We start from the raw sequence: 288,358 nt of genomic DNA on the forward strand, positions 1-288,358 counted from the left end.
TCTTGGTATATGGTGTAAGATGTTCATCTATACCTAGCTTCTGCCATACTGTTTTCCCACACATTTTTGCAAGTTATGAGTTCTTATCTCAGAAGATGGGGTCTTTGCTTTTATCAAACAGTAGATTATTAATGTCATTGACTACTGTGTCTTATGTACCTTATCTGTTCCATTGATCCATCACTCTACTTCTTGGCTAGTTATCAGATAGTTTTGATGATTGCCACTTTATAATATAGTTTTAGATCTGGTATAGCTAGGCCACCCTCATTTGCTTTTTTTTCAATTCCCTTGATATTCTGATCTTTTGTTCTTCCAGATGAATTTTATTATTATTTTTTCTAGCTCTATCAAATAATTTTTTGGTAGCTTGATTGGTGTGGAACTGAATTAGTAAAACAACTTAGGTAGAACTGTCATTTTGATTATATTGGTTCAGCCTACTCACGAGCAATTGATATTTTCCCAATTGTTTAGATCTGACTTTATTTGCCTAAAAATAATTTTGTAATTGTGTTCGCACAGTTCCTGGGTTCGTCTTGGCAGGTAGCCTCTCCAAGTATTTTATATTGTTTACAGTTATTTTTAATGGAAATTCTCTATCTCTTTCAGCTAGGCTTTGCTGGTAATATATAGAAATACTGATGATTTATGTGGGTTTATTTTTTATCTTATAACTTTATTAAAGTTGTTAATTATTTCAAGTAGTTTTTTAGTTGATTCTTTAAGTATACCATCATATCATCTGTAAAGACTGGTAGTTTTATTTCTTAATTTCCTATTCTGATACCATTTCTTTTTCTTCTCTTATTGCTAAATATAACATTTCTAATACAATATTGAATAATAGTGGTGATATCCTTGTTCCACCCCTGATCTTATTTGGAAGGCTTCTAGCTTATCCTTTTTAGATATAATGCCTACTGATGGTTTTAGGTAGATACTATTTACCATTTTAAGGAAAGCTCCATTTATTCCTATGCTCTCTAGTATTTTTAATAGGAATGGGTACTGTATTTTGTCAAAAGCTTTTATCTATTGAGATAAAATATGATTTCTGTTGGTTTTGTTATTGATTTGGTCAATTATGCTGATAGTTTTATTAATATTGAAGTATTCCTGGTATAGATACCACCTGGTCATTGATACATTGTTGAAATCTCCTTGTTAATATTTTATTTAGAATTTTGCATCAATATTCACTAGGGAAATTAGTCTATAGTTTTCTTTCTCTGTTTTGGCTCTTTCAAGGCAACTCTTGAGACTAATGAACCCTTAAGAAATCTTCACTCTCTGAGTAGAAGACTAGATTTGGAGAACACTGTCAATTAAAGCAAGATCCCCCTACTCCCTTCACAAAAGAGTATGGTTCAGGAAACTTATCTATAAACTCTTAGTCAAGTGGATGAACACCATGTAATTCCACTGTTCTCATCCCAGATTCTGACTTCTCATGGGCTAGAAAAGTCCACTCTCTGGTCTCTGATCTATTTGAAAAGCTATGTGGGAGTATACTCAGCTTCCATATGCTTATGCTTCAAGACAGCCATTAATGACTCCTGGGGAAAAAGAGAGAAATCCATCCTAATCCCTCTACCCCGATTCTGAAAGAAAGATGCAAAGAAAACCAGAAGGAAACAAAAGAAAACTGATCAAACCTGTTAGCTCACTTTTAGAGTCTAATACAAAAGAAAGGCTCTTACTACAGGAGTTTGTCCTTCTGATTCTCAGGCACACAAATGATCTTGAGGCTAACCTTGGTCACTGAGACTTAACTAAACATTATCTTTTGTCCTGGGTTCAAATCCTGCCTCTGACACATGGGAGATGTGTGACCTTGGGCAAGCCTACATGTGTGTGTGAATATATGTATGTAAGAAGTATTGGTCATGGAAATATAATGATCAGTGTTTTGAGGTTAATGGGAGGTAAGACTTGGAAAATTTCAGTTGTCTCTGTTTCCCACTTTCTTCCTATCAAGTATGGGTGCGCTCATTGGTAAATTCTTTTGGGAATCAGTGTTAGAGCTGTTAGCTAGCCATAAAAGTTATCTGAGGCCTGACCAGGAGAGGTTGCTGGGCACAGTGAAGTGAGCTGAGTTTGGTATCAGGAAGACTGGGATTCAAGATCTTCTCCAGATTTATCTTGACTGTATCAATCTTAGCAAGACAAATGACTATGCAGCACCCCAGATGACACTCTAAGAAGTTAAGCTGCAGAGTTCAGTCTGTTTGTTGTTGAGTCATTTTCAGTCATGTTCAACTCTTCCTTGACCCTATTTGGGGTTTTCTTGGCAGAGATATTGGAGCGGTTTGCCATTTCCTTTTCCATTTCATTTTATAGATGAGAAAATGGAGGCAAGTAGGGTTAAGTGACTTGCCCAGGGTCACACAGTTAGGAAGTATGAGATCAGATTTGAACTCAGGAAGATGTCTTCTTGGCTCCAGGCCTGATACTCTATCCACTGCTCCACCTAGCTGCCCCTTTCTTTATTGGCAAAGAAAGGGCTTCACTAGCAACTCCTTTTACTGATGAAATCTTAAATCTAGCCTTAAGGATATGCACATCTACACACATATACCATACATCCTCTCATGTAGTTTTGTGTGTATAAGTCTGGATCTGTGATTTCATCAGTGTTGGATATTCCTTTTGATGGAACACATTCTATCAAGGAAGGTCAGCAACTCTTCCATGCGGTCTATCTCTATCTAGATCAAGAACAGGACCTATGCTTTCATTAGTAAAATAAAAACCTGGATTCTTTATTAATGCAGCTTAGTACTTTCTCTATCCTTTTTTTTTTTCTCTTGAGGAGCAGTATATATAGACACATAACCCTGGAGCCAGGAAAACCCGGGTTCAAACACCTTTGCAAGTCACTCTAAGACTGTAAGTTACAATGGGGGCACTAGTCTGCATAAGTAGCTGTAGTTTCTTCATTGGGAATTCTTCACTGGAAATCATCTGTTTATTGCTATTCTATCCTGCCTCTACTCCACCTCCAAAGAACCCCACCCCATGCCCACACCCACATACACACCTGCACAGTAAATATATAAACATAATGTTTGAGCCTGATTCTGGATCATAAGATTTATTTTTGCTTTATCTCTTACAGCATTTGTCAACCACTCAACTTGGCTCATATTAAATGAAGTCTGAGAATAGAATTTATTTTTGTTCAATTAAAATAAATGTTATAATCTAGAAATGTTGTGATTGTTAATTCTTCTAAATCCGACATCAAATATCAAATTGGTGCTCAGCTTTAGTTTACTTGAGTATATAAAAATACTTTTTTCTCTCTGTCTTTCTCTGTGTTTCTCTTTGTCTCTGACTCTGTAACTCTCTCTGCCTCTGTTTCTCTTCCTCTCTGTTTCATACACACACACGTATATGTATATTTGTATATTTATAGATATATAAATGTGTATACACACACAGAACAGAGAATACTGGAAGTAGGGCAGAAATGAATCTACTGCAAGAGACACACACAACACACACATATATATATATATACATACTTAAATGCCAGGGGTGGGGAGCCTGTGGCTTGAAGGCCACATGTGGCCCTCTATGTCCTTGTGTGGTCCTTTGACTGAATCCTTGGATCCAAAAGATCCTACTTAGGACCTGGAGGGCCACATGTGGCCTTGAGGTTACAGGTTCCCCACCCCTGGTATAGGAACACACATGCACATGCATGTGTGCGTGTATATGCGTGTGTGCATACACACACACACACATATATATACACCACATATATGCATACACACACACACATATATATATATACACCACATATATGCATACACACACACATATATATATATACACCACATATATATAAACCATATATAAATAAAAACCACATATATCCACATATATTCTCTTCTAGTAGTATGTATATATATATATATATGTGTGTATAGAGCATCTCTTTATACATATACATATGCATATACATACATATGTGCATAAACACACATCTATATAGGTACTGGCATACACACTTATATGTATACATGTATATAGTCTCAGCAGATTCACAATGCTCTACTGACATCCTGTTTTTTATATGTTGGTGTATATAAAGAGAATATGTGTCTGTATCTTGCATGTGTCAAAAAGGAGTGTGTGTGTGTGTGTGTGTGTGTGTGTGTGTGTGTGTATACTGTCTTCTAGCAGCTTCATATTTGATTGTCTTCCAGTGTGTACATAATACATACATATATGTATATGTAAAGATAAACATCACATGTATATATACATGTATAGAATACATATATATTGTATAGATACTTAGTTTTTGGATAAAAATACACACACAGAGTTTTGGGATAAAAAGAATACTAAAAGATGATAGACCTGGATTTTAGTAGCACATCTTCACCATCTCTAGGATCTCAATCTCGATTTTTCACTTTCATCTTTGGTAAAATGGGGATAATGAGAGCTACCCCTATCTATCTTCGAAGGATATAGAGAAAGTCTATGAAGAAGATGAATGTTTTAAGAGTTTATGGCAGCTCCCTGGAAGAGAACTACCTAAATTTAAGGTGGTAGTTTATTAAGCTTGTAGCTTGTCATTTTTCACTTGAGGATAGGCTCTTAAAAAGGAATGACTTATGTTACACTTCCATTCCCAGTAATTTCACATTAGATTTTCTTATATGTCTAGAAACTAATGTTTAGCCCTCTTTTACCAATTTGGACAACAGCAGTGCTAATCGAGTTGTCTGACACCATTCTCCATCTGTTCTCCTTGAGACAACTCCAGGCTTCAACAAAAAATACCAGAAGTGTTTGTTGTAGCTTTTCCAATACCAGAGGTGTTTGTTGTAGCTTTTCTTTTCTTAACTGTTTGAGTGGCAACGATTTAGGAAATGTGTTTTTGCTATTCAGTGCATTTCCAGCTTTTCAAAACAGAGTGCCTGACACACAGTACATGTTTAATTAATTCCCTCTCAGGTCCTTTCTTCTCCCTCTCCTACTCTGACCTTTTCTCCTTCCCTCTCTTTTTCCCTCCCTTTCTTCCTCTCCCTTTCCTGTTCTTCCCTCCCCCCTCAGCTCTACTTTGAATTACAATTCTACAATTTACTATGTGAAAGGCCTGAGGCAACTCACTTCTCAGATTCTCTGGGGCGGTTGGGTTGGATGGCCTTAGAGGCCCTTTCTAGCACTGAAGTCAATCCCATGATTAGGCAAACAGAGGCTGCACTGACAGGGAAAGGCACAGGCTTCTTGGTTTTTGTTGTTTTGTTTATCCCATTCCAGAAGAAAGGTCTGGTCTGAAAGGTTTTTACCAGCTATAATGTTCCATTCTAGGCCCTTCCCACTCTTTTAGATGAGAGACATAGGATGTCAATGGCAAGCAGCCTCTTTATTGGAAGTGTAGGAAATTGAACATTTTAAAGTGTCCCTCCTAACAACAGGCTCCCCTTTTTGCAAGAGGCAGAGGGTATGTTAGGTAATTTCAGTGAGCAATTAGAAAAAATTTCCAGGTTTTCGGTCCTCTCTTCACAGAATGCAACTTTGTTTTTTGGTTTGTTTTTGCTTTGAGACACTATGACATGATACACAGATGAGATATTTTCTTCTCATAAAGTCCTTAATCTGACTGTTACATGTTCCGTTCCTGAAATGATTAATCATTCAGGAAAATGTACTATTAGCTAAGTCTTCAAAGTAGAGAAGAGTGATGAGTCAACAAAAGTCCACAGAGCAAGACAGTCTACACAAAACCTTTTCATTGTTCAATTCAAACATTTATTAAGCACTTTCTGTATGACGAGCACTGTGCTAAGCACCGGGGGTAAAGATAGAAAGTTAAATACAGACTTGATCCTGTAATCATGAAGCTCATAGCCTAGTATGGATAGGACAACACAAATGTTGGGTATGACCTCCAGACTGGTTTTCTCTATTACCACCCATCTTTTTTTTTAAATAGCTGTTATTACCACTACCCCTCATCACAGAGTTATCACCATCCTTTTGATGATATGCTACCGGCCAGTGTTCAGTCAGTATTAAGTAGTCCTCTACAGTATTACCTAAGAAAAGGAGCCATTTCCTTAAGATAATATATGTTGAAGTAGAACAACCCATGAAGGTGACAAATACACTACAGATTTTTTTCTGAATGTGAATATGACGAAGCCCTATTAATTAGGAGATTATGAACTGTCCTCATCTTTTTAGTTTTTGTATTTTCATTCCATAACTACAGTTTGCCTGGGCACATAGGCAGTCAATAAGGAACTGATTTTAACAGCAGTGCTAGCAGTCAGGGTCTCACAAAACTCCATTGGGGCTTTCTGAATGTCAAAAGATTTAGAGATAGGATTTGTTAATTAGAATACATCTGGCTGAACCACATTTAAATCTGATTCATAATATCTGATCAACATTATATATTTAGCCACATCTTCAAGCATCAGTTAGCTCCTCCTAATTGGAAAACGCTTCATTTTGGGTGGGTTTAATCAAAACTTTCCCCTTCTCCAAACAGCAAATATAAGACCAAGGAATTATAGCTTCAATGTTTTCGTTGGGTTTTATTCTAAAAACAAAACAACCAACCAAAAGATGTAATTTAGAACTGAATCAGTTAACCCCTTCTCTTCTTATCTCCTCCCAATTAAAATGCCTACATCTCTTAATGCCAGCATCCTTTTAGACCCTAATGTAGTCAGCCTCAACACATTAGGTGCAAGATATGAGATGATGAATTCTTTTGAATTTGCAGAGTTTGCCATGTTTACAAGGACACAAAGCTGAAGATATTCAATGGGAGTTGGTGAAGCCAAGACTAAGGTTAGGAAACAGACTGGGACTAGATATGTAAACCTGGAAGTCATTTGTACAGAGATGATAGTTGATAGAGAATTGAAGAGATTACTGAGAGGGAATACAGAGAGAAAACAAATGACCAGTGAGTAGCGCACTGGCCCTGGAGTCAGGAGGACCTGAGTTAAATCTGGCCTCAGACACTTGACACACTGATTAGCTGTGTGACTTTGGGCAAGTCATTTAACCCCAATTGCCCTGCCCTCCCCCCACCAAAAAACCCCAAGAAATAGTTCAGGATAGAGACCTAGGCACCATCTATAGGTAGTTAATGGGATAAAGATGATAGCTCTACAGAGGAAACTGAGAAGGGGCAGCCAAGTAGATAAGGAAACTAGGAAACAACAGTACCATGAAAACCAAGGATGAGAATGCTTACTATGTCTTGGACACTGCAAAATGCTCATATAAAACTTTCTCTGTAAAACTCAACACTGGTATCATTGAGGATGCTTTTATTCTCTCATTTTGTCCTAAGCATTACATTGGGTACAGTCACTTAATGATGAATGATGACTGAGACCATAACCAGGATAATCCAGTGCTGTACCAATTTTTTAAAAAAAATATTTGCTTTGTAAAAAATTTCCAAACTTGCAAATAAATATGAGCCTTGGTTTTCTTCATTACTCTAACAACATTTAGGGTTTGTCTACACTTGTACCAGCAAAGTTTGCTGAAAAGTGAAACAGTCACCTGTTTATAAATGTAGTGCTAAGTAACCTAGTTGGACTGATTTCCATCCCACCACCTTCTTCTACTACCCAATTATTTTGTTTTATAGCTATACAGAATAGTTTTTTTTGTCCACAGTGATCATCTTTAGAGTTTCACATCATTAGTTTATAAATCTTTGAACACCACTTTTAACTGCCTAGAAGAGTAACTGTTAAGGGAAACAGTGAAGGGAAGAAGACTCAAAGCCATGGACAGGCTAGTATGCTAGCAGAAGGGGCAGCTATTTGGTAAGAGCTGACAAAATTAGGGCTCAGCTGAATCAATGTTGACAAGCAAAAAAAGTGAATGATAGCACCTTCATGTCTTCACATGTCATAGTAGGTGATTTAAAACTAGGGCAAGAAAGTATAATAAAGATGGGAGTTCTCGTGGAAGAAGAGCAATATGAATTTGCTTCCATTCCCCTTGGGCACACACATAAGCTTATTCTCAGGCTACGCTTATTTTTCCCTATGATATGAATTTATCCCTATCCTGCTAACTCAACATTCCAGCTAATGTAAGACTTCTAAGCACTGTCTAAATTGTTCTCTTTCTTCCTTAACATCCACGTCTTGGTTTTAAGTCCCCTACTCTGAAATCTATGGACACTTAAGCTTCACGGTTTATGTGAAGATGTTGCATGCTTCTGCACGGGTTGTTTTAGAGCCAGCCAGCGAGCCCCAGAACAATTTCTGAGAAGTCTGGGGTTAGTTTTCATCAGGGAGTGCTTGGCAGTACTATGACCAACTTGATAATTAGTTGAATATTTCTAGAGTACTTCAACTTTCTAAAATGCTTTTATCATGTTTACAACAGACTCATGAGGTCAGTGCCATTATTTCTACACAACAGACGAGGCAATGGAGTCTAAATGATGTTATGACTTGGCCAGGTTGATGCAGCTATTGAGCTCAGGAGCAGTATTTGAATCCAGGTCTTCTGACTCTAGGTCTATCCTTCCATTCAGACAATGTTTTAGTCTTTCAGCTCCTTCCCACCAATTGGGAATCAACTTGGACCGGAGGAGTCAATACGTTGTGCTGGAAAGAGTAAAGAATGTGGAGTACTGAACTTGAAAGTCATGGGTTTTAAGTAAAAATCCCTGCTCTTCTATTTCCTACCTGTGACCTTGGGCAAGTCACTTAACCTCTGGCAGCCTCAATGTCCTCATCTGTAATATCAATGCCTTTGACTAGATGATTCCTAAGATCTCTTCCAGCTTTAAATCTAGAACTCTATCATGGGTTGGTGGGTGTGGGGAGATGATCATGATATTATAGGAGTAGAGAGGCAACTTTTGTCCTTGATAGACTCTCCAGAGTATTATGTTCAATTCTAGAGACCATGCTTTAAGAAGGAAACTAATTATCTGAAGAACACCTAGAGGAGAAAACCAGATGGTAAAGGGCCTTGAGCCTTTCAGATCAATTGAAGGGACCAGGAATGGTTAGCTTGGAGGAAAGAAGACTCAGGGGAATAAGATAGCCATTTTTTTAATATATAAAAGGCAATCATATGGAGAAGGGATTAAACATCTGTTTGCCCTGAAAAGGCAGACGTAGGCCTAAGCAGCAGGTAGAAGTCACAAAGAGGAAAATCTAGTCTTAATGCTGGGGAAAACTTCCTAACAACTAGAATTGTGTAAATGTAGAACGGATTGCCAACAAGTAAGAGCTAAACTAGACGGTAACTTATCAGGAATATTAAAGTGGAGATTCCTTTCATGTATGATTTGGATTAAATGGCCCCTCCTGAATTCCATTCCAATTCTCAAATTCTGTGATTCTTCTGAGAAATAAAGACAAGAAGAAGATGTATAGATCTAGATGTTGGAATTCTTAAATTCCATGAACTTAAATCCATGAACTTAAAAAAAATATTGTCTGCATTTTTATATAATTGATTAATTACCTTTACAAACCTATGCTTTTATTTTACACATTTTAAAACATTATTCTGAGAAGGGGTCCATAGGATTTACCAGAAGACCAAAGGGGGCCATGATACAGAAAAGGGATCATGATACAGAAAAGGTTAAGAATCTTTGATCTAGGGAAGAGAAAAGTATGTGCTTATCTGTGTAAAATGCTCAGTCAGGTCAGGGACTGCTTTGGTTTTTTTTTTTCCTTTTCATCCCTACTGCCTAGTATAGTGCCTGGCACAAACTTTATCCTTAATAAAAACCAGTTAAATGGAATTAAGTTGACATTCAAAAAAGTCAAATCATGTAGTTAAGCAAAAAGGGAAAGGACATAATCATAATAAGAATAATAATACCTAACAATCATAGAGTACCTTAAAGTTTAAGAAACATTTTATGCATCATATTTCATTTAAAACATATCCCTATGCAACAACGGTTGTTACGATTCTCATTTTTCACATGAGGAAACTGAGGTCCAGAGAAGTTAAGTGACTTGCAGATGATCACACAGCTAGTAATAATGAGAGAGAGGACTTGAACTTGGGTCTTCCTGATTTTATGTGTAGTTCTCTATTTATTATTCCACTGAGATGTGATAAGACTGCAGCTGAACAACTCCCTAAGCCTAATGGTCTTGTACAAACTTCAAAAGAAAACAGACAAAAACCCTTTGCTGAGACAAGTGACCAGAATCTGGGTTCTGTGGGCCAATATTAGTTGAGTCTAAAAGGAGTAGTGACTGATAAGAACTTGCCAAAGCTGCATTGCTGAACATTTATTTGCTCATTTTGCCTTTTCGCTTCTTATATCCAAGCTGCAAATTTAGATCCTTAAAGCTGTCTCAATTACTCATTTAATAGTGTTGAATCTTGGAAGTTAGAGTAGTCACAAGAAAGGCCACAAATATTTAATTGAAATTAAATTTGCATAACAATTAAGCAAGGGTACAAAAATGAATAAAAAAAGAACCTTTTCCACATTATCGTATACTCACTTGAGCCAACTCCTTGTGCCGCCTTCTCTAATCTCAGCATAGTGTAGTAGATATGGCAGTTTAGGAGATCTGGGTTCACATCCCACCTTAGACACATATTGATAGTATGCTTATGAATACATGACTTAACTTTTTCGAATCTGTGGCATGGAGAAGGGTCATCATTGTTCCTTTTATAGAATTTCACCTATGTTCTTGCTCAACAGTGACATTTAGCATGAAAGGGTACTGGAATGAATGGATTGCAGAGCAGGGTAGAGCACAGACCTCTTGGGAATAATGAATCAAACACTCTCACAAGTCATTGTAAACTCTGATCTTGTGGTTATGTTATCAGCAACCACCACCACGTTTTATCTCCTCCCATGCATTTCTACCCCACTATGTTGGTCTTTCTTCAAGAGGGCCTACTTTAAGAATCACTTGTATTTAATTAGTGTGCCTCAAGTGAGGGATATTTAAAATAGGGCCTAATCGAACTAGAAATAATTTAAATTTGGAAAATATATTTCATTACTCATACATTATTAAATAATCTAGTGGTTTTTAAAACTTGACCGGGAGATGTTATCTCCATATAGATGGAATTAACATGTTCTGGTCCTAAACTCATCTAGGACTTGTCATTGACTTATGAAAAATTATCACATAGGTTTAAAAGAGTAAGTGGGACTTTGTTGTACTGTAAACATCTAACAGGGTGGTAGGCACACTGGGGGATGTTTAAGAAATACTTGCTGGTAAGACATTTGAAAACCGAAATAAAGTCAATGAGAGAGTGACAATGGTGGAATCAACAAATTTAATAACTGTACAATGTAATTCTGGACAGAGATTTTAGAATTTGTCACATAGTTTTGAGTGGCTTAGTTATATCGATGTGAAGTGCTTTAAAAAACAATTATAGAAATATGGTAAAGTTCTATTTTTAGCAATAAATGAAAAAGAAATTTTTTCAATATCTCTGTTAGACCAAATGCAGCTGCCAACACATTTCAGCACCAAATGCATACTTGGAAATATTTTTTAACAATATGTTTGCTACTTGCAGTTAAAGACTAAATGGTCACGAAATGTAAAAAAAAAAAAAAAACCTTTTCATCTGTTCAATGTGTCCATGCTATTATCACATACAATGATGGAGTTGAAATTATGGGGAAAAAATTATATTACCTTAATGACCTCTTGTCTCAAAACTATTGGTAAAGGAAGAAAAAAACTGTAAGTTATTTTTGTATCTTAATTAGATTCTCTTACATAGAAGTCTCTTTAAATATTGTTCTATTTATGTAACATAGGTATAAATAAATGATTAAACAAATGATTCCATAGGAAAAAGATAGTAATGATGATATAATGCCAAATGAGTAATTTCACTGCCAAGTCCACTTTACATTTGTGATACTGAGTCTTTAAAAATATTCTTCTGAAAATCTTTCAAGCACAAAATCTTCCAAACACACCTTTAATATATTTGAGAAATATGATCAATAGCTAGGGAGGTGAGTTATTTTCAATAGTTCTCATCTGAGCTGAGTTCAAAAGAACACCCACTCTCCATAAGTATAAAGTAAACAAAGGGAAATCATCTGAGAGATGGAGAACAGTTGCATCAAGTTGCTCAAGAAACTTCTTGGTCTCCTGTTCTGCAGGGCCTATACTTGGCATGATATTGTCCTCTGTTCCATCTTGAAGCAGCTGTTCTAGAACCCAGAAGAGAGAGAAAATATTCTCATAGCGTGTCACATCATATCCAGCCTGGACCTACAAAAAATAAAGAAAAAAATAATCTTGGTGAAAATATTGTAGTAGCCAAACTTAGAAAACTCCAATACTCTCAGACAGGGAAAACAATATGTTGCTTGACTATCTTCTCTATACCTCATAGTTTGCTACATGAGAGCAAAAAGGAAGTGAAGACAGTCCCTTGACTCAAGTATCTTATAATTTTAGGGTTCTTATTTTCCTTCATAATGGATTCCACACCCCATTCTCCTCATGTGCCATTGGAAAGATGCCTAACAATTAATTCTCATGCTTTTTTTGGGCTGAAAATGAGAACCAATTAATTATACCCAATTATACAAAAGTAAAATAAAATAGGCACCTTTGGGGAAGATAATTTGAAGTAGGTTTAGATCATGAACTTTTCCTTGTATGCAACTGAGTTAAGGTTTATCTATATGAGACTGAAGTTCATCTGTGTTCATATCTATGGAAGTTGGGAGTGGCTTGCCTGTTCATGGGCTTCCAGTGAAGATTATTATTGAAAATGTAATGTACAATAGATATTTTACTCGTGTTGATGTTGTTATCTGGCAACGCTGGCTGCAAGGGAAGTAAGGCCATGCAAGGTCTGCAAAGCAGATGACTAAAAGCACAAATTCTGGGATCTACTGACATCTGTGTAATGGCAGAAAATGGTTTCATCATCTTTATTTATAAAGAAAGGTTTCCATTGCTGAAGTCTACTTATTCTACCACTGTAACAGCACATAAACAGAATGTTTATGCCCCCACCCCAATAGCCCAGGGGAATATATACTGTTGAAATAAGAATATACAAGGATATTTTTAAGACAAATAGAAAAAGACAGACAAAAAATGTCAGTACCTTCAGTGGTGTTAATGTGATTAAAGTTCTTCCCTGCCCATTAATCCCATTAACAAGTCTCAGGTGAAGCTAGTTAAGGGAAGCTTGATTAGGAGAGGCTTGTTTGTAGGAAGGCCTACACCCTTTTACTGATTAGGTTATGAGGGTTTGTAAAGCAATCTGGCTCTAAAAAGGGTGTGTGTATGTGTGTACGTACATACACACACACACACACACACACACACACAGACACACTCTGAAGGTAGCTATTAAGCTCTCTCTTAGAACTTTGGAAGGACAGTACAGAGGCAGACATCTAGGATTTGTGAGTGAGTGTCTATGGAATGGCAGAGGGGAAAGGTTATGGGATAGCTTGGTTCCCTGCTCTTATATTGTGTTTTAAGTTCCTTGTTGTTATGATAAAGTGGGCTTACTGGTTTGGGGATATAACTGCTTCTATGTTGAATTAGAGTTACTGGTTTTGGGATCTGATCCTCTGGTGTCTGAATAAACGTTTTACTTCTTCTGCCTTCTATATGGAGAGTCTCTTACATTCTGAGATACAGAACTATACAGGCATATTCATGGTCACCATCAATATTGTGACACTTATCTTACTGATACACCTTCTTTAGTAAAAGTGCTTTCCTTACAACAACAGCTTGAGGTTGGTAGTGTATTATTATTGTCATTTTACAAATGAGGAAGCTAAAGCTCCCAGAGGTTTTAAATTGCTTCTGGTCACCCACATAATAAGAATTTAAACTGAAATATGAACACAGGTCCCCTTTTGCTAAATCCAGGGCTCTTTCCATTATGGCATACTATCAAAGGTTTTAAACTATTGGAAACTAGTAATGAAAGTTTAAACAAATTAAAGTAACCTTCTGACAATGGTCCTTAATTCAGATCCTTAATAAAATATGCCAAATACATTACCTTACTTTAAGTCGTTAGATTAGGATTTTTAAGACTCTACAAGAGGTAACATGGTAAACATAGTGTTAAGAAATGGATTCAAAGCCAGGAAGAACTCTGTTTCAATTTCTGCTTAAATCACTTAATGGCTCTGTGACCGTGGGCCTGTTTCATAATCTTTGAGTGCCCCAGGCAACTCCCTTAGCCTATACATTGCAAAGAAGGTGACATTTTGTACTGAAGAGGAAGTTTCTCACCCAGAGATCCCTGCAATGATGAAATCCCAGGTCTAGTAAAACACACACACACACACACACACACACAGACACACACACACACTCACTCAAGACTGAATAGAAAATACAATAACACATCCTGAATACCATAACATACATTTGTTTTTACATTAAAAATTTTTATTTAATTCTTTTGCTTTGGTCACTTTCATTTCAAAATATATTGCTCTTCCCTGCCCAGTTAGCCTTCTCTTGGAACAACAAAGAAATAAAAAGATAAAGAAAAATAAAAGCAGTTCATCCAAGTTAACATATCAATCAACTATAACAATATATGTTAATAGCCCAAAACCAAAGTTCTCTAACTTTTTCAAAGAAAGGTGTAAGTTGCATTTTTTTTCACCTCTTTTTTGAGGACATGCCTACTACCACCTATTTTTAAGCAACCTTAATCTCACAAATCTCAGAGAGATTTTATAAACCTATTTCTAATTCTTGGTGCAGAAGGTAAAGAAATGTGCTTATGTCTAAAATGGATCAGATAACGGGACAATCTAATATTTCATTCAACTTGAAAATAAGACTTTGGCACTGATATTTTTGTTTCCTACGGAATATTATTCTAGAAAAAATACTAGAGAAAGTCATGTACATTTTCGTATTACTTGTAAGATTTATCTTACCTTTTTATTATTTATGTTCCATGATCTAGAATGTCAGGGCTGGTGAAATTTGCTCTGGGTCAAATATCCCAATGGATATATGATCTGGTTATTGTAAGTATTCTTTCTGTAGGTAACAATCCATCTAGCCCTACTCATCTTGTATGACTCTTGTTCCTGTCCTCTCAAAAGTTAATTACAGGGGATCAACCCAATGTTTTAGTTTTCTCACTTTCTCACAGAGGCAGCTTGGTGATGTAAAGGGAAGATCACTGGACTCGCTGTCTAACTCTGAAACTGACTAGTTATGTAACATAGGGCAAGTCACTTAAGCCTCAATTTCTTCTGTAAAATGGGGCTAAAATAACTCCTTCTTCAAAGGATTATTGTGAAGATCAAATGAGGTTATATATGTAAAACACTGTGCAAACTTCAAAGTTTATTATTAATTTTTCTTGACATTATGAGGATGCCAGTAGCTCAGGGCTGTCCACTGGTTGGTTCTCTTCTGACACAAGACCAGCACATCGTCTTCTTTGCTCACATATTACACTGACACATAGTCTGCTTCTTTTTCATAGTTCCTTGTTTATAGTGTGTTGTCTGTCCTTTACTCAGCATGCATCTCCTCATTGCATTTTGGGTGAGAAAATTTCATTTCTTTGAGATCTTGATGTTTCCATGACTGATTAGACATTGGTGAAAAACACTGTATCAGTACACCTGAGATCTACCCTGTTTTGGATTACTTCTGTGAAATGTGGTAGAAGGGTGACTGGTCGCTGGATGAGCAAGATGAGCCAATCTGGGGACCAAGTTGGAAGGATCATGAGGGATGCCAGTCAGATTGATCTCTTACAAGTTGTGATAGATTTCAAAGACCTGTGTTATTTCATCTATCTGGATCTCTCCTCTACTGATACACATCTAAATCCCCCTGTGACTTTAGTCAATTGTTTTCATGAACTGCTGTGGCTGAAAAATTAAACACTGAGACCAACCAGGAGAAGAACTTTTCCAAACTTAGGCCAATCCTTAGATGTCAGACTCATAGATTGCCAGTGGGTCACTAGTTATTAATCACAACAACAAAATAATTTAGTGTTTACGAGAGTGTTTTACTGAAATTAAGTCCTTGGAACATAATTAAAGTTCTTTGTATGCAACCGTTTCTTTTAAGATTATTATAATATTAAAAAAGATTATTACACTGTTAAAGATTAATTGGTATCCATGGCTGACACTGGAAAAATTCTGAAGTAGGTGATGTTTGCGATTGGTGCCTACCTTGCTCTGCTTCAAGTTCTTCCTCTTTCTTTTTTACACTCTCCTCTGCTTCCCAACTCTTGTCAAAATCCAGAGCACTCATGCTTTTGTCTGGCTGCCAAGGAACCCCAATAAGGGATTCTTCCTGGGCTTGTCCTATCATCCTCTTTTTCTCATTCTCTTCCTTCCATCAAAACATACATGAATACCTGTCCATATTCTTTTACCTTAGAATCCTGATCTCTACCAGATAACCTGATAAATTAATTTATCTACCTTAGTGTTAATAGCTAAGAGTAGTTACATTTGCATTTTAACAAAGGCCTTAACCCTAGGAAGAGATGAACATGTCATTACTTGAGGCACTTGGGATGCTACTGAAATGTCACCTCAGTTCTACCTGCCAGGGGTGCTTGGCAAGTCTCTTTATTAATGTAGCAACGTTCACTATGTTCAGATGGATCCTGTTGAAATGGACTCCTCAAATTCTCTGATACTTTTTAAAAATATTCCTTTGCTCCATGAACCTACCTTATATCAGTGGTGGAATTATTTATCCATTCATCCTGGGGGCCTAATATGCTGCCTGAGAAGGTCAGTGAGTGGATGTGCAGGAGGAGCTTGTTTCAATTTACTATCTGTGAGAACTGCAAAACAAAGGTTCTGGGAATTGGATGACCTCAGGTTTGCATACTTATTAGCTCAGGCTTAGCCTACTTACTAGCCACATGATTGCTTCTAAAACACCTAATCTCACTGAGTCTAGGTTTTCTCACCTAAAAATGAAGGTGACTGGATTATATCTTTATACTTCCTTCCTAATCTAATATCCTCTTATTGTGAAAAATCCTAAGGGAAGGTCTATAATCTTCTACCTCTTAAGTCTTTTATAACAGAAATAGTATCTATTTTTAAAAAATGGTTTGAGTATAATCTCATACAGATATCTTGTCAGTTTCCTTAAACCTATGCATTGTTCTTAGTTTCCTCAGTCACATACTAAAATAGTAAGGTGGAAAATAATGATATGAAGCCACTTGTATTTCTCTAGCATCAAATATTAAATAATAACTAAAATCCCCAACATACTACATTTTTTCGAAATTTTGTAGTTTGTAATTTGTGGTGGAAACTTTTTATTTCAAATATAATACTTCATTAAACCTCTTTATGTAATGTTATAACTTGTTTTAATGTTTCATAAATAACATCCATATCTTTACCCTTAAGCTGTGCATTAAAACCCAGCCAGAAATGATAAGGATACCAAAAGTCACAGGATCACAATTTATGTCTGGAAGGGATCTTATAGGATATCAAATGCAACCTCCTTATTTTACAGATAAGTAAACTGATGCACAGAAAAGTCGAGTAATTTGCCCAGGGTGACACATCTAGTAAATATCTGATGCAGGATTTATGGGTTTTCTTGACTTCAAGTACCATGCCACAATGACATGACGTTTTGGCTAGGTGCTTACTGAAAATATATATTTAGTCAGCCAGTGACTAATCTTAATCACAATTATTTCCATGTTATGAAAAACCATGTGAATTTTATTCTACATTAAATATTATACTTGGACACATGGTTTTTCTAATGTATGGTTGGAAAAACTATGGTGTCATAGGAAAAAAATGTTATTGAAAAAAGATGGGTCATGTAGTAAGAATGAGAAATAACTGATGGACATCTTTCAGCTCCACCGTTCTTCCTATAATGTCAGAAGAATGCAAGATAGATGGCCACCATATAAGATGGACACTCTGAGGCAAATTTATGGGCAAAGAAGAACAGGCAAGGGCCAAGCATGCAAGGAAGGTATGATCTCTATCTTTAGAGGGAATATTCACATCAATGAGATCCTGGATCCACTGGAATATTGGAATAAACACAGGAAATCAATTCAGGATCCAGGAACTGCATGACCTGGGTCATTATTTGATCTTGATATTGCTAAGAGTGTCTAAGTAGGAACTTATAACATGTAGCAGCTATAGATGTCTTTTTTAACAAAACCATGAAAAGGAAGGGTGCAAAACTGATGTAGGTGGGTACCACTCCCTTCACTTCCACATTTTCCATGGTCATGTGCCCAGTTACATGGTTTGTCAAGGTTGAGGAGCTCTTGATTCCTCAAGCACTTATGCAACTTGAATCTAAGTTAATAATTGGAGATTTAGCTCCCTGCCCTAATTAATTTTTAAGTATGGTTTCAGTATGTTTTAGAGGGGAAAAAAGCAAGCAAAGAAAACTAGCCAATCCAAATGATACTGGGCTTACCACAGACTTAGAAAATCCCCTTTAACAAGCCTCTAATATTAAAAAAAAATCCTTCACTGAAGGCTTAAACTACTGTGGTCTTCTCATCAATCTAAACGCACTTCAATCTTCCTATTATTCTTGTGGGGTTCATGCAAGGGCTTTTGATTTATAATTGAGACTTGCTGAACAGTAAGTGTTACAGTCTGTCAGATAAAGAGTGAGTTTACTCAACAGAAAAGCAGGAGCATCCATCTTGAAGACCCAATGGGAATGATTCTAACAGCAGGCATCTTCTTCACTTTTAAGATGTGAGGCGTACTGAAGAGTGAGAATGAAATAGTAAAGAATCCTTTCAAAGCTCTCTTTTGGTGGGAAATTCATCAATTTGTTCAAATCTATTCTAGAAGAATGCAGGTATGTATGTGTGTACACACACACACACACATATGTGGGTATGTTTATGTATATATATTTATATGCTTATACTATCCAAAGTAAAGCATAGCCTTCTATTCTAATAACAACTAAGAATAGCAAGTGGCTTTTAAGTTTAAATTACACTTAAAGAAGTTTTGGCCTGGGTAAAACTCTGTGGGTATACCTTCCCACACAAAGGTCAGGAGGTTATGTAAATTAGAAAACATTTTAAAATTCTGAAATATCTTTGAAGATGGAATGAAAAATTAGTCAGTCAACAACCATTTATTAAGCTCTTAGTATATGCCAGGCACTGTGCCAAGCACTAGCAATATAGAGAAAACATGAAAATACTCCCTACATTTCAAAGACCTTACATCTTAACAAGGGTTGTGTGTGTGTGTGTGTGTGTGTGTGCGCGCGCATACGTATGCAGGAGATGACGATATGAAAATAACTAGTGATTTTCAAGGTATATCTAGAATAGATGGAAGGTAATCCCAGAGAGAGAAAGTCACTAGCACCCAGGGTAGGGGTGAATGGGGACCAGGAAAAATCTCTTGCAGCAGGTGGCATTTGAGTTGGGTCTTGAAGGAAACAGGAGAAGAAAAGAAAGGCGGCAACTAAGATAAACTAAGAAACTGAGTTAAAGAGGGAAGGCGTTCTAGTCAAAGGAAACAGACATTGCAAAGATCTGGAGATGGGAGACAGAATGTCCTGGGGAAGGAGACCAGCAAGTGGTTCAACTTTAGCTGAATCACAGAGAACAGAGAGTGAAATCAAGTGTGACTGGGAAAATAGTAAGGGGACAGGTTGTGATGAGCTCTGAATGTCAGAGGACTTTATATTTTATTTTGGATGGAAAAGAGAGTCACCTGCATTTAATGATAAGGAGATGACAATGTACAGCCCTATACTTGAGTATAATCACTTTGGCATCTGAGTCGATAATGGATTGGATTTGGGGAAAGACACGAGGAAGGGAGACCAATTAGAAGGCCCTGACAACAGTCTAGGGAAGGGATGATGAGGGCTTGTACAGGGGTGGGGGGTGACTATGGGAGTGGAGAGAAGTGAATGCATGTAGAAACAAGAGATGTTGTGAAGGTAGAAACCATAAGATTGGACAGTGGATTGTATATATGGGGTGAGTGAGAGTGAAGCGCTGAGGATGGCATTGAAGTTGTGAGCCTGGACAACTGGGATGCTGGTGACGCTCTTGATAATATTAGAAAATCTGGGAAGCGGGGAGGCCTGGAACAAAAGAAAATGAATTGTTTTAGATATGTTGAGTTTGAAATGCATATGGGAAATCTGGTTAGAAATGTAGGACTATATTTCAGGAGACTAAGGCTGGCTATGTATAGTGTTCTAGAGAATGTCTGCAAAGGGATGAAAATTGAATCAGATGACATCACTGAGAGTGTGTACACACATATACACACACACTTTGCTTTGTCTGTTTCTCTTTTTCTATATGAATATTACTTATGAATCTCTGTAATAGTAATTAAAGTGGGACTTTTTTGCTGCTGACCTTTAATGATTCTGGCCTTTGTTTGAATGGGGTGGATAAAGTGGGTTGTTTTTGTATTTCTCAGCACTGAGACAATTGGGAGCCATTGATTTGTATCTGATGTGATACTGGGGGTGGGGAACTTTTCCACACCCAGCCTGGGTGAGGTCGGGGCCCTTCGGGGGCCCTGAACAGGATACATAAGCGCAGAGGTTAGCGTTCTCGCTCAGAGCTCTGAGCCACAGCAGGAGCGGCGCGTGACTCTGGGCCAGCCATTATAATGAGCTCCCCAGCTGTACACCCAGATGTTGAATTGTATTTGGTCTGTAATTCAGGGTGCTGGTTTTTTCCCCTGAACTAAGCAAATGATGTTTGTATGCTGGATTAAAGTAAGATTGTTAACCCCTTAATGTTGCTCTCCTTAAATAAAGCAGATCAAAAGGACCTGTGTTGGCAGCTTTCTGGGTGCTGGTTGTTGGTGCATCTTACACCGTCACTGAAGCTGCTAGCTGGATTGTTGAAACAATCTCCTCTACTGAATCTTCATCCATATCCTGCTCCCTCTCCATGAATGTCTCCTGAAATGCTCTGACCTAGGCCTTATTATTTACACATATATACACATATATACATGTATGTATTATTTACACAATATGTACAATATATACATGTTATGCAAATATACATACATATATGTATATACATAAAAATATATACATGTGTGTATAAATAATAAGGGGGCCTAGGACAAAGCACTTCAGGAGACATTCATGCAGAGTTAGCAAGATATAGATGAAGAGTCAGTAAAGGGTACTGATGAACTTCATGTAGACAAAAATAGAAACATAATCAATATCACACAAGGCTAGACAGGAGGAGTAAGTAGGAGAAGAAAGTGCTCTAAAGAGACAAATGCTTCAGAGGCAAAGAAACTGAGGACTGAAAAGCGGCCAATAAAATGAACACTGGTACTTTGGAGAGGGCTGTTTCGGATTACAGAGAATTAAGAAGTGGTCAGTACTCTTGAGCTATCTTTCAATCCTCATGAAATAAGGCTTTATTCTGTATCATCATAGCATTCTGGGAAGTAGTATTCTTAAATGCAGACTTGTTAAATGAAGAAACAATCTAGGTTAATTTTTTGGGAGGACAGAGGAGAAGGAACTATTTTAAGAGGTTTGAAAGAACTCTCAGAAACAAGGAGGAAGAAAAAAGGCATGAAGTCCTCTTCTCTTTGGGGCTGTAGATTGGACCCCTTGCCCTACCATTTACAGTCCCTCTTCAAAACAATAAACTTAAAACACACACAAACTAAGCTCAAGAACAATTTATGGATCTAAGGCTAGCTCTGAACATTCTAGGTGTGATTCTTTAGACCACAGGATTTCAGGAGGGCTTTTGTTGCATCTTAGTTACCTCAAGCAGGTCCATCTGTGCCCCAGAGGCCATTAAGTGGACCTAGAAATATACATTCTCATGGAACTACCCTAAACTTTACATAGGACATGAAAATCACTTCAAAAAATAATTTGTTAATTAGTGGTCAATTCAATCCAAATATTCTACCCACATGCTTAGGTAAAAACAGCGTGAAGGTGTAAAGAGGTTTGGAATGAGGGGGTTAGCAGCCATTTCAGGTCTGATTACTTATTCCCCTTCTTCTGTCTCCTCCCCAAATCCCCACTAAGAGAGCAAAGATAACAAGGAAAGAAAAAGCCAAGGCAAGTGGCTATTTGGGATGGGGTGCAAAGATTTCACTAATTAAACCACCTTCATCATGTATCTATGGCAAAACATGAAGAAAAAAGTAATCATAGCTGTCAGACTAAACCACATAGAGTCTGATACTTGAAACAGAGACACACCAGATGGCTGTTTCTGAATGAAAAATAAATGCCCAAAAAGTCGGGGGGGGGGGTGAAATCAGCAAGAAATATTTCTCATTAGAATGTTGAAGTAAAGATTATCGAAGACACCATCCAAACCTGCCCAGCCAAGCAGAAGCCAGAAGCCAGATTTCCTGGAGCAGCATCAATGAATGCCCAGCCAGGCAAAAGCCAGAGGCTGGAAACAAAATTGCCTAGGGGCTGCTCAGCAAGAGCTCAGATAAATTTGCCAAGCAGAGCATGAAGTGCATCTTTTATAAAGCAACAGATCCAACCCCATCAGCAACAAGGAAGAAAACTGATTATAAATGACCAGGGCTCTCTAATAATTTAGTTTAGAAACTTAAGGCCAAATTTGTTTGGCCTCAGATGTCCCCCTAATTACATCCCCAAAGGCCACTGTTGAGTGTTAGATTCCTAGAAATGAAAAGTAGTCAAATTTATCTAATTTTCTTCCTACCCATTAGTGTTCTTTAGTACATCCAGTTCATTAGAACTGCATTATTATCAAACATTGAGTTAAACTGTCTAATAGAGGCAAGGGAAAGTATTTATTTTAAATCCCTTAACAGGTGGTCCAAATATAAAATGTTTAAAATAAAATTATATAAGCTTTTGTGAACTTCTGGATTTTTATGTTGTTATGTAGAACTTGGATTCTTTAAGAATTACTAGATTCACAAAAAGGGAAAGGGAAGACTTCATAATCACCAAGATAGAGCATTAGACCTTCAGTCAGGAAGACCTAACTTTAAATCTAGCCTCAAACATTAGCTATGTGACTTTTGGCAAGTCACTGTTTGCCTCAAGTTTCCTCAATTGACAAACAGGTTTGACAATAGAATCTATCTCCTGGGCTTCTTGTGAGGATTAAAAGAGATAATATTTGTAAGCATTTTGCAAATGTTAAAGTGCTATAAAAATGCTATCTAATGGGTCAGATATTTTAGCTAAGCAGGCACCAGAGTTTAGCAGTGCAATAACAAAGGGATGGTACCTCAGAAAAGGACTCCTCAAGCTGGGAGCTAGCGATATAAGGCTAGCATTATGTGATGAATAGACAAAGTTAAGGGGTAAACCTTGCTAGGAGTTGGGTCCTTCGCAATCTGTGATCCAGTTTCTGACTGAATGAATAGTAATTATGACTGGTAAAGCAAGTAAGTTTTACTGAGTGACTCAAAAGAGAATCATAGTAGTCCTATTTGTAAAGTCAAGCAGTAGCTACAGGAAAAAACAACAAAAAACCAAATAAAAAAGTTTATGGCACATCTATAAACAAGAGTCAAGTGAACAGTAATCATTTCTTGCTCATATTTTATATACCCGTAGTTCCACTGGTAATTCTCAAATTAAAACTATGAAGTAAAAACAATATGAAAGCAATTTAGAAGATTAATAAATAAATATAGCCAGCAATTACCAATGTACTGGTTAACATTGATCTATATGGACCTTTCAAGCTCTAAATTTTTATGATTCATTGAATAGTAAATCTCATTGATTTAAAGAAACAGTTTAACATAAACAATACATCCACATACAACACCTGGAATGTCAAATGAATCACATTAATGAATTTTATTAGCATTTCATAGAAGGGTTCATATGCTCAATTTCACAAATAATTTTCCTAACACGACCTTTAACATTTTTGTCAATGACTTTGATAAAAGCATAGATGAAATGCTTATCAATTTTGCAGGTGACATAAATATAAGAATGATATAGCTACACAATGGATGATAAATGTAAGGATCAGAAAATATCTTGGCAAACTTAAATATCTGGCTGATTCTAATAGGATAAAATTTAATAGGGATAAATATCTAATCATAGTCCTGGGTTCAAAAGAATCAGCCTCCTAGGTAAAAGATTGGGGAGGCATGGTTAGAAGCAGCTTGCCTCAGAAAGATCTAGGGATTTTAGTAGAATTCAAATTCCATCAACAATGGCAGCCAATAAATGTAAATGAAACATTGGGTTGAATGATAAGACTCATCTTTTGTTCTGTTTTTTTGGCTGATTTTTCTTGTCATATTTCTAATCCTCTGGTACAACTTTACCCTTCCTTCCTGTCTGTCAACCATTTCCCTAATTTTGGAGTTCTATTTAATGATTTCTTTTTCTTTATTTTTTCTGTTATCTAAACTTCCCCTTCTATTTTCTCCTTTACTTCAAAATCTCTTTTACTCTCCCACTTTTTTTGTTAATTTTTGGGTACCTTTTTCTAAGAAGGATTTTTCTGAAAAGGATTTACTCCTCTTGATCTTTTTAAATTTCCTGACATTTTTGTCTATTTTAAACTTTTATTTTCTGACATTCTACATATTTATTTCTTCCTTCTTTAGTTTTTTTTTTTTTGGTTCCTCATGGAATTAAAACTTCTAGAGCAGAGAGTTTTAATTCCCTCTCTTTTTTAATGTCTATGTAATTATCTTTGCAGATGTTGTACCTCTGCTTTTTTTTTCCTTCTGTTGTGCTGACTCTTAGAAGCATCAATTTATGAGAGAGGTAATGAGGATAGAAACATTGTCTCACGACAGAATTTCCCTGTACATTACGCATTTCCCTTTATCTTCCACATGCTCTTTTGTATTCTGTGTACCCTCCCATTCTGTATATTATACACACAAAATATATTTTACTTGAGGGGAATCACAATATTCTAGGATTGTTTGTTCCTCCACTCTCGCTTTTATTTTCCTTTCATCTATATCTCCTAGCATACTTTGGAAAGAAATCTCTTAATGATCCCTCTGTTGTTTTTAACCCAAAATGACTCTCTCTCCAGTTTTTTTTCTTTAAATAGTTTCCAGAGAAGGGGGTTATTTTTTTTACATTACTTATTCCTTCTTTGATACCTGCATTTATTTATTTTCTTGGATTTTGTAGTTTGAGGTTTTGGCAGGTTAAACAATTTACTAATGTTTGTTTGTAGTTTTCTGCTTAAGGGGCAGGCATGCTCCAAATACTTCTTTTTTGCTGAATGTCTATATTCTTTTTTTCATTTTAGATTATGCTCAGGTTTGTAGGGAATGCCATTTTAGGTTGCATCTTGAGCTTTTCTTTTTAGAATATATTATTCTATTCTGAGGTTTCTTTTGGATGCAAAATAGTCTTATATTAGTCAAATTTCTTTTCCTTTATATTCAATGGTTTTTCTTCTTGCTTGCTGAATTTTTCTAATTGAAATGGGTTAATTTAGCCACTATGTGTCATGGAGTTTGGACCATAGGATTTTTTGTGTTTTTTTTAAATTCATTCTGTGAGTTCTTTCAATAGGTTTTCAATTTCAATTGGTCTTTCAATTTGTTTTCAGTATCTAGAACTTCTGATGAGTTTTCTTGTTTTATTCCTTGTACTATAATGTTCAAGGGGCAGAGAGTTGGCCCAGCAGATAGAGTGTTGGCCTTGGAGTCAGGAAGATCTAGGTTTGAATCTGGACTGAGACAGTTAATAGTTGTGTGACTCTGGCAAAGTCATTTAACCCTGTTTTCCTTGGTTTTCTCATCTGTAAAATGAACTGGAAAAGGAAATGAAGTATCTTTGCCAGGAAAACCCCAAAAAAGGTCACAAAGAGTAGGACACTGGACACAACTGAAAAACAACAATAAGGTTCAACTTGTCTATTTCCTGTCTTCAAAATCAATGTGTTTTGCTTATACTGAAATCACAAGTTCTTTTAAGGTTATTGTGTTTGCGTTTCTTAAGACTCTCTCTTAGTTGAGCATTTCTATACTCTTAATTTGCTTTTCTCTCTTTCACTTCTTTGGACAGACTTACTAGCATGGAGTAATTCAAGTTTTTTAAGAGTTCTTTCTCTCTTGAAGCATTTGGAAACACTATGATGTAGTTTTCTGCTCTCTTCAGAATTCACATGGCCCTCTATTTCATTAGGTGTTAGTTCAATTTCTTTTGTCTTATAATATTTGTTTAGAGAAGAATGTAATTCCTTAGACATTTTAGTATTTATCTTTCCTTCTAACTTTAGCATCTTCTCTATTGATTTATCTGCCAGTGCTCCAGTTTTCTAATGAATTCTTTTTCTTGTGAAATCTTTGGTGATTTTACCTTTATTACTTATATTAACTTGTTGCATACTTTTTGGCTCCTCCCCCTTTGATGGTTGGTTTATTCCCAGGGCTTGACTTACAAGCTCTATCAGCCTCCTTCAACAATGAGGAATTTATTTTATTGCCTTGGGTGGAAATGATTAGCCTCAGCTGGACTTCAGTCCCCTTTCCTTCAGACCTCATACACTCATGCATGCTGGCTTCCTTTATGACTTCCCTCAGAAATTCTTTGATTATAGTAAATCTTTGCTTCTTTTTTGTAGGATTAGAAGAGAGTTGGACATTCTGGGAACTCTGCTAATAGTTCCCTAACGTAGATGCTGCTTCACGAAAAGGGGAAGCATGCCCCTCACCTCACATACACTTGCTCTTTTCATTTTCCTGGGCAGAGTTGGGGTCAGCTACTCGTTGCAGTAAGATGATAAGGGAAAGAGCAATGGTGGGGTGCACGAAAATTCTGCAGCAAAACATTAAGTTAGTCCCAAAGCATAATTGGGTGAGTCAATTTGTATACCTGGTCAGCGTGTGGAGGCTGGTATGGGAAGAGTCCTCGGTGAGGGCCTTATAATTTAACATTATCTACTACTGATTAGTAAGGCTGTTACCTTTTGTATCTGTTTTCCTTTTTTGTTCTGTGGATATGGCTGTGATTGTTCTACTTCTAGTGAGTAATTCTTTGTTGCTGTTGTTTTTAAGCAAGGATGGGGGAAAATGTATAGTACTTTATCTTGGTCATTCAACCCTAAAGTTGATGTTTAATATTTCTACCAATGATTATATACATATATAGATGGTATAGTAATCAAATATGCCTATTACACAAATCCAGGAATAAATAAAATATTGGAAGGTAGATACAATATTCAAAATGATCTAGAAATGCTAGAGCGGTGGTTAACCTCATAGAACCTTTTAAAGTGTGGTGAAGCTTATAGAAACTTTTTTAAGGTATGTTTTATAATGATTTAAGATAAATTACATAACATTACAAAACAATCATAATGATAGTTATCAGTTTATCAATTTATCAATTATTAAAACATTTTTTGACAAAAGGATTCACAGACCCCAGGTCAAGGCCCCATGTACAAGAGTCTGAATCAAGTAAGTGGAAAATTAAAAGAAACATTGCAAAGTCTTACACTTAGTTACAAAAAAAAAATCAGCTTTACAAGATGGGAGTAGTTAGACAGCATATGAGAAAATATTTGTGGGTTTTTAGTGTACTCTAGGCTCAACAGGCATCAGCAATGTGATGTGGCAGCCAAAAACAAAAGAGTAATGGTATTAAGCTTCATTAAAAGAGGCATAGCTTCCAGGAACTGGATTTTCATAAACCTACTTAACTAAGGCCTTGTCCATCCTTATCTGGAATACTGTGTCCCCTTCTTACTGCCATAGCTAAAAATTATTGATAAAATAGAGGGCAACCAGGATAGTGAAGGGAAGGATTGGTTGAAAAAACTGTGTAGGTTTACTTAGAGAAGAGAAAACTGAGGACAAACAGAATGACTTTCTTTGGGCACTTAAGAACTGCCATGGAGATCTAGGATAAGGCTTTTTCTGTTTAGCTCCAACAAGTACAGACAGGAGCCATGGGTGGCAGTGGCAAAGAGGCAAATTTAGGCCTAGTGTCAAGTCAATCTCCCTAACAATGAGAACTTCTCCAAAGTGAAACAGGTGGCCTCAAGAGGTGGTAGGCTTCTCTTTCTCTTTCTTTTTTTTTCATTTTATATTTGATTTATTTAATATATTTAGTTTTCAGTACTGATTTTCACAAGAGTTTGAATTACAAATTTTCTCCCCATTTCTACCCTCCCGCCCACTCCAGGATGGCGTATATTCTGGTTGCCCTGTTCCGCAGTCAGCCCTCCCATCTGTCACTCCACTCCCCTCCCATCCCCCTTTCCCTTCTTCTCTTGTAGGGCAAGAAATATTTCTACGCCCCATTGCCTGTGTATCTTATTTCCTAGTTGCAGGCAAAAACTTTTTTTGTGTTGTTGTTTTTGAACGTCTCTTTTTAAAACTTTGAGTTCCAAATTCTGCCCCCTCTTCCCTCCCTGCCCACCCTCCCTAAGAAGGCAAGCAATTCAACATAGGCCACATGCGAATCATTATGTAAAATCCTTCCATAATACTCATGTTGTGAAAGATCAACTATGCTTTGCTCCTTCCTAACCTATCCCCCTTTACTGAATTTTCCCCCTTGACCCTGTCCCTTTTCGAAAGTGTTTGTTTTCACCTCCTCCCCCGTCTGCCCTCCCTTCTATCATACCCCTGTTTTTTATCTTCTTCCTCCTTCTTTCCTGTGGGGTAAGATACCCAATTAAGTGTGTATGGTATTCCCTCCTCTGGTCAAATCTGATGAGAGCAAGATTTACTCATTCCTCCTCACCTGCCCCTTCTTCCCTTCCTAGAGAACCCTCTCTCAATATATTCATCTCTTATCCCTTAATTTGATTTTGTTTTTTTAGATATCATCCCTTCATATTCAATTCACCCTGTGCCCTCAATATATATACACACACACACACACACACGCACATATACACACACACACACACATATATATATACACACACCTACATATATACATACATAGACACAAACATAAGTGTATACATATATGCATACACACACACACACACACATATATATATATATATATATATATATATATATGCATATTCCTTTCAGCTACTATGATACTGAAGTCTCATGAATCATACACATCATCTTTCCATGTAGGAATATGAACAAAACAGTTCAACTTTAGTAAGTCCCTTACGATTTCTCTTTCTTGTTTACCTTTTCATGCTTCCCTTGATTCTTGTGTTTGAAAGTCAAATTTTCTATTGAGCTCTGGTCTTTTCACTGAGAAAGCTTGAAAGTCCTCTATTTTATTGAAAATCCATATTTTAACTTGGAGCATGATACTCAGTTTTGCTGGGTAGGTGATTCTAGGTTTTAATCCTAGCTCCACTGACCTCTGGAATATCATATTCCAAGCCCTTTGATCCCTTAATGCAGAAGCTGCTAGATCCTGTGTTATCCTCATTGTTTTTCCAAAATACTCAAATTGTTTCTTTCTGGCTGCTTGCAGAATTTTCTCCTTGACCTGGGAGCTCTGGAATTTGGCAACAATGTTCCTAGGAGTTTTCTTTTTGGGATCTTTTTGAGGAGGCGATCTGTGGAGTCTTTCAATTTCTGTTTTACCCTGTGGCTCTAGAATATCAGGGGAATTTTCCTTGATAATTTCTTGAAAGATGATATCTAGGCTCTTTTTTAGTTCATGGCTTTCAGGTAGTCCAATAATTTTTAAATTATCTCCCCCGGATCTATTTTCCAGGTCAGTGGTTTTTCCAAGGAGATATTTCACATTGTCTTCCACTTTTTCATTCCTTTGGTTCTGTTTTATAATATCCTGATTTCTCATAAAGTCACTAGCTTCCACTTGCTCCAATCTAATTTTTAAGGTAGCATGTTCATCAGTGGTCTTTTCGACCTCCTTTTCCATTTGGCTAATTCTGCCTTTCAAGGCATTCTTCTCCTCATTGGCTTTTTGGAGCTCTTTTGCCATTTGAGTTACTCTATTTTTTAAGGTGTTGTTTTCTTCAATATTTTTTTCAGTATTTTTCTGGCTCTCCTTTAGCAAGTCATTGACTTGTTTTTCATGGTTTTCTTGCATCATTCTCATTTCTTGTCCCAATTTTTCCTCTACTTCTCTAACTTGCTTTTCCAAGTCCTTTTTGAGCTCTTCCACGGCCTGGGACCAGTTCATGTTTTTCTTGTAGGCTTTTTTTTTTTTTGCTTTTTGGCAGGACAATTGGGGTTAAGTGACTTACCCAAGGTCACACAGCTAGTAAATGTGTCAAGTGTCTGAGGCCGGATTTGAACTCAGGTCCTCCTGACTCCAGGGCCGGTGCTCTACTCACTGCGCCACCTAGCTGCCCCCTCTTGTAGGCTTTTGATGTAGGCTCTTTGACTTTGTTGACTTCTTCTGGCTGTATGTTTTGGTCTTCTTTGTCACCAAAGATTCCAAAGTCTGAGACTGAATCTGAGCATTTTCGCTGCCTGGCCATGTTCCCAGCCCTTGACCCTTGAGTTTTTCAGCAGGGTATGACTGCTTGTAGAGCAAAGAGTACATTGTTCCAAGCTTGAGGGGATGCACCGTTGATTTCAGAGCTATTTCTATACAGCCCGCTCTGCCACACTAGCACTCTTCCTTCTCCAAGAACCACCAACCAGGACCTGATGCAAATCTTAAGCAGGCTCTGCACTCCTGCTCTGATCCGCCACTTAATTCCTCCCATCACACGGGCCTGGGGCCGGAAGTGACTGCAGCTGTAGTTCTGTAGCTGCACCACCCCCACTGCCCCTGGAGTGGTGGCTGAACCACGAACTCTGTCCCCCGCAGCTTTTCTCACTAACCTTCTCTGTTGTCTTTGGTGTTTGTGGGTTGAGAAGTCTGGTAACTGCCACAGCTCACTGACTCAGGGTGCTAGGGCTTGTTCCACCAGGCTCCTGGTCTGGTTGATCCTGCTGCTGCCCACGCTGGGCTCTGCTCTCCTCCGCCCCCAGCTCCGTGCACGATAGACCTCATCCAGCGACCATCCAGGCTGTCCTGGGCTGGATCCCTGCTTCCCTCTGCTATTTTGTGGGTTCTGCGGTTCTAGAATTTGTTCAGAGCCATTTTTATAGGTTTTTGGAGGGATCTGGTAGGGAGCTCACACAAGTCCCTGCTTTCTAGCCGCCATCTTGGCTCCGCGCCCCCCCCCCCCCCTCCCCGCTTCTCTTTCTTGAAGATCTTCAAGCAGAAACTGGATAACCACTTGTTGGGTATGTCAGAGGGCAGATTACTTCCGTGGACTACAGTAGATGACCACTGAAGTTTCCTGTAACTCACAAATACTGTGTAATTTCATATAACCTCAGGTAAAATATTGTTGAAGTCTGGTAGCCAGATAAGGGATCCTTTCAACCATACTATCAACCCATTAATGGACAACTGTTTATTGCATCTCTAATGCTATATGGTGTAGTAGAAAGCCCAATGACTTAAGAGTATACTTTAAAAAAAATTGTTATAGTCATTTTAATATTAATTAATAATTCTCTCTCTTTCTATGTTGTAATATCCTCAAAAGCACGGACCAGGTCTGATTTCATCTTTGTAACACCAATGTCTAAAATAATACCTTTAATTAATTTAATTTAATTCAACAAATACTTATTAAATGCCTACTATGTTCCTGGGACTATGATACACAGTTGGGGTTACAAAAACAGAAATTAAATAGCCCCTGCCATCAAAGAGCCTACATTCTACTTTAGGGAAAGATATGTACAACACCACATTATAATATTTGATTGTTTTAATACTAAATTCAATGTGGTAGCTCCCTAGATCCAAGTGGCTCCCTTTTGTGAAGCTAAAGGGAATTTAGTTGAAAAATTGTAATTTTATATACCATCACCCCAGACCATCAGGAAAATTTCTAACATTTCTGGGATCTCTACTTCAATTTTTTATCTGTCTCTAATTACTAGTTACTCTTTGGTTAAGCCAAAATTCCGATTACTGGAAACATCTGGGTAATGAAATAGCTAACTATATCGTAATGTCTTTGGACAGAAAGACACTAAGAGGGACTTTTCTTGGGACTTCTCTCAATTTTTGAATAGGTAAGCATATTGATGCCTTCAGCCTGGGTTGTCTGCTGAAAGTTTGCCTTTTGAAGCAGATGGTCCAATGGTTTGAGGAAGATATTATGGCAAACTACTCTTTCCCTTTTTGCTAGTTGCTCTGGGGTTGTTGGTGCTTAGCTTACTTTTGACTGACCACTTCTTCCTCTTAACTTCCAGACCCTAGGCTCTTATCTGATTCTGAGATAGAAACTCTTTTTTAATTAACTCCCTTTGGGCATAATCATACATGTCAACAAATGGTTTAACTGATGCAAAGAGGTGAACAGAGCCTGTTCACACTTAGTTCTGATTCTTTTAATCAAGAAGCATTTTTATTTAATTAAAGTCATTACTTTTAAGTGGGTGGAATAATCAATCAAAAATTCTTATATATGTGCATAGGTAAGTAAATATGAAAAAAGAAATTATACACCTAAGTATATACAAAAATATAAAACTACCTTCAGAGATATATATCACTGGAAAAGGAGACAGGCCATTCTGTTGAAAGAGCAAGGGATAACAGAGGACAATTTGAGTATTGTTCAAGTTAAGATCTTTGCAAAGTAAGAACTTAATAAATGCTTCTTATATTGAGTTCTAGGCTCTAGGCTGTGATCTTGGGTAACTCCCTTAATTTCTCTGAGTTTGGATGTTCTCATTCATACAGTGTAAGATTAGATGACATAAATATTTTCAAATACTTTATGAGTTGAAGACTTCTGTGACCTGTTATTTAATGCCTTCATTTCAGGTGATACAGGTAAATTTATTATTGGAAATTACAACTTTGGTATCACCTATGCTCCTTGGTATTGTTGTTGTTGTTGTTCAGTTGTTTTAATCAATTCTCACTCTTTCTGATTGTATCTGGGGTTTCTTTGTTAAAGATACAGGAGTGGTTTGCCATTTCCTTCTCCAGCTCATTTTACAGATGAGAAAATGGAGGCAGATAAGATTAAGGTATTTACCCAGGGTCACACAGCTAATAACTATCTGAAGCAGGATTTGAACTTAGGTATTCCTGACTCCAGGCCCAGCACTCTATCCACTGGGGAAGATAACAAGGTGGCCAATTAGCTTTCAAGCATCTGAAGGGTTATCAACTGGAAGATTTGTTCTGCTCTGAGTAAGAGAAGCAATGGACAGAAGTGATAGAAAGGCAGTTTTAATCTCCTTCCTAGAGAAAACTACTAAGGGACTATTGCATTTGCAAAATGCAATGAACTCCCTTCAATGACCTTAATCCTGAGAAAGGTCTCATGAGTTACAAATATCATCTTTCCATGTAGGAATGTAAACAGTTCAACTTTAGCAAGTCCCTTATGATTTCTCTTTCCTGTTTACCTTTTCATGCTTCTCTTGATTCTTGTATTTGAAAGTCAAATTTTCTATTCAGCTCTGGTCTTTTCATCAAGAATGCTTGAAAGTCTTCTATTACATTGAAAATCCATATTTTGCCCTGAAATATTATACTGGGTTTTGCTGGGTAGGGGATTCTTGGTTTTAATCCTAGCTCCTTTGACCTCTGGAATATCATATTCCAAGCCCTTTGATCCCTTAAGGTAGAAGCTGCTAGATCTTGTGTTATTCTGATTGTGTTTCCGCAATACTCAAATTGTTTCTTTCTGGCTGCTTGCAATATTTTCTTTTTCATCTGGGAACTCTGGAATTTGGGAACAATATTCCTAGAAATTTTCCTTTTAGGATCTTTTTCAGGAAGCAATAAGAGGATACTTTCAATTTCTATTTTGCCCTCTGGTTCTAGAATATCAGGGGAATTTTCCTTGATAATTTCTTGAAAGATGGTGTCTAGGCTCTTTTTTTTGATCATGGCTTTCAGGCAGTGCAATATTTTTTAAATTATCTCTCCTGGATCTATTCTCCAGGTCAGTGGTTTTTTCCAATCAGATATTGCACATTGTCTTCTATTTGTTCATTCTTTTGGTTTTGTTTTATAATTTCTTGATTTCTCACAAAGTCACTACCTTCCATTTGCTCCATTCTAATTTTTAAGGAATTATTCTCTTCAGTGAGCTTTTGGACTTCCTTTTCCATTTGTCCAATTCTGCTTTTTAAGGCATTCTTCTCCTCATTGGCTTTTTGGAGCTCTTTTGCCATTTGGGTTAGTCTATTTTTCAAGTTGTTATTTTCTTCAGTATTTTTTGGGTCTCCTTTAGCAAGCTGCGGACTTGTTTTTCATGATTTTCTTGCATCGCTCCCATTTCTCTTCCCAATTTTTTCTCTACTTCTCTTACTTGATTTTCCAAATCCTTTTTGAGCTCTTCCTTGGCCTGTGATCAATTCATATTTTTCTTTGAGACTTTTGATGTAGGATTTTTGACTTTGTTTTCTTCTGGCTGTATGTTTTGATCTTCTTTGTCACCAAAGTAAGATTCTATAGTCTGAAGTTTTTTACACTGTCTGCTCATTTTCCCAGCCAATTACTTGACTTTTTAGCTCTTTGCCAAGGTAGAACTCTGCTTCCAGAGTAGAGAGTGCTGTGTCCCAAGCTTCAGGAGTTTTGAGCTGCTTTTTTCAGAGCTACTTCCAGGCACCTGTAAATTTTCAGTTCTTCTGAGGTGGTATGATCTAATGAGAGGTGTTAAGTCCTCTCCTGGCCTGTGCTGTGGTCTGTGAGTGATCTTAAGCACTCTTTTCTGCCCTCTACCAGGAGGACTCCCTCTCCACAACCACCACAAGCTCTGCTACACCAGTGCTCTTCCTTACCTCAGAACCACCAACCAGGCCTGAGACACAGATCCAAGCAGGGCAAAAGAAGAGTAGATTATAAGGTGTTAAAGAGTAAGTTAGTGACAAGGAAATAGAGGTAAGGTATATAGGGACTATTCATTTTACCCATTTTACAGCAAAAAACGGGGAGAGATGGGGGAAAGCTTGAAGAGGCAGCAAGATCATGGGAAATTGTGGGCTTTAGTTCTGTTTTGTTTTGTTTTGAACATGGTGGTTCTAAACATGTTTCTAGATTGACCAGAAGCAGGGAGTAGAGAGGGAGAGATTGAAGCAACATGGTAGAAAAGGATACACTGATGGAGAGATGTCACAAAAATGGTTTTGAGGGGTCAGGTAGTAAGATTATCTTTAGCATGTAAGAGAGTGACCTCTTTTTCTGAGACTAGAGGAAAAGAGATTGATGACATTAAGAGGTTGAGAGAAATAGAAAGGGAAGTTAAGGGAATACTCATCAGTTGTCCTCAATCTTCTCAGTAAAGTAGGATGCAATCCTGCAGTGGAGCGAGGAGGAAGCAGAGAAAATTAGAACTTTGAGGAGAAACGTAATAATAGTTTGGAATAAACATTGTTTGGAATGCCTTAAGCAATCAATAGAACATAGAAAACAGATTTGCTTATGTCAGTAACGGCCCAGTGAGGTTGCCCACACAACTCTACTGTGAGATCAGTTAGTACAACTTCATAATTTCCTCTAGCACCAGTTTAACAAATTTTGACTTTGTGTTTTCCCAGGCAAAAACTGATGAAAAGCAAAAATTAAGTGGGAATAGGAGCAGAAGCAGAGATGGGGAGCAGCTGCTAGAGATAAAATACTAATAATATCAGGAAGTGCCCACAAACACAAAAGAGAAGTTAGCACATTTTTAAAAAAAGGCTCAAGAAACTAAAACACTAAAGCAATACAGACACACAGCAGTCTGAGACCATTTAATGAAAGGGTAAGCATCCTCTAATGGTATATTTATTATAGTGCACGGTAACTGATGTTTATAATGATCCTGAGCTATCATTAAATGGGCATACTATTTTCAGTAAACTCTATTTAATTGAGTGTCTTTCCATTTTAGAATGACTTCCATCATAGGTAGTTAATTTTTTAAAATTCTGAAAAGGGTACATTTTATATTTCTATAATCTTAATTCAGTGTAAACCACACACCTAGATGCTGTCTAGCTAGATACTGAGGCATATTTTCAAATGTCATTCGTTTTTTTGTTTACTTACAGAATTATATTACTTGGTGCTAATAATATATTATTACTTTCCCCACAAAGCTGTCTTGTATTTAACTACTTTATATTTACTCTGTATATACCTGTATGTGTACTTGTCTCCTCCATCATTAAGTTTTCTCCTTTAGTAAGTTCTTTGAAAGTACAGAGTATTTTACTCTTAGTATTTTCATTTTTAGCACCTACCAAGGCTCCTGATATACAATAAAGACTTGCTGATGGATGCATTCTCAGGGAAATATTAGAGGTAAATTGTATTACAACAATGCTTCCGGGTAATTATGTTAGATATAAAATTGAAAAAGTCAAACAACACAAATTTCAGGTTTCATTATTTTAAAGGTAAGATACAAGCCACCTAGTTTCACCTAGTGAAAACTGTACATAAATTACATATACACATAATTTTACTTTTATATTTAATTTATAACTGGACCACTGATTTACAGTCTTATTGCTCCACATTGTATAGGTTAGGAACTGCTACACTGTATTTTAGTAACAATGAATATTCTTAACAGAGATAGTGTATATATGAGGGACCCAGACCTATAACTGCAATACCCAATGTAGGAACTCACTCTGGGAGCTAAGATGGCAGAGTAGCAGGAAGAAGTACCGAGTAGAGTTCCCCTTCCTATCTATATCCCCTCCCTCCCTCCCCAAAATACTAAATTTTTATCAGAAATCCCACAAAATCCATAATGAGTAATTTTCCAGTCCCTTTTGGCATAGGGAAATAGGGTTGTGGACATGGGGAATGGGATCTGGCTGGGAGCATGCAGCAGCTAGCAAAGACCAAAACAGTCATTTATTAAGCACTTGCTGGTTGCTAATTACTCCAGAAATACTGTCTTATTTGAATTTCACCATGACCCTGTGAAGTCAGTGCTATGATTATCCCCATTTGGAAGTTGAGGAAACTGAGACAAACAGAGGTTAAGTAACTTGCCTGATTTTCCTAACTCGAGACCCAGTGTTCTATCCACTGTGCCACTTAAATACCTGGAACATTCAGGGGCAAGGAGAGACTTTGAAACAGAACAAAATGTGGTCAATATCTAGGAGAGAGGGGCTTAAACTTATATAGGGTTCAGGAACAAGTGCCAACTGGTTGCTCTGTCACCCATTACCCAGTTCTGGTTCATAAATCCAGGGTGAATTAAGGACAGAGCATGCACCTAGGGGTAGCTTTCCAAGGTAAGAAGCAGTTAGTCACAGGCACTAGGCTCTGTACAGTGCACCAGAGCACAAGGAGAAAGTTTCAAGTAAGCAGCAGCTATGTGGTTCTGGTGCTAGAAGTGGAGAGCGGTCTAATTTCTAGCTTCTAACCCAATTTCAAGCCTCTAGAGGAAAAACTAGGACAGGAATTTCAAATCAAAAGGAAGTCTACAGCTCTGTCACTCTGAACCAGCATAAATTTCCAGTTGGCTGATCATGGTTGAGTTCAGCAGTAGTCTTCCAGAAATCCAAACAGTAAGCCCACAGGCTTATTGCTTGGACCCAAACCTAAGTCAGAAATCTGTAGAACTCAAATCAGAGGGACAGTGATCAGACTTTGCCCTGGATCAGACCACTTTGGGAGCACTGAAAGCTTTCTGGTCCCCACTCTGAGTTGTCCTTGAGATACTGGAATAATACAACATTAAATGCCCCAAGAAAGCAACAGCATGAGAAAATCTGAGATTATCTTCAGAAGTACACAAAGCTAGCCCTTAACATAAAGTCTGAAGTCAGGAAAAACAAACAAACAAAAAATTTAATCCCATCATAAAAAGTTATCATGGCAACATGGAGGCTCAAGACACAAACCCAGAAGAAGAGAATGACTCCACCACATACAAGCAAAGCCTCAAAGAAAGAAATAGCTTGGGCACAGAATCAACTAGAATTGGAAAGAAAATTAACAACTTGGCATGAGCAGTACAAAACCTTGTTGGAGGAACAAACTTCCTGAAAATTAAATGGACCAAACAGAAGCGAAAGCCTTCATGAGAAAATAAAAAATATTAAAATAAAGTCAAAAGACTAGAAATTTTAAATAGAAAACTTAAGGTGTCTCACAACAAAAACAACTGACCTGGAAAATAGATCAAGGGGAAGAAAATTAAGAAAGCCATGACTGATTTACTAAAAGAGTCTAGATATTATATTTCAATAAATCTTAAAAGAAAACTCAGATCTTTTAGAACTTGAGGGCAAAGTGAAATTAAAAAAGCATCTACCAGTCCCCCTCTGGAAAGAAATCCTAATGAAAATACCCAAGAAACATTATAGCCAAAATTCAGTGACTCCAGATTAAAAACAAAAAAAAAACACTGCAGGTAAACTGGAAACTAGAATGCTTAGACAATAGGGTTATTGAAAAGGAAGAGATGTAATTATTGCAAGACTAGGAACCCAATAGTCTTTCTCCTCTCCCCCTTCCAGCCTCCCATTTTCCATCTTTTCTGTCACTGGCTGTGTTTCTGTCTCTCCATCTCTGTGGATACTTCTCTGTGTATCTGTCTCTGTCTTTCATTTTCTCCTTACAAGTAAAAAGTAACATTAGAAGTACACAGCCACATAGAGGAAAAAATCCCAGATATGTGAGCAAATTGGTTTCTGCAAAGCTGATCAGAGCAGTAATCCAGGGTAGAAGATGAATACCATTTAATGACATTTCGACAACTTTAACTTTCTTTTACATTGAATTTCTCATTTCCTGAAAAGGAAAATTACTTAGTGGTTAGTAAGTGGTTTCAAAATCTATTCAGACTACTTGAAACAAATTTCTTCAGTTACAATTTGAAAGTCATTTAAAAAAATCCTTTACCCCTTCTTATATAGCAGAGACACAATACCAGTGAACATATTAGGCAACAAAATGTAGGAGTAGCATGATTGCTTGCATTTTTATTTTAATAATTAAAAAAACTGCCCTCAGCTTGATTTTCTTTCTAAATGAGCCACCTAATTTCCAGTTTCCAAACTAATTTAAATAGCCTCACTGAGCATTACAATTCAGGGACAGGAAAATGTCAATCCTTTATCCTGGATACTATTGTGTTCAGGAAAATCCATTACCTAGCTTTCAAATAGTCTTTCCTCTGTTTTTCAAAGGTTCCATTTACATTTTTTCTCGAGCTATCTGTTCCTGAATCATGAGGAGTGGGCATAAGCTGGGTTTTTATGTCACATACTATGTTAGAAGAATAGACTTTCAATGTAAACAGCAAAATTGAAAAAAAAATTCTACTTAAAAAACACACACACAAGCTTCATATTAGTTGAATTCCTTTGTAATGTAAATTATTGGTAAATTCTAAAGCTGTCCTTTATTACTGTGACCATTTTTTGGATATCAACAGAAAAATAGAAATGTGCAAAAATACAGATATGAAAAATATTTTCTTCTACTTTATTAAGAGCAACTACCCTCACTTGAGCGCATTTAAGACAAGCAAGAAGAGCATAAAAAGTTCAAACTGAATTTTTTTAAACATTGTAAATTCATGGCCTACAGTGATAAGTTCATGAAAAACAGATGATATTTATCTGACAATCTTAAAATGCTACATAAATTATTATTACTATTCCAAGGCAATATGGCTTGGCTACTACAAATGCTCTCCTGCAGGTTACTTGTAATGTAGTAGTGGATTTCAAGAGGAAGCTCATCCTCTACCTTGGAAGGAGAAAGAATAAAAAAAGGACCATAAAGGAGAAGTCGGCCTGAGTAGAGAACTATTTGGGCTTATTTGTGAGTAGGTCAACACTTATTCTCTCACAGGTATAATGCTTTGATGTATGGAATTAATGTCAGTGTTCAAGAGAATCTGCAGTTCCCTGCATGCATTTGTTTAAAGGCAGAAAAATGGAATTCAGATAAGATGGCTGTGTGCATGATCATGCCTAAGCCTAATTCTTTTTCATTACCTTAAAACAACAAGAAATGTGCTAAATGAAAGGAAAGCAATTTTCATAAGGTTAGGCTCACAGAAAAACAAACAGAACAACCCATCTGCCCCTTTCCCCCAACAAAAACCAGCACAGACACTCTGAAGAAATAAGTGAACAAAGAAATTGCGATATAATGAATAACTGCTAGGGGGAAAGGGAAGGAGAATGAAAATGAGAAAAAAAATCTTCAGAAGGATGGAATAATTCTATAGTTACAATAATAGGGCCCCATAAATAAGAAGGGAACTAGTGCAAGGAACTGGGCAATGGTTGAGAAATTTAAAAGAATTAAAAGAATGCATGAAGGAATTAGAGCTCTTAAAGAATTCATGTAAGGAAAAAATTATTTAGATTAGAGCATAGAGTAGGAAATCTTAATAAAGGAGTGAAGACTGAAAAAAATAGCAGGGATGGACTTTTAAAAACGCCAAGTAGAACAACAAATATCATATTCAGTATAAGCTAAAAACAAAGAAAAAGAAACCTGTTTGAACCAACTACAAAACAATGCAAATAGCCATGAAGTTCAGTGAGGTAACCTGAGATCCATTAACAAAAACAAAAAACAAAGGAAGAGGAAACAAGGAAAAATGTAGAAACTTCTTGATCTAATTTTATACCAACAGAACTGAAAACTTAAATGGAAAGGATGACCTATTCAGAAAGTGGAGGTCTATGAAGTTTTCTATACTGCACTTATTTTCAGACTTTTTCAATGAATTGATCAGTTATGCTCCTATTTTCTTTATCCCTGTTTTCTTTGTGTACTTAAAAACCACTATTTGTTACATGGGATGGTTCTCTAGGAGGGGGAGGACAAGAAAGTATATCCAGGGGAGTTAATGTAATGCAAAAAGAGGACATTAATATACATTTATTTAAAAAATGAAAAGGATATCTATAACTAAGAAAGCTATAACTTGGTAAAATATATAACTTTGTAAAAATAATCAAGTTAACAAAATAGAAAATAGACAATCAAAACAACCCACTCAGAAATTGTCACACATAAACTTATAAAGAGAAACAACTCTGGATATAAATAGATTATATGTAAATTCTAGTTACATAAGTTATTTCAGAAATATTAAAGTACCTTAGCAAACTTATTCTGTGAGGCAATTACTGTTAATACCGAAACCAAGTTGGGGTATAGCAAAGAAAGAGAACTAGAGATCAATATTATTAGTGACTGTTGACATAAAATATTAAACAAAATGATAGCAAGACTACAGTAATATATTCAAAAGTATGTATTACACTCAGATTGGCTTTATGATGAGAATTCGAAGGTAATTCAACATTAGAAAAATTATCAGTATTATTAATAATTTTAATAATAAAAGATAACATATTATATTAATATATCCAAAGATGAAGAAAAAGCCTTTTACCTTTTAATACTCATTTATGTTAAAAGCATTATAAAGTCTAGGAATAAAAGCATCTTTTATTAATATGATCAAGTTACAATTTAAACCAGGCACTTGCATTGTTTTTAATAGATAAAACTTTCTCATTAAATACAGGAATAAAGCAAAGTTTCCCACTTACTCCACTATTGCCTGATAGTAAAATGTAGCAGAGTGAAACTTGGGAGTCTGGAGACTTTGGTTCAAATCTTGTCCCAGACACTTAGTAGCTGTGTGGTTGTAGAGAAAAAAACTCACTTAATGTCTCTGAGCTTCTGTTTCCTCATTCGAACATGGGGGTAAAAATGAGGGGGAAAAAACACCTCCAGGAGGAGCCCACAAAAGAGAATGGAATTAGTCTAAGAAATTAGGGAATGGCTGAAAATTTGTGTAGAAGATTTAGGAGACAGAAATAAAGCATACAAGAAACAGCAAGGCACCCTGAGGAAGAGATAGAAAGCAGCGTATGTCAGGGAAGTCAAATCGCTGCCTCTGCTTTGATCACCATCTCTCTTCAGATCTTGGTGCAGACAGCTCAGGATCCTAAAGCCAAGAGCTTTGGGAATTTCAATGTTTCTAGCTATCATTTTGGTAAGTATCCCCCATGGAGATGCAGCATGGCAAGATGCTAAAACAAGGTGCAAGGTGCCGCCACAGGTACTAAAGAGTCAGAAAGAAAAGACCTTGCCACCAATGTTCTCAGCACTTTGAAAAGGTTCAACATCAGAAACTTATATCATTTTATTAACGGAAAAGACATTAAAGAAGAGGCATAAATATCTGCATTCCCACAGAACCCAAGACCTCAAGACTTTTCCACTTGACATGCAGCTAATTGAAACCTGTGTAGTCAGGCCCCTTAAATCTAAGCTCCTTCAGAGGAGGGGCAGTCTCTTTTTATTTGTATCCCCAGCACTTAGCACAGTGATTTTTTACAAAGTGCTTAATACTTGCTTCAATTATTCATTTGTACAACAATATTTGAACTACTTATCCCATCAGATAGTTGTAAGTAAAATGTTTTGCAAATCTTTAAATACTATATAAATGTGACGATTATTCTTTTTAGGACAAGGACTCAACCTATGATTTCATTGATTTTATGAGGAAACTCTGCCAATGCAGGATGTCATTTTCTTGACATCTTATAGCCTTAGAGATGTGCCTACAGCACTTGACAGATTAAGTGATTTGACCAGGATCATAAAGCCAGTGTATGAGAGAGGTACTTTTTTTGGTGGGGGGGGGGCAAAGGGGATTGACTTTTCTTTGTATCCCCAGCATGTAACATGGTGCCTGGAACACACTAAATATAATGTTCGTGGATAATGATGATAATGAAGATGAAATATCAGTGTGAATCCAGGTCTTCCTGGCTTTCTATCCACCATAGTATGTTGCTTTAAAAACAAATTATTTTATTTTTGATTGCACATGAAATTGCAAATCTATTATTTACAACTTTCAATTCTTTTAAAATATATAATAAAGTTATCATGTAAATTTTTTTCTTCCCTCCCCCCATATACATATATATATGTGTGTGTATATATATATGTATATATATATATATATACACGCACACACACATGCACATGCATATATAATTCTATACATACTTCTGTTTATTAGTTATTTCTCTGGATGCAGATTTTTTAAAAATATTTTTATTATAAGAATAAATATTGGATATTATATAAATAAGAAAAAAGTAAGAATAAGCCAAATTATTTCTATTTGCAAATAAAATGGTACTTTACTTAGCTTTTGCACAAATAAAATAAATTCAGTTAGAATTTGAATAAAAATATGGGCCAGGAAAAATATGTGTTAACCATTTCTGATAAATGCCATATACCTAAAATTTATAAGATTAAGAATAACCCTTCATCAAATAAGTGGTCAAAATGTGAATACATTCATAAAAGCCTATTAATTGCTAACTATGTACCAAGCACTGTTTAAGTGCTGTGGATACAAAAACAGGCAAGCAACGTCATACCTTCTCTGAAGGAGCTTAAACTATAAACGGAAAAAAACTCATGGAAAGAACATATAGGTGGAAAAGGAGGGGAGGTGAAAATAGCCAGTAAGTGGCTTGAAAGTCTGCATCTAGGCAAAAGAGGGTTAATGCTCACTCATTCAAGATCTGGCTTCCTATGACACATTCACTGTGCAAAACCCACAACAAATATGTATAATCATACATAACAAATTCCCACATTAGCCATGTAAAAAGAGAAGAAAAAGGGAAGGAATGGGGGAAGAAGGATGTTTCAGTCTGCACTCTGAGTTCATCAGCTCTGTATCTGGAGGTGGATAGGATGCTTCATCCTGAGTCCTTTGGAATTATGGTTGGTCATTGTGTTGATTAGTGTAATGAAGTATTTCAAAACTGATTACTTTATGATATTGTCCTCCTGGTTCTTCATACTTCCCTTTGCATCAGTTCATACAAGTCTTTTTTTCCCCTTCCTCACTTCTTACAACACAACAGAATTCTATTATATTCATATGCTGTAACTTGTTTAGTAATTCCCTAATTGACAGGCATCAATTGGCCAGCAATTGACTTGGTTTCTAATTCTCTGTCAACTGTGTAATTCCCTCTATTCTATTCTCATACTTCTGCTTTGCTTTTACCTCACTCTCTCTTTTAGAGTCTATTTTGCTTCTGACTAATATGCTCCTTAATCACCTACCCTCACACTTATGCCTCCCCCTTTCTCTTAGTTCTTTTCCCTTCTCCTTCCATGTTGGGTAAGATATATTTCTGGGCCCAACTGTGTGTATGTATGTATATGTGTATTCTTCCCGCTTTTAACCAGTTCTTGTTCAAAGACAAGGGGATGTGAGACCGGCTGCTTTGTTTTCCTTTAAGAGGTAGCTACCAGAGTATAATTATATTTATCCACTGCACCTGAATAGTGCTGCTCTGGAATATGTAAGTTTAAAACAAAAGACTCTAGCTGTCCTGTAATTAACAGGGGGAAAGGCAGTCCTTAGCTCACACTCAGAAGTGTCACTTTTTCCCACTAAAAATCAGTTTTACACGTACATACATGCACACATGCATGCACAATTACTAGCAAGTAAGCCCACTTATCCAAACAAATAGTACACATAATTTGGATATTTTATGTAGATTAGAAAATACACAGAATGAGTAAGTTCTTCCTCTTGGATGAGATTTCTCAGCTCTAACTACAAGAGGCTCTAATTTCACCCAAGAGAAATTCCTTGATGTCTTCAGGGAGGCAAGTTGGAATTTAGGGACATTTTTGAAGAGCTAGCTTCCTCTACATTACTGCACTTTCCAAAGTCTGTCTCTCTCATCCTATGTGTATGGAATCAATCTCCAAAAGAGTCTGGCACCAAGTGTTTCCTCTGAAGATGGCACAAAGATCATCTCTTCTCTCTAAAGCTTGCATACCAGCTCTACCTCTCACATAGGGATGCCTCATTTTAGCAATATCCTTTCTACTACTCAGGAGAGTCTCATGCAAAAAATGTACCAGGCCTGGCAGGAAGCATAGGTTATACCTCATTGACAACAGAAATGCATCTTGCTCCCCAAAAGAACAATTGCTCTTCATTAATTATATACAAATATATAAAGGTGACATAGTTTGTTAATTGGAAAATATCTCTTCCCATGCATATCTTTCTGTATTTGCTCTAGAAATTCAACTCATCAAATAATTATTTAATACTTATTGTGTTCAGACTATTGTGCTAGGCAGGAGGGAGGTATAATGTTTCATGGTGAGAGGAATTGTGACCAAAACTGGGGACTCTTTAAAAATGAGGTAGTCACTTTTAATATTAATATGCTATTAATCAATAGTTGAGCTCCATTTATGAAGCATATTACTCCACAAAAAAGGAAACTCCAGAGACCACTAGAGTCCAAGCACATATTTGGTTCTCAGGGAGGTTGTTACTATGCATTTCTTGGCTCTGCCCCTGCTGTCACTTTCTAGTAAATACATCTACTAAGGTGGTTAGTGTTTATACCACTTAGATCATAACTTGTAGTGTCACATTCTTAGCTCCCTTACATCCATTTAGTCCGTGCTAACTTTCCACAGGGCATATGTGTTATAGGGACACTAATTAATCAAAATACCAGAGATTAATCAAAGCAAGTTCACATCAAAGCAACCATCCTGGGCATTCCCCAGCTTTCATTTCCTGAATCACTCTCCGTTCTCCTTGTCAGGCAGTCCTAGACCTGGAAATTTCACTTTCCCCTAATTTCTCCTACTAGGAGAGGACATGACAGAACTTCCTCAGGGGATTATTTTCCAGTCTAATGATATGACATTTTGGAATACAAAACGTTCTATGGGTTTCTCCTACACAATGGCTACACTGGCTAGGTGATATCCAATGTCAGCCTTGCTCCGAGATCTCCAGGTCACATTCTCTCTTTCTTTAGGTATACACATTAGATTTATGTGTCTCTGGAGCACTGAGCTGATCTTAGGGAGTTTTCTACATGGAATACAAACTGTGACTACCTATCACACTATATCCAAAACAAGTGGAGAGAAAGATGGCAACAGCTACCACAAGCAGATTACTCATCATTGCACATTCCAGCATCTTCCTTTGAGAAACAGGTCATTGGCCTGTTCTGTCATTTGCAGGCCTGGTGCTCAATTTGCCTTTACTTGGCCCTGATACACAGTAGTTAGGGTACAGTTGTTACATTTTGAAAAAAGACATAGTCTCTGCTCTAGTGGAACCAATATTCTGGTCATAGATACAATATATGCAATCCAAATGTCATAACTAATTAGGGTGGAGGTGTAGTGCAGGCTTCATGAAGGACGTGGGATTTGAATCGTATGATAAAGCATAGCTAAGATTCAATAAGGTGGAGAATGGAAGGATGGTTGAGGAATAGCATGAGCAGAGGCAAAGGCAGAAAGGCATAGAACATGTAAAGATGAGAGAGGCGAGTTCAGCTTGATTCTACTCTAGAGTTTGTGAAGAGTAGTTTGAGGTAAAACAGAGGATAAGTGGCACACGATTGTGGAAAGCACTGCATACTAAGCTAAGGAGTTAAAATCAGGAGACTTGCAACAGTCCAAGGTTCATGGTAATGAAGACATGCAATAGGGTGATGGCTAAAGAAATATTGGCATAGACCACTTAAATATCGATAGATGGTAATTACTTAGGCACTCTGAAACTTCTAATCTAAGATCAGGTACAAGATTCTGAAATAAAAAATAAACCGATTGCAAACAACCAATTTCTGTAGATACCTTCTAAGGGAAGTAACACTTGGGGCAAGGAAGGTGAGGGCAAACAGGCATAGGAAAACATACAGAACTCATCTTCCTCATAAAATAAAACAGTACAAACAATTTGAAGATTGGAAATTTCATGCTACAAGTGACAGGTAAGATTATTATGAGTACAAAGGACCAAAATGAACAAAGAAGCATATGTGGGAAAAAGTTTTAGATGGGTAAATTTAATTACCACGCACTCACTCGTTCTGCTATGTTCTTGCTTTTGTGCTTGTTACAAGAAACTAAATGAGCCTTGGCCTCCATTTTAAATCTTATGTTAGGCTGCTCATCTCAAGAGCAACACAATTTTGCTTCACAGATTAAATTCCTAGAAAAATTCACACCAAATGGGAATGCTTTTCAGTCCTAATACTTATTTTCTCTGATCAATTATCAGTCCAAGTCAACATTGCCTATGACACATTTGATTATACTGGGAAGAGAATTTCACTAAATGATACAAGGTTATGGCACTGTTGTCATTATAATAATCCTTTACTACAACTTTTAAAGAGTTGCTTGAAGTTCCTGACTGCTGAAATCATCTCCCAATGCCCTTAATTTTCAGTGGTACACTGGTTTCAACAAGAAAAACATATTAAATAACAACTATGCACGGCAGTATGCTTGGTGCTGGAGACAAAATAATAGGACCATGAGCAATCACCAACCAACTGCTAATCTAGGCTGGAAAGCCCAAGAAACTAGAGAAGTGTAGTGTCCTTTCAGTGCCTTTTGCAAGTCTTTTGATTCTATATCCCATACCTTCCTCATGGCATCATACTGTGTCCAAATATGGAAAGAACTTGTATATGAATTATCTCGGGGATTTTATAATTGCAGAGAATCAAAGGATGTTAGATTTTGAGCTAGAAGGGATCTTCTAAGTAATCCACTTCAACCTTCTCATTCTATAGATGAGAAACTGAGGCTCAGAGCAGCTGTGTGACTTAGCTAAGGTCACATACAGTTAAGTGATACAGCCAGGATTTGATAACATCCTCTAATTCCAAATAAAGTATCCATGTTTCTTCCCTATGGTGCACTTTTTCAATTCATCATTAGAAGGGAGTAATTTCCCAGTTATACTGGCCAGTGATCTACATTGCAGTTGGCTCAAATACATCGGGCATATTACAATCTATTTGAGCTTTAGTTTCCTCATCTGCAAGTCTTAGCTCTAAGACTGTGTGTGTATGTGTGTGTGTGTGTAAAACTGAGGAGTGATGTAAGGGCAATAAGGTATTTTCCGGATATAAGGTCAATTATGAGATTGCAAAGAGAATCTGGGAAGAAATTAAGAGATATTTTCTCCTGTATGAGACATAGCACACAGTTTACATCTTGGTGATAAAGTATGGAACACGAATGAAGTAAAGCTAAAATATGCCCTTTGAAAATAATTTTTATAAAACAATTAAAAATGGAACCAATAGAGGAATGTGATGCATTAATCCAATTTTTATTTTAAGACATACATATTAGATTTAGTAGTTTTAACTGTGGTTACTATATAGTGTGGGTTTTATGTTGATTGAGCGACAGAAGTACAAGTTATTTTTCACACCATCAATTTAACAGAAGTTCCAAAATAGCAGCTTGTAAACACATAAAAATGTCATAATTTGTATGAGATGTTTAACAATTATTGGGGGAAGGGGGGAGAATCAACGCTACTACATCCATGTGTTTTAAAAAATCAAACAGGTTACTATTTCAGAATATGACCTTTGCTCAGTGTCTAGATGAATGGTGGATGGCTGTAGGTGCATGCACAGTTTCATGGGATATGAAAGGCCATGGCAAAATTTCTTGCTCATTTGCAAGATGCAGTTTGATTGTGAATCTCTGTCCAGGACACCTGCTAGATTGTGAGTACTGGAATCCTCCCTCACTCCTGGGGGTCAAGGGGCAGAATTGAACTCAATTAACAACGCTCATACATTCAGTAACAGTTAGACCCTGCTTGCATGGTCATGAAGAAAATGCCGTAAAACTGAAAGCACTTCAGAAATGTAATGGGCTGCTGCTGCTGACAATGGTGATGAAGATTTTTAGAAGAACAGTGATTTTCATGATAGTTTCATTGCTTAGTCTTAATCTATAATTCATTTTTATTTTACTAAGAAAAAAAATGATGGCCACTTCCACCCTACTCAGATTTTTTTTAATAAAAAGGAAGACTTTTTTTCTTCCTTTGCCAATAAATAACAAACTGACACTAAATTATTTTAAAAGCTATTTCTAAAATAAAGGTATGAGGATCATATAAAAACTGTTTTTATAGTGTTTTAAAAAATACATATTCACTAGATCCTTATTGCTTATATCTAATCCTTAGTTGTATAATACAAAATGTTTTAATGAGCGCTAAACTTTTATATTTTCTCTTGGTCATTTCTTTTGCATTTCTAATTTAATTTTACTGAAGACATCCTGTCATTTTCTATCTATTCAATCTGTCTTACTGTTTAATTTTAGTGACATGTGTTGTTTTTCTATAATATACCACCATGTGTCAGGAAAAGCATGATGGTTCACTGAGAAAAGAATGCTATAAATTTGGAATATATGCAATCAAAGCTACTTAACTTACCAATTAATTAGTGTTTACAATACCAGCAAAGATTACTTCCTCACTTTTACAGTAAAAAGACAGAGGGGATGTTTGTGATTAGCAATAAACATTTGGACAATTCTGCAAGGGCAATCTCTTCCTCAATGATCAAACAAAGCCCAACTATGTCTACATTGAAGATTTGGCACTCCAAGTGAATGGCTGAATAATTTCTATTGATAATTTGATACAGTAAATGGCTTTTTTTTGGTTTGGTTAAGACCTGTGATTTCAACAGTATAGGAACTCCTTATAGAACAACTATCTTCATCAATGGCAACCAACAACTAATTTGTCATTTATCTTATTAGCCACCTAGGGCACTGAAAGATTTAGTGATGTCATATAGCTTCTAACTGTTCAATGTATTGTTTGAATTTTACTCTTCCAAATTTCAAGGATTGTAGACAGGCTTTCTAGGTACTATGCCAAGCATGCAAATGTGAAATGCTATGTTGTTGCTATTCAGTTGTTCAGTCATGTCTGACTCTTCGTGACCCAATATGGAGTTTTCTTGGCAAAGATACTGGAGTGGTCTGCCATTTCCCTCTCCAGTGGATTAAGGCAAAAAGAAGTTAAGTGATTTGATCAGGGTCACATAGCTAGTGTGAATTTCTGAGGCTACATTTGAACTCAGTTCTTCCTGACTTCAGCTCGCGCTCGCGCTCTCTCTGTCTCTGTCTCTCTCGCCAATCTGCTAAGGATTTTATTTTTAAATTAAAATTAATTTAAATTAACCTTGACACTCTGACTCCTGCTAATCTATGTTTTCCTTTTGCCTGTGACAATATTTTGGTGGAATAGGGAAAAAAAACTTGCTGGAGAGGGAGCACGGCATCTTTTAGCACTTCAAGTAATACGTTGAAAAAAGCAGATTTAAAAAAGAAACAAACAAACCTGGCTAATTGAAAGGTTTCCAAAGCATTGTCTCTCCCTCTACCTTTCTTGCCTTGTTTTAGATATGAACTTTATTGAGTTTATCCACTAGATTGGAAATATACATCTGCACAAAACCAGGTGGTTGTTAATATAACTTCTATGTCATAACTAAAATCCAAACAGATTTTCAAAAAGCTGAACTCAAAATCCATCAAATCAATAATTTCTTGGAAGCTACACTACCACTTAAATGTGACTAAGATTTCAGTACAGAAATTTGGTTGGTTGGAAAGCACACTAAACTTCCAACTTAAAAATCAAATTACATAAAGGCACAATTATGGTTTTCACAAAAATACAGTCTACTGGAAATCACAAGTACTAGACAACTTTTACAGTATTTAGAGTGCTGAGATAATACAGAATCCAGGCTTCCTTTGCACCAGAGATGTCACTCAGGCCTTGGGCCAAATGTGGTCCATAACACTCCCCAAGTGCAATCATGGCAGATTAAAATGTAATTGGGAAATAGTTAGCAAAGTCCAAATAAATGAAACGTAATTTTAATATGTAGGTTTCCTAAGCCAATATGAAGGCCATTGGGAACTTTCTACATGGTTTAGTGGCCCCAGTTTCTATCTGAGGCAGTCTTCTGTTGACCTTTCTTTCCAGTCTGAGATTATGGACTGTACGATCACAGCGTCACTAGTAATTGATGAGTTAATAAGAAAATCCAATTCTTCTTCACCATGAACAGCAAGTTACAAGTGTTAGGAAGTAAGTCTTTTGGTACACGTTCTGCCAGCTCAAGGACCTTTACTGTTAGCTCTTCCAGGATGGCTACAATATATGGCAGCAATTGTTCTCAGACATTCATAGCTCCTAGACTTCAGCTATCAATGGATATGGCCAACTGGAAGCTATAAAAGCTAGCCCTCTATGATGAGTAAACCACTTTTGTCTTTGCCTTTCCAATAATATCACTATCTTTTTTTGAGTTGTTTGAGAAGCTCTTTCTCATACATGGTTACAGCACAGAAAAGGCTCAGTAAAAACAGATTATATTAGACTTTGCTACTTATTATTTGGGTGAACCAAAATTCAAATTTCTCCTTTATTCTTTTCAAAATTAAATGATGGAATGACTAGGACAACAAACTCTCAGTTGCTGATATTTCTCAGAGCGTTAACTTTTCCTGAATCCAGTCCAAAGTTAGTAGCATGGTAGCTATCCTTAAACCCAATAAGGTTAAGAAAGTAAGAAGAGGATGTAAAAACTCCACCAGAAACACATTTCAGGAAACTTCCCAATTTTTTCTTTAATTAATTGCTGAAACCTCTGTGTTACACACATTAGACTAGGCGATCCATGCCATGTCCTCTAACTCTAAGAGAACATATCTGAGACTAAGGTTAGGATGTAGTGAAAAGCACAATGAATATAGAGTCAGAAGACTTAGACTCAAACCAAATTCTGCCTTTTAGTTACTGGATCTTGAGTAAATGACTAAACCAGGGTGGGGAACCTGCAGCCTTGAGGTCACATGTGGCCTTCTAGGTCCTTGGGTGCGGCCTTACGACTGAGTCCAAGCTTTACAGAGCAAAACCTCTTATTAAGGGGATTTGTTCTGTGAAGTTTAGATTCAGTCAAAGGCCACACTTGAGGGCCTAGAGGGCCACATGTGGTCTTGAGGCTGCAGGTTCCCCACCCCTGGAAAATCTTTATGATTCTGTTCCTCAATATGTCAAATGAAGGGAGTTCATGCCATAAGAAGATAAGCTGGAGGAAATTGGGCTATTTAGCCTAGAGAAGACTAAGAGAGAGGAGGTATGATTGCTGTCTTCATGTAACTGAAAGCTTATCAGATAGAAGAAGTATTAAGATTGCTTCAGTTAGCCTAAAAAACAGGTGCAATGAGTACAAGTTTCACATTTAGGTCGGACATCAGCAAAAACATTCTAATAATCAAAGCTATCCAAAAATGGAATGGGAATGCCAAGGGTTCCTCCTCATTGGAACTCTTCAAAACAAAGGTTGGATAACTACTTTGTAAGACATGTTGCAATAGGGATTGCTTTTCAGAGATGGGTTGGGCTAACTAGATGCCAAGGTTCCTGCAATCTTTAAATTTGGTGATTTTGTGTCCATCATTTTACAGCTGCCTTAAAAAAGATAAAGTGGCTCACACAAGTTCTCAGTTATCCTTGGCATTCCTCTCTGAAGCTCTCTTTTTTCATTTCAGCCCTTCCAGTTCTAATGAGTCTACATGCAATGCATCACCCTTTTTGTGGATGTTCTAAATTGTTCTCTACAGGAAAACACCATATACCATATATAACAACTAGTACAGACATGATTTGAAAAGTTCACATGTGAAAAATAAATCCAGAAGAGAATATACATAAATGACACAATTCATATTTTGGAGGACTCAATATTACAAGAGTATCAATTTCTTCACAGGCTGCTTCAAGTAGAAAGAATAATATTTTGATCTACAATTTGCAAAAATGGGAAGACTTTCACAAAACATGTTGACTTTTCTGGGCATATATTAAGAAGCTTCATTTTTATTATAACATGTTTGCATCATTAAAAATTCTTCAGTCTATTAAATTAATTTAATTTGTTGTGAACACTTTGACTTTTTATTGTTTTTCTTGGTTTGTAAAATAAAACAATTTAGTTGGATATTTTTGAAATTGTTTTAGAATTTTTGCCTTGTATTTTTCTATGCCATTATCATTCAGACTTTTTTCAGTGATTTCAGTTTATCATTAAACAGAACCTGTGGGCAAACAGCAAACTTTACTTTAGACTTATGCTCTCCCTTCAGAAATTACTTAATTATTCTATATATATTTTGTATTTATCTGTGCATGTGTTTTCTATCCAATTCCTCCTCTCCCCCACCCCTCCTCTTCATGAAGACAGAAGCTTTTTCTTGAGGGCAGGGGCTTTTTCATCTTTTATCTTTCTATACTCATAGCCCAGTAGAGTATCTGGCACATTGTAGGCACTTAAAAGCTTACTGAATTGCTTGGACTAATGCAATGGGAAGAGGACTAGATAAGGAATGTGGGAAAATAGATTCTTGTTTAGAAACTGCAGCAAACTGCACTTACTGTATAATAATAGTTCACAGTTACCTATTATTTTATAGCTTACAAAGTGCTTTCTTCTATGAGATAAGTAATACAATCTTACGAGATAGGTAATACAAGTATTACTATTATTACCCTATGACAGGAAACTGAGTCCCAGACCAGATGAGTGATTTGTTTGGGGGTCACCCAGCAAGTAATTGCGGGTAACAGGATTCAAAATCAGGTTTGCTGCCAAGGCCACTACTCTTTAATGTTCTTTTCCTCTTAGGACCTCAGTTTGAAATATGAAGATTGGATTAGATAACCCTTGAGGCTGCTTCTCTCTCTTAAACTATATGGCTTCTAAGTGGCTCACCTATTTACTAGAATTGTATAAATATAACAATGTTAACAGTTTGCTTATAGAATATATTTTCTAGTGAAGTACAAATTAGAATCATAGGACCTACATTCTCAAGCTGGGAAGAACTACAAATATCATGATCTTTGTGCACAGTCAAATCCTGCCAGATGTTGTTAACTGTTGATCAAAAATAAATACCAGGATAATTTGCTGCATGTTATGATATTAGACTCTAAATGCTAAATAAAATGAATCAAATATGAAAAACTATTCTGTGTTACAGATATATTTGTAATGTTGGTAGCAATCTCCTTAGATCTAACCTCATTACCACTTAAAGTGAGTGACAAAATTAAATGATGAAAAAATACAGACATTCAAACCAATCTGCACCGGTCTTTAATCTAATACACTTGTACTGCAGGAGTCCTAATTGTGAATTGAAGAAATTTTTTCAATAATCTATTAAAACAGAATATATGAAAAAGGCTTTTATTAATAAAAAATCATGTCACATAATTCTCTTGGAAACCATGCTGCTTGGCTGGGGGGAAAATCTAATAATGAACCTGCCTGATGAAAAGCTGCACATTAAGTCTGCATTCAGTATAATTACAGCTGAGCGAGGCCTGCAATATTCATGTTTGTAAGCAATTTGAATTACAGGTAATTATCTATCCATTTCTAATATTCTTTGAACCACTCTATTAAATAAATTGCTTTGAGAGAGTAGTTTCTGAGTGACAGATTGTCAAATCAAAGATGTATTCATTATTTCTTTTACATTTAGGGCAAAATACCTTCAAATATAGAGATACCCAGAAAATTTTAGTTTAATCAAAATTTAAGTGCAGTTGCTTTTTGGTTACCTTTTCCCGTAAAACTCTAAGCAATAGAAAGAATACAGATCCTACAGTGTTTGTATTAAAAGTTAAGGGAATCACTTTTTTCAATACCTTGCTTTACTTTGCGATTTTCTCTAAAACACATAATCAATAGATAATATATGAATTATTTGCTTAAATCGTTGCCCTTTCATCTTGGGGGTGGTAGAAGAGAGAAGTGAGATTTGTTTTGGGGTGGGCTTCCACACTAAACATTAAAGAATAACAGAAGAATAGCAACTTATACCAGGGCCATTTCTATTTGAGCTCCATTAATTTTAAAGTTGAAAAGAATGGTCAGAAAACCATGACTGCACATGAAATGGAATGAAGATGTAAATGCTTTCATTATGCATTAGCATTGTAATGTTGCAAAATTGGAAACAAATTTTATCAGTTATAGATAGGGACTTCATACTCCTTATTTGTCAGTAGCATCTTTAGGTACAAATTATGCAACAATGTATTTGAGATAAATTTATGGCAATCATAAGAAACAACTTGAAACCAAGTAAGATGGTGGAATAGGAGGAAAGAGTATAGCAGAGTTCTGCTTGTGCCCCCCTTTCCCCACCCCAACTACTCCACAAAGACCTATAAAACCAATAGGTTGAGTCCTGATTAGTAAGTACAAGGGGAAAAAAATTCAATTAGGTTTAGGGCTAGAGTTTTTCCATCCTGGGTCAGCATAAGAAGACAGAGGTCTGTGGACTCTGGGAGATATAATCAATCAGTGCATTGAACTGGAGATTGTGTCTACATACTAGGGCAAAGTGAGGTTCCTGATCCAGCATGGACCAGAATGATGCTATGTAGGGAGGAGGAAACAATATCAACTGGCAGTTCTGTCACTTATACCCCAGAGATGAGTCACAGATTCAGTGGGAACTGAGGAAAGGGCCTGTGCCTAGGGGTCACAAACCAGGGCAAGGGTGAGGCTATCTTTAGGAAAGGAACAGAAGCAGATGGCATCTGTGTGATTTTGAATCTTAAGTGAAGTCCCATAACCATCCCCTATTCCCATCTGAAGACTACAACCAAATGACCATGGCAGAGAACTCAGACCAAGTTGGAGCCTGCAATTCTGTTACTATAGATGTGTAGAGCCTTAGCTGAAGGTAGTTAGTGAAAGCAAGAGTCTTCCAGAGCTCCAATCAAGGGAAAACCCATAGTGGTATTGTCCAGATGAAAACCTGGGTAAGGAGCTTACAAAGTTCAAACTGAAAGAATACCGATAAGACTTTGCCTTGCATCGTACAACTATGTGTTGGCTGAGCTGCTCCTGAGAGGCTTGAAGAAAGTGGCACTCAATGCTCAAACAAAGAAGCAAGAGAACCCAGGAGAAAACAAAACATATATGCCCTCCAGATGCACATACAGCATGTTCTTAATGTAAAATCCCATTGGAGAAATAAGCTATTATGGCACAGAGATTCCTAGCACATAAACTAAGAAGTAAATGACTATAAAATATTTACAAGCGAAGCACAGTCCAGTTTCCTTCCAAAGCTTCACCTAGCTCTCATATCAAGTCATATGGCCACACTAAAAAATAAATAAATCATCCCCTTCATCTTGTTAAATTATTCTCCAATGACTTGTCAGATTCAACTAAGTATAAACTTCTTAATTCTTGCCAAGGAAAGATAAAGACTGAAGCATTAGAGCTTGAATCTAGAGGCAAAATTGAACCAAGTGGATAAAAGTAACATATGCAAATGATACAGACTCCTCCAGGTAAGACATGCCAAGCTTAAAAGTATCAAGGACCAATCTATGGGTGATTATGTTAAAAGAATTAATGACATTCTGAAATCAAAACTCAACAGGAACAACACATTTAAAGCAATTAACACTCACACAAGACTAGTCTTAATGTACATCTTCGGAATGATAAAATGGACCATAACAGATTTAGAAAATACCCTAAAACCCTAGTAATATTAACAAAACATTAACTTCATTACCCCAAGGCAATTATAGAAAGATTAGCAACTGTATACTAAAAAGGAGGAAGAGAATTAATATATTCATATAGGACAAGATAAAAAGGTAAAAAACAAAAAAAAACAAAAAATAAAACCTACAGAAACAGTTTTGGAATAAGGATATAACACTTCACTGAGCAATAATAAAGGGTTACACCAAGAATATTTTCATTATAATTTTTGAATAGAAATAAAGATGGCTTACCTCCGGATGGAGCCTATAGAATTACGATAAAAAATGAAAGCAAAAGACCCTCGCATAAATTTAGTCAACGATATGTTGAAAAGGAAGCATCAAACAAATGGTAGTGCCATGCAGATTTATTTATATAATGTGAGTAAATGCTCAAAGGATTAACAATTCTTATACAAAGAACTGCGAACTCTTCATTAATCACTAATAATAGCAATACAAATCAAAACGACCTTGAAGTTTCATCTCACACCCTGTATATTGATAAAGTTAGAAAAAGATGAGAAAAATAAATGTCAAAGGTTGGGGGAAGTTTGGCCCAGTAGTACGCTGCTGATGTAAATCAGTACGACCATTTTGTAAAGCAATTAGGAGTTGAGACTATGATGTCCTTACCATTTAATTCAGAGATTCCATTACTGGGCTTACCAAAGGAGGTCTCTGAAAAGAAGAAAACTCCCCAATACACCAAAATATTCATAGCAACATTTTTTTATAATAGCAACGAATTGGAAATAAATACCCTTCTGTTAGATAATGGCTAAGCATATTGCACACGAACATAATGGAATATTACTATGAGAAATGATAAATATGCTACAAAGAAGCACAAAAATCTACATGAATTGAGGCAGAGTGAAATCAGCAGAGCAAAGAAAATAATATACACAATAACTACAATATTCTAAATGGAAAGAACAACCACACATATCATCCTGGAGTGTAGGGGCTGTGTGGATTCATGTTTGCATCCCCTATAGTACCTCATGATGTAATTTTTTGGGGTCTTTTTGCATGAAGTACAGCTTTCCTATAGCTTTTTAAAGGCTGAATCTTAGGTGCAAAAGCTTACTGTTGGAATAGGTTACAGAATTAATGAGGCGCTGTAAAGGGGCAAGGTTGGCCCAAGGGTATTTCCTAAACAACAGCAATTCTAGAAAGAAGGACCTACAGTGAGAATTACAAATGATAAGGAAGACAAGCAGGCTAATCATACATAAAGGAGTGCTAGGGAAAGTCCATTTGGGCTGTAAAACAAAAAGATTCCGGTGGTTACCCAGAATATTAGCATAATTCAAAATACTATATAAATTAGCTAAAATGAGCTCCCATTACCAATTATTGAGACTTTAAGATCAGTAGAGAATAGCCAACAAGACTGCATGTTATATGTATATTTGTGAGTGTTTGCACACACACAAACACATATACATGATGTTTGTGTGTGTATGTATGTATATATGTATATCAGGTACAACCTGATGTTAGAGACAGTAAAACCTAAGTTCAAATCCTAACTATAAGACTATAATGCTTACAGGGTATATGACTCTGGAAAAATCACTTAAAACTCTCTGAGTGTTCATTTTCTCCTCTGTAAAATAAAGACAATAAATGAGATAAGGCATATAAAACACTTAGGAAGTGTCAGAGAGCTATATAACGTTGGCTATTTTTATTAATCACAATGGAGAAGGTTATTATGGATAGGATGACCATATCCTCTGGTGTAATGGTACAAATCTAAGACTTAAAGCTAGAAGACTTAAGTTTGAGTCCTAGATCTGATAACTTCCTAGCTATGAGACTAGGAACAAGCCACTTTGCTTCTCTGACTTCGGTTTCCTCATTTATAAAAAAGCATAATATTTACACTACCTGTCTCATAGGTACTCTGTGATAAATACACTTTTTAATCCTTAATGTGAGCTATTAATATTATAAATTTAAGTGGGAGAGGAGAAGGTTCTCCTTGATCTCACTCATTGGGATCCATTGGGTCTGTGCGACACCTAACAGCAGTAAGCTGTCCGCAAGAAAGTTTCTAACAATACAATGGGAAATAAGCACTGGGTTCATGAATCTGATTCTTTCCAAAATGGGGGAGAAGACACTTGCACCCTGTATTGGAGAGAACTCCATGTGCCCATAAGGATAAACTCTACTAGAGAATTCTTAGGGGAGAACAATTACTCTGATCAAGAGTGATGCTAGTATCAGACGTAGTCTTCCCTGATGAATACACAGAAGGCATGTACTCTACTCACAATTACACAAACTAGTTTTGGAACTTCTTAAAGTTCTACTTAGAATTATCAGGTCTCAAGACATACTCAGCCTACTGAGAAGTCAGGAAGATACAGCCAATATCTGTTCTTCATTTTACCACAGGAAATGCCAAGGAGAAGAGGAGCAAGTAAAAGGGAAAGAGGAAAGCCCTGGAATCAGTAGCTTCAATTATAAAATCCACCCCCACTCAAGGCAGGCTCAGTTCAGGAAATCATTATCCATGAAGCAACTACCATGTGTTAGTAAACAAAGACAAAAACTTAATAGTCCTTGTTATCAAGGAACTTAAAATATACTGGGGGTGGGGGGAGGAAACCACATTTAAACAAGTATGAGCAAAATATGTACAAAGCAATATTTACAAGGTAATTTTTTTTTGGTGAGGCAACAGCAGCTGGTGGAATCAGGAAAGGCCTCACCTCATGGTAGAAGTTGTGTTTGACAAACAAAACCAATATAGCTAAAATTAGAATGGAAGCAGGTGACTGGGGCAGGGTTGAGGGCGGGGTTGGAACAAATTTCTCTGATAAAGGTCTCATTTCTAAGATACATGGGAAATTGATTCACATTTATAAGCATACAAGCCATTCCCTATTTGATGAATGGCCAAAGAATATAAAGACAATTTATAGATGAAGAATCCAAGTTATCAATAGTCATATAAAAATATAGTAAATCACTTTTCATTAGAGAAATGCAAAATAAAGGAACTCTGAAATTCTGTCATACTCATCAGATTGGTACAGTTGGCAGAAAGAGAAAATTACAAATGGTATAAGTGCTCTGGGAAAACTGGTATATTAATGTTCAGTCAGTGGAGCTGTGAACTTGTTCATCTACTCTTTAATACAATTTGGAATTATGTCCTCAAAGTTTACAAACTGAGCACCCCTTTTGATCTAGTAATAGTATTATTAGTTTTACACATCAAAGAGATCAAACAAAGAGCAGATCTTTGTGTACAAAATTTGTATTAGTGGCTCTTTTTGTGAGTGCAAAGAAATGGTAATTAAGCAGATTCCCATCAACTGGGCTATAATAGCTCAATGAATTATGCTATAAGAATGTAACGGAATACTACTGTGATATGAAATTATTAAGGGAACTGTTTCAGGGAAACCTGTGAAAGTCTGTGTGAACTGACACAGAGTGAAGTGAACAGAATGAGAAAAATAATTTTACAGTAGTGCTAATACTGTAAAGATGAACAACTCTGAAAGACCTAGGACTTTTTTTCAAATCATTGACCCACAAAGATTCCAAAGGATCCATGATGAAACATGGTGCCATTTCCTCACAAAGAAGTGATGACCTCAGGGTGCAGACCGATATATACACTTTTTAGGCATGAACAATGCAGGAGTTTATTTTACTTCAATTCGCATGTTAAGAAGTTTTTCTTTTTCTTTCTTTTCTAATTGGCAGAGGGAGACAAAAGGGTAAAAGTGAATTTTTGCTAATTAAAAAAATTAATCTAATATTAAAAAGAATAGGAAAAAAAGAAGTGGGGCTTGAATTGAGCATTGCTGGAAGCTAAGGAATAAAAGAAAGAGAAGTGAGGAAGGATGGTATTCTAGGCATGAGAAACAAAAGAGGGCCCAGGGCAGAGACTTCAGTATTCTTGGTTAGAAACCAAAACAGACACTGATGATCCAGCAACTGAAGGAGTCTTCAGACAGGCAAGAGGAAAAACAAGAGACAGTAGTCCCACCAAAGTTCACAGAGGATAAAATATATCACAAGAAAAAGAGGCTGTGAGGATGGAAAAAACTGTGGTGGTCTTTTGGGGGCGGAGCCAAGATGGCCGCATGAAGGCAGCCTCTTACCGGAGCTCTCTCACAAGGTCTGTCAGATTCCCATAAAAAAGTGAATTTGAGCAGATTTGAGAGAGTCAGAAACCGCGAGCAGTCTGCGTGGGGCAAATTTCCGAGCCGGGAGAGTTTGAAAGGCCGGAGGAACGAACCTGCAGTCTCGGAGAGTGCTCGGTGCGGAGCTGTTCCAGACCAAGGCGGAAGCGGCTGGCCGGGAAATCCACGTGGGAGACGGGCTGGGAGAAAGCTGGGCGCCCGAAACCGGCAGAGGTCCCCAGGCCCCCCAACACAGGACGGCAGTATCTGGGAGCGACGAGAGGCAGAGCAACGCCACCAGCCACGAAAACACCCAGCCCTGGCGCTTGCAAAAGCCAGGAACTCGGCTTCTTGAACTTCCGGAAGACTCAATGGCCAGGTAACCGGCTCTAACCCCTCCCCCCCTCACCCAGAGAATTCCTCGGGAAAAAAAAAAGAGAACTGAAACAGAGGAGAGAGTAGCGGGGCTTCACAGGACAAATACTAGAAGCTCATTAGTCCCAGAGGGGAAGAGTCGGCAGGGGGCCAAGCCAGGAGCCCAGACGTAATCTTGCTCCCCCAGGGGAAGCGCCAGGCATCAGCTCAAACAACAAACAGCTGAGACCATTGCTGAAAAGCAAGTGCTGGAGAGCAAGAGCACCCACAGGGAGTGAGACGCCAGGGAGCCAGACCCCTCCCCCACACCTCAGGAAACTGAAGGTTATAATTCTAGACTCACAACCCCCAGAATAAGAAAGCTGGGACAGAAAGCCCTGAGATCCACAGATAGAAATTCGTTGTAAAGCCAGCAAAAGGCAAACCAACATGAAGAAGAACACAAAAAAACCGAGGACAATAGATTCTTTTTATGGAGACAGGCAGGATCAAAATATCGACATAGAAGAAGATAGCAATGACACAGTAGATACATCAGATACCTCAAAAGCTAATATGATCTGGTCTCCAGCCCAAAAAGCACTGCTGGAAGAGCTAAAAGAGGATTTTAAAAACCAAATTAGGGAGGTAAAAGAAAACATGGAAAAAATGGAAAAGTCCCTAAAGAATAAGATTGGCGAAATGGCTATGGAGATTCAGAATCTAGAGAGAGAAAAGGACACCCTGAGAGGTGAAATCAACCAACTGAAAATGGAGGCTCAAAAGCAAAATGTAAACACTAACTCAGTTAAAATTAGACTTGAGCAAGTAGAAGCTAATGAATCTATGAGGCATCAAGAAGTAATAAAACAAAACGTAAAGAATGAAAAAATAGAAAAAAATGTGAAATATCTGATTGGCAAAACTACTGACCTGGAAAATAGATCCAGGAGAGACAATGTGAGAGTTATTGGTCTACCGGAAATCCACGATGAAAAAAGGAGCCTTGACAGTATCTTCGAAGAAATTATCAAAGACAACTGCCCAGAGGTCCTAGAACCAGAGGGCAAAATAGTCATTGAAAGAATTCACCGATCACCCCCTGAAAGAGATCCCAAACTGAAAACACCAAGAAATATTATAGCCAAATTTCAGAGCTATAAACTCAAGGAGAAAATACTGCAAGCAGCCAAAAAGAAGCAATTCAAATATCGTGGAACTACAGTCAGGATCACGCAGGATCTCTCAGCTTCCACATTAAAAGACAGGAGAAATTGGAATATGATATTCCGAAGGGCAAACGAGCTGGGACTACAACCAAGGATCAACTACCCAGCAAAACTAAGCATAATTTTCCAGGCAAGGCGATGGACATTCAATGAAATAGGGGAATTCCAGACCTTCCTGATGAAAAGGCCAGAACTCAATGGAAAATTTGATCTCCAAATACAAACCTCAAGAGAGACATGAAAAGGTAACCAGGGGGAAAAACCCCACAAACTTCATTAACCAATAAGGTTAGGTTGTTTACATCTTTATGTGGGATTATATCATCTTATGTATGTTTTTAATGTATATATATATATATATATATATATATATATATATATATATATATATACACATATACATATATAAGTCATTCTTGTGAATGGTACAACTATTGTGACAAATGAAAGGGATATACATAGGTTGTGAATGCCTGTATAAATTAACCGATGTAAAGATATAAAATATAAATAAGAGATATAAAGGGAGGGCTATGAGGGAAGTGGTAAGGAGGTTGTAGAAAAGGGTAAATTACACCAAAGGAAGTGGCAAAAAAACATATTATAGTAGAGGGAAAGAAGGGAGGGAGAAGAGCAGTATTTGAGCTTTACTGTCATCTGATCTAGTTCAAGAAGGGAATAACATACTCTGATAAGTTTAGAAATCTAACTTGTCCTACGGGAAGTGGGAGGGAAAGGGGGGAAAAAGGGAGGGGGGAGGGCAGAAGGAAGAGGAGAAGTAGCAAGTGGGTCACGGTAAGATAAGGGAGGGGAATAAAGAGGGAGGGTTAACTGAGGAAAGCGGCGGTCAAAAGCAAAACTTTGTTGTGGAGGAGAAGGGGAAAGGGAGAAATAAAAGCATAAACAGGGGGAATTAGGATGGAGAAAAAGACACAGATAGAAATCATAACCCTAAACGTGCAGGGGATGAACATTCTCACAAAACAGAAGAAGATAGCAGAATGGATTAAAAACCATAATCCTACAATATGCTGTTTACAAGAAACGCATCTGAAACAGGGGGATACACATAGGGTCAAGGTAAAAGGCTGGAGTAAAATATATTGTGTCTCAGCTAAAGTAAAAAAAGCAGGTGTAGCAATCCTAATCTCAGACAAAGCAAAAGTAAAGATAGATCTAATTAAAAGAGATAAGGAAGGACATTATATCCTGCTAAAAGGCACCATAAACAATGAAGCAATATCATTGCTTAACATATATGCACCAAGTGGTAAGGCATACAAATTCTTAGAGGAGAGGTTAAGGGAGTTACAGGAAGAAATAGACAGCAAAACTATAATATTGGGAGACCTCAACCTCCCCCTTTCTGAACTTGATAAATCTAACCTCAAAATAAATAAGAAAAAAGTTAAGGAGGTAAACAGAATTTTAGAAAAGGCACATATGATAGACCTCTGGAGAAAACTGAACGGGGATAAAAAGGAATATACTTTCTTCTCAAAAGTACATGGCACATACTCAAAAATTGACCATGTACTAGGGCATAAAAACCTCACAATCCAGTGCAGAAAAGCAGAAGTAGTCAATGCATCCTTTTCAGATCATGATGCAATAAGAATCATTTTTAATAAAGTACCATGGAAAAATAAGCTAAAAACTAATTGGAAACTAAATAATTTAATTCTAAAGAGTGAGTGGGCCAAAGATCAAATCAGAGAAACAATTAATAATTTCATTCAAGAGAATGACAATAATGAAACAACATACCAAAACTTATGGGATGCAGCAAAAGCAGTTCTTAGGGGAAGTTTTATATCTCTAAATGCCTACATGAATAAAATATCGAAAGAGGAGATCAATGATCTGGGCAGACAGCTGAAAAAGCTAGAAAAAGAGCAAATTGAAAACCCCCAATTAAATACCAAATTAGAAATACTGAAAATCAAAGGAGAGATTAATAAAATTGAAACCAAGAAAACTATTGAATTAATAAATAAAACAAAGAGCTGGTTTTATGAAAAAACCAATAAAATTGACAAACCTTTGGCCAATTTGATTAAAAAAAAGAAAGAAGAAAATCAAATTACCAGTATCAAAAATGAAAAGGGTGAGGTCACCTCTAATGAAGAGGAAATCAAAACAATAATTAGGAATTATTTTGCCCAACTGTATGCCCATAAATTTGACAACCTTAGAGATATGGATGAATATCTACAAAAACATAAACTGCCCAGACTAACAGAGAAGGAAGTGAAATTTCTTAATGACCCCATATCAGAAAAAGAAATTGAGCAGGCCATCAATGAACTCCCTAGGAAAAAATCTCCAGGGCCAGATGGTTTTACATGTGAATTCTATCAAACATTTAAAGAACAACTAATTCCAATACTTTGTAGACTATTTGGGAAAATAGGTGAAGAAGGAGTCCTACCAAATTCTTTTTATGACACAAATATGGTACTAATACCCAAACCAGGTAGAGTTAAAACAGAGAAAGAAAATTATAGACCAATTTCTCTAATGAATATTGATGCAAAAATTTTAAATAAAATATTAGCAAAAAGATTGCAGCAACTCATTACGAGAATAATACACCATGACCAGGTAGGATTTATTCCAGGAATGCAAGGCTGGTTCAATATTAGGAAAACTATTAGCATAATTGATCATATCAACAACAAAACTAGCAGAAACCATATGATCATCTCAATAGACGCAGAAAAAGCCTTTGACAAAGTACAACACCCATTCCTATTAAAAACACTAGAAAGCATAGGAATAAGGGGAACCTTCCTCAAAATTATAAATAGCATCTACCTAAAACCATCAACAAGCATTATTTGTAATGGGGATAAACTAGATGCATTCCCAATAAGATCAGGGGTGAAACAAGGATGTCCATTATCACCCCTATTATTCAATTTGGTTCTAGAAACATTAGCTGTAGCAATAAGAGAAGAAAAAGAAATTGAAGGAATTAGAATAGGAAAAGAAGAAACTAAATTATCACTGTTTGCAGATGATATGATGATTTATCTAGAGAATCCTAGAGAATCAAGTAAAAAACTACTTGAAATAATAAACAACTTTAGCAAAGTTGCAGGATATAAAATAAACCCACATAAATCCTCAGCATTCCTATACATTACTGACAAAGCCCAACAGCAAGAGATAGAAAGAGAAATTCCATTCAAAGTTACTGAAGGCACTATAAAATATTTGGGAGTCTATTTGCCAAGACAAACCCAGGGCCTATATGAACATAACTATGAAACACTTTTCACGCGAATAAAATCAGATCTAAATAAATGGAGAAATATCACTTGCTCATGGTTAGGCCGAGCTAATATAATAAAAATGACAATTCTACCTAAATTAATCTATCTATTCAGTGCCATACCAATCGAACTACCAAAAAATTTTTTTACCGAGCTGGACAAAATAATAACAAAATTCATTTGGAAAAACAAGAGGTCTAGAGTATCTAGGATATTAATGAAAAGACATGCTAGAGATGGTGGTTTAGCCACACCAGATATTAAACTGTACTACACAGCAGCAGTCATCAAAACTGCCTGGTACTGGTTAAGAAACAGGGGTGTGGATCAGTGGAATAGGATAGGTACACAAGTAGGTGAAATCAACAAGTTTAGCAATCTACTCTTTGATAAACCCAAAGAGGCAAGTTTCTGGGCTAATAATTCACTATTTCACAAAAACTGTTGGGAAAATTGGAAAATGGTAGGGCAAAAACTGGGCATAGACCAATATCTTACACCATATACCAAAATAAAGTCAAAATGGGTTCATGATTTAGGAGTAAAAGTTGATACTCTAAATAATTTGGGAAAGCAAGGAATAGTTTACTTATCAGATTTGTGGAAAAGTAAAGAATTCATGACCCAACAAGAGATAGAGAGCATTACAAAATGCAAAATGGATAATTTTGATTATGTCAAATTGAAATGTTTTTGTACAAAAAAAGCCAATGCAACAAGAATTAGGAGGGAAGCAGAAAATTGGGAGAAAATCTTTGCAACTAGTATCTCTGATAAAGGCCTCATCTCTAAAATATACAGGGAGCTAAGCCAAATATATAGGAATACAAGCCATTCCCCAATTGAGAAATGGTCAAAGGATATGAACAGGCAGTTTTCAGAGGAAGAAATTAAAGCTATCTACAGGCATATGGAAAAATGCTCTGGATCGCTGCTGATTAGAGAAATGCAAATCAAAACAACTCTTAGATACCACATCTCTCCTGTCAGATTGGCTAAAATAACAAATCAGGAGAATGATAAATGCTGGAAAGGATGTGGGGAAATTGGAACATTGTTGCATTGCTGGTGGAGTTGTGAGCTGATCCAGCCATTTTGGAGGGCGGTGTGGAACTATGCCCAAAGGGCTATAGAAATGTTCATACCCTTTGACCCAGTAATACCACTTCTAGGGTTGTATCCCAAAGAAATCATGCAAGCGGGAAAAGGACCCATATGTACAAGAATATTTATAGCAGCTCTCTTTGTGGTAGCCAAGAATTGGAAAGCAAAGGGATGCCCATCAATTGGGGAATGGCTGAACAAGCTGTGGTATATGAAGGTGATGGAATACTATTGTGCCATAAGAAATGGGGATGATGCAGACTTCATAACAACCTGGAAAAACCTACACGACATAATGCTGAGTGAGCAGAGCAGAGCCAGGAGAACGTTGTGCACAGCCACAGATATGTGGATTCCGTGAGGACCAACCCTGACATACTGCGCTTCTTTCAGCAACCTAAAGGGGCAAGGACAATTCCAGGGGACTCACGATGGAGAATGCTATCTTCATTCAGAGAAAGAACTGCGAAGTTTGAATACAGACTGAGGCACACTACATGCTCGCCTTTTCTGCTTCTCTTTTGTTTTTGTTTTTGGGGTTTTTTTTTTTGTTTGTATTGTTTTTTTTTTTTTGGTTCTGTTTCTTCTTTCTCATGATTCATTCCATTGGTCAAAATTCTTCTCCATGACTTGACTAGAGCATAAATTAATTCAATGCGAAGTTATACATGACAGTTATATGAGACTTCATGCCGTCTTGGGGAGGGAGGGGGGAGGGAGGGGAGAAAAACTGAAACTCAAAACTATGTAGAACCGTGTGTGGTAAACTAAAAATAAATAAAACACCTTTAAAAAAAAATTAAAAAAAAAAAAGAAAAAAGAAAAAACTGTGGTGGAGGAGAAAAGTAAGTCCAATACATTACCTGGCACACAGGAGGTACTTAATAAATGCTTATTAACTGACTTACTGACTGGATTGTTTCTAACTGTCCCAGGCAGGAGATAATTTTAGTAAAATAATTACATTTTACTATATTATAGCTACTATTTATATAACCTTTAAGGCTTTACATATGTTATCTTATTTGTCCTCTAAACAAACCTGTGAAATAGGTGCTATAATTAATTATCTTCACTTGAGAAACATAAAGTAATTTTCCCAAGGTCACATAGCTAATAATGATCTGAAGTAGGATTTGAACTTGAGTCTTCCTAAGTCCAAGTCCAACAGCCTATCTTCTACGACACCTAGCTGCTTCAATATTGGTGTTGCTCACTTTTCCATAATGTGACCCAATGAAATTACTAAAAAAAAAAAGATATTATTCAGAAACTAAAGACAAATGTTACTGATATGCAGTTTTGGTAAGAGATCATAAGATGATAAGCAGAGATGCTTCCAGGGACTGAACTACCTATCTTAAATATGGTATCAACATACTACCTGTATCATATTCAATTGTTAAATCTGATGGTGAAGTAAAATCATTTTACAGTAATAAAATACATTTTTAAGACTTGAAATGACACTTACCTGAAAAGTGTGAACACAGTCTTTTTTAATAATGTCTACTAAGCAGAATGCTTTTATATCATTCCATGGTACTATCATATTGCATTAAACAATATTACAGTACCTGAAATCACTTGCTAACAAATTTACCTCAGGACCATTATCCAAGGACCCTGGGCTCAGACTGGGCTTAATATTGGGGGCTGACCCCAAATAGAATCAGTTTCTCTTTCTGGATTGTTGTCCCAAACTGAAGTTGCTTCAAGATTTCCTTGTATACTCATACAGTTCATATTTAGATTTCTCTAAACTTGGATATTAGGATTAGGGTCCTCAGTGCCCATGAAAGCCCTCAAATACATCGTGTGTGTGTGTGTGTGTGTGTGTGTGTGTGTGTGTATGTGTGTGTGTGTGTGTGGCAGGGATGGGTGTGTGTGTGTGGGGGGGCAGGGATATCTATTTCTAGCATATGCTATCAGGAAATCCCCTTTACTACAAAATGTCTGATTCCTGAACAAACTTAAGAAATAATTTTTGTGGGACTATGACTGAAAAAATGCTAAAAGTTAGTACTAACCAGGAAATCTCTCTTCTCTAAGAAAACGACTAGATTCTGTGATCACACTGCCTAGAGAATTCAAAATCCCCTACCCTCCACAAAAGAATTGATTTTCATAAATATCGTCCATGAACCTCCCTCTCAGCCCATGTGCAACTGCATCTCCTGTTACCATATGCTTCTACGTAAGTCATACTGTGTGAGCAAAGATCCCTCGTCCCTGCAGAATACAAGTCTACCTTCTAGCATTCTGGCCTGTATTCTGAAGACAAAAAGAGACGTCTGACAGAGAATATAAACAAATTGGTAAATTAACCTTTTTACATCCTTTATAGACTACTTCTATGTGTTTAGGGATGGGTATTGACAAGAGTCAATCTTCCTGAATTTTATTCTGTCAAATATCTTGATTTCCTTGTGTCCCATCATCAAGGTTCCAGTACACATGCCTATGCTTCTGGGTGGGAGGAAGGGAGTGTTTCTCAGGTACCTCTAAACGAAAGACCATGCCATGTAATATCATCTGGTTGATTAGGGAACTCATCAAATTGATTAGAACTATCATTGATCAATAACCATCCACACTAACAAAAATATTTCTCTGAATCTAATAATAAAAATATACTTATTCACCTTTATTTTATGATTTTTTCATACTTCCCACAATTAAAGTTCCATGAAATGAATAATTGATAACATGGCCTAAGGTTTTATACTACACATTAGCGTACTGCATTTTCAGTGAAATCTCAGAAAGGAGATGAATGTTTTATGTAATTTAAGTAACTGATGTGGTTTTCTGAGTGCTGGATTTATGGCTCTGATGATCGTGAAGTCAGGTGAAATTGATGGGTTGGTTCTGCTCTTATTCAGTTAGTACACTGATTATATAGCTATCTTCTCTGAGATCTCCCCATTCAATTTTTCCTTGCATTAAGCTAATGAAAAACAATGGGTGCCTCATTTAAAAGAGTTTTATAAAATTCCTAAAATTAATTCTAACTTAAATGAATAAACTCTACCTCACCCCCAGGACAAAAAGGAAGAAGCATGCTGCCTGGAATGCGATAAGAATATTTTATGATAGAAATATCCAGAAGAGAACAATTTGAAAAGATGGCTGGGTTACAATTCACCAGAAAAACTGCCTTCCAAACAACCCTCTCAGAAAGACCAAAGTAATGTCAAAAAGAAGGAAAACTATTAGAAATCATGAAAAGAAAAATTGAAAAGAACACATGAGAGTTGTAATACACTGAAAAAAATCATAATATGGTGGGGGAAAAGGGCAAGAAAATATGTCAAGAAAAAAACTGAAGCAATAGCAACAGTAACACTAAAAAGTTAGAATTTTTTGAGACACAAGACTGAATAATCAGATCAGAATAATTGAAATGAGCAAAAATAGATGAAATAAAGAGCTAAGTACTATTTAGTTATTACAGACCAAATGATGATGATGAAATTCAGTGACTCAGAAATAACTGTGAAGCCAAGTATGGTGGCACAAGCCTGCAATCCCTGCCCCTAGGGAAGCTTAAGCTGGTGGATCTTTTAAGTTTGGCAGTTCTGAGGTGCAGGTAGGATAATGACTCTTGGGTATACACACTAAATCCAGAAACAATATGATAGCCCTGGCAAGCCTAGGGCTACTAGTATACTTAGGGTGAGGAGAACTGGTCCAGGTCAGAAAAACAAAGATGATTAAAGCTTCTGTGAAGATCAGCACTGGGCTCAAGATAGGAAGACTTAGTCTCAAAAGATAAAAACCACATACACATAAATATGTATATCTGTAGGAGATATAAACAAACCAATAGATTTGCTGAAAGATACAGTTTATGTAATTTTCTTCTGGTTGAAGAAATAGAGAAAATAAAAAAAAAATTCAACCCACACAATAAATCTTTAAAACATGACAAAAATATAATTAGAGGACTTCCTGCAAAATGCGAATAAGAAAAGAATCTTACCATTATATTTAAGAAAAATCAAATAACACTCTACAGAATATGAAAACAAAGAAAGAATAGCAAATTCATAGGACTCAGAGGGTGGTGAAGGAGGTGAACCCAAAGTTCAACTCACTTACACATATTACCATTAAACTTGACAGATAATAAGGAAATACTCTCATAAGCAGCCAACAAACCTGCTATATTGTAAAACTAATTTGAAGTTCACCGGGTTTCCCTACAAAAGCAAGATATTATATAAAAATCTAAAACAATGAGTTAAAGAGACACAAAATTTCATCCTAAATCCATTTCTCAACAAAGATAATTATTCTTTTTAAAGACAAAATATGAGCATATAAAAATCAAAATTAATTACAGAAACTGATAGATAAATCACCTTAAAGCTATTTCATACTTGATAATTTCACTATATATCAGTTCCTATATATCTTAGCAGGTTTTTCTAAAACCATCTACCTCATCATTTTTTACAGAGCATGGCATTCCATCACAATCATGTTCAGCATGATTGTTCATGATTGTTCAGCCTTTTCCCAATTGATGAGCATCCCCTCAATTTCTAATTCTTTGCATCCACAAAAACAGTTGCCCTAAATACTTTTGTACAAATAGGTGCTTTTCTGTTTTCGTTCATTTCTTTGGGATACAGACTTAAGAGGAGTATTCCTTGGTCAAAGGGTATGTATGCACTATTTGATAGCCCTTTAGCCATAGATACAAACTGTTCTCCATAATGGCTGGTCCAGTTCATTACTGTGCCAATTTTCCCACAACTGCTCTAGCATTTGTCATTTTACTTTTCTGTCATATTAACCAATATGATAGGTATGAGGTGGCATTTGAGATTAGTGATTTAGAACATTTTTATGTGACTGATAGCTTTGATTACTTTTTCAAAAAACTGCCTGTTAATATCCTTTGACCATTTATCAATTGGGGAATGGTTTGTATTCTTATAAATTGGACTCAGTTATCTATATATTCGAGAAATGAGTCTTTTATCAGAGATAATTGCTGTAATTTTTACCCAGTTTCCCTCTAATTTTGGCTGCATTAGTGTTGTTTGTGCAGAAACTTTTAAATTTCACGTAATCAATATTATCCATTTTAATTCCCTTGATCTTCTCTATCTCTTGTTTGGTCATAATTTTCTCCCTTACCCATAGATATGACAGGTACATTTCCCATGCTCCTCTAATTTACTTATAATATCATCCTTTATATCTAAGTCATTTACCCATTTTTACTTTGTCTTGATATATGGTGTAAAATGTTATTCTATGCCTAATTTCTTGCAAACTGCTTTCAAATTTTCCCAACAATTTTGGCCAAATGATAAGTTCTTGCCCTAAAAGTTTGGATCTTTGGGTTTATCAAACACTAGACTGTTATGGTCATTTACTACTGTGTATGGAGTATTTAATCTATTCCACTCATCCATCACTTTTTCTTAGTCATTAGAAGATTGTTTTCATGATTACCACTTTGTAAAATAGATCGAAATCGGGTACTGGTAGGCCACCTCCCTCTTTTTTTTTTCATTAATTTCCTTAATATCCTTGACCTTTTGTCCTTCCAAATGGATTTTGTTAGGATTTTTTCTAGCTCTATAAAATAATTCTTTAGTAGTTTGATTGGTATGGCTCTGAATAAGTAAATTAACTTAGGCAGAATTGTCATTTTTATTATATTAGTTTGGCCTTTCCATAAGCAATTAATATTTCTCCAATTGTTTAGATCAGTCTTTATTTTTGTGCAAAGAGCTTTGTAATTGTGTTCATATGTCACTGGGTTTATCTTGGCAGCTAAGACTCCCTTGTATTTTATGTTGTCTGCAGGTATTTTAAATGAAATTCCTCATTCTATCTCTTCCCTTAGAGTTTTGTTGGCAGTATATAAAAATGCTAATGATTTATATGGATTTATTTTATGTCATGCAACTTTGCTAAAGTGATTAATTTTTTCAAGTAGTTTTTAAATGATTCTGTAAGATACTCTAGGCATACCATCATGTCATCTGCCAAGAGTAATAGTCTTGTTTCTCCATTTTCTCATACTACTTTTATTCTTTTAATTTCTTCTTCTTGTCTTATTGCAATAGGTAGCAGTTTTAATACAAGAGTGAATAATATTGGTGATAATGGATATCCTTCACCTCTATCTTGTTGGAAAGGCTTAAAGTTTATCCCCATTACTGATAATACTTGGTCTTGGTTTTAGATAGATCTTATTTATCATTTTAAGAAAGGCTCCACTAATTCCTATGCTTTCTAGTTTTTCTAGTGGGAATGAGTACTGTATTTTGTCACAAGCATTGTCTGAACCTATTAATATTACCAAATGATTTTTTTTTGTTACTGATATGGTCAATTATGTTGATAGCTTTCCTAATATTGAACCAGCCCTGCGATTTTAATAAATTCCACATTATCATAACATATGAATTTTTGATATATTACTGTAATATCCTTGCTAATGTTTTAAAATTTTTGCATTGATAATAACTAAGGAAATTGGTCTATAGTTTTATTTGTTTGTTTTTGCTTTCACTAGTTTAGGTATAAAAACCACATTTGTGTTGTAAATATAATTTGGTAGGAATCCTTCTTTACCTATTTTTTTTCAAATAATTTATATACATTTGTCATCGTTCTTAAATGTTTGGGAAAATTCACTTGTGAATCCATCTGGTCCTGGGGATTTACTTATTTTTTTTAGGGAACTCATTGATATCTTATTCAATTTCTTTTTCTAAAATAGGGTTACATATTCTATTTACTCTTTTGTTAATCTGAGCATTGTTATTTTTTGTAAATATTCATCCACTTCCTTTAGATCGTCAGTTGTAGTGGCATATCACTGGGCAAAATAACTCCCAATAATTTAATTTCATCTTCATCGGTGATGCATTCACACTTTACATTTTTGATATTCATAATTAGGTTTTCTTTTTTCTTTTTTTAAAATTAAATCAACCAATAGTTTATCTATTTTATCCCTCCCCCCACCTCCAAAACACCAGGTCCTAGTTTAATTTACTAGTTCAACGAGTCTGTTACCTTTGATTTTATTAATCATGACTTTGAATTTCAGATTTTGGTTTTGGTGCTTAATTGAAGATTTTTAATTTGTTCTTTTTCAATTTTTTTAGTTGAGTGCCCAATTCATTGTTCTGCTCTCTCTTTTATTGATGTACTAGAGATTTTATTCATGTATTAGAGATATAAATTTTCCCCTAACTGCTGCTTCGGCTGTATCCCACAAATTTTGGTATGTTGTATAATTGCTGTTATTCTCTTTAATGAAATTAATTGTTTCTTTAATTTGTTCTTTGACCCACTCATTCTTTCGGATTATTTAGTTTCTAATTAAATTTTAATCTATGCTTCCCTGTCCCTTTATTGAATTTAATTTTATTGCATTATGGTCTGAAAAGGATGCATTTAATATTACTGCTTTTGGTTGCATGGTTTGTTTGTTTTGTCGTTACATATGTTTGACTTTTGTGAAGGTGCTATGTATGGATAAGAAAACAGTATTCAGTTTTCTCCAGAGGTCTATCATATCCAACTTTGTAAGTTTCTATTGATCTCCTTAACTTCTTTATTATTTATTTTACGATAAGATTTATCTAGTTTTTAAAAGGGCGAGTTGAGTTCCCCACTAATAAACTTTTACTGTGTATTTCCTATTATAATTAAGTAAAAATTTCCTTTAAGCATTTGGATGCTATGCTATTTGGTGTATATATCTTTAGTATTGATATTACTTCATCATCTATTGTGCATTTTAGCAAGATATAGTTTCTCTGCTCACGTCTCATAATTAGGTCTATTTTTGTTTTTGCTTTGTCTGTACTCTTTTTTTTAACTTCAGCTGAAATAGTAGATTCTCCTCCAGTTCCTTCATTTTGCTATACACTTCCATTTTATGGGAATTCATCCCATTCACATTCAGTTATCATTACTGAATTTCTGTCCATCCAATTTTCTTCTGTTTATCTGTCTCTCATTTAATTTTTTTATCCTTTTTATCATGTCCCTCCCTTGAGCACCTCTTTTATATGAGATAATTTCCCTCATTCTTCCTGTCTCTTCCCACTATCCTCAGGTCATCCCTCTTCTTCACCATTCACATTTTTTTAACATCATCCCAATTCCCTTACTCTCATGCCCCATGTCTATGTAGAATCCTTCTAACTGCCCTAATGACAAAGTTCTTAGAAGTTACATGTATCATCTTCCCATAGAAAAATGTAAACAGTATAAACTAATTGAATCCTTTATGACTTCTCTTTCATGTTTACCTTCCATGTTTATCTGAAATCTTATATCTGAAAGTCACATTTTCTATTCAGTTCTAATCTTTCCATCAGAAATGTTTTAAAGTCCATTATTTCATTATATATCTATTTCTCCCCCTGAAAGATTAGGCTCAGTTTTGCTGTGTAGGTCATTTCTGATTGTAATCCCAGCTTTTTTTGCTTTCTATAATATCATATTCTGATCCCTTTAGTCCTTTAATGTGGTTGCTGCTGAATCTTGTGTTGTCCTGACTGTAGCTCCACAGGATTTAAATGGTTTCTTTCTGGTTTCTTAAAGTATTTGGCTATAATATTCCTGGGAGTTTTCATTTTGGGATCTCTTTCAAGTAGTTACCATTGGTTTCTTTTGATTTTTACCCTGCTGTTGTCACCAACAAGTCCTACCACTGCTGTTGTATCCCTGTGTGCTCCAGGCCAATGTTCAAGTCCATGTCACAGAGCAATCCTTCAGACCTTCTAAGTTGTCTTGGGCTGGAAGAATGACTCTCCCTGACCTTTTGTCAGCTCTGCCACTCCAGAATTGATTTGAGATATTATTCTAAAGTTGTTTGAAGGAAATTGTTGTTGGGAGTTGTTTGGCAGAGCTTTGCTATAGCGCTTCCCCTAGTTGACCATACTGGCTTTGCCCCCAAAATCTGACAGGTAAAGTTTTGAGACTGGAGGTGAGCAGAGATGTAGGGGCAAGATAGGTAGATCTGAGCATCATAAGTATAGAGATGATAATTAAATCCATTAATTGAGTTAGAATAAATGGGAGCTTCTAGCAGCAGAGACATTAAAGGACCTCAGGTCTTGGAACACAATATATCAAAGAGCAAAAGACCTGGGGCTTGGGCCAAAAATATCATACCCTTCAAATTTCAGTATTATTTTGAATGAAAAAAATGGACATTTGACAAACCCTCAGACTTTCAAGACTTTGTTAAAAAGAATCCCCAACTTAATAGATTCAAGGACCAAGAGAAACATAAGGTACATACCAAACACCTGACTATAAGGAATTCATAAGAAAATACTGCTGACCTTTTATATAACATAAAATGTAATTGTCGAGCTCATAAGAAAGAGGGGGATAAATGTGACTATGATATGAATTTAAAAAGTAAAACTATTTAGAAACAGCTAAAACAGTAACTATTTTATACAAAAGAAGTGCAAGAAGAATAAAGAATACAGAGGATTTAGATGGGGGAGGAGGACTGGTAGTTCTGGCAACCTGCTTTCATCGGGAATGGGTTTAAGAGGGAACAATACATATATATTCAGAAGAGTATAAACGTCTTCTAAATTAAGAAGAAATAAAATGGTAGGGGTATAGTGCAGGGGGAGAGGACAATGGAAGGATTAGGATAAGGGAGGCATTTTTAGAGGGGAGAATGAGGGAATACGTTAAGGGAGTTCAGATCAATGGGAATTTGAGGATAGGGAAGGGATCTTTGGAGGGGGGAAGGCAAGTATTAGGAGGGCAGGGCAGTTGGTGGAGGATGGGAATGGGAGGATAGAGGAGGGATCCTTAGAGGGGGGAAGGCAAGCATTAGGAGGGCCAGGTGGTTGGTGGAGGAGGGGGGTAGGCAAATAATAGGAAGTAGAGGAGGCAGGAAGGATAGGAAACAAAAAATATGTACAAACACAAAAAACGAAGATCAGGAGTAGATTATGTTTGGGAAAGTATATGTCTATATAAGCATGTATATATGTATAAGTATATATATATATACGTATGTATATGTATATATCAAGAAACAAATCTGAATTATATTGTAGTCTTCTGGGGGAGGGGGAAAAATATCAAAGTTAAAAAGTGCACAGTAGAGAACAAAAGAAAACACAAGGAAGCAAAGAAAAGACGGACAATTCTCAACACAAAGTGTATTATTTATTATACAGGCTTTCTTGAAATGAAAATTTATTGTTACATATTTTGAATCCTCTCCTATGTTCCGCTATGCACATGACATGCAATTTTTCTTTCTTACTTTATATTTAAGTTTCAAAATTTAAGTTTATGGTGCATTTTTGTTTCTTTTTTCTATTTTGTATTTGTGTTCTAGTAAAATAAAATAAAAAAAATAAAAAAAATAAATGAGAGCTGATGGGATCACCAAGTAAAGTAGTATAGCAGGAGAAGAGGGCCCAGGACAGAACCCTGTGGCACATCTACAATTAGATGGTATGATCTGGAGGAGAATCCAGCAAAGGAGACTGAGGAGAGTTCTGATAGGTAGGCAGAGAACTGGGAGAAAATGGTGCACCAAAAGCTTAAGGAGAAGACAGTATCAAGGAGCAGAAGGTGATCAACAGCTTCAGAGACTGCAGAAAGTCAAAAAGAATGAGGGTTAAAAATAGGCAGTTGGGTTCCATACTTAAGAAATTACTGGCAAATTCTGAGAGAGCAGTTTTGGTGTAATGATGAGGTCAGAAGCCAGACTGTAAGGGGTTAAGAAAAAAGTGAGAAGGGAGAAAATGCAAACACCTCTTATGGATAGCTATCTCAAGGATTTTAGCCAGAAGGGGCAGAAAAGATATCAGATACAGTAGGTAAAGAAGGATCAAATGGGGGCTTTGTGAGGATGGAGGAAATATGAGTCTGTTTGGAAGCAGTAGAAAAGGATTCATTAAACAGGGAGAGACTGAAGCTAAGTAGTAGAGTGGGGATAACAGAACGGGCAATCTGCTGGAGGAGAGGGTGGAATGAGATTGCTTGGGCAAGGAAAGTAGTTTGCTTTGATAAAAAGAAAGACTAATTCCCCAATTAATAAATGGTCAAAGGATATGAACAAGCAGTTTTCAGATGAAGAAATCAAAGCAATTTATAGGCAAATGAGAAAATGCTCTAAATCACTTTTGATTAGAGAAATGCAAATTAAAACAACTCTAAGGTACCACCTCACACCTATCAGATTGGCTAATATGACAGAAAAGGAAAATGATAAATGGTGGAAAGGATGTGAGAAGATTGGTACACCAATGCACTGTTGGTGGAGTTGTGAACTGACCAAACCACTCTGTAGAGCAATTTGGAACTACACTTAAAGGGCAAAACTGTGCATACCTTTTGATCCAGCAATACCACTGTGAGGTCTGTATCCCAAAGATAAAAAAGGGAAAAGGATTGACATATGCAAAAATATTTATAGCAGTCCTTTTCACCATGGCAAAATATTGGAAATTGAGGGGATACCCATCAATTGGGGAGTGGCTGAACAAGCTATGGTATATGAATGTAATGGAACAGGCAGACCTCAGAAAAACCTGGAAAGGCTTGTACAAACTGATGCAAAATGAAATGAGCAGAACCAGGAAAACATTGTACACAGTATCAGCAACACTGATGATCAGCTATGAATGACTCAGCTCTTCTCAGCAACACAATGATCCAGGACAAGTACAAAGGACTCATAAAGGAAAATGCTATCCATATCCAAATAAAGAACTGATGGATTCTGAATGCAGATTGAAGCATATTTTTTCACTTATTTTATTCTTTCTCATGGTTCTCCCCCCATTTTGATCTGTTTCTTCTTTCACAACTGTGACTAATATGGAAATAGTTTTACATGATAGCATATGTAAAACAAACTGCCTACCATTTTAGGAAGAGAGAAGAGAGGGAGAAAAGTTTAGAATTCAAAACCTTGTTAAATGAATGCTAAAAATTATCGACATCCAAAATTAGGGGAAAAAATGAAATACTATTAAAAAGAGTAAGGCTACTTCATATGAGATGTAGTGAAGGGAGAAAGTAGGAAAAGGCACCTGAGTAATGCATGAAGAATAGGAGAGAAGAGGGAGCTCTTAATGAATGGCCTCATTTTTTTTTCTTTTTTTAATTTCTTTTTTATTTTTAGTTTACAACACTCGGTTCCACAAGTTTTTGAGTTCCAAATTTTCTCCCCCACTTTTCTCCACCCCCTCCCCCGCCAAGACAGCATGTAATCCCATACAGGTTCACATTAAACTTATTTTAACAATAGTCAAGTTGTAAAGAAGAATTATAAACAATGGATTGAGCCATGAGAAAGAAGAAACAAAATCAAAAAAGAAAAAGAGAGATCAAATAGTTTGCCTCAATCTGCATTCAGATTCCATAATTCTTTCTCTGCATGTGGATAGCTTTTTCCATCATGAGTCTTTTGGAGCTGTCTTAGAACCTTGCATTGCTGAGAAGAGCCAAGTCTATCAAAGTTAGTCATCACAGATACTGTGTGTCTGTAATCATATATCTCCTGGTTCTGCTCCCCTCACTCAGCATCAGATCATGTAAGTCTTTACAAGTTATAATGAAGTCAATCTACTCTTCATTGCTTATAGCACAATAGTATTCTATTACATTCATATACCACAACTTGTTAAGCCATTCCCCAATTGATAGGCATCCCCTTTATGTGGGTCTGAGGCCACTACTCACATTAAAAATAGACAGAGACCATTCTTGAAAAAAGGCAAAAAGGAGTTTACTGCCCTCTCATGAGAAAGGACACACCCCAGCATGGTCCAAGATGATGCCAGCAGTGTGTGTGTCTTGCATACAGCTCAAAGAAAGTTATATAGACCCTAATGCAGAATTCCCCCCATTCTCCCCACTGGCTCATCTTCCCATTGACTGGGTTTGGAGCCTACCTTCTAAACATGGAATCTTTTCCCAGCAACAGAGAACAAAGAACAAAAACACAGGCGTCATACCAGAGAGTATTCAGCTACTAGCTACTAAAAGGGAGTAAAAGGTAGATAAACAGGACCTTGCAGGTGTCTGTCTACTGATGTAATTTCTTATCTCTACTTTCTCAGCAGAGCAGTTTCTAAAAATATAGAAGGGGTGCAGGGTGGGGGTGGATGGTAGGTGAGGTAAGATCTTGTCCCATAATGAGGGGGCTTCATTATTTCAGCCTTCCACTCACCTTGATTTCCAGTTCTTTGCTACCACAAAAAGAGCTGCTATAAATATTTTTGTATATATGGGTCCTTTTCTCACTTGTATGATCTCTTTGGGATATAGCCCTAGAAGTGATACTGCTGGATCATCATTTTTTCTTTAAAATATGAAGCTGAGAGGAAAAGGGAGTAAGAGCCCTGAAAGATTTGATGAGGGATGAAAAGGTCTGAAAGAGCCACTATAGAGAGTGAGATAGTGAATCAAGGTTCTATGACTTCTAACACATAGGTACGGTTGAGAGAATGGCGTGGCGGGGATCAAAAGGTGCTTTCATAGACACAGCTATTCCTAAATTTTTCCCACATTTATCATCACCCAAAACCTTTGGTATACTTTGTACCCAAGACCTTAGGTAGCTCACACATATCCTAGCATTGAAGGCTTACTTTAAAAGATAAATAAGGGATCCCAGAGACACACAGGAAAAGCCATCCAGGGACAGCAGACCGTAGGAACTACACTATTCAATCACGATGAGGTATGATTTGAAATAGATTCTTATTTGTCCAATCCCTCACTCTCTCACCTTATTCCACCTTCCCAGCATCTCTCCTTCCAAGACAATTAACTCTAAAGACAGTATAATGACCTAGCTCATAAGGGCTGTAAGCAGCCTTGGAGTGGGTGATATTCTGATGTGGTCTTTAGGGCTACAAAAATTGTCTAAGAAATCTTGTCATAGCTTCATAAACGATGCTTTGAATATATGTGTATATAGATAATTCTCATAATTATGCTATAAAGATGAGAAAATAGACATGCAAGTTGGTAGGGTTTTTTGGTAGTAACATTCATGGTTCATGATTTTTATACTCTCTGTGAGTAGACCCAGCTGCCTGAAAGGGAACCCAGCTAGTTGGGTAACTCAGCTCATCCTCTCCCCCTCCTTCTTCTCCTCTCCAAAGGAGGGTAAATTTTGATGGCCAGAAGCTGCCCACTTAACTTGGGGCTAGATTTCTTTCTCTCTTCTTTTTTCTTCCTTCCTTCCTTTCTCTCTCCTTTTTCTTTCTCTTTTTTCTTTTCCTTCCTTCCTTCCTTCAAGCATTAAACCCAGTTCACTCTGAAACTCGGATTGGACCACAATAGGTCCCTGCCCAAGTTCCACTTAATGGCTTTATTTTGGGCCCTCCCGCCTTAGAGTGAATGTCAATGGTAACTGTCTCTCTTTGGAACAGTGAGGGCTTCCCCTCCCAGCTTCATTTCATTTTCTTTTTTTCTAATTAAAGGGGCCATCCCTTGACTCCTTAAAGAGGCCTAATCACTGATTGGGCATTACCTCATTTTAAGCGAGTACATGAAAAGGCCATGGACTAAAAAAGGCAGGGTCTCCCAGTGCATCAGGGTCATCTCCAGTGGTCCTGGTGAATATCAGGCCACTCAACCCAGAGGGCTCTGGAGGAGAAAACGAGGCTAGTGACCTTGCATAGGCCTCCCTCACTCAAATCAAAGTCAACTGTAAGTCATGTCATCATTTCCCTGATGTCATGGTCCTCTTCAAAAACGATGGACAAACACGACAACAATGTCCTCTTCCTTATGACATTTAAGAAAATGGTTTTTACATTCCATCAGGTTCATGTCATCTTCACTTTAGGTGCGGTCTGGGACACCTGCTCATCTTCTCTCAAATGCCATTTGTACTTCCTCATATGGTACACTGATGCTATCTATTAAGTGTTATAATCCAAAAGTGGTTGACTCCACTATCCTGATGATGAAAAAAGATCATTATAGGTTGTTGAAAAATGGGCTCCTTTTTCTATATATTGTCCACCTGTATTATGTATTATATTCTAGAGGCAACAGAGAGGCACTGGAGCTCTTTAAGCAAGGTAGGAATGTAATTAGACCCATGCTTTAGGAGCATCCATTGGTAGCTGTGTGGCAGATAGACTAGAAGGGGGAAAACTAGATACAGAGAAGACAAATTAGGAGGCAACGGCAATAACCTAGGAAAGAAGCAATGAGGGCCTGAACTGGGATGGCTGCCGTGTGAATGCAGAAAAGTGGGTAGACATGAGTAATCTGAACACAGAACTAAACCCTTTTATTCAGATGTTGTCTGACCAGGGCAGAGAATAGTAGAACTCTGATACTTATTAACAGAAACCATACCTCTCTTAATTTGGTCTTACTGGATTAGTGTTTCTGCCAGCCTTATCATACATTGAACGCATGATCAGAGCCTCTCCTCTCTCTGAGAGAAGAATGAGTGATGACAACGGCAGTAAATAAGGAACTCCATCAACAAGCACTATATATTACAGCCGTAGAACTTCAGATTTTGGGGGAGAAATTTATGGAGTGCCTGATGAGAAGTTGATTAAAAGAAAGAATCAATAAGGCAGAAGATTCAGAGGTACCTTCTAACTACAAGAAGAGGCAGGAGGGGGGATACTTCACCACTAGGAAAAGCAAAGGTTTTAATAATTTGTTTCCCTAATGCAAACTGAGTTTCCTATTGCCTGTATTCCCTTTACCATTTAAGTTCCTTTCTTCAGTTTTTTTGTTAACTTTTGCCATTGTCATGACATCACGCCTCTTGTTTATCCTTGCCTAAAACATGTGCATATTTTAGAGTTAAAATATTATGGGAAAGTAGAAAATGATGTCGGTAATTATAAGAGTATTATGATTATAGGGATTCAAAACTCAAATACTGCCTACATCAGAATATAGCTCAGAACAAATGATAATAAGAAGGCGGCGACACACTTTTTGCTACAATACAGAAGTTAGATTTAAATATGAGAAAAAAATCAAAAAAAAGAAACAAAATATTACTCACAGTGACATGAGATTTTCTCAAGATGACAAGGTCCTAATGCTTTCTAGTGACTGATAAGCCCCAACATGACAAATGCTCTAAGTACAGTTATTTATCCTTCATATTTTATAAAATGTGTTAGAATTATTAATTTTCTAATTGACACATTATCTGAGCCAAGTGATATAAAATAATTGGCTTCATTTCCTCTGACTCAAAATTCTCCTAGTCTGATTTTAATTTAGGGTATAGTATTACTAGAATAGGAAAAAGGTATCTGTTTTTCCAAAATCATTACCTGATATTCTACCCCTTTGCCCTTACTACCCCCTGTAGAAAATGAGCATTTGTATTTTTTAAATATTCAGGTCTAGAGAGATACAGAAGAAAAGGGAATTCATTGCATGTTTTAGGGAAATAATTAACAAGTGTTATTGATTTATCTTGTGGTCTCTTTACAATCTTTATTATTCAGATCTCACATAACGTATACATCTCTCTCTTCACTCCCCTTATTTCAAATAAGAGGCATTACAAAACTCTTAAGGTAACCTATCAGATATTTGCAATGTATGGCAAAAAACTGTTATTTAGGAGCCCCAAAAATATGGAGCCTTGTACAAGTAATTTTTTTTTGGAGTGCAAAAAAGATGTGGTTCCTGGCCTTAAAGAATTTATACCAAATGGGGAGCTGAAATATATATTAAATGAGAAGAACATCTACAAAGTCATATGTCAAAAGCCAGCTGTGGTAAAGTGGAAAGAGTTGCTATATTTGGCATCACAAGACCTGGCCTCAAGAACTTGTACTGCCACTTATTTGTTCTGTAACTTTCAGCAAAACATTTTATCTTTTTGAGTTTCAGATTTTTTTTGTAATATAAAAATAATAGTGCTGTGAGGGAACCTTGAAAGTCACCTCATTGAACTTCCTCATTTTAAAGATGAATAAAATGAGGCCCAGAGATGTTAAGTAATTTGTTCAAAGTCACATAGGTGGCAGAGCTCAAATTTATCCCAAATCTTTTGACTGTCAACCCTCTTTCCACTGCATAATACCACTCACTCTGGGTACTTCACAGAGTTTTGAAGATGAAATGAAATAACTTGTACAAAATATTTGTTAAACTGCAAAAAAAAGTGCAAAAATGTGCTATTGTTCCTACTATCAGGATTGAACGAAGAAGTATTCTACCAAACTAAATCATACCATGTGGACTTTGGGGAGGGAGGAGTCATTTTCTGCTCTCTGTTTTAACAGATTCATCATTCATTTATCTATATACCTCCTTTGTACAAAAGGGCTTGAGTTAGATGTTGGACATACTCATCCCTCTTTTTCACTAATGCTGTCAGAATGGCTAAAAAAAGTCAGAGACAGTAGTGGCACTTTCCCATGTAGCAAAGACATCTTGGAGAACACCACTGTCCTTAGCGTAGACACTAATCTCTATCTGGGTAGAAACCTCTGACTTAGGTTTCATGTCTCTGTCTCTCATTGTTCTTCTCATTCATCCTAGTATTTCATTTGAAGATGCTGCTCCTGATAGAATAACTAAGTATTCAGATGTGGAAAGCAAAATGAAGAGATTGGGGTGTGACCTAGTTTAGCCTCGTAGACCCCAAAGAATCATACATTCTGATTGCTGGCTGGTGGATGGAGATGCTGTGTTAACTAACTTGTTTCTCTGCTTTATGATCATTGGATCTTAGATTTCGAGCTTGAAGAGATCTTAGAAGCTGAATAGTCCAACACATTCATTTTACAGACAAGAAAACTCAAGAAATTAAGTGATTTGCCCAAGATATTACAGGTAGCAGAACTGGGTTTTGAACTTGAATAGTTTGATTCCAAACCCTGCACTTCTCTGCACTTAGTGGGCAGATAACCTTTTCTTCAAATTGCATTTTCCTATATGATCACTGTATGCCAAGCTGCTCTGTCTGATCCTATGACCATCACTGTCAATGTTGTAATTCTATAGCATCTATGGTTCATGCAGGAGAGGATTATGGCCTTCATTTTACTGTTAAGTAGAAACAGTGACACAGGGAAACTTTGGTCAGTCTTTATGAATGAACAACAGTGCCATATTCACAAGAAAATGTTTTTCGACACATTTCATTTATACCTAGCAAAATAAAAAATGTTATACTAGCTGCAGAACTTTGTTTGGTAAAATATCAATGACCCATAATTTATGTGTGGTTACCTAATGATTCATATTGACTCACTGCTGTTACATATGTGTATATATGTATATAACTCAAAACATTCTGTGAAACTATGAGCAGATTGCTTTACGAGCTTTATTGATGCCTTCAGTTTTTCATCACATTTGTAGCCACATATGCCCCCCAAGCCACTGTACAAATAGCTTTCTCACTAACAACATAAGATAGTCAAGAAAAGACAATCAATACAATATTCAAATCTGATAGCACATGTACCATTTCTCACCCAGTCTTCCATCTCTCCAACAAAATTAGGGAGGCATATTTCTGATGAGCAATAATTTGAAAAAGATCAAGCTGAGCTAACATCAGTGAAGAGGAAAAAGTCCTAGATAATTAGGTTTAGTTAGGGGTCTGAAAGTAGGTCTCTTCCTCATACCAAAATAGTGTATGAAAAATTCCTTTTGTCCCTTTCAAGGCTCTGTAAAGCATAGTATTATAACCTGTCAGGCTAGAAAGGGAGAAATTATGCTGTATCTATTAACTTTGGCAATAATTTCAATCTATTTTAGGTTTTAGTTTTACTTCCTCTTCTGCATTTAGGAATTACAAATTTGAATGAATTCTTGTTATCATGCAATTAACATGCTCTGGGTAGGGATGCCAAAGAGAACAACAACAGCAACAAAAATATTATATATTTATGAGCTGTCCAAATAAACATCAGTAACCATGGTTTGCTCAGTATGGGCACCTGCTTTATGTAACCCTCAAGACAGTTTTCGAACTAAAATGACAAAATTAATAGAATTGTAGAATCATCATGATGTATTCTAAGTACTAAACATAAAGCAAACTGCTAGCCTAGCTGGCTGTCATCAAATGCCTTGAAATTAAAGACTCTGGTTTTGAAAACAGCCATGTTCATTAAAAAATTCACCAATATATCTAGTCATAAAGTCATAGAATATTAGAGCTGAAAAGGGTCTTAGAGATAAAATAGTTCAAATCATTTATTTTAGAAGTAAGGGTACAGAGGTCCAAAGAAAACGTGATTTTCTTAAGGTTACAAAAATTAGTGAAACACGGATTTTAGAGTCCAAGGCCCTGGACCTCCAGTCTAGTATACTTTTCACTTTGCCATACTGATATTCTTCTATCTTTGGGCAAGTCATCTATGTCTTCCCCCACGGTGATTTCATGAATAAATTTATAATTACTTCCAAGATGACAGTCAGGCTTTTTAAAGAAATAGCAATTCAATGTCAATCATTTTTGCACAGAGGGAATGATTTAATATCTCAGTGATGATTCACACTGTTAAAGAATAGTTTCTTCAGTAATATTTCCTAGTTCTAATTATGATTCTGTGGTTAAAAAAACACTTACATATCAGTGTTCTTAAAAGATCAGTTAGTTTATAAAACATCATCTCTGGTGTCAGTGATTGCAGTATGACTGCTAACACTATCAGCTCTAGATTGCATTTCAGTAATGTTGGAAACTACTTTCAAGCAACTGGGTCTTTATTCCACATGATTAATTTGAAGCTTCTGTCTTCGATAGTCTAGAGAGAAAATGTTTCAAAGTCTCTCTATGAAGCTTTCACCTCAATCATTCAATCTCTATAGCACCATGCCTATTATCTCCAAGTTAATTTTTAGATTTTAGGCTTAAAAAAAGAATAACAAGAGCTACCAATCATTGTGCAATGCTATAATTATGGGAATAAAGGAAAGATAGCATGGTTATGACATTTTGCTTGCTATTGGAAATTTTTACTTGAAGAGAAGAAAGAACAGAATAAAAAAATAAAGGAAGATTCAGCCTTGAGATCAACTATTGCTTCTTGCGTATCAGCGAAAAAAGAACCAAATGGAAGACACACTACACTGACAGGATATTTGTGACCTTGCTGTGTTTTTAACACTCAGCACTCTTTTGTCTCTCAACCATAAACTGTTTAACTGAAGCAAATGTAACACACTGATCTGAACTTTAACAGGATCCCAAGAGAATATGTGACTATTTTTTTCTATCGACTTCTTTTTTTTCAGACTCATGGTAGTAAACTTTGTGAAACTTTCTGTTCCTTAAAAGTCCTGGTATGCAACTTTAGCCTAGCCTTCACTGCTTTCCAATAATTCAACTCTATTCTTATTGACTCCATTTTTACCCATTACTGTTTCAAACCTTTCATTTCCAACCCTATTTCCATTCTACCCCCTTATAGCAGATGTCACAGCCTCCTATGTCACTTAGAAAATTGATGTCACTCAGTATGAAGTTCCCCAGGTCCCCTTCTCTTCTAACATCTTATCATCATTACGCTCTCTAGCCACCTTCCTTCTAGTAACACACTAATATATTTTTTGTTAAAGCTAATGACTCTACATGTTTGACAGTATTATCTTCTGTATCCTTTATCTAGGACTTTTCTTTTTCTCCCATGCACATTTAATTTCTCCCTGGTCACTTCCCATCTTTCTCAGGCTTCTCTAATCCTAAAAAAAGCCTTTTTAGTCTAGACAGCTGTCATTAACATATATATTTACCTACAGCTAAGTGATGATTTTATCTCCTCACTACCTACATTCCTCAAATCTTTGCAGGTCGGTTTTGTGTCACTCAGATTTTTCTCTTCAAGTTAGTGTTCTCATCACTAATTTCTTCTTAGTTTTCACAAGTTACCATACTGTCCTGCTGTTCACATTTTCACAGAATCACACATGAAAGAGTTTGAGAGGACCAGAGAGACCATTTAACTCAGCTGATACACATACTATTCTATCATCTTTCATTGTTTACTGAGGCAATATAATTCTCCCTCTTCCTTTGTCATGACAGAAACAATACTTTCTCGGTTCCTGTCCAAGCCTCTATAACTGTTCTCTCTTTAGTTAACAAACACTTTCCAATGTTTTAATGTGGGCATTCCTCAAGATTCCTTCAAAAATCAAAGACTTAGAACTAGAAAGGACCTTGGAGATTATCCAGACCAATTTTATAGTTGAAGAAATTAAGGCACAGTGAAGAAAGGGAATTGCTCAAAGTTGCAAAGCTAATAGGTGGAAGAGCCAGGATCTGAACCCAAAGGAGATACTCTGGGCATTGCACTATGTTGCCTCTTTGGCTCTCTTTTCTTCTTTTATTTTCTCTCTTATACATCTCAGTGGCTCTGACTGCTTCAACTGACATTTCTAAACAGATAACTCCCATTTATATTTCCAGTCCAGAATCTTCTTCTGAGCTGAAGACTCATATCTTTTACTCCCTTAACTCCCATTTATACTTCCAGTCCAGAATCTTCTTCTGGGTTAAAGACTCATATCTTTTACTCCCTACAAGGTACCATCTTTACGTCCTACAAACAACTCAAATTAACATGTCCACAGGATTCTGGGAAGATGGTGAAGTTGGTCAGAAAACTTTCATCTCTTCAAATTTCCTCCACAAAAATACCCAGAACATCATCACCTCAGAAGAGCAGAAATAAACACGGGGCAAAGTAGTTGTCCTCCTATGACAATTTGAGAAGACCCCAGGAAAGACTGGAACTCTAGGGGCTGAGGTTTAGCCTGAGTGAAGTGCAAACACCTCCAGGCTGACCCTGCAGAATCAACAAATGGCAGGCCCTGGGGGCAGATGAGCTGAGATGCAGCCTCAGCCTTAGAAAATTTTATGTCACAGACAGTGTGAGGGTCTGACAGCTGAGTACGACAAGATTGAAGGACCTTCCACCATTAAAGGATGCCAAGCTTAACTGTGCTAAGTCCCAGGCTGTGGCTGTGGGAAGACAGAGTGAGCACATACTTGTTAAGTACAGCAGTGAGGGGCAGGGACCCTTGTGGCTGTGGGCACTTGCAGGAGAGTAGAGTCCTTGGTTTCAGCTGTGGACAGAGAGGATAGCTGTAGTCAACAGCCACAGGACCAAATGCAGGGATCAAGATCATTTGCAGGACAATGTGGCTGGGAGCTCTAGCTGAGGCTTAGGAGTGAAGAGCCCAGGATTGGGCCCTGAGACACATCTTAGAAATTAACAGTAAGAAGAATTTGAGGCTTGGGGCATCATTCCCCATAACTGAGGACTAAAACTTGATTACACTAATAGTATCGAAAAACAAAATAAAACAAAAATTTAAAAAAAAAATAAAAACTAGCAAGTAAGGAGAAAGAACCCAACCACAGATAGTTACTATGGGGATAGAAAAGATTTGGGTTCATATTCAGAGGAAGGTAATAGAGCTAAAAAAGTCACTCCTTTTTGGATAAGAAATGTCAAATGGTCCCAAGCACAAAAAGAGTTCTTGGAAGTACTTAAAAAGGATATAAAAAATCAAATAGGAGAGGTAATCAGTAAATGGCTATAATTCTCACATATTGATCTCCAAACAACCACAAAATAGCACCCAAAATCAAATCCTGGAATGGCAGAACCAGCAAAAAGACAGAGTGAAACAATCTTTTAGCCCAAGAAACCTGGAAGATCATCAAAAAAATGTCTGTCTCACTTGGGAAAAAGAGAAACACAGTTTATGACAGAAGGTGTCTCAGGAAACTACATCTTGCTAAAGGTTACCATAGACAATGAAGTAATATCAATATTAAACATATACACACCAAGTGATACAGAATCCAAATTCATAAAGGAGAAGTTGAGTGAGTTACTGGTTTATGACCAAATAAGAGAGAGCATTACCAAATGTAAAACAGATGATTTTATTATATTACATTTAAAAAGCATTGGTACAAACAAAACCAATGCAACCAAGATTAGAAAGAGGGCAGAAAGATAGAAAACAATCTTTACAGCAAGTATCTCTGACAAAGGCCTCATTTCTCAAATACATAGAGAACTGAGTCAAATTTATAAGCAGACAAGTCATTCCCCAATAGATAAATGATCAAAGAATATCAACAGGCAGTTTTCAGGAATCTATAGGGATATGAAGAAGTACTCTAAATGACTTTTGATTAGAGAAATGCAAATTAATACAACTCTAAGGTACCACTTGACACCTATCAGATTGGCTAATATGACAGAAAAGGAAAATGATAAATGTTGGAGAGGATATAGGAAAATGGGGGCACTAATGTACTGATGGTGGAACTGTGAACTGACCCAATGATTCTGGAGAACAATTTGGCACTTTACCCAAAGGGCAACCAAACTGCCCATACCTTCGATCCAACAATACCACTACTAGATCTGTATCCCAAAGAGATCATAAAAAAGGGAAAAGGACCTACATGTGCAAAAATATTTATAGCAGTCCTTTTAGTGGTGCCAAAATATTGGAAACTGATGTAGCAGTAATTAAGGTGGGACTTTTTGCTGTTGATCTTTAATGATTCTGGCCTGTGTTTGAATGGGGCAGATAAAGTGGGATGTTTTTGTATTTCTCAGCACTGAGACAATTGGGAGCCATGTGATATTTGGGGTGGGAAACTTCTCCACGCCCAGCCTGGGTGAGGTCGTGGCCCTGAACAGGATATATAAGCGCAGAGGTTAGTGTTTTCTCTAGGAGCTCCGAGCCACAGCAGGAGTGGCGTGTGACTCTGGGCCAGCCGTTACAATGAGCTCCCTGGCTGAACACCCTGATGTTGATAACTACGAATTGCATTTGGTCTGTAATTCAGGATGCTGGTTTTTTCTCCTGAACTAAGTAAATGATATTTTTATGCTGGATTAAAGTAAGATTGTTAACCACTTAACATTGCTTTCCTTAATAAAGCAGATGAAAAGGACATGGGCTCGCAGCATTCTGTGAGCTGGTTGTTGTTGGCTTTACACCCTCACAGCAGCTGCTTGCCGGATTGTTGAAACAACTTAGGAGATACTCATCAATTGTGGAAGAGCTGAACAAGTTGTGGTATATGAATGTAGTGGAATACTATTGTGCAATAAGAATGACGAGCAGGCAGATTTCAGAAAATCTTGGAAAGACTTGCAGGAACTGATGCAAAGTGAAACAAGCAGAACCAGGAAAACATTGTACACAGTATCAGTAACACTGTGATGACCAGCTATGAATGATGCTGCAATTCTCAGCAACACAATGATCCAACACAAGTACAAAGGATTCTAAAAAAAAATAAAACTGTGCGGGGAGAGATAAAAAGGAGTAATTATCTCATACAAATGAGGCATAAAAGGAAAAACTGATACAGAAGAAGCTAAGAGTGGGGAAGGCAGGTAGTGCTGAAACCTTACTCTCACTGGGAATGTGTTAGAGGATAACATATGTGTGTGTGTGTGTATGTGTGTGTACACACACACATGAGTATAAACGTATAAACGTCTTCTAAATTCAGAAAGAAATAAGAGGGCAAGGGGATGGGGGGAGAGGATAAGGGAGGGACATTTAGAGGGGTGGGAAGGTTAAGGAATAGGAGGGCAAGGTAGCAGGTAGATGTAAAGCAGAGGAGTGAGGAAGGACAGTGTAGATAGGGTGAGAAGAGTGAGGAAAAATAGGGAGAAGGAAAACACACAAGTTTAATTGTAGCTTAGCATGTGAATGGGAAAAATTTACCCATAAAACAGAAATGGATAGCAGATTAAAAATTTGAATTCATAATTTGCCCATTCAGTGCCATACCAGTCAAACTACCAAAAAATATTTTATAGAGCTAGAAAAATGATAACAAAATTAATCTGGAAGTACAAAAGGTCCAGAATATTAAGGGGATTAACGAAAAGAAAGGCAAGGGAAGGTGGCCTAGTCATACCAGATAAACAGTATTATAAAGCAGCAATCATCAAAATTACTTGGTACTAAGAAACAGAGTGGTGGATCAGTGGAATAGGTTAGGTAAACAAGACATAATAGTCAATGACTATAGTAATCTATTGCTTGATAAACCCAAAGCCTCTAACTTCTGGGATAAAAACTCACTATTTAACAAAAACTACTAGGAAAACTGGAAAAAAGTATGGCAAAAACTAGGCATAGACCAACATCTTACACCTCATACCAAAATAAACTGAAAATGGGTATACAATTTAGATATAAAGGCTGATAGTGTAAGCAAAATAGGAGAGCAAGGAGTAGTTTACCTGCCAGATTTATGGAGAAAAGAAGAATTTATGACCAACCAAGAGACAGAGAACATTATGGATACAAAATGGATAATTTTGATTACATAAAATTGAAAAGATTTTGCACAACTAAAGCCAATGCAACCAATATTAGAAGGGAAGCAGGAAACTAGGAAACAATTTCTACAACCAGTGTCTCTAATAAAGGCTTCACTTCTAAAATGTATAGAGAATTGAGTCAAATTTATAAGAATACAAGTCATTCCTCAATTGATAAATGGTTAAAGGATATAAACAGGCAGTTTTCACATGAAGAAATCAAAGCTATCTATAGCCATATAAAATGCTTTAAATCCTTATTGATTAGAGATCTGCAAATCAAAACAACTCTACGTTACGATATCACACCTATCACATTGGCTAACATGACAAAACAGGAAAATGAAAAATGTTGGAGAAGATGTGGGAAAATTGGAACACTAATGAACTGATGTAAATAAGTTGCCCAATACTGTCAATTCACTATCAAATATCTCACAACTGATTTCTCTTCTCTATTGCCACTGCCACCATCGCAGCAGTCTAGACTAGTGCCATACCTGTGCCTTAATTTTAATGTCCCTTCTTTCATCCCTATAATCTATCCATTCCACTGTTAGTATATTTTTTCTTGTATACTAATCTCATCATGACATTTCTCTACTCAAAATTCTTTGGTGATCCCCCCTTGTTGAGAAAAACATGACTAGAACAAAAGCACCCCATAGATTATTGCTATCCTACCTTTCTATGCTTATGTAATATTATTTTTCCTCTCCACAAACTCTAGATTGTTGCCAAATTGAATTACGTTCTTACCCATGAACATGTACTGTGTTTTCACACTTATGCCTTTACTCATGCTATTCGCTTTTCTTGAAATGGCTTCCCTTCCACTATTCAATCATGTTGACTACTCATGTTTTCTTGATACTCTCTTCTCTCTAGTTTTGCCATGACAGTACTCTATCCTGGTTCTCCTCCTATCCTTTACTGAATTTTAATGCAGGTCATGCTCATTAACTGTGGGAGTCCCACAGGACTCTGTTCTGGGCCCTCTTCTCTTCTTCTTCTATATTATTTCATTTGATTATCTCATCAATTCCCATGATTTAAAATATCTCTGTGCTAAAATATTGAAATTAAGGAGATGCCCATCAATTGGGGAATAGCTGAACATGTTGTGGTACATGAATGCAATGGAATTGTATTGTGCAATAAGAAATAATGAACAGAGAGATTTCAGAAAAACCTGGAAAGATCTGTATGAACTGATACAAAGTGAAATGAACAGAACCAGAAAAAACACTGTACACAGTGTCAGCATTACTGTGTGATGAGCAACTATGAATGACTTAGCTCTTCTCAGCAACACAATGATCCAAGATGAGTAAAAAGGACTGCAGATGGAAAATGCTATCCATAAAAGATAAGGAACTGATGGATGAATGCAAATCAAAGCATACTTTTTTCAATTATTCTTTTTTGTGGTCATTTCTTTTTGATCTATTTTTTTCTTTCACAACTGTGACTAATATGGAAATGTTTTTCATGATAGCACATGTATAACCTATATCAAATTGCCTACCATTTTAGGAAGAGCGGAAGGAGGGACAGAGAGAGAAAATTTGGAACTTAAAATGTTATAAAAATGAATGCTAAAAATTTTCTTGACATGTAATTGGGAAAAATAAAATACTAATAAAAATCTCTGTTCTAATGATTTTCACATATAGCTATCCAGCCCTAACCTCTCTGCTGACCTCCAGTCTCACATCTCTACCTGCCTATTAGACATCTAAAACTGGACCTTGTCCAAAACTGAACTCTTTATCTTTCCCTTTATACCTTCTCACCTCTTCCTTACTTATCTACTGAGGGTACCACCATCTTTCTAGTCACTCAGGCTTGCAATCTAGGTTTCATCCTCAACTTTTCACTCTCTTTCACCATCACCCCTCATATTCAATCTGTTTCAAAGGCCTGTCAATTTTACCTTTGTAATATCTCTAGCATAAACCCTCCCCTCTCATTGACAAAGCTATAACCTTGATGCAGTCTCTCAACACCTCATACCTGAACTATGGCAATAATCTGCTAATTGGTTTCTCTGCCTCAAGTTTCTCCCTCTAGTCTAGAGCTTCTTAAACTGTAGGTCATGACACCACATAGAGTCGGGAAAAATTCTGAACATGCAACGACCAAAAATTAATTGAAAATCAAATGCATAATGAATCCAAGGTGTTTTTGACAGTGCTTGCCCTGTTTCATTTTGCAATTTCATGGCAGCTTTGATTCTGAACACAAATCATGCACACCTTGCACTGCGCATGTCCGCAGGCCATGCAACACAGATTGCTGCTGAAATGTGAAAAGGGGTCCAGAGTGCAAAATGTTTAAGAAGCCCTGTTCTCTCTTTCCCTCTCCCGCTGCTGAAGGAGCTGGCAGCCACCATGAACGACACTATAACCATCAGAATCAGGAAGTTCATGACAAATAGGCATCTGTAACAACAATGTTGGTAGCAGCTGTTGTGGTTGTGTAAGACCAACAACACCAGCACACAGAAGGGCTGCTAACACAGGTTCTTTGATATGCTTTTCCAAGGAAAGCAACTTTAAGGGGTAAACAATCTCACTTTAATCAAACATACATATATCATTTACTTAGTTCAGGGGGAAAAGCCAGCACCCTGAACTTCAGAGCAAATACAAATAGAAATTACAAACACAGACAATGTAAACAGAGCAAACACACACAGTTATCAAAAGATAGGCTTTTAGCAGTCTGACAAAAGAATTACTTTGTTACCAGCGACAGAGGCACTGGCATCTGGGTTTTCAAAGCAGGGGCTGTGGTGGGGCTTATTAACAGGGGCTACCCAGAGTCTCATCTGGTCAAATTACAGGACATTCTTACAGTGAGTGAGAGTCCCCAGCAAAATGCTAACTTCTGAGTTTCTATACCCTTTTCAGGGTCAAAGGGCATCACAACCATGTGACTCAAACCTATGTGAACTAGGCATTCCCTTGAAGTAAGCAGACTATCAGAGACTCCTGGATTTAATTAAAGAAACCCATCAGACTCATCAAAGGCACTCAATTACCTAAGTGCTCCAAAAGATAAAACAGCAAGAAAGTCCCACCTTAATTACCCTAACAGCATCTTCATCATTAACAGATGGTTATAGATGTCCTTCAACCTGTAAAGGCCACATAGTCCAAGACTGAAATTCAAGAAAAACTGGCCAAGATGTACAAGACTACTCCAGATGTCATTTTTGTCTTTGGATTCAGAACCCATTTTGGTGGTGGCAAAACAACAGGTTTTGGCATGATTCATGATTCCCATGACTATTCAAAGAAAAATTAACCAAAGCACAGATTTGCAAGGCATGGCCTGTGTGAAAAGAAAAAGACATCAAGAAAGCAGGCAAAGAAGCGCAAGAACAGAATGAAGAAAGTCAGGGGTATTGCAAAGGCAAATGTTGGTGCTGGCCAAGACAAGGAATAAAGGGAACTATGGATGATGTTTATCTGTGATGATAATTTGCCATCAGAGCATAAATAAACTATGTAAAAACTTAAAAAAAAGAAGAAGCCCTGCTCTACTCTCAACTATCAAAGTGATTTTCCTAAAGCTCAGGTCTCACTATTAATCTCTTTTCCTAAACTCCACTTCCAGAAGGAAATAAAAAAAAATTCTACCTGGCCTTCAAAGCCTTTTATAACTTACCCCACCTGTACCTTTCCAGTTTTCTTACACCTTACATTACCTTACCACAGACACTGCAGTCCAGTGACCCTGGACTCCTTTTAGTTCCTCAAACAAGACTCTCCATTTCCTGATTTCACGAATTTTCACTGTCAGTCTCTCATGCATGGAATGCTCTCCTGACTCATATTTGCCTCCTAGTTTCACTGGCTTTTTTTTTAAATTCCAGCTAAAATCTGACCTTCTACAATAGGCCTTTCTTGATCTTTTTCTTCCAATGCCTTGACTCTGTTGATTATTTCCAAGTTATCCTGTATAGAGCTGGTCTGTATATAGTTGTTTGCAGGTTGTTTTCTCCATTAGATTGTGAACTCCTTAACAACAGGGACCACCATTTTCCTTTTTATATTTCTCCACTACTTAGTGAATCACCTGGTATGTAGTAAATGTTTAATACATGTTTATTGACTAACTCAATCCTTAAAGCCCAAGGGAAAAGCTATCTTACATAGAAAGGCTTTCCTTATCACACCTAGTTGGCAATGACCTTCTACCAATACTTACTATAACACTTTTCCTTATAACTATATTACATTTATCATATAATACAAATTATATTCAGTCAGTCCTCTACATTTGTGTGTTGAAGTTATGTGACTTCAAGCATTCATGTGATTTTACTAGTAATCTCATTTTCACTTTCACATTGGCTGCCAGATTTATGGCTATGTGCAGTAGAGGAAAAAAATGAGAGGTTTGAGTTTGTGGAGCAGTTCATATCCTACACTGGTCTTGTTCACCCTATTGTTGTAAAGAACTCCCCACGCATTTGTTACATATTTTCATTTTTTGCCTTTAAATTTTCAAGTTTTTTACTGCAATTATGCCCCCAAAGCATAGTGCAAGTCCTTTGAGCTCTAAGCCCAAGTGTGCAAAGTCAGTGATGCAGCTTAGTGAGAAAATAAAGATGTTGGATAAACTTTGTACCAGAATGTCTGCAGCTACTGTCTGCCAAGAGACCCTTAAGGATCTCAAGCAGTTCACAAACATTCATCGCTGACAGATTATTTCAAGCTGGTGCATCCTTCACAATCTCCAAAGCCATCCATCAGCTTTGAAGGACAGAGTGTCAGAGACTAAGTCCAGACCTTGCCAGTCTTAGTGTATTCTTGCAGCAGTAACTAAAGTTCTAGCAACCCTTCCCTTGGATTTCAAAGGGCAGCCATGTTAGAAAGACTTTTTTCTATTTCAGTCATGTTCCACTCTTCATGGTTTTCTTGGCAAAGATACTGGAGTGATTTGCCATTTCCTTCTTTGGCTCATTTTACAGATGAGGAAACAGAGGCAAACAGGGTTACATAGCTAGGAAGTGGCTAAAGTAACATTTGAACTCAGAAAGATAAGTCTTTCTGACTTCCAGCCTACCCCTCTATGCACTGCTCCAGTTAGCTGTCTCTTAGAGAGGTTTATGGCAGTATGGTGTGTACTACAGTGCCCACTGATGCAGTGGAAGGTAAAATTCAGATTTATAAAAGTTTTAGTTTTAAGAGTTTTATTTTCTGTATAGTATTTGTGATATTGGGGATTTTATGTGTTACGAAAAGTGAATGCTGTCTGAAATCAATGTTTTTTTTTGTTTTTAAAATTGAGACATTAGCACAAAAGGTCATAGAATTCTAGGGACTTACTAGTGAGAAAAACATTTGGCACATGACCAATTTTATTTTATGTACAGCATTTATGAGTTATTTGATGGTTACTATGTTAGGAAAAGTTCCTATTATCAAAATTAATGTTTTTGCTAAAAGAGTTATATGCAGAAAAGTGTATTTTCAGCAATTTCTAATGAAAGAGTGCAGTTCTGGGTGGTCATGGGAACCTAACCCTCTATTTCCCATAGGTTCAATGTATCAACATTCATAGTTTCTACTTTCATGCTGTTTTCTAGGAATGTAAGCTAACCCGATGAAAGTTATGATAACAATAAAGTTATAGTTATGACTTTGGAGGCAGAGCCAAGATCTCAGAGAGGGGTCAAGTTCACTCTCCCAACATTCTCCTCCAAAGAACTTAAAAAATACCTCACACAGAATTTTGGGGCGGCAGAGCCAACAGGATGTTGGGGTGAGATGTTTTTCCAACCCAAGAAAACTTAGGTCAGAAGGAGACATCTGTGACTCTGGGATGGAAACTGGCCTGGAACTATAGCAACAATGCTGCTTGCGGCTGTTGTGGAGGTGTAAGGCCAATAACACCAGCACACAGGAGGGCTGCTAGCACAAGTTCTTTGATCTGCTTTTCTAAGGAAAGCAACTTTAAGGGGTTTATAATCTCTCTTTAATTAAAAATACATATATCATTCACTTAGTTCCGGGGGGAAAGTCAGCACCCTGAACTTCAGAGAAAACAAACAGAAATTATAAGCAGAAATTAAATAAACAGAGCAAATAACACAAATCAGCACACAGGGCTTCTAACCGTCTGTCCATAGCAATACATACATAGTTACCAAAGACAGAAGCACCAACATCTGGGTTTTCAAAGCTGGTGAGGGGGGCAGGGTTTCCTTAACTGCTACCCAGAGTCTCGTCTGGTGAAATCACAGGAATGCTCTTCCAATGAGTCAGCCCCCCGAAGCAAAATGCTAACCTCCCAGCATATGTATGTTTCTTCAAGGTCAGAGGGCATCACAACCATGTGACTCAAATTCATGTGACTTAGGCTTTCTTGTGACTTAAGCAGGTCAGAGACTCTTGATTCAATCAAAGACTCAATCAAAGTGCTGAGCAGCACTAAAACTCCAAAAGAAAAAAGAGCAAAACAAAAAGTCCCACTTTGCTTGCCATTACAGGAGCCTACATGGCAGCAGCAGCAGCAGCTTCAGGAGTTCTCAAAACACAGACTCAGTAAATAAATGTGGAAACTGGTCTAAAAGAGAATAGAGGGGACCCTTATACTAGCACTGGGCACTGGACAGTGTATTATTTGGCATCTCCATTTATATCAATTTCCATGTCACAGTTCCAGGATGGAGAGAAGTACTTTAGGTCACAAGGGGACAAGGATCTTGAGGATCAGTAACACAGCCAGGTCAAAAGGGAGGTGAGACCACGCCTCTTACCGGGTCACGCCACTTTAAAAGCACAGAAAACTGGCACCCTTCTAGAAATAGCTCTGAAAACAGCAGTGCTAAAAAGCCTAAAGTTTGGGACAGTCCCACCCTGTATTGACAATCAAGATGGGCTCTTAGCACTTATTCAACCAAGTGCCTTGTAGAGTTTGGCCATTATTTCCTTGATTAAATTAGGAAGTCCTTGCCTCAAAGGAAAGCCTAGTTTACATGGGTGACATGTTTTGTGACATAAGAGGCTTTTAGACCACGTGGGTTTAAGTTGCATTTTTGTGATGCTTTTAGGTCACGTGGGTGAATTGCATGTGTGACTCACCTTTGACCCTGAACACAGAGGCTGGATTTCTCTTTTGGAGTTCTGAGCCACAGCAGGAGTGGCACATGACTCTGGGCCAGCTGTTGTTATGAGCTCCCCGGCTTTGGAGATGCTTCTCTGGTAACTGTATATTGTGATTTTGTCAGATGGAAATCTGTCTGTTGATTCATGTTTATTTGCTCTATTTGTATTTGCTCTGAAGCTCAGGGTACTGGCTTTTCCCCCTGAGCTGAGTGAATGATATTTGTAGGTTGGATTAAAGTAAGATTGTTAACCCCTTAACGTTGCTTTCCTTAGTTAAGCAGATCAAAAGAACCTGGGCTTGCAGCTTTCTTGTTGTTGGGTTTGGGTTGGTTTTTCACCCCCATAGCAGCTGCTAGCTGGATTATTGCAACACACCTACACACCAGGAACAGAGTCCAGCTTTAAAATGGGGAAGGAATAAAAAAATGACCCAACCATAAAAAAAACTACTATGATGATAGAGAAGAACAAGATGCACATTCAGGAGAAGTCATCAATGTCAAGAGAGTTTTAAGGAAAGCCTCAAAGAAAAATGTGAATTTGACACAAGCCCAACAAAAATTACTAAAAGAGAATTAAAAATAAAATAACAGAGGTAGGGGGAAAATTGGAGGAAAAAATGAGAACAATAATTATGAAAAACAGTTAACAGCTTGATAAAAAGGCACAAAAATATTTACAAAAATAACACCTTAAAAAACAGAATTGGCCAAATACAAAACTTCACTAATGAAAATGTCATTAAAAAGCAGAACTGGCCAAACATAAAAAGAGATAAATAAACTTACTGAAGAAAATAACTACTTAAAAATTAGAATTGGGCAAGTGGTGGCTAATGACTACATGAGACATTTAAAAAAGATAGTGAAACAAATTTTTTTAAAAAAAGAAATTTTGAAATACTTCATTGGAAAAAATTGACCTGGAAAATAGACTGAGGATATGAAATTTAGTAATTATTGAGTTCCCTGGAAATTATCCTCAAAAAAGAGGACAGACATCAAATTTTAAGAAGTTACAAAGGAAAATATTCTAGAACAAGAAAGTAAGAGAAACTGAAAGTATCTACCCATCACCTACTGAAAGAGATTCCAACATGAAAACTGTCTGGAATATACAGCCAAATTCCAGAGTTCCAAGGTCAAAGAAAAAAAATATTTCAAGCAGACAGAAAGAAACCATTCCAATATTGCAGAGCCAGTTGATATCACACAAGGTTCAGTAGCTGCCACATTAAAGGAGTGGAGGCTTAGAAAAGGCAAAAGAGCTAGAATTACAACCAAGAATAATTTTAATACTATATATACTATTTGAAAAAATTGGTAAAGAAGATCCCTGATAAAATTTGGTTTATGACACAAAAATAGATTTTTTTTACTTAAAGTAAGGAGAGAAAAAATTGAGAAAGAAAACTATAGGCAACTGCCCTAATAAATATTGATGTAAATTTTTTAAATGAAATACTAGCAAAGAGATTAGAGCAGTATATCACAACGTTCATATGCTATGACAATGTTGGATTTGTATCAGGAATACAGTACAGCATATCAGAAAGATCATACACTGTGACAATGTAGGATTTGTATCAGTAATATAAGGCTGGTTTAATACTAGAAACCTATCAGCAGAATTGACCATATCAATAACAAAAACAACAAAAATCACATGATTATATCATACATGTAGAAAAAGCTTGTGACAAATTACAATATCCATTCCCATTAAGCACAATGGAAAGCATAGGAATTAATGAACCCTATCTTAAAATAATAAGAGGTATCTATCTGAAAACAAGAATAAAGCATTATCTGTAACTGGGATAAACCAAAAGTTTTTTCAATAGGATCAGAGGTGAAGCAAGGATGTCCATTATCACTGCTATTTTTCAATATTATATTAGAAACACTAGCTATGGAAATCAGATTATGAAAATAAATTGATGTGATAAAAACAGGCAACGAGGAAACAAAACCATCAATTTTTGCAGATGATATGATGGTATACTGAGGGAATCCTACAGAATCAATTAAAAAACTACTTGAAACAATTAACTTTAGCAAAGTTTCAAGGTATAAAATTAACCCACACAAATCATTTGCAATTTCACATATTATCACAAAACTCAGAAAAAAGAGAAAGAAAAATTACACTTAAAATAACTGCAGACAAATTAAAATGCTTGAAAGTCTACCTGCCAAGACAAACCCAGGGACTATACAAACACAATTACAAAACACTCTTCACACAAATAAAGACAGATTTAAACAACTGGAGAAAGAGCAAGTGCTCATGGAAGGCCAGAACAATATAATAAAAATGACAATTCTACCTATGTTAATTTACTTATTTAGGGCTATATCAATCAACCAACCAAAAATATTTTATAATGAGAAAAAACAGTGACAAAATTCATCTGGAAGAACAAAAGGTTAAGAATATCAAGGGAAGGGTGGAGCCAAGATGGCAGAGTAAAGGCAGGGATGCCTAAGGTCTCCACCAACTACTGTTTAAAAATGACCCTAAAGAAATTCTATAGCAGCAGAGCCCACAAAAAGAGTGAGACAAATTCCAAGTCCAAGACAACCTGGAAGGTTGGAAGGAAAAATCTGTTACTTCGGGTAAAAGAGTAGTACAGGCTAATGCAGACTGCACCAGCACAAACCAGGACCCAGCAAACCTGGAGCAGGCCTCGGGTGACTGAATCACTGGCAGCAATGGTGGTTTCTACACCTCTAAGCTCACAGACACCAAAGACAACTGTGAAAGTAAGCAGGAAGGGGCTGTCACACTGGGTGAGAATGGAGCAGAGTCCAGTGCAGGTAGTGGCAGCACAGCCCCAGTCCCAGTAAACCAAGAGCAGGCTTTGGGAGTGACTAAATCAGAAGCATCAACAGAAATGGCAGTGGCTGCTTCCAGAACTCTCAGCCCAGAGATGGTAAGGGGGTCAAACTGGTCAGAAGGAGATTAAAGGGGTCTTTTTGCTAGCACTGAAGCAGAACTCTGTTGCTCTGCCCATATTCAAATACAGGTCACAGTCCTGGGTGGCAGTGAGGAGGAGCATTAGCACACCAGAGCTTGTAGCCACAGTGGAGGGGGAACCCTACAGACAGTTCCAGGGCAGAAAAGAGTGCTTGTGGTAGCTCACAGACCAGAGTAAAGGCCAGGATCATACCACGTTGGAAGAACTGAACATTTACAGGTCTCTAGCAGTATTTCTGAAAACAGCTGCATAAAACCCTGGAAGTTTGGGATAGTGTGCCATCTACTCTGGAAGCAGAACCCTAACTTTAACAAATTTTAAAAGTCAAGTAACAGGCTGAGAAAATGAGAAAACAACAGAAAAAATAACTCTGACTTATAGAAAGTTACTATAGTGACAAGGAAGATCAAAGCACACTCAGAAGAAGACAACAAAGTCAAAGCTCTGACATCCAAAGCCTCCAAGAAAAATATGAATTGGTCTCAGACCATGGAAGAGCTCAAAAGGGATTTTGAAAATCAAGTAAGAGAGGTAGAGGAAAATTGGGTAGAGAAATGAGAGTGATGCAAGAAAATTACGAAAAACAAGTCAACAGTTTGGTAAAGAAGACCCCCTCCCAATACTAAATAAAATAACACCTTAACAAACAGACTAGGCCAAATGGTAAAAGGGGCCCAAAAAGTCAATGAAGAGAAGAATGCTTTAAAAAGCAGAATTTACCAAATGGAAAAGGAGGTCCAAAGGCTCACTGAAGAAAATAATTCCTTAAAAATTAGAAAAGAGCTAGCGGAAGCTAATAACTTTATGAAAAATCAAGAAATAATAAAACAAAACTGAAAGAATGAAAATGATGGAAGACAATGAGAGATATCTCACTGGAAAAACAACCGACCTGGAAAATAGATCCAGGAGAGATGATTTAAAAATTATTGCACTACCAGAAAGCCATGATAAAAAAATTAGCCTAGACATCATCTTTCAAGAAATTATCAAGGAAAACTGCCCCAGTATTCTAGAACCAGAGGGTAAAATAGAAATGGAAAGAATCCCCCCATCACCTCTTGAGAGAGATCCCAAAAAGAAAACTGCCAGGAATATTATAGCCAAATTCCTGAGTTCCCAGGTCAAGGAGAAAATATTGTAAGCAGTAAGAAAGAAACAATTAAAGTAGGGTGGAACCATAGTCAGGATAACAGAAGACTTAGCCTTTTCTAACTTAATGGATCAGAGGGCTTGGAATCTGATATTCTGGAGGGTGAAAAAGGTAGAATTACAACCAAGAATCACCTACCCAGCAAAACTGAGTAATACTTCAGGGGAAAAAATGACTGTTCAATGAGATAAAGGATTTTCAAGCATTCTTTATAAAAAGACCAGAGCTCAATAGAAAATTTGGCTTTCAAATACAAGATTCAAGAGAAACATAAAAAGGTAAAGAGAAAAATGAAAACATAAGGGACTTAATAAGGTTAAACTGTTTGCATTCCTACATGGGAAGATGATATTTGTAACTCATAAAACCTTTTTTCATTATTAGGGTACTTAGAAGGAGTTTATGTAGACAGAGGGTACAGGTGTCAGTTGAATATGAAGGGATGATATCTAAAAAATAAAATTAAGGGATAAGAGAGGAATTTACTGGGAGAAAGAAAAAGGAAGAGGTAGAATGGGATATATTATCTCACATAAAAGAGGCAAGAAAAAGCCTTTACAGTGGAGGGGAAGGTGGGAAGTGAGGGTGAGTAATGAACCTTATTCTTACCAGAATTGGCTCAAAGAGGGAATAACATACACATGCAGTTAAGTATAGAGATCTATAGGAATTTTCCCTACAGGAAAGTGGAGGAGGAGAAGAAAGGGGATAAGAGAATGAGGTAGGGTTGGGGGTAGTCAGAAGCACAACACTTTTGAAGACAGAGAGGGTGAAAGGAGAGACAGAATAGAACAAATTGGGGGATAGGATGGAGGAGGGTAACACAGCACTAGTAACAAAAAATTTTTGAAGCAAGTTTCTCTGATAAAGGCCTCATTTCTCACACATATAGAGAACTGAGTCAAATTTATAAAAATAAAAGCCATTCCCCAATTGAAGAATGATCAAAAGACATGATCAGTTTTCAGATGAAGTGATCAAAGCTATCTATAGCCATATGAAAACATACTCTAACTCTGATTAGAAAAATGAAAATTAAAACAACTCTGAGATAGGCTAATATGACAGAAAAGCAACATGTAAATACTCAAAAGATTGTGAAAAAATTGAGGCAGTATTGCATTGCCCATGGAATGGTTAACTGTCTTGAATATTTGAAGAGCAGTCACATAGAGAAGGCAAGAGATTTGTTATACTTGGCCTCAGAGAGCAAAAGCAGGAGCAATGTATAAGAATTCCAAACAACTAATTTAGACTTGATATTAGGAAAAACTCCCTAACAATTAAAACTGTCCAAAAGTATAATGGTTTGGCTTGAGAGGCGGTGAATTTTTTTGGAGATCTACAAGCAGGGACTAGATGACTATATACTCTGTATGTCATAGTGTAAATTTCTTTTGGGTATGTGTTGGATTGGATGACTACTGAGATTTTTTCTAACTCTCAGATTCTGTGAATAATCTAATGAGACAAAATGTTACTCTTTCCCTCTTTTTATGCTTATAGGTTCTCTAAGAACTCTTTCTGTCATGGGTCACGGAGATCCTTCGAAGTACATTTCCTTGCATTAAAATCTCTGGTTCTTCTTGTTTGTTACCCACACTTTGTGTATTTGTGCATAGACTTGTAAGGCCATGGATTTTATTGCAGGCTCCTTTCTCATTAAAATAGATACTCCCTGAAACAAATGATTGCTTCACTATCAGTATCCTCTGCACCTAACACAGAGACTGGCACATAGCAGGTGGTTAATAAATGCTTGTTGTTTAATTGATTTCAAGGATTTGTCTCTTATGAGCTCCTGGTCCTCTTCTTCCTCCTATATAGTATCTACTTGATAGTTTGCTAGCTACCTGTAGGCAGTTTACTTTTTTCTTTTTCCTTTTCAGTTTAAAGTTTATTTTTAAAGATGTTTTTAAATTTTTAAAAGTTTATTATTCTGATTGGAATGACAAAACTCTACAAATGTGTTTTTGTTATCTCATTTTATGTATCCCTGCCCAGGATTCTGTTATTTCTATATTTTAAGACATGCTCTAGAAACCTATAGCTGAATCTCACAATCTCTCATTAAAATCATTTTCCTCAGCATAAAGCATAGTGTGTTACACTTAGTGGGTGCTAAACATTAGCTGAATTAAGTTTAATGAAAAAGGTAGAAAGGTTTGAAGTCAACAGTTCACTGGCTAATACAATCATATCATAATAACAGAAGCATAGTCCTCAGATTGTCAGTGGTGAGTGTATGGTATAATTTGTGTTTCTCTGACTATATGTGGAATACTCTGCAAAATTCCTAGTACTATGTTTCAATGGAGACATTTAAAACTCCATATTACAACAACAAATACATTCCCATTTCTAAAAAAACACCTTATTTTTAAAATTATCTGATAGATGAAAGCACTGGAACACTAAAGTTAGGAAAAAAACTATGGAGAAACACACTTTTCCTCTATTATTTGAAGGACTAGCATATTAAAGAATAATTTTTTGTTGATTCCAGGGGAAAACTAACACTAATATATAATTTGTCGTAGAAAACAACAGCAACTCAATATAATTCAACAAGCAGAGAGAACTGTTTAATAGTCTCTATGAATCAATTGTTCAACTGGATTACTATTTAAGTAGTATACTGAAAGCATTTAAGATCAGGAATACCACACAAATAATTACTATCTACATAAAAAGTACAGTAGACATTTTCTAAGGTACTTTCCACTTCTTAAGATTCTATGATTCCAACTATTGCTAATGTATTTTGAGCACCCTTTGAGCACTGGTTACCCAAAATTGAATGACTCATTCTTCTAACCAAAGGTCATGCAAAAAGGCAGGGAGATCCTTCTGGCATATTGCTACCAAGAATTTGTGCCTCTGCTTAACAAGAAAGAGGAAATTAAAAATTCATATGCAAAACTCCTAACCCCTATCTTATCCTCGTGTGAACAGCCTGATTCAAGCTGCATTCTTTCTGATAGAATGATTTCTAACTGAGCCAGCTCTCCTAAATTTATATTCAGATATGCATAACTTCAGAAAACATGCAGTTCTTCCCTTTAATGAAATACATTTTCTGTTTCTTGCTTGGGGCTATGCTCATCTGTCTCTTTATCTTGTTTAAAGAACACACGCTTATTTTGTTGCTAAATGTTTTCATTCTGTGCCAAATTAGCTTATTTTAAAGAAATGCAAGTATAAGATTATAGGAACTCCTCAGTTTCATCCTATTGATTTCACACTCAATTTTTTTCAGATGAATTCTCACACTTTCTTTGATTTAAGAAGTCTGTGAGTGAAACGGATGGTTTATCAGATGTAAAACAGCAAATAAACAAAACACTGTGTCCTCAAGATTTAGTAGGCAAAGGATCTTTAAGTCTTTTTTCCTTTACTAAATTCTCTTTTTCATTTTAATTTAACCTTTAAATTACAGATTACCTCAACTATGTAAGCATGATAGTTCTTGGAAGCACCTTATATCAATATTCAGTGAGGTCCAGAAGTCCCTCCAAAGTCTATTGGTATTCCCATAGCTTTGTGGATTTAGATCACCCTGTTATTTAATACTACTGCACATGCTACTGAACAACAGAGATCTGCAAATATGAACTTATGGTGAAAGTGCAAATGAAACTGAAGTTATCGCCTATATCCTAAAATTTTCCCAAAAAGCCTTTTTTAGAAATGAATATTATAGGAAGTATGACACAAACTGGTAGATGTCTTACCTGAGTAGAAGTATGATCCACATGGGTAGAGATCTTTTTTATTATGGGAGAGAATTATTTGACAAAAAGTTCACACAATTTGTAACTACAGTTAATTAACTAAGAAAGAACTTTGAAAGGAATACAACTAGAGAGTATTACCGAGTAAACAGAATATAAGCTAAATATATCACATGTTCTGTAACCCATCCATCTTTCTAGGTTAAGTGAAATATGTCCATGTTGATGAAAAAACCCCACTAAAATATACTGATTTACAAATTTTCTATGAATAAAACACACAATGACATTTGGTCAGAAAGACAATTTCTTCCAACCTCTATGTTTATACCAATTTAAACTTAATAACTACAAATATAAACTTAAATATAGAAAGTGTTAACCAAAAAAAAAACATCACAAGTCCAGAAGACATGTGTTGCAACTAAAGTCATAGGCTTATTCATAAGATTTATATAAATGACAAAAGGCATAACTTAAAATATTTTACTTTCTTCTTGTACAGCTGTGTATCTCACGATCTATAAAGTGAAAAGGAAGGGGAGAACTACCAAAAAAGATCTGAAAAGTTTAATACCATAGAAAGTAATCGGCACAATATAGTAAGAAGAGTAAAAGAAAGGAGAGAAGTAACTTACAGGAGACAATTTCCAAAAATAAAGTCATCAGTAAAACCCATGGCCTTGAATGTTTATATAGAAATATGGGTAAAATATGGGATACAAACATGGCATAATGGAGGCGAAATGTTTATCCTCACAAGTATCACTGATTCTTTGTGAGATGGGTTTCATATTTGACATATGGCCCTGAGAACTTACTGACAGAAACTGTAGAGATAAAATGAGGCTGGAAGGGAGTAGCATTGTATTTGTAGAAGATATCCCTGCTTAAGGACATACAGAAACACTGTGGAGGATGTTTCCGAAAAGACAAATGGAGGGAGAAACCAAAAGGCTATTGTAATTTGGATATGCTGCAGACCACCTGGATAAAAGGATTAATTAGACGAAGAGATTGGGAAAGAAGGATCACAGGCCTGGCACAAAGGCATGAAACTGTAATGATAAAGAATATCGATTACACAGACAACAGCTGCAGTTCTGTCTGCCAAAAGTAGGCCAACAGGGATATTCAAGACTTGCCTTGGTTGCCACCACTGAAGAGGGAAAGACTGATGACATAGAATTAAGGAGAGTTTTGGTAGCAAGTGGACAATATCATAGAGCTAATGTTAGAGAAAGAAAGAAAATCTGGCAATAGACTGTCATTTTCTTTATGTTTTTAGGACAGTCAATTGTGAAAGGTAAAAAATGATAAGACAAACACATTGTGTAGGAGAAATCAGCCAGAAGAGACAAGAAATTTTAAAGAATGAAATTTTGAAATCAGGCAGTCAATAAACATTTATTAAACACCTCTTATATTGCCAAGGAGCTGTACTAAGACCAAGTACTAAGTACAAGCTGTACCGAGTACATAAAGGCAAAAGATTATCCCTGCCCTCAAGAAGCACACAATCCAAAGGGGCAGACGATGAGAAAACACATATGTACAAACTACACGGAGAATAAATAGGAAATAATTTAAAAAGGGAAGACGCTAGAATTAAGAAGGGCTACAAAAGGCTTCTTGCAGAAGGTGAGATTTTAGCTGAGATTTGATGGAAAATGGGGTGGCCAGGAGGAAGATATGATGAGAGAGGAAATTCCAGGCATGGGGAACAGCAAGAGAAGATGTCAGGAACTGAGAGATGGAGTGTTTTATTCATGGAACAGCAGAGGCCAGTGTCACTAATAATAGCTAATATTTGTATAATACCTACCATCTATCGAGCACCAAGTACTTTACAAATCATATTCCATTTGATTCTCATAAGTATCCTGGCTAGTAGGTACTATTAATATTCCCACTTTACATATGAGACTCTGAGGCAAACACAGGTAATTGACTTGCCCAAGGTCACATAGCTAATAGCTTTCTGAGGTGGAATTTGAACTCAGGTCTTTCCAATTCTAGGCCCAGCACTCTATCTATTGCACCACCTAAGTGCCTAAAACAATTTGATCTAGGATAAGAAACAAGGTCTATCCAGAGAAGTAGGGAATACATAATCTACAGAAGCAAAGACCATGGCTACTCAGGGAAGAAATTATTTTGATGATGAGGAAAAGCGAGAAGCACCTATAGGGAGTAGGCAGATAGTTGTATCAATCAATAAGCATTACTGCTTACTAAGCATCCATTATGTGTCAGGCACTGTATTTGGTACTGAGTTTGCAAATTAAAAAAAAAAATGATACAGTCCCTGCCTGCAATGTGATTATGTTAGATGAATTACTAGGATTCCTCTGTTAATTATATTTCTTACTGGGTAGGCTCTGCAGTCTTTTGGAGTTGAATGCAATCAGTACAACGACATCACACAGGTGTGTCTGTAGAGCATTCTCTTAATAGGATCAACCAATACTATCATACTTTCAATGCATGTAAAGAAGATGGAAGAAAGGGCAGGTGACTGAGGATGGATACAAGGAAGGGGACAGTCCAAAAAAAATAGTGTCAGCAGCACTAAAGCCACACATGAGCTGAGGACGGCAAACATATTGTTTATAGCTATGTTATGGGTGAGGGCAGGGTGAAAGAAGAACTGAACTCCATTTCAGGGTGGATAGGACAACAACAGTATATGATGGTGAGAAAGGTAAAACATTAAACTCTTAATTTGCTTCTATTTTCATGTGTAAAGATATAAAGTTTTAGTCTGGGAAGAACAGAATGAAAATAATTAACTGAGAAGATAAGTGGATGGATAAGCAGATAAAGAAGAAATGATACATCTAGCTGCCCTCAATAAGCTCAAGTCACCAAAGTCTGACAAACTGCATTGCAGGGTACTAAAAAAAAACTAGCACGTGTGATTTCTGAGCTGCTGTCAATCACACCTAACATTTAGCACTTTAGGGAGGGAGTTATGACATGTATACATTGACATGTATACAGATAAGTAAAATCTAATAGAAAATAGGGAGTGATGGTAACAGAGAGTCTAGATAGATATGAAGAGGGAGAAAACATTTTCAATGGTTGACTGGGGAAGATTTCATCAAGGAAGTGGGATCAGAACTGAACTGAGCCTTGCAGGAAGAACATAATCTTGAAACGTCAAGACAGAACTTTACTCTGGCTAGTAGTCCATTATGGATGGGGTTCTTATGATTAAGAGTTGAATGAAATAAAGCTGGAAATGTAGGAGTCAATATCAGGCCAATGAATCTGTAACTTATTGGAGGAGGAGGGGCAAGGGAATGAAGAAGAGTGGGGTAGGTGGGAAGGATTGGTGTAGTAGACATATTATATCTAGCTATCAGTCCAATGTTTGTCAAGCTACCAAGTATAGCAACAATGTGGCTAGCAGCTACTGTGGCTGTGTAAAACCAACAACAACCAGCACACAGAGGGCTCCCAACACAAATTCTTTGATTTGCTTTTCTAAGGAAACCATCTTTAAGGGGTTGTAGCAACAATCTTGCTAGCAGCTACTGTGGCTGTGTAAAACCAACAACAATCAGCACACAGAAGGCCGCGAACACAGGTCCTTTTGACCTGCTTTACAAAGGAAAGCAACATTAAGGGGTTAACAATCTTATTTTAATCAAATATATACACACACATACTCAGTTCAAGAGGAAAAGCCAGCACCCTGAACCTCAGAGCAAATACAAACATACACAATATAAATAGACCAAATCACAATTCATAGTTACCAGGAAAGCATCAACATCTGGGTTTACAAGGCGGGGGGGGCTCTTAAAACTGCTACCCAGTGTCCCATGCCACTCTTCCAGTGACTGAGAGCCCCAAAGGAAGACGCCAACCTCTTGAGTTCAGGGTCAAAGGGCATCACAACATGCGGCTCACCCATGTGACCTAAGTGGCCTAGGCTTTCCCTTGAGGCAAGGAGGTCATCAAAGACTCCTGATTTAATCAAAGAAACAAAGGCCAGACTCATCAAGTGCACTTATTTAAAGCGCTCCAAAAGAAGAAAGAGTAAAAAGGTCCCACCTTCATTAATATCACAGGGGTTAACAATCTCAGTTTAATTAAACATACATATATCAATCACTTAGCTCAGAGGAAAAAGATCAGCCCCCTGAACTTAAGGGCAAATACAAACAGAAACTACAAACACCAACAGACAGATCTTGTCTGATTCAATCACAATTCATAGTTACCAGAGAAGCACCAATATCTGTCTGGACTATCAAAGCCTGGGGGCAGTTATGGCTTGCCTAGAGTCAACACTTCTTCCATGAATGAGCGCCAAAAGTCAAACACCCAGATCCCCTCACTTATATCTTGTTCAGAGCCCTGAGGGCTCTGACCTCACTCTGGCTGGGTGTGTGAGGGTTCCCCATCCCCAGTATCACATCATGTACACATCAATGACTCCTGATTGTCTTACTGCTGAGAAATAGCTGAGAAATACTCCAAGACAAAGACAGCAAAAGGCTTCCCACCAATTCAAAGAAAGGGGAGACTTGATAGTCTTAGCATCCCAAAAGGGGGAAAACAGTAAGAAGTCTGATTGCCATAACACCAGGTTACCCTAATGGGAAACATGGAGAGATATGGACTATGATGATACTATTAGGTAGATATTTAAATGGTGGAATTATAAGACCAAAAGAACAGTCATTATTCAGTTGATGCCAACTTAAAGCAAAGTCTGTATGTAGTCCATTTTCCTAGGAATATGTCTTTGGTCCTGGGCTATCCAACATTTTTAATTGATAATTAAAATGTAAATATGCTTGTCAAATTTGTAAAGACACAAAACTGGGAGAGTTAACACATTGGAAGACAAGTGTCAGGATCCAGGAAAGTCTTGATTGGCTAGAATCAAAGACTGAGTCAACTGAATAGGAATAAATGAAAACTCTTGGCTCATAAATTCGAAATTGGAAGGGACTTTAGAGCACATATAGTCCAGTCCTCTCATTTTACAGATAAAGAAACTGAGGACCAGAGAGAATAACTGATTTTCCCAAAGTTATAGATGTAGAAAGTGGCAGACTAAGATCCAGGTCCCCTAATGTTAAATGCTATACACACTCACACTCTCTCTCTCTCTCTCTCTCTCTCTCTCTCTCTGTCTCTCTCTCTCTCTCCCTCTCTTAATATTTAATTTATTTATTTTCAGTTTTCAACATTCGCTTTCATAAGTTTTAAATTTTCTCCCCTCCCCCCTCCCTCCCCAAGATGGCATGCAATCTGATATGGGTTCTTTGCATACATATTGAAAGTATTTTCACATTAATCAAGTTGCATAGAAGAATTATAATGAATGGGAGAAACTATGAGGACAACAAAACAAAAGAGAAAAGTCTGCCTCACTCTGCATTCCAATTCCACAGTTCTTTCTCTGGATGTGGATGACATTTTCCATCATGAATACTTTAGAAAAATTTTCAGCCCTTGCATTGCTGAGAAGGATTAAGTCTATCAAAATCAGTCCTTGTGTGGCTGTTACTGTGTACAGTGTTCTCCTGGTTCTGCTCACTTCACTCAACATCAGCTCATATAAGTCTTTCCAGGTTTTCCCAAAATCTGCCTGTTCTTCATTTCTTATAGCACAATAGTATTTCATTACATTCATATACCACGACTTGTTCAGCCATTCCCCAACTGATGGGCATCCCCTTGATTTACATTTATTGGCCACCACAAAAAGAGCTGCTATAAATATTTTTGTATATGTGGGTCCTTCTCCCATTTGTATGATCTCTTTGGGATATAGCCTTAGAAGCAATATTGCTGCGTCAAAGGGTAGGCACATTTTTATAGCCCTTTGGGCACAGTTCAAAATTGCTCTCTAGAATGGCTGCATCAGCTCAGAGCTCTGCCAACAATGAATTAGTGTTCCAACTTTCCCACATCATCTCCAACATTGCCCATCTGATAGGTGTGATGTGGTACCACTGAGTTGTTTGAATTTGCATCTTCTCTAATCAATCGTAATTTAGAGCATTTTTTTCCTATGACTATAGATAGCTTTAATTTCTTCCTCTGAAAACTGCCTGTTCATATCCTTTGACCATTTATTGGGAATGATTCGTATTCTTGTAAATTTGACTCAGTTCTCTATATACTTTAGAATTGAAGCCTTTATGAGAGATACTAGTTGTAAAAATTCTTTCCCAGTTTTCTGCTTACCTCCTAATCTTGGTTGCATTGGCTTTGTTTGTGCAAAAACTTTTCAATTTAATGTAATCAAAATTATCCATTTTGCCTTTCACAGTGTTCTCTCTCTCTTTTTTGTCATAAGTTCCTCCATTCTCCATAAATCTGACAGATAAGCTATTCTTTGCTTCCCTAATTCGTCTATAGTATCAACCTAGATCGTGTACCCATTTGGACTTTATTCTGGTTAAATGCATACTCTTGACACTGCACCAAATTGTTTCATAAATTCTATGCTTGCATTTAAACAAACAAAAATTCTGTGAGCACAGAATGAATGAAACATGGCTGTTCAACAGCGCCTGTGAACAAGGTCTGGAAATTTCAATAGACTACAAGAGCTATGTGATTCAACAATGTGATTTTGCAAACAAAAACCTTAGCGCCATTCAAGGCTGTTTGGGGCAGACCTACATGGAATGCTGTGTCCATTTCTGGACACCATATTTTATGAGAGACTGATAAACTGGAGGATATCCTAAGATGGGTAACCAGGATAATGAGGGGAGATAGGCAAACACCATAAGTGGATGGGTCAAAAGAACTGGAAATATGTAGCCTGGAGAAGAGAAGACAGAGGGAACCATGACGACTTACTGAATGAATAAAAAATATTTATTAAGTGCTTATTATGTGTCTCGCATATAGAATAGAGCCACCAGTCTTATAAAACATAAAGTGTACTGGAGACCAAAGGGGTCTCCAAATATAGGGGTGGGAAGGTGGTCATAAAAATGGTAAATGGAATAGGATGGTCTGCCTTTTTTAGAGGCAATGGACATGTTGATTTAATTAGAATTTTCAAAGAAAGATGTATTGAAGAAAAGGGTTAAGGAGGTCATATCGGGGAAGACAGAAGAGAGGAAAATGGATGAGGTGAAGATGAAGTTGTATGGTATTTGTAGAACTGGTAGACTTGTTCTTTTTGAAACCACAAGGCAGAACTCAGAGTAACAGGCAGAAATAGCATAAGGACAGACTTAGGCATGATGTAAGAAAATTACTTGCTAACCAAAAATAAAAAAGCAACCTTAGGTTGTCCTGGGTTCCTTTATCATGGCGATCGCAAAGCAGAGGTTAGATGTTATTAGAATGTCAATATCAATGCCAATAATGTAATTAGAAGATATGCCTGCTCAAAGCAGGCCTAGATGGACTTTGACAGCTCATTTAAATTTTTTGTTCTGTGAATCTGAATCTTCAGAAATGCTTATTTACTTGTTGGCTTTTGATTGAAGCCAGAGTTTTGGATTTTATCTGAAAAGGATCATATTCCATATAAAGACTTCAAAAGAATTGCAATACTGAAATTGCAAAAATTATTTACAAATTTAAATGACCAACCTGACTTTGTTCTTAGATTTCCACAGTTATTCAGTGCAGTTCCTTAAAGAATTGATACATCACTACTCCATGGGATGCTATACCAACTTTCAATAGATTCTTCAAAATATTGATAGGCAAAGTGCATTAAAATAATTTTGTCACAAGATAACAAAAGCATGAGTTACCATGAAATAAGCACTGAATCTTATGCAAATGACAAAGGACAAGATTTACGAGAATGATTTAAAGTATGACAGGAAATATATGTCAAGACATTAGGAAATTGCATGGAGAGCATCATATAACGAACAATTCCTTCCACCTGGCACTCCCATCCAACCATAACTTGAGAAAATGAGCACAGCTGTGTAAAGGGGTGTGTGCTATAGCTTAGAGGAGAGGCAATTAACACACCCTCTCAAACATTCTTTTTTAATGTGGACTAGATGATGTATCTATATAAATAGTGGCCCAAATATATTACCTAATGGATTTTCCAGGATACAAGAAAATTCAGAGGGGGTATCTGTGAATTACTCTTAGGAGACAAATTATTCAAATAAAGGAAAATTAAATATTAAATAATCTCTCAGTTGATAAAACATATTACTTATGGAATTAGCCTTCGTTAATGTCTTTCCCCAATGATTCATCATTATTCTATGATGGTGACTTGGGGTCAAAGGTTTTGACAGTGTACTGGTAATTAAGGTGGGACTTTTTTTTTTTTTACTGTTTTCCCTTTTGGAGCACTAAAATAATCAAGTGGTTTTGATGAGTCTGGCCTTTGTTTCTTTGATTAAATCCAGGCGTCTTTGATGACCAGCTTAAGAAACAAGAAAGCCTAGTTCACAAAGGTTTGAGTCGTATGGTTGTGAGGCCTGAAGAAGCATCACATGGTTTTGAGTTACATGGTTGTGACATGCTTTGACCCTGAACAGGGTATATGAACTTAGAGGTTAGCGTTTTGTTTGGGGCTCTCACTCACTAGAAGAGTGTCCTGTGATCTGACTAGATGTGACTCTGGGCAGCTGTTGTCAAGAGACCCCCTCCCCTGGCTTGAGAACCCAGATGTTGGTGCTTCCCTGATAACTATGTACTGAAATGTTGGACAGAAAGCTAGAAGCCTGTCTAGTGGTTTGTGTTATTTGATCTGTTGATATTTTCTGTTTGTAATTTCTGTTTGTATTTGCTTTGAAGTTCAGGCTGGCTTTTCCCCCTGAATTAAGTGAATTATATATGTATGTTTGATTAAAGTGTGATTGTTAACTCCTTAAAGTTGATTTCCTTAGAAAAACAGATCAAAGAACCTGTGCTGGTAGCTCTTGTGTGCTGGTGTTGTTGGTCTTTTACCCCACCCACACAGCAGCGGCTAGCAATATTGTTGTTACAGATCATTAAACATTGACTCTGGAACATCGCAAACCAAGGTGATATGGCTTTAGTTAATGGTTCTCAAAGAACATCAGGGCAAAAGTGGCCTGCCCAAGTTTGGAGAGGCTCCTTAACAGAGGGATGATGTTTTTGTCCTAAGTATATAACAAAACTGTACATTGTAGGTACTGTAGAGCATCAGTCTGTTTTGGTTGAAGGTGTATACATATATATATATGTATATATATACATATATATATGTATGTATGTGTATATATGTGTGTGTGTGTGCATGTGTGTGTGTATGTTGAAGAGATCATAGATCTTTAGAGGAACTAAGGACACAAAAGTCAGTAACGACTAATTTGTCTGAAGTAAGAAAAGCAAGACTCCCCCAGGCCTCGAATATTTTATTACAAATACAAATACAGGAGCAAACACATTCAATGACATTTTGAAATTGGAGAAATAGAAAACTGTAGTAAGAAGTAACAAAGTGATAACAGAAAGTAGCAAATAAGTGCAGAGAGGTATCAATTTTTATTATCTTTGACAGAGTATCCCTCTTTGTCTCCAACCTCCAAATATGATTTAAAAAAAAACATGTATTTCTAGTTTTATTGCCAAACAAGACAAATCTGAACAAACTAATGCCACAACTATTTCTAATGCCTTTGGTATCACATCTTAGTGAAAGTGTCTTTGGTACAGCAGACCCTATTTCTTAGAAGCCTCTGAGAAATACCTTGAAAAGACAGTCTTTCTATTGAGAAAGTATTGTACTATATGAATTCGGTTTTAGAGACCCCAAAATGTGCTTTACTACTAAAATAATCTCCATTTGCAAGTATGTGAAAGGAAGTCATGTGGACAATAATTAATGCACTGGGGCAATAATGAAATAATTATTTTTAAAAATCAAGTTCGTTTTATAAACCAATTCTATGCCAGCTTTCATGTAAATTTGCATATCAGAGTCTGGAAACCACAAGACCAGGGATTTATAACGGAAATCTGAGTAAATATTAACCTAAACCTCATTCTTATCCTTGTATTTATTCTTTTCAAGTGTTTTTTTTTCCTTTCCCTACTCTAACCACTAAGTTTTCTTCTTCAATACTTCCATCATCTGGATCCAATGAATCTTCTACTTCGCGCTCTGAAATGACTCTTGGATTTGACAATGACTCTAACCTCATCCTTGGATCATTCTCAAAAAACCTTAAACTGCTCTCCCTCATGACTTTCTCTGTTCAGTACAAGTAACAGTGCTGAATTTGCCATCATTCTCTCGTTCAAGTGTCTACCTACTGCCAATGGCCTCAAGTAGAAACTTTTCCTTTCTCTAAAAAGCATTCCATAATACCCTATAATCCTATGTATTCTGTCTTTCCCCCCTTATTCTTTGCTACACATAACTAGGTCCACTGAGTCAACCTCTTAGAGTTCCCTGGATGACATGTTCACATATTCTTTTTTTTTACTTAAGATATACCCCTAAATGCCTGGAAAAGGAGGTGATCTGTTCATGTTGGGAGTCTGCTAGAATTAGGTGGAAACCGAGTACTGTAATGGTTTTTCTGAGATGTTGAAAAAACCAGAGAAGGGCTTGAGTGTAGAAGTATTGATAGAAAGTCATAGTTGAAAATTGCACAGGAAGAGAAAATACTGAAGGTTATGATTTGTGCCACTGGAGGGAATTAGATGTCTAAGTATGTTACAAAGTGGCATATGCGACGCAATGGTGAATGGTGAATCAGGAAAACTTGAGGTCAAGTTCTGCCTAACTTACTGGCTGTGAGAGCATTGGGCAAAGCACTGAAGTTCACTAAAATTCAGTTTCTTAATGTGAAAAATGGGAATAGTAACAGCATCCACTTCAGAGAGTTGTAGCAAGTGTCAAATGAGACAATATATGTAATGAACTTTGCAAATGTGAAATGGTATATAAATGCTAGCAGTTATTATTATTGGTATTAGTATTAGTACCAGTAATAGTTACAATAGTAGTAGTGATAGAATAATGGATTCCAGAAGTACATTTTCTTTTCCATTTTTACAATCTATGCATTCATGTAATTATTTTAGTTTGTTAATCTGTCTCTCCCACTATTTTCTACCATCTGGGGAATTTTTAAAAATGAAAAAGAAAGCCCTAAATACATATCTCCATAGTCTGGCAAAAAAGAAATCCTTCATTGGCCATGCCTGAAGTACATTTTTTATAATCAATCATTGATATCATAAAAGCTAAATTATGCTTTGGAATCAAATATCAACATCTAAATGCTATCATGGAATTTTAATTGGATTATTTTTCATTTCTCAAGTGTCAAATGTGATTTACTTAGATTTCTACTTTATTTTTAAATCACATCAAATTCAACTTATACCCACACCCTCAGTCTAAGTATATTCCTCTTAACTGCCCTAATAGAGATACAGTTCTTAAAAGTTACAAGTATTATCTTCCCATTTAGTGATGTAAATTGTTTAACCTTATTGAATAGAATTTTTTGTTTTTTTCTTTCTTGCTTACCTTTTTTATTCTTTTCTTGAGTCTTGTATTTGATGATTAAATTTTCTGTTCAGCTGGGGTCTTTTCGTCAGGAAAATTTGAAAGTCCTCTGTGTCATTAAATGTCTATATTTTCCCTGGAAGATTATGCTCAATTTTGCTGGGTAGTTGATTCTTGTTGTAATCCAAGCTCTTTGCCTTCTAGAATATCATATTCCAAGCCCTCTGATCCTTTAACAAAGAAGCTGCCAAGTCCTGGGAATTGTTTCTTTCTGGTCACTTGGAGTATTGGCTACTAGAATTTGGCTACAATATTCCTTGGAGTTTTCATTTTGGGATCTCTTTCAAGAGGTGATTGCTGGATTCTTTCTTTTCTTTCTTTTTTTTAAAAAATTTATTTAATTTATTTAATATTTTTAGTTTTCAGCACTGATTTTCACAAGAGTTTGAATTACAAATTTTCTCCCCATTTCTACCCTCCCCCCACTCCAAGATGGTATATAATCTAATTGCCCCATTTCCCAATAAACCCTCCCTTCTGTCACCCCACTCCTCCCCCATTCCCTTTTCCCTTACTTTCTTGTAGGGCAAGATAAATTTCTATGCCCCATTGCCTGTATATCTTATATCCTAGTTGCATGCAAAAACTTTTTTTGAACATCTGTTTTTAAAATTTTGAGTTCCAAATTCTCTCCCCTCTTCCCTTCCCACCCACCCTCCCTTAGAAGAAGGCAAGCAATTCAACATAGGCCACATGTGTATCATTATGTAAAACCCTTCCACAATACTCATGTTGTGAAAGACTAACTATTTTTTGCTCCTTCCTATCCTATCCCCCTTTTCTTAATTTTCTCCCTTGACCCTGTCCCATTTCGAAAGTGTTTATTTTTGATTACCTCTTCCCCCATCTGCCCTCCCTTCTATCATCCCCCTTTTTTTATCTCCCTCCTTTTTTCCTGCGGGGTGAGATGCCCAATTGAATGTGTATGTTATTCCCTCCTCAGGTCAAATCCAATGAGAGCAAGATTCACTCATTCCCCCTCACCTGCCCCCTCCTTCCCTTCCTACAGAACTGCTTTTTCTTGCCACCTTAATGGGAGATAATTTACCCCATTCTATCTCTCCCTTTCTCCCTCTCTCAACATATTCCTTTCTCATCCCTTAATTTGATTTTTTTAGATAACATCACTGCATATTCAACTCACCTGTGCCCTGTGTGTGTGTATATATATATATGTGCGTATATTCCCTTCAGCTACCCTAATACTGAGGTCTCATGAATTATACACATCAACTTTCCATGTAGGAATGTAAACAAAACAGTTCAACTTTAGTTTGTCCCTTTTGATTTCTCTTTCTTGTTTACCTTTTCATGCTTCTCTTGATTCTTGTGTTTGAAAGTCAAATTTTCTATTCAGCTCTGGTCTTTTCACTGAGAAAGCTTGAAAGTCCTCTATTTTATTGAAAATCCATATTTTGCCTTGGAGCATGATACTCAGTTTTGAGGGGTAGGTGATTCTTAGTTTTAATCCTAGCTTCTTTGACCTCCAGAATATCATATTCCAAGCTTCAATCCCTTAAGGTAGAAGACCTTGTGTTATCCTGATTGTGATTCCACAATACTCAAATTGTTTCTTTCTGGTTGCTTGCAGTATTTTCTCCTTGACCTGGGAGCTCTGGAATTTGGCGACAATATTCCTAGGAGTTTTCTTTTTGGGATCTTTTTGAGGAGGCGATCTGTGGATTCTTTCAATTTCTATTTTACCCTCTGGCTCTAGAATATCAGGGCTGTTCTCCTTGATAATTTCTTGAAAGATGTTATCTAGGCTCTTTTTTGATCATGGCTTTCAGGTAGTCCAATAATTTTTAAATTATCTCTCCTGGATCTATTTTCCCGGTCAGTGTTTTTTTCCAATGAGGTATTTCACATTGTCTTCCATTTTTTCATTTCTTTGGTTCTGTTTTATAATATCTTGATTTCTCAAAGTCACTAGCTTCCACTTCCTCCAATCTAATTTTTAAGGTGGTATTTTCTTCAGTGGTCTTTTACACCTCCTTTTCCATTTGGCTAATTCTACTTTTCAAGGCATTGTTCTCCTCATTGGCTTTTTGGACCTCTTTTGCCATTTGAGTTAGTCTATTTTTTAAGGTTTTGTTTTCTTCAGTATTTTTTTGGATCTCCTTTAGCAAGTCATTGACTTGTTTTCATGGTTTTCTCACATTACTCTCATTTCTCTTCCAAATTTTTCCTCTACTTCTCTAACTTGCTTTTCCAAATCCTTTTTGAGCTCTTCCATGGCCTGAGACCAGCTCATGTTTTTCTTGGAGGCTTTTGATGTAGGCTCTTTGACTCTGTTGACTTCTTCTGGCTGTATATTTTGGTCTTCTTTGTCACCAAAGAAAGATTCCAAAGGCTGAGTCTGAATCTGAGTCTATTTTCACTGCCTGGCTATATTTCTAGCCAACTTACTTGACCCTTGAGTTTTTCGTTGGGGTATGACTGCTTGTAGCGTATAGAGCACTTTGTCCCAAGCTTGAGGGGCTGCGCTGTTGTTTCCAGAGCTATTTCTACACAGCAAGCTCTGCCACTCCAGTGTCAACCCTGACTGGACTCAGATCTAAGCTGGCTCTGCACTCCTGCTCAGATCCGCCACATAATTCCTCCCACCAGGTGGGCCTGGGGCCAGAAGCAACTGCAGCTGTAGCTCTGTAAGCAGCCTCAGAGCTGCATCAACTCTGCTGCCCCCGGGGTGGTTCCCGAACCACGAACTCCTTCCACTTTGTCCCAGCAGCTTTTCCCACTAACCTTCTCTGTTGTCTTTGGGGTTTGTGGGTTGAGAAGTCTGGTAACTGCCGCAGCTCAATGATTCAGGGCACCAGGGCCTGTTCTGCCTGGATCCCAGTCTGGTTGGTCCAGGTGCTGCTCATGCTGGACTCTGCTTCGCTCCCCTCCCAGTTCTGTGCAATAGACCTTACCCCACGACCATTCAGGCTGTCCTGGGCTGGAGCCCTCCTTCCCTCTTCTATTTCGCCGATTCTGCAGTTCTAGAATTTGTTCGGAGCCATTTGTATAAGTGTTTGGAGGGACTTGGGTGGTGGGGAGAGCTCACTTAAGTCCCTGCTTTACCACCACCATCTTGGCTCTGCCCCCCTGTTGGATTCTTTCAATCACTATTTTACCCTCTGGTTCTAGGATACCAGGGCATATTTCCTTGATAATTTCTTCAAAGATGCTTTCAGCCTCTTTTTTTTTTGATCATGGCATTCAAGTAACACAATAATTCTTAAATTCTCTCTCCTTGATCTATTTTCCACGTCAGTTGTTTTTCCAATGATGTATTTTACGTTTTCTTCTATTTTTTCATTCTTTGATTTTGTTGGACTGATTCTGAATGTCTCATAGAGTCAGTAGTTTTTACTTGGCCAATCCCAATTTTTAAGTAATTGTTTTCTTCAGTTAGCTTTTGTACCTCCTTTTCCATTTGGCCAATTCTGCTTTTAATGGAGTTTTTATCTTCAGTGAATTTTTTCCCCCATTTGGACAATCAAGGAACTATTGGGGCTTTTTTTCCAGTTAATTTTTGTGATTTCTTTTCCAAGTTGTTGACCCTTTTTTCATAAGTCTCTTATATAACTCTCATTTCTTTTCCTAACTTTTCTTCTACCTTTCTTACTTGATTTTTAAAATCCTTTTTGAGCTCTTTCAAGAGGATTTCTTCACAATTCATATTCCCCTTTGAAGCTTTGAATGTAGGCCATTTTGACCCTGTTGTCCTCTTCTGAGTTTGCATTTGGCTCTTCCCTTTCACCATAATACCTTTCTGCGGTCAGGGCTCTCTTTGTTTTTTTGCTCATTTTAAAAGTTGAATTCTGCTCCTGGGGTGCAAGGGTCACTGTCCCAAGCTTCTTGTGCTTTTTGTGCTTTGGCCTCTGAGGCTGTCGGGTTGCCCACTGCACTAAGGTAGCCAAGCCTAGTCTTGCCCGCTGTGCCCTGGGCTCCGGGGTTCGCAGTTTGCCTACTGTGTTGGGGCTGGAGGCCTCACAGCTGGCCTGCTGTGCCACTGGACTGCCTAGCATCAGACCACAGGGGCCTTAGTTGCTGACGTGTGCTGGGCCTTAGAGCCTCCCACTGCCTTGCCTGGATGCCACTGTACTGGGCTCTACTCCCAAATGAAACAGACCTTTCCTGAAGTCCTTTCTAAGTTATCTTGGGCTAGAAAACTGTTTTACTCCATGCTTTTGTTGATTCTGTTACTCCAGAATTATTTTAAAGGCTTGATTTAATGTTGTTTCCAAGGGAAACTAGAGAGAGTTCAGACACCTCCTGGCTTCTCACCACCATCTTGAAGTGTCATCCCTTAAGGAGCAGTTGATGATAAAACCTATATTCAGTCCCTGCACTGCGAAGCAGAGCAAATATTCCCATCCTAGAATTTAACCAGCTATTCTGTCCAGTTATTTACATATTAGTTCTCCAGACCTGTCCCAGGGCTTCAACCCCTTTCCAGAGGCTAGTGTCTCAGTGCTTCCTCCATAGATCTCACCTCACAGATTCTTCCACCCTTGGGATTGATTTTCCAGCCTACTCTCAGAATCTTAATGCTGTAGGATCTTCCCACAGCTACAGCATAGCTTCAGTTTGAATTTAATAGCCCTAAAGTGCTGGGTTATAAAGGTAGGGAGAGATGAAAGCCACTGGTGAGAACGTTCAATTAGTTACTATTTTTGCTACTTTAAACTTATCCCCTCAGTACAGTGTTATCTTGGACACTAGCCCAAAGGAAATTCTAGTTAACCATTACATTTACTTTACATGTCTTAAATTTCAAATTTTGAGTTTAATATTTGTCTCAGTCTGAAATATATTTTCTCTTTGAATGCCAACTTTTCCCTAAAAATGCTGTTTTCCCTCACCCAGAATTTTGGATGGAATTAAACATGTAAAATGAACAGACCATTTGTTAATTATTAGAGCATAACTTTTAAGAGATCATCTGTTCCATTAATAACTATAACTCATTGCAAAATTTTGAAGTTAAGAGTACCTGATGCATATTCCTCAATTCATCAGTGAAGTTGTTGACTTGTGATAAAAGCAGAGATATGACAGGTTTTCTTAAAAAACTGCACTTCCCCAGTACGACCAGACTATTAGAGATGTAATGCTGTACCTGAAACTAAATACAAAAATAAGTAAGTTTCAACTCTCAGTCAAATCAAGTTAAATTATAACTTTTAGAGTCTAGTATTTGTCCAACACCTTGGTAAATGCTATTGGGGTTACTAAAAAGGTAGCCTTGACATAGAGGCACTAGTTAAAACTAGGGAAGCAAGATTATCTTTGGTGATCTTTTACACGTTTCTAAGATTTCCAGTGACTATTGCTGCTTATGTGTCATTCCATCAAGATGTGTCCTCTTCTGGCGGTGGTCCATGCTTGAAAATTAAACTTCTTTCTTCCAATAACACTCATTCCCTTAATTCAACTGTCTTATTTAGCTATCTGAGAGCCATGGAGCAGTTTGGATTATATGTCACATTAAGGTGTGAATGATTAACAGTTTGCCTTCTATGTTATCCCTGCTTCTATAGAATAAAGCTCTAATAATTCATTTTCAGTGAAATCAATTTTTTTAAGCAGGGGAGGCTTCCTGAAGCACCTAGCAAACCACTCACTTCACCAAGGTATATAGACAGTCCCTGTCTGTTCTAGATGAGCTTACAATAATATTCTTAAGAAGAACAACAGGATTGTGTACCTTTCACTCTCTTCTCTCTTCTTTGTACTCTCACTTTTATTGATCTTGTTTACTTCCTCAGCTTCAATTATCACCTCTATGTTGACAACTCCCAAACCTCCATATGCAGCCTTTATCTTTCTTTTCTGAGCTCCAGGCCTTCATCTCCCATGCCTAATGCCTCAATACCCCAAATGACTATTTCACTGTAAATCCAAATAAACTATTTTCAAAAATAAATTTTCTCCCCTATTTTCTGCTAAAAGTTCTCCTCCCCAGCCCCATCTTCTCCTACTTTTAATTGTATTATTTCTCTCCGTGTCACTCTGTCTCCCAGGATTAAATCTTTGTTACCTTTAACCATTCCCTCTTGCTCACATCTCATAGACAATCACAAATCAGTCATGATGTCTCTTCCACCTATGCAATGTCTTTCACATCCATCCTCTGTATTTCCATTGCCACATCTCTGAAGCAGCCCCTCATCACCCATCTGGGTTATTGCCTAGACCCTAGACTTCCTTGCCTTTGCCCCATGCCCTTTCCTATCCATCTTCCAAAATATTACCAGAATAAACTTTGTCATACTTATCATGCTTCCTTTCAAAAGTCTTCAGCAGTACCCTACCATTTATAAAGTTAAAAAAAAATCCTTTGCTTGTCATCCAAAGCTCTCCAAAATCATCTTTCAGTTTAGAAGAGGCTGAAGAGCTGGGGTTTGGGGTAGAAAGGGAAAGGAGAGAAAAAAAGGAAAGGAAAGAGAAGGAAGAGAGGAGAAAGAAAGCAAAAGCAGAAAGGCTGCAGTCATGAAGGTGAGTGAAGACAAGGAAAACTGTCATTCCCTCTATGACCAATGGTTTTAATATAGGGAGAGAATAATGATTTATGATAGCTAGTATTTACACATTAATTTAAGGATTCTAAAGCACTTTAGAAGTATCTCATTTTATTCTCACAACAACCCTGGAAGATACTTGCTATTATCCATACTTTACAGATAATTAAACTGAGGCAGACAGAGGTAAAATGACTTGACCAGGGTCACACAGGTATAAGACAACTCAGGACTTCCTGACTGCAGATTCAATGCGCAGCAACCTAGATGTCTATACATTGGGAGCTCAGCATTGCCCCTGTCCCAAGCTAGACGACATGAGAAAAGATTGTATCTGAGTAATTCAATCAGATCTCCACGGGCCCCCGCAAAGTGTTGACTTGATTTGCTGAGTGGGATCAATTCAAACGGGAGAAGATAGTTTTCCAGCTAGGCCAACGTCACTAGGGTCAATGCTTTAGATTTTTCCCACAGTTACAACACAGCTTCAGTTTGAATTTAACAGCCTTAAAGTGGTGAGTTAGGAAGGTAGGGAGAGATGAACACCACCGGTGAGAACTTTTGATTAGTTACCATTTTTGCTACATTAAACTAATCCTCTCAGTACAATGTTATCTTGGACACCGGCCAAAAGGAAATTCTGGTCAGCCATTACATTTGGACCCCTAGTCACTGCAACACATGACATACACAAATCAAATTAGCCTACTTTCTCTCCCCCTTCCACCGGGCCCCTGTGCTCACCTGCCTCCCTATTCTTTAATTTCTTTCCCTCTCTTATAATGAACTCTAGCTCCTTTTGAGCAAAATTCAAATGCTAACCCCAGGAAAGTCTTTCTGATCCCCTCACCTCAGATAATAACAACCTTCCTCTCAGAGCTTAGATAGCACTTTGTTTAATACCTCTATAAGCCATTCATTACATTATATTTTGTGCATATGCATTTCTGGATGGGTTTGTGTACATGTGTGTTGGTGTCTAGTAACTACAAGGTCCATGATGTTTTATCTGTTTCATCTAAATTTTGTATTTCCCCAATGCCTAGCACAGGGAACTAAACCTAGTAATCACCTCAAAAGTAACATAGAAACAGAAAATAATACAAGTTGCTCTATACTTATATGCTAAACTGGGTGGTATTAATGACTGCTAGGGTGTGAACTGTTAAGTTTAGGAGAGTTTTAATTAATATTTTTAATTTTAAAGTTTAATTTTTAAAATGAAACAAAAAAAAGAATAGCAAATGAATTTGGGTACTCAAAGACCTCTATCAAAAAATCTATGCACAAATAACTGTTCTTAATAAAAACACTGCAATAAGCTTAGAGTCAAAGTACGTAGTTGATCAAGTTGTTACCCTAGAAAATAAAAACTATTTACCTGTCACTACTCTCTTGTGAAACAACTGGATAAAAATCTACATTTTCTGTTACTCCTGGGTATCACTTATTATTAGGTTTCATATTTTACAAAAGATGTTTGTCTTTATAGATACAAGAAACTTTTGCTTCCCACTATACATCTCTAAATATTATCCTACTGGCAGTATTTCATTCAAGTGTTGTGAGCCACTTTCTCCTTGTTATATATCCTGCTATCTCAAAATTGAAAGAAAACATGGGAAAATTTTGAAAATTAGCAGGAATAGAAGTGTTAAGAAAACAAACAATGTAGTTTGTTGCAGTGAGACATTAGTTCATAGAGATGATTTCATCCAATAAATTTCAGGAAATCAAACTTTACAAATAAAATTCTATTATGTTCCCTGGAAGTGACATAGAAGGTAAAATCTAATTACGGTGAATATTCATGACAAAGAAAAGTTCAGTACAATAAAGCTATCTTAGCCATAGTCCATAGCAGTAGTGGTTTCTGGATGTTAATGTTAAAGAAATGTTCTATAATTAATTGTGAAACCAGAAATGTTCTTTTTCTTTCCTGTTATAATAGTCTGTAGAATGGAAATACAGTGGAATCTCTTTAAGTACATAGCTATCACGGGGGGAGCTAAGTGGCCCAGTGGATAGAGGGCTGAGCCTAGAGTCAGGAAGATTCCTCTCCCTGAGTTCAAATCTGGCCTCAGACATTTACTAGCTATGTGACTTTGGGCAAATCAGTTAACCTTGTTTGCCTTACCTTCCTCATCTATAAAAATGAGCTGGAGAAGAAAATGGTAAACCAGCCCAGTATATTTGCCAAGAAAACTCCAATAGGATGAAACAGAATACCCTACAACTTCCTTCACTTCTTCGATAACTAAACATCTCAATAACGTTGGAGAGAAAATATAACTAAATTCCTAGACCATCTATCTGAATTTTGTAAAACAAAACAAAATGAAATGCAACACAACCAAACACACAAAAAGACTATGAACAAGAAGAAAGAAGTAAAGATTGGTTAACTCTGACATCTAGTTTCCTTATTGGATTAAGAATACTTCTATTTACTTGCTAATTGACTGCAAGAATCTGGTCAAGATACATTTCATCTTTTGTACTTATCTACTTGTATCATGGGGGCCCATCTCTAGTCATCCTGATCTATATCTTGCCACTGGGCCCAGATGGCTCCAGAGGAGAAAGGGAGCCTAGTGACTTTCACAGCCCTGCCTCACTTAAATCCAATTCACTTGCAAGTCATGGCATCACCTTCCTGATGTCATGGTCCTCTTCAAGATCAAAGGACAAACAACTTGCATCACAGACTTACAACTAGAAGGGAATTTAGAGTCCACCTAGTTGAAAGCTTTCACTAAGTTAATAAATTTTTAAAAATAACAACATATATTTAACACTTAAAGATTTGCAAAGCCCTTTAAATGTATTAGTTTGTTTTTCATATAAGGAACCTGAGGCCAAAGAGATGTAAAATGATTTGTCCGTAGCCACACAGGAAAGGACTGTGATTTATAACATATTCATTCTTATACGAACATAGGGAAGTCATAGAAAGAGACCAGTCTATGGTATGCTGTAGAGGGGGAGTGTCTCTCAGAATTCCGTAGGTAGGTTATTAAATATGACTTTCACAGAATTATTTTAGACTTCTCCAGCAATCTCAAAGGTTCTATTAAGCATGGAACTGAGAGGTTGAAAGGGTGAGGTAAAACAATTTCCTTACCAAAGTGTCTCTCAATTCCTTTTCTGTTTGAGTAAATGGATCTCTGGGGAGAATTCCTTTAGCCAATGGTTATTAGTCCTAGAAGGGGAGAATTTGATTGAAAGACTCAGAAGAAAACATCGTAATTTTTGCCTGAATTTATAAATCAAGTAGAAGAAAGAAGTGTTTGGGAGAAAAGAAGCAATCAATAGAATTCTGAGAAAAGGTCAAAGGCCAGACTTTAGAATAGTCTTCTATACTTCCTGCCATACCTGGCTTAGAAAGCTTCATCATAGTCATTAGATGAGAGATGCCTGACTGTCAGAGTCTAATGCGGGCTCATGAGCTAGAAAGTCTGGCCAGTAAAACATCTACAACCTAGGGTGTCTTTCTGAGGACCTAGGGTGAAACTAGGACAGAGAGTAGGGGGATATGGGTTATAATAATCACAAGTACCATAAATAATATGGCTGTCCTGTGGAGAGGAATAGTCTTTGAAATATTTTTATTCTAGATCCTTTGAGAATCTCCTACAGCTTGTTATAACACTTTTATCAATCCCTACCACATACACATTTATACATAAAGTAGGGTAGAAAAGAAAGATAATAATTAATGTCTTTTCCTTCTTCCTCCCTTTTCCCCTCACCAACCAATTCACAAATCATCAAGTTCTTCCATGAACTATGTTCTTTCTTACTAAGGATGTGATTTAACTTATGACAGAGAAGAATAGGTAGTGGCCCATCAGAAAAAAAAAAAGTAGGTTTCAAAATAAGGCAAGCTAGGATTAGGGAAATAATAGCCTAAGGAAGTACTGACAGCAAGAAAGGACAGAATCACATAAACCCTACTTTTTCAAAGAAGATTTTTAAAAGTTTAAAGAAAAGACAGAAATATTTCTATGGCTAATACTTCCAAAAAGGCAAGGGGAAGTTCTAATAATTAAAACTGCAAAAATATAATTGTGAATAATCAAAATGAGGGTGAAAAAAGGCATCTAGAGATCCAAGGAAATAACATTAATTGAAGAGGCTAACGATTTTTTTAAGTGGACTAGACAATGAAAGAAGGAACACAATCAAAAATTAATGCCATACAATGACAGTAACCTGTAAGAATAATATTAGGAAATAAATTCCAAAAAGGGAAAAGGCATGTTTTTACAAATGTTCACTTTAGTGTTTTCATGGATCTTCATTCTTAAAACTATTAACATTCCCTAACTTAGTACAGAAAAAAAAACTTCCCTTATGCCTTCTCAATTCTGTCTGATATTTGTCCATTTTTCCATAAACTCTCCACAAAGGATCTACTCAATATGTTAAAGACCTTAATTTTGCTGGGTAGTTGATTCTTGGTTGTAATCCAAGCTCTTCTGTCTTCCAGGATATCATATTCCAAACTCTCCAATCCTTTAATGTAGAAGCTGCCCAGTCCTGTGTAGTCCTGGCTGTGGCTCCTTGATATTTGAATTGTTTCTTTCTGGTCACTTGGAGTATTTTCCCCTTGACCTGACACTTCTGGAATTTGGCTATAATATTCCTTGGAGTTTTCATTTTGGGATCTCTTTCAGGAAGTGACTGGTGAATTCTTTCAACGACTATTTTACCCTTTGGTTCCAGGACTTCAGAGCAGTTTTCCTTGATAATTTCTTGAAAGACGGTGCCTAGGTTCTTTTTTTGATTATGGCTTCCAGGTCAAAAATTCTTAAATTTCCTCTCCTGGATCTAATTTCCAGGTCAGTTGTTTTTCCAATGAGGTATCTTACATTTTCTTCTATTTTTTCATTCTTTTGATTTTGTTAGACTAATTCTTGATGTCTCATAGAGTCATTAGCTTCTATTTGCCCAGTCCTAATTTTTAAGGAATTATTTTCTTCAGTGAGCTTTTCTTACCTTTTCCATTTGGCCAATTCTTTTATTAAGGAACTGTTATGATTTCTTTTCCAAGCTGTTGACTCTTTTTTCATAATTCTCTTGCAAAATTCTCAATTCTTTTCCCCAGTTTTCTTCTACCTCTCTTACTTGATGACTTTTTGGGCTTGAGACCAATTCATATTCCCCTTTGAAGCTCCTCGCATAGGCATTTCGACATTGTTGTCCTCTTCTGAGTTTACATTTGGTTTTTCCCTGTTGCCATAGTAGCTCTCTATGGTCAGGGCTCTATTTGCTTTTTTTGCTTATTTTTAAAAGCTGAGCTCTGCTCCCGGGGTCCAGGGGCACTGTACTAAGCTTCTTGTGCTGGGAGAGAAGGTCTGGTCACTGGATTTCTGTGCTGTGGCCTCTGGGGCTGGTGCCTTGCGCCCACTGAACTAGGGTACTCTTGGCTACATATGCCTATTGTGTCCTACGCTCCGCGGTTGGCAGTTTGCCTGCTGTGCTGGAGCTGAGCTGCTGTGCCACTGGGCTGCCTAGCATCAGACCATGGTGTCTTGGTTGCTGATCTGTGCAGACTCAGAGCCTCCCCCGGCTTGCCTGGACACCATCTCCACTGGGCTACATGCCTCTTTTGCCCAAGTGAGACAGACCTTTCTTGTAGTCTTTCTTGAGCTGAAAAAGTGTTTTACTCTATCTTTTTGTGGATTCTGTCACTCCAGAATTCTTTTAGACACTTGACGTAATGTTCTTTCTGAGGGAAAGTGGGGCGAGCTCAAACAACTCCCTTGCTTCTCTCCACCATCTTGGCCAATAATGTTTCTTATGTTCCTTCTAATGCAGGACATGGTTGGTAATATGCTGTTATCCTTTTAGAGCTACAACTTGAGTTTCAATAGCACTCTGGGTTACATACAATTTTGGTTCTTTCAGTAGCATAGTGTTCCATTATTTGCAGCAAAATAACATACCTAGAAGAATACAACAGCAACTAAAGATTATTGCTGGGTCAAAGAGTATAGGTAGTTTAATAACTCTTTGGATATGATTCCAGACTGCTCTCCAAAATGGTTGGAAAAGTTTACAATTTTACCAATTTTACCAATCAATTCATGCCCCAATTTTTCCACACCCCCTCCACTATTTGTCACTTTCCTCTTCTATCATTTCAATTAGCAATATTGTTTTAAGTATGACTTTGAGCAAATAAATTATTTTTACCATTACAAACACCCAAATTAACTATAAAGGACATATGAAGAAAGATGCTATCTGCATCCAGAGAAAGAACTGATAAGTAGATATGTGTACAGAACAATTTTACATTTTATATACCTATTTGTGTCTAATGGTAGCCATCTATAGTATGGAGTCGGGGAGGTGGAAAAAAAAAGAAATTCACATGATAATTTTGTTAGGAATAGCAAGCTGTGCAAAGAAGATTTGCAGTTTCATGTGTAATCATCTTTTTATTGTACTATGTTATGGAAATGCTTATTTTATTCCATAAATTAAAAAAGAAAAGAAAAAGGGAAAAAAAGGCCTTGGGATTACCAAAAGTACTGCATAATTTCCAAAATGTGATATATCCTGGTATCTTCCCATCAAATTCTCAGGCCAACCCCGCATTCATCTATAGGGCCTATGTAAGGTCACACATTCAGAGAGATTACAGGACTAACTCAATGCACTGTATGTTTGACCACACATTATAATTGGGGTAGTCTGTGGTTTTTCACCCACCTTGGGTTATTTTTCCCCCTGTGCATCCAGTTTTTTTTATTTAATGACAACGAATTTTACTCAAGAATCTTTGTAGTCTCCTAAAGCTTGATACCATCATTAAAATATTTTCTGAAAAGAGGAGTGTTTGGAAAACTTTGCAATTAAGAAGGAATCCTTTCCTCTAGATTTTGTGTAGTACATATTCATGAAACTTGCAAACACCACAGTTGAGCATATGTCTCCCTGTTATATACCCATCTGATATAGATACACAACAGATGTCTGAACAAAGTTCTCTCTGTGATCCCTCAGTGATATGCTTTTTGTATTATTTTAACATATGAGTGGAAGACATTTTTTGGTAGAATCTTTAGAGGTACATTTTGTTCCATAAGTAAAAGGCTTTAAAAAAGATCAATAGAGATTTCATATTTTCTGCATGTCTCAGACAAATTGTGTCATTAAGAAAATGTTCTGCTGCAGAAAATTGCTTGTGAAAGTCTGCCTATTCTTTATGTTTTCATTAAGAAGACCATTCACATGCACAGACCATTGTCAAATGAACTAGGCATTCACAGGCTGACAGTTGTTGATGGCTTTGAATTTTTTATTTTTTCATGAAAACATCATCTATAAACTTTTAAATCATCCTATCCTTGAAAGTTAATGCCTGAGTGTCTTACAAATCCATCATGGATTTCTCCTCTATGTCATGAAGGTTTTCGTGACTTCATCTCATTAAGTGCCTTTCTCAATTTCTCACATAGTATGTAATAATATATACATAGATATTGCATGTAGATATTGAGGCAAAAGAGTTCTTTTCTATATATACCATTTCTATATAAAGCCATTTCTTTGACAGAATGTACTAGAATTTTGTCAGCAACTGAAGTAATTTACCGGCCTATAGCAGTCTCTACTCATGTCTCTATTTTGAAAATTGAACCAATATTAGCTTTCCTCTAATCTTGCAGTACATCTTCCATTCTCTAAAGTCTTTTGAAGATCACCCACCAGAAAGCAAGTTCTTTCAGTACCTTTTTGTTGTTGTTCAGTTTTTTTGTATGAATATTTGTGACACCATTTGGAGTTTTCTTGGCAAAGATACTGGAATGATTTGCCATTTCCTTTCCAGCTCATTTCACAGATAAGAATAGTGAGGCAAGCAGGATTAAGTGACTTATTCAGGGTCACACACCTAGTAAGTGTCTGAGGCTGGATATGAACTCAAGGAAGCTAAGTCTTCCTGACTCTAGATCTGGTACTCTACCCACTGTACCATCTAGCTGCTCCAGTAGCGTGACACGCTGTTGCTTTTGTTATCATTCCTTGCTTCTAACTACGATACACATACATACACACAATTTAAGTTTGGTAGTGTATCTTCTGAATGCATACGACACTTTTTAGATAACTACCCTTCTTCATCAGACTTTTTTTTCTTTTCATAAATTCACATTTTAATTCATGGGATAATAGTAATAGTAGTAATAACAGTAATATAAGTAGTAGTAGCAGTAGCAGCAGCAGCAGCAGCACCAGGAGCTAACATTTACATCATGCTTTAAGTTGGGTAAAGTGCTTTGTACAAAGCATTCCAGAAGTCTCAGTGCACTTTTTTAAAACCACACTGAGGCTTAAAGCACCATGAATGTTTTCTTATTTGATCACCATGAAAACTCTATTAGTAGGTACTATCATTATCTCAATTTCACAGATGAGGAACTTGTGGCTTGCCCAGGGTAACACAGATAGAAAATGTCTCAGGGAGAATTTGGATTTCTTGACTCTAAGTTTAAGAGTGTATATACACTCCCTTGGAAAACTTTGAAACTTGCACTCCTAAAATCTAAGGGGTAGGCAATGGCAGGGAGCCAAGATGGCAGAGAAAAGGAAGGGACTCTCCTCAGTTGTCCTAGATTTCCCTCCAAAAAACTTTAAATAAAACCTCAAACTCAATTCTGGAGCAACAAAACCCAAGAAAGGACAGGGTAAAATAATTTTCTAACCTAAGACAACTTAGACGCTTGGCAAGAAAGGTCTATTGCACTGGGGTGAGAGTAGAACACAGTACAGTGTACAAGATTACACAAAAACAGCAACAGGCTTTGTGACTGAATCAGCAGCTATACCTTCTGGAGCTCTTAACGCACAGATAGTAAGGGGGTTAGACAACTGGTCAGAAGGAGATCACAGGGGACAGGGGTCTCTTTGCTGGTACTGGGTGCAGGCCTCTATTGCATTTGTGAATAGATATATGAGGCCATGGCTTTTATTTGCCTTTTTTCTCACTAGAATATATGTACCTTGAACCTAAGAAAAGTTTTATTATCTGTATTTAGCTCCCCAGAGCCTACCAGTGGCTGGCATACAGGAAGTGGTTAAAAATGGTTGTTGTTTAATCAATTTCTTCGATTTGTCTATTACGACCTCCTAGGCATCTATCTTCCTATTCCTCTTTTCTTTTCAGTTTAAAGTTTAATTCTGTTGATTAGAATCGAAAAATTTTGGAATTATGTTTTTCATTATTCCTTTTTATATGTGTGTTCCATCCTGTCATTTCAATAAGCCATGTTCTAGAAATTGGTAGCTGGAATCTCAGGCCAATTTCTCACCAAGTTTATTTTCTTCATCATTAAGCATAGGGTATTGGACATGATGTGTGCTAAATACTGGTTGAAGTAAATTTAATGAAAAAGGTAAAAAAGTTTGAAGTGACAGTTCAAAAACTAATGCAATTTTATATCACAGTTAAAGGACATAGTGGTCAGATTGTGGATGGTGATCTCATGGCATACTTTGTATTTCTCAGACTATATGTGGAATACCAAGTAAAAATCTCAGTAATCTGTTTTAATAGGGACATTGATAAATTACATATAAGAAAAACAAAGATAATGCAGTGTCCAGAAACCATATCATTTGATGGATGAAAGAACTGGGACATCAAAGCTAGATTATAGAAAATTATGGAGAATCACAATAGTTTTCTCTAATATTTGAAGGACTAGCATGTTGAAAATAATACTTTTTGTTCATGCAAAGGAAAACCAAGACTGTTACAGAAAACTGTTATAGAGAAACAAACCAACTCAATACAATTCATCAATCAAGGAAGAGTGTCTAATAATCAGGATGATTCCAACAATTCAAATGACTTACTACTTATCTAGTGCTCACTGAATTTACCTATCCAAAAAAAAGAAAAGAAAATTCCTATCTGCACAAAAGGCAAATTAAATGTTTTTAGGGTACCCTTAAATTCTAAGGTTCTAGGAATTCATGTTTAACTCTAGAACTATGGTTAATCTCTAGTTGTTGTCGCTGTTTTAAATACTGTAAAAGGATTGCTGGATGCAACTGATTTCCAACTGATGCAATCATCTGAGGGGTAACATTGTGCAGGAGTAATATCACAATACTTGGGTTGGGAGGCTTAGGTTCAGGTCCCATCTCTGTCACTTAATAACTATAACTATAAACAAGTCACTTAACTGTTCCTACTCTCTCTTTCCTCATCTGTAAAATGGAATTAATAATACTTGTACTAGAGGCTGGGTAGAACCAAGATGGTGGTGTAAGACAGGAACTCACCTGACCTCTCCCAAATTCACCACCAAAAAACTGTAAAATAACTCCTAAAAACAAAATCTGGAGTGGCAGATGGGATGAAAACATTTTCTAGCCTAACATAACTTAGGGGCTTAGTAGGAAAAGTCTGTTTCATTGGAATAAAAGAGGAGCACAGTCCAGTGAAGGTGGTGACAAGGCAAGCCAGCAGCAGACTGTATCCCAGTAAGCCAGCAGTGAGGTGCTGATCCGCAGGCCAGGCCAGCAGCAAAGCCCCGTGCCCACAGATCAAGAAGCTTGGGATAATACCCTCTCAACCCCAGGAGCAGAGTACAACTTTTAACATAAAATTAAAATTCAAGAAATAGGCTAGAAAAAATGAGCTAAAAACAAACTAAGAACATGATCATCGAAAACCATTATAGTCAGAGGAAAGATCAAAACACAAACTCAAAAGAGAATAACAATGTCAAAATGGCTTCACGTGAAGGGTCAAAGAAAAATTTAAACTGATCTCAAGCCCAAAAAGAACAGGAAGCCCTCAAAAAGGATTTTAAAAATCAAATAAAAGATAGAAGAAAAATTGAGAAAAGAAATGAGAATGTTTAGCAGAATCATAAAAAAATAGTCAACATCTTCATAAAGAAAACACATAAAAATGGAAAAAGACATGCAAAAATTCACTGAAGATAACTCCTTAAAAAGATCTGGTCAAATGAAAAAAGAGGAACAAAAGTCCACTGAAGAAAAGAATTCCTTGAAAAGCACAATTGGCCAAATGGAAAACACAAAAGGTCACTGAAGAAAATAATTCCTTAAAAATTAGAATGGGGCAAGTGGAAGCTAATCCCTCTATGAGATATTAAGAAACAATAAAACAAAATCAAAAGAATTAAAAATAGAAAACATCTCACTGGAAAAACAACTGACCTGGAAAATAGATTTAGGAGAGCTAATGTAAGTCATGGACTACATGAAAAGTCATCAAAAAAGAGCCTGGGCATCATGTTTCAAGAAATTATCAAAGAAAACTGTCCTGATATTCTTGAACCAGAAGGTAAAATAGAAATTGAAAGAATCCATCTATCACCTTTTGAAAGAGACACCAAAATGAAATCTCCCAGGAATATTATAGCCACATGCCAGAGCTCTCACCAGATCAAGAAGAAAATATTGCAAGCAGCCAGAAACAACCAGAAAACACAAGAATTTAACAGTTTCCACATTAAAGGATCAGAGGGCTTGGAATATGATGTTCTGGAAGGCAAAGAAATTAGGATTACAATCAAGAATCATCTACACGGAAAAAACAAGCATAATCCTTCAGAGGAAAAAATGGACAGTCAATGACACAGAGGACTTCCAAGCATTCCTGATGAAAAGACCAGAGCCGAACAGAAATTATGACTTTAAAAAACAAAACTCAAAAGAAGCATAAGAAGGTAAACAGGAAAGAGAAATCACAAGAGTTTCGATAAGGTTAAAACTTTTACATTCCTCCATGGAAAAATGATACTTGTAACTTCTAAAAAGTTCCTCATTACTAGGGTTGTTAGAAGGAACATACATAAACAGTGGGCTTGGATGTGAGTTGAAATATGATGAGATGATTACCTAAAAATAAAATTAAGGAGTGATAAGAGGAATGCACTGGGAGAAGGAGAAAGAAAGCAGTAGAATGTGACAAATTATAAATTACAAAAAGGAGGCACAAAAGGACTTTTATAGTGGAGGGGGAAACGGGAGACTGGGGGGTGTGGGATGTGTGGAACAAGTGTACTTTACTCTCATCAGAACTGACTCAAAGAGGGAATAACATATATACTCAGTTGGGTATAGAAATTTATCTTATCATACAGGAAAGTAGGAGGGGAAGAGGATAACAGAAAGGAGGAGGTGACAGAAAGGAGGTTGGACTGGGACAGATAAAAGGAGTAAAACACTTGTAAGGATGGACAGGGTGAAAGGAGAGAAAGAATAGGAGAAACAGGAGGAAAGTAGGAGAGAAGGAAATGCATAGCCATCATAACTTTGAAAAAAATTTTACAGCAAGTTTCTCTGATAAAGATCTCATTTCTCAAATATATAGAGAACTGAGTCAAATTTATAAAAATAATGGCTATTCTTCAAAGATCAAAAGGGCAGTTTTCAGACAAAATAATCAAAGCTATCCATGATCATATAAAAAAATACTCTAAATCACTACTGACTAAAGAAATGCAAATTAAAACAACTCTGAGGTACCACCTATCAACTAGCAGACTGGCTAATATTACAGAAAAGGAAAATTGCAATGCTGGAGGGAATGTGGGGAAACTAAGACACTAATACACTGTTGGTGAAGCTGTATACTGATTCAACCCTTCTGAAGAACAATTTGGAATTATGCCCAAAGGGCTATAAAACCATGCATACCCTTTGATCAAGCAATACCACTATTAGGTCTGTACCCCAGCGAGATAAAAAAAGAAGGAAAAGGGCCTATATGTACACAAATATCTATAGCAGCTCTTTTAATGGAGGCAAAGTATTGGAAATTGAGGGGATGTACATCAATTGGGGAATGGCTGAACAATTTGCTGTATATAATTGTCATGGAATACTACTGCACTTTAAGAAATGATAAGCAGGTTGCTCTCAGAAAAACCTGGAAAGACTTACATGAACTGAGGCTAAGTGAAGTGAGAAAAACCAGGAGAACACTGTACACAGTAACAGCAATATTGTAAGATGATCAATAACGAATGACGTAGCTATTCTCAGCAATACAATGATCCAAGACAACCCCAAATGACTTTCCATGAAAAATCCTATCCATCCCCTGAGAAGGAACTAATGGAGTCTGACTACAGATTGAAGAATACTTTTTCTTTACATTCTTCATTTTTCTTGTTTGTTTTTTTAGTCTGTGTTTTATTTCAAAACATGACTAACGTGAGAATATATTTTGCATGACTGCATGTGCATAACCTATAACAGATTACTTGTCTTCTCAGTGTGGGGGGGGCGGTGAGAGAATTTTGGAACTCAAAATTTAAAAAAGCATGTTAAAATTGTTTTACAAAACTACATAACTGGGGAAAATAAAATATTAAATCACTTAAAAAGTTTCTGCAAAAATAAAATCAATGCATTCAAGAGTAGAAGGAAAGCAGAAAGCTGGGGAAATTTTTTTTTACAGCAAATGTCTCTGGTAAAGGCCTCATTTCTAAAATATATAGAGAACTGAATTAAATTTATAAGAAGGTATTACTAGTCATTCCCCAATTGATAAATACCAAAGGATACAAACAGGCAGTTTTCAGATGAAGAAATCAAAGCTATCTATAGTCATATGAAAAAATTCTCTAAATCACTTTTGATTAGAAAAATGCAAATTAAAGCACCTCTGAGGCATCTCCTCACACTAATCAGATTGGCTAGCATGATGGAAAAGGGAAATGACAAATGTTTGAGGGGATGTGGAAAAATTGAGAGACTAATGCACTACCGCTGTAGTTGTAAAATGATCCAATTATTCTGGAGAAAAATTAGGAACTATGCTCAAAGGACTATATGATTGTGCATACCCTTTGATCTGGCAATGCCACTACTAGGTCTATATTCCCCAAAAGCTTTTTTTTCAAAAAAGGAAAAAGAATCGATTTGTATAAAAATATTTATAGTAGCTCATTTTGTGGTGGCAAAAAATGGGAAATTGAGGTGATACCCAGAAACTGGAGAAGGCTGAACAAGTTGTGGTCTATGACTGTAATGGAATAATGCTATTGTCCTATAAAAATGACATGCAGGATGATTACGGAAAAATCTTGAAAGACTTACATGAATGATGCAAAATGAAGTGAACAGAATCAGGAGAATATTGCACACATTAACAGCAATATTGTATGATGATCAACTGTGAAGGACATAGCTTTTTTCAGCAACACAACGATCCAAGACAATTCCAAAGGACTCATGATGAAAAATGCTATTGACCTTCAAAGAAAGAGATTACGGTATCTGAATACAAATCAAAGTATAATATTTATCGCTTTTTTGTGGGTTTTTTTTAGTCTGTGTTTTCTTTCACAACATGATTAATGTAGAAATTTTTCACATGACTGCACACATATAAACTATGAAATTGTTTACCATCTCAGGAAAAGGTAAGGGAAGGTAGGAAGGCATAGAATTTGTAACTCAAAATTTACAAAACTGAATGTTAAAAAATTGTTTTTACATGTAATTAAGAAAAAATATTAATAAAAATAATAATACTGTACTAGCCAAATTAATTCCATTCTTGTGAAGAAAATAACTTGCAAAACAAAGAGCATGCCAATATATGTATTTTTATTCCCACTATGGATATTTAATTTTGAAACTGAATCTAAAAAGAAGTAACCAAGTATGTTTAATTGTTTACCAAACTCAATTAATAAATCAAAGAATTAAAAAGCAATATTACAACCTTTCTTTTTTATAATTTAAATTTGCTTGGAATATTAAAAATATGGGCAATAATAACAGGGGTTAGACAGACAATTTTTAAAGAAAATATGTTTGGGGGGTGGAGCCAAGATGGCAGCTGGAAAGCAAGGACTTGCCTAAGCTCTCCCCCAAATCCCTCCAACCACCTGTAAAAAAATGGCTCTCAACAAATTCTAGAGCTGCAGAACCCATGAAATAGCAGAGGGAAGCAGGTCTCCAGCACAGGGGAGCCTGGATTGTCACTGGGAAGGGTCTATCTCATGGTGCTGGGAGCAGAGCACAGCCCAGTGTGGGCCGTGCCAGGACAGACCAGACAGGGAGTTCATTGGTTCAGGCCTTTGGGCCATGAATCATTGAGCTGTGGAAGTTACCAGACTTCTCAACCCACAAACACCAAAGACAACAGAGAAGGTATGTGGGTAAACCACCAGATCAAGTTAGAGAGCAGTCCGGCCACCAGCCCTGGGGGTGGCAGAGGTGGGACGGTGGTGTAGCTCCAGTGTCAGCTGCTTCTGGAGTCCCTGGCTCACATGGTGGGAGGAATCATGCGGCAGACCAGAGAGGGAGTGCCGGGCTTGTTTGCCCTGCTTGGATCTGGGTCGCAATCCTGGTTGGCAGTTCTTGGGGGAGGAGGAGCGCTGGTGTGGCAGAGCTTGCAGTGACAGTGGAGTAGAAGTAGCTCTGAAAACAGCAGGGCAGCCCCTAAAGCTTGGGACAAAGCACTCTCTACCCTACAGGCAGTCATACCCTGACAAAAAGCTCAAAGGTCAAGTAGTTGGCTGTGAACATGGCCAGGCAGTGACAAAAGATGCAGACTCAGATTCTAGAATCTTTTTTGTTAGTGACAAAGAAGATCAAAATATAAAGCCAGAAGAACTCAACAAAGTCAAAGAGCCTACATCAAAACCCTCCAAGAAAAATATGAATTGTTCTGAGGCCATGGAAGAACTCAAAGGATTTGGAAAATCAAGTAAGAGAAGTAGAGGAAATTGGGAAGAGAAATAAGAGTGATGCAAGAAAACAATGAAAAATAAGTCAACAACTTGCTAAAGGAAACCCCAAAAATTGCTGAAGAAAATAACACCTTAAAAAACAGACTAACTCAAATGGCAAAAGAGCTCCAAAAAGCCAATGAGAAGAATGTCTTAAAAGGCAGAATTAGCCAAATGGAAAAGGAGGTCCAAAAGACCACTGAAGAAAATACCCCTTTAACAATTAGATTGGAGGGGCAGCTAGGTGGTGCAGTGAGTAGAGCACCGGCCCAGGAGTCAGGAGGACCTGAGTTCAAATCCAGCCTCAGACACTTGACACACTTCCTAGCTGTGTGACCTTGGGCAAATCACTTAACCGCAATTACCCTGCCTTCCCCCCTTCAAAAAAAACACCCAAAAAATTAGATGGGAGCAAGTGGAAGCTAGTGACTTGATGAGAAATCGAAATATTATAAAAGAACCAAAGGAATGAAAAAATGGAAGACAATGTGAAATAACTCATTGGAAAAAATACTGACCAGGAAAATAGATCCAGGAGAGATAATGTAAAAATTATTGGACTACCTGAAAGCCATGACCAAAAAAAAGAGACTAGCTATCATCTTTCAAGAAGTTATCAAGGAAAACTTCCCTGGTATTCTAAAATCAGAGGGTCATATAGAAATTGAAAGAATCCACCGATCGCCTCCTCAAAAAGATCCCAAAAAGAAAACTCCTAGGACTATTGTCGCCAAATTCCAGGGTTCCCAGGTCAAGGAGAAAATACTGCAAGCAGCCAGAAAGGAACAATTTGAGTACTGTGGAAACACAATCAAGATAATACAAGATTTAGCAGCTTCAACATTAATGGATCAAAGGGCTTAGAATATGATATTCCCGAGGTCAAAGAAGCTGGGATTAAAACCAAGAATCACCTACCCAGCAAAACTGAATATAATGCTCTGAGGCAAAATATGGACTTTCAATAAAATGGAGCACATTCAAGCTTTGCCACTGAAAAGACCAGAGCTGAATAGAAAATTTGACTTTCAAATACAAGAATCAAGAGAAGCATGAAAGGGTAAACAAGAAAGAGAAATCATAAGGGACTTACTCAAGTTGAACCGTTTTGTTTACATTCCTAGATGCAAAGATGATGTGTGTAATTCATGAGACCTTTCTCAGTATTAGGGGAGTTGAAGGGAATATACATATATATAGACAGAGGGCACAGGGAGAATTGAATATGAAGGGTGATATCTACAACAAATAAAATTAAGGGATGAGAGAGGAATATAATGAGAAAGGGAGAGACAGAATGGGGTAAATTATTTCGCATAAAAGTGGCAAGAAAAAGCAGTTCTGTGGGAAGGGAAGAGGGGGCAGGTGAGGTGGAATGAGTGAATCTTGCTCTCGTTGGATTTGACTTGAGGAGGGAATAACATACACACTCAATTGGGTATCTTACTCCACAGGAAAGTAGGAAGAAGGGGATAAAAAAGGGGGATGATAGAAGGGAGGGCAGGTAGGGGGAGGAAGTAATCAAAAGCACACTTTTGAAAAGGGACAGGGACAAGGGAGAAAATTGAATAAACAGGCACAGGATGGGATGGAGGGAAATATAGTAAGTCTTTCACAACATGAGTATTGTGGAAATATTTCACATAATGATACATGTGTGGCCTATATTAAATTGCTTGCTTTCTTAGGGAGGATGGGTGGGGATGGAAGAGGGGAGAGAATTTGGAACTCAAAGTTTTAAAATCAGTTGCTCAAAAAAAAGTTGGTTTTACAAGCAACTGAGAAATAAGATATATAGGGAATGGGACATAGAAATCTATTCTGCCCTACAAGAAAGTAAGGGGAAAGGGGATGGGGGGGAGTAGGGTGACAGAAGGGAGGGCTGACTGGGGAATGGGGCAATCAGAACATATACTATCTTGGAGTGGGGGAAGGGTAGAAATGGGGAGAAAATTTGTAACTCAAAATCTTGTGGAAATCAATGTTGAAAACTAAAATATTAAATAATAAAATAATTGTTGAGAGGAAAAAAAAAGTAAATATTTGCTGTACATAGAATATTTGAAAATCCCTGTTACTAGTGGCTGCTGGTCTGTGTCAAAGTAATTCTAGAGTCCAAAAGGAGAGAGAACATCCATGAATTCTACTCTTCTGGTTTCCAAGAAAAAAAAAACCCTGTAAGTAGAACTACTTGATAATGGATGTCGAGTAGACTCAATTCCTTTTGAGAATAAAATAAACTTTGATGTTAATATAATTGAATTCAAGAAAAAATCCAGAGAAAGCATGAGACCTATTCAACTAATTTCAAAGGTATTAGAAACTGAGAATACAAAGACAAAACAAGGCAGAAACAACACACTTAAGGATCTTACAGTCTAGAAGGAAGAGAAGACAGCCACAGAAATAACTGCATGCAGAATGGAGTTTGTTCACTATGGAGAAAACTCTCAAACAAATCAATCATTTTTTACAATCACTTTTCCAGAGTGACATTTGAATGCGTATGAAAGGTAAACAATAATAAAATTATGGCATTTGGTACAATGAACAGGCAATGAGGTTGCAGAAGCCATATGTCTCCTCTCTATCAAAATATTTTCTATTATGGAGTCACTGACATTCATTTAGAGGGACATCAGTTTATTAAGAATATATGAGGCATGAAACCACAAGACTGATTGAAAAATATATAAACAATAAAGGTCATTCTTCTGCAAAGTATAATTTCAATTACTGTGAAATGTAAATGTCTTTAAAAAGAAATCAAATGGATTTAATTATCAACATGTAATTGGTAGAGATAGATTTTATATGTTTGAGTCAACTCAGGACATGTATTAAGAAGCTTAATTTGAAGTAGCACAGTTTTCAGTATTATGGTTGGCAATTTTATAAATATACTAACATAAGAAAACATATATTCTGAATGAAATGGCTAATTAAAAATGTTTGAAGCTAAAGAAAATAAGTTCACTTATTTATAGCAATCTTTAGTGTTGTTTCTAATAAAGTCTGTGTTTTCCAACACAAGATTTTGAGAAACCAATTATACAAAAATATTATATCTATTGATTAGCACTTTAAGCAATTCTAACACCCCCAAGTTCATATTTACACAAAAGGTAAATTGCGGTGAGGTGAAAACTTATTTACTTGACAAAAAAAGATGCTTAAGTTGGCAAAAGTTAAGCTCCACATGTACATTTTAATATGATTCAATTTATTTAAAAAAACTGTTTTAAACCGAGCTTTTTCAGGACTGCATATGGCATAAGATTAGCTATTATCTATTTAAGAGTAAAACAAACAAAATGCTAGGTTTGTAAAACAAGAGAAAAACTTTTTTACAAAGCAAAACGCATCTCTGATATATAACTTAACTGTCCCAAATCCTACATACACAGCATTCAGATATTTTAGGCATCCAAATAGTAAGATGATGTGTGGCAGAGTAAAAATGGACAGCTGCAAGAGACAAAAAGGATAGCACTATTAGGCCTAATATAATAACATACTGGAAAAAGCCTTGCTCTGCTGGCTTCCATTACCAGATTTACAAATTCTGATGAACAGCTCTCAAAAATTAGCCAAGGTCATTTCAGTGCCTCCTATGATCACAAGTCAGTGTAAATACTGCCAAATAAATTTCATGTAATACTGATGAATGACCTTCTCTTTTATGAAGATAATGAACAGAGAAAGAAAGCAACTGCTTTCTGAGTCAGGGAGATTCACAAGTGCTAGAAAGGAATGTTTTCTAAAGTGTAGTAGGCAGCTGTCAGTGTATTAATTTTATACTTTTCTTATTGCTATTTTTCATGTATTTTCTAAGCGGATCAACAGAATAGAAGTTCCACTAAAAATACAACTTCATTACCACATTTTATATATTTTAATGAACTTTAAAAAGAAACAAATTACACGTAACAAGTTTTTTCTCACACATTCATTTGCACTGTAAATTCAGAGCAATTAAAAAATAAATTCCATATCATCAATTATGATACATTGAAATTTCAACTGCATGATATATTTGGTATATTGGGGCTATAACTGATTGAAAAAGAAAGAGAATACATACTTTCTGCTTTCACTGAATTTATCTATTTCAGATAACATGAACATATGGCTAAAGTGACATTAGAATCAAAGAGGACTCTGTCAAGGAATTAGATATCAAGGAGGTGAAGAAGACAAAAGGGTCAAAGCTGACTCTTGAGGGTTGACTGTGGTCTATGGTTCCTAAAAGAATTGTCAAGTTAGAGTGAAAATTTTTGAGGAAAGGTGATGAGTTAAATTTTGGAAATACTGAATCTGAGATGCTGGCAATTCATTCAGGTAGAAATGTTAGGCAGACAGTTGGAAATAGGGATGTACAGAGGTGGAGATATAGACAGTCTGGGAGTCACTTACATAGAGGTTATAATTTAACTGCATAAATGAAACTGTGGGTTATAACTCAATTGAATAAATGAAACCTGCATTTTAGTTGGAGTGAGATTCTAGGAAGAGGACTAACCAGGCTGAGAGCAGCAAATCAGAAAGAACATAATCAGTAGAATACTCTGTCAAGAAATCAAAAGAGAGTATCAAGAAAGATGGAGTAGTTGTTAATGTCAAATGACGCAGAAAGAAGATCAAGGGCAATGAAAACTGAAAAAAGGCCAATGAATTTGGCAATTACTAGAACATTGATGACCTTAGAGAAAGTTATTTCAGTAAAACAAGTGGGATGAAAGCCAGATTACAAGGCAATGTGAAGTGGTGGGTGATGAGAAGGTGAAGGCGATGACTATGTTTTCTAAAAGTTTGGCAATGATGGGAAAACCTAAGAAATTAAAAGATAGTCCAAGGAGATAGAAAGGTTCAGGGAAAGGGTGTGTATGCGTATTCATTATTAAGATCAGAGCATGTTTGTAAGCAGAGGGAAAGAAGTTAGTAGAAGAGGTGAGATTAAGGAAAGAATTTAACATACATACATTTCTCAATGAAAAAATTGGATACTACTGATTGAACTTAGAACTAGATGAGAAAAGTTTAGCTCAAAACAAATATGTTTCTATAAAAATTTATCATATTGTGTTTTTCACAGAAGCTTCTAATAGATTCTAGGATCATAGAAAAGGTCAAGCTTGAAGGGCAAAATAGAAAGTTTTGCAAATGTCTGGAAACCCCTAAAGACAATACAGGCCTCTCCAGTAGCCTGAAGGTGTTATATGGCCAGGAGAGACTCAGTTAGCACCTACTTATTTCCTAAATTTTATTCTTCCTACCAACTTCCAACTTGGAGAAGTTCAAGTGTAGGTGAGTTTCAGAGATCATGTTTAACACTACCAGGGAGTTTTCTTTAAAGCACTTTCTGCGACAAATGTCATATCCCTACACCAGTTTGTGATGTCACCAGTGTAGACAGAGAGGAAAAATGTCCCCTAACCTCAATACCTCACTTTCTTTTTGTGTTCTTTTTGGAAAGAGTAACTGTTCCTTGAATCTAGGAAAAAGATAAAAACAAACAAAAACATTTTTTTTCTTTTCCGTAGTCCATCCACATTTTAGCACAGTGTCTGGCACATACTATATAAATGCTTATTCCTTTCCCTGACTTCCCCTTCCCTTCCCCTTTCCCATATTCATTTTGTTTTGTCTAATGGTATATAGGGAAAAGAGGCAGCAAAGCGGTGCAATGGATTGAGTGCCAGGCTCAGTGTCAGGAAGCCCTGAATTAAAATCCAGCCTCAGAAACATCCTAGCTGTGTGACCTTGGACAAGTCACTTAACCTTTGTTTGCCTATGGATCAGTGATTCACTGGAGAGGGAAATGACAAACTATTCTACCATCTGTGCGAGATGTCCATAGGGTCATAAAGAGTTTGATACATCTGAATGACTGAACAATAACAAACACAGGGAAAACTAGGATTACAAAAAATAATGTAACACAATCCATAGTAAGCAATTTCTCTGATTCCTATTCCATATCCTATATAGAGACCATTCCCATAGGAACCAGGGAAATAACTGGTCAGTAAGGTCAAATAGTTCAAAGACTGGCATACTAGCTATCTACGAGGCAGGCTGCCAAAAGCAGAGTTTGACTTTTGTAAGGTATCTCGGCTGATTTCCATTCAGCTCAGCCAAATTTACTTTCCACCACAGGCCAAAAGGAATTTTCAAACATGCCTTCTGTCACTATAGGTCTTGTCCAATACAGTACTCTTTTGGATTTTTCTGCAATATCTTTTATGTCACATCTGTTGACATTTTATGACCAACGTCTTCACTAATGGAGGTTACCCTTTCTCATTTTCTTGATGCTACAGATTAAGTGGCATTCCCTCTTGACACAAAGTTTCTCTTGGTCTATCATTTGCCAGCTATGTTTCTAAGAGTATAAGTCTCTTAATTTATCTGAGCCTTAGTTTTCTTATTGGTAAAGTGAAGATAACAGTATTTGTACTACTTAACCTCATAGTTTTATTCTGAAGATAAATTGAGAATGTTTGTAAAGCATTTTATAACTAGAAATAAGCAGTTTAGCAAAATAAACTAACAAAATGGCCTCAACTAAAAAAATGCTATATTACTCTTTCTCCTAACATGATGGGAGCAGAGAATAGGTTAAAGGAACCAGAAGGGTGTCTTATAAGTTGGGGAAGGAAAGAAAAGATAGGGATAGGGTTTTTTTTTAAAAAATAAAGAAAAGGAAAAAAGGATAAAGGAACTTTAAAGCATGTTTTTGTAATATGCTGAAGTAACAGAAGAAAGATCAGAAGATAATAGAAACAAGGAGGATAGCTTTGAAGGCTAAATGCGTTATAAGAAAAACAATCTATACATAATAGAGCTGTAGTTTCAAGTATGACCCTCTTAACCTTTATGTTCTACTGTGGATATGAAAGTATTTATTTTAGTTGATTTTTAAATTCAAATTTAAATTTAAAAAGGGAAGGAATTGATCATGGTTAGCCTAATGAAGAAGAGGGCTCAAAGAGACATGAGAATTCTCTTCAAGTGTCTAAAGGGCTTTCATGGGAAGAGCGAGTGAACTTGTTCTATTTGGTTCTGGGGAGCCAAAACTAGGTGGAAGTTGCAACTTCCAGTTACAACTTGGCAACAGGGGAAAAATCCTATCAGAGTTGCCCAAAAGTAGAATGGGCTTTTGGGCATTTATCAAGAGTTGGCAAGTTCTCTTTCCTGAAGACCTATAAGTGAAGACTGGAAAACCACTTTTTTGGGTATTCCCTATTAGGGATTCCTTTAATGTATGGTTCAGACAAGAGTTGAAGGCTGTTGAGGTCCCCCCTTCCACCTATCAAATTATCTGATGCTATAATTTTTGGTGTGTTTCTTCAAATGTTCACAGGGCCAAGATTGATCACTGAAATGAATCAGTTTAGCTATATTTTAGTGTTCTTCCCATTTATAATATTATAGTTATTACATATGCTGTTCTTTTTGTTCTCATTCTCACTTTCACTCAAGCATTTTATACATGTCTTCCCATGTTTCTCTGACTTCCTCTAATTCAAAGTTTCATAGGCCATAATATTTCATGAATTCCCATACACTACATTCATAAAATCTCAAGTTGTAAAAAAGAGACATTCTAGAGGAAAACATGAGACTTGTTCTATTGGACCCCAGGTGACAGAAGTAGGACCAAAAGGGGTAGAACCTGCCAATTCTGGCTTAGAGGAAGGAAGAACATCCTAACATTGAAGTTACTGGGAAATGATCATGTGGATAGAAAGGCAAGCCTTGGAGCCAAGAACTTCAAGTCCTCCCTCCCTCTGATACACGCCAGCTGTGTGACCGTGGAAAAATCATCCAATCTTTCAGTGGTCTAAGCATTTCTATCAGACTTTCAGTTGCAGAGAGGTATTGGCCTGTATTGGTTGACAGAGTTCCTTAATCCAGAATTTCTCTGGACCAAGTCTGGTCCTTTTTTCTCCATCCAGAAACACAGTGGGTTGATCAGGAAATAGTGTGTTCCTCTGCACTAGAGATCTTCAAAGGAAGATTGGATCACTAACTGATGAGGTAAGTAAATTCTTGTTTAGGCATGGTGGTATCAAAGATTTTTTCCAACTACGAAATTCTATTATTCAGTGAGATCAAGTTATGCTTGATATACTTTTTCTGAATAGATTACTTGATTTCAAAAACAGTGCTTTTAAAAATCTAACTAATAAATATAAGATCAATATCTTTTCAGAAGTCTAGAATTTTATGGCCTTTATTACTGTTTTATGGCTCAATGAAATATTACCTCTCAGTGGATGAAAAAGTGATAACTAAAGTATTAACTAAAATCCATCATTAGGTATGTTAAAAATCAAGAAAACCAAAGCAAACCTATTTACCCTGAATATCAATGCAATTTTTAATCCAATATTTACATTTTAACATCTTTGCAATATTCTAAAATAACTGATATGGCTGTCTGAAAGCATGGATATACATAAACAGCACATCTTTTCAACAACATAAGTTATTATTGTTGAAGCTATTATTTTTCTTAAGTCTATAAGACAAGTGGGACTACATGGTGTATGTGATCTGTAGTAAGCATTATTCACATAAACAATATATTATAAACCAAAGACCTTCTGGAATAAAAACATTCTGAAAAAAATCAAGAATCAATTATTATCGGGGGGCGGAGCCAAGATGGCGGCTGGTAAGCACGGACTAGGGTGAGCTCCATACCGGAGTCCCTCCAAAAACCTATAAAAATGGCTCTGAACCAATTCTAGAACGGCAGAACCCACAGAACAGCAGAGGGAAGCAGGGCTCCAGCCCAGGACAGCCTGGATGGTCTCTGGGGGAGGTCTATTCCACACGGAGCTGGGAGCTGGGAACGGAGTGCAGCAGAGCCCAGCCTGAGCGGCGTGGACGATCCAGACCAGAAGCCGGGCGGAGGGGGCCCTAGCGCCCTGAATATGTGAGCTGCGGCAGTTACCAGTCCCCCCTCGACCCACAAACACCAAAGACTGCGGAGAAGGTTAGTGGGAAAAGCTGCGGGAGTGGAAGGAGTTCGCGGTTCGGCTTCCAGCCCCGGGGGCAGCGGAGGTGGGGCAGCTACGGCTGTTGCTGCTTCCGGCTCCAGGCCCACCTGGTGGGAGGAATTAAGTGGCGGATCAGAGCAGGAGTGCAACAGCCTGCTGAAGATCTAAGCCCAGCCCGGACTGGGGGTCCTTGGGGAAGGAGGAGTGCGGCTCTGACAGAGCTGGCACCTCCCCCCCAAACGTAGAACATAGAACTCGTAAGTCTACAAGCAGTCATACCCCACTGAAAAACTCAAGGGTCAAGTCAGTTGGTTGGGAATATGGCCAGGCAGCGAAAACGCGCCCAGATTCAGTCTCAGACTTTGGATTCTTTCTTTGGTGACAAAGAAGACCAAAACATACAGCCTAAAGAAGACAACAAAGTCATAGAGCCTACAATCAAAGCCTCCAAGAAAAACATGAACTGGCCCCAGGCCATAGAAGAACTCAAAAAGGATTTGGAAAAGCAAGTTAGAGAAGTAGAGGAAAAATTGGGAAGAGAAATGAGAAGGATGCGAGAAAACCATGAAAAACAAGTCAATGACTTGCTAAAGGAGACCCAAAAAAATACTGAAAAATACACTGAAGAAAACAACACCTTAAAAAACAGACTAACTCAAATGGCAAAAGAGCTCCAAAAAGCCAATGAGGAGAAGAATGCCTTGAAAGGCAGAATTAGCCAAATGGAAAAGGAGGTCCAAAAGAACACTGAAGAAAATACTACTTTAAAAATTAGATTGGAGCAAATGGAAGCTAGTGACTTTATGAGAAATCAGGATATTATAAAACAGAACCAGAGGAATGAAAAAATGGAAGACAATGTGAAATATCTCCTTGGAAAAACCACTGACCTGGAAAATAGATCCAGGAGAGATAATTTAAAAATAATTGGACTACCTGAAAGCCATGATCAAAAAAAGAGCCTAGATACCATCTTTCAGGAAATTATCAAGGAGAACTGCCCTGATATTCTAGAGCCACAGGGCAAAATAGAAATTGAAAGAATCCATCGATCACCTCCTCAAATAGATCCCAAAAAGAAATCTCCTAGGAATATTGTTGCCAAATTCCAGAGCTCCCAGATCAAGGAGAAAATACTGCAAGCAGCCAGAAAGAAACAATTTGAGTATTGTGGAAACCCAATCAGAATAACCCAAGATCTGGCAGCTTCTACATTAAGAGATCGAAGGGCTTGGAATGCGATATTCCGGAGGTCAATGGAGCTAGGATTAAAACCTAGAATCACCTACCCAGCAAAACTGAGTATCATGTTCCAAGGCAAAATATGGAGTTTCAATAAAATAGAGGACTTTCAAGCTTTCTCAGTGAAAAGACCAGAACTGAATAGAAAATTTGACTTTCAAACACAAGAATCAAGAGAAGCATGAAAAGGTAATCAAGAAACAGAAACTGCAAGGCACTTACTAAAGTTGAACTGTTTTGTTTACATTCCTACATGGAAAGATGATGAGTATGATTCATGAGACCTCAGTATTAGGGTAGTTGAAGGGAATATCCATATATATATATATGTATATATATGTTAATGTATATATATAAGTGAATGAGTATGTATGTATATATCTATGTGTATATGTATGTATGTGTATATATATATATGTGTGTGTTTATATATATATATATATATATATATATGTAAAAGAGAGAGAGCAGACACAGGGTGAGTTGAAGATGAAGGGAAGATATCTAAAAGAAATAAAATGAAATTAAGGGATGAGAGAGTAACATACTGAGAGAGGGAGATAGGGAGAGATAGAATGGGGTGGATTATCTCGCATAAAGGTGGCAAGAGGAAGCAGTTCTATGGGAGGAGGGGAGAGGGCAGGTGAGGGGGGAATGAGTGAACCTTGCTCTCATCAGATTTGGCCTGAGGGGGAATACCATACATACTCAGTTGGCTATCTTACCCCACAGGAAAGAAGAGGGAGGAAGATAAAAAAAAAATAAAAGGTGGGGGGATGATGGAGGGGAGGGCAGATGGGGGTGGAGGTAATCAAAACAAACACTTTGGAAAGGGGACAGGGTCAAGGGAGAAAATTCAATAAAGCGGGATGGGTTGGGAAGGAGCAAAATGTAGTTAGCCTTTCACAACATGAGTATTGTGGAAGGGTTATACATAATAATACATGTGTGGCCTAGGTTGAATTGCTCAACTTCTTAGAGAGGGTGGGTGGGAAGGGAAGAGGGGAGAGAATTTGGAACTCAAAGTTTTAAAATCAGATGTTCAAAAACAAAAAAAGTTTCTGTATGCAACTAAAAAATAAGATACACAGGCAATGGGGCGTAGAAATTTATCTTGCCCTACAAGAAAGGAAGGGAAAAGGGGATGAGAGGGGAGGGGGGTGGTAGAGGGGAGGGCTGACTGGGGAACAGGGCAACCAGAATATAAGCCATCTTGGAGTGGGGGGGAGGGTAGAAATGGGGAGAAAATTTGTAATTCAAAATGTTGTGAAAATCAATGCTGAAAACCAACTATGTTAAATAAATAAATTGCATTTAAAAAAAAAAAAAAAAAGAATCTATTATTATCACTTGTTTGGTTTTCATAAAGGAGCTATGGCATAGTGATGAGACTGGACCTCTAAGCCTTGTGACACATTCAAACTGTGTGATCCTGGAAAAATTATTTAACCCCTCAGTCCTCCAGACAACTAAGAATATAAGTAGGGACAAAAATGTTGATCTGCATAGATAAATGGAGTTTCCTCACCTGGGAACTGCCTATACAAAAGAAGTAACTGGTCCAATCCCTATCCTTACACCTCATTTACTCTTCCTATCAATAAACTAAATATCTGCATTCTGGGGAATATCAACTCAAATGTCCACTAAAGGAAATGTCCTCAATGGGGCAAAACAAAACAAATATTACAGGTTATTCTTTCCAAAAAGTTGCAAATTCCTGGGAGAAATATATTAAGGATAAGTAGATTTCTCTTTTCAAATAAGGAATACTAAAGATAAATGGGATCGATATTATGAGTGTGCATATTATTCCTGAATTACTGGTTAATTTTTAATAAACAGAATATACTGTTAAAAAACTTTCTGCTAATATGAACCCACAATCAACATAAATTCCAATGGCATTTACATCCCTACAAACTCTAAGTAAAGACTGCTTATCCAAGCATATGGATAACTGCCTATTGCAATAAACTTGTGAAAGGCATTAAGTAGAAGAGGTATCCACAAGTAGTTCCCCAGCTTACAAATATTTTTATTACACAATTTTTAAAGCCAGTTGTTTGGAATTTGGAGCATATTTTCCCAGATAAAAATTCTGTTTCCATATAAATGACAACAAAGTTTCCAGGCCAGCCTATGATATACCTCAACTATACATGGAGGTCATGACATTATAGAATCTAAATATTATATCTAACAATTTTTAAAGGAAAATACAGAATGCTAAACAGAGACATCAAAAGTAATAAAAATTTACAAAGCATTTTTTTTTACAAAAACCAAGGGAGTTGTGTAATATAAGTACTTTCATTGTGAATTTTACACATGAGGAAATGAGGTACAAAAGGCCAGAGAGATACTTTTATTTTTCTTCACTGCCAGGTGTGAGGCAGGAAAATAGGCTCCCCTCCCCCTCCCCCATGATCTGGGCAGTGGAATCAAGCTTTAAACAACCAGTAGTATCTCCTAGCATCAGGGACATATGTTATTCAGGCACAAATGAAGAGATTACATGTCAAAGCTAAGCTAATTAAGAAATTGTGACAAGTTAATATTTTTATTCTCAGAAAATTTTGTTATCCTTATAAAGGAACTTTAGCATGTGAAGAAGACAGTTTACAAATAGCAACTCCTTAAATAAACTATAAATATTTTCCCAAAATTATAAACAGTATTTTAGTATATGAGTAATCTACAAGAGAATATAGTTATCTACCAAATAATCCCCTAAACTGAGAGGAAAAAATATAATTCCCTATACCAATGCAACTGCTAGTCTAGTCAATGTAGACAAATAAATATATGTGTAATTATGTAGACATTGATACTATGAATACAATCTGTTTTTATTGATATTTGGTCTAAGTGGTATCAGCAAGTGTCATAATGGAAAACTACAAGGTACCTGCTTAATTATACCGTACACTGAGCTATTAACATATAAATACTGTGTATACAGACACATACGGTATTTGTGTGAATATTTTTCTATACACACTATATACATATATACGCATATATATATATATACACGCATATATACATGCACATATATACACACACACTCATATATACCTATATATAAAGATACAGATACTGATTACAAAGAATAGTTATGGTATCAGAAAATGGATTACTGCTGATTTTGCCTTCTCCTTACTTGTCAAAATGTTATGGAAATCATTAAGATTTTCCTCTTGAGTAGTCTATTTCACACATTTCTTTGTAGAATAATTATTTGCTTCTCATGACTCACAAGTTATACTAATGTAAATGGAGTCTGCACACAGATACAAATACCCTAAGTAATTACGTTTTCTTGTGCTAGAGATGTATTCATAAACAATGATGGGATGCTTCAGATATCTACACAGTCTAATCAATTGTTGTAAGGAAATTATAATACTAATAAGAATTAATTAAAGATTCTTGAATATCTAATCACGCAGGCAATTTCAGCATAAATGTTTATGATTTTTAAGTAGATGTTTCCTCCTTTCACGCTGGCATCAAGAGATCTAATCATGGAGCAAGATGGAAATTTGAGCATTTGTGGACAAATCTTGTATTCTACCAATAATTGCTTAATTTAATGCAAATTCCAAAAGTACAACTTGTTTTTGAGACAGCTGTTTTTTCTTCTAATTTACAAATCAAACAGAAATCTAGAGTTGTTTCCTAGGCAAATTATCATTTATTAAGCATTCAGAATGTGCATGATCTTGCATTTTTTTTCCTTCATGGCCACACAATAGGCAAAACATGTACCCACAATGTTGCAAATTAATAAAAAGCAAATAATTTGACTATAGTTAATTATTTTTCCAAAACATCTTTGACCTTTTGAGTTGGTAAGACTGATACTAACTTGAAAAAAAAATTTTCCAAGTTTACTAGGCAATTAGCAACATCCTAATGTGATTTCGTGATCTTGAACAAATGATCTTTTCCTTCCTGCAAAGTTCATAAGCAGTTTTACTTACAAGATCACATTGTTCAATATCTACTTTTCTGAAAAGTATCTGGCTTAGAGACTAGTTTTTAATCATGGAAGACTGAGACAAATTTTTCCTATCCCATTCTTCCAGAAAATTTACCAACCAGGTGCCAGAACCAGGCTCCCTTAGTCCCCCACAGGTGGCCAGGAACAGAATTTGTGGATCTATTCAAGTGGTAACTACAGCTTTTTACTTGTTGGCATCTGAGTATCTTAAGACCATCTGCTACCTATATCTCCAGAGTCATTAAAATGTTTTTCAGTGTCTCTATTCATCTGGGAAGTCACAGGGAACATTAACTAGAACTGAATGATGGTGTGTGTGTGTATACATATACGTGTATGTACATATTATATATACATATATATACACACATATATGCCAGTCTCGTTCTATGTAACAGCTTATTTTTTTCTTTTGCTTATGTACTTATATTTAATGCACAAGAAATAGAAATAACCTACTTTGTATTTCTCATATGACTAATATTTCATACATCAGGGCAGTATTTATTTCTGCTATAAAAGTTACACAGTGAGCTGAAGGAAATCTCTCCAGAATATCTCATTGACTCAAATAATATCAGAACCCTTTTGAAGTGAAGTTTTTGGAAAATTTTTGTTATTAAGAAATTAGGCTGGCTATGTATGCTTTTGATGATCCCAAGCATCTTCCTGACACAAAATTAGTCTTTTTAAAAACAATGTTTTCCAAATGATGTTTTATGGTTATGAATCCTTGAGCAAAACAATTTCTGCAGAAACAAAATTGCAGATGACCCAAAAGGAAAAGGAGAGATGCGTACTGGAGTGAAATAGGCTGTAATAAATTTCCAACACTGACATATCACAAGAAGTGGCACGATGTGTATTATTCAAGAAATGTAAGATTTGGGAACCAGCCGAAATGGTGGAGTAAGAAGAAAGAATATAGCTCAGATCCCCCCTTTTCTTCAACATATACCTATAAAGAACACCAGTCAGAATTCTGATCAGAAAAACCTAAGGAAAAAAATCAAAATGAGTCATTTTTCCTAACCAAGCTACCCAGGAGGGTCCCTGTTATGGGGCCTACAGCTGTGTACTAGGACAAGAAGAGGTCCTAGATTCAACATGAGCCAGTCTAATACTGCAGGAAGCAAGACAAAGAAGTCAAAAAGCTTCAGATATGGTGAGCCTTTGTGATGGAAAGATGAACAGGCTCAAGAAAGTCAAAAAAGTACAGATCTTGAGGTCCTGGTTGAGTAGCTGCACTATTAGAGAGCCACACATAAGAGAAAATCACAAGAATTTCATAAAGGTAGAAAAGGACCTTCAGGCCCAGAAGTTGGCAAGTAGATATTTGTAACACTGATACTCTAGACACGTCTCATTACATTATAAAGTAGTACCTATGTTTTTCTGTATGGATACTGTGTATATTTGGGGAAGAGTGCATACCAGTTGAGAGGTGTCACTTTGATTTTTTGGGGGAAGGAGATGGTGGCATATTGAACCAACTATTCTTACTAGAAAATGAGAGTAAATGCCTTTGTTTAAATGCCTAAGGCTACTGGCTGATTGTTGGTGGGATACACACTGGAGGGGGTCAAGAACCATAATACTAAAAATACAGCCATTCAAGCTTACTTCTAGAATATTGAAAAAGTAGTAGCCCTCCCTGCTTCTCTAAGGAATCAACCTTCAAGTCTGAATACAAGTTGTGCAAGTAAGCCACAGTAGGAGTGCTACACTGAATAAGGGATGCATTTCCTTATTTTAACCATTAGCTATACTATTAATTATTTTGTTTTTTTTTTTGAGGGGGGGGAAGGTAGGGCAATTGGGGTTAAGATACTTGCCCAAGGTCACACAGGTAGTAAGTGTGTCAAGTGTCTGCGGCCGTTTTTGGACTCAGGTCCTCCTGACTTCAGGGCCGGTGCTCTGCTCCCTATGAAACCTAGCTGCCCCGCTATACTATTAATTATTTAAGAATTTTTAAAAGGATTACTTATTTTTAATTTCTGCTATTTTTATCTATTTTTAAAGCATGGACACTTTTTTATTAATTTGCAAATTGTCTTCCACTTTATACCATCCTCCCACCCAATGAGAAGGCAAGTTGAAAAAATCAAATATCTATAGACAATAGCCATGTCACCCCATGGAAAAAAAATTACCAAAAAAAAAGAAAAAAATGCTTCAATCTGCACTCTGAGTCCATCTCTATCTGGAGGTGAGCTGTACTTTTCATCTGAGTCCTTTGAAATTGTGGTGGGTTATTGTGTTGATCAGAATTACTAAATCTTTCAAAGTTGATTATCTTTACAATATTGCTGTTACTGCGTAGATTGCTCCTTGGTTCTGCTCACATTACTTTGCATCAGTTCATAAAGGTTGACTCAGTTTTTTTTCTGATGCCATCACCATCATTTCTTACAGTACAACTGTATTCTACCACATTCATATACCATAACTTATTCAGCCATTCCCCAATGGAAAGGCATCTTGTCAGTTTCCTGTTCTTTGCCACACCAAAAAGAGGAGCTATAGTTTTGCATATATGGCTTTTTCCTCTTTCCTTGATTTCCTTAGGATATAACACTAGTAGTGGAATTGCTGAGTCAAAATGTTTTCACAGTTTAGTAGTTTTAAATTAATTTCAATCCATTCTTCAAAGATCCTTTACTGAACTTAATTTTATTGCATGATGGTGGTAAAAGATGCATTTAATATTTCTGCTCTTCTACATTTCTTTGTGAATATCTTTATGCCCTAATACATGATCAATTACACAAAGGTGTCAGGCATAGCTGAGTATTGGCATAGTCCTTCATATGCTCATTTAATATTTTCCATATCATATCTAACTTTTCTAAAATTCTATTCATTTCCTTAACCTAACTTCTTTTTTATATTTTTTGATAAAATTTATCTACTTTAGGTCTGAGAGGGATAAATTGAAGTCCCTTCATTATATAGTCCCTCTATATATAGTTTTTACTGAAATTTTTAATTGTGTAAATCATTTAACTCTTCCTGAAATAATTGGGATGCTATGCTATTTGGTGTGTATGGATTCTGCACTGATATTAATTTATTATCTAGATTATCTATTAGCAAAATGTAATTTTTCATTTATCTTTTTTAATTAGGCTCTATTTTTGCTTTTCTTTTGTCTGAGATCTTGATTGCCAACACTGCCTTTGTCCCTTATTTTAATTAAATGTATATTTCCTGTAAGCAACATATTGTTAGATTCTGGTTTCCAATAAATTCTGCTATCCTCTTACATTTCATGAGTGAGTTGTCCCAGTCAAATTCAGTTATGATTGCTTATTGTATATCTACCTCCTTCCTATTTTCTTATTCTATCATTCTCTTTTTCCACCCTGTCCCCTTCTAAAGAGTCTGTTCTACTTAGCACTGCCTCCCTTTATTTACTTTCCATCCTATCCCTACCTTTTCTTTTATCCCCTTTCCTGCCCACTTTCCTATTGATTAAGATGAATTGCTGTTCCTAATTGTGTGTGAATGTTTATTTTTTTCCACATTAAACAGATTCAGATGAGAGTAAGTTTCAAGTGTTATCTACTCCTTCCCCTCCACTGAATAAATGTTTTACTTTCATGGCCCACTTATGTGAGGTAATTATCCTAATTCTTCCTCTCCCTTCCCCCCTCTGTCCCAGTGTATTCCTCTTTCCTATTTTTCCATTTTTCTTTTGAGATCATTCTAACATGATAGAGTCACTTTCAAGCTCTTTAGTTAGACTCCTTCTAAGAGCTGTAAGGATGATAATGTTCTAAGCCATTACATTTATTCTCTATCAGAATGTAAAGTTTAACATTTTTAGTCCCTGATTTTTCCCTCATGTTTACCTTATATGCTCCTCTTGAGTCCTATTATTTAATATCAATTTTTCTATTCAGCTCTAGTCTTTTCGAAAAATTTTGGTAGTTTTCTATTTAATTAAATAGCCATGTTTCTCCTTTAGGATTCTAATCAATTTTTCTGGATAGGTTGTTCTTGCCTATAATCTGAGATCTTTTGCCTTCCAGAATATCATACTTCAATCCCTCCATTCCTTTATGTTGGTAGCTGCTAAATCATGTGTGATCCTGACTGTTGTTCCTTATTATTTGAATTCTTTCTGGCTATCAGCATTTTTTTTACTTCACCTAGCAGTTCTACTCTTAGGCTACAATATTCCTGGGATTTTTCATTTGGAGGACCCTTTCAAGAGGTGACCAGTAAATCTTTTGATTTCTCCTTTGTCCTCTGTTTCTAAAATATCCAGATGGTTTTCCTTTGTAATTTCTTGAAATATGAAGTCTGGACTACTTTGTCTGCTATGAGGCTTTCAAGTTGCCCAATAATTATCTCCTCTCAACCTATTTTCCAAAGTTGCTTTTCCTAAAAGATATTTCCCATTTTCTCCTAATTTGTTTCAGTCTTTTAATATTTTAAATTATTCTTGATATCTCATGTATGAAGTCATTCGCTTCCATTTGGCTAATTTTAATTTTTAGGGAGTTATTTTCTTTCATATTGTTTCATACCTCTTTTACAAAGCTGTTAATCCTCTTATCATACTTTTTTTTTGTATAGCTCTCATTTTCCCCCCATATTTTCCTGTATTGCTCTTACTTGGTTTTTAAAATCTTCCTTTGCTCTTCTATATTTCTTTCTTTAAGTCCTCTAACCATGTTTTGGGGTTTGTTTCTAGTCCACATTCCTATTTGAGCTTTGGCTTGTAGGTGTTTTCAAGTCATCGTCCTTCTGTGTTATGTCTCGAGCTTCCTTGTCACCAACAGTTGCTCTTAATGGTTAGGTTTTTTTTCCTGTTTGCTCATCCTTCCATCCTATTTCTTGAATTTGGACTTAATGCTATTGTTAGGCTCGGCTCATTTCTGGGGAGCAAGGTCTGGACAGAGTTTCTGTCTTTCCACGTTGTTTTCACATGTCATTCTAGAGCTTGGCAAGTTTACGGTGCTTCCAAGGTGATGTGATCTGGGGAGAAGTTTGTTTAATAGCTAAGGCCTCTTTGGTTCTCCCTCCCCTATACTCTGGAATCATGACCCAGAAGTGAGTAATGGGTGACAGAGCTGGTAGCTTTCTTGTTCCCTGCACTGTTTCAGGAGACCCCTGGGATAATTTTTGCCTTGATGCTTCCAGACCTGTTGATATGCCACAGCTACTTGCTGTCTATCCACCAGGGCTAAAATGCTCCTCCCCACTGCCCCCACTGCTGCTGCTCCTGCCCATCTTCCTCTGCTGCTGAATATATAGGCCACCACTATTGTGCTGCACTAATCAGCTCCCCCAAGGGCAAATATCTCTAACCTCCTATGTTGCCCTGGGCTGGAAAAATGAATCACTGCGACTTTTTCTTGTCTTCACAATTAGAATTTGGTATAGATAATTTTTTAGGTTGTTGTGGAGGTATGTTGGGCAAAAATACCTCTACTTCCTGACTCTGCCAAACATTACTTCTTTAAATATCCAAGTAAATATTCATGAAATATAATTTTTTTTTCTTTTTAGATTTTACAAATGAATACATCAGGTCCAATTTTGATAGTGGTTAAATATCTCAGGGTTCTGGGAACTATATGGATACAATAACAAAATATTCTAAAAACCCCTTTTGAGCCTTTCCATGGCCTGAGACGATTTCTTATTTTTCTTGGAGACTTTGGATGTAGGACCTTGTTGTCTTCCTCTCGCTGCATGCCTTGATCTTCCTCATCACTAAAGATTTAAGAAAATAAGTTTTCGCCAATAAAGTAACCTTCTATAGTCTCATTTCTCCCCCTTGTTTGCTCATTTTCCCAGTCAGTTATTGGACCTCTGAGTTCTTTGTTAAGTGGAGGGTATACTGCCCCAAGCTTCAGGGTTTTTGTGCAGCTGTCTGCAGAGATATTTCTAGGGACCTGTAAATTTTCAGTTCCTCCAAAGTAGTATGATCAAAGGAGAGGTGTCCACTCCTCTCCTGGCCTGCACTCTAGTCTATGAGCAACCACAAGCACTCCTTTCTGCCTTGGAACTGCGAGGAGGACTCCGTCTCCACAGCCACCACAAGTTCTACCACGGCAGTGCTCTTCCTCACCCCAAGTCTGCCACCCAAGACCGTCACCCAGATCAGCCACTTCATTCCCCCTCCCTACCCCCACCCCCCAAGCCATCTATAGGACAAGAGTTCCAGAAGCAGCCACCACTGCAGCAGTGGCTACCACTGCCCTGGAGCTGGACCATATTCCCTTCTTACCCAGGTGAGAGACTTTCCCACTGACCTTCAAAGCTGTCTGGCACTTGTGGGTTGAGAAGACTAGAAACCAACATAGTTGCCAGTGATTCAATGCTCTGAGACTGGTTCTAGTCCATTCTGTGCTGCGCTCTGCTCCCAGCCCTGTGCAATAGACCCTTCTCATCAGCCTTTCAGATTGTCTTGGGCTGGAAATCTGTTTCACTCTGTCATTCTGTAGCTTCTGCTGCTCTAGAATTCGTTTAGAGTCATTTTTACAGGTATTTTGAGGGGTTTGGGGGCAGAGCTCAACCAGGTCCCTGCTTCTACTCCACCATCAATAACAAAATATTTTAAATCAAAATGGATATAAAAATAGGGAAAATATTAATTAATTATGCATAGGATGAATCAATATGATAGAATCACAGACTTTCAAGTCACATGAGAAACAAGATGGCAGTCTAGACATTTTTCTCTTATCCCTACAACCTCTCAAATCTCTCCAAGATAAAGCACCTACAGCTGTTAGCACAGTCGGAGGCACTGACAATCCAAAAGAAGAGTTAAAAAAAAAACTCAGGAACTGATGCTTACTGACCTTGAGTTCACTCAGTACCCCTCCTCTACCTTGCATGACACTGGAAGTTAGCCTGTATTTGTAGACTCAAGAACACAACATAAACTTGCATCAAAACCCATCCCTGTACCCTGTTTTCACCTCCTTTTTCACAATGCAGTAGAGCTCCCAGCTACAGCCTATGGAAGTCTGCTTCAACTTCCAAAGCCAGAGCCACAGACCTTCAGGATCAAAAACCTGCTAGAGGCTGCAAGCCAAAAGCACCAGCACTACAAGGTTCTGAACTTCTGGTATTAGGGAAAGAAGGCTCTGCACTGCCAGTGCCAGATCAGAGAACTAAGGAATGGAGGGAGTGTGATAGGTCACCAAGGCAGGACACCCTGCATGTAGGGGGCTGTGTATCACTTCAGCAAGCCTAAGGAAGAGCACAGCATCCATCTGGGGCCATTTGTGACCACCTAAAAGTCAGCTGGAGTAGAGACCTAGCTTCATGAACTGGGACTGTGAAGAAGCTAAGATTTTTTGAGGTCCAGTCCTCATGGAAACTACCATCGGGAGAGTCTGAGAGTAAGTGATAAGGAAAATAAGGGGGAGGATACAAAACTGAAAGTATCAGATGTCAGGAAGAGGGAGTCTGAAAGACCTATAACATAAGCAGATCAATCAATAGGAGAAACAGAAATAGAAGAAATATGGCCTCCAGATCTAGTAAACCAAATTACCAGTACCAAAATGAACAGGGTGAATTCATCACCAAGAAAGAGGAAATAATTAGGAGCTATTTTGCCCAAATGTATGCCAATAAATCTAATAATCTAAGTGAAATGGATGAATATTTACAAAAATATAAACTGCCCAGATTAACAGAAGAAGAAATAAAACACAATCCAATTAAAAAAAAAGAAATTGAACAGGCCATCAATGAACTCTCTAGGAAAAAATCTCCAGGGCCAAATGATTTACAAATGAATTCTATCAAACACTGAAATAACAATTAATTCCAGTACTATACAGACGATTTGGGAAAACAGGCAAAGAGTCCTGCCAAAGAGTCCTAACAAATTCTCTTTATGATACAAATATGGCACTGATACATAAACCTGGAAGAGCCAAAACAGAAAGAAAATTATAGACCAATTTCCCTAATGAATATTGATGCAAATATTTCAAAAAAAAAGTATTAGTGGGAGGCAGAGCCAAGATGGCAGAGTAAAGGCAAAGAATCACCTGAGCTCTCCCCCAAGCCCCTCCAAATACTGTTAAAATGACTCTAAAGAAATTCTAGAGCAGCAGAACCCACAAAAAGACAGAATGAAACAGAATTCCAGCCCAAGACAACTGGAAGGTGGACAGGAAAGGTTTGTTGCACGAGGCTGAGAGAGGATGTCTAGCACAGGATGCGCCAGCATAGAACAGACCCCATCAAACCCAAAGCAGGCCTCAGGGGACTGAATCACTGGCAACTGTGGCGGTATCCAGCCCACAAATGCCAAAGACAACTTAGAAGGTCAGTAGGAAAGGTCTGTCGGACCTGGGTGAGAGATGAGTGCAGTCCAATACAGCCCCGGCCTAAGCAAACCAGGAGCAAGCCTTGGGAGTGACTGAATCAGCAGCAGCACTGCCAGTAGCTGCTTCCAGAGCTCTCAGTCCACAGATGGTAACAGGATCGAACAACTGGTCAGAAGGAGATAACAGGGATTACAGATTGCTGGCACTGAGAAAGTACTCTGCTTTGCCCATACTGGGATCTGAATTGACAGATCAGAGAACAAGGAATGGAGGGAGTGGACCATTCTGGAGAGCAATTTGGAGCTATGCCCAAAGGGCTATAAAACTGTACATACACTTTGACCCAGCAATACCACTTCTAGGGCTGTATCCCAAAGACATCATACAAATGGCTAAAGGACCCACGTGTACAAAAATATTTATGGCAGCTCTTTTTGCGGTGGCAACGAATTGGAAATTGAGGGGATGCTTATCAATTGGGGCATGGCTCAACAAGCTGTGGTATATGAAGGTGATAGAATACTATTATTAAATAAGAAATGACGAGCAGGCAGACTTCAGAAAAACCTAGAAAGTCTTACATGAACCGATGCTTAGTGAAGAGAGCAGAACCTAGAGAACACTGTTCACAGTAACAGCAACACTGTGAAATGACCAACTTTGACAGACTTAGCTCTTCTCAGCAATACAATGATCTAAATAGTGAAGTTTGGATTCAGTCAAAGGGCTGTACTCAAGGACCTATAGGGCCACAGGTGGCCTCGAGGTTGCCCATTACCCACCCCTGAATTCTAAGACAATTCCAAAAGACTCATAATGGAAAATGCCATCCACATCCAAAGAAAGAACTATGGAGTCTGAAAGTAGATCAAAGGATACTATTTGATTTTTTTTCTTTCTCATGGTTTTTCCCTTTTATTCTAATTCTTCTTTCACAACATGACTTATGTGGAAATATGCTTAATACGATTGTACATGTATAGTCTATATGAGATTGCTTGCTGTCTTGGGGAGGGCTGATGGAAAGGAGGGGTAGAGAAAACAAAACTTGGAGCTCAAAATCTTATAAAAGTGAATGTTGAAAACTATCTTTACATGTAATTGGAAAAAATAAAAGATTATAAAGTGAGGAAAATAAGAAAAGACATGGATTCTGGCAATGGAGCACCATGTTCAAACAACAGCATGCCATTTTAGCTGGAATATTAAATGCATGGGATGGAGGGAACTGTGTGTGTGTGCGGGGGGAGTTAACGACTTAGAGACTATAAAAGTAGGGGGAAAACCAGTTACAAAGACCTTTGAATGCCAAATATAGGGCTTTATATTTGATTCTGGAGAGTGAACATAATAGGATCATTCTTACACTTAAGGAACATCATTTTGCAGCTGAATAGAAAATGAATTGGAATGGGGAGAAATGTGAGGCAGGGAAACCAATAAGAAGAGTCCAGGAAAGATGAGGAAAGGCCTGAATTAGAATGTCAGCTGCTTAAGTAGAAAGAAGGGACTATATAGGTGGAGGTGGAGCAAGAGGGAATAATGGAGGATGATGCTCATATTGTAAATTTGAGTGACTAGAAAAATGAAGGTCCCCCAACACTAACAGCAAAGTTTGTTGGGGAAAGAAAATTAGTTGTTTTGGAAATGCTGAGTTTCAATGCCCGTGGGATATTCAGATGTCTAAAAGCAGTTGGTGCTGCAGTACTAGAGTTCAAGAAGGAGATTAATGATAGAGAAATAGAACTGAGAATTATCTTAATAGAAATGATAATTTGACCCAATGGAAGTTGATTGCCAAATGAGAGAATATAGTGAGAAAAGCAGAGACAGAGCAGGACAGAGCCTTGGTAAACACCCAGGGACAGATAGATAATATTGTCTTCCATAATTTCTTCTAACTTCACTCATGAAACTTTTAAAATATAAATTCTCAAAAAGAATATCTGTTTTAAATTATCACTAGGCTACTGGAAGAGAGGCAGGTGACATGGTTTGGTGGCTAGAGACCTGGCCTTAAAGCCTGAAAGACTTGGGTTCTAATTCTGATTCTGACACATCATGACTCTGTGACCCTGGGCAAGTCACTTAACTTATCAGTGCTCTAAGAAACTCTCTGAAACTCTGGTTGCAGAGACGGTGCCAACTTGCATTGGTAGAGGAAGTTTCCTCATTTAGGACTCACCTATGTGAATGAAATCAGAAGTCCCGTCATTATCCATTAAGTAGAATAGTTGATGGGAATGGCTACCACTTTACCAATAATGATGTCCTCTAAAACTGATTATGATACTCCAAATTCCTTTGGCTAGATTTAAAATGTCTCCACTCCCTTTAAATATCAACTGTTACCACTTAATCAATAAGCATTTCTTAACCATATACTAGTCGTAAGGAACTTCACTAGGTGCTGGTGATACCAATATAAAAACAAATATTCCCTATCCTTCAAGAGCTTATATTTTATTAGATGGATAAAACATGAACGCAGATGAGTAAATTAAAGTCTATAAAAAGTAAATGCAAAGTATTTTCATCAGGAGAGCATTAGCAACTCAGGAGATCCAGACAGGCATCTACTAGTAGGTTATAAAAGAGAAGAGGGAGTACATTCTGCGCACAGGGAAAAGGCTGTGCAAAGGCTCAGAACAAGGAGTTAAATAGTTTTTATAAGAAATATCAAGAAGGCCAAGCTAACTTGAAGGCAGAAGCTATGAAGAAGAGTAATGCATAATTATGCTGGAAAGGTTAGACTGTTCAGGGCTTTAAATGCAGAGAAGTTTTGGGAACCACTGGAGCTTCAGAAGCAGGGAAAAGACACGACTGGACCAATTCTTTAGGAATACGGCTAGCAGCTGTATGAAGGAGAAGACAATGGAGGCAAGAAGACCAATTAAGAGGCTACTGTGATAGTATTAAGTACTTTGAGTTGAAGGTTCAGTTCAGGACCTGAATTAGGTCCTGCATGATAAGAAGGATGGTTCTGCCCTCAACAGAAACATGGGAATTTAAAGGAGAGGAGGGGTTTGAGTGTGGTGGAAGATGGGAGAGGATTAATAACGAATTGTTTTAGACATTTGGGGTGTAAAAGGATTATGGAACATCAATTAAAAATGTCCAAAAGGAAGTTGGGAACGTAGGACTGGAGCTCTGCAGAGACACTATGGCCTAATACGTAGATATAGGGATGATCTGCATAGAGATTATAGTTAAATCCAAGGAAATATATTAGATCAAAGAGTATAAACAGAATGCAATACACAATAAAGTGCTGGAGTATTCCCACAGAAAAAGACAGCAACATTCCCTAGTAACTGAAAAATGAAAAAAAAAACACAAAAAACAAAACCAACTTTAAGGTACTAGCTTCCAGGGGCAGTGGCAAGACAGGTACACTCATATACTGTGTGTGGAGATATGTCTTCATATATGAATTAAACATCTGGATCCTTTCATTAATGAAAGCTTATTAAGATATCACTATAGTAACAGGAAGTACTTCTGGGTTCTCATACCTGCTGGACTTTATAAATCATAGGATGGTAGATTCGGAAGAGAACACAGAGGTTATCTAGTCCAACCCTTACATTTTATAGATAAGAAAACTGGAGCTCAAGAGGTGAACAAACTTAGAATTTTATGAGATAGAGGTGAGGAGGTATTGCATACCAGGCAAGAGGAGAGTTTGTGCAAAGGCATAGGGACAAGAAATAGATTTTCTGTGAGACTGTCTACATGAGACATTATAACAGAAAGCATCTAATACAGTCAATCCTCAACTTTTGTGGGGGTGATGTTCCTAGAAAACGATGTGAAAGTAAAAAATGCAAATGATGATACATTGAACCTATGGGAAATAGGGGGGTTAAGTTTCCATGACCATCAAAAACTAATTTTTACTAGAGATTGCTGAAAATATACTTTTCTGCATACAATTCTTTTTAATAATACAGTAATTCTGACAATATCCACTCTTCCTAACATAGTAACCATGAAATAACCTATAAAATGTGGTACACGAAATAAAATTGTTAACAACCAAAATATTTTTCTCACTAGTAATTCTCTAGGATTCTGTATCTTTTTGTGCTACCATCTCAATTTAAAAAAGAAAAAAAACCCATTGATTTCAGACAATATTCACTTTTTATAACATATAAATCCATAAATTTTACCATAAATATTACAGAGCAAATAAAATTCTTCAAGCTAAAACATTATTTAACCTGAATCTTACTTTCTACTCTGTCAGATGGCAATGTGAGGGTGTCATTCTATATTAAACTGCTATAAATCTGCCTTGGTCTCTCTCTGAAAACCAAGGGAGAGTTTGCTGAGTCTTTGGTCACTGCTGTTGGAAGTCACTGAGTCTGGGAAGGTCTCAAAATCACCCCAGCATTCTGTCCTTCATGGCTGGTGGATGGCATTTGGGATCACGAAGGTCGAGCCAACTTGAAATTTCAGCAATGTCTGCTTCATGTGTCATTTACGATCCTTAAGATCTTGGAGTATGGGAACCAAGCAGAGTTGAGCTGACATTTAACACTGAGGCTACAATTGATGATGGGACTGAAAGATTCAATGTCTCTAGCTAGCTGGTTCATTATGCCAAGCCACCCTTCTACCTTGGAGACTGTTAGCAGCATAATCATTTTTTTTCCTCTAATAGCCGTGAATGTGTGCTGCTGTCAATGCTAAAGAGAAAATGAGGTTACTAATAAAATTATGTGAAAGCCTGAGGTCAACAACTTCAAGCGAAGGAATGTTGAGGATCACCTGCACTTGGTCTGTGCTTAGAATTAAAAAATCTACTGTAATTTCAATAAAGTATTACCTTAGGTACAACAACAAAGGTAACAAACTGATATCAGTGTATTATGAATCAGTTTACTTGTATTCATCTGGATATTATACTCCCCGCTTTCAGATGAATGCCATCTTAGAGACTATACCATCATGAGATTGATAAGTGGATCTCTGATAAGAACATCTTGATGAGAGTCATCTACATTTAGGGGACCATGTAAAATACTAGCCACTGTACATCATAGACACTAACACTTAACAGTAATGTCCTTTATCTACTCATCTATTTTCTAATGGGAAATGATTTTCCAGATTTTCATTGAGATGAACATTTTTAAGTGATTTTTTTTTCCTGAATGAAACATACACCTATTCATGAGTTATAAGAATTAGAAGGCACACCATCTAGTCTAACCCTTTGTCTTTAAATGAGTCAGAGAGGGAACCAGAAGTTCAAGGAATTGTCTAAGGTTGCACAGGTGATAAGTAAAAGACCCAGGACTCAAACTCAGGATTTTGATTTCAAATCAAAATCCACCTCCTCCCCCTCTCTTTCACCCACACACATATACATACACTTTAGTAAAGCAAAAGAAAAGTGCAGCCAGTGCCCTTCCCACATCTGCAGTATTCTGATCCTCACTACCAAGGAGTCTATGGGTTCAGCATTTGACTTTGTAGGCATCCAATCTGGAAAGGCCATAAACAGGCAGTTTTCACAATCTTTTGTAAGTAAACTGACCCTTCTATAATAGAGTTGTTACGTTGGAAACAACCTCATAAAGATGACTAGTGAGTAACAAAATTTTAGACATCCAAAAAAGTTCAAATTTTACTAAAAAAACAATGCCTTAGCTCATAGGAACACATCTCTATTAAGGGAATTTTTTGGCAGCCATGGAAAGCCCAGGTGGCTGATATTTGGGGTAAAGATTAGTTTTCCAACATCAGGCAACCATATTAATGGAGGAATTGTCATACATATGATCACTCTTGGCATTAGAAAATTCAGGTGTGTGATCTCTGTAGTCCTTTCACCCATTTCCTCAGTTTGCTTGTTTATAATGTTTATAATGAAGTAGGATTAAATTATCTCAAACTATATTTTCAGTTCTAAGATTCTATGATTCTGGACTGATTTTTCAGTAAGTGGGTGAGTACCCACACTTTAGTAATTGAGGGTAAGGCTTTCATAGATGAATAAAAGTTGATTAGTACAGTGGCAAAAAAAATTCAGATGTTTGAGTATCCTCTCTTACCCCCTCATAAAGTAACTATGTCGGGGAAAAAGGAGACATTTTTGCAAGTAACTACAATACACCAGAAAACAAACCTAGTGGAAATCAATTTCATGTGACATTTGCATTTAACAACACTCAGCATTCAGTCATTTGCTGTTTCCTACCAGACTGCAGATTTTAGAAGAACTTCTTAATAATGCCTATGATTGAACTGTTACTCTGTCAGCTTTAATGGACACCCTGGCACCTATTAGAATGTGCTGCATTTCTTCAATCTTAATTCCCTGGATATTCAATTAATTCAAAGAAGATGAGCTTTGCTTTCACATATTTGAAACACATCAAAGAGATACATTAATCTATTTTTAAACAGCATTTGTCCCTGAACAGGGAGATTCTTGTAGCTGCTGAGTCAGGTTATGCCAACCCAAGAGCTGCCAAAATAGTCAGTGTAGTTTTTAAAAAAATATGTCAAACAAAACCATCAAATTAAGATCATGTCATCTTTCAGGTCCTAAAAAGATTAGTCTGAAGTATTCACCTACTTTCCCTTCACAGAATCTTAGAATGATGGTCAGCCTTTCAGGCATGTCTCTGGGTCCCTGTTACAAATAAGTCTTCTGCAGTGATCTCTGCCCAGTAGATTTTTTTTTAAATTCAAGAACTAATTACATGCTTTTGTGTCTTCAGAATTAAGTCAAATGAAAAAAATATTCAAAGTAACATTGAAAACCAATAGAGATTTTACAGCTAAAACATTTCTTTTTAATACAGCAGAAGTGGACTGTGCTAACATGCTTTGATTTTAACATACCACTACTGTTTCTCCCCTCTTCCTCATCCCCATATGTTGTAATAAAGGATAACAGTGACCACATTTAATTCCCAGCATAAATTTTTACCATGGTGTTTTGGATCAAGAAATATAACTGAATTGGTTCATATAGATATATAAGGCTTACAAAGCACTATCTCTATAAGAACCCTATAGGAGAGGTTGTACAAGTTTTATCCCCATTTCAAAAAGAAGGAAATTGAGGTTCTGACATGTGGGGTCACACTATTGATAAGTTTCAGAACTGAAGTCCTTTGGCTTTATAGACTGCAGTGGTTCTGTTTTTTTTAATCACACTAGTATAAAGTTGTATTAATTTATAACAAAAACAATTCAGCAGAAAATAGTAGTAAGAACCAAGAGCTCAGTTGGTATTAAAAAAAGAATAGAAATTCTACTAACATTAGGAAATTTTATTAAAATCCTGAAATTTTATACAAGTCCTCTCTGCAAACAAAATGAGTCTTCTCCCTCCAATGTCATGAAAATTTGTTTCTGTATCTCTGTTCATGATGTTCTCTTTTCTAAGAATCCCTGTCTCTCCAAGGCCCAACCTAAGTACCTCCTCACTCATTAATCTTTATCAGGTAGTCAACAATAAACTCAATGAACTCTGACCTTCCTCGGACTAATTGTTGGTACTAATTGCTGTGTGTGTGTATATACATATATATATATATACACATACACACACACACACACATATATATATACATATATATGTATATCCTATGTATACGTGTGTGTATCTATCTATCTATATATATCTATATATATATATATGTGATTATATGATATGTTTTCCCTAAGGATGTTGCCATGAATGCTATGCCGTGCTTTAATTGAACAATGCTTTAGTTTATTGCTGAATAAATAGAGAGTTCATCATACTTTGCAATTGGACCCTTTTAATTATTTATAGCAGCAGTCGTCAGATGTGCTGCCGTGATTGGCGATACACTAAGGAATTAGGAAGAGGGAGAGTGCTGTGAAAAGGAGGAGGGCCGAAAAAGAAAGGCAGCAGTCAGAACCAAAACAAACTTTTGAAGAAGGAAGGCATAAAAAAAAGAAAAGAAAGGAGTAAAAGAGAGACTAAGATGAAGGGAAATACATAGTTAGCAATCATACCTGAAAGTATATGAGATAAATTCATCCATAAAATGGAAACAGATATCAGAGTAGATTAGAAACCAGAATCCAACAATATATTATTTCCAAGAAACATAACTGAAACAGAAACACAGAGAAGTAAAATAAAGGGCTGGAGCAGGGTCTCTTATACTTCACCTGAAGTAAAAAAAAAAAGGCAGGAGTGGCAATCGCTATTCTCAGACAAAGCAAAAGCAAATATAAACCCAATTAAAAGAGATCGTTGAGGAAACAACATTTTACTAAAAAGTTTAACAAAGGGGTAATATCAATACTAAACATATACACCAGATGGTATAGCATACAATTCTTAAAGGAAAATTTAAATTATTTACAGAAGGAAATAGGGGATAAAATCTAAACATATAATAAATAAGTAGTAGCTAAGGATTTGAACAAAATTTTAGAAAATCTAGATATTATAGGAGTCTGAAGAAAACTAAATGGGAATAGAAAAGAATACACCTTTTTCTTAGTTGTATATGGCACTTTTACAAAAATTGTCCATAGACTAGGACATAAAAACCTCATAAGTAAATGCAGAAAAGCAGAAAAATTAAATGTATCCTTTTGGAACCATAATAGAAAAAAAATTACATTCAATAAAAATGCCTTGGGAGCATAAAGATTAATTGGAAACTGAATAATCTAATCCTAAAGAATGAGTGGATCAAAGAGCAAATCATAGAACAAATTAATAACATCAAGAAAGATAAGGACAACAGTGAGACAATATGCCACAACTTGTGGGATACAGTCAAAGTAACGCTAAGGGAAAATTTAGATTTCTAAGTGATTATTTCAATAAAAGGCAGAAAAAGATCAATGAATTGGGCATGCAATTAAAAAAAACAACTAAGAAAACAACAAATTAAAAATCCTCAATTAAGCAACAAAATATAAATTCTGAAAATCAAAGGAGAAATTTATGAAACTGAAAGTTAAAAAAATTGAACTAATAAAGCAAAAAATACATAAAGCATAGTTTGATTACAAAAGAAGAAAATCAAATTACCATTATCAAAAATGAAATGGGTGAAAGCACTACAAATGAAGATGAAATTAAAGCAATTATTAGAAGCTATTTTGCCCAATTATACGCCAATAAAAGTGACAATCTAAATGAAATGGATAAATATTTGCAAAAATATAAAATGCACTGGTTAACAGAAGATGAAATAGAATACGTAAATAAACCTATCCTGAGAAAAGAAACTCAACATACCATAAATGAATTTTCTAAGGAAAAACAAAAATAAGCACAGGACCAAATGATTTAAAAGCTAATTCTACCAAACATATAAAGAACAGTTAATTCCAATATTACATGAACTATTTGAAAAAATAGGTAAAAAAATGAGTCCTATCAAATTCCTTTAATGACTTAAATATGGTTTTGATACCTAAACCAGAGAGAATAAAAACAGACAAAGAAAACTGCAGACTAATTGCCCTAATGAATATTGACTGTAATATTTTAAATAAAATACTGGCAAGGGGACTATATCAACATATCATATAGATCATATACTATGACCAAATTGGACTTATATCATGAAGGCAAGGCTAGTTCCGTATTATTATTCAGTCCTTTCAATTGTGTCCAACTCTTTATGATCTTATTTGGAGTTTTCTTGGAAAAGATACTGATATATGACATTATAAAATATACATATGCAAATTGTGAGGTACCTAAAATAATGAGTGTTTATGCAGGTTTCATAAGTCTCAATACAGTGTTAAGCTTTACTAGCTTAAGCAGTTGAGTGAATTTAAGAATTAAAGTTTTAGTAGGTTAAAACTACACTAAAATTTGGGGATACTCTATATAGAAAGATGTCACCATATGTCAAATAAACAGAAGATTTTATTGTTGTTCATTCATATCAGTTGTGTTTGACTCCTCCAGAATCCATTTGAGGCTTTCTTGACAAAATATGTTAGAATGGTTTACCATTTTCTTTTCCAGCTGACTTTAAAGATGAGGACCTGATGCAAATAGGGTTGTGACTTGCCGAGGGTCATATAGCTGGTAAGTGTCTGAGGCCAAATTTGAACCCAAGAAGATGAGTTTTACAGACTTCAGGCCCAGCAATCTAACCAGCTGTACCACCTAGCTGCCCCAAACACAAAATAGCCCATTCCAAATTCTCTAACGCATAGCATATACTCCAAAGGTTGGTCCATGGCTCTCTACTTGATAGGATAATTTTCTTATTCTTTTTTCTGTTTTCCCTCAATTCAGAGTTAGAAAAATGTTTTGAAAGTCTTTACTGATATATTTTGTTTTTACATCACCAGAATTTCTCCTAATATCCTTACTGGTCTCTTTTTCTCTTTGCCCTCTCAGAGAGCCATTTCATACAAAAATACCATTTTAAGGAAAAAAAAAAAACAAGAAAAGAAAAAGAGAAAGAGAAAAAATAACAGCAAAATTATATACAGAAAAATCTGAAAAATATATGCAATGTTTCACCCCCATGAACCTCCCACCTCTATAAAGGTGTGGTATTGGGGTTGGAGGATGTTTTTTCTTTGTAATTTTGAAACATTCATTGAAAAAGTTATTTTCAGTTACACTGTTAACAGTCATTGTGCATAGTATTATCTTGGTTCCATTTATTTCACTCTGCATCAGAACATGTTTAGTTTTTTATGCTTCTCCATCTTATTCATCATTTTTAAGCACAGTAATAATCTATTCACCTACATATACTGTAACTTGTTTAGTCATCCTCAATCAATGGAAATCTACTTTGTTCTAAAAGATCATTTCAACAAGTTTTTTAAAGGCACATTGAACACTATAACCAGTTTTTACAACAGTATCTCTAAATAACATTGAACCCTTGAGCAAATTTCAACTTTTCGTTTCTATCAACTTCTCAATTTTAGCTATTGATTGCAATTAGCATTTTCATTAGGTCTTTTCTTCTCAACCTCCTTTGCTGATTCATCACCCACATAATATCCCTTCCTAATTGTGGAAGTTCTCCATGGCCCTGTTCTGGGTCCTCTTCTCTTTTTCTCAACACTCAGTCACTTGGTCACCTTACTCCCATGGGTTTCAAAATTGTCTCTATGTAAATGACTCACATATCAGGTCCAGGTTACATAAACAAGATAGGAAGGAAGGAAAAAAAAGAAAGTAGAGAAACCAACACTTATTAAGCATCTACTATGTGTGAAGAACTTTACAAATATTCCCATTTGATCCTCATAACATCCCAGGGAGGAAAGTGATAATATTGTCCTCATTTTGTAATTAAGGAAACTGAGGCAAACTAAAGTCAGACCCTGACTTGGCCAGGGTCAAGAGATAGTAAACAAGCTAGCTTAGGCTAAATTTGGACTCAGCTCTTTCTGACTGTAGGCCCAGCACTCTATCTACTGAACCAACCAGCTCACTTTAAGAAGGGGCAGAGATCACTGATAGTAGAGGATAAAGGGAAAGGCTTCATGTAAAAGTTGCTGCTTGGTCATATAAAAAGAGCTCTAAATCACTATTGATTAGAGAAATGCAAATTAAAACAACTCTGAGGTACCACATCACACCTATCAGATTGGCTAACATGACAAAATAGGAAAATGATAAATGTTAGAGAAGATGTGGGAAACTGGGACACTAATGCACTGTTGGTGAAGTTGTGAACTGATCCAACCATTCTGGAAAGCAATTTGGAACTAGGCCCAAAGGGCTATAAAAATGTGCATACCCTTTGACCCAGCAATATCACTTCTAGGTCTATATCCCCAAGAGATCATAAAAAAGAGAAAAAGACCCACGTGTACAAAAATATTGATAGCAGTTCTTTTGTGGTGGCAAAGAATTGGAAATTGAGGGGATGCCTATCAATTGGGGAATGGCTGAACAAGTTGTGGTATATGATGTAACGGAATACTACTGTGCTATAAGAAATGATGAGCAGTGAGACTTCAGGAAAACCTAAAAAGACTTCTGGACAGGGACTTGATACTACCAAAGTGACACAGAATTTGTGCTAAGTCTAAGTCCATTCTCCCCAGAGACTGAGAAGGTATCAGAGGGATTGCGCCCCTGACGTATTGAGGGAAATGTTTATTCTTCTGATCTTGCTATACCTTCAGAGTAAACATCCTTTTAGATAAACTCACTGATATTAAGTGGTTAGGTGGAACTGCAGTGCTAGTCATTGGTGGTTAACAGTGTTGGGAGGGAACTACATTAGAATAGGGGATCAAACTGATGGCAATAGAGAAGAGATGCCCTAATCCCTCTGTGGAACCTCAGGACCATCAGAAGCAGAAGAATCAGGGATTTTTCTAGCAGAGTAAGGCCAGAAAACAAACCGGCTATTTTAGAGACAGCTGGAGGCACAGTGGATAGAGCACTGGGTCTAGGGTCAGGAAGATCCGATTTCAAATAGCTTCAGACATTTACTCGCTGTATGAACCTGAACAAGTCACAGTTTCTTCAACTGTAAAATGTTTTAATAGCACCCAGATTGCATGACTGTTGTAAGGATTAAATGGGATATTTGTAAAAAGTGTTTAGTACTGTGGTAGGCACTGTATAAAATGCTTATTTCCTTCCCTACTTATAAATATACACGGGGTCTCTGTCATTAGAATGCAATCTTTGAAAGGTTTCATTTTTTTTCTTTGTATTCCCAACACTTATCACAATGTACTATATATTATACTATATATTAGGTGCTAAATAAATGCTTGCTTGACTGATTATTCTTCACGTAGTATATTTCTTATTTATTTAACACATTTATCCAACTGAACAAAATGCCTCTTCTTGTGACATCATAACCTAAGAGAACATCTTATAGCCTCTGTAATGGATAGGTATCAGTGTTGACAACTGTTCTTGACAAGCACTATCCCATACTGAAAGCTTAGTTTTACTTCCATAAAGTAGTATTGTTTTAACTTTGAAGTCTAGCCTTGTCTTGTCTTCCCCAATGATGGCCTTCAATCCCACCTAGCTATTGCTCTCTGGCTCCCACTTTTCACCTCTCTACAATATTTTGCAAATGAGCTTACATTTTAACCAGTATTTCCCTTGACTAGCATACCTCTCTAGTTGACAAGAAAATCCAATTCCTATTGGCTAAGGTGATTTCTGGACTCCATAGAGCTTTTTACCGGGAAAATTGTTTTGCAAAGTCATAGTTGAGGTCTTTATTTTTGTCCATATTAACACCTCATTTAAACAAATAAGTTCGTAAATGTGATAGTATTCCATTTATCATAATGTTGAACTGAATTTGAAGTTGCTTTAACAAATCAACGATATGACTGCACACAGATTGTGAAATTACTACCATCAATTAAATACAGCCAAAAATCACCTGGGGAAAGGGATAATGGTACTCAATATTATCAGAACCTTTTGATTCTATTCTTGAAGAAAATATTCATACAAACGTAAGCCATTTGAGTGGTCATTAAGTATCTGTCCTCTTTTGTTTCTTGATTCCTTATCACCTTTCTCACATTCTGTTTTCTTCTGGCATCTATTTCTGCAGTGATATTAAGGTGTATACTGCCTTAGCATGAAGCATCTTGTCAAGTTTTTCATCAAATTCCTCTACTTCATTCTCTGAAACAGACATTGGTGAATAAGCTTCAATTATCTTCATAGTCTGTGTTCTCATACTTTTTGTGGTTATTTCAGGCAACACAGCCAGGTGTCCCACAAAATGATGTTTCTTCTTATCTTTGTGCACATAATGCAACTAACTTAAACAACTCCTTTTTTGCTTCCCTGAAGAAAGCTGTCTTTCCATTTGCCTGCAACTTTTTTTAATGTCTTCTGATTTAACTTAGAGCAAGAATGAAAATGGGGTAGCTAGGTGGCACAGTAGATATAGCCCTGGGCCTAGAGTCAGGAAGACTCCTCTTCCTGAATTCAAATATCGCCTCAGACACTTACTAGCTGTGTGACCCTGGACAAATCACATAAGCCTGTTTGCCTCAGTTTCCTCATCTGTAAAAGGAGCTGGTGAAGGAAATGGCAAAACACTCTGTATCTCTGCCAAGAGAACTCCAAATGGGTCATGAAGAGCCATACAAGACTGAAACGACTGAACAATAAGAATGAAGATATGAATTTGGTTCAGTTTTTCTAGTAGAATAATAAATCAATGGTCATTGGATAAAAACTATACATCAAAAGTAAGGACAGGTCCTAAACCTGTGATTTCACTGACACAGGGAACTCAAAAATGAAGAAATTCCCTTTATTAACGCAGTTTAGTACAATCTCTGCAACTTAAAATCTTGGGAGTTGCCTCGAGCACTAAGAGGTCATATAATAGAAGTAGTGAGTGTCAGAGGCAGGACTTGATCCCAGGTATTTTTGGCTCTCTATCCATTAGCTCTTTCTTTCATTAAGAACAGAAGGAGCTAAACTCTGCTTCAAGACCTCCCAAATGCTGTGATTCTTACAGTCCTCACTCCTTTTCTACCACTCTACCAACAGCAGTAGAGAAAAGTGATATATTATAGGGTCTTTGCATTATAGAACTAAAGCATTAAGACAGGCCACCTCATCCAGTCCTCTTACTTTACAGATGAAGAACCAGAGGCATAGAGAGGTTGAGTAATTTGTCTAAGTTTGCAAAGATAGTAAGGAACAGAAATTACATTTAAACCCAGGTCTTCTGACTCAAAACTATACCAAGATATCTCAAGGGAAGAAAGGCTATACAAGATGGAATTCTGTCTTCTATTTTTATCTTTTTCAAAAGTCACCATGACCAAAAAAGGCCACTGTCTAAAGGCTACCACTAATAACTCTCCCTTCTCATTGAACTAATTGGTTCGTGGCGAGTAGATGGTCTAAAAGTTTTACAAGTATTAGCTCAAATGTTAGTCTTTGCAAAAACCTTGCAAGGTAGGTATTATTAATATTCCCATTTTACAGTTGATGAAGTGGAGGTAAACAGCAATTATGTGACTTTCCCAGGGTCATATACAGCTAGTAAATGTATGAAGCTATTTGAAATCAGGTCTTCCTGACCCCAGACCTAGTGCTGTCTACTGTGCCTCCAGGTGCCACTGCAAAAAAGCCTATGCTTTAATCTTTTCCACACTGTTAGCCTTCCAGAACTCAGGCTCAACTTTATAAGTCGTCTCTTTCTCCTGGTCAGAGAACTGAGACTCAATATACACAGATGCAGGCAGTGCGCCTACATAAGCGGGCGAACAAACACAGACACGCACTTTTTTTTTTTCTATTTTGTCTGGTGAATAATGAAACTCACCCATGTATTGGCATTTTACATCACGTAAAATGTGTTTTAAATTGTTTGGGAAGAATAAAACAGAAACCAAGGCACAAAGTAGGAGAATGATAAAGTATCATAAAGTAATTGGGTTTTTCAACTTTCTCTAAAGAGAGCAATGACAAGTCAATTTTATCTTTTGTAATTGCGGCACATTGATGGGGTAGGATGAGAATAGAAAAAAAGATTCTACAAAAAAGTCAAATATTCTCACAATTGCTAAAAACTCCATCATGTTGTTTCTTTTCCGACAGGGTCTATCACTATAATAAGTTAATTTTAAAAAAACAAAAAACAAAACTGCACACAGATAAAGAACAGATAAATTAAATCATTAACTGAAGGGATCTTTGAAAACTCTGGCCAATATTCTGAATATTTATATAAAAAACGAAAATTACCTAAGGGCTAGATTATGAACTCAATAAAAGCAAACAGCAATATTACATTTTAAAAATCAATAGATAGATTTCCTTGTGAAACACCATTTCTAAGATAAGGCTGAAACAGTCAGTTTATCCCTCTGTATCCACTTCTATTCTTTCTTAGTTGTCAATTAAAAAGGTCAAAGATTAGGGTACTTAATACAGCCCAAGGGAAGGAAACAGAAACCAAAGTAAATACAACACAACAGAAGGAAGAAAAACAATTATAAATTTAAGTGGGGAGGAAAAAAAGACTCCAGTTAAATAAATGTTACAACAGAACAGAACTAGGGGCTTACCTACTTCAGCAACTCCACGTAGTGCTTAATGACAAAAGAAATAAAATGTCTTCAATGTATGGCCTGTTTCCTACTGTATATCAGTCCATTTGTGGAACACCTGCTATGTGTACCACTGTACTGGTTACTAGGGCAGTAACAAAGGAAATGAAGACAGTCTTTGACCTCAAGGGTTTACAATCTAATGAGGGTGAATGGACAAATACAATAGCTATTAATTCATAAGATGATAGCATAATATAAAGGATTTCAATGTTGTAGACCCAGTAAGCTGAGAAATCATTAAAACTTTTAAGTAGTAAAGAAAATAAGCAGCTAGGATGGTGCAGCAGATAGAGCACTAGGCCTAGCATCAGGAAGACCCAAGATCAAACTTGGTCTCAGACACTTATAAGCTGTGTGACCCCTGGCAAGTAACCTAACTCCATTTGCTCCAATTTCCTCATCTATAAAATGAGCTGGAGAAGGAAATGGCAAAGCACTCTAGTATCTTTGCCAAGCAAATCCCAAATGGGGTTGCAAAAAGTCAGACAGGACTGAAGCAACTGAAAACCACAAACAGCAAATAGAACACTAGAATAAACAATGAAAGTACTAGCTCTGGAGAGAATGTAGTCACAGGGCCTGATGTATACAGGCAGGAATTACCCAAAAACAAAGAATATCAGAAGTTTTGGAGGAAAGTAAGAAGAATAGGAAAAAAAGGTGAGTAGGCAGGCTCTGCAGTGTAATGCATGATAACAGGATACACAGACTGATGCAAGGGAAGGATTTTTGGAATATAAGGGAGATCCATTTCAAAGAATGGATCTACACAACACATATCTTCACATTTCATTTCAACGTTATAGAATGTAATAATATATTACTTACCCGATTAATACTGCTGTTCCTTAAAATAACTTGCACTAGAGTTTTCTCAAATTCTTCCAACTTCTTGAAACATTTTTTAAGTATGTGATTAGATAAATTACAATCATCGATTAACCTAGTCAAAACACAAACTGCTTCTGTCAAAAAGTTTGAGAAAGGGAGTTTAGGGTCACTGTAAAAAGTTATCAGGCCATCAAGCAATCGAAAAACAGAATCAGATACTGTGGAACAGTCACTTTCAATCTTATTTAAATCTGTTTTCAAACTACCAGATTCTGTCAAGTTCTTCAGTTCAAGCACATGTTGCAAAAACTGCAGGTGAGAAGATAAAGTTTTTTCTTGGAAGGCACAGTGACTTTTCACAATGGGCAGTTGATATACAGAAATTTCAGAAGATGAAGTAGAACTCTCTTCAACATTTTGGGACAGTTCTGAAGGATCAGTTCTATTCTCACTTAACACATCACAGCCAGAGTCTTCCAGCTGACTGGAGATGTTCTCAGGACTTTCAGACTCCTTAGAGGACAGAGGCGCAGCTCTGTTTCCTGAAACAAAACAAAAATATATACGACTTAACAATGATTTTCTTGTGCACCTAAAAATCTCTTGATTTAAGATCAAACCATTTGTCATTTAAACCTAAAATGGTAAATGAAAGGCCTACCAAAAGCAATGGCCTCAATATTATGAAAGAAAAAAGAAATACATATCTTCACACAAAATCGTCAAAGAAATGAGCATAACAATAATTGCAAGGAAAACTTACCTTCACTGGCAAAAGCTAGTTAAGATTCCTTTTGATATTTCCTCACAAACAAAAAGAAAGGCTTCCAAGTGGCTTCTCAACCCCTTCTTTCACTTTCTGCTCTAAGCCACTGATGCAGCCCATGATTTCTATCTCTTTTCCTATTTTCATCACGACTTCTTAAATTTCAGAACGACAGTATGGATGATTCCCAGAGTTTCCTCCAATGACTTAGCCAGTTTGTTAAGAAAGCTTTATAAGAAAGCAAAGGAAGAGTGAAACTAGGCTACTTCCTTGGTGTAAGAGAGGGGAAAGCAATACATAAAAATCTAGGAATGTGGTGACACTCAGAACTGTCACCAATGCATTCTAAAATGTCGCTGATATCTCTTGGGAAATATAAATTATATTCAGCTTTCATTCAAATGGTTATCCTGCTTTTTACAGGTAGGCATAAATATTCTTAAAGGCCTGTTCCTCTAGCCAGGCATACCTTATGGGAGATAGAAAGAGGTTTCACATTTAGGGAATGGGGGACCAGCCTTTAGAATCTGGGAAGACTGGGTCAAGTACTGTTTTAGGCATCAATTACATGAGTAGCCACGGACAAGACGCTTAAACTCCCATAACCCCTTGGCATCCCTATGTGACTATCTCTGACTATTCAGTAGCAGCTGCTTTATCAATACGCATAGTGAAAAAGTTTTGAGTCTCCATAAGAAATTCCTATAATGATGAGATTATATGTGCAGGTCACCACCACTCCCCACATGTTCTCAATTACTTTTCTACACATCAAAACAGATAGAGTAGTTATCCAATACAGGATGTATATAATTCAAAGAAATAAAAAGGACTTTAACATGTATTTTATGAGGTGGGATAATCTTTTTATACATGTGTAATGCAAGTAGCTATGTGGCACAGTGGACAGAGCAATAGGCCTGGAGTCAGGAAGACTCATCTTCCTGAGTTCAAGTCTGGCCTCACTGTGTGATCCCGGGCAAGTCACTTAACCCTGTTTCTCTCAGTTTTCTCATCTGTAAAATGGGCTGGAGAAGGAAATGGCAAACTACTCTAGTATCTTTGCCAAGAAAACCCTACTGGGGTCACAAAGAGTTGAACATGACTGAAATGACTGAACAACAAATATAAAAATATCTTACATATAGTAATTACATATAAAATATAAACTGACATTTCATATTGATAAGAATGGGAGATTTCAACAATTTGGAACACCTTTTCAAGTTTGGTCAACAAGCATTTAATATGCACTTAGCTCCATAGTAAACACTAGGAATATAGGAAAAAAAAAAACACAACAGCCCCTACATTCAATGAGCTTACATTCTCATGGTAGAAATAACATAACAACCCAAACACAAACACTCTTGAAGAAGGTAGTTGTCAACAGGTATTTATGAAGCATTTACTATATCCCAGGCACTGTGGGAAGTCCTGAGGATTAAAAAAAAACCACAAAAACAATATCTTCTTTCAAGGAGCTAACAAATTAATGGGGAGAGAGGAAGAAAGGTAATGAGGGAAGACCATATGAAAACAACTATGTGCAAACAAAATATACACAGGATAAATTGGAGACACTCTCAGAGGAACATGGTTGGTTGTTATCCTTCATTCTCAGAGGACAAAAATGACATTATTATGTTGGAGCCATGGTACGGTGTGTGTGACTGTGGCTGATCAGACCAATACAAGCTCAGAAGGCTTTACCTCAGGTTGGGTACAAATAGTCCACGTAAACATTTGGGGTGGACATCATAATAACAGGAATGTCACTAACATTCAGGAGGACCAGAAAAGGTTTACTGCACAAGGTGGAATATTAGCTGAGACTTGAAAGAAGTCAGGGATACCAGAAGGCAGAGATGAGGAAAGAATAAATGCTAGGCATTTGGGATAGCCAGGCAAAATGCAGAGAATCAGGAGATGTGGGGTCCTGTGTGAGAAAGAGCAAAGAGGCCAGTGTCACTGGAGTGAAAGCTACATGGGAGTAAAGTATAAGACTGGAAAGTCAAAGATACAGGTTATGAAAAGCTGCAAAAGCCACTGGATTTTACATTTGATTCTGGAATCAATGGAGAGTCACTGGAGTTTACTGAATGAGAAAGGAACTTTGTCAGATCTACACTTTAGAAATATAACTTTGATAGCTGAGTGGAGGATCAACTAAAGGGAGGAAAATCTTGAGACGAGGAAGCTATTGCAAAAGTCCAAACATAAGATGATAAATGACCTGTGCCAGGGTGGTGGAAGTGTCAAAGTAGAGGAGGGGTTATATATGAGAGAACTGTGAACACAGAATCAACAGGAGTTGGCAACTGGTTGGATTGGAGGTGGGTAGAGACAGAGTAAGAGACTGAAGATGACACCTGGGTTGAGAAGCTGGGTGAACTGGAAGGATGGTGGTGCCATCAAATGCAATAAAGAAGTTTAGAAGAAGAGAGATTTGGGGGTTGAGTGGAATAGATTATGAGTGAAGTTTTGGACATGATGAGTTTAAGATGTGTACAGGTCATACAGTTTGAGATTTCTAATAGGTGGCTACAGATGCGAGAGTGGGGGTCGGAACAGAGATTATGGATGGATAAATAAATATAAGAATCATCCGCAAAAACATAATTATTGAATATATGCTGCTGATGAGATCATCAAGTGAAATAGTATACAGGGAAAAGTGAAAAGAGCCCAGGACAAGCCTTGGGGGGACGCTTGGGATTAGTGAGAGTTAGGAGATATAGGAGAGATCAGTGTCACAACAAGAGCATAGTCCATGAAGAGGTGATTGGCAGTGTGAAAAGCATCAGACTGTTCATGAAAGGTGAGGACTGGAAAGGAATGTTTGATTTGCCAATTAGGAGACAATTTGCAACTTTAGAAAGAGTAGTTTCAGTTAAATGTTGATGTCAGAAGCCATCTTGACAGTTTGGAAAAGGGTGAGGAGATTATCCATAAAAGCAAAAAGAGGTTTAGAATGATAGGTGTTGAACTCCTAGCTAACAAACTGTGTGGCAATTGAGTTTTTGACTTAATGATAATCTTATTTTTTAAAAGATAAAGGAAGCACAGAGAGAAACTACTATTCCAGAACTGTTTCTGATCAATAAGGAAGTGGCTACCAATGTGGAAATTATAGGAAACTGAGATACTATGGCATAAGTATTTTTGTTAAAATTCTTTATGAAAGTTACATATTTTTTTTCCTATGGCATTCCCTTTATCTACTACTTTAAAAACCCTGTGTGGGAGGGGAGAGAAAATTGGGTTAGGATCACACAGCTATACTATTGTACAACCTGGACTTCAGGATATTTAATTTCAAGGGTTCAGAGATACAAAAAGGAAGATCCATTGACCCAAAATTGCACAAGAGAAGTAAGTACAAAAGGTAAGGTATGCTATCATGAACAAAATTCTGACAATTCACATGAATTATTCCACCATGAAAAGAATACAAACAGTGCTATGGTCACATAAAAATAAGAGTCAGGAATATTAAAGCAACAAAAGAGATTTTAAAATGTCTTTTTAGCTACGAGAGTGAAGATGAAATAACTGTTGCTCAGAGTAGATGATAATTGATAACAAAAAGATAATTGATAACAAAGAAACTACCTAACTCCTAACTTAACTCTAACAAAAAAACTTAAGGTAGAAAATGTACAAAAAATGGTAAAAAGGAAATTAAAACCAAGGACAAATGAGGATATAAATAACTAACTTCTTTAAATGAGTTCTGTTCTACAGCTAAAATGAATTACATACCAGGTTACTGAAAGAATGATTGCTGAGATGTAATCAGTGATTTCTGAAAAATCATGGAGAAAAGAGAAATGCAACTGGGCAAGAGTTTGGCAAACGCAGTAATAACTTTCAGAAGTGTAATAAGGCATATCTTTCAAAATATAATGTGAAATCAAGTCTGATTACAAATTTCTGTAATTGCTGCTGAAGGAATGGTTTAGTAACCCTTAAAAGATGAAAAATTATTTGGTTCATCAAAAGAGGTAAAACCAAAGGAAATTCATTTTCTTGCAGGATTTTTTAAAAATTAATTTACTCACTTTTAGTTTATAAAGCTCAGTTACACAAACTTTTGTGTTCCAAATTTTCTCGCCCTTCTTCTCCTCCCTTTCCCCCCCAAAAATGGCAGGCAATTCAATATAGGTTCTACATATAGCTTCACACTAAATATATTTTGACACTAGTCATATTATAAAGAAGAATTATAAACAATGTAATGAACCACAAGAAAGAAGAAACAAAACAAAAAGAGAGCAAATAGTTCGTTTCAATCTGCATTCAGACTCTGTAATTCTTTCTCTGGATGTGGTTAGTTTTTTCCATCATGAGTCTTTTGGATTTGTCTTAGAACCTTGAATTGCTGAGAAGAGCCAAGTCTATCAAAGTTAGTCATCTCACAACGTGTCTGTAATTGTGTACAATGTTCTCCTGGTTCTACTCCCCTCACTCAACATCAGTTCATATGAGTCTTGCCAGGTTATTCTGAAGTCCGTCTGTTCATCATTTCTTATAGCACAATAATATTCCATTACGTTTATATAGAACAATTTGTTTAGCCATTCCCCAATTGATGGGCATCCCCTTGATTTCCAATTCTTTGCTACCACAAAAAGAGCTGCTATAAATATTTTTGTACATATGGGTCCTTTTCCCATTTGTATGATCTTTTTGGGATACAGCCCTAGAAGCGGTATTGCTGAGTCAAAGGGTATAAGCATTTTATAGCAATTTGAGCATAGTTGCAAATTGCTTCCCAGAATGTTCACAACTCTACCAACCATGTAACAGTGTTCCTATTTTCCCACATCTTCTCCAGCATTTATCATTTTCCTGTTTTGTCATGTTAGCCAATCTGACAGGAGAGATGTGGCACCTAAGAGTTGTTTTGATCTGCATTTCTCTAATCAATAGTGATTTAGAGCATTTCTTCATATTATTATAGATGGCTTTAATTTCTTTCTCTGAGAACTGCCTGTTCATATCCTTTGACCATTTATCAATTGGGGAATGATTTTTATTCTTATAAATTTGATTCAGTTCTCAATACATTTTCGAAATGAGACCTTTATCAGAAACACTGGTTGTAAAAATTCTTTCCCAATATTGTGCTTCCCTCCTAGTCTTGGTTACATTAGGCTTTGTTTGTGCAAAAACTTTTCAATTTAATGTAATCAAAATTATCCATTTTCTATTACATAATACTCTCTATGGCTTGTTTGGTCATAAATTCTTCCCTCCTCCATAAATCGGACAGATAAACTATTCCTTGCTCTCCCAGATTACTTATACTATCAGATTTTACATCTAGATCGTGAACCCATTTTGACTTTATTTCGGTATACGGTGATAGACATTGACCTAGGCCCAGTTTCTGCCATACTATTTTCCAGTTTTCTTAGCAGTTTTTGTCAAATAGTGAGTTCTTATCCCAGAGGCTGGAGTCTGGGTTTATCAAATAGGAGATTACTACAGTCACTGACTATGGTGAATTGTGTACTTAACCTATTCCACTGATCCACCACCATTTCTTTTTTTTTTTTTTTTTTTGGCAGCGCAGTTGGGGTTAAGTGACTTGCCCAAGGTCACACAGCTAGTACATGTGTCAAGTGTCTGAGGCCGGATTTGAACTCAGGTCCTCCTGACTCCAGGGCCGGTGCTCTACTGACTGCGCCACCTAGCTGCCCCCTCCACCACCATTTCTTACCAGTACCAAGTAATTTGTATGATTGCTGCTTTATAATACAGTTTAAGATCTGGTATGGCTAGGCTATCTTCCCTAGTATTTCTTTTCATTAGTTTCCTTGTTATTCTGAACCTTTTGTTCTTACAGATGAATTTGGTTATTATTTTTTCTCGCTCTATAAAACAGTTTGATTGGAATGGCACTAAATAAGTGAATTAATTTCAGTAAAATTGTTATTTTTATTATATTAGCTAGGCCTACCCACATGGAACTGAGGTTTTTCCAATTATTTAGATCTGACTTTATTTGCATGAAAAGTGTTTCATAATTATGTTCATAGAGTTCCTGGGTTTGTTTTAGCATGTAGACTCCCAAATATTTTATAATGTCTACAGTACATTTAAATGGAAGTTCTCTTTCTATCTCTTGCTGTTGGGCTTCACTAGTAATGTACAGAAATGTTGAGGATTAAGGTGGGTTTATTGTATAACCTGCAACTTTGCTAAAGTTATTCATTATTTCAAGTAGTTTTTTACTTGATTCTCTAAGTATATCCTCATATCATCAGCAAAGAGTGATAACTTAGTTTCTTCTTTTCCTATTCTAATTCCTTCAATTTCTTTTTTCTCTTATTGCTAAAGCTAACATTTCTAGCACCAAATTGAATAAAAAGGGTGATAATAGACATCCTTGTTCCACCCCCAATCTTACTGAAAATGCTTCTAGCTTGTGCCCATTACATATATTATCTGCTGATGGTTTTAGGTAGATACTAGTTATCATTTTAAGGAAGACTCCATTTATTCCTATGCTTTCTAGTGTTTTGAATAGGAATGGGTGTTATATTTTGTCAAAAGCTTTTCCCACATCTATTGAGATAATCATACGCTTTCTACTAGTTTTGCTGTTGATATGATCAATTATGCTGATAGTTTTCCTAATATGGAACCAGCCTTGCATTCCTGGAATAAATCCTACCTGGTCTTGGTGTACTGTTCTTGTGATAAGTTGCTGTAATCTTTTTGTTAATATTTTATCTAAAATTTTTGCATCAATATTCATTAGGGAGATTGGTCTATAATTTTCTTTCTCTGTTTTGACTCTTCCTGGTTTAGGTATCAGTACCATATTTGTGTCATAAAAAGAATTTGGTAGGACTCCTTCTTTGCCTATTTTCCCAAAGAGTCTATAACAAGTATTGGAATTAATTGTTCTTTAAATGATTGACAGAATTCTCTTGTAAATCCGTCTGGCCCTGGAGATTTTTTCCTAGGGAGTTCAATGATGGCTTGTTCAATTTCTTTTTCTGAGATGGGGTTAAGTATTTTACTTCCTTTTCTGTTAACCTAGGCAATTTATATTTTTGTAAATATTCATCAATTTCCATAAGATTGTCAAATTCATGGGCATACAATTGGGCAAAATAATTCCTAATTCATTTTTTTTTTAATTTCTTCTTCATTGGAGGTGAATTCACCCTTTTCATTTTTGATACTGGTAATTTTTCTTTTTTCTTTTTTTAATCAAATTGACCAAAGAATTATCAATTTTATTGGATAAAACCAGCTCTTAGTTTTGTTTATCAGGTCTACAGTTTTCTTGATTTCAATTTTATTAATCTCTCTTTTGTTTTGTAGTATTTCTAATTTGGTATTTAATTGGGGATTTTCAATTTGTTCTTTTTCCAGCTTTTTCAGCTGCATGCCCATTTCATCTATCTCCATTTTGTCTATTTTATTCATGTATGCATTTAAAGATATAAAACTTCCCCTAAGAAGTTTTTGCTGCATCTCATAAGTTTTGGTATGTTGTCTCATTATAGTCGTTCTCTTGAATGAAGTTATTGATTGTTTCTGTGATTTGTTCTTTGACCCACTCATTCTTTAGGATTAGATTATTTAGTTTCCAATTATTTTTTAGTCTATCTTTCCATTATATATAATTTTTATTGCATCATGACCTGAAAAGGATGCACTGACTATTTCTGCCTTTCTTTACAGTACTGTGAGGTTTTTATGCCCTAGTACGTGGTCACTTTTTGTGTATGTGCCTTGTATCGCTGAGAAAAAGGTATATTCCTTTCTAGCTCCATTCAGATTTCTCCAGAGGTCTATCATATCTACTTTTTCTAAAATTCTATTAACCTCCTGAACTTCTTTCTTGCTTATTTTGAGGTTAGATTTATCAAGTTCAGAGAGGGGGAGGTTGAGGTCCCAAACTAGTATAATTTTGCTGTCTGTTTCTTCCTGTAACTCCCTTAACTTCTTCTCTAAGAATCTGGATTCTATACCACTTGGTGTTTATATGTTAAGTAATGATATTACTTTATTGTCTATGGTCCCTTTTAGCAGGATATAAGTTTCCTTCCTTATCTCTTTTAATTAGATCTATCTTTGCTTTTGTTTTGTCTGAGATTAGGAATGCTAACCCTGCTTTTTTTTTTTACTTCAGCTGAAGCATAATATATTATACTCCAACCTTTTACCTTTACCCTGTGTGTATCCCCCTTCTTCAAATGTGTTTCTTGTAAATAAAATATTGTAGGATTATGATTTTAATCCATTCTGCTATCTGCCTCCGTTTTATGGGAGAGTTCATCCCATTCACATTCTCAGTTATTTATGATTACTGTCTGTGTCTTTTTTTCCATCCTATTTCCCCCTGTTTATGCTTTTATTTCTCACTTTCCCTCCTTAAAAGAGTTTTACTTTTGACCACGGCCTCTCAATCTTCCCTCCCTTTTATCTGCTCCTCTCCCTTTTCTTTCCCCTTTCCCTTCCTACTGTGTGTAGGGAATGTTAGATTTCTATACTTAACTGAGTGTGTTATTTCCTCCTTGAACCAAATTCCATTAACGGTAAAGCTCAAACAATGCTCATCTCCCTCCCTTCTTTCCCTCTACTATAATATGTTTTTGTGCCTCTTCATGTGATGTAATTTTTCCCTTTTCTGCCTCCTTTCTTTTCCTATTACAATCCCTTTATGCCCCTTAATTAGGCTTTTTATCATCACATCAGTTAAGTTATACCCACATCCTCTATCTATGTATATGCCTTTTAAATGTCGTAATAAAAATTTCGAGATTAACAAGAATCATCCTTCCATACAGGGAGGTAATCAGTTTGACCTTGTTGAATAACAAGGCTTTTTTTTTACTCATTTACCTTTTTATGCCTCTCTTCAATCTTTATTTGAAGATCAAATTTTCCATTGAGCTCTGCCTTTTCACCAGGAAGGTCTGGAAATTCCTTATTTTGTTGAACATCCATCTCCTTGCCTGAAAGATTATACTCAATTTTGCTGGGTAGTTGATCCTTGGATGTAGTCCAAGTGCAGAATATCATATTCCAATCATTGTGATCTTTTAATATAGGAACTGTAAGGTCTTGTGTGACCGTGACTGTAGTTCCTTGGAATTTGAATTTTTTTTTTTTTTCTGGCTGCTTGCAGTATTTTCTCCTTGACCCAATAATTCTGGAATTTGGCAACAATATTCCTTGGTGTCTTCAATTTGGGATCTCTTTCAGGAGGTGACTGGTGGATTCTTTTGATAACTATTTTACCCTCTGGTTCCAGGGTAATTTTCCTTGATAATTTCTTGGAAGATACTGTCCAGGCTCTTTTTTTCATCATGACTTTCCAGTAGACCAATAATTCTTGATTTTCTCCCCTGGATCTATTTTTCAGGTCAGTTGTTTTTCCAATGACATATTTCACATTTTCTTCTATTATTTCATTCCTTAGATTTGTTTTACTGATTCTTGATGCCTCTTGGAGTCATTAGCTTCTACTTGCCCAAGTCTGATTGTTAATGAACTGTTCTCTTCAGTTAGCTTTTGTACCTCCTTTTCCATTTGGCCAATTTTTCCTTTTAAGGAGTTATTTTCTCCAGATAGGTTTTGCCCCTCCTTACCCACTTGGCCAATTTTACTTTTTAAGGAGTTGTTCTCTTCAGTGAATTCTTTTTTTCATTTCGACAATGCATTTTTAAAATCATTGGTCAATTTTTCTTCTACCTCTCTAATTTGGCTTTTAAATTCCTTCTTGAGTTCTTCCAAGAATGCTTTTATTCCCTTTTGAGGTTTCAAATATGGGTACAGTGTCAATGCTGTCCTCTTCTGAAATCATATTTTGATCTTCCCTGTCCCCATAGTAAGATTATATGGTCGTTACTTTTCAGTTTGCTTCTTGTTTATGTTGACTGACTTTTTCCTGGCTTTTAAAGAGAATATCTGCTTCTAGGGCACAGGCGGCTCTGTCCCATGCTACTTGTGCTGGAAACTCAGATCTTGGTTACTGGCTTTGTGTGCTGTGGCCTCTGATTCTGTCAGCTAGGAGCTATATAATGCTGCAGCTTACTGGTGCTGAGCCAGAGCTGGGTGGTATGTGCTAAGGCTGAGGCTAGGTGAAGTCTTTCTGAGTCTCCCTGGGGGGGACCCCAAAGGACCCTACCCTGTTTGGCTTTGTTGTCCAGTTGCCCCTCAGGACGTGGAAGCGGGGGCTGGAACAGTGCGGGGAGAAAAGACCCCCAAGAGAAATTTATTTGGACTATTTTATTTGTGTTGGGACTTTGCTCATTAAAGCATGCCTGTTACCCGAGGGGGCCAGGAGGAAGCCTGCAATGGCAGTATGGGGAGAAGGACACACCCCCAAGAAGGACTTTACTTGGACACTCTGTATTGACTGACGGGATTGTTACTTGCTGTGACCTAGAGGTGAATGTTATTTGTATTTTCTGCTACCCTTTAAGGATACGTCATGTTAGGGAAGACCCTGGCTGGGACACCCAACTTGTGTAAACAAGTATTTTGGAGAATGATACTGCATGATGTTTTGCTTAAGGATGTTGCTATGAACATTATGATTTAGTTTACTGAATAATGATATATGCTGTGTTGGTATTCTGAGAAATGCCATAAGATATACTGAATGTTATGTTTTATTTAAGACTATGTGGCCACCTTACTAATAAGTTATTATGGGATGGTAACGCAAAGTAAAGCGCCTCTATTTGTTCCAGGATCCATGGCCCTTTAGATTGTAAGGCAAAGGATCCTGGAGGGGTGGAATGTAATTGCAAGCAAAGTGGGACTTTTTGCTGTGCTTTCTTGAGTGCTTCTCAGCACTAAGGCAATCAAGTGCCTTTGTTTGAATCAAGAGTTTTTGATGATCTGCTTAAGTCACAAGAAAGCCTAAGTTACGTGAGTTTGAGTTACATGGCTGTGATATCCTCTGACCCTGAAAAAGCATATGTGTGTGTGTGTGTGTGTGTGTGTGTGTGTGTGTATACACACACACACACACACACACACACAAACACTCAGAGGTTAGCATTTTGCTTAGGGGCTCACTCACTGGAAGAGTATTCGTGTGATTTGGCCAGATGAGACTCTGGGTAGCTATTGAGGAACACTCTAGCTTTGAAAACCCAGATGATGTTTTTCTCTCCTGAAACTATGTATATATTGTTATGGACAGTTAGAAGCTGTCTGCTGATTTGTGTTATTTTCTCTGTTTATATAGTTTCTTCTTATAATTTCTGTTTGCATTTTCTCTGAAGTTCAAGATGCTGACTTTTTCCCCTGAACTATGTGAATGATATATGTATATTTAATTAAAGTGAGATTGCAAACCCCTTAAAGTTGATTTCCTTAGAAAAGCAGATCAAAGAACCTGTGGTAGAAGCCGTCCTGTGTGCTGGTATTATTGGCCTTACATTTCTATAGCAGTTGCAAGCAGCATTGTTGTTACAACCACCACCACAGAATGAGTCCTACGACAAACTGACATAATAGCAATAAGACTGGCACAGGAAAAGGATTGATAAGGTGTGATCTTCATTTTGGAGAGAATATCCAAACTGAAGAGACCACAGATCTATTAAGAACATTGAGTAATACACAAAGGAGTATCCCAGAAACTATACAATTGGTCCTGCTCTGTTTAATACGGTACAACAGAAAGAATATTGAGTTTGAAGTCTGAAACAAAACTTGAATCCACCTTACTAACTTTGTGATGTTAGGAAAGTCATCCTGACCCTTCTGGATTTCAGTTTCCTCATCTGGAAAAAAACAAAATGAGGCTGGACTACATAACCTTTAAAGTACATTTCAGTTACATTTCTATGATTCTATGAATCAACATCTGTATCAGTGACTTGAAGAAAGAAGAGGCAGACATATAATGTGTAGAGTACACAAAGCAGAAGGACAGAGCTTATGAGGGGCATGACATAGCATTCCAAAAGATCTTCACAGGCTACAATGAAGGAATATGTATTGTGAATTCCCACGGTCCCCTAACCCATATCTCAAAACCATTCTACATTTTTATCCATCCTCCCCTCTTCTACTCTAATTTCTAAGAAAGAGGTCACTGTTCTCCTTCATAGGGCTAACATTTCTACTTGTGTCCTAGATCCCATTTCCTCCTCCAAGAGGTTAGCACTTTGATCATTGTATCTTTTTTCTCTTCCTCTACTCTCCCCATCTGTCCAAGCTTCTGCCTCTACCTCTCTCCCTATGCCTCTATGCCTCTGTCTTTTTTTGTCTAATATCTTTTCTCCCTTTCACTATTAAAACCCTAGAAAAAATTAACTAGGCATGCTACCTCTGCTTCCACAATACTAACTTGATTCCTAATAGTACAATACAGTTGAAAGGCCACTGCCTTTGTCTCCATCTATCTCTCTCCACTCTCATCACTTTCTGGCAAATAGAAGGAGAAAAAAATGGAAGCAGTGTCAGATTTTATATTCTTGGACTCAAAGATCACTGTAGGTGGAGACCGCAGCCATGAAATGAAAAGATGCTTACTCCTTAGAAGAAAAGCTATGGCAAATTTGGAGAGCATACTGAAAAGCAAAGATATCACTTTGCCAACAAAAGTCTGTATAAGCAAAGTTTTAGCTTCCCCATTAACAATGAATGGCTCTGAGAGCTGGACCATGGGGGGCGATGAGCTCTACAGAACTGATGTTTTCAAATTGTGGTGCTCTCAAAGAGTTCTGGGACTCCCTTGGACAGCATAGAGGTCAAATCAATCAATACTTAAAGAATTAATTCAGGCTATTTACTAGAAGATCAAATACTGAAGCTGAAGTTTAAATGCTTGCGCCACACAATGAGAAGACAGGACTCATTGGAAAAGACACTAATGCTGGGAAAGACTGAAGGCAAAGGGAGAAGAGGATGGCAGAGGATGAAGACAGTTGTGTGGAAACAACAAAGATGAATTTGGACAGACTTTAAGAAATAGTAGAGGAGAGAAGGGCCTGGCACGCAATGGTCCATGGGGTCAGGAAGAGCTAGACATGACTGAATGACTGAACAACAGCCACAACAACAAATAACTGGGACAAATGTGGCTAGACAGGAGTTCATGGGAACAATTTTTTGAGTTTTAATATACAGTGTTCCAAAAGTCTTAGTTCAGTTTGAAACATTAACAGCTTAAAACTATATTATAAAACTGAACTATAAGTTCAATAAAAATCAATTATGTGACCACACAGACAAAAGAGCTAATTTAATCTTAAGCTACATAAAGCAATGTATAACGTCCAAAACAAGATAAATTCTATTTCTTCTCTATTCTGTTCAGGTTCTACCTGGAGTACTAAGTTCTGTATATATGACACTTTGAAAGGGTACAAGTCAAATAAGCTGAGCAAGACAGTGATGAGACTCAAGATTGTACTATAGGAAAATGAGTGGAAGGAATTGGTTTTAAAAATTAGAGAAGACTTAAGAGTATACACATGATGATAACCAGATAACCATCTTCACTTATCTGAAGAACTGTCAGAGGGAAGACAAAAATTGGTTTGCTTGGCCCCAAAGGCAGAACTAGAGATAATGAGCAGAGCATACTCAGAGCCAAATTAAGCCATGTAATCAAAAAGTTTCAAACAATCAGAGCTGTTCAAAAAATAATACCGGTTGTCTGGAAAAATAGTTCAGTGTGTAATTACTTGGCCACTCAAGGACAGTGGAAAAATTATTCCTATTCAGGTATGGATTAGATGCCCTCAGAAGGTTCCTTCTAACTCTGAAATACACTGTGAGTCAATGATAACATCCACAGGAAAAGTCCATAGGAAAATTGGTTTTCTAATATGTGCAAATGACTATTAACCTAAGTATTTCTGTCATGTCACAAACTGATGGTTTCATTTTCTTCACCGATAAAACATTTATTAAGCATTTACTATGCTTGATTCAAGGATCAAGCTAAGCTCTGGGAATACAAGAGAACAAAGAAGTCCCTACCTTCAAGAACCTTATATTCTAACAGGGAATGACAAAACATAAAGGAAACCTAAATAGGGAAAGAGGTAAAAACGGGGTTGAGGGGAAGGGTCCCTATGCCAGGACAAAACAGCTGGTAGGCAGGTGGAGCAGACTGGAGGCTGAGCACAAAATAAAGGACTGGCCTATTTCCCTGTCCACTTTGCTAAATTAGGATCCAATTATGTGCACATTTTTGTCCAAGTCTCCAACAAACTGGCTTGTATAAAACCTTCAGGAAGAAGTTCTCTACAGGTTTCCATAGTGGGGAAGGGAATAGAAATTCAGCACAGAGGCAAGAGACCACAGGACACTGTTGCTCTGTCCCCTGTGCTCCTTTAGAGAAGTGTTTAAGAAAAGCATTTTTTCTGAGAAACTAGTGTCCCTAGGCATGAATCTGAGCTGACAACCTGGCGAAATAAATCAAGACAAGACGAAGAAAAATTTCTCTCTCTTCCTGAACTATAGAAATTCCCATGCTCTAGTGAAGAAATGTTAAAGTCAAACTTAAATAGAAAGACTCTACTGTGGTTCCTTGACTTAAAGTGCTCTACATCAAACATTCACTCCAAGGAATACCCAACTATCATCTCAGTCATCTGCATCCAGGTGTCAAAAGGCAATCGGCACGAGGAGACTTGTACCTCTGAGTGTGGCCCAAAAAAGATTAAAATGTAATTGAGAAATATTTAACAAAATAAATGAAATTATAATAAAACAGATAATATTAAATTTTAAGATTAAGTCAATATAGGACATGCAGGGATACTTCTATGCATATTAGCAGCCCCATTTCTATTTGAGTTTGATACTACTGATCTACTCAGTGGCTAGGAGCACTGAATATATATGAATTATGCACTCTAATATGCTAATTTGCTTTGGGTAATTACTGACCAAAAGTCATTCCTTCTGACAAAATTGAGCATTTAAAAGTCTATGTAAATGACATGGGTGTCTTCAGCTACACTTTTAACATATAAGAATTCATCTTTTAGAGGCTGATTTTCTATAGTATAACAAAGTTGACTATGAAGAAAAAGCAAATTCCCATCTTAGCCTTAGGGTGATCTAATTTAGCACCAAGCAGCATACTTAAGTATATAATGTGAGGTCCTACTTCCACTGTATAAATTAGTGAAAAGAGGGAATTTAGTCTAGTTCTGTCAACTCAGAATCCAAGATAAAACTTCAAAGATAACATTGGAAAGACTGGAAAGATATCATTAGCTTAGGGAACTCTGGTGTGGGAACTCCCTCCACAGATCTGAGGAAAACCAGATTCTGATTTAGTAATTAAATCCTTGAGAGTTGCCTGAGGCATAGAGGTTAAAGGTCACATCAAAGGGTAACATAGCCACTTAATGTTCCAGATAGGATTTCATTTCTCGTATGGTATTTATATATAATAGTATTTATAAACATCACATTTAAATACGATAAAAAAGGACAATAATGGGGAAAGATTTTTGAAAGATTAAACTTCTAATTTAGAAGATAATACCTGTTTACATATGAAAGCTAAATCTAGTTTTTAGATTCAAAACAGTAATATGGAAATGTGGTCATTTTACTTTGGTGTGAATGTTTGACAAAGAGTACTTGAAAGCAAGGAATTACATTGAAGCTTTCCTGTATAAACATTAATGTAAATGAAAATGAATTTCCATTAAAGAGGGAGGAGCTTATCTTCCCAAGTCTCTTAACTCAGACTCAATAATCTAGCCTTCCAGCACTCCTGGAAAAAAAAATGCTACTGGGCCCTATGCAGTTGCTTCAATATCAAATAATTTTCCTAAAGTTCAAGTCTGACAAGGTACTCCTCTATTCAATAAAATCCAATGGCTCCTAAAATCAAACAGCAGCCCTTCTGTTTAGCTTTTAAGGTCCTTCATAACCTGGACCTCAACCTACATTTCCAACTTTATATGTTACTGTCTTGTAGTCTCCAGCCCAGCTTTCCTACTCTTACTCACCAATACTCAATCTCCCATCTACATGCCTTTGCCCTGGCTGTATCCCTATCTGGAATGTACTCTTACATCCCTTCCATCTCATAAAATAAAAAGCTGTAGCTACAAATGACTCAAAAAAGGAAGTTCTCATCAAAGTCCTTGGTAGCACAAAGTGGTTTAATTTCAGAAACACTGTTTTATTAATGGAAAAGACATTCAAAAAGATGCATTGCCATTTACCTTGCTGCTGTACCCTGAGGATCATTGGACCTTTGCAATTGCTTCTAAATGTGTTGTCTCTACCTATTTAAAATATGAGCTCTGTGAAAACAGGGGCTGTCTTACATCCTAGGGTCTGACCTCTAGTCACCCCAGCCTACTGGCCACCTCCATTAAGACTCTCCCTAAACCCCTCAGCTAGTCACCCCAGACTACTTAGCCACCCCTAGATCCCTCCCTTCATCTTTCTGTATATAAGATCTATCTTGATTCCACGAAGGCACTCAGATTCAATCTGGCCTACTAACATTAGGGATACAAATGCTCAGATTTCTTAAGTCTACCCAATATGGCAGATATTTAATAAACTGTGTTTTTCTTTGGCTGTGAAAGAAGGCTTGAGTCAAATTCATTCAGGCAGGACATGCCTGTTGCTATTTCAGGGACCCAGCGCCCCTAAACCTCAACAGCAGCAGCAGCAGTGGTAGTAGTAATAAAAATAGTAGTAGTAGAAACAATTTTCATTCTGTTTTTCACAAAATTAGTATCTGTACACCTAATTTTCCCTTTAGAGACATCCCTGCCCTTTGCCACTAAACATAGCTGGCTTCCTTTCTTATCTATCCTGAACAAGAATGTGGATGCTACATCATCCATGGGAATATACTTATTTCACTCTTTTGTTGTAAAATATTCTTATTTGATCAGTTAAGTGATTACCAACTACTGTTGGTAATATTCTCAGTGGAAAAGCTGAGGGGTATGTGTGTCATAAGGGATTAACTTAATGGTTACATGTTTAAACCACTTAGGAATTAAACCTGTATATTTCCTGACAGATAAGTAACATAGCATTGTAACTCAAAAGATAGCAACCAAGAGGTAGGGTTCAAACTCTACGTGTGATAGCTACGGTGCTGTGTGATTCTGGGCAAGTCACTTAACTCTGCAAGGCCCCTAGGTAATTCTCCAGGACTATAAGTTGTAGAGCAACTGCTGATCTGAATTAATAAGGAAGACTCCTCACCAAGAGCTCCCTCTACAATGAAATAATACAGCTAGACAAAGAAATCTTGTTAGAATATGAATGTATTTACAAGATTTTAATAATCAAAACCAGAAACAAATAAATAACATCATTGGAGTAACATGGCATAAAAATGTTTTTAAAAGATTTGTGACTATTGTCATTAGTACTTCTTTACTTATGAAATACATAAGTAAAATTCTATCACTCTTTAAGTTATAAAAGTTATAGTGAGTATTAGTCATCATGTCCTGTCTGGAAGTTTGTTCCCCCACCCCATCTGGCCAAAATATTATCAACAATTCCTTGAGGAAGGCTAATGGTAATGAAGCCATTTTGCAATTTTTCTCCTGCATACTCACATCTCCAAAATGGCATCAGGTAATGCAGGGCTCAAGAGAAGTATTTCTTTTGACCCCATCTAGAGCTAATGTTGTCAAGGGGGGTTAGTTAAGAGCACAAGGAAATAAAATCTCATTTGATGTCCGGAAAGCAGATTATAGTCTAAGAACAAGTCTATGAATGAATTCTGAAAACTGTAAAATATTTTACAATGTCAATGATGATGATCATAATTACAAGGATAATATTTAACTCACAAATATTCATATATGTATGTACATATTATATATATGCAGTCCATATTACATAAACTCTTGACAAATGTTCTAGAAAAAAATATTATGTAGATAAAACTGAAAATTTCTGGAAAAATAATTTTCCCTCAAAATACATTTCTTTTCAGTGTTAATACTAATCATACTTAAAAAGTTGAAACACATTTGTTGACAGACATACACTATTTAAAATAATGTTTATGCCATCTGGTGGTGAAAAAGAAAATCTTAAATTGCTCTATTAGAATCATCACTGGCCACTCATTTGGATTTCTAATAAGCCTCTCCCTCATTATATGTATTTTTTTAATTATCAGAAATCATCACAATGAAGAAATTAGTATCTTTACAAGAATTATACTGATTGTTAAAAAAATTCACATTTCAAGAAAGGAAGACAGAAGATTAAGAGCAATATTCAATTATAATCTACTTTTGTTCACCCTTAGTTTAACTGAGAAGACAGGTTATTAAGGCATAACAAAAAGGTATACACGATGAAATAATAAATTAACAAGATAACAAGTTGGTAAACAAAATCACACTTAATACCGTGTTCTGTCCATAGTAGACATTTTCAAAATGTTAATGACAGTTAATTATTTTAAAAATAGATCTACGTCTTGTATTAATCAATCGGTATGTAATAGGTGCTTTTTTTTTTTATTTTCCAGGCAATGTGCTAGCTGATGGACATACAAAGAAAATGAAACAGTCCACGAGCTTGTATTCTAACAATGAAATACTTGACATAAATATTTCCCTCTTTCATGGCTTTACTACAGAGACTATTGATTTGCCATTCTATTCTTTTATGAGAACTCGCTGGAGCACCACAGCTGGCTACTTGCTGCCTGTGACTGCGAGTGTTGATGATGAAATCAACTGAGAGTGACCAAGAATGAGTCAGGGTCAGTGTACCCCCCATGCCATAAGCAATGTGAACTCAGGGAACTTGAAGAAGTGTTATAAGAGCTTGTAGGTTACTGAGCAATGGAGATCATGAAGTCTTTGAAGAAGCTATCACCGTCACCTGATTTGTTGTGCAGTCGTTTTTCAGTCTTGTCTAACTCTTTAAGATCCCATTTGGATTTTCTTTGCAAAGACACTGGAATAGTTTGCCATTTCCTCTTCCAGCTCATTTTACAGATACGCAACTGAGGGAAACAAGATTAAGTGACTTGCCCAGGGTGACATAGCTAGTAAGTGTCAGAGGCTGGATTTGAACTCACAAAGAAGAGTCTTTCTGATGCAGAAGATTAATTGAAAAACGTAAGGAAGTAAACATTTTGTGTGTGTGTGTGTGTGTGTGTGTGTGTGTGTGCGTGTGTGTGTGCGTTCTACAACAAAAGGAAATCTATTTTTTCGCCTTAGTAAATGCAATGATATAAATTCAATTTTAATTTAACAATTACTGAGTGCTTATTACATGCAAGATATTTCCTGAAGAACAAACCAAATAACCAGCTCTGTGGTATAATGTTGACAACAAGAAGACTGTTCAACAGTTACCTTTATAGGTTGTAAGTATTAAGCAATCTTACAGGATCATAACGTATACATGAAAGACATCTTTTTGGAAGAGACCCTTTTACTGATGTGTTTTGCTCTAGGGTGAAATATTCTTTTATAATCAATAAACAAATATATCAAGATCTTGATACACTTTTTAATCAATTGTGGGTCTGCAAAGATAGGGTCTATTAAAAACATATTTTTTACTTTAAATCCTGCCTGATCTCTTGTACATTCACTGATACCTTCAAAATATGTTTGTGCCAGATGCACAGACCCCATCAGCTTGCTCAGTTGATGCAACCTACTCAAGTGGAGGACACTAGGAAGCTGCTTCCAGATGTACTGTGATGATGTTAACGGAAATGCATTGGAGAAGCAAGTATAAAAATTTCATAACTGGTTCTCAATTGCTAACCATATGGTGAACAGGAGACTTTCAGATTGGCTCCAAAGGGATTCAAAAAGATCTGTCAACTTGGGCTACTTTCCTTCTCTGTACTTCATTTGGTGACTACTTTACTCACAGTCTGATGAGAGAATAAATCGTAAGAGAAAAAGGCTTTCAGTCCTTGGATTTTTTCTTCATTCCTTTCTTATTTAGGTACATAAGAGAGCAAGTCACAGGAATGAAATACAGAATCCAGGCTAGGTTTTATAGCCAGAATAGAATCTATGATCCAAGGAAGAAGGAAGGATCTTTGGGAGCAACCTTCTGGACACCCACTGCTGCAAAAGCTGAAATGAGGACTCCTCGCTAATAGCACCTTTAGACAGATATTAACTCAGTGTGAACAAAGTTTACATAGGAATTGAGTCAACTGATAGCCTATTTCCCAGAGACTGAAGCGGTATAGGGAAGAATTTGTCTGGGAGGTATTGAGAGATGTCTGAACACCACTTTCAACACAAGATTTTTCCTGCTCTCCCAACTACTTTCCTAAATCAATATTACCATTCTTTCAGTTATTCTGTTTCAAAATCTTTGACTTATTGGTTCCTCCCTATCTTTTCCTCTTGATATTTTCCAAGTTAATTTCTTCGTATCATCCACAAATGTCCCTTCCCTTCCATTCTCATTTCCAAGGCACTAATCCATATTCATAACATCCAGAATACTGTAATAGCCTGCTAATTTTTCTTTTTCTAGTCATTCCCTCCACTAATCCATCTCTATACCATTACCAAATCAGTTATCATAAAACATTACTTTGCAAATGTCACATACTCCCTCCAAACCCTGTTCAAAAATATTCTGTGATATCCCATTACTTAATTGATAAAGGATAAATTGCTTAGCCTAGTATTCAAGGCCTTTCATGGTCTGGCCTGTACCTTCTTTTCTAATAATCACACTACCACACAAAATAAACCATAAACTCTAGCTACACTTACCTACTCAATAGCTACAAAATCAAGAAGCTTCTCTTTCTTCCTAAGTTGTATCTTCTGCCAAGGTTTAGTTTAAGTCTCGCTTCCTCCATAAAATTTTCTGACCACATAAATCCATGAGCCTCCATTTCACTTTGGCAGCATGTATTATCCATAGGTGAAGAGGGGGTGTTTTTCCCTTACATTCTTGTAATCCTCAGGGTCTTTTTGCATAACTGGCTAAACAAGCAGGAAATAGCATGCCACTGCAATTTTGATAATGTCGTGTGGAAAATAGCTAATAAAAAATCATTCTGATTATTTCTGGGATTTCATGTAATACTGTATTGCTTCTCTCTCCTACCATCTCACAAAATTGGTTTGAAAGCAGTTATACAAAACTCAACAAAATGACTCCATTTTTTTCAAGCCAGTTTCATGAAACGTTAAGTCTTATAAACTGATATTTTCACATGATTCAAATCAAAAAATGCCTGCAATTACATACAATAGACTTAGTAGGAAGACCAACCAAAGATGAAAAATCAGCAATGTTATGACAAAATATTTAGAGCAAATAAAACAAACATAGAAAAGTTAAATTTAGCTTGCTTCCTCATAGTTTTTACTTTAACTTTGGCAAACGTGAAGCTAGATATACAGAAACACAGTAGTTAAATACAAAGTATTGAAAGTGACTGAGTTTTAATCGGCTCAAAGGAATAAATACTATGTGAGAGATGGCAGGAAAGGCTTAATGCAAAAGATATCTGAACTGCATCTTAAAGGAAGAGAGGAACTCTACATAGCACAAAGAAAGTAGACAGAAGTGTATTTTTCCCATGGATTACCTTCTTGAAATAATAAGAAGTTATACAAAAATTGATGAGACTTTTAAAAGAAAATCCCTATATACTATAGGCAACAAATGCTGAATCTAGGAATTGAGAAGCAGTGTGCGATGAAGTACAAACAGTCAAGAGATCTGGGGTTAACTGCTGGCTCTACTGTTGACTCTCTGTGTGACGTTGGGCATGTGATTTCAGTTCTCTGGGCTTTACTTGCTTCATTTATAATACTACAGAAATGGAAGAGTAGTAGAAACACTCAGAAATCCACAGGAAATAAACATGCAAGAAAATGCCAATAATAAAATGGAAATTCTTAGATGTCTATACACAAGTATACAAAGTTGAGTAAGAAGCAAAATAAATTAGAAATCCTAATGCAAAGAAGTCAATTTCACCTCCTGAGATGTAGCAGGGTAAGGTTTAAGAAGATGGCCCCAGTACAGTATTAACTCACCCTAAAGTCACACAATAGGTAAGATGTATGTATGCATGCATAAAGCCTCATATTAAGAAAATATCTGCATACAAGTAAATCTAGGAACTATTAAACAGATGGATGGTGGAAACCAGTTAGGAGAAGATCAGTTGAAAGAGAAACAGAAATAATAATATCAAAGCAATATACTACAGACATATCATACAAAGAGAAGAAACTGGTAAGTTTAATGAAAAAAATTGTGACAGTCTTGGAATTTGAACTATTCAGACATTTGCCAAAAACAAGACAGCTAATAATTTCTTAACTTGCCTTAACAATAAATTCATCCTTCAAAAGATGGAAGAACCAACGAGAAGCATGTCTATTCTAGATCTGATGTTCTTCAACAAGAAAGAACTAGTTTTGGGGGTGGAAATCATGGGATTCTTGGGGAGAAATGACTACACAATATTTGAACTTATGACAAAGGAAAGGAAAGTGAGAAAGTCTGGCACGTCCCTTTAAAGAGCTAGAATATATGTTTGCTAAGCTGCCGTGAGGGATCTTTGATAGTCCATGGAGAATGTGTAAGGTACCACAAGAGTAAAGGAAGGTCAATAATCCCATTTTCAAAAAAAGAACAGAGTATACAAACAGGGCTAAAACATTTAGATTCAATTTCTGGCAAAATTCTGAAACATACTATTAACATCAATCATGGTAAAATAAAGGAAAAGTGAGCACAAATGTTAGGTCATGCTAGAATCACCTCACTTGTTTTGTATGTCTGGTAGAAGTGGGCAATGGTAGAGCTAGATTTTACTAAGAGTAAAAATCTCTGGGGCTATTTTTAAGGAAATAGGAAGAGACATGGCCTAGACGATCCTATAGTTCGGTGAATTTTGCTGAAAAGGTAATTCCAAGGAATAGTTATTAATTGTTAAAGACCTACTTTAAAAAGTGGTCTCCAGTACAGACGTATCTAGGTTAAAGACTATGCCATTTAACGTTTTCCTATAGTTTAACAAAATAAAGGTATATAGTTAACAATAATTCTGCACATGAACAAAGCTTTGAAATAGCTAACAAAAAGAATTAGGATCCAAAAAGGTCAAGATCACAGCTAGGATATTGGGTCAAATCTAAAAGATGATATTTAACAGAGGTAAATGTAAAGTTTCATATCTGAGTTTCAAAAAAAAAAATCACCTTTACAAGTATAAGACTGGGAAAAAGGGGCGGAGCCAAGATGGCCGCATGAAGGCAGCGATTTACCGGAGCTCTCTCAAAAGGTCTGTCAGATTCCTATAAAAAGTGAATTTGAGCAGATTTGAGAGAGTCAGAAACCACCAGCAGTCTGCATTGGGCAAATTTCCAAGCCGGGAGAGTCTGAAAGGCCGAAGGCACGAATCTGTAGGCTCGGAGTGGGCTCAGCGTGGGGAGCTGCTCCAGACCAAAACGGAAGCGGTCAGCCGGTAAATCCACATGGGAGACAGGCTGGCAGAAAGCTGGGCGTCCGAAACAGGCGGAGATCCCCAGGCCTCCCAACACAGGATGGCAGTCTGTGGAAGCGAGGAGAGGCAGTGCAACGCCACCCACCAAGAAAACACCTACTCCTGAGGCTTGCAGCCCAAAGGAATGAAACGCGGCTCGAACTTCTGGGAGACATAATGGCCATGTAAACGGCTCCAATCCCTGCCCCCCTCACCCAGAGAATTCCTTGAGGGAAAAAAAATAACGCTGGAACAGAGGAGAAAGAAGTGGGGCTTCAGTGGTCAAATAGTAGAAGTTCATTAGTCCCAGAGGGGCAGAGTCGGCAGAGGTCAACACCAGGAGCCCAGACTTAATCTTGCTCCCCCAGGGGAAATGCCAGACATCAGCTCAAACAACAAACAGCTGAGACCATTGCTGAAAAGCAACAGTGCTGGAGAGCACCCATAGGGGGTGAGAAGTCAGGGAGCCAGACCCCTCCACCACCCCTCAGGAAACTGAAGGCTATAATTCTAGACTCACAATCACCAGAATAAAAAAGCTGGGACAGAGAGCCTTGAGACCTAAGGGCAGAAATTTGTTGCAAAGCCAGGAAAAGGCAAACCAGCAAAGATGAAGAAGAACACAAAAAAAACCGAGGACAATAGATTCTTTTTAGGGAGACAGGCAGGATGAAAATACCAATATGGAACAGGATAGCAATGACACTGTAGATACATCTGATACCTCAAAAGATAATGTGAACTGGTCTCCAGCACAAAAAGCATTGCTGGAAGAGCTAAAGGAGGACTTTAAAAACCAAATTAGGGAGGTAAAAGAAAACATGGAAAAAATGGAAAAGTCCCTAAAGAATAAGATTGACGAAATGGCCACGGAGATTCAGAATCTAAATAGAGAAAATAACACCCTGAGAAGTAAAATCAACCAACTGGAAAAGGAGACTCAAAAGCAAAATGAAAACACTAACTCATTAAAAATTAGAGTTGAGCAAGTGGAAGCTAATGAATCTATGATGCAACAAGAAGTAGTAAAGCAAAACATTAAGAATGAAAAAATAGAAAAAAATGTGAAATATCCGATTGGGAAAACAACTGACCTGGAAAATAGATCCAGGAGAGACAATTTAAGAGTTATTGGTCTACCGGCAAACCACGATGAAAAAAGGAGCCTTGACAGTATCTTTGAAGAAATTATCAAAGACAACTGCCCAGAGGTCCTAGAACCAGAGGGCAAAATAGTCATTGAAAGAATTCACCGATCACCCCCTGAAAGAGATCCCAAAATGAAAACACCAAGAAATGTTATAGCCAAATTTCGGAACTAGAAACTCAAGGAGAAAATACTGCAAGCAGCCAAAAAGAAGAAATTTACATATTGTGGAACTACAGTCAGGATCACGCAGGATCTCTCAGCTTCCACATTAAAAGACAGGAGAAATTGGAATATGATATTCTGAAGAGCAAAGGAGCTGGGATGACAACCAAGGATCAACTACCCAGCAAAACTAAGCATAATTTTTCAGGCAAGGAAATGGACATTCAATGAAATAAGGGAATTCCAGACCTTCCTGATGAAAAGGCCAGAACTCAATGGAAAATTTGATCTCCAAATACAAAACTCAAGAGAGACATAAAAAGGTAACCAGGGGGAAAACCCACAAACCTTATTAACCAATAGGGACAGGTTGTTTGCATCTTTATGTGGGATTATATCATCTTATGTATGTTTTATATATATATACATACATAGGTCACTCTTGAGAATGGTACAGCTATTATGACAACTGAAAGGGATACACATAGATTGTGAATGCCTGTATAAATTAACTGATATATAAGTAAGAGATATAAAGGGAGGTCTATGAGAGATGAGGTAAGGAGGTAGTAGAAAAGGGTAAATTACACCAAATGAGGTGGCACAAAAACATATTACAGTAGAGGGAAAGAAGGGAGGGAGAAGAGCAGTATTTAAGCTTTACTGTCCTCTGATCTGGTTCAAGAAGGGAATAACATACCCCAATAACTTTAGAAATCTAACTAGTCCTACGGGAAGTAGGAGGGGAAGGGGGGAAAAAGGGAGGGGGGGGGTCAGAAGGGAGGGGAGAAGTAGGAAGTGGGAAATGGTAAGATAAGAAAGGGGAATAAAGAGGGAGGGTAAACTGAGGAAGGCGGCGGTCAAAAGCAAAACTTTGTGGAGGAGGAGAAGGGGAAAGGGAGAAATAAAAGCATAAACAGGGGGAATTAGGATGGAGAAAAAGACACAGATAGAAATCATAACTCTGAACGTAAAGGGGATGAACACTCTCATAAAACAGAAGTGGACAGCAGAATGGATTAAAAACCATAATCCTACAATATGCTGTTTACAAGAAACACATTTGAAACCAGCGGGATACATGCAGGGTAAAGGTAAAAGGCTGGAGTAAAATATATTGTGCCTCAGCTAAAGTAAAAAAAGCAGGTGTAGCAATCCTAATCTCAGACAAAGCAAAAGTAAAGATTGATTTAATTAAAAGAGATAAGGAAGGACATTATATCCTGCTAAAAGGCACCATAAACAATGAAGCAATATCATTGCTTAACATATATGCACCAAGTGGTAAGGCATACAAATTCTTAGAGGAGAGGTTAAGGGAATTACAGGAAGAAATAGAGAGCAAAACCATAATATTGGGAGACCTCAACCTCCCCCTTTCTGAACATGATAAATCTAACCTCAAAATAAATAAGAAAGAAGTTAAGGAGGTAAACAGAATTTTAGAAAAGGCAGGTATGATAGACCTCTGGAGAAAACTGAATGGGGATAAAAAGGAATATACTTTCTTCTCAGCAGTACATGGCACATATTTAAAAATTGTCCATGTACTAGGGCATAAAAACCTCACAATCAAGTGCAGAAAGGCAGAAGTAGCCACAGCACACTTTTCAGATCATGATGCAATAAGAATTATTTGTAGCAAAGAACCATGGAAAAACAAGCTAAAAATTAATTGGAAACTAAATAATCTAATTCTAAAGAATGAGTGGGCTAAAGAACAAATCAGAGAAGGAATTAATAACTTCATTCAAGAGAATGACAATAATGAACCAACATACCAAAACTTACGGGAAGCAGCAAAAGCAGTTCTTAGGGGAAGTTTTATATCCGTAAATGCTAACATGAATAAAATAGAGAAAACGAAGATCAATGATCTGGGCATACAGCCGAAAAAGCTAGAAAAAGAGCAAATTGAAAACCCCCAATTAAATACCAAATTAGAAATACTGAAAATCAAAGGAGTGATGAATAAAATTGAAACCAAGAAAACTATTAAATTAATAAATAAAACAAAGAGCTGGTTTTATGAAAAAACCAATAAAATTGATAAACCTTTGGCCAATTTAATTAAAAAAAAGAAAGAAAATCAAATTACCAGTATCAAAAATGAAAAGCGTGAGTTCACCTCTAAAGAAGAGGAAATCAAAACAATAATTAGGAATTATTTTGCCCAATTGTATGCCCATAAATTTGACAACCTTATAGATATGGATGAATATCTACAAAAACATGAACTGTCCAGGTTAACAGAAAAGGAAGTAGAATTTCTAAATAACCCCATCTCAGAAAAAGAAGTTGAGCACGCCATCAATGAACTCCCTAGGAAAAAATCTCCAGGGCAAGATGGTTTTACATGTGAATTCTATCAAACATTTAAAGAACAACTAATTCCAATACTTTGTAGACTATTTGGGAAAATAGGTGAAGAAGGAGTCCTACCAAATTCTTTTTATGACAAATATGACACTAATACCCAAACCAGGTAGAGTCAAAACAGAGAAAGAAAATTATAGACCAATTTCCCTAATGAATATTGATGCTAAAATTTTAAATAAAATATTAGCAAAAAGATTGCAGCAACTCATCACGAGAATAATACACTATGACCAGGTAGGATTTATTCCAGGAATGCAAGGCTGGTTCAATATTAGGAAAACTATTAGCATAATTGACCATATCAACAACAAAACTAGCAGAAACCATATGATCATCTCAATAGATGCAGAAAAAGCCTTTGACAAAATACAACACCCATTCCTATTAAAAACACTAGAAAGCATAGGAATAAATGGAACCTTCTTTAAAATTATAAATAGCATCTACCTAAAACCATCAACAAGCATTATTTGTAATGGGGATAATCTAGATTCATTCCCAATATGATCAGGGGTGAAACAAGGATGTCCATTATCACCCCTATTATTCAATTTGGTACTAGAAATGTTAGCTGTAGCAATAAGAGAAGAAAAAGAAATTGAAGGAATTAGAATAGGAAAAGAAGAAACAAAATTATCACTTTTTGCAGATGATATGATGATTTATTTAGAGAATCCTAGTGAATCAAGTAAAAAACTACTTGAAATAATAAACAACTTTAGCAAAGTTGCAGGATATAAAATAAACCCACATAAATCCTCAGCATTCCTATACATTACTGACAAGGCCCAACAGCAAGAAATAGAAAGAGAAATTCCATTCAAAGTTACTGTAGACACTATAAAATATTTGGGAGTCTATTTGCCAAGACAAACCCAGGGCCTATATGAACATAACTATGAAACACTTTTCACGCGAATAAAGTCAGATCTAAATAAATGGAAAAATATCAGTTGATCATGGTTAGGCCGAGCTAATATAATAAAAATGACAATTTTAACTAAATTAATCTATCTATTCATTGCCATACCAATCGAACTACCAAAAAATTATTTTACTGAGCTGGACAAAATAATAACAAAATTCATCTGGAAAAACAAGAGGTCTAGAATATCTAGGGTATTAATGAAAAGACATGCTAGAGAAGATGGCCTAGCCATTCCAGATATTAAACTGTACTACAGAGCAGCAGTCATCAAAACTACCTGGTACTGGCTAAGAAACAGAGATGTGGATCAGTGGAATAGGATAGGAATATAAGATGGAGAAGTCAACAACTATAGCAATCTACTCTTTGATAAACCCAAAGAGGCCAGCTTCTGGGCTAATAATTCATTATTTCACAAAAACTGTTGGGAAAATTGGAAAATGGTAGGGCTGAAACTGGGCATAGACCAATATCTTATACCATATACCAGAATAAAGTCAAAATGGGTTCATGATTTAGGAGTAAAAGCTGATACTATAAGTAATTTGGGAGAGCAAGGAATAGTTTACTTATCAGATTTATGGAAAAGAAAAGAATTCATGACCCAAAAGAGATAGAGAGCATTACAAAATGCAAAATGGATAATTTTGATTATGTTAAATTGAAATGTTTTTGTACAAAAAAAGCCAATGCAACAAAAATTAGGAGGTAAGCAGAAAATTGGGAGAAAATCTTTGCAACTAGTATCTCTGATAAAGGCCTCATTTCTAAAATATACAGGGAACTGAGCCAAATATATAGGAATACAAGCCATTCCCCAATTGAGAAATGGTCAAAGGATATGAACAGGCAGTTTCCAGAGGAAGAAATTAAAGCTATCTATAGGCATATGAAAAAATGCTCTGGATCACTACTGATTAGAGAAATGCAAATCAAAACAACTCTTAGATACCTCATCTCTCCTGTCAGATTGGCTAAAATAACAAAGCAGGAGGATGATATATGCTGGAGAGGATGTGGGAAAATTGGAACACTGTTACATTGCTGGTGGACTTGTGAGATGATCCAGCCATTTTGGAGAGTAATTTGGAACTATGCCCAAAGGGCCATAGGAATGTTCATACCCTTTGACCCAGCAATACCACTTCTAGGGTTGTATCCCAAAGAAATCACACAAGAGGGAAAGGGACCCATATGTACAAAGATATTTATAGCAGCTCTTTTTGTGGTAGCCAAGAATTGGAAATCAAAGGGATGTCCATCAATTGGGGAATGGCTGAACAAGCTGTGGTATATGAAGGTAATGGAATACTATTGTGCCATAAGAAATGGGGATGATGCGGATTTCATAACAACCTGGAAAAACCTACAAGACATAATGCTGAGTGAGCGGAGCAGAGCCAGGAGAACACTGTACACAACCACAGATATATGGATTCCATGAGGACCAACCCTGACAGACTTCGCTCTTCTCAGCAACACAAGGTGCAAGGACAACTCCAAGGGACTCACGATGGAGAATGCTATCTACATCCAGAGAAAGAACTGTGAAGTTTGAATGCAGACTGAGGGATACTACATGCTCACCTTTTTTCCTTCTCTTTTGTTTTTGGGGTTTTTTTGGTTCTGTTTCTTCTTTCTCATGATTCATTCCACTGGTCATAATTCTTCTCCACAACTTGACTAGTGTATAAATTAATTCAATGCGAAGTTATACATGGTAGTTATAGGAGATTCCATGCCATCTTGGGGAAGGAAGGGGGAGGGAGGAGAGAAAATCTGGAACTCAAAATTATGTAGAACCATGTGTTGTAAACTAAAAATAAAAAAAAGAAAATTAACAATAAAGCTTTGATGTCTGCATCAAAAAAAATAAGTATAGTCAATCAAAATAAATTCACAAATTGTTAAAAAAAGACTGGGAAAAGAAGTTGCTATAAGTAATTTCTATGAAAAACATTTAGAGGGTTTAGTGGACTGAAAGCTTAATTTGATTTAACCATATGGTCTAGCAACCAAAAACACCTAAACACTAACTTTGACTGCATTAAGAGTGTGCAAAATAGAAAACAATATACAATATACAGTGACGACAATATAAATGGGAAGAACAGAACATACAGGGTGAAACGCTGTAATTATAATAACCAAAGACAGCCCTGAAGGAGACGTGAGAAAAGACATCTACCTCCCTCATGAGCAGAGGTGAGGGAATATGGGTAGAATCAAGTGCATAAGCTGTCACACTCAGTATGTTGGTTGGTTTTACTGAAACGTTCATTTTCTCCCCCTCCTTCCTTTTCTCTGTCCCTCCCACCTTCTTTCTCCCTCTCCCCATCCCTCTTCCTTCCTCTCTTCCTCCCAATCTTCCTCCTTCCCTCCCTCCTTTTATTCCTTGTTACAGAGGTCACCAGACCCAGATGGCTCCAGAGGAGAGAGTAAGGCAGGTAACTTTGCACAGCCTTGCCTCATTTAAATCCAACTCACTTGCAAGTCATGACATCACCTCTCTGATGTCATGATTCTCTTCATGAATAAAGGACAAATGACAACAACAACAGAGGGCAGAGGAGGAAGGGAAGCATTTTAAAATCAAGGTGGGGTGGGATCAATATCTTAAAACTCTACCCAATGAAGGTTAGGCAAGTTTTCTTTAAAAGGTACCAAAACTGCCCTCTAGATTTATTTAGATCAGGCAATTAAGGTTCAGGCATTGGTAAGATCAGCAGCCTAACCAAAACCTGAACTGGAGAACTTTAGCTCAGCCGAATCAGGGTTTATATCAAAGAATATCTTTTCCCTGATCTGAATGCCTTCCTCTGCTATGCATTAAAAAAAGCCATTTTGTTAAATGTTAGATAGACTACAAGTATATATCATCTTACTCAACAGTGAATTGCCAGATGAGCCTGATGTAAAGTGGTGGAAGCTAACAACAAAAAATCAATAATTTTTTCAATAGTCAGGATTGGTGAGGCGCTGGACTTTGTGCTGGTAAGACCATGTGTGGGTACCAAATTTTACTAAGGAGACTGATAAGCTTGAAAGCATGCAGAAGAGGGCAACCAAGAAAGTGAAAGGTTTCAAGATCATGCCATGAAAATCAGGTGAAGGAACTCAGCATGTGTAGCCTGAAGGAAAGAAGACCTATAAAGGATTCGGCTGCTTTCAGGAATATGAAGGACTGTCATGTGGAAATGGGATTAGACTTGCTCTGCTCATCTCCAGAGAACAGAACTGGGAGCAAGTGGAAGTTACAGATAAATTCTGACTTGGAAGTCAGGGGAAAAAAACAACCAAACAAAAAACTCAGCTTCCTGACAACTAGAGCGATCCAAAAGTGGAAAGAGCTTCCTCAGAATATAAAATTACAGTACCATAGATTTAGGGCTAGAAAGGTCATCAATCATAGTTCATTCCCTCTCATTGGAGCAAATGCTATGAAAGAGACAAGTAGGGATTGAATTTAATAGTCTCTGAGATCTCAACCATCTATGAGATAATTCTGTTTTTTGTGTGTAAGTAAATGGACTCTAAGGTCTTCCCAAGCTCTAATACTGAGTGGATCTACGATTCTATTTCAACAACATAATTCTGTAATAAAGCTTTCAAAGATGACATATGGGTCATAAATTATATAAGATTAGTTAATTATAAGCATCTTAGGCTCTATCCAATGCTGGTGCTGGTTCTTACTAATATTAGTTCATAGCTAACAAGCTTTTCAATACAGTTTGCCAGCTAATAAATAACAAAATGACAACTCTTTAAGGAAGTTTTCATCTTAATTTGGCTCAAAGAGTCATTATGTACAGTTTTGGAGAATCCATCCTTTAGATTACAACGAAGAGACAAATACATACTCCATTCACAAAAAAATTATGCAGCTTTGGAGAGATACCAGGAGATCACACAAATAAACAATAACATAGATTCTTATTAATCTTACATGCATTTACAAACTATCCCTCCTGATTAGGATTAGGGAGGTGCTGGACTTTTTCCTGAGGCATAGAATTAAAGAAGAAAGGAGGGAGGGAGGGAGGGAGGAAGGGATGGAAGAAAGGAAACATTCATCATAAACATGCATAGTTCAGCAAAACAAATCCCCATAATGGTCATATCTGAAAATGCATGGTTCTCCCATTACTTTTAAAAATCATGACTTCTCTGGCTCAGGAGCCAAAGGATGTGTTTTCATCTTGATTTATGGACTTCTAGTTTATCATTGCAATGATCAGAATTCTAAAATCTGTAAAGATTTTCTCTCAATTGTCTGCTTCCCTCCTAATCTTTTATAAAAATCTAGGCAGTTTAACATAATCAAAATTATCCATTTTGAACTTTATAATGCTCTCTATCTCTTCTTGGGTCATGAATTCCTCCCTTTCCCATAGATCTGATAGGTAAACTATTCCCTGCTCTCCCAAATTGCTTATCAGCCTTTATTTCTAAATGAACCCATCTTGACTTTATTTTGGTATACAGTATAAAATATTGGTCTAGGACCAGTTTCTGCGATACCATTTTCCAATTTTCCCAGTAGTTTTTCTGGAATAGTGATTTCTTAGCTCAGAAGCCAGATTTTTTGGGTTTATCAAAGAGTAGATTGCTATAGTGGTTGACTTCTGCATCTTGTGTACCTAACCTATTCCACTGATCTACCACTCTGCTTCTTAGCCAGTAGCAGGTAGTTTTGGTGACTGCTGCTTAATAGTACAGTTTGATATCTGGTATTCCTAGGCCACCTTTCCTAGTATTTCTTTTCATTAATTCCCTTGATATTCTGGACTTTTTGTTCTTCCAGATGAATTTTCTTATTATTTTATCCAGCTCTGTAAAATAATTTTGGTAGTTCAATTATGGCACTAAAGAAGTAAAATAATTTAGTAAAATTGTCATTTTTATTACATCAGCTCAGCCTAACCAGGAGCAACTGATGTTACTCCATTTATTTAGATGTGACTTTATTTGTTTGAGAAGTGTTTTGTAATTGTGTTCACATAGGTGCTGGGTTTGTCTTGGCAGGTAGACTGCCAAATATTTTATAGTGCCTACTTTAACTTGTAATGGCATATCTCTCTGTCTCTATCACTCGCTGTTGGGTTTTGTTAGTAATATGTAGGAATGCCAAGGATTTATGCGGGTTTATTTTATATCGTACAAGTTTGCTAAAGTTGTTTATTATTTCAAGTAGTTTTTTATTTGAATCTCTAGGATCCTCTGAGTATATCATCATATCTTCTGCAAAAAATGATAATTTAGTTTCTTCTTTGCCTATTCTAATTCCTTCAATTTCTTTTTCTTCTATTAACGCTAAAGTTAACATTTCTAGAACCAAACTGAATAATAGGGATGATAATGGAAATCCTTGTTTCACCCCTGATCTTATTGGGAATGCATCTAGCTTATCCCCATTACATATATTGCTTGCTGATGGTTTTAGGTACACGCCATTTATAATTTTAAGGAAGACTCCATTTAGTCCTATGCTTTCTAGTGTTTTTAAAAGGAATGGGTGTTGTATTTTGTCAAAAGATTTTTCTGCATCCATTGAAATAACCATATGGTTTCTCCTAGTTTTGTTATTGACATAATCAATTATGCTGATAGTTTTCCTGAAAAAAGCCTTGCATTCCTGGAATAAATCCTACCTGGTCATAATGTATTATTCTTCTGATAAGTTGCTGCAATCTTTTTGCTAATATTTTATTTAAAAATTTTGCCTCAATATTCATTGGGGAAATTGATCTATAATTTTCTTTCTCTATTTTGATTCTTCCTGGATTACGTATTAGCACCATGTTTGTGTCATAAAAAAAATTTGGTAGGATTCTTTCTTCGCCTATTTTCCCAAATAGTCTATAAAGTATGGGAATTAATTGTTCTTTAAATATTTGATAGAATTCACATGTAAAACCATTTGGCCCTGGAGATTCTTTCCTAGGGAGTTCATTGATGGTTTGCTCAATTTCTTTTTTTGAGATGGGGTTATTTAGGAAATTTACTTCCTCTTCTGTTAACGTGGGCAATTTGTAATTTTGTAAATATTCATCCATTTCCCTAAGGTTATCAAATGTATGGGCATACAATTGGGCAAAAACAATGCTAATTATTGTTTTAATTTCCTCTTCATTGGAGGTGAATTCACCCTTTTCGTTTTTAATACTGGCAATTTGGTTTTCTTCTTTTTTTTTAATCAAATTGACCAAGGGTTTATCAATTTTATTGATTTTTTCATAGAACCAGCTCTTAGATTAATTTGTTCAATACTTTTCTTGCTTTCAATTTTATTAATCTCTCCTTTGATTTTCAATATTTCTAATTTGGTATTTAATTGGGGATTTTCAATTTGTTCTTTTTCTAGCTTTTAGGTTGCATGTCCATTTCATTGATCTCCTTTTTAACTATTTTATTCATGTAAGGATTTAGAGATATAAAACTTCCCCTAAGAACCATTTTTGTTGCATCCCATAAGTTTTGGTATGTTGTCTCATTACTGTCATTTTCTTGAATGAAGTTATTGTTTCTATGATTTGTTCTTTGGCCCACTCATTCTTTAGGATTAATTTCCAATTAATTTTTAGTTTATCTTTCCATGGTCCTTTATTACAAATCATCTATTTGCATCATGATCTGAGAAGGATGCTTTGACTATTTCTGCCTTTCTGCAGTGGATTGTGAGATTTTTATGCCCTAGTACATGGTGAATTTTGGAGTATGTGCCATGTACCACTGAGAAAAAAACTATATTCCTTTTTATATCCATTCAGTTTTCTCCAGATATCTGTCATATCTGCCTTTTCAGAAATTCTATTCACCTCCTTAACTTCTTTCTTTTTTTATTTTGAGGTTATATTTATCAAGTTCAGAGAGGGGGAAGTTGAGGTCCCCCCCAGTATGGTTTTGCTATCTATTTCTTCTTGTAACTCCCTTAACCTTTCCTCTAAGAATCTGCATGGTATACCACTTGGTGCATATATGTTAAATAATGATATTGCTTCATTGTCTGTGGTGCCTTTTAGCAGGACATAGTGTCCTTCCTTATCCCTTTTAATTAACTATCTTTGCTTTTGCTTTGTCTGAGATTAGGATTGCTACTCCTGCTTTTTTTACTTTAGCTGAAGCACAATATATTCTACTACAGCCTTTCACCTTTACCCTGTGTGTATCCCCGTTTCAAATGTGTTTCTTATAAACAACATATTGAAGGATTATGGTTTTAATCCATTCTGCTATCCACCTCCATTTTATTGGAGAGTTCATCCCATTCACATTCACAGTTATGATTACTATCTGTGACTTTTTCTCCATCCTGTTTCCTGCCCCCCCTTATGCTTTTATTTCTCCCTCCTCCCTTCCACTCCTCAAAAGCATTTTCCTTTTGACCACCATCTTCCTCAATTTACCCTCCCCCTTGATTTCCCTCCCTTATCTTAACCTTTTCCCCTTGTTACTTCTTCCCTCCCTTCTGACCACTCTCCTTTTTCTTTCCCCTTTCCCCTCCTACTGCTTGTAGGACAAGTTTGATTTCTATACTTTTCGGAGCATCATATTCTCTTCTTGAACCAAATCCTATGAGAGTAAAGCTCATATACTACTCTGCTCCCTCCATTCTTTCCCTCTACTATAATGTTTTTGTGCCTCTTTACGTGATGTAATTTATCCTTTTCTACTACCTCCTTACCTCCTCTCCCAGAACCCTCCCTTTACATCATTTAATTATGCTTTTTATCATTTTATCATATATTTTATACTGACACCAACAGTCTATGTGTATTCCTTTCAATTGTCACAACTGTACTATTCTCAAGATTCACACACACACACACACACACACACACACACGTATATATTAATTAAAAATCCCCAATTAAATGCCAAATTAGAAATTTTGAAAACCAAAGGGGAGATTAATAAAACTGAAATTAAGAAAACTATTGAACTACTAAGCAAAAATAAGAACTGGTTTTACGAAAAAACAAGAAAATAAAATGAACCTTTGGCAGCTTTGATTAAAAAAAAAGAACAAAACCAAATTACCAGCATCAAGAATTCAAAAATGAAAAGGGTGAATTCACCACCAATTAAGAGGAAATCAAAGCAATAATTGGAGGCCATTTTGCCTAACTGTATGCTAATAAATTTGACCAACCTGAGTGAAATGGCTGAATATTTACAAAAATTTAAATTGCCCAGGTTAATGGAAGATGAAATAAAATATTTAAAAAACCTCATTTGAGAAAAAGAAATTGAACAAGATATCAATGAACTCTCTAAGAATAAATCTCCAGGGCCAGAAGGATTTACAACTGAATTTTATCAAACATTGAAAGAACAATTAATTCCAATATTATACAGACTATTTGGGAAAATAGGCAAAGAAGGAGTCCTACAAATTATTTTTATGATACAATTATGGTGCTGATACCCAAACCAGGAAAAGCCAAAACAGAGAAAGAAAGTTATAGACAAATTTACCTAATGAATATAGATGCAAAAATTTTAACTAGCTTATAACAACTTATCATAACGATGATACACTATGACCAGGTAGGATTTATACAAGAAATGCAGAGCTGGTTCAACATTAGGAAAACTATCAGCAAAGTTGATCATATAAACAAAATAGAAATCATATAATTATCTCAATAGATGCAGAAAAGGCTTTTGACAAAATAAAACACCCATCCCTATTAAAAAAAAAAACCACTAGAGAACATAAGAATAAATGGAGTCAGGGCAGCTAGGTGACACAGTGAGTAGAGGACCAGCCATGGAGTCAAGAGGACCTGAGTTCACATCCAGTTTCAGACACTTGACACACTTACTAGTTGTGTGACCTTGGGCAAGTCACTTCACCCCAACTGCCCTGCCTTCCCCCCTCAAAAAAAGAACATATGGAGTCTTCCTTAAAATGAGAGGTAGCATCTATCTAACACTATCAGCAAGTATTATATGTAATAGGGATAAGCTAGAAGCATTTCCAATAAGATCAGGGTTTAAACAAGGATGTCCATTCAAACCACTGTTATTCAATATTGTACTAGAAACATATGGATATACATATAAAAAGGATATGAACAGCTAGTTTCCAGAGGATGAAATTAAGGCTATCTGTAGTCATATGAAAAAATGCTCTAAATCACTACTGATTAAGGAAATGCAAACCAAAACAACTCTGAGGTACCATATCACACCTAGGAGGTTGGCTAACATGACAAAACAGGAAAATGATAAATGTTGGAGAACTTATGGGAAAATTGGAATACTAATACATTGTTAGTGAAGTTAAGAACTGATCCAACCATTCTGGAGAACAATTTGAAACTATGCCCAAAGGGCTATAAAACTGTGCATACCCTTTGACCCAGCAATATCACTTCTAGGTCTGTATCCCAAAGAGATCATGAAAATAGGAAAATGACCCAAATAAACAAAAAGTTATAGCAGCTCTTTTTGTGGTGGCCAAGAACTGGAAATTGAAGGAATGTCCATCAATTGGGGAACGGCTGAACAAGTTATGGTATATGAATGTAATGGAATACTGTTGTGTTATAAGAAATGATGAACAGGCAGACATCAGAAAAATCTGCAAAGACTTATATGAACTGATGCTGAGTGAAGTGAACAGAACCAGGAGAATATTTTGCACAGTAACAGCCATAGTGTGCGATGACTGACTTTGACAGACTTAGCTCTTCTCAGCAATGCAAGGACCTAAAACAATTCCAAAAGACTCATGATGGAAAATTTCATCCAAATACTGAAAAAGAAATATAGAGTCTGAATGCAGATTGAAGCTATTTTCTTTTTTGTTTTGTTTTGTTTTATGTTTTTTTTTTCACGGTTACTCTCATTCATTCTAATTCTTCGATAAAACAAAACTAATGTGAAAATGTTAAATAGGAAAGTATATGTACAGTCTTTACTGGATTGCATCCTATCTTGTGGAGCAGCACGGGAAGGAGGGAGAGAAAATTTAAAACTTATGGATGTGAATGTTAAAAAATAAAAATAAACTTTAAAAAAAAATGATGGCGGAGCCAAGATGGCGGCCTGAAAGCAGGGACTAGCGTGAGCTCCCTGCCGAGTCCCTCCAAAAACCTATATAAAATGGCTCTGAACCAATTCTAGAATGGCAGAACCCACAAAACAGCAGAGGGAAGCAGGGCTCCAGGCCAGGACAGCTTGGATGGTCTCTGGGTGAGGTCTATCCCACACAGAGCTGGGAGCTGGGGGCGGAGCAGAGCCCAGAATGAGCAGCACGGACCAAGGAGACCAGGAGCCGGGCCGAATGTGCCCTACGACCCTGAATCAGTGAGCTGAGGCAGTTACCAGACTTCTCAACCCACAAACACCAAAGACAGCAGAGAAAGTTAGTGGGAAAAGCTGCGGGAGTGGAAGGAGTTCACGGTTCAGCTACCAGCCCCGGGGGCAGCGGAGGTGAGGCAGCTACAGCTGCAGTTGCTTCCGGCCCCAGGCCCACCTGGTGGGAGGAATTAAGTGGTGGATCAGAGCAGGAGTGCACAGCCTGCTGAAGATTTAAGCCCAGTCCGGGTTGGGGGTTTTTGGGGAAAGAGCAGTGCTGGTGTGGCAGAGCTGGCACATCCCCCCAAACGTGGAACATAGAACTCTTTAGTCTACAAGCAGTCATACCCCACTGAAAAACTCAAGGGTCAAGTTAGTTGGATGGGAATGTGGCCAGGCAGCAAAAACACACCCAGATTCAGTCTCAGACTTGGGATTCCTTCTTTGGTGACAAAGAAGACCAAAACATACAGCCTAAAGAAGTCAACAAAGTGCAAGAGCCTACACCAAAAGCCTCCAAGAAAAACATGAACTGGTTCCAGGCCATGGAAGAGCTCAAAAAGGATTTGGAAAAGCAAGTTAGAGAAGTAGAGGAAAAATTGGGAAGAGAAATGAGAAGGATGCGAGAAAACCATGAAAAACAAGTCAATGACTTGCTAAAGGAGACCCAAAAAAATACTGAACAATACACTAAAGAAAACAACACCTTAAAAAATAGACTAACTCAAATGGCAAAAGAGCTCCAAAAAGCTAATGAGGAGAAGAATGCCTTGAAAGGCAGAATTAGCCAAATGGAAAAGGAGGTCCAAAAGACCACTGAAGAAAATACTACCTTAAAAATTAGATTGGAGCAAGTGGAAACTAGTGACTTTATGAGAAATCAAGATATTATAAAACAGAACCAAAGGAATGAAAAAATGGAAGACAATGTGAAATATCTCATTGGAAAAACCACTGACCTGGAAAATAGATCCAGGAGAGATAATTTAAAAATTACTGGACTACCTGAAAGCCATGATCAAAAAAAGAGCCTAGATATCATCTTTCAAGAAACTATCAAGGAGAACTGCCCTGATATTCTAGAGCCACAGGGCAAAGTAGAAATTGAAAGAATCCATCGATCACCTCCTCAAATAGATCCCAAAAAGAAATCTCCTAGGAACATTGTTGCCAAATTCCAGAGCTCCCAGATCAAAGAGAAAATACTGCAAGCAGCCAGAAAGAAACAATTTGAGTATTGTGGAAACAAAATCAGAATAACCCAAGATCTGGCAGCTTCTACATTAAGAGATCGAAGGGCTTGGAATACGATATTCCGGAGGTCAATGGAACTAGGATTAAAACCTAGAATCACCTACCCAGCACAACTGAGCATAGTGCTCCAAGGCAAAATATGGACTTTCAATAAAATAGAGGACTTTCAAGATTTCTCAGTGAAAAGAAAATTTGACTTTCAAACACAAGAATCAAGAGAAGCATGAAAAGGTAATCAAGAAAAAGAACAAGAAAAAGAAATTGCAAGGGACTTACTAAAGTTAAACTGTTTTGTTTACATTCCTACATGGAAAGATGACATGTATGATTCATGAGACCTCGGTATTAGGGTAGCTGAAGGGAATATGCATATATATATATATACATATATATATATATGTACGTATGTATATAAGTGAATGTGTATGTATGTATATATCTGTGTGTGTGTGTGTATATATATGTATATACATATATATACATATATATAGATATATATATGAAGAGAGAGAGAGAGAGAGAGAGAGCCGACACAGGGTGAGTTGAAGATGAAGGGAAGATATCTAAAAGAAATAAAATCAAATTAAGGGATGAGAGAGGAATATACTGAGAGAGGGAGATAGGGAGAGATAGAATGGGATGGATTATCTCACATAAAGGTGGCAAGAGGAAGCAGTTCTGTGGGAGGAGGGGAGAGGGCAGGTGAGGGGAGAATGAGTGAACCTTGGTCTTATCAGATTTGACCTGAAGAGGGAATACCATACATACCCAATTGGGTATCTTGCCCCACAGGAAAGAAGAGGGAAGAAGATAAAAAAGGGGGGGATGATGGAGGGGAGGGCAGATGGGGGTGGAGGTAATCAAAAACAAACACTTTCGAAAGGGGACAGGGTCAAGGGAGAAAATTCAATAAAGGGGGAGGGGTTGGGAAGGAGCAAAACATAGTTAGTCTTTCACAACATGAGTATTGTGGAAGGGTTATACATAATGATACACATGTGGCCTATGTTGAATTGCTTGACTTCTTAGGGAGGGTGGGTGGGAAGGGAAGAGGGGAGAGAATTTGGAACTCAAAGTTTTAAAAACAGATGTTCAAAAACAAAAAAAATTTTTTGCATGCAACTAGAAAATAAGATAGGCAATGGGGCGTAGAAATTTATCTTGCCCTACAAAAAAGGAAGGGAAAAGGGGATGGGAGGGGAGTGGGGTGACAGAAGGAAGGGCTGACTGGGGAACAGGGTAACCAGAATATATGTCATCTTGGAGTGGGGGAGAGGGTAGAAATGGGGAGAAAATTTGTAATTCAAACTCTTGTGAAAATCAATGCTGAAAACAAAATATGTTAAATAAACAAATTTAAATTAAAAAAATAATGATGAGCAGGTAGACTTCAAAAAAACTTGGAAAGACTTTTGATCTGATGTTGAGTGAAGTGAGCAAAACCAGGAGAACACTGTACACAGTAACAGCCATGTTGTGTGATGACTGACTTTGATAGACTTAGCTCATCTTAGCAATGCAAGGATCTGAGACTACTTCAAAAGACTCAGGATGGAAAATGCTATTCACATCCAGAGAAAGAAGTCTGGTGTCTGAATATAGATGGAAGCATACTATTTGTTCTCTTTTTCTTTTGTTTCTTCTTTTTCGTGGTTCCTCCTATTGGTTCTAATTCTTCTTTACATCATGACTAACGTGAAAATGTTTTTAATATGAATGTATATGTAGAAAAAACCCACCAAGATGTTATGAATCATCTGGAATTTCACATAAAATTTTCATTCTATGTAATTAATACTCTTTCCATTTTTTGCCTAGATAATTTTTAAGAAATCTTACAAAAAGTATTATGTATCATGAGAAGCATATAGAATTCTAGCCGTTTTAAAGAAATACATAATAAAAGGCAATAAATGTCCAGAAAACGAAAGATTCTTGAAAAAATAGACAATGGTGTTATACCTGTCAGTCCCACCTACACAATATCTCATATCCATTCATATCACACTATTTTCATTGCCATCACTCTAGCAAAGGTCTTCATTACCACCTCCTGGGCCACGGCAATTGTTTTCTAGCAAGTCTTCCCACCTCTTTCTCCCTATATCAATCTATCCATCACACTACTGTCAAAATAATCTCTCTTATGCATAGGTATGGTCATGTCATTCCTCTAATCAAAAATACTAAGTGACTCCCTATTTTTACAACCTGGAGCTATCTTATATTGATTTCCATACTTATTTAATGTGACTCCGTTCTTCTATTATATTTTACCCTATTCTAGTTGCTGTGGAAAACATGATATAGTTTCAATTAGAGAAGAATAAAAAAAATTGCCATCTGGCAGTAAGGATCCCATTTAAAATAGAAAATGAATTTACACTGAACTGTCAGCATGTTTATATGACATTTTCTTAGACAACTGAACAGCATTTAAAAAGAGATATAAAGAAATCAGATGGAAGTAAACAAAAGCTTGTGTCTGACAACATATGACTGATAATTTTATAAAAGAAAATCAAAGGTATTTAAACAGATTTGACTGTAGAGTCAAAACAATAAAAGGAAGAAAGACTAGAATAGGTATGAAGGTCTTAGATAACAGAGAAAGGGAAAAGCCGGAGTTCATGATTAAGTCAAAGAATAAGTACAGAAGAAATTGGGCAGAAAGAGTTTTGAAGGATGAGAGCTTGTGACTAGAAAGAATTTCAATGATCCCAGGCATTCAAGGAAAAATTACAGTTGATGTTGAGATCAAGGGTATAAGCATTCAGCTGTGTGGCTGAAGCAGAATATGTTTGGAGGCCATAACAATTTAGAGGATTAATGAAATTGGAGGCTCAACTGTTCAAGGAGACAAAACATACATATTGAAGTCTAACTATGAGGGAAGCAGCGAGGTGGAAAGACTATGAACCAAGTCTTGATCTTAAAAAGAGGGAAAATGCCCTAGAGTCTGGTAGAGGACTTTGTAAAATCAAGTCAACAACCATCTATTAAACACCTACTATATTCAAGGCACAATACTAAGCACTAGGTACAGGCCCTTCTCTCAAGGTGTTCACAGTCTAATGGGATAGACAACATGAAAACAATTATGTACAAAAACGATATAAATAAGATAAATTAAGAGTTAATCAATGAGTGCAGGCATTAGTATTAAGGGGAAATGGAGAAAGACTTCTTGAACAGTCTGAGATTTAGTTGGGACCTGAAGGAAGTGAGGAATAGCAAGGGGGCCAGTGTCACTGGATTACAGAGTATATGGAAGGGAGTAAGGCGTAAGAAGACTGAGTATGTATGAAAGGCTTTAAAAGACAGAGAGTTTTATATTTGAGCCTGGGATTAAAGGGAAGCAACTGGAGTTTATGGAATGGCAGAGAGGGGAACGAGTGACAAGCTCAGACCTGAGCTTTAAGAATATCAATTTCGTAGCTGAGTGGATAATGGAATCAAGTGGGGAGAGACTTGAGATAGTGAAGCCAATCAAAAGGCCACTAGAATATTCCCGACGTGAGATGATGAGGGCCTGAATCAGAATGGTAGCCATGTCAAAGGAGAGAAGGAGGTATATGTGAGAAATATGGGGAAAGGGGGAAACGAAGTGTATCCACTGATGGAGATGGCCAAGGATTTTGTCTTCTGGAGAAGATCAGATTTCCAATAGCATAAGAAGAAAAATTAATTAAGAAATTAAAAACCAAGGATAAAGGGGACCTTGTTAACAATGAAGAAAGGAAAACAGAAAAAGAAAACTACCGACCAATATGTCTAGTGACATAGATAAAAAATTGTAAATAAAATATTAATAAAAAGATCAATACAAAATATCACAAAGACCATACACTATGACCAGGTTAGATTTATACCAATAATTCAGGGTTGGTTTAATATTAGGAAGACTACAAATAAGATTATCCATATTAATAACAAAACCGACATAAAAACATGACTATCAATAGATAAGGAAAAAAATCCATTTCTGATAAAAATTACTAGAAAACCAGAATAAATGGAACTTTCCTTAAAAATAACAACTCTAAACTCATGAGAGACAGAGCTATCTACATCCAGAGAAAGAACTATGGAGTCTGAATCCAGATTGAGGCAAACTGTTTGCTCTCCTTTTTCTTCTTTTTTTTTGGTTTTGTTTCTTCTTCCTCCTGATTCATTCCATTGGTCATAATTCTTCTTTACAGCTTGACTATTGTGTAAATAAGTTTAATGCAAAGTTATATGTAGAAGATATATCAGATTCCATGCCATCTTGGGGAGGGAGAGACGGAAGGGAGGGAAGAAAATCTGGAACTCAAATTCATGCGGAACTGAGTGTTGTAAACTAAAAAATAAAAAATCTTAATTAAAAAAATAATAACTCTATTTATCCAAACTTCCAATATATGTAATGAAAATAAATTAGAATCCTTTCCAATAAACTGAAGAATGAATCAAGGATGTTCATTGTCTCCACTTCTATTTGACATAGCATTAGAAATACTTGTAATAACACTACAAAAAAAGAAATTGAAGGAATAACTATAGGTAAAGAAGAAAAAAATTAGCACATCTGTTATTGTTGTGTAGTCATGTATGACTCTTTGGGGTTTTCTTGGCAAATATATCGGAGTGGCTTCCCACTTCATTCTCCAGCCCATTTTATAGATGAGGAAACCGAGGCAAACAGGGTTAAGTGGCCTGCCCAGGGGACACATAGCAATTAAGTATCTGAGGCCAAATTTGAACTCTGGTCTTCTTGACTTCAGGCCTGAAGCCCTACGCATTGAGTTACCTAGCTGCCTCCTTTTTTACATATTATATAATGATATACTTTAGGAAACCTAAAGAGTCCACTAAAATTAACTGAAACAATGACTTTTGCAAATTTATAGGATATAAAATAAATCCATACTAATTATCAGCATTTCTGCATAAGAGCTTGAAAACCCAGCAGGAAGAGATAGAAAGAGAAACACAATTTTTAATTACTACAAAATGCATAAAATACATGAGTGTACCTTCTGAGACACACACACAAACTTTATAAATATAACTACAAATAACTTTACAGAAATAAATACAGACCTGAATAACTAAAAAAAGTATCATGGGTAGGCAGAGCCAATAAAATAAAAAAATGACAAAACTACCTAAATTAAATAATTTATTCAATGCAATACTAATCAAACAAATGATTATTTTACAAAAGTGGAGGAAATAATAAAATTACTATGGAGGAAAAAATGGTCAAGAATCTCAAGAGAAGGTGGAGTCAGGATAGCTGAGTAGCATGAAGCAATACAGGGAGTTCACCCACAAAATTTCTCCAAACAAACTTATAAAATGTATGATCAAATCCTGCTGAAGAAACCCCTCCCCCCCAAAAAAGCAGTCTGGTGAGTAGTGCCTATGGGAACATTCTAATACAACAGAGAGGCTGAGCACTAGGGTAAGAGGAGATTCTTAACTCATATGGGGCACCACGACGGGAACAAGTTCCAAGGTATCTCAGTCTCCCACTATCTAGTTCTGGGTCTCAGGGGTGGAGGAAGAGTTATTTTATTCTGGGGCAGGCAGTAGACAGGATCGAATTTAAAAGCGAGCAGAAGTACTGTGCCTCAAACACCAGAAGAGAAAGATCACAGTTCCAGAGTCTATCCCTGTTTGAAACCTGAAGCAGAATAACCAAGGCAGGAATCCCAAATCAAAAAGGACCCTTCAATTCTGTCACTTAACCAGAACAGTTTTCCAGCTGGCTCATAATGGCTGAATCCTATAGCAGTCTATTGTTGCTTAGACTCAATCCGGGTTACGAATTTGGTCTGGAGCTCAGATCAGGGGGGATAGCTACAAGAATTTGCCCTGGATCAGATCACTTTGGAAGTATTAAAAGCATGCAGGTCCCCAGCCCGAGCTGTCCTTGGGACCCTGGAACAACACAGCACTTGATGATCCAAGAGAACATCACAATGCTAGAATTCCCAAGAAAGCCACAACAGGACTAGCCCAAACCTTCTGCCTGGAAGTGTCCAGAATTCTACCCTAGCATCAAGTCCAAAGTCAGGAAGCAGGCTGGAAGCTGAACAAACTAAAAAAGGATCTCACCATAAAAAGTTATGGTCACAGGGAAGCTCAACACAAACACGGAAGAGATACACATGCTTCCTCTCAACCCAATAATACTCGTATTAGAAAGGGAGTCTAATTAGACACGGACATAAAGTGGTTTCCTTATGACTTGATGATCTTAAGAGAAGAATGGAAAGACCAAGTAAGAAGAATACAATGGGAGTTGGGGAACACAGAAGGGGAAGAAGGAAGGTTAGGGGAAATTATTTCACATAATCAGGGCACGCAGGTAAGCATCTATACAAATGAGAAAGGAATAAGGGAGAGGCTGAAACTTTAACATCACATTCATCTAACTAGGCACAAAAGAGAAAACACATTCTACACTAGGTGGGTACAGAAATCCACTTCACTCAACAGGGAAAGGAGAGAAGGAAGAATTAGAAAGAAGGTAGATTAAGTTAAAAAAATTCTAAGTATGTACCAAAATATGTATGAGTTTGGGGTTTTTTTTGAGGTAGGAAAGAACAGGAATCTGAGGGAGTGACCAAACAACTGGTGTAGAATAGCTGAAAAAGTAGTTATGGCAATGTGATGGAATACTATTGTGCTATAAAAATGATGGAGGGGATGGTGTCAGAAAAACAATAAAATATTTAAAAACTAATGCAGAGTGAAGTAAACAGAAATGGAAGAACAATCTATACAAAAATAGAATATGGGAAAGACTTTTTGAAAAAATCAGAAACTCTGATTACTTTAATAACCAACCATGACTCAAGAAGACCAGTGGTAAAACATGCTGCTTACTTCCTGATAGAGAGGTCAAGGACTCAGAGTACAGAATGAAAGATTTTATTTTTTGGACATAGCCAATGCATAAATTTGTTTTGCTAGACTATAAATGTTGCTATGTAACAGGAGTTTAATTTTTTTTGTTCTTGGGGGGCTTAGGGGAGAAGGTGGGTTTTTGCTGATTGGAAAAGAAAATCTCAAGAGAAATAATGAACAAAAACGAGAATGAAGAAAACTTAGCAGTGCCAGACCTCAAACTACAGTACAAAAATGGTAATTACCAAAACAATTTGATACTAGTCTAAAAATAGAGAGAATGATCAGGTGTACAGATTGGGAATACATTGTACAGAAACAACCATAGTACTATAAACACAAAGATTTCAGTTACTGACATAAGGACTTGTTATTTAACAAAAACTGCTAGGAAAATTGTACAGCAGTACAAAAAAGATTAGATTTAAACTAATATCTCATATTTTACATCAAGCTCTGATGGACACATGACAACATAAATTGTCACATCATAAATGAATTAGAGAAACATGTAAAAAATTACCTATCAGACCAAACAATGGCACAAAAATTTATTACCAAACAAGGGAAAGAGGATCACAAAATATAAAATGGGTAAACTTGATTGCATAAAACTAAAAAGTTTTTGCACAAATCCAATAAAGCTAAGATTAAAGGAGGAAAATTAATTGGGGAAAAAGTCTGCAGAAAGTTCCTCAGATAAAGATCTAATTTCCAAGTATATAAGGAACTAATTCAAATTTACAGGAACAAGCCATTTCCCAATTTAACAAATGGATTAAAGATATGAACAGGTAGTCTTGAGGGAAGAAACCTAGGCCATCATCATATGATAAAATGCTCCAAATAAGCACTAATTAAAGAAATGAAAATTAAAATAATTCTGAGAGCCTACCCTGTTCCCATCAGATTGGCAAAAATGACAAAAACAGAAAATGATAAATGCTGGAGGGGCTGTGGAAAAACAGGCACAAATACATGTTTGGTAGACCTATGAATGAATACAACCATTTGGAGAGCAATACGGAATTATACACAAAAAGATCCTAAACAATGCATGCCCTTTAATGTAGATATAATAATCCCACACCTATAACCAAAAGAGATCAAAGAAAGAGGAAACAGTCCTGTATGTATGAAAAGTTTGTAGCAACTAGCAACAAAAATAAGTAAAACTGGGAATTAAGGGCATGTGTATTAACAGAAGGATGGATGAATAAGTTATGGTATCGATAAAATATTGTTTTTCTGTAGTAAATAAGGAAACACGATTTTTAAAGGATATGGAAATATATATATATGTATATGTATATGTGTGTGTGTCTGTGTGCGCACTAATGGGAATGAAGTAAGCAGAACAAGAATAATTTATAATATCAATAGAATAATAAATTTGTTCTGCTTAATATGCATATTTATTTCAAGGAACTAATTTTTCTTTTTTTCTTTTCTCAACAAGGACAGAAAGAAAAACAAGAAATTTCTTTAAAAAAAATAGCAACACTAGGATAAGGCATACATATATGTGTAATGTGGCATGTACTTTCAGATTAGGTCACGGAATTATTAGTTTTACTGATTGTTTTACTGAGTTACAAAGGAAGTCTCAAAACATTGGAATAATCTGTAAATATTTGTAATGTAAAAACAAACCATATCAAACTTTTGAAAAATTAAAAAGGAAGATTTTCAGAGGTACAGTGAAGTGGAAGGGGACAAGATTATAAACAATAGGTTTCTCTGGCACTAACAAGACAGGAAAATAAAACTGTTCATTCGCTGATCATGAAATTTAGAAAGCTGGAGGGAAAAAAATCTATGTTCCTCCCCTATCAATCTTCTCTTGGGTTAATTGGCTCTTCAAAAAATGGGAAATGAAAAAAGTAACATATAAATAAGAAAAAAGAAAGGAAGGAAGGGAAGGAAGGAGGGGAGGAAAGGAGGAAAACTGAGGGAGGAAGGGAGGGAAAGAAAAACAAACATTATGAAAGGTGAGCTGAAAGTAGACAATTTTCCAGAAACAAAAATCTCAGGAATTCAGAATTTGTTCCTATGTTAAAAACACATAGTATAATATCCTTATATGGGAAAGTATACAAATAGGTCTTTGAGAATGCACTCTTAAATATTGTTTCCTAGGTTCCATCATCTTTTGAATCAGATTAATACATGTTAATAGTTGTAGTCAAATGTAACACGCAAATTTCAATTACTATGAATTTCTGGTTCACTCTGAATATTTTATTCAAAACCAGTGAAATGGCAAAGATTATGGACTACTATTTCACTGACTCTCTTTAGAATGCTTGAAGATTTTAATCAAAAATTTGTGATATTCATTAACATATGCTAGAACTTTTTAAAATATCCCGAAGCAGGGAAGTGAAAGTAATGCACGTGTCAATATCTGTACAAATGTGACTAAACTATACAAAAAATACTTAAATTTAATGGATTATGAGTAACATTTTTAATGATTCACCAACAAGTACTATATTGTCATAATCTTACCAACTCTTCTCACGAGTGTTTGTTAAGCAAGAATAGTAAGAACCATAATTTTAAAATTTTAGCTGAAATAGGCATAACAAGAGCTAACAAAACACCATTACCTATAATCCAGGATTTTTACTAAAGCTTGGGGAAGGGACCGATAACGGATATAGGGATCTCAGTTTACTACACAGACATAATAATTAAACTCATGGTGGCAGAAAGGGAAAAAAGATGGCAATATGTTATACTAGAGATTCTTTTTATGGATGAGTTGGAGATGACAACTGAGGTCCCTTTCACCTCTCAAATTCTGTGGTTTTTGTGACCCAGGTTTTAATCTTGCTTCTGTTACTTAGTGTGTGATTTGAACTCTGTTTCACAAAATGTAAATCATTATACCTCTGCAACCTACCTCACAAGGATCCTCAATGTAGTTTTAAAACCATAAAATATATATTCATGCATGTGTAATGGCCATCTTTCTGTTCTCTCTTTAAAATACTGATGAGTTTCTTCACTTCTTTCAGTGTCTATCATTTGCCTCTACAAACTTTACATTGGAATCTAACTGGATTGCTCAGTTGCTCACACTCATTATTTCATCATACATGTACATTTGCACAAGCTACCCTCCATGCCTGGAATTTACTGCCTCATTTCCCAACTCTCGAAATCTTATTTCTTTAATGTCCTCTCCTTCTTGAAATTACCTTGTTTTTATTGATTTGTGCACGTTGTAATCCCTCAGCAGAATAAGAACTGCTCTCTTTTTGTATCTCTTGGATCTATGTAACAGCAAGCACCCTAGCATACCCAGGATGGCCGCTAGCATGGGTTCTTTGACATAGTTACCAGAGTGGAAAGCACCAACATCTGAGTTTTCAAAGCGGGGGGGGGGGGGGGCGCTCCTTAATGTCTACTCAGTCTCGTCTGGCCAAAATCACAGGAACATTTTTTTCCATGAGTGAGCCACAAAGCAAAATGCTAATCTCAGAATAGATATACAGCCAGAAGGCATCACAACCATCTTGCTTCAATGCCTAATAACCAAAAGGTGTGAAAGCCTTCAAGCAAGCAAGCCTCCCCATAATCAAGCCTCTCCTTTAAGCAAGTTCCAACCCCAGTGGCCTCCACATGACGTGGGATGTATTACAGCTGTGAGATGGAGTTCAAAAGCAGCAAAACATCATGACTGAACACATGTGGTCACATAAGCCTATTAATGGACAGGGAAGCTCTTCCTATTCCATTAACATTACAATCTATCATTATGCCTTGAATATAAATAGACACTAACTAAATGTGTGCTTAATTGAAAAGATCTAGAGGAAAATTTGCAGCATGCAGGATAGCTCCTCAATGGACAATTTTGTGGGAAAAAAAACATGGGTAATGACTGCAAAAGATGAAAAGGTATAGATGGCTTTCATTTAAACTACTGAATTAAAAGCCCACATTAATGAAATCATGGATCCACCGAAATTCTGAAATAATTTCAGAAGTACTTCACATTTCTGTTTCCTGCTCTCCATCAAGATGATGACATAAAAACATAAATGTCAATGCAAAGTGGGACTTCAATTTTTAAGTAATTCTATGTACGTCCAAAGTTACGATATTAAATATAATACCTTTCTACTACGTTTTCCTAGATGTTTTCAAGAGGAACAAGGACTGTATTTGGAATCAGAAGACCTTAGATTTGCCCAAGAAACCAATGTGGACGTACAAGGAACTCTCCAACACACTTAGATTTTTTTTTTTAATTGTACAGAAAATGGGGGAGGAGGGAAGGTCAGATATCAGAAGACTATCAAAACAGTTTCAAGAATGCTGACGCTCAGAATGAACTCTGGTTGCCAAGAGAAGGCAAGAAAAACAAAAGCACTTTAGGGCTATCCTGGAAATCGGGGCTTGAGTGGGTGTCGAGAAGGGACATGACCCTTGGGGAGGGGAAGGCTACGAGATGGCAACCAACAGAGACAAAGCAGTACCGCTCAATTCATACTCTGTTCCTGTTTCGTCTATTCATATTAATAATCAATTATTAATGGAGATTAAGGTTTTCACTTTCTCCTTCTTCACTCAGAAATCAACCCCTGTAGGCTATTTAGCCAGCTTCTGAAGGACAGTGATGACAGATGAGATTGCCCACATCTTCAGAGTAGATGCTTTTCAATTTCTGATGGTACTCCACCCAACTAGGACACCTTACAAAGAGAATCCAGTCTAAGTGAGAACTTGCTCTTAGGAAATATGCCCCTATCTATCCTTAGAACCTTTCATTAGAATTCAGGGTGACCAAGCTTACGAAGGGGAAAACCAACCAATGAGGTCTGGGTAGAGACGGATTCTTGTGCCCAGATTGCTGGAGGTAGGTCTCACTATTACGTCGCATTCTATGCAGGAGGAGCTGAAGATTTTTTGCCTACCTTCTCATTAAAATGCCTACACCCTCACTGATTGTTAACCAATTAGAATTGATTTCCACACTCAAGGACATGCTTTTTTAAAAAAAAAATATTTATTTTTAGTTTAGAACATTCAGTTCCACAAGCTTTTGAATTTTAAATTTTCTCTCCCTCCTTCTCCTCCCCCATCGCCAAGACAGCATGCAATCTGATATAGGCTCTACATATATATTCACATTAAACATATTATCACATTAGTCATATTGTAAAGAAGAACTATAACCAATGGAATGAATCATGAGAAAGAAGAAACAAAACAAAAAGGAAAGAGAGCAAATAGCACTCAGACTCCATAATTCTTTCTCTGGATGTGGATAGCATTTCCCATGATGAGTCTTCTGGAGTTGCCTTAGAACCTTGCATTGCTGAGAAGAGCAGATTCTATCAAAATCATTGCACAATGTGGCTGTTAAGTATGTACAATGTTCCCCTGGTTCTGCACCCCCTCACTCAGCATCAGTTCATATAAGTCTTTCCAGGTTGTTTTGAACTCTACCTCTTCATCATTTCTTATAGCACATCCATTACATTCATATACCACAACTTGTTCAACCACTCCCCAATTGATGGGCATCCCCTCAATTTCCACTTCTTGGCCCCCACAAAAAGAACTGCTATAAATATTTTTATACATGTGGGTCTTTTTCCCATTTGTGTTATCTTTTTGGGATACAGACCTAGAAGTAGTATTGCTGGGTCAAAGGGCATGCACAGTTTTATAGCCCTTTGGGCATAGTTCCAAATTGATCTCCAAAACAGTTGGATCAGTGCACAATTCCCCCACCGTTGTAACAGTGTTCCAATTTTCCCACATCTTTTCCCCCCGCTACTTCTTCCCTACCTTCTACCGTCCCTCCCTTGTCTTTCCCCTCTAACTGCCTATAAGGCAAGTTAGATTTCTATATCTGAGTGTATTATTCCCTCCTTGAGCCAAATTCAATGAGAATAAAGTTCAAACAATGCTCATCTCCCTCCCTTCTTTCTCTCTACTGCAATGTGTCTTTGCAGCTCTTCATGTGATATAATTTACCCTTTTCTGCCTCCTCCATTTCTCTTCTCCCATTACAATCATTTTTCAGTGCTTAATTAGGATTTTTTTCATTACATCAAAATCAACTTAAACCCACCCCTCTTTCTATGTATTCCCCTTCTATATGATGTAATAAAGATACACTTCTCAAGAGTTGTCAGTATCATCTTCTCACATAGGGCTGTAAACAGTTTGTCCTTACTGAATAACATGTTTTACTTTGTTTTGTTTTTCCTCTTTTATGTTTACCTTTTCATGCCTCTCAAATCTTCTATTTGAATATCAAATTTTCCATTGCGCTCTGGTCTTCTCATCAGGAAAATCTAGAAATCTCCTATTTCATTGAAAGTACATCTCCTCCCCTGAAAGATTCTGCTTAATTTCGCTGGGTAGTTGACTCTTGGTTGCACTCCAAGCCCCTGTGCCCTACAGAATATCATATTCCAAGCACTCCAATCTTTTAACGTAGATGCTGCAAGGTCCTGTGTAATCCTAACTGTGGTTATACAATATTTGAATTGTTTCTTTATGGCTCTTGCAGTATTTTCTCCTTGATCGGATAATTCTGGAATTTTGCTACAATAATCCTTGGAGTTTTCCACTTGGGATCTCTTTCAGGAGGAGATTGATGGATTCTTTCAATGACTATTTTGCCGTCTGGTTCTAGGATGTCATGGTAATTTTCCTTGATGATTTCTTGAAAGATGCTGTCCAGGCTCTTTTTTTACATCATGGTTCTCAGGTGGACCAATAATTCTTAAATTATGTCTCCTGGAGTTATTTTCCAGGTCAGTTGTTTTTCCAATGAAGTCTTTTATGTTTTCTTCTATTTTTTCATTCTTTCAGTTTTGTTTGACTGATTCTTGATGTTTCGGAGTCATTAGCTTCCAGTTGCCCAATTCTAATTTTTTAATGAATTGTTTTCTTCAGTTAGCTTTTGTACATCCTTTTCCATTTGGCCAATTCTACTTTTTAAGGAGTTGTTTTCTTCAGTGTATTTTTTTCCATTTTGTCAACTGTATTTTTTAAAGGAATTGTACCTCTATTAATTGACTTTTAAAATCTTTCTTGAGCTCTTCCAAGAAGACTTTTTGGGCTTGAGACCAGTCCATATGCCCCTTTGAGGTCTCAGATGTGGGTATACTGACCATGTTATCCTCTCCTGAATGTGTTTTGATCTTTCCTGTCACCAAGATGGTCACTGTTTTCCTTTGATTCTTCTTGCTCATGTTGTCTGCCTTTTTTCTGGCTTTTAAATTTAATCTCTGCTCCTGGGGCCCAGGGAGCACTGTCCCAGACTTCTTGTGCTGGGGGATAGAGGCCTAGTTACTGGCTTTCTGTGCTGGGGCCTCAGGTGCTGGCAGTTGGATGTTGTAATGGCCTGGTAGTTTACCTGGTGCTGAGCTGAAGGTAGTGGTGGTGGCTGGTGTGTGCCTGGTGTTGGTGCTTGCCTGCTCCTCCACCCTGGGGCTCAGGATCTCCTGCTCATCCACTAAGGGGGTCTTGCTGCTGGCTAACCTCTCGTTCTGTACTGGTCCCCTTCAGCCACAGCAAAAGGGACCTTTCCTGTTAATCCACTTAGCCTCCCAAGCTAAAAAACTGCTACACCCTGTCTTTCTGCTGGCTCCACTATTCCAGGATTTTTCCTGTGGCAATATTCTCTGGATTTTTCAAGGTCAATAAGGGATGGTGAGAGCAACTTACTGCTTACTCCGCCATCTTGGCTCCCCACAAAGATTCTTTAAAAATTCACTATCCTCCAGGAAGAGCCTTTTGGCTTCTGGGAAGGTCAAATGACCTTAATCTGTTAATTATCTGCGAGCAATAATTAATAAACTGATTATGAATTACCCAGAAACTTGGTCTCCTGAAAATTTTCATCTGTCACAATGTGAATGACCTTTGCATTTGAAATGACAGAACAAAAATTACTAATAGGGATTAGATACTACCCCGATGAATTCAAGTCTCCTTGCCCAGATGAACTCCATCCTCAAGTTCTGAAAGAACTGGAATATGCGACTGTTGACCAAATGTTAGTGATATTTGAAGGACCACTGAAAACAAAAGAGGTACCACAATATTGTAGAAGAGTAATTGTTGTCCCAGTTTTCAAAAAAAAAGGCAAGAGGATGGTCTGGAAATTTCAGGACAATGAGATTTTTGTTTCTTTGTTTTGTTTTTATTCACTGGGACAATTCTAGAATGGATCACCAAGGAGATGACTGACAAACATTTAATAATAACATCTGGCATTTAAATATCACTTTGAAGTTTGTGAAGAACTTCACAAATATTACTTTATCCTCACAACCACCCTAGGAGGTAGATGCTATTAATATATTTGCATTTTACAGGAGAGGAACTGAACCATACAGAGATTAGGAGACTTGCCCGAGGTCTCAAATCTAGTAAGTGTCCATGGCAGGATTTGAACTCAGATCTTCCTGACTTCAGACTCAATGCTCTAACCACTATGCTACCCAGCTGCCTCTAGTAGGGAAATGATGATTACCAAGTTAGTATGGACTACCAAGTTAGCAAATAAATCTTACCAAACTAACCTTATTTCCTTTGCACCCAGGAGAACTATGTAAGTAGAACACATGCATGCCATAGAATAGTTTATTTCAATTTTAATCAAACGTTTAACAAAGAATCTCATTCTAGTCCTACGGAAAATGTGACAAGATATGGATTGGATGATAAAAGAATCAGACAACTTAAAAACTGGTTTAGATGGCTAGACTCAAAGAGCAGTCAGCGATGGCCTCATGTCAGGCTTGCAGGAGCTGCCCACAAGAGTATCCCAGGGATCTATGTTTGGTCTTGAGTTCTTTGTCATCCAAGACTTAGATCAGTCATGGACTGAATGCTTATCATTTTTGCGGGTGAAAAAAGTTAGGAAGGATAACTAACACAGAGGACAACACAGCCAGGATTCAAAACAATTTTAACACACTAGAACAGCTGCTGGTAAACTTGAGAGCCAAATTCAGTTGGTCTTTCCATGCTGATGGTGAGCTAAGAATTTTTTTTACATCTTTAAATATAATAAATCTTTATTCTAAAATATTAAATTTATTCTTAGCCCAGAGACCATACGAAAACAGGCGACATCATCAGATTTGCACCACAGGCCATAGTTGGCCCACTTCTAGATTAGAACACTAGACAGAATCTTAATAAGATGAACTTCAATAGGGATAAAAAATAGTCTTGCTCTTGAGTACAAAAATCTACTTCACAGGTAAAAGGTAGGGGACGCATGGATAGACAACAGTTATTCTGAAAACAGTTTACCTGCAGGAGACTGCAAGTTCAATGTGTTACACTGTGGCCAGAAAAGATAACAGAGCACAAGCTGTACTGAACTGCACATCTTCCTGGAATAGGGATGTGATAGTCCCAGTACATCGTTGCCCTTGTCTTACCCCATCTGGAGCAAACTGTTCAATTCTGGGCACCACAGATTAAGAAGGACAATGATAAACTGAAAAAGTGTCCCAAAGAAAGGAACCAGGATGGTTAAAAGTCCTTGATTCCACAACACATAGGAATCCATTAAGGGAACTGGACATATTTAGTGTGAGGAAAAGGAAGGCTTGGGGGAAACTTGAAAGTTGTCTTCACTTATGTGAAGGGCAGTTATATATCAATGGGATCAGAATCATTGTGTTAGGCCCCAGAGGGCCACAAGAGAAGTAACAGGTTTCCACCTATTTAGGCTTGAGGTAATGAAAATCTCCCAAATTAGAGCTGTTCAAAAGTGGAAAAGACAACCTTCAGAGGTAATGAATTCCGTCATTAGAGGTTTTCTAACAAGGGCCATGGAGATTCCTTTTGTGTACGAGTTGGACAAAATGGTGGCTGATTTCTGTGACCTGGGTTTCAATTTTCCTTCTGCTTCTCAGAATAACTGTATGATTCAAATGTATTATTATTGCTATTCTGTGATATAACTACATCGACTACCTCAAAATGTTGTGAATATCAAGCAAAAATATATAAAGTTGTTTTAAAACCACAAAACACTATATGATTTGTATATAGTCAGTCAACAAACATTTATTAAGCCGCTACTACGAGCCAGGCACTGTGCTAAGCACTGGGGATACAAAGAAAGGCAAAAAGACAGCCCTTTGCCTTTAGGGAGCTTACAATCTAATGGGGAAAGATAACACACAAATGAAAGCTGAAAAAGGGTTGAGTATCTGGCTTGATTGAGAATAGATATCAATTATTATAATTTTCTCTCTTTAAAAAACCGATGGAATTATTTACCTCTTTCAATGTTTATCTGTTCAGACAGTCTTTTTTAACATTTTATTTTGCTCTTTTGAAACTATTTAAACTACCTATCTAAATTTGGCAATTCCTTCCTTACAGATGAAATTTAAGCTAGCAGATAGCGAGTTAGATTATCACCAAATATCTGAACTTAAACACTTTACCTTTAGCTCCTGCTGTGAAGAAAATTGATTTTAATTATGTGATATGGGTAAATTTCTCTCACAGGCACTGTAAGTGAAAAAGACTTCAGTGGAAAAAAACATCCTCTTATGGTTAGAGCAGTTATGTTCTAATGTAACAACCATATTCCATCATAATGTATTAATATTATTAAATGGCCTCACAACCATAAGCAAGAATTTTATTATCATTTCTGGGCATTATTATGACACTTTTAAGCCTGCAGAAATATTTTATATAAATTTCATTGTTCCCAAAATACAGTAAAGAATTTAAGAAAAATGTATTACAGTTGCCATTCCCTGATGTACTCAAATAACCCATTACCTACAACATTAAAGGCTCTGGAGAGATTAGAATATGATCATAAATCTTGTAATACTATTTTCACTCAAGTAGTAATGTGGATATTAAGTTAGCAGGTTCTCCTGATAATTCTCAAAGTAAGTGACTGCTACTGCCCACAGTGTATGAATGTATATTCACATACATGTAGATAAGGCAGTATGACATAATGGAAAGAACACTAGAGAATATCAAGAAATCAAGCAAGGTTCTAGAACTTGCGAGCTGCTTGAACTCTGTAGATGATGTACACATAGAATTTCACTTCAACATTTTCTTAAGGGTCTTTGCATACGTAGAGTTAATAGAAATTATGTTATTACTGAAGCTCTTTGCGTATTACACACACACATATATATATATGTATGCATGTATACACACATATGCATACATTTATACACATACATGTCTGGGCCTTACACCATAACTACATTGCAACACTCCGCTCAAGCTTACAATGAACTGTATTGGGACACGCAATCCCCTTAGATGGTATACTATACTATATCACATTTTCAAGTTGGTCACATTATTATAGAGGGTAGATGCTTAAAAGGTGACATGGTCAAAGACTGAAGAGCAGTTTATGTCTTCAGTAAGTCAGAGAAATGAATTAACATTCCATTTATTTTTCTGTTATCAAAGCTTAGCATTTGTTGGCTTCAATGAGATCTTTTATCTTTCCAGATCTTCCTTAATGCCAGTGTCTTCTCTCTTGAATTATCTCTAATTCATCCATATTAGAGGAATAGCCTAACATCCTAAGAATAAACTTAAGAATAATCCCAAATTAGATCCTAGTTATATCCTAATTTATCCTTTAGTAAAGATCATCTTTAGTTATCTCTAATTTATATATTATTTCTTTTTTCTACTTAGTTGTTTGCATGTTGGTCCTCCTCCGCTCCTTAGATTGTGAGCTTTTTGAGGGCAAGTGCTATTTTTGTCTTTCTTCATATTCCCAGCACTGAGTACAAGTGTCTACCAGAGTAAGCTCTTAATAACTGCTTGTTTCTTTTGACTCAAAAATAGGTTTCAGTCTAACTGTTAGTTGAACCAATGTACTTTCAATGAAATGCAAAAATAAAATTCATATATATTTGTGAAATAAAAGCATGTTATTTCCATATAGGCATTAATGCCTAGAAGTAAAAACATCGTATTTAACTAAGTAATCAGCTTAAACAATAGAAGCATAAGCAAGTGAAAAATTATGATTTTCTTAATAATGGCTTCCTGGTATGGAAATTAGGGCCACATTCAGTATTAGTTACAACAAATGTAGATCCCATAGTTAATATTCAACAATGACTGCATAATTAGTAGAGAATGTCTGCACTGACACCTAATTACGGGACTAGTTTTACTTAATGGCTTGCTTACTGCTGTCATTTATGGCTCTTAAGAGCAAAGGTTTAACTCAATGTAGTAAACAAAGGAACAGGGAGACATTAGCAAAAAGTAGCAATTATCCCATATTAGCTCACACTTAGCACTTACGTAAGAGTTAAACATAAGAGTTTAGAATTCACTGTTTCATTAATTCATTAATCATATCTCCCTACTAAGGCGCAAGCCCCTTTGGGCTCTGACCAAGCTATCAGTCTGTATTTCTCATCTTCCTTTGTGCAGAACAAAAGACTACACTCAGGTGTCATGTTTAGCTAATAAGTAAGGGCATACGATTTAATTGCTGATCTTAGTACAAGTATGTATTTAAGGTCAGTCCCCTGTAGTAAAACACAAGTGATCTAATTTCCAAGGTAATAATGTAGTGTTTGCAAAACCTCAAAGGCCTATAATTGTCACCTATTATTTGTAAAGAAAATCAATAGAATTCCATAATCTAATAGCACACATTGCAATAAGGGTCCAATTGAACCGTTAGCCTTCAGAACTTAGACTAAACAGAACCACAATATAGTAAATGACAGGCAATAACACATGCTTAATTAAGACAGAAAAAGACAGCAGTAAACTTTCATAGATGAGGCTTTTAACAAGGTATGCAAATGTGGTTGAAAATAAATGTATATGACCAGCAAATCATCAGTCCTCCTTTCCCTACACTATTTGTGGTGGCAGTCAGGAAGGGGAGTTAGGAAGAATTCACCTTAGTTTTGTAGGCATCAGTGGCTGGTTTTAACAAGCTATTCAATCTGTGTGGTATTGCTTGTCAGAGGTTTAACCTCACATTTTCTGTGTGACACCTGGTATACTCCCACGTCTTCGGGTTCTCTTTAGATAAGAAGGTAAAGTCCATAGATTCATAAAACTGAAACTAGATCCACAGCATCTTGGAGTTGAAAGGAATCTCAGAGGTCAAGCTAGTGCAACCTCTATACCTGAAGCAGGCATCTATTTTTAAAATGTCATCCAACTTTCAAATGATTGTCTCTGGGGACTAAAAACTATTTTTCAAAGTATTCCTTAAAAAATACATAGGTAAAACACATGGTCTTAAGCTTTGTGGAGTTGTTGCTTTTTATTTCTTTTAAATGAACTACTCCAGCATTCTTAAAATACCACTTACATAAGTTATATACTTTGCAAGGAGTGACTGTTCCATAAATATGGTAGTTTTTAACTGATTAATCAGTTGGCTTTTCTATTGGACAAGCATTAGAAACTCAACTTTCTGTTTTAGAAATGTCTTGAAGTTTATCTCCATAGCCACAACAAATTAGGTTTACATATTACTCAAAAAACGACTTCACATACTTACCATTCTTTACATACGATCTCCGACAGATCTGGCTCAAAAGAAGTTTTTGACGTAATTGCAGAACTTCAGTTTCCAAAGCTTCAACTTTTGATCTCCACTCTCCATCTTGTCTAGATAACATCTTAGCAAGATGCTCTGTATATTCTCTGCTGTTTCTGTCTGGTGGTTTTGAGCGGATAATCGCTAGTGCCAGAGCCAATTTTGATGTTTTCAAATACCATGTTCGAAACTCCATCCTGTCTTTAATCCCTATCATTTAGTAAAAAAAAAAAAAAGAAATTACATTAATTACACTATATTTCTTTTAAAGTTACACAGTACATTCTGCTTACTCAAATAAGATTTATTAAATTAACTTAATTAAACACATGTCTTAGGTGTTCCAGAGTCAGTCAACAGATACTACTGCAAAAATTGCAATAACTAGGGAAAACAGGAGAGAAGAAATATCCTAGACAAATATCTAGTAATCTTATTAAGTGGATTTGAGAGTTCCACAATTAGGAAGTCAAGAAAAAAAAGAATATGTACACAAATCTTCTCAAAAAGATGAATTAAATAATTAATGCATATTTGGACAACATTATGACGAAGTAAATCTGTTGATTCTTCCTTTGTAATATTTCATATAGTTCTCTTTTTCATTCTGAAATTAGTCCAAGCTCCATACTACTGCCTTAACTGATTTCTTGGTTTATGTTCTTTGCCTCTTCCAGTCCATCTTTATACAACTTCCAACATTCAAAAAGATTCCATTCTAGTTTTTTTTTCCTATGTTTATTTTTCTCCCTGCTTTAGAACCTGTAGTTGGTTTCTACTGCCTATTAATCATGTCCTTCCTCTCAGCAGATCATTCAAGGCCCTATTCCAATGAATGGACTTATAAATAAAAATGTTCCATTAATCTTTCCTACTATCCACCCTAGTCGTTTTACTCTCCTTCTCTTCTTGCCTCTCAGGCAATAACCAAATTTATTGACTCTCATCTCATCTTTTCTCATCCTATTCCTACCACTTTTGATGTCATTTTCTGTTCAATGATTCAAATCTTACCCAGCCTTAAAAGCCCAGTTCAGATCCCACTTCCTCTATAAAAATCTTCCTAAACTAAACTGAATTTGGAGCAGCTAAGTGGCACAGTGGATAGAGCCCTGGGCCTAGAGTCACAAAGATCCAAGTTTAAATCTGACCTCAGACACTTACTAGTTGCATGACTCTGGGTAAGTTACTTAACCTCCGACTGCCTCGGTTTCTTCAATTGTAAAATGGGGATAACAGTAACACCTACCTCCCAGAACTGTTGAAAAGATCAAATGAGGTACCTGTAATGCATTCAGCAGAACGTCTGGCACGTAGCAGGTACTACATAAATGTTAGTTTCCTTCCTTCCAAACTATCCTAGCCTACAGGACTTTTTTTAACCTTATCTAAATTTCTTTATTACTCAAGAGTTGGTATTACAAGATTGAGTATCTGTTTATATGTTGCCCTGTAATATTCTCACATTATTTCACATATATTATCTCACCAACAGGACTGTAACCTCTAGGGAGGGAACTGTAATTTTCTACCCCTCGTGTGACCTCAGAACCTAGCACAACGCTAGGCATAAAACAAATGTTTACTAATGACTTAACATTTTATTCAAGTCAAATTAAAATAAATTAATAAGGACATAACTTCAAGGAGTATGTCATTTCTTTTCTATGCATCTTATTGCTGTCAAGTGCTCAAAAGGATGGCTTTCACATACCTTCTTGGATGCAGCAGCTGAATGGGGCCCTGATGTCTTTCAAGTCTAATTCTGCACATAGTTCATAAAGTACAGTTAAAATGTGACCAGACTCAACAACAGCCAAAAAATGTATCTATATGTAACTCTGCAAAAACATACTTAATAAACAACGAAAGGTAAACTAGTCTTGAGTGTGTATGTTGAGTGCATATTTTTAGCTGAGGTTGTATAAATTCAATAAAACGATTTCTATGCATAGATCATGGACTAGATCCTATTAAAATGGATAAGCTCAAATTAGAGTTATATGACTACATGTTTCAGTTTCCCCAGCATTATTTTTACACAAGCGGTTCATCCACCATCTGTTAATTCAGTTATAGGGAGCAGTTAGCTAATGACATCATTGAGTGCCCACTGCATGCAGTACTGTATTATCAACAAACACTGAAAGAGCAGATAAAAACACTTTGCTAACTTCAAAACACCACACGAATTGTAATTATTATTTTTATTAGAGGTGAAATCCTTTGATAGGCAACTATGCTATTTAAACTGAATTCACTCAGAAAAATGACAAATTGGACTTTGGCTGACAGGAGTCTGTGTTCACAAAACTTTAGAAGAAACACTTCATGACAAAACAGATTTAGCCTTTATGGAAAATTAAAATGCAGTCAAATATGTTGTCAAGCATGGTTCTATGAATCTCTGAAAGAAGTGTAAAGACACAATATTTTTAATAAAACTTTTGCAAGAAAATCATTATAATGGTAATATGCTAGATCCTTCTTGCACTTACTGCACAATTATGTTTTTTTCCCAGATCAAGAAGAAAATACTGCATAATTCATCACTGCACAACTATGACACTTGTAACAAACTGCCAATCAAGTGCCACCCCCAAGGCAGGAAAGCCAGCTTACCTGAAGTATCAAGGCACCCTGAAGGAAAGATGGGGGGCAACATATACTAAAAGAGTCAAACAACCTTGACCACCATCACCCTCTGATGAAGACAGTCTAAGACCCTGACCCCAAGAGTCTTGGAAACAGCAGTGCTTCCCTCAGCCATCATCCTAGGAAGGTGCAACCTGGAAGCTGCCTCTTCAAGGGCTGCTACTGAAGACCAAGAAAGGAAATCTTTGCCACCAAAGTCCTCAACACTTAAATAGCTCAACATGAGATACTGACAGGATATTACCAGTGGAAATGGCATCAAAGAAACATCAACATCCGCTTTACTGCTGTATCCTAAGCACCATGAGAATGTAGCTGAAACTTTTCATACATATCTCCTCCATTAGAACTTCAACCCTTGAGAGCAGCAACTGTTTTGTTTTTCTATTTGTATCCTCAACAATGAGCCAGTGTTTTGTACAAAGTGCTTAACAATGCTCCATTCATTCATCTCTCTATTGCCCCCAGCTGCATGCACACACACATGCAAGAATGTATCCTCTCAAAGTAGTAACCATTAATTCAATTTTTCTCTGCCTATTCAGAAGACAATTCAGGATCTTGCAGTACACATCAGTATCATCATTAAGGCCATCCTTTAGCATTTTATTGTATAATTAAAGAAATTCTAATTAACAGAGGCTTCTGGCTGAAATGTCCAATAACTCAATTTTTACTGTATACAAAATATTCCAAATAAAATCATATAGTACTATGAACTCCCCCTCAACAAAATAAAACAAAAAACTAAAAGTACTAGATGTTTTTTTCAACTGAATAAAAATCATTCTATTTCTCCCTCTCTATAACTTCACTATGCAGTAATTTTTCAAAAAATGTTTTATTTACTTGATAAAAGTTCAGCAATAGCTTAAACTCTAAAACCATGTCTTTAAAGACTCAAGTTGGGCTCAAATAATGAAAGTAAATAAAGAAGATTTAATATCTTCCAAGAAAGTAATTATCTTCCTTTACTTTCCCAATAGCAGTCCTCACAGTATTTAAACAAACTTAAAAATAGGTTTTTTAAAAGGCATATTATATATACATGTGTGTGTATACATTTGTGTACGTCTGTGTATATGTATGTATATATGTATGTAAGTATAAGTTCATGAGAAATCCTTTACCCACAGTAAATAATTTGTGGTGGGGGAGGGGAAAGGGGAACAGCATGGAACTAGTTACTCAACATCACCCTTGTAGACGGAAAGCTGTTTGGTCTGCTCTTTTTCTTGCCCTAATATTATTTCTCTATTAAACTTATGCTATTGACTTGTTGCTTATCAGGAACTGTTAAGACTGCTTTGGAAAAAAGCCTGTGAGCACTGAAGCTATTCCAGAACTTTAAATTACTGATAAGCATTCATTCATTCAAAAAATATTTACTGAGGGCTTGCTCTATGGATAACACTTTGCTAGGTTCTTTGGCTTAAAATAAAGAAAAAGATTAAGATGTAACTCCTGACCTCAAGGAAGTTACCCTTAAAGAGAAGAGACATGTACACACAAAAACTATAAGATAAGCTACAATATGATAAATGTCATATGAAAAGTACAAAGTTCTACGAGTAGAATGGCTGAAAGTTTCTCATTTAAGGGTAAAAGATACCTAATACTTTAGTCTCTACAGAGCTTAAGCCTCATTACCCTAAATCATAAAGACTTGAAGCTGCCCCACCCCTCAGCTTAAGCTTACACACACAAAGGCTCTCTGAAGAGAAAAGCCATATAGTCAGATATACCCACTACCTGCATGCAGACACGATTACAAACTTTGCAACAGCTCTCTCTATCTCTTTTAGCCAAATAAGGAAACTAACTGAAATATATTCAGGTCGGGTATGAGGGTCCTTCCTAGCTCCTAGAATGTGAGGCCATTCATCTCCACCAATAGAGACGGAGGGCCAGGCATTAAGGAAAAATGTCTTTTTCCAAATTGTTTTTATCGGGTCTTTTCTCTGAATTGTTTTTATTGGGGTTTTTCTCTGAATTGTTTTTATTGGGATTTTTCTGGTATATAAATGCCTGCCTGCTTTTTGTAAGAGGCCTCCCTACCCCAGTCCACCCTGGAGTAAGTGATGCCCAATTCTCGAGTGAGACTTGCAAATAAAGCCTCTGTCTTTACCTTGAGAGACCTCTGATTGTTATTTCATTTGGGGGAAATTATTGTCCCACACATGCTATAGGAACTCAGGGAAGGGAGAAGTCACTTATAGCTGGATGTGACAAGAATCCTAGAAGGCTTCATGAAGGATGAAGCATCTGAATTGGTAGTTGTTCCAAGGACAAAGCGATGTTGGGTTCACGGAAGTATTCTAGGCAAAAGAAGAAAAAGGGGAGATATAGTGTATATTGGAGAAATGAGGAGTCATTAAGAGTGTAAGAACTGATGCAAAGTTAAGCAAATAGAACCAGGAAAACAAGAGGCACAATGACAGCAAAGTGGAAAGCACAGCAATACATCAATCAAAACAGAAAGATGTGAACTTATAATGACCAAGCTTAAGTCTCAAAGAAAAGATATAAAAAAGTACTCCCTTACCTTTTTTGCAAAGGGAACCATGGGTATGGAATACTACATATGCTAATTTTACCAAACTTTTTTTCCTTTTATTTTTTTCCTCTGCTTGTTATAAAAGATGATCTCTGGAACAGGAGGTGGGAGAAATATAGCAAGAAATGCAGGCAATATGAAAACAAGCCTATAGAGATCAATAGATAGATATAGCAATGTCTTTCTTTGCGTATGTGTGGTATGTGTGTCTCCTTAGATTTAGACTCTTAAGGACCTACAGCAAAGGATCATTTTTTTTAGTAATGCTAATATTATTCCCTGTAATTTTTGCCACTGAATATATCAATGCTTCCAAAACTCTATGATCTTGCTCATATAGGTACTCCATACAACAGCAGAAATCACAACCCTCCCAGGTCTTTGTGGATGGTATTCCTGAGTTTCCCTATCCCCAAAATCTCATCTGATAACTAACCTACTGATAATAAGGGGGTCTATGAAGTGACCTTCAAATGTCAGACAAATATTCTTTCTTCGTAGGTAGGTGAAACTTTTTCAGGTAGTAAGATCAATTCAAATAGGCACTCCTTGTCTTTGAGAACTCAGAGCCACTGTCCCTACCTCAAGGAGCCACAGTAGAACTTTTATTTTCTCTTTACCACTAAAGAAAAATAAAAGTATTAAGTACACACTGGTGCAGTGAGTGAGGCGTGAGAGGGATAACCAGTGACTCAAAATCAGTGTTTCACAGGGAAGTCCTTACTTCTCTCTGTAATAAACTTAATTTCATTTTAATTAAAATCAAGGAGCTCAATGAAATTATCTAATTAACGCTCCAAACACCTAGGAAAAATGACGTTTTTCCTCTTCAGAGATTAATAAGCTGAGATATATGAAAGTTTCAGACCTTTGCCAAGTTCCCCAAGTGACTGTGGTAACAGGCATTTGCTGAGTGAGTCTGATGATAAACACAACTCCATGGAGTCACAGTTCAATACTTGAGGAGAAGAGCACCATAATAATGTTGAGATAATTAGTTTCAATAAAGTTTGGCCAAGACCTGCTATGCATTTTTTATCAGATTCATAGGACAAATTTCCTAATTAATGTTACAGTTTCAGTAGACACAGTGTACTGTGAAGTATGTAGCTACTGTCATATCATATTTTACATAAAAGAATCAAGAGTCATTCAAGATTTCAACTCTCTCCACTTTAATTATTAAAGGAGATTTCAAAAGCCTTCACAGGAAAGAAAGCATGTGTATTATGGGTACCTTATAAAGATAAAAGGATAACTGGGTAGGGTGTGGAGACAGGGATTTTTTTTTTTCCTTTTTTCATTTCCACCAGAATAGACCTATCACAAGCCTAAAGTTGGGGAGAAATTAACTATATTTCAACTGTGTGCAGATTTTGCCTACAAGATTTTTTCCCCTTTCTGATTTTCCTTTTAGGTTTTCTCTGCTTTGTTCTGTCACTTAGAACGCTATCTATGGATTCCCACAAGCTGTAATATTCCTGCAGAATCATAGAGAATTCATTACGAAAATTTCATCAGTTAGCTAGAACTATAGTGCTTCTACACTGCCAAGTCTCTTCAATACTCTCCAACTGTCTCTCATCTGAATCCACTGCCCTGCAGAAGAGAAAGAGCTGATGCCTACATAAAGGCCTATAACATTTTTCTATTGAGACATTAAGATACTTATAATAATTCCAATGAATGCCCAAGTCCCTGCTGAGACACTGATATCTCACAAAGCCAAGTTATTCCTTACTAGCAAAACAAGAAATCTCACAGACAGTTTTGTTAGGAACAGATGAAAGACCTAAAATCCACACACCAGAAATGTTCAAATATTGACTGGCTAGGATGGGAATAACTCCACAGGCTGGGGATAACGCCCAATTGGTCATAGGGGAAAGTTGCCTATAAGGCTAAATGGGAATGGGGGGGGGGGGATATGGTCGAGGAGAGCCTGTAAGAAGTAGGCTTGGAACTATTTATAAGGATAAATAAAATCAAGGTTCCATAAAAAAACATTCAAAATGCATGCTTCACTCAAAGCCAAGGATTGGGTTTTTATTGCTGTTTTTTTTCCCCTATTACAATACAGTAGAGTCAAAAAGACAGCTGATTGCAGGTCCAGAAGACCTGGGTTCAATTTCTGCCTCTGATACATACAGTCTGTGAATCTCAGTGAGTCACTTAAAATTCTCAGTGCTCTAAGGAACTCTCCTAGACTACAAGTTGCAGAGAAGGTACAGATTGGCATTGGAGGGAGTACCCTCCTACATGTAATCAAATTAGGTCTATTCACTATGCCTATTACATTACACTGTTACCCCTCACTTCAATGCATGTTCAGTATAATGGCTTTTCACCTATTGCAGTATCCCAGGGAGCAGCCCTGATGGAGCTGGGACCTGGACAACTGCTTCAGCAAGTACCAAAGCCCTTGCCTCAAAAACCACAACTATGGATGGCCCCAGAAAAGAAAGTGACACCAAAATACTTAGCACTACCAAATGATGTAAATTCAGAAATAGATTTTACTGAAATAATCAGGAGAAATAACACTAAAGATGCCCTACCATTCTCTTTGATGCTGTACCCTAAGGATTCTTTCTGACATGCATTTAAAACTTGTTATATGTGCTGACTCTCCCATTAGAATGTGAAAGCTGGGGAGGAGGGGGTGAGCCAAGATGGCAGCAGGAAAACAGGGATTCACTTGAGCTCTCCCTCAAATCCCTCCAAACACCTATAGAAAATGGCTCTGAACAAATTCTAGAGCTACAGAACCCACGAAATAACAGATTGAAGCAGGTCTCCAGCCCAGGACTGCCTGAATGGTCACTGAGAACGGTAATTGCACCATACTGGGAGGAGAACGCAGCCCAGAGTTGCCCATGCTAGGAATGGCCAGGCCGGGAATAGACTGGGTGGAGCAGGCCTTAGGGCCATGAATCACTGAGCTGTAGAAGTTATCAGACTTCTCAACACACAAATACCAAAGACAAGCTGGAAGGTCAGTGGGAAAACTGCTGAATCTGGCTGAGAGAAATGTGCAGTCCAGCCCCAGCCCTGGGGTGGTGGAAGTGGTGCAGCGGAAGTGGTGCAGCGGCAGCAGCAGGAAGATCCTGTGCCTGCTTCTGGAGTTCCAACTGTGGCTGCTACAGGCCACAGGCCTACTGGGGGTGAATCAAGTGGCAGATCAGAGCAGGAGTGCAGGGAGCACTATGCTGGCACAGAGGAAGGGTTCTCTTGCTTTGCCGTGCTTGGATCTGGGTCACAGTCTTGGTTGGTGGTTCTTGGGGGAGGAGGAGCACTAGTGTGGTAGAGCTTGCTGTGTAGAAGTAGCTCTTAAAACAGCAGTGCAAAACACCTGAAGCTTGGGACAAAGCACTCACCACTCTGAAAGTAGTCATACCCTGACAAAAAGCTCAAGAGTCAAGCAGTTGGCTGGGAACATGAACAGGCAATGTAAAAGGACTCAGATTATAGAATCTTTTTGTGACAAAGAAGATCAAAACATACAGCCAGAAGAAGTCAACAATGTCAAAGAGCCTACATCAAAAGCCTCCAAGAAAAATATGAATTGGTCTCAAGCCATAGGAGAGCTCAAAAAGGATTTAGAAAAGAAAGTAAGAGAAGTAGAGGAAAATTGGGAAAAGAAATGAGAGTGTTGCAAGAAAATCATGAAAAACGAGTCAACGGCTTACTAAAGGAGACCCCCAAAAATACTGAAGAAAATAACACCTTAAAAAACTGACTAACCCAAATGGCAAAAGAGCTCCAAAAAGCCAATGAGGAGGAGAATGCCTTAAAAGGCAGAATTAGCCAAATGGAAAAGGAGGTCCAAAAGACAACTGAAGAAAATACTACCTTAAAAATCAGAATGGAGCAAGTGGAAGCAAGTGGACCTTGTGAGAAATCAAGAAATTATAAAACAAAACCAAAAGAATGAAAAAATAGAAGCCAATGTGAAATATCTCACTGAAAAACCCACTGACCTGGAGGACAGATCCAGGAGAGATAATTTAAAAATTATTGGACTACCTTAAAGCCATGATCAAAAAAAGAGCCTAGACATCACCTTTCAAAAAAATTATCAAGGAAAACTGCCCTGATATTCTAGAACCAGAGTGTAAAATAGAAATTGAAAGAATCCACCAATTGCCTCTTGAAAAAGTCCCCAAAAAGAAAACTCCTAGGAATATTGTAGCCAAATTCCAGAGTTCCCAGGTCAAGGAGAAAATATTGCAAGAAGCCAGAAATAAATATTTTGAGCATTGTGGAAACAGAATCAGGATAACACAAGATTTAGCATCTTCTACATTAAGGAATCGAAGGGCTTGGAATATGATATTCTGGAGGTCAAAGGAGCTAGGATTAAATCATCTAAGAATCATCTAAGAATCATCTAACCAGCAAAACTGAGTATAATATTATAGGACAAAATATAGGCCTTCAATAAAATTGAGGACTTTCAAGCTTTCTAGATGAAAAGACCAGAGCTGAACAGAAAATTTGACTTTCAAATACAAAAATCAAGAGAAGCATGAAAAGGTAAACAGGAAAAAGAAATCATAAGGGACTTAATAAAGTTGAACTGTTTTGTTTACATTCCTACATGGAAAGATGATATTTGTAACTCATGAAACCTTCCTCAGTATTAGGGTAGTCGAAGGTAAAATATATATATAGACAAAGGGCACAAGGTGAGTTGAATATAAAGGGATGATATCTAAAAATAAATATATAAATGCAATTAAGGGGTGAGAGAGGAATATATTGAGAGACAGAGACAAGGAAAGACAGAAAGAGGTAAATATCTCACATAAAAGTGGCAAGAAAAAGCAGTTCTATTGGAAGGGAAGAGGGGGCAGGTGAGGGGGAATGAGTGAATCTTGCTCCCACAGGATTTGACTTAGGAAGGGAATAACATACACACTCAATTGGGTATCTTACCCCACAAGAAAGTAGAGGGGAAGGGGATGAGAGAGGGGGGATTGTAGGAAGGCAGATCAGATTATAGGAAGGTAATCAAAAGCAAACACTTTCGAAAAGGGACAGGGTCAAGGGAGAAAATTGAATAAAGGGGGACAGTATAGGTTGGAGGGAAATATAGTCTTTTACAACATGACTGTTATGGAAGTGTTTTACATAATGATACATGTGTGGCCTATGTTGAATTGCTTGCCTTCTCAAGGAGGGTGGGTGGAGAGGGAAGAGGGGAGAGAATTTGGAACTCAAAGTTCTAAAAACAAATGCTCAAAAAAAGTTATTTTTACACGTAGCTGGCAAATAAGATATACAAGCAATGGAGCCTAGAAATCTATCCTGTCCTACAAGAAAGTAAGGGGAAAGGATATGGGGGCAGAGTGGGGTGACAGAAGGGAGGGCAGAATGAGGAAAGGGGCAATCGGAATATATGCCGTCTTGGGGTGGGGGAAGGGTATAATTGGGGAGAAAATGTGTAACTCAAAATCTTGTGGAAATCATTATTGAAAACTAAAAGATATTAAATAATAAAACAATTTTTAAAAAAAGAATGTGAAAGCAGGCACTGCCACCACTTTTTTATTTGTATCCCCAGAACTTGGTACAGTGTTTTGAAGATAAGTACTTGATTTAAAAAAATATTCAATCATTTATTCCTACTGCTTTATTCTAATACAGGTAGGTGGCACAGTAGATGAAGAGTTAGGTATGGAATCACAAAGATCTAAATTTAAATCTGTCTTCAGAAACTTATAACTAAGTGACACTGGGCAAGTCACTTAACCTCTATTTGTCTCAGATTTCTCATCTGCAAAATGGGGAAACTAGCACCTATCTTGAAGGGTTGTTGTGAGGATCAAATTGAGATAATATCTGTACAGCACTTAACATAGGATCTGATACATGGCAGGCACTTTATGAATGTTGGTTTCTGCTCCTTACCCCTCCCTCCATTTTCTGGTTATCAACATTTTAGTGGGCTAAGCAAAGCAAAGTAATGGAATGTTAAGATCACACCTGAAACAGCTTTCCATTTTCCTTTTGTCAAATCAAGGCATGACTGACAAGTCTATATTCTTCTTTCTCTTAATCTAGCTTCACTATAACTACACTTTACAATTAAAGAGAAAAATTCAATATCAGAGTGCCTTTATTAAGTACTTACTATGTGATAGACACTGTACTATGCTAGAAATATAAAAATAAACAAAACAAAATGAAATAATAACAGTCCCTGCCCTCAAGAAGGTACATTTTTAAAATATATTTTTATTTTGTAAAATATTTCCAAATTACATGTGAAAAATGTTAACAATCATTTTTTTTTAAATTCTGAGGTCCAAATTCTCTCCTTCCCTACACCAAACTTGCCCCTTCCTTAAGAAAGCAAGGCAATGATATCAACTATACATGTGAAGTCATGAAAAACATTTCCACATTTTCCATGTTGCAAAAGAAAACACACACATACATACACACAAAAAAAATAAGAAAAAAAGTAAATAAAGTATGCTACCATCTGCACTCAGAGTTCATCAGTTTCTTTCTGGAGATGGATAGCATTTTTTAATTTTGGGTCATTTAGGATAGGCTTATCTTGTCTTGATCAGAGTAGCTAAGTCATTGACAGCTGATCATCCTTACAATATTGGTAATATTGGTAAAGTGTTCTGGGTCTGCTCACTTCACTTTGGTTGAGTTCGTATGAGTCTTCCAAGATTTTTTCTGACACCATCCCACTGATCATTTCTTATAGCCCAATAGTACTCCACCATAATCATATGCTACAACTTGTTCAGCCATTTGTCAATTGATGGGAAACGCCTCAATTTCCAATTCTTTGCCACCACAAAAATTAGCGGCTATAAATGTTTTTGTACAAATACTTTTTTTTTCCTTTTCTTTGATCTCTTTGGGATACAGACCTAGTAATGGTATGGCTAGGTCAAAAGGTATGCACAGTTTTAAAGTTCTTTGGGCACAGTTACAAATTTTTCAAGGAGCCTACCTTCTAATGGGAGAGACAACATGTAATGAATTAGGCACGTTGAATTTAATTCAAGTGATGCTACTCCTCTGAAGAGTTGGCTTTGTTTGAAAAACAGAAAAAAGCTTCTAAAAGGTTGAGGTTATACTAACTGAAGCAGCAAGGCTCCCTGAGGGAAAGACTAAAGGTTAGCATGTACCACTTTGATCACTATTATCCCATCAGACCCTGATGGGGACTGTCCAGGACTCCAAAGCCAAACCACTAGATCTACTTCCCAACCCACCCCCACAGCCATTAATGAAGGGAGAAATCACTGCAGAGAGGGGGCCCACTGATCTCATTACCAGCAGACCTATGTGGAATCTGACACGACATATATATTAAAATACTACATCCATCACAATCCACTGCCAAAAATTCGGATATTACGCTATTGCACCTTGTCTTCACAAGTAGAGAGCAAACCCACAGGGGACATATATGAGCAAGAGAAGAAAATGGAATTAGAGTTTTAAAGGTCACAACAGATGGGACTAAGGGTATGGTGAACTGGGCTATGATTAATATATCCTGAACTCTGAAATATCCTAGTTCTATAAAATCTTATATTCTCTCAAAACTTCCCCACCTGCTCTTCACTCTCATCGTAACTATTCGGTAGTTATTTCCTCTATATCTTCCCATACCCCAAGACAAGAGATCTTGGTTTACATGACACCTCAGGAGCTTACTAGCTGGGAGACTCATGGACGAGTCACTTATCCTTACAGAACCTCGGCCCCTCACAGAACCTCATTTGTAAAACTGAGATAATAATGCTCATGCTACTTATCTCATAAAGTTTTAAGAAAATCACTTGCTAAACCTTATAAATATCATGGTTATCTGGTCTAACCCTACTTATACAGATGAGGAAACTGAGGTCAGGAGAAGAGAAGCAATTTGCCCAAAACCACAAAAATGGTAAGTAGCATAGGGTAAAGTGTCAGTCAGGTCCTCTGATGCCACATCCAATGCTGTTTCCGCAATACTGGTCACTGTCCTCTATCAACCCTATTCTATCCTCCTTGCCCAGTCCTGACCCCATGCATTATGTTCTTTCTTCCAACCCATACTGAATTCTTTCTTCCTTTGATTGTCTACTGTTTCTTTAATGTTAACCTTCAACTCTGGGTAATTCCCACCATCTGCCTCCTCTGTTCTTATTCTTAAACTATGAAATACTATTGGAAATAGTGTTAACTGAATCCATTACAAATTTATCCTAACCAATGCTTCACATCATCCACTACATTTAAGCCTACAACCACCTTGTGATAACCTCCTTCCTTCCCTCCCAACCCCCGCATACATACTTACCAAAATAATTCTGCTATTACTCTTGGAAAGAGTGTGTCAATCTATTTTCCAATGGCTCTACTTACTATCCCAGAAACTTTCCAAATCAAAATCTCTCTGCCTGGCCATCACTCAGCTCTATATATTCTATCTTTCACTAGAATATAAGGTCCTTGAGGACAGGGAGTACTCTTCATTCTTGTATCTCCACTTAGCACAGCGCTTGGTATGTAAGTGTTAAATAAATGCTTTTCCATTATAACAATACTTTTCCTCTTCTCTTGTTTACTACACTCTACCTAATGTATGTTCTAAATCTTTTCTTCCCTTTGAGGGCTTGTGAGCCCCCAAACCCATCATATAACCCTTCATTCACATGATCACAGATTTGACACTGAAAAGTACCTTAAAGATCATGTAGTCCAAATATACCACTTTATACTTAAGGAACTGAGGCCCAGAGATGTATACATAATCCTAGAGAGTAAGAAGCAGAACCAGGATTTGAACCAGGTTCTCTGACTACAAATCTAGTGCTGTTGTGACTTTACAATCCTGCCTCCACAAATAATTTTTCCTCCCTCTTATTTTGAGTCTATTTGATATGAAAACATTGAATTCCTTTCTTCTATTTCTGTAGTGCACCCACTGTCTTCACTGCTTCCCCTGTAGTGCATAAGTGACTCTCTGCCTTAAAAAGGCTGACCCTTCAATCTGTACTCTTAATCTCATTCCCTCCATCTCCCCAACAGCTTTATTCTATTAAGCATTCTTTCTCATTCATGCATCTTCAATCACTTCATCTCTATTAGACTACTAATTATCCTACAAATGTGCTCTCGTTTTCCAAATCCGGGGTAAAAGTGCTACCTTGATTCTATCAACCTCTTTTATCTTTTATTCTCCCCTTGACCTCAAAATTCATAAAAACAATAATCTCTATTTATTGACAGACTATTTCCTCACCATTGCTTTCCTACTCAAATTCTCACATACTCAAATGGACCAGAGCTCTCATAAGTGTGGGTATTACCTCTAAATATGTAAATTAGAACCATCTATGTTGGCCCATCTTGTGAGACTCTTATCCATATCATTCCCTAAATTTGGCAGAAAAGACTTACTCATACAGGGGTGAGGAATTTGTGGCCTCAAAGCCACATGTGTGGCATTATAGGTATTTGGGTGTGGCCTTTTGAATGAGTCCAAGTTTTACAGAACAAATCCTTTTATTAAGGAGACGTGTTCTGTGAAGTTTGGATTCAGTCAAAGGGCCATACTTGAGGACCTAGAGAGCCACAAGTGGCCTCAAGACCATAAGTTCCCCACCCCTGTAAAAGCTTTTCTCCAGTTCTCTTGAAATAATGCAATGCCAGCGGTGCACATTAAGTGTCCATTAGTTACCCTTTGCTTCTACCATGTGACCAGCCTATCTTTTGCAATTGTATATTCATTTATTAGCATACCTTACATCACTTCTCCATTGTTACTTCTCATTTTTAACATGCTGTATGCTGCTCATTCTCACCATTCACCTTTCTAGTGTCGTCTTCAATTTCAGTTCTTTGAAGACTGAATTATTCCATGGCTCAAAGTGATATAATATCTCCAGAAGAATATTTTAAAAGATGGAAATTTGCTTCAAAAATAAGCTTAAGATCATCACACAAATTTTAATTTTCCAGAGGAAACCTAGACCATTCTCCTCTTCCTGTTCTAACCTGATCTCAACTTAAGTTACATTCGCAGTTTCTGTTCAAAGTATAAATAATAATATTTACTGATAAGCTCTACAGGATGTCCATTCAATTGCATATCACAGTATTTATATGGTCATTTTTATCCTTTTTCCTTTTAATAATTTTGGGGAGTTAGTTACACCAAACTCTTAATGGTAGTTTGATATGATTGAAATATAGAGAATATAGGGAATAAGCAAGTAAAAGAAAATAAGAAAAGAATATGAAAGAAATAAAGGTGCAATTTCGAAAGCCACTGGATGAGTATATAAACAAAAGAAAGAAAGTTTAAGCAAGTAGGAATGAGAGGTTTGAAAGAGAGTTTTGATCTCATCGAGATAAAGATACCAGAAATGCTATTTAATTATATGATATATGGACACCATAGTAATATATTTGCAATATGTAATTATTGGAAGATGGTATATTAACATTCTGTCCTTGAAGGATCATTAGAACAGCATACTTTAGTTATTAAATAAGAAATACAAAATCCTCATGGACCTTAAAGAGGAGAATGAGAATACAAGATACCCACTTTAAATCTCTGGCAGTAGACAGAGTAGTTGGCCTTATAATGTGAAGTACTGGAAGTACCTGGCCCTTCAGAAAATTAAAATTTTTATTTTGCGATTGTAAAGGTTTGTCCTAAAACTAAATTATAATGTGGTTTGGAATTAAGACAAAATGCTGAAAGAGCATGAATCAAGGATAAAATGAGTTAAAAATCTAATCTCTGTAAATTTGTTGGCTATGTGATTTTAGACAAATAACCTCATCTCTGTTTACCTCTTTATACTAATATGTAAAAGAAGATAAAAATAGCACCTAACTCCCAGGGTTGTTACAACAATCATATAATTTTAAACTGCCTAACACAAGACTTGGCATATAAGCACTATATAAATTTATTTTTATTTCTTTAATTGAATGCATTTGCCCCATACTGGATAATTCTTTATTGAGTTTTAGATATGATTAGTACAAAATGCCAAAGGTGATAAGATGAATGATTCTCTATGTCTAATTTGGAAATGCATTTTACTGATTCAATGTTATCTGACTAGTGATAAGCTTTGTTTCATTTTTTAAATTCATATTATTGTGAATATTATTCTGAATGTTTCTAAATTTTCTTGTATTATAAATTCTGGGAAACCATTGTATAAAAAATGCTGTTAAGAGCATGATATAATTGTGTCATTGGAAAACATGACTCCTTTTGATTTGGATACTGTGAAATTATTAAGGCATTAGAGACAACTATCAATACTAAAAACCTATCAAGTATTTAACTGACATGTTTTAAAAGGGAAGAAAAATAATTACTTGCTGTGTAAGGAAAAAGGAAAAGAAGATGACTTTGTAAAATCTCTTTGTTTCCTGGGACCATCTGCTTTAGCAAGGTCATAAATTCTTAAAAGCCCTATCCCAGAAATTTCTAAATGTTGTGAAATTCCTAGACAATGAATTGTTGACTGAGAAACGAGGATACCCTCATCCACTCTTTGTAAAAAGAGGTAGGGGGAGGAATTTATAAGTGAGTGAGTTTCATCTAGGATTATGTGGCTATCATTTGTAAAAATTATGAAACTATATCTGTTCACAAATATATCTTGAAGTTACATCTTGAGCTAACTTGATCTCAGACTTCAGTCTTAAAAGATTTTTGCCTTAAGGGGTTAATATACAATACCTTAAGAGATGGATATCTGTTAGTCTGCAGATCTACAGTACTTAGCCAGTGTTTTCTTTTTCTGAATTTTGACTGAACCTTCATATATTCACTATGTGGAATTCCAGAAATATAATTATTTTCTTAATTTCTAATGATTGATTTTTACACTAGGACGAGTTCAAACTCAACAGAAAAAAGATGCTGAGTGATTTTTAAAGGCATAGTAAACTTTTATTGCTAACTTACTGCAATAACATGAGAGTAATAATAACCGCAATCCAGCACTTAGCTATGATTAGTAAAACTTTGCTATTGGAGGTGAAATCTCATGGGACTGTAATCTGATATTGTTATAAGTTTTTAATTTAAATTGAATGATCATTAAGTGATTAACCCACCATTTCAGGGAAATGCCACTAGTTGCTCAAAGGAGTTCAGCATGCAAAGTACTATAGGTAGATGTCTGTGCTTGGGAAAGATTGAGGAAACAACCAAGGTAGGATCTTCTTGACTCAGTTTTTCTATTCTGCTATTTCCTTTCAAACAAGAATGTGTCCCACCTGGTTAATCCTGAGGCTGGCAATATTACTGTGTGAATGATGTGGAACTTTGCTAAATGATTGGCTGTTCCAACTAGAAAATATAACTCTTACCTGAAATCAAAAAGAACTAAGGATGTTTTATTCTATTATACCTATGTAGAGTCATTCTGTGCTCTTAGGGTTAGGCTTGGTCTGTTATAATCATGTCTCTGCATCTTTCTTTCATAGCAAATCTCTCTTACCAGGGGCAAGTAAAGCTGTAATTTTTTTTAATATAATGCATCTTATGGTTGCAATACTCCAGCACCTTTGCACTGCTCTAATAGAACACAAGTATGAAAGATTTTTACTGTTTTCAATCTGAATTTTTTTGGCAACTAAGTAAATAAGATCTTGAATTTCCCATCTTCTTGCTAATAGTTAAATATTCCTACATAAAATAAAGTCCTTGAAATATCTCAGAATGATAGAGGAATAATAAGATAAAGAGGTTTGTGGGACAAGCTATAAATATACTAGTAAGGTTAAAAATCAGAAACATCTTTTGTTTGGTTATAAGGAAAAGAGTTCCTGTGGAGTTATCTCAAAGAACAGTAGCTTATGTACAATCTTGTTTTACCTCAAAGGGAAATCCAATTTTACTTAGGTTTATTATTCAATTTGGGATTAACAGCCGTGTGTAAAACATGCCCTGAAGTATAAGCAATTTACATATGTAGACAGCTTGTCTGAGATACACACTATTCTCTGTATACAATTTGAGATTCAGTATTTAGTATATTTACAGATCCTCTTCCAGGTCTTCTGTTGTCTGTTACAAATGAAGTTAAATAAGCATCTTTTATACAAGTCCATTTGTGTAGATAATGAACCTTGTGGATAAAAAACATCTAATTTCAAAGATATCTCCATATTCATGTTTAAGACTCAATCCCTAAAGTAGCTCTTCCTCCTAATGAAGGAAGTTGCTAGAGAATGGAAAATCTTCAGAAAGCAACAAGATCAGGCAGTTACATATGCTAAATGTAAATGATACTAATGGGATATACATGTCTGGAAAGTATCCTAATAATAAGTTCTAAATAGTTCTAAAAATTAGGTTCTTTATATATAAAATGTATCATTTACCCTCTACACAAGGCAGTCACTTTCCAGGTTTTTTTAATGTTTAAAACATTTCAGAGTACTACCTTCTGTGGTACTTTAAAATGCTTGATTTCTGATTTCTCGGTTATTTGAATTTCTTAAATATGTCAATATAAACACTTGCTAATTTACATCATAAGGCACTTATAAGTAGCAAAACTGGTTTGTTTTTCCCCTTAATAAGGTCTAAATCTTAAATAATGAAATAAATGAACTCCAGTTTTAAAAAGTTAAATGATAATGGAGTCAATGACAATTTAGAAAAGCATTCTTAACCTTAGCTTACACGTCTACTTTGGTAAATATTAAATCTTTAACAAGAAAAACTCATTTTACAAACCAGATTCTCCTAGATTCTTCTTAAGATTCTTCCTTGAGTCTGTTGTTGATAAGTGTCTATATCATGTATCAGGTTAAGATAAAGATAAAAAGAGTAAGGAATATGCAAAAATTTAACTTCTCTGAGGTTTCAAGTTAGCTATGGGTTCCTAATTTGATGTTCTTCTTATAGCTGTTGCTAATAGGATTAGAACCATAAGATTTGAGGCGGTTTTCACCACATGAACAAGTTACTGGAAAAGTAAAACTTAAGAGGTTATATTAAACTGTATTGAGCCTTCTTATTGGTAGATTGTAGCTCAACTACCTAGGAATTTCTGCAAGTGACTCGGAACCAGAGAAGCAAATCTACTGAAGAGAAGCCCCATTCAGAACTGCCCTAAAAATGAGATCTATTCCAGATTGTCCAAGAGAAGATGTTTCAAACTAGACAACTACATAGGACACCTGGGATTCAAGATGAAGTGCAGTAATTAAATGGACATTAGGAGTGAGACTTGGTGTTATTTGGTATTGATGATCAATACTGCATTATTTTGGCTGTTTGTTTCATGGTATTGGTGTTTGCTGAGTTTTCTTGTTTACCTTGATAGCATGTAAATTTCCCCTCAAAAATCAGTCCCTGGTTTTAGATATTCTTACTGAAGCTCAGGGAAGGGCCTCTGCTATGAATACTAAAACTTACAACAGTAGAAATTGTGACAAGCCTACATGATATCCAACAAGTTTTAGTAGAAACCCAACTTCTACCCTCAGGTGACCCCTGGTGAAATACCTGTTTCCAATTCACCTGGCTGTAGGGAAACAGCTTGTTAGCCACCCTGGTAAATATGTCCTAACTGCTCTCTGTCTTTTTATCTTTTTAGGCTTTGTATTAGTTGCTGTGTTAAAGCCTGTTCTGAACTTGCAACAGAACAAAACAAAACAAACAAAAAACTTACGTTAGTGTGCACTACTGATCATGGTGAGGTTAAAACTTAAAGGATTAGCTTAAAGACAAGTGATCAATGGAAGTCTCCCATTGATCAAAAGAGGGAACTGAGAAAATCAAATACTGATTTTATATTTTATATTTGATTGCATTTTATATTTCAATCTATTCTTTAACTGTCTAAATCACATTTGTTTGTCTCTGAACTAAGTTCAGAAGTTCAGTTTTCTTCTCTGAGTTAAGACTAAAAGTCCAGTTTCCTTACAAATCACTTTAATTGAAAGAAAACTTATCTCTGTACCCCTAGATGCCTTTGTACAACTGGAAGAAATCTGTTATCTATATACCATTAGTTATTCTTGAAGGTGGACTAAATCAGAATTTCCTACATGGAAGGAGGGGTTCTTCCTAGACTGTATTCCCAATTTCCAGCCAATTATATTGTACCCCACACCTCTGGTACTTGTGACCTTCTTGATTCAGAATTTAGATTCTTCTCTCTGCCAAAGCCTTGCATTCTTCCCTTCTTCCCTCTGTTTTACTCTTCCTAAAACTATTCTTCATCTTCATCAGTCACTCCAGTCCTCCCTGCTCTTCTGGTTCACCACCACCATGCCTTGGTTTCACCTTCCTCCCTTTTAAACTTTAACCCTAGAGTTAACTAGTTCAGCTTAATATTATTATCTACTCTGGTATCCTTTGCTCCTTTTATCATTCCTTGCCCCTTGCCAAACCCCAAACATGGGCAACTTCCACCATGTCTGTTCTCCAATCTTACTCAAAGTAATGCTGAATAACACTGAAATAATAAGTTAAAACTATTGCACCAACTAGATCAACCACAAATGTATGCTATCTAATCTCAACCGTGCCAATATTGGTGCATGCAAATCAATTTATTCTTGCCTGAATATCACATTTCCTACAGGAGCTGTTCCAAACCTTTTTTTCTCTTTTCAGCTGGCCTGCATTACTCTATTTTCCTTTCTCAGATATCTCTAGTCTTGTTTAAGTGACAAAATTATAGCTATTCGTTGTAATCTCCCTGTTTGCCCCAATTCTGCATCTCGAAAATCATCTCCCATTCACTCCTTCATTGACGTAGTCTCTTGCCTCACGGATAGAGCCAACATCTCCATTTTTGTCACTTATTCCATCCCCTCCATTTCCTCTACAACACTGGCCCCTTTTCAATAATTCTCTCTCTGATCATCATCAATATTCCCTTATCTAATTACTTATAAGCAGGCCCTAATATCCACTGCTAAAAAAAAAACACCAATTCTTGCAATCTCTTCAAGTCCTTTATGTCATCTACACTTCTATCTCATCTACCTGTTGTAACAACAATGCTGCTTGAGGCTGCTGCAGAGCTGTAAGGCCAGTAACACCAGCACACAGGAGGGCTGCTAGCATGGGGCTCTTTGATCTACTTTTCTAAGGAAAGCAACTTTAAGGCGTTAACAATCTTACTTTAATGAAACATACATATATTAGTTTGGGGGGGAAGTCAGCACCCTGAACCTCAGGGAAAACACAAACAGAAATTATAAATATAATTTAAAAAAAATATATGTATATATATATATATATATATATATATATATATATATAAATAGAGAGAGAGAGAGAGAGAGAGAGAGAGAGAGAGAGAGAATAACACAAATCAGCAGACAGGGCTTCTGTCTGTCCATAGCAATACATGTATAGTTACTGGAGAGAAGTACCAACATCTGTGTTTTCAAAGCCAGTGGGCTCCTTAAGGGCAACCCAGAGTTTCGTCTGGCCAAATCACATGAAGACTCTCCCAATGAGTGAGTCCCAAAGCAAAATGCTAACCTCAGAGTCTATATCCTATTTCCAATCAAGGACTCCTGATTCAATCAAAGACATGTGATTGCCCTAGTGCTAAGAAGAACTCCAAAAGAAAAAAACCGCAAAAAGTCCCACTTTGCTCGCCATGACACCTGTCTATACTTGTTGCTTCCATTTCATCCTGCTTCACTTACTTCAGAAAGCACTAAAAGAAGGCTGGACCACTCCATCTGTCTAGAACTGCTCTCTCCAATTTTACCAAGAATATAAACTGCTTGATCCAAATAAAAATTCTTTTCTCAGTTCTCATCACAGACCATAGGCTGAATTTGGGGAGGTAATTTTTTGTGAAATTAAACTCAATCTGAAAGAGCAAAATTTTAACGTCTGGACGCTTGTCCAGGCTCTACTTCTAGCTGTAAAGAAGAGAACTAAGAACGAACAAACAATCAGGATATACAGGGTTTAAGGAAGATCAAGAAGGACTAGGAAGCAGCAAGTACAGAAGTATACCATAAAGAAGAAGGAAAAGGTAGTTGGCAAGGTAATAAAAAAAATAAGTGGAATAGTTAGAGCATAAAGCAAACAGAGAAGTCGGATGGATGGAGCGAATTCATGGAAGAGAAGGTCTGGGGAAAGGGGAAGAGGAACCCGTATTCGTGGAGTTATTAAGACGGAGGAAAGAAAGTTGAAGGAGGTTGTCATGTGATCGTTGTTGAGTCATTCAGATTTGTCCAAACTCTTCATGACTCCATGGATCATATTGTCCATGGGGTTTTCTTGGCAAAGATACTAGAGTGGTTTGCCACTTCTTTCTCCAGGGAATTAAGGCAAATAGGTTAAGTGACTTACCCAGAGTCACACAGATAGCTCAGTGGACAGAGCATGGAGCAAAGGGCCAAGTTCAAATTTCACTTCAGACACCTAATATCTGTGTCCCTGGACAAGTCTCTTTAACTTCTGTCTACCTCTGTTTCCTCAACTGTAAAAAAGGGACAGCACCTACCTTTCAGGATTGTTGTTAGGATCAAAATGAAATAATATTTGTAAGTCACAGCGTCTGGTACATAGTAGTTGTTTAATAAATGCTTCCATCTTTCTTTCCCCTCCCCAAAAGAAGGAATGAAGAGACTCAAGGGTTGCTTCTCACTATTCAAGACTATTAGGGACGCTTCAATGACGAAAATAAATGGGATTTCATATGCCAAATGGATGAAGAAGGAATGAAGAAGATCTAGCAACAAACTGGAATGTGGGTAGGAGGACATAAAGAGTCAGGAATTACTCCAAGGCTATGATGCTGGATGACTGATAGGGTGGTGATGTCTCAAGAAATGAGGGACAGGGAATTGGAGCCAAAATAGCAGAATGAAGGCAGGGACTCAGCTTAGCTCTCCTAAATTTCCCTCCAGACAACTTTAAAAATGACACCTCAAATTCTGGAGCACCAGAACCAGCAAAAGGCTACAGGGAGAAACAATTTTCCATCCCAAGACAACTTAGAAGTTCAACAGGAAAAGTCTATCTCAGACAAACATGGGTGAGAGTGGCGCACAGCCCAATGCAGGCTGTACCTGAGTAAACCAGCAGCAGGCCTTGAGGATTACTGTTTTGGCAGTGGCAGTTCCTGAAGCTCTCAGCCCACAGACAGTAGGGGGTCTGACAACTGGTCAGAAGATTACAGGGCAACATTTGCTGGCACTGGGTGCGGGACTTAGTTGTACTGCCCGTATGCAGTTCCAGATCACAGTTACAAGGCAAGAAAGAGCACTAGCAGGAGCTGGGTCCCTGGTTACACCTGAAGGGGAGAAGAAGAGTACAGGCCGTAAGAACAGTGAACATGCCTCTCCTTGGATCGCACCACCTTGGAAGAATTGAAAACCGACAGACCCCAAGAACCAGCTCTGAAAACAGCATGAAAAATCTTAAGCTTGGAAAAGTGCCCCCTCCACCCTGAAAGCAATGTCCAACTTTAACATAAAGTTCAAAGTCAAGAAATAGGCTAGAAAAAAATGAACAAAAATCAAACCAAAAAAAAAAAAAAACAACAACCTCACCATAGAAACTTACTATGGTGACAGAGAAGATCAAAACACAAACTGAGAGATTCACTAGCATGTCTACTGTCTCAGCTAATAACTAGCTGAGTTATTGCTAATCCAATATTGTTATCTGCTATGTGACACTGTCTCCAAAGTTTAATATTTATGTGTGTATGAGAAGGAAAGATTTGATAAGAAAGCCAAGAAGTTTTTGAATGGTAAGACTTTACGAGTTAGAATGTCTCATTTTATATCTCTGTTAATCACAGATTTAAGAGCAAACTATTGCTTCAGAGGGAAAATGAGCATCATCTTTCTTTGGATTGATTTGTTTCAAACTGAGATACTATTTGGAAATGGAAAATGGAAAAAAATCCCAGTCTATAACTAAACAAGAAGAGGAGAATGTGATTCCTACAAAACTAATCTTTTTATTGTCTCACATTAATGTGACTAAAACTGTCTAATATTTTTCTCTTCAAAAAACCCTCTCATTTAAAACTAAAATAGCTAGAAATTAAAAATATATGTGCTTGTTTTGTTAAAATAACTATACCAGGGGTAGGGAACCTGTATCATTGAAGCCACATATGGCCCTCCAGGTACTGAGGTCACATGTGGCTTCGAGGCCACAGGTTCCACACCCCTGAACTATACAACAAAGTTGTTCACCAAGTGATTTTAGTAATAAAAATGTTGCATGCTTGGAATATCCATAATTAATCTCAAGGATTACAACCTGTAACAACAATGCCACTTGCCACTACCATGGCTTTGTAAGGCCAATAATACCAGCACACAGGGGGGCTACTAGCACAAGTTCTTTGATCTGCTTTTCTAAGAAAAGCAACTTTAAGGGGTTAACAATCTTACTTTAATGAAACATACATATATCATTAACTTATTTCAGGGGAAAAGTCAGCACCCTGAACCTCAGAGAAAACACAAACAGAAACTACCAGCTGAAATTATATAAACAGAGCAAAATAACACAAATCAACAGACAGGCTTCTAGCCGTCTGACCCAGACCTTATATACATAGTTACCAGAGAGAGAAGCATGAACATCCGGGTTTTTCCAAAGCAGAGGGATACCCAGATACATACTCAGAGTCTTGCCTGGTCAAATCACAGGACACTCTTCCAGTGAGTGAGCCCAAAGCAAAATGCTAACCTCAGAGTACATATACACTTCTTCAGGGTCAGAGGGTGTCAAAACCATGTGACCTAAGCCTTCCTGTGACTTAAGCAGATCAGAGACTTTGGATTCAATCCAAAGGCATCTGATTGCCTTAGTGCTGAAAAGCACTCCAAAACAAAAAGTTCCACTTTGCTTGCCTTCACACAACCTGTCTCTCTTGATTCTGGGTCCAAAGCTTTCTATTATGCCAAACTACCTTTAAATAGTAAGGTAGCACTCAATATAACCCAATCAATACAGATATTTAAAAATGATAGCCCTGCCCCTCTTTTTAAATTCACACAGAATAAAACAAATTTCAAACCTTTTAGAAGGGAATGTTTAAACACTAGGAAAAGGTAGGTTAGACTCCTAGAAATCTACATATAATAAACAAAGAAATTGAAAAATCAACCTAGCTTGTTTCTAACCAACTTTTGCAATCCAAATGATACAGAATTCACTGAGTAAAGTTGAACTCATTGATTCATTTTCCTATCTCTCATGAGAGATAAAAGTTTTGATACTGCCATGTCATGACACTGCTTTTGGTCACTTGTTTGACACTGCTCTTGGTCATGGAGATACCATTTTTTAAAAAGCTACCAAAGAGAAATGTGGACAGGACAAATAATATAACATAGTAGCATCAGAAAATAAATGAACAGTGATAAATATATATATATATATATATATATATATATACGCACACACATACACACACACACACACACACACACACATATATAATATATATATGGAAAGGGGGGGGAGGGGAGAGAGAGAGAGCGCGCGAACAAGCACTATTCAACTATTCACTTTTTAGGAAAGAAAATTGTAATTAGGAAAGAAAAGTCAGTGATGGCAACAAACCAATGGCTATATTCATTCTTCTCTCAATGGGAAAAATTTATATGGTATGTCAAATGTTTTCATTTTAACATCCGAAACACTATACATTATCACTTGAAATTTACTTTTATTATTCAAACATCCATTTGCATTTTAAATGATTTTTAATAAATATTTCCCATCCTTGTGTTTCATTGGAACTGCAGACGATCTAGGATCTAATTTTCACTGCAATAGTCTATGGTTTTATCTAGTTATTTACTTATGAATGGATAGAGCCATATCCAGCCCAACAGCTGACAAGAATATTTACTGAGAACTGCATATTACAGGCAAGGGCTGTTGCAGTCTTTTTCTAAGCATTGTTTTACCTTTCAAATAGTGGACTGCCATCTTCCTTTGTCACAAAAAGCTAGTTCTTTTGTTCTATGTGTAATACTCTTCTGAACATTATATATTTGACAAATATTCCAAAAGCATAATTAGTAGGTTAAATATTGCTTACATCCACAGTTTCAGAAGAAAGAAAGACTCATTTGTAGAATAGAGCCATTATCATTAGATGGGAATCATCCCTGCTCACAATATACACTTGAACTACACAAACAAATTAACTTCCCCCTTGAGCCTGATAATTATTCCAGCTGTCATTTAGGGGCTCTGGAGTAAGTAAGAAGCAATGAGAACAGAACAATTAGAATTTTTCCTCATTTTTCTGAAATTGCTGGGTTCATGATGTACAAGCACTACTTCTCCAGACTAAATGACATCCCTCATGGCTCAGTTCAAGTTGTAACCCCTTCCATTAAGTTCTCCCTAACTACTTTAGTCCACATAGATCTCTCTGAATAAACTGTCAAGGGCACAAAGGAACAAACAACAACCCCTCAATGGGAGGAGGGATATGGGCAACAAGATTCTCCAGTATAAAAGATGATGCTGAGGGAGGAAGGAAAAAGTCTCTGAACCATTCGAGTATGCCTCTCCTGAGAACCAGCTTTGTGTTCCTGCTGTTTTTTCTACCACCATGAAAACACTAGTTCTATTCTATAATCTTTCTGCTTAGCCCCCCATTTATGATTCAAGGTAAGGAAAGACAAGGTTTTTAATTCCATTCCTTCCCTTTCCTGGCTGTTACTCCTACAATGAGGGGCAAGGCAGGCAGCCAGGGCAAGACCATATATTCCCATATCATTGCTGAGTTAAACTGCAGAACTTGGTTTTCATTTTCTCTTTCAAAGCATTCTTTTGTTGATGGAATTGTAAGCATGTGAGGTCAGGGACTATAGCTTATACTTCTATACTTACCCACAATAACGTAACAGACACTCAGTAACTAATAGTTGAATTTAACTGAAAAGAAAATAGCCTGTCCTATTGTAGCATTCCCTCCATTGGAAAGAACTTGCATTGTCTCCATGGTTTCCAATTTTGCTCTTCTCACTTCTCTCTTTTCCTCCCCTCGTAGGCTTTACTTTTTTAATTAGTCCCTCTACCCATACCCCACCCCCCAAAAAAAATCTTTCAGAGACAATTTTGCCTTTTTATCCCTTCATTACCAGGTCCACACTCAGGCAATTTGCCAGTAAAGAACAAATGTAGCTTATAATCTAAAAGTGAAGAACAATTAAACAAATAATGAATTGTGCATAAATTTACACTCATCTACACAAAAGTAACCATTTACTTAATAAACCTTTTTATCGTTATTATAGTCCCTCACAAACGGAAGTATTCATTGAACCCAGAATAAAGTCTAAAACTTTGGGGATATTTCAACATATTGTAGAGAAATGAAAACACATTTAAACGTACCACATTAGGGTAAAAAGTTTTTGTTAAAAAATAATTTACCTTTTCGGAGAAAAAGTAAATTTAAGCAAAATGCATTTGTTTGTTCTAACCTGATTCTATTATGTGTCATTTGATATCTGGTCATAATGTATGAATTGCATTCTTCAGGAAAATACATATACATATATATGTGTGTATATATTCTCACACACACACACACACACGTATATAAACTTCTGATTAAAACACTTTTTTGGTACTTTTTTTAAACATTTGAACTAGAGAATTTTCAAACATTTCAATGAAACATTACTGGGCAAATTTAAATTCAGATTGGTTTGACACAGCACTAAATAATGACGGCATTATTTGATCTAAGGAGACAAGTAAGCATTTTTTAAAAAAAGAAGAAAGCCAATGTCAATAATTCAGTAGATTTGGAGCTGACTCCCTTGTGTAAGGAGAATTGTATCTGTTTTTTTTTTAATGTAAGCCTATGCTTTGCCATTTGTGGAAGTTCCTCCTCTTTCAGCAGACCCATAGACAGCTGACCTGCTACAGTAAACATATTCTTTTGCTGACTCCAGTCTATTTATTCCAGTAAAGCCAGCCTGTACTATCACCAGTTGACTATCTAAATTTTCAAGAATGTGGCCATATATGAAAGTGGATATGACCAGAAAAGGCACTAACCAGCCTTAAAAATCATATGCTTAGGAGCTCCTCCAGACATTTCTCAATAGCCATCAAGCAGATAGATATTTTTTATTTGTTTGGTTTCCCCCAAGCCTATCCTTAAAGACTTCTGCAAGGATAACGTTACATCTGAAAAGGCAAAGTGTTTTCTAGAGTTCCTTTCATGCTTTCTTTGGGAAAAATGTAAAAAGGGCAAGCAATATTCTTGCTTCATTCAGTTTCCAATCTTGGTCACAGGTATATAGACTCAAATTCAGTCACTTTTTGTCACTTTGCTACCCTAATCTATACGTCATTTTAGTCTTCCATTCTTTCCAAAACTCATGTGCCATACGACAGTGACAACTGATTGCATAGACCAGGGGTGGGGAACCTGTGTCCTCGAGGCCACATGCAGCCCTCTAGGTGCTCAAGTGTGGCCCTTTGACTGAATCCAAACTTTACAGAATAAACCCTTTTAACAAAAGGATTTGTTCTGTAAAACTTGGACTCAGTCAAAAGGCCTTACCCAAGGACCTAGAAGGCCACATGTGGCCTCGAAGAGGCAGGTTCCCTCTAGGTGGCGAAAATTATGTTTAACTGTTTAAAAGAAAAACATGTCCAGTGCTGTGATCACTAGAAATTACATTATCAACAGAAAATCAAGAAGACATACTGACAGTGGGAAAGAAAAAATCAGCAAATTTATAAGCTGTCCTTTGTTAACACTTCTTAACTACAGTTAGAACCATACAGATTTTGCCTTGGTTTCAGGCCATTAAAAATTAAATCCATGTCCAGTAATTAATCCAATTGTATTTTCATTCCACAAGTATGTATTAATTTCACAAACCTTACATTTTATACCAGGAAATAAGATCTATCAGCATGTTTAAAAAAAACCAAATAACACATCTATGCACTGTAGAAAGCATTAAACAAATTATTAATATTTGGAACTGACATATAAGAACAGTCAGATGCAACTCTTGTGTCAGTGGGTTCTGCTTAACATTTTTTCTTTGTTAGTTTTTGGGGGGCAGTGATTGTGGTGTAAAACAACAAAAAAAACAAAAAAGGTACAAAAAATTTTTTTAAAAGAAGTGACAGGTGGTTTCTTAAATTTGCTAAGTATTCTTTCCTTTTGTAGATACTTAGAAAGTCCAACTCAACTCCCCCCAAAAGATCATATATCTAATTTGTGGCCAATTTTTTCAACCACAGTTTGGTAAATACATTGATAAAATAGGATGGCAAAAAGAGGGTGATCAGGATGATTAGGCTTCTGGAAATCATAGCATAAGAGGAACAGTAGAAGGAACTAACTGGAGATATTCAACCTGAAGAAGAAAAAAATATGATAATCTTAGTCAAAGTCTTGAAGAGCTTTTATGCCAGAGAAGGTGGAGACATGTTTGATGTAGCCATTATAGGAAAGCAGAATTTTACTGTTAGAAGTTTCTAATGATAATAGTGGTCCACTTAAAGACTCCCTGTATGAGGTGGTAATCTCCTCATCACCGGAGCTATGTGAGCAGAAATTTAATAAGTATCCATCAGCAATAACTTAAAGAAATTCTTGCATTGTGTAGGATGAACTAGATATGTCCTTTAAGTTGTGTTTCAATACGTGACGATGAATCTGTTACAAAGGGTTTTTTTTTTCTTTCCCCCCGCCCCAGGAGAACGAAGTGGGAGGGAGAGAAGTGGAAAAAATATTAATTTTAAAAGTCTCAAGAAAATACTTAGGTTTATTGGAAAAGTACTACCATGGGGCCTCACAGGATTCATCTTTTCTTATGCAAATTGCCAGCTTCAATCTGGAGGCCAGGCAAAAGGACCAAAAAGACTACAGAATTTCACAATCTGAAGTCTGTACAAATGCCTGCACAATGGTCTCTGCTGCTCAGTAAGGTATGGTTCCAGGTATATGAGGAAACTGGTGACAGCTGGCCAAAGTAAAGGGGTCAGTGTCTGCAGGTTGAGTCACTTTCTGTATTCAGTATCAGTGTTAGGCGTGATATACTTCAAGTGCCACTGCCCTACTGTCTCTACCAGAACTAGCTTATACTCCAGAACCAGACCTTTAGCGATCTCGCTTCCCAATATCTGGGGATAATTAAAAGTATCCAGTTTGGGGATTACAAGGTATTGGGGCCCTCACTGGAGGAGGGAGAATAAAAGAATCAATCCTCACCTCACCTCTCTATATGCACTTGGTCCCCAACCCTTACACACCATATTTCATTCCATTCAGCTTCCATAAGGCCAGCAGGGCCTAGGGAATATGTGCTTGACATCTGGCCCTATTAGTTTCATCCCTTTTTCAAGGAACAATAATAAAATCTAAATGTCCATTGCTATTGTAAAGGCCATGGAAATCTATTACAATTTTATGATTTCGCTCACAATCCCTATGACTGCCTAGAAGACCAAAGCCTTATTCCTTAACCACCAGTCCCCAGTATGTATTGTACCACTCCAGTAGAATGTTTACTTCCTGGGGATAGGGACAGTCTCACTTTTGTATCTATATGCTAACCTAGCAGAATATCTAGTACATAAAGTGTGCTTAGTAAATGCTTGTGGACTGATGAGGCTGAGGCTCCTGATACATTCTTTTCCACTGCTTATTTAAAACCCAGTATTTAATGTGGCCTAGGTCAGTTAGGTGGCATAGTGGATAAAGTGCTGAGTCTGAAGTCAGGAAGACTGATCTTCCTGAGTTCAAATCTGGCCTCAGACACTTACTAGATGTGTGGCTGCGGGCAAGTCACTTAACCCTGTTTGATTCAGTTTCCTCATCTCTAAAATGAGGAGAGAGAAATGGCAAACTACTCCAATATCTTTGCCTAGATAACCCCAAATGGGGTCACAAGGAGCTGGAAATGAATGAAACAAATGAATAAAACAATTTAATGCTGTTCACTTGGATGATTAAAATAGTATAATATAAAGAAAAGCAGCATGATGTACACAGCAGCAACCAGGAGAATAGTCACCAGAGATTTAGTAGGGTAGAGTAGATAAAATAAGTCTTGGAGTCCTTGATTTGAAATCTCTACCCAGACACCAGCTGGGTAATGTCTCCTTACCCATTTGGCCGCAGTTTGTCCTCTAAAAAATAAGAAGCATGAGCCCAACCACCAAGGTTCCTTCCAGCTCTAAGGCTATGATTATTTGATCCTAGGCCACCTCTAACACTAAATAGTTAGATGATTATAGGATCCCATCACCCCATATTCTTAGCCACCTCTGAACCTAGATAGTTGTATGGGCTTGGGCAAATCACTCGAGTTCTTTAGGTCTCCCTTTCCTTATCTACAAAATGAGGGAGTTAGAAGAGATGGTTTCTAAATTCCCTTTTAGTACACTATAGTTTTCCTATGACAAGCCTACGGTTTTCTATGATGACTAAAGGGTATAAATTCTGAGGTAGTATTTTAGGGGAGAAAGAAAAATATAAATGAATAAATAATGAACCTCTGTGTCTGCTGTTTTCAAAGAAGCTGAGATCAAAGGAAAGATATATACAGGTTAAAATACAGTACTGATGACAATCAGCAGGGATGTGAAAAGGGAACAATTAACTGTCTGCTACAAGCACACAAAAGAAAGCACACCATGAAAAGCCACGAGAACTTTAGGGGATCCAGAGAGAGATGATTATACACTTATGCACTCATTTTCTTGGCTCTCTTATTTCTGTTTTCCATCTGTCCCTCCCTTGCTCTTCTTTCTGCATTTCTAGTCTCGCTCCACCTCAGGCTCCATCACTGATGTGTTCCTACTTCTCCATTATTCCTATCTTCCAAATCCTGCCAAATATGAAGCTTTAAACTATCTAAAAAGCTCTATGATTTCTTTTCTACAATTCAGCTCCTAAATTATGTTATGTGATTGTTTAGTTGTGTCTTACTCTTTGTGACCCCATTTGGGGTTTTCTTAGCAAAGATATTGCAGTGTTTTGCCATTTCCCTCTCCGGCTCATTTTACAGATGAAGAACTGAGGCAATCAGGGTTAGGTGACTTACCCAGGGTCACACAGCTATTAAGAGTCTGAGGCCAAATTTAAACTGACTCCAGGCCTGGCACACTTTCCACTGCACCACCTAGCTGCCGAAATCCTAAAGTATGGCTTTGACTTAATCTTTAAGCACCATGCTGCTGTGTAAGCTATCAAAGAGGTTCATCATGTGGTTACTTACGGTAAATTCAAAAAATCAAGGGGACATAATAAATAAAAATCTGCCTGAGAGTCAGGAAGACCTGGGTTCAAATAAGGTCTCTGGTACATACTAGTTCTGTCACACTGAGCAAGTCACATAACCTTTCTCTGCTTCAGATAACTCTTAAAGACTTACAGCTATATCATGTGCTATTTTTGACTTTATTTTTCTCACCTTTTTTGGGGGGGGAGGCTGTGTTTTCTTTTACAAAATCACTAATGGGGAAACAGGCTTTCAATGACTGCACATGTATAACCTGTATCAAATTTCTTACCATTTCAGGGAAAGGAGAGTGGAGGGAAGGAGGGAGAGAATTTGGAAATCAAAAATTTTTAAATGAACATTGAAAATTTCTTTTATGTACAATTTGGAAAAAATAAAATCTTATTAAAAAGGGGGAAAAGGCTTACAGCTATAAACTGCAGAAGAATTACACTGGATGGATACTAGAATCATTACCCAACCACTGGTGAGAAACTATTGATCACTCTCCCAAAGCAGTACCCGACCATAAAGTTAATTATTCCACACATCTGAAATATACTCCCTTTAGTGTAAAGGAAGGGGGGCTGTGGGGAGGAAATGTGGGGGAATGAAGAAATGTAAACTGTATTATTGATTTCCATATTGACTAAAAAGGCCACTTTCCTCTCAATATTATAGTTCTCAAGGTATGTTGAAAGAAAAGCTGTATCAGGAGAGGAAGTTTGCATACAGGGTCTTCCCTATTAATGAAATCATATATCTGGATCATACATACAGAGATATACATAAATGTAAAGTAAACCCTCACCTCTTAAAATGCATTTGCAGCCTGATCTCAACAGTTTCTTACAATGCCACATATATTAGCAATAGAGAAGTGCTATATCTGGGACTGCAGCTTGGGAGCTGAAGTGTATTCTCATAATATTTAAGACTATGTTTATTTTCTTGGATTTCGGTATAGTTTAGACTAGTGTTCTACATTAGTACCTAAATGGATCCATAATATCACTTACGTTAACAATATTCCTGCCAATAGTGAGTATTGCAATCTATTCAACTCTAAGCAGAGAGGGTGCTAAATAGATGTCACTGTTATAAAAACAAACTCAGCAAAGGGAGCAGAATCAGGGGGACAATACATGAGTACAATGATTTCCATGAAAAGAATACCACAACAAATTTGAATACTGAATAATGTTAATGACGCATCTCAGAGAAGAGATGATCAAATTCACCTTTGTCCATCTGGTAAAGAGGTGGAGACTTTGGATGCACAATGTCCCCAACACTAGTCATACGTGATCACTGGGTCAACTGGTTTGCTTAACACTTTTTTGTTGTTGTTGAGAAGCCCCAGTTCATGGTACATTTGCAAAGGACTGTGATGTAAAAACAAACCAAGAGCAAAAAAGAATACCTCATTTAAATAAGCAAATGAATAAATGGCCACTATTTTCCAAGAGATTCTGGAGTTTGAGTACATGCATCTATTCCCTCCCCTACCCGTGCTCTATATTCAATGGCACTAACCTTGTAACATCACTGGTTACCACCAACTAGAGAGTACCAGAAAGTACACTAGATATATAGAGAGAGTTAAAGTTTCAGGGTTTGAATCTCATCTCCGACTTACTACAAGTGGGATCTTAGGTCATTTCTCCTATGTGGGCATCAGTTTCCTCCTTTTTAAAATGAAGGTGTCCTGGACTATATGATATTTTAATGTCTATTTGAAACCTATGTTGGTTATGTTCAAAACTTATAAATCTATGTGTCATCCTTTATGTCACTGCTAGATAACCATGTATTCTGGACACTCTCATCCCCCCCCCCATTTCAAGAACCAATCAATGGCTCCCTTTTCTTAAACAAAGTACAAATACATTCTTCTGATGTTCAAGTTCCTCCACCTTTCTAGCATTATCTCGTATTACAGTTTTCTACGCACTGTATAACACAAATCTTCCTACCCACTGCTCCATAAACACATCCTGCATCTGCCCATCCCTGTACTTTTGCTCATGATGTTGTCTACTAAAGGAATGACTTTCTTCCCCAGTGCTTAGCACAATGCCTAGCATACAGTAAGTGCTTAATAAATGTTTGATGATACAATTGAAATGCCAGCTCAACCAGAGAATTTTTCCTTAATTTTCATTGGTAACAATCTTCCTACGTGGAAATCTCAGTGCTTTGATTTATAACTCTTCAATGTACTTTTTAGTACTGTATGCTATAGTTATAGGTATTTACTTCTAATCACTCAAGGAAAAGGACTGTGTCTTACTAATTGAGTGAATGAGAATATCAGGCTCTACATGAACGTACATTTAAAGATTCTCATCCTTCTAAATTTGGCTTTAAAAAAGTCAACTGGATTTTTCCCATTTTCAAAGTTTGAAAAGAATTGGTGAAGAATGACTTGAAGAGAACTTTTTCCTTGGCAAAAAAATAATCATATGCTAATAATAGCTCACATTTATATAACATCTTAAGATTTATAAAATACTTCCCTCACAACAACCCTGTGAAGTAGGTAGTGAATTATCTCCATTTTGCAAATGTGTAGGACTTTGTGGAGGAGTAGGTATTCATCGGTAGACTACTTCTCTATCACCACACAACACAAAGATGCATTCTTCTCATTTTTCTGTTTCTTAACTATAAAAATGCATTTGATTCAGTAAGCCAAAATATCAACTTTAAGATTCTCCTCCAATAGAATGTATCCCATGCATGTGTAACAATTAGATAAGATACCTTGAAAGAAGTAACCTTTGATAACCCTTTTGATAAAAGGAGAGATATAAAAACAAGGAAACTATTCTTATAAAGCCACTGTATGGAAAGATCTAGTGTGGCGTCTAAGTCAACGTTTCCATATAGATGATGAGGTCCCTACAGATGCCATGTTTATAGATGGCACTGTACTCATTTGATCAAGTCTTTATCCACACTGCAGCATCCCTCTCCATCCCTCAATAAGATGCACAATTATGCATATATGTCAGTCTTGCCTCTATCCATAAATGCAATATATTGCAAACAAGAAAAGGAGAAGTGAAGCAAAAGATGTCATCAGAGATATGTACGTGGAAAAATGAAAACTGGATAGTTATGTAGCAAAAGCAAGGAATAATAAATTAACAACATGAAGGCTCTGTGGGTGTTCTTGTGATGTCAGAAGATAAGAGAAGATGGTACCAGAATATGGGATATAGCGAGCTTAAAGGAGAATATGGACAAGAGGCAAGCAGGATAGAAAGGCGAAAATTGCTGTCAGCATCCCTAGAGAGAATACCCACATCTATGAAACCACAGGTCTATTTGAGGGAGTATAAGAGGTGAGGTCTTGTTTTATTTTTAACAGATGAAGGAAATGAGGCTAACGGAGGTCAAATGTTTTGCCCATGGTTAAACAACTATTAACTGTCAGAAGCAGGAATCAATCAAACCAATGTGACCTGATTATATGTCTAACCCTCTGTTATACCTCACTGTCTCTCAAGTACAATTAGAACAAATCAACTAATTCTCCTCTAGAGAAACCTCATTACTTCAAAAGGAAAGCACATAATAGTTATAAAGATAAAAACAATACAAGTATAGATTTTTTAAAATATCAAAGCAAATACATTTATTATTCATGGAGGGCAATTATAAATAAGCATGCATCAGTTAAACCACTATGGAACACAAAGCCTAAGTAAGAGTGGACAAATTCAGAGATAAATAGTCCTATCTGTTCACCATCACATAATAGTCCTTGGTACACCTGAGATTAGGACACCACTAATTTCAATTCTATTATAATGTTTTTATTATGTCTAGAATTACATGAAGTTTCCAAAAAATAAAAAATACCTTAAAGTTGAAAAAGTTCAATTGCAAGACCCATAGTATGTTTTGGAGCAATTCCAAATAACCAAAATTATTTAACGTGTATTTTTCCCCTGAGATAAAGGCTATTCTTTTATTTATTGAATGCAATACAGGAGTATTAGCCAAAAAACCTTGCTTTTATATATATATAGACATTTACAAATACAGCTCTTTGATTTTTTAATGGAACTTTAATTTGATGTTTTGGACTCGCTTGCAAATGCCAAGAAGCTATAAGAAAACATAAAGCTTATTGCTGTTAAGTGACCCCCTTTCTTGGATGAATGTCTTGACTGCTACATCTTTCTGGCAAGATGTTTTTCTCCCTTTCCTAAAATGCATCTTGCTATGACTTTCTAAAGACACGGAGATTCAGGGAAAAAATGTAGAGCATTAACTTGTAAATTTTTTACATTGAGTATTTTCTCTCTCCTACAACTTCTCACTTACCATTTCTTAGTAAAAAAAAAATAATAACAACAGCAATAAAATTTTATGGGGAACAAAAGTTTATATATATATATATGTATATATATATATATGTATGTATATATATACACATATATACACACACATACGTATATATACATATACACACACATGCATATACACACACATACATATACACACACATACATATACACACACATACATATACACACACATACATATACACACGTGTGTGTGTATATACATATATAGAGAGAAAGAACATGAATTCAAGAGAAGTGCAAAGTAGAAACAAGTATAGTAAATGGGAGCATTTGATGTCCACATGAAAAATTGATCACTACTTTTTAAAAATGCCACCAACAAAATTGCCATCAAGGACAACAGTTATAAAAAATGGCATTTTTGTTCATGTGGATCCTTTTTCTTCTCGCACTGACCGCTCTGGAGTATAAGAAATGATAAAAGGAATGATTTCAGAAAAAGTAAGACTTGTATGAACTGAAGTAGTATGAAATGAACAGAACCAGGTGAACAATTTATGCAAAAATCTGTAAAAATGAACATCTTCTATCACTGTAAAAATGAGTATTTTTAAAAGACTTAATAACTTGGATCAATTTAACAATCACCCACAATTGCACTGGACAAATGAAGAATGCAACTCACTTCACTAACAAAAAGGTGATATGCTATATTCAAGCTTATTGGGAAAATATGACACCTACCCAATGCTAATCATAATGAACACTTTCAAGAACTATAAAGTGGACCATAACAGGTTTGGAAAGTATCCTAACAAAATCTCTATAGTATTAACGAAACACAAAAGCCTATCATTCTAAGGTAGCTATGGAAATTTTTAACATTTCCTACTCCAAAAGGATAAAGATTGATAGACATTCACTGTGAGCATGATAAATTGGTCAAAAACATACAGGAAGAATTTTTTAATAAGCCAGCATCACTGTACCAACAGCAAGAGTATAAAGGCTGATATCAGGGACACACAACTGAATTTGTTTATTAATCAAAAGTTATTGCTATGAAAAAAACCAAGAAAAGCAAAATCAAAATAAAAGCTTTCAATGGGCAATATCTAAAGGAACTGACCAAGAATAAATTGACAAATAAGCATTAAAAATTGCTTATTTATGAAGATTTACGAAAACTAAAGGGCTTACAAAGAAATCAAAGTAATCAATAATCTAAGAAAAGATGTAAAACAAGGAAACTATTCTCATAAAGCTATGGTCATGAGAAAGTTCTAGTGTAGAGTCAAAAGTCAATGACTCCATATAGATGAGGTCCTTCAGATGTTTACAAATGCCATTGTACTGATTGCATCAAGACCTTAAACCCAGCAGAGTCCCATGTACAAGATAAATAATTATGTAAATGTTATCTAAACTATATTGAAGCAACTTTCTTTGGCTTAGTTCTTTATTATGTTCAATACATAGGAGAATAGCCCTCCTCTCAAGAAAAAAAATTGGCAACAGAAATTACATAAGATTTATCTTTTAAAGGACCTGCATTTAATAATCAATAAAGATTATGCAAAGAAATCAATAATGAAACACAATACCAAAAGCTGAAAAACATTCACAATTACCAAATACCTAGTAAGACATATCCTGGAAGTTAGAATTATACATCAGAAGCTCCTTATCCTTCACAACCTAACAAATGAAAAACCCATAATATTACAATATAGACCTCAAAATATATTTGAGAATTCATCAAATAAACTCTATTGAAACAGGAAAAAGATAACAGACCAACTGCTGCTCAATCACCCAGATAGCATTCCACTGTTTAAAAAATTAACATTGTTTTTTTTCACATAAAATACTTTTAATATTAAAGCTATACTTAATGTTTTCAAAACAAAGACCTAGCAGGAAAAAATCACAACCATATGGAAACAGGATATCTTCCCCATAATCCTGTCTGTTCTTGGTGTTGTTTCAAAGGTGCTTTCATTGAGCCTACAAAAGATAAGTTAACATTTCAACATTTTAATTAAATTACAATTTTCCATTCAATTACAAAAAGTAGTAATCTTGTCTATTTTGCAACAGACTATAAAAGAATAACAGCAGGATACTAACTTGTCCTCGGATTGTTTTTATCTTAATTTTTGTATATCTATGTATATATCTTGCAGTACACATTAGTGAAAAGAGTACTCATACCAATAAAATTACTGTGAAATATGAAAGAATCAAATGATGGCACAATTTTAATATTTGGGATTTACTAAAATCCTCTTGCTTGAGAAATTATAAGTACTTCAATTATAGAAATATATGCATTTACTAACACTAGAAGAATCATAATTTAAGAATATCTTGGGAGAAGAGAGGATTCTGGGAAGATGGTAGAGTAGGTCAGAAAATTCCAGGCTCTCAAGATTTTCCCCCACAAAAGAGATAAAATAATACCCTAGGGTGAACAAAGTGCAGGTGAAAATAAATAAGAGGGGCACAACAGGGATCTTCCTGGGACAATTTGAAAAGATCAGAATAAAAATCCCAGGACTAGGTCTGGTTCCTGTGAAGAGCAACACCTCCAGGGTAGGGTCCCCTTTAACAACAAGTGGTGGGCTGGCTTTAACAGCAAGCAGCAAGCCCTGGGGTTAACTGGTTTGAGAGGCTGCCTCTGCTCCAACCACAGGAACTTTTATCCCCAAGGATAGTGAGGGGAATTGGGCATCTGAGCCTGAGAAGATTGAGGGAACCTCTGATGATAAGGAAAGCCAGACCCAGCTGTGCTGTAAAGAGCTGTGGGGGAGAGAAGGAACCAGCACACAGAGTGCAGAAGTAGTAGGGTAGAAAGCCGAGGGCTGTGGGCACTTACAAGAGGTTGGCAGTTTGGCTTTGGTTCCAGGATGGAGGGGAAAACTGAAGATCTGGGGCAAGAGGCAGCATCCCCATAACCCAGGACTAGAGAAATTAAGCTATTACTAGAAAAAATGCACAGGCAAAGGAGAAAAAAATCTAACCTTAGAAAGCTATTATGGGAATATAGACACCTAGGGTTCATATTCTGTAATGGCAAGAAAAGTGGCACTTTTTATTGTCTTGTTTTGGAGTGCTTCTCAGAACTAAGGCAATAGACTGCCTTTGACTGGGTCTTACCTTTGTAGGAAGGCCCACACCCTTTTGCTAGTTAGGTCACAAGACGTGTGAAGCTCTCAAGAGATGTGAAGCCCTAAAGAGGCATGAAATGCCCTGACCTGAAGAAGTGTATATATACTCTGAGGTTAGCATTTTGCTTTGCGGCTCACTCATTGGAAGAGTGTTGGTGTGAAGACTCTGGGTAGCTGTTAAGGAGAGCCCCCAGCTTTGAAAACCCAGATGTTGGTACTTCTCCCTCTGGTAACTGTGCATGTATAGCTTTGGTCATACAGCTAGAAACCTGTCTGTTGATTTGTGTTATTTGCTCTGCTTATACTTTCTCTGTTTGTAATTACTATATGTATTTGCTCTGAAGATCAGGGTGCTGACTTTTTCCCATGAACTAAGTGAATGATATATGTATGTTTAATTAAAGTAAGGTTGTTAACCCCTTAAAGTTGCTTTCATTAGAAAAGCAGATTGGGGCAGCTAGGTGGCACAACAAGTAGAGCACCGGCCCTGGAGTCAGGAAGACCTGAGTTCAAATCCGGCCTCAGACATCTGACACATGTACTAGCTGTGTGACCTTGGGCAAGTCACTTAACCCCAATTGCCCTGCCCAAAAAAACCAAAAACAATTAGAAAAGCAGATCAAAGGATCTGTGCTAGCAGCACTCCTGTGTGCTCTTATTGTTGGTCCTTCATCTCCACAGCAGCTGCTTGCAACATTGTTGTTACATATTCGTAGGAGGATATTAAAGTAAAGAAACACTCAAAGAGTAACGCCAAATGGTTACCTGCCCAAAAAGAATTCTTAGAAGATCTTTAAAAAGACCTTAAAAATCAAATGACAGAGATAGAAGGGGAAAAAAGAATAATCCAAGTAAAACAAGAAAATGATCAAAGGAAAGTCAACCAGTGAGAAAAGGAGAGCCAGAATTTTTTTGGAGGGGTTAAGGCAAGACAATTGGGGTTAAGTGACTTGCCCAAGGTCACACAGCTACTAAGTGTCAAGTGTCTGAGGCCGCATTTGAACTCAGGTTCTCTTTTCTCCAGGACCAGTGCTCTACACCTAGCTGGACAGCCAGAATGTTGAGGAAGAAAATGACACCTTGAAAATTAGAATTGTGCAAGGTGAAGCCAATGAAATTATAAGAGATCAAGAAATAATTAAACCAAATATGAATAATGAAAAAATAGAAGACAAAGTAAAATATCTTATAAGAAAAAAAACAGATTTGGAGAACAGATCAAGAACAGAAAACATAAAACTAATCGGACTAACTGAAAGTTATGACCAAAAAAAGAATCTTGATACAATAATGCAAGAAATAACTGAAGAAAATTGTCCTGAAGCATTAGAACAAGGGTGGGGGGGAGGAGTAGAAATAGAAAAAAAATTCCATCCATCACCACTTAAAAGAGGTTCTATGAGGAAAACTCAAAGGAATATCATAGTCAATTTCCAAAACCCACAGGTCAAGGATAAAATATTAAAAGCAACAAGAATAAAACAATTTAAACATAATGGTGCCACAATTAGAATTACACAAGACCTAGTAGCAGAGACATTAAAGAACTGCAGGTCTTGGAACACTATATATTAAAGAGCAAAAGAACTGGGTCTCTGGCCAAAAATGTTATACCCAACAAAGTTAAGCATAATCTTGAATGAAAAATAAATGAACATTTGATCAACTGTCAGACTTTCAACACTGTTAAAAAAAAAAACCTGAACTTAATAGAAGATTTGACACACAAAAACCAAGAGAAATATAAAGTACATACCAAAGACTGATTATAAGGGATTCAATAAGACAGACCACTAACTTTTGATATGTGTAAAATGTAAAACATATTTCTAAGATTCTTACAAATAATTGGGCAGTTCATAAGAAAGCTTGGGGTGACCCTGAGTCCAATATGAATTTAAAAAATAAAACCATTTAGGAATAGCTAAAAAGTAATTATTTAATACAAATGAGGTGCAAGAGGAAGAATGGATATGGAAGAATTAGATGGGGGAGGAGGACTGGTAGTTCTGGTAATCTACTTTCAACAGGAATGGGTTTAAGAGGGAATAATACATATATAATTAAAGAATATAAAAGTATTCTAAATTCAGAAGAAATAAAATGGTAGGGGGAGAAGGGAGTAGGGAGAGGACAAGGGAGGAATCTTTAGAGGGGAGGGTGAGGGAACAGGTTAAAGGGAAGTACAGAAGGGTGTTTAGATTTATGGAAATGGGAGAATAGGGGAGTGTAGCAGCAATTTAGATTTGAAGATCCTTCTCAGCCATTAATAGGCTATGTGACCTGCTTATGTCACAGGAAACCTAAGTTACAAGTGATGGGTGGAGCTTCCTGACAGGAAAAGGAAGTTATGTCACAGGAAATGGGAGGGGGAAAGAGACAGAGAGAGAGAGAGAGAGAGAGAGAGAGAGAGACAGACAGACAGACAGACACGGCACAGTGATGGCTGCTAATTGGTCACCCTCCTGATAGTTAGAACTGAACAGACTGACTTAGCTGTATTGTGAGTTTGTTATGGGCAAGACTGCAGCAGGAGGTTGGAGAGGTTTGGGGATGGCAAGGCTCCATGTTATGATACCGTGTTTTGGGTTCCTTGCTGTTATGATGAAGTGGGTCAACTGGCTGTGGGAGCTGAACATTTGGTTACGGGATGTGGTTCTCAGGTGTCTGAATAAATGTTATACTTCTTCTACCTTCTTTATGGAAAGTCTCTCACACTTTGCGATAAAGAACTACATAGGCATTTTGACAATTATCATCTACATTGTTATTATCGCCTTACTGATACAGGGAGGGATCCTTGGAAAGGGGTAGGCAACTAATAGGTGGGCAAGGTAGTGGGCAGAAGTAAAGTAGAGGAGGCAGAAGGGACAGGAAACAAGAGATAAACACAAACAAAAACAAAGAGAAGGAGTAGAATTTGTTTCGGAAAGTATATGTCTATATATGTATGCTAAAGAGAAGCATAACCAAACAATTGTAACTTTCGGGGAGGTGGGGGGGGTAAGGAAGGAAACAAAAGAAGAAAGTAAAAAAGTGCACAGCAGAGAACAAAAGAAAACTTACAAGTCAGCAAAGATGGAAATTTCTCAACACAATGTGTATTATTTATCATACAGGCTTTCTTGAAAGAAAAATTTATTGTTACATATTTTGAATCCTCTCTTATGTTCTGCTATGCACGTGATATGCTTTTTTCTTTCTTACTTTGTATTTAAATTCCAATATTTAAGTTTATGTTATGTTTTGACTTCTTTTCTCTATTCTGTAAATTTGTGTTCTGGTGTTTGTGTATAAAATAATTTTTTTTAAAAAAAGAATATCTTGAAGGACTAAGCCGTGTCAAACGATGCAGTGCATTTTTTATCCATTTTGTCTTTATATCACAGCACCTAATACAGTTTGGCACATGGTAGATGTTTAACAAAGGCTTGTTTGGAAAGGTAGGTCAGAATCAAGGAGTAAAAGGTTTTAAATGGCTAAACATAGAGTTGTGTATTTGCTCCTAGAGGTAACAGAGAGTCACTGACGTTTATTGAGCAGAAACTGAGTCATTTATTTTTATTTCTTCCACAGGGGCTAGGACAGTGTCTTGAACTTAGTGTTTAAGATGTTTGCTGCTGAATCCAAATATTTGACGTTCACTGCAAATATTTCTTATTAAGAAACTACAACAATAGAAAGTCAATGTGGTAGAAGAGGTAGAAAGTATCCTATCTTATCAAACTATTTTTTAGAACATACATTTTGAGGTAATTTGACTTCTCCACTTCTAAGCTTAACTTTCAACTTTTGGTAAAGCTGAAAAAGGATTATTTAAGCCTCCACTTCTTCTATTTTATGTTTTCATGTACATATTACCAACATGTTATATGCATATTCATGTGCATACGTACACAGAAACAAGTGTACATGCACACACGTACACACAGCATGGACCATGCATGAGCAGGTACCAAGAATGCTAAAAAGAGTATTCAGTTTTTGGAAGTTAGACCAATGCAGAATAATAAAACCAATAAAAAATATTTAGCAAACACTTATGCTTAAGTCGCTGTGGGATATCCTCAAGAAGCTTAAGATCTATTTGTGCAAACAAGACGTTTCCAAACAAAGCCAAAAGGTAGTAGCAAATGAGTGGTACAACAATGGAAAGAAATTACTACTCTGTGGTAATGAAGTAAAGATTTCCTGAAGGAAATGGGATTTGAGCTGCACTTAGAAAGGTAAGTTAGGATTTGGATTAGTGGACAGTAGAAGCCATTCTAAGCAGAGGCAATGTAATGATCAAGGAATTATGCTTTATGAGCCATAACCACATAAGTAAGAAACAGCAAAATGAAATGTGAATAGACAATTGTTTCACAAATAACACATGGGAGGCACTGGAGAATTTTCGGACTCCAGCCTCTAACAGGTTCACTTTTAATCTGGTCAGATAGGAAGGACAGGAAGACCACTTTGGAGGGGTTAATAATCTTACTTTATTTTAGTCTAGTCTTCTCAATGGGTTGCTTGTAATGGGAGCACCAAATCCTACAGCACTCCCTAATTACCCTTCTCGCAGGGGTCAGCAAGAAGTGGGGGCAGCTCCCCCTACATCTCGATGGGGTCAATCGAAACAGGCATAGCATTCCAGCTTGTGCACTCCCCTAAGACTCCTCAAGCCTCAAAGGGGGCCAATTGAGGTAGGTACATGCATTCCTCTATGCAATACCCAAATCCCAAATGGGTTTCCCACTTGCTGACCAGGGCCCACTTGCCTTAAAAGGCAATAGACAAAGAAGGCATATTACCAGTAATAGCCTCACAGGTTAACTTTAGTAATATTGTCATTCAGTACAGAGTAGTATCACATTATGGTCATTCCTTATATCACTGGACAGTCTCAGTAGGAGTGTTTATCACTATGATTCTAGGAATTACTATCTAGGATCCTTGGAGCTATTCTGGGAGTTACATCTAACACCTGGAAACTAGATACCGCCATGGCCACAGATCCTGGAAAACTAAACTCTAAGAAGGATAACAAAATCCTCCTTACTTACAACAATTATAATAAAAATAGCAAAAAACCAAACACTTTCTTGAATCAGAGTTATTACAATTCAGAATGTTTTGCAACAAAACATATATGACAAAGAGCTGCTCCAACTACCTCATCAGCTCAAAGTATTTAAATGCTATTTCATATAACTGATAAGAGAAATGAAAAATGCAACATTAGAAATGTCTTACACAAAGTCCTATTCTTTTCTGTCTGATGTGCAAATCAGACAAGCAGACTATGCAACAGATCATAACAGAAAGAACATTGTAGGGGGAGCCTAGATGGTGGAGTATAAACAATAACCCAGGGAACTCTCCCAATGTTCCCCTCTAAGCATTTTAAAATAATGTTATATAAAAATAATAAATATAACATAAAATAATCAGATTTTGCAGTGGTGGAAAAAATGATAAGTCAAGGTAAGATATTTTTCCAGCCTAAGACAACTTAGGAGGTCAGCAGGAGAGATCTGTGACACCAGGATAGACACCAGCTGAGGACACAGCCCGCACATCAGCAATACCAGTGGTGGGCCTTGGAGGTGGCTGCAAACAGCCATAGCAGAAGCAGTAGCTTCGGGAACTCAGTCCAGAGATGTAAGGGAGTCAGACAGCTGGTCAGAAGGAAATTACATGGGACTCTTTGCTGGCACTGAATAGTAACTCTACTGCCCATATGCAGTTCTGGGTTGCAGTTCTAGGTTGGAGAAGAGCATTTGTGGTCAATAATAAGGAAGCAAAGGCTCTGGTCATAGTCCCAAGGCCAAAAAGAGAGCTAGTACTTTCAACTACATGAAAGTAGGGGCCCTTCCTGGATAAAGAACAGGAAACAGACTAGGAGAGCAGTGAACACAACTCTCCTTGGATCACACCACCTTGCAAGCACCAAAAACTTGGAGACATCTAGGAACCAGCTCTGAAACAAGTACGGCAAAAAAGCCTGAAGCTTGGAATTGTGCCTCCCCAGTCCCAGGTAAGCAGAACCCAAATTTGACATAAAGTTCAAAGTCAAGAAACAGGCTAGCAAATGAGCAAAGAGATGGGGAAGAGCCAAGATGGTGGCTTGAAAATAGGGACTTGCTTGAGCTCACCCCCAAATCCCTCCAAACACCTGTAAAAAATGACTCTAAACAAGTTCTAGAGCTACAGAACCCACAAAATGACAGAGTGAAATAAGTCTCCAGCCCAAGATGGCCTGGATGGTGGCTGGTGAGGGTCTATCACACCATGCTGGGTGCAAAGCAAAGCCCATCTTGGGCCACTCCAGAAGAAACCAGGCAGGAACAGACTGGGTGGGGCAGGGCTCAGGGAACTGAATCACTGAGCTATGGCAGTTTCCAGACTTTTCAACCCACAAATGCCAAAGACAACAGAGTAGGTCAGCGGGAAAACTGTTGGACCTGGGTGAGAGAAGTGTGTGGTCCGGCCCCTGCCCCAGGGTGGCTGCAGCTGCCACAGATGCTTCCTAAGCTCCGGGGCCACACACAGTGGGGGGAATCAGGCAGCAGATCAGAGTGGGGAGTGCAGGGATCTCTTGGCTGGCACTAAGGCAGCATTCTCTCACTTTGCCCTGCTTGGATCTGGGTCACAGTCCTAGTTGATGGTTCTGAGGTGAAAAGTAGTGGTGGGGTGGCAGAACTTGCAGTGACTGGGGCAAGGGAGTATTCCCGGTAGCTACACAGCAGAAAGGAGTGCTTGCACTCACAGATTAAATCACAAGCATGGAGAGGAGTATCATATCACCTCAGAATAGAAGTAGCTCTGAAAACAGCAGCACGAAACCCCTAAAAACCTTTGGACAAAGCATTGTACATGCTAAAAGCAGTCATACCCTGACAAAGAGCTCAAAAGTCAAGTGACTGGTGGGGAAAATGAGTAGGCAGTATAAAAATACTCAGACTATAGAATATTTGGCGACAAAGAAGATCAAAACATACAGCCAGAAGTCAACAAAGTCAAAGATCCTACATCAAAAGCCTCCAAAAAAAATATGAATTGGTCTCAAGCTTTGGAAGAGGTCAAAAAGGATTTGGAAAATCAAGTAAGAGAAGTAGAGGAAAAATTGGGAAGAGAAATAAGAGTGATGCAAGAAAATCATGAAAAATGAGTCAATGACTTGCTAAAGGAGACCCAAAAAAAATACTGATGAATATAACACCTTCAAAAATAGACTAACCCAAATGGCAAAAGAGCTCCAAAAAGCCAATGAGGAGAAGAATGCCTTAAAAGGCAGAATTAGCCAAATGGGATAGGAGGTCCAAAAGAACACTGAAGAAAATACTGCCTTAAAAACTAGATTGGAGCAAGTTGAAGCGAGTAACTTTATGAGAAATC

General features: G+C 36.8%; 1 protein-coding gene across 1 annotated transcript; it reads right to left on the minus strand.

Moving 5' to 3' along the window:
• Positions 1-11,990: 11,990 nt before the first annotated feature.
• Positions 11,991-241,224, minus strand: MEI4 (meiotic double-stranded break formation protein 4). Its single transcript, XM_036769437.1, has 5 exons — positions 241,000-241,224; positions 234,734-234,747; positions 180,133-180,670; positions 123,383-123,514; positions 11,991-12,260 (listed from the first exon to the last, which is right to left on the minus strand). The coding sequence occupies exons 1-5, from the start codon at positions 241,222-241,224 to the stop codon at positions 11,991-11,993; spliced, it is 1,179 nt and encodes a 392-aa protein (XP_036625332.1).
• Between the last annotated feature and the right edge of the window lie 47,134 nt (positions 241,225-288,358).

Source organism: Trichosurus vulpecula, chromosome 7 (genome assembly GCF_011100635.1).
Source record: "Trichosurus vulpecula isolate mTriVul1 chromosome 7, mTriVul1.pri, whole genome shotgun sequence".
Lineage (NCBI taxonomy): Eukaryota > Metazoa > Chordata > Mammalia > Diprotodontia > Phalangeridae > Trichosurus > Trichosurus vulpecula.

Coding starts and splice junctions, on each gene's coding strand:
- MEI4 (XM_036769437.1), bottom strand. CDS start 241,224: ATGGAGTTTCGAACATGGTATTTGAAAACATCAAAATTGGCTCTGGCA. Junction 123,515..180,132: donor GGAACAGCAGTATTAATCGG/GTAAGTAATATA, acceptor TTTTGTATTTAG/TTTCAGGTACAGCATTACAT. Junction 12,261..123,382: donor AATTGAGGAATATGCATCAG/GTACTCTTAACT, acceptor TATTTTTTGTAG/GTCCAGGCTGGATATGATGT.